General features: G+C 40.2%; 7 protein-coding genes and 2 long non-coding RNA genes across 11 annotated transcripts in view; 4 read left to right on the top strand and 5 right to left on the bottom strand.

Annotated features, from left to right (window-relative positions):
- LOC118804749 (cytochrome P450 7A1) overlaps positions 1-9,960 on the bottom strand; it is a 10,309-nt gene extending 349 nt beyond the window's left edge. Inside the window, exons 1-6 of the mRNA XM_036565380.1 lie at positions 9,824-9,960; positions 8,094-8,334; positions 5,526-6,130; positions 3,715-3,845; positions 2,652-2,830; positions 1-1,144 (exon numbers count right to left, since the gene is read on the bottom strand). The exon at positions 1-1,144 is cut by the window's left edge and continues 349 nt beyond it. Of these exons, the coding sequence (XP_036421273.1) occupies positions 845-1,144; positions 2,652-2,830; positions 3,715-3,845; positions 5,526-6,130; positions 8,094-8,334; positions 9,824-9,903 (1,536 nt within the window). The 5' untranslated portion in view covers positions 9,904-9,960 and the 3' untranslated portion in view covers positions 1-844. The remainder of the gene's footprint in view (positions 1,145-2,651; positions 2,831-3,714; positions 3,846-5,525; positions 6,131-8,093; positions 8,335-9,823) is intronic.
- A 14,066-nt stretch (positions 9,961-24,026) lies between these two features.
- Positions 24,027-27,581, top strand: LOC118797123. Of its 2 annotated transcripts, none has more exons than XR_005005926.1 (4): positions 24,027-24,248; positions 25,578-25,675; positions 26,474-26,646; positions 27,274-27,581. It is a non-coding gene; the product is annotated as an uncharacterized LOC118797123 (long non-coding RNA). The 2 variants fall into 2 exon arrangements; XR_005005925.1 differs by lacking the exon at positions 24,027-24,248 and adding an exon at positions 25,298-25,470.
- Positions 27,582-46,737: 19,156 nt separating this feature from the next.
- On the bottom strand, positions 46,738-48,807 carry fam110b (family with sequence similarity 110 member B). Its single transcript, XM_036565379.1, has one exon. The coding sequence runs from the start codon at positions 48,506-48,508 to the stop codon at positions 47,270-47,272; it is 1,239 nt and encodes a 412-aa protein (XP_036421272.1). The 5' UTR covers positions 48,509-48,807; the 3' UTR covers positions 46,738-47,269.
- A 24-nt stretch (positions 48,808-48,831) lies between these two features.
- Positions 48,832-126,166, bottom strand: LOC118804747. Its single transcript, XR_005007015.1, has 3 exons — positions 126,068-126,166; positions 65,590-65,686; positions 48,832-48,919 (listed from the first exon to the last, which is right to left on the bottom strand). It is a non-coding gene; the product is annotated as an uncharacterized LOC118804747 (long non-coding RNA).
- A 22,504-nt stretch (positions 126,167-148,670) lies between these two features.
- On the bottom strand, positions 148,671-156,997 carry selenof (selenoprotein F). The gene is made up of 5 exons (XM_036565378.1): positions 156,886-156,997; positions 154,740-154,907; positions 152,762-152,825; positions 150,689-150,738; positions 148,671-149,325 (listed from the first exon to the last, which is right to left on the bottom strand). The coding sequence occupies exons 1-5, from the start codon at positions 156,931-156,933 to the stop codon at positions 149,194-149,196; spliced, it is 462 nt and encodes a 153-aa protein (XP_036421271.1). The 5' UTR covers positions 156,934-156,997; the 3' UTR covers positions 148,671-149,193.
- Positions 156,998-162,845: 5,848 nt separating this feature from the next.
- Positions 162,846-185,580, top strand: hs2st1a (heparan sulfate 2-O-sulfotransferase 1a). Its single transcript, XM_036565377.1, has 8 exons — positions 162,846-162,962; positions 165,052-165,231; positions 174,298-174,533; positions 175,203-175,288; positions 176,297-176,435; positions 177,542-177,639; positions 181,385-181,542; positions 184,036-185,580. Exons 2-8 carry the CDS (start codon positions 165,108-165,110, stop codon positions 184,260-184,262), a joined length of 1,068 nt encoding a protein of 355 aa, XP_036421270.1. The 5' UTR covers positions 162,846-162,962; positions 165,052-165,107; the 3' UTR covers positions 184,263-185,580.
- Positions 185,581-196,014: 10,434 nt separating this feature from the next.
- lmo4 (LIM domain only 4) lies at positions 196,015-198,772 on the top strand. Its single transcript, XM_036597797.1, has 4 exons — positions 196,015-196,037; positions 197,179-197,373; positions 198,098-198,194; positions 198,581-198,772. Exons 1-4 carry the CDS (start codon positions 196,015-196,017, stop codon positions 198,770-198,772), a joined length of 507 nt encoding a protein of 168 aa, XP_036453690.1.
- Positions 198,773-204,372: 5,600 nt separating this feature from the next.
- Positions 204,373-258,658, top strand: pkn2 (protein kinase N2). Of its 2 annotated transcripts, XM_036565376.1 has the most exons (22): positions 204,373-204,428; positions 213,888-214,188; positions 224,934-225,088; positions 232,261-232,390; positions 233,619-233,764; positions 235,329-235,542; positions 236,279-236,464; positions 239,771-239,880; positions 240,902-241,045; positions 242,043-242,118; positions 243,694-243,865; positions 246,041-246,164; positions 246,436-246,572; positions 248,420-248,516; positions 248,596-248,687; positions 250,379-250,555; positions 252,611-252,673; positions 252,796-252,872; positions 253,889-254,048; positions 256,408-256,516; positions 256,608-256,688; positions 257,962-258,658. In XM_036565376.1, the coding sequence occupies exons 1-22, from the start codon at positions 204,408-204,410 to the stop codon at positions 258,163-258,165; spliced, it is 2,976 nt and encodes a 991-aa protein (XP_036421269.1). In that variant the 5' UTR covers positions 204,373-204,407; the 3' UTR covers positions 258,166-258,658. The 2 variants fall into 2 exon arrangements, 1 of the variants encoding a protein (XP_036421269.1); XR_005007014.1 differs by lacking the exon at positions 257,962-258,658 and having other exon boundaries at positions 253,889-254,031.
- Positions 258,659-266,306: 7,648 nt separating this feature from the next.
- On the bottom strand, positions 266,307-282,301 carry gtf2b (general transcription factor IIB). Its single transcript, XM_036565375.1, has 7 exons — positions 282,276-282,301; positions 274,182-274,288; positions 273,180-273,313; positions 272,320-272,466; positions 270,061-270,190; positions 268,159-268,440; positions 266,307-266,934 (listed from the first exon to the last, which is right to left on the bottom strand). Exons 1-7 carry the CDS (start codon positions 282,290-282,292, stop codon positions 266,801-266,803), a joined length of 951 nt encoding a protein of 316 aa, XP_036421268.1. The 5' UTR covers positions 282,293-282,301; the 3' UTR covers positions 266,307-266,800.
- Positions 282,302-288,358: the final 6,057 nt, after the last annotated feature.

Below are 288,358 nucleotides of genomic sequence, written 5' to 3'. Positions count from 1 at the left end.
TCGGCACAAAAAAACAATTACTGTCAGAACTACATACATTTCACTGCTGTCATTGTGCCTCCATGGTAATTTAAAGGGGAATTCAACTGATTTGATTGATGTAAACAGAGTCGTTCAGAGTGGTTTGGTGTGAAACGTTCGGCTCTAGAGAAACTTACCGAGTTAGAACTGTTCACAGTGGTGGTGATAGGAACCAGACGTCCACCTCTAAAAGCTCCCTCACAGGAAGTTACTACATGAAATGGTTATGAATTCACTTCCTGATGTCTAAGACCCTGTTTTGTGATGGTTTTGAGAAGATTTTGGACTAAAAAAGCTTATTATTTCAGATTTTCTACTATTTTACCATCTACATTCCATATAAAAGCTCAGAAGACTCGTGTAGGTTCACTGGTGGTTCTGGATAGTAAATAAAATGCCTATATCTGTGTTGTAGTCATGGCGACCCCTGGTTCCTATCACCACCACTGTAAAGAAAATCAGTGTAAAGAGTCTCTACAATCAACCATTTCACACCAAACCCTAAACCTAAACCTAGACTTCAAATCAGTGATTGAATTATGCACAAATTCTGAAAAAGTCAGTGGAGTTCCCCTTCAATAGCAGAGATGAGAATATTTAACACTGGTTTGGCCTGAAAAACATTCACATTTTGGCTTTCTGAGGTGACAGCGGCCCAGAAAGTCATACGGGGAGTGTGTGGCTTCATTTACATTCATTCAGGAGAGTCAAAAATTAAGATTTTCACTAAGATCTTTCGTTTGTCTGGACTTAACGTAACAAAAACAACACAACGGTCTCAGTTCTCTGAACAGTCAATAAATACAAACAAAGTGTGAGATTCCTATTGAGCTTTGAGTCGGTATCTGAAGTCAACGTCGTAGATGGGCTGTAAAATGCCCAGTCCGGCGCGGGACTGGTCCAGAGGGGGAATCTTCGCTGCAGAGTCCAACAGCTCCAAGTCAAAGTAGGACAACACCAGCGACAGGAACTGTTTAATCTCGTGAACGGCGAAGAAGCGGCCGGGACACTTGGTGACCCCGGAGCCGAAGGGCATGTAGTAGTAGCGCAGTTTGCGGCCTCCTCTGTAAAAACTGGTCTTCTCCTGCCCGTTCTCGTCCAGGTACCGGTCATACTTGTACGTCTGTGAAGGGAAGAAATGGGATTGCAGATATTTGTAACAGGACATTGGTTGAGCTATTCTTAGGTTATAGAAGTTTGTAATAACACTTTGGGCCCACCGGTGGGTTCTGGGTGTTTAAAGGCTGACTGATAACAATATTCATATCATTTTGTAGAAGCTCTGTATGGTACAGCAAAGTTTGTGTTTCTATTCATTTTTCTATTTTTCTATTTCTATTTTCTATTTCTATTTTATGTTTTTCAACATTCATAACCCCAAATCTCATTATTATAATATGTCCACGTGTCTTGTCGCCGATATTTATTATTTTTTTGCCTTTTTTAGTTACACAAAAATGACTTTGTATTACTTTTAACTGTTGAATCTCTTCACTTTAACGATTTATTTGAAAAGTGTAAGGATGTGAACCAAAAAAGCAAGGTATTTTGTGGCACAACTGAAAAAAACAAACATAAAATTGCAAAATACTAATAATTAATAATTATCTTTAAAATACTTGGTCTGACAAGAGTATACAGACTTTGAAAAGAAAACATTATTTTTATATTTATCTTCAAATTATATTGTGTTGTGGTGAGAATTGGGTCACTTTAATGTAAACATGACTAAAAATCAATTTAACATTACTTATATAATTCAGAATTATTTTTAATTATTCAACAACACATCTTTGTTTGTATATCCAAAAAAAACATTTTCGCTGTTATCATTTTTTCAATTTGGGTCCCACTGTCGTCACTTTTACCATTTAAGGTGGAACGGAAAATTAAAAAAAAAGCTCGAAAATAGGAAGCCAACTTCAGCCACATGACATTTATGATATATATTATTATATCACTTTAGTCAGTTTAGTCTATTTTGGACACTGAAACAAACAGAAAAATGTTGGAACTGCAGAATCAAACTTAATTATGTAATGATGTAATTAATCTTGTCAAGTCAAGAGGCTTCTATAGTCATTCCGTCTGTGTAAAAGTACACAGTGGAGCGAAATTACGTTTATCCAGCACCAACACGGTGCAAAATAGAACAAAATAAACAGTACAAAGTGCAAATGTGCAGACGTGAGTGTGCAAAACATTAAACTACAAAAAATACAATAAGTACAATAAACAAAACAGACATTAGACACAGTAAACAGACAGGACAGTGCTGCGCCAACACAGCCCTCATTTCTGAGCATAAGAAGTGAGAATAAGGTACAAAGATATTTAAGATGCTCTGTTTTGTGAGTTTACGCAGTCAGATTATGACATACGTGAGCGGAGCTGCTACTATATACACAGTACTTAAGTAAAACACAGTGTTAGCAGCAATGTTCCAGACAGTACAGCAATGCTCCACACAGTAATGTCTGGACATCTAAGGGTTATCATTATTCCCAGGACTTATTATGCTACATAACCTATTATTCACCCAGCGTGTATGTACAGTCTCAATTGAAGTCAGTAGTTTAGAATAAAATTTGACACTTTAATCTCTTTCACTCAGAAAGCTGTGCACTCACCAGAGGATCCTCGTAGATTTCCGGATCAAAGTGGAGCATCTGAGGGTACAGCGCTATGACGTCGTCCTTACGGATGCGGTAGGACTCTTTGTTGTCCAGGTGCAGCAGGAAGTCCTCTTTGGCCACTCGGACGTTCAGGGACGCACTGGACAGCCTCATCGCTTCCTTAATGATGCTGTCTGTTCGACAGGAAACCAAATAGTACATTATTTACTCTTGTCAACCCAACAAGATGCTGAATTCACTGAATTTCCAAAGATTCAACAGAAGATGAAGGTGAAGATGGAACAGTCTGGAAACAGGTGTTTCAAAAACAGTGTTGTGTGACATTTTTGGTGGCCTGTGAGGTTTATGTCACCCATTTTTGTGCAACTGCATTTAGTGTGATGAATTGGAGAACTACAAACTACAAAGTGCTCCTATATGGTCAGTGGAGCTGATAAATCGGACAAAGAGTGTAGAAACAAGGAGGAGGTTTTCCAATTATGGCTGATCGGTGTGTTCAGTCTACAGCAGTTTAGCTCCACCCACTCATACTGAAGTTATAAGGAGTGTTTCAGCTCAGTGCTTTGTGGATATAGCACTCAGAACAGAGCTCATTTACATATATCAGGCTTAAAGACACAGCAATAAAAACAGCATGTTTACAATGCAATAAATGATATCTTAGTGAGTGTCTTAGTGATCTTAAATGTAGTCAATATATCTACTGAAGAATATTGTGAGATTATTTAACTTATTTCTAGACATTTTTACTTGTTTTTAAGCAGTTTATCTTATAAAAGTGTCTTATTTCATTGGCAGATCATATTTCTTGTTTTAATCATTATTTCTTGAAAAGAGCAAAATTATCTTGATTATTTCTCAAAACAAGCTAACTAATCTGCCAATGGAATAACACAGATATAAGTTATTATCTTATATGGCATCAGCAGTGAGTTCAGGTTGTTACCACAATGTGTGTCGGAGTCTCTGACACAAGGTGAACTTTCATTCTGACCATAAACTTTAGAACAGTTAAAACAGTGATAACAGTGATGAAATTGTTTGACTTGTTTCCTACCGAGGACCGGCATGTTGTCCAGCTGTTCTCTGGTCAGGATGAGACGAGGGTTCTTTGGATCAACTTTCTGGTTGGAACTCTCAAAAATGTTCCTCACTTCTTCACTGGCTGCCTTCATCGCCGCCGGACACCTAAAAAAAACACAAGGTAAACAATTTACTGTAAACAGATAAGAGTTTTCAAATTTGAGCGTGTCTTAATCATCACACTCGCCTCAAAGCGTGTGGATCTCTGACAGACTTGACTATGTGGTTTCTGACTCTGTATGACTCACTGATATCTATAAACATGGACTGAAGTACATCACACGGCTAAAGACAGTAGCACCATTCATTTAGCTACATTTGATCTAAAGTATTACTGTTTGTTTCTTGCCGTGTGCAGAAACGGCATTACAATACAAAGCTACGCCGCTAAATGACTGGTATCCAAGAATACGACCTTCACCTGAATAATCAGTACAGTAGAGGTGTTTGCCAAGAGCCATCCACTAGCCCTTATCTCCAACGCTCCAATTAACCTTGACCACTATCAGCGCTGTCTAATGTGCTCAGTGATAACTCTAGGGAGTGACTACTGTGCTGAGTAGCTAACTGGCTGCTCACAGGCAGAGTGATTTATAGGCAATATATCACTTCTCCATATATTTGATAAGTGCAGGCATTAGAACAAGATTAACACCATTAAATATATGATGTTTTAACAGTTTAGCGCTTTTAATAAAGTTACCATTGCATCTGCACCAAATGTGATTTTGAATATAAGCATATGTGTGGCTATTCAGGGTGGATAATATAATGTATTATATTTATAATTATAACAAATATAATATATAGAGCACTATATATGAAACCTTATATACAGCCATATATAGCTTCACATATACGACTCTATATATGGCTCTATATAATAAATGGAACCTTATATGGAGCCATGTATATATGGAGCCTTACATATGGAACTATTGCTCTATATATAGCTCCCTATATCAGGCTTTATATATGTGGCTTCATATATAAGCCTCTAAATATGGCCCCATGTATAGTTCCATGTAAGGCTTCATATATGTGGCTTCATATTTGGCTCCATTCTCAAGACTCCATGTATAAGTCTCCATGTATAGATCCATATATGGGTCTACATAAGACACAATATATAAGGCTCCATACACAGCTCCATACATTAGGCTCCATGAATAAGGTTCTATGTTTGGCTCAACATGTGAAACTCCATATACGGCTCCATACATTAGGCTCCATATATATGGCTCCATATATGGCTCCATACATTAGGCTCTATATATAAGGTTCTATATATGGCTCCATATGTAAAACTCCCCATATGGCTCCATGCTTTAGGCTCTATATATATGGCTCCATATGTAAAACTCCCTATATGGCTCAATACTTTAGGCTCCATATATATGGCTCTATATATGGCTCCATACATTAGGCTCCATATTTTAGGTTCTGTATATGGCTCCATATTTAAAACTCCCTATATGGCTCCATTCATTAGGCACTATATTTAAGGGTCTGTATATGGCTCCATATGTAAAACTCCCTACATGGCTTAATACTTTAGGCTCCATATATATGGCTCTATATATAGCTCCATACATTAGGCTCTATATATGGCTCCATACATTAGGCTCCATATAAATGTTAAATGGCCTATGTTAAAGACTACATATATATAAAGCCCCATATATGGCTGTGTATGTAGGCCTCCTTATATAAGGCTGTATATTAAAAGCTCCATATTTAAGGCTCCATATATGAGGCATATATGTCAGAGAGCAGAAGCTTTACCTGATGAGGTAGAAGAGGGTCCAGAAGGTTGCGGGTAAGGTGTTGGCCTGAGACGCCCACAGGATGGCCACGTGCGTCCTGGCCTTGCTGATTTCGTTGAATGTGGAGAGCGTGTCATTGAGCAGCATCCTCAGAGATATGAGGTCGGAGATCTGGGTGCGTTTGCTGAGGTTCTCGTGCAGCATGGTCTTGGCCAGGTTCTCTCGGGCGCTGTGGCCGCTTTTGAACACGTGGATGGGCAGGCCGGCGACTAACGCTGGGAAAATCTTGTCGAATTCTTTGAAGTTCTCAAGAGCGTTGAGGACCAGGGCTTTCTGAGCTTGCTGACGGGCGATGCTCTGATCTCCGTCCAGCTCTTTCCCAAACAGAGTGAGGTAGCCAGACTCGAACATGACCTTATAGCAGAAAGCGAAGATGCCGTCGACCTCCCACTCGGAGCGGCTGGCTTTAAGCCTGTCAGACTGCAGCATGACGCTCTGCAGGTTCTCCATCATGTTCTGTATCAGGGATGGCAGAGCTTCTCCTTGCAGCGTCTTCAGGAACGTCTGGTGCAGGTTCTCTGTTGTGTAACCATGGCTTGGGTCCATGCTCTTATGACCAAAAGCCTGGAGGAACCAACACAAACCATTTTCAAAGGAACATCATTAAAAATTAAGGTGCCAAACCTGGTTCTTTGGAATGATGCCATGGAAGAACCACCCATAGTTTTCTAAAGAACTTTCAGCAGTTTGTAAATGAGACGTGTGAGTGTGAAGACATTTTTTAAAGTCTTAGGAACCTCCAAATAAGGTTACACGTTTTATACCAACCTAGAACCATATGTCCAAGCCAAGAATCATTGGAAACCTTTATTTTTAAGAGTGTAGGCTCTTATATATACATTAGGGGTGCAAATCTACGACCTCACAATGATTCAGTTTGATTAGGACTCTTTAGCAAACAATTCACTGCATTTCTTCAAGTTCTTCAAGGGTTCTTTAGTAAAGGCTATGGTTATATAGAGAACCATGACAACTCAAAGAACCATCTGGATGCTGGAATGGTCCTTGCATGGTTAAATGGTTCCATGATGGAGAACCTATTCTTTAAACAACCTTTTGAAAAATGGTTGTATATAGCACCAAAAAGGGTTCTACCATTGTGGCAAACCGCATAACTCTACAGGAAAAAAATCACCTACGGTTTTTATTCTGCTTTTCTGTTTCTGACAGAAGCATGTCAGAATATTGACTTATCATCTGGAAATAACGACTTATTTTCTCAAAATAATCACTTAATATTTCAAAATAATGACTTACATTCTCAAAACACTGACTTCACATATCTAAATGATTTATTTTCTTGAAAAAATTGACTTAATATGTTGAAACAATGAGAATATCTAGAAATAGTGATTTGATTTCTCAGAATACACAGTCAGTCTTTCAAAATAATGATTTTGTTTCTCAAAAAGTTTGCTTAAGTTTTTAAATAACAACTTAATTTCTCAAAATATTCAGTCAGTCTCTCAGAATAATGATTTAATTTCTCCAAAAAATTGCTTAATATTTTGTAATAACTTACTTTCTCAAAACATTGACAGTAGTATCTTAAAATAACAACCTATTTTCTCAAATTTTGAAATAATATGTCGACACAGTGAGTTATTAAATTTGAAGAAAGTAAGAAATTATTTCAGGAATAGAAGTCATTATTACAAGGTAATATGTCATCATCTTGAAAGAAACAAATAATTATTCTGACATATTAAGTCAATATTTTGAGAAAATAAGTCAAAATTTTTACATTATAACTTTTTACTTTATTTCCGAGATAGCAAGCACATATCGGTCCACTGGCTTGATAAGGTCGGCACCCCGTTGACTGTTTGCCACTGCTGGTCCACCCTCGGACCACCCAGATCACTGTCCTGCATACAAGCTCTCACTAGTTTTTAATCTCGCCAAATAGATTTTAAATGCACATAGTTTATTTTTTAAAATAAAAGGCTAAGACAAATATTACCAACAACTGAGAGAAGTGACTATGACTGTGCCTGATATAAAATGATGTTATAGAAAAGTTCTTGCTGATGCTGAGCTAGATTGAAATTATTTACTAAAAACTTATATTACAAAGTGCAACTAAAGAAGGGAAGGAAGGACAAATCAGTAAATTGGACTGGGAGTGAAAAATGATGATAAGCAGAATTTTGTGTAATACTCTGCTTAACCACCGGTGGGCCGCCCTGAAAAGGCTGAGCAAAATGCCAGTGGGCCACCAGCTTTACCATAAGCAGTTTAACAGTGGCCCACTTTCCTCTTAAGTTAAAACATCATAGTCAGATTACAAGTGCAGATCCAGTTACTCCAGTTACAGTGAATTCAGTTGTGCCAACCAGTCAAGTCGTTACGCATTGCGGATGATGTAATCCTGCCAAGTATTCATGTGGGCAGTTTTGTAATGCCAATCAATCAAACAAAAGGTAAACAATTCTGCTTCTCTGTCCCTCTGTCACTCACCCACACCCTAATTACCGTAAAACCCGACCGTATGACCTGCGGCTGCTGAGGAGCAGGACTTTATTACCTTGACAGAAGCTGCGAAGTGGAACTTCTTCCAGTCCAGGTGTCTCCCTTGCCGGATGACGGAGTGATAAGAGAACGGGTCACAGAGGAAGTGGACGTACTGGCCGGCGATTTTGCAGGTGAAAATGTGGCCGTACCTCTTCTGCCGGCTGCGGAGAAACTCCAGGGGGTTGGCCCCGAACTGGAGGGCACAGCCGAGGTAAGGGATCCAGCCGTTTTCCACCGGAGGCTCCCCAGGCTGTCTGAAACATCCATAACCAGGCACATTTAGCTACTGCCTCCAGGCAATTCAGCATAACACCACCCAAACACGCAACACCAGCATGTCCTGTCACGCAGCGGATAGAGAAACAGATTCCAGAGAAAACTGAATACAACTGTGGACTTGGTCCACCAGAGAAAGACGCAGGGTGGGATCATACAATACGAGACACATGTCAAAATAATGAAAGCCACTGTTTCACTTAGTTTACCATTAAATATGTCTCATGCAAAGCTGATGAGCTCAATTATACTGTTTACTTTTGTCAGTTACAAAGAATACTTTAATAAGTATCTAAACTGGAGTAAATAAGATTTTCTTTAACACATCTCAATCCACTCACTCACAAAAAAATAGTACATTAGCAAGTGTAAACATCTTAAATGCAGTCAATATATATTTCTCACTGTATTCACATGTATATTGAAGATGTATTAGAATGCACTCTGTTTACATTTTGAAATGTACTGGCAACAATATATTTCATTTTCACCAGGAAACATTCAGTTTATACATAGAATCAAATTTGGCTGCAGGTATGTTGAACATATTTAGTTTAAATATTTCAAAATATATGTGAATATGTTTGTGCATGCATATGCACATTAGGCAAAATATAGATATGCAAGCTATATTCAGTTTTAGACAAAAATATATATAAATCAAATTTGACATATATTCAGATTATGCAGATTTTGCAGAGACATTTAGTTACATATATTTAGTTTAAACATGTGTATTAGTTTGTATATAAACACACAATATTCACACTGATGTCTGAATACATATGTATATATATATATATATATATACATATATGTGTGTGTATGTATTCAGACATCAGTGCGAATGCGAATATATATCATCATTCAGTTTATACACAAATTTATATTTTTACACATATTCAGTTTATGCTTAGTTTTCAGATATATGTAGTTACATATATTCAATCTAAACATATAAATGCAAATTAATTTGTACATAAACACATATGTATATGCAATGTATATAGCATTCACAAATATGTGTATAAACTGAATATATTTGTAAACTGCTGTCTGTGTGTGTGTGTATGTGTGTGTGTGTGTGTGTGTGTGTGTGTGTGTATATTCATTCAGTTTCTACACATTTATAGTTTGTACATATATTAAGTTTATGTGTAAGTTTATACATATAGATATATGTGAATCACTCTGTATATATTCAGTTTAAACATATACACGGGAGTCAGTTTGTGCTTGTTCAGTTTGTATTCATATATATGAATCATTTTGGGTGTAAACATATTTGCAAATATGTTATATGATACTATGATAATATATGAAGTTTATACATTACAGTTAAACAATTTTCAGTCTATATATAAAGAATCACTTTGTACATATATATTCAGTTCACACATACACATCTGAATGTGAACATGTATCTAATGTATTTATATTTGTAAAGGTGAGAGGTTGTATATTTACCTCCTGCGGATCCCCAGGATGAGCCACAGGCAGCAGCAGATCGCCACCACGACCGCCCAAATCAGAGCCACGCTAATCATCCTCGCTGCAGGGGTGGAAGGAGCCACAGACAGCCGGTTGTTCTAAGCCCCAGAGAGATGCTCTTAGAGAGTTTATCACCAGTCCTCAGCTTTTATACTCTCTGAGAGTCAGACGTTGGCTTTGACACAGCCCATAAACCACTCGCATGCCAGAAAAGACAACCTACACTTGCCAGATACCTCTAGGAAAGTCTCTGTGTGTGGTGTGTGTGTGAGTGTGTGGCCTTGAACGGAGTCCATGGACACCTCCACCTGAGGCTCTGCGGACTGTACTTTGATAGCGCTGCTGAGTTGGGAAACAGCTTCAAGGACTTTTACATTTGTAGGATTTGTAAATCAATTGAAACGATTGTGCTTAGAAAGAAAAACTAAACAATGCACAATAGTTACAGTGATGCAAGCATAAACATTGCATAATCTGTTCAGAAGTGACTGGGTTGTACCTCAGTAGTGTTTTGTTTAAAGGCATTTTTAAGATGCATCATGCGTGTGACTCAGAGTCATGCCTGCACTTGTGCTCACTTCACCTTTCCTGAAGCTGTTGCTTTTTTAGCCCCAGAAGCAAGTGTTAAAGGGGAACGGTCTTTCATCACCAATAAAGCAGAAGTGTGGGCAAAAATCTAATTCACACAAATACAAAATTAGACAATTTCCCCACCTTATTAGCAGAGGCGAACCCTCAGGGCCTTCCAGTGATCTGCACTGCAAAAAATGATATATCAGCAAGTGCAAACATCTTAAATGTGGTCAATTAATCTAATTTCTCATTATGAGACTGTCGTTAGAATATTGTGAGATTATTTAACTTATTTCTTGACATTCTTACTTTTTTAAGCAGTTTTATTTTATAAAAGTGTCTTATTTCATTGGCAGCTTATGTTCCTTGTTTTAATCATTATTTCTTAAAATGAGCAAAATTATCTTCATTATTTCTCGAAACAAGTAAACTAATCTGCCAATGGAATAAGACACTTTCACTAGATAAAATCACTTAAAACAAGTAAAAATGTACAACCCCATTTCCAAAAAAGTTGGGACGCTGTGCAAAATGTAAATAAAAATAAGATGCAATGATGGGCAAATACTGTAAACCATATCTTTAAAGGAAATAGTACAGAGACAACATATCAAACGTTGAAAGTGAGAATTTTTTTTTTTGTTTTTTAGAAAAAAAAGCCCATTTTAAATTTAATACCAAAAACACGTTCCGAAAAAGTTGGGACGGGGGCCTGTTTACCACTGTGTTTCATCATCTCTTCTTTAACAACACTCTGTAAGCATTTGGGAACTGAAGAGACACTGCTGTAGTTTTGAAAGTGAAATGTTCCGCCTGTTCTTGTTTGATACAGGATTTCAGCTGCTCATCAGTTCAGGGGCTCATTTGTCGTATTTTTCATTTAATAATGCACCAAATGTTTTCAATGCTGACAGTTTTGGACTGCAGGCAGGTCAGTTTAGTGCCCGGACTCTTTTACTGCAGAGCCATGCTGTTGTAATATATGAACAATGTGGTTTGTCATTGTCTTGCTGAAATAATCAAGGCCTTCCCTGAAAAAGACGTCGTCTGGATGGCAGCATATGTTGCCAAAACATGTATATATCGTTCATTAATTGTGCCTTTACAGATGTGCACGTCACCCATGCCATGTGCACTAATGCCCCCCTATACCATCATGAATACTGGCTTTTGAACTGTGCACTGATATCAAGCTGAGTCTTTAACCCGGAGGACACAGTGTCCATGATTTACAAAAAGAATTTAAAATGTTGATTCGTTGGACCACAGGACACTTTTTCACTTCCCCTCAGTCCATTTTAATTGGGCTCAGGCCCAGAGAAGGTGGCAGCGTTTCTGGATCCTGTTTATATATGGTGTCTTCTTTGCGTTTAAGAGTTTTAATTACCATTTGTGGATGCAGCGACGAACTGTTTTCACAGACAGTGATTTTCAGAAGTGTTTCAGAATTTCAGAATCATATCTGTTTTTAATGCAGTGCTGCCTGATGGCCCGAAGGTCATGGCCAGCAAATACTGGTTTTTGGTCTTGTCCCTTACAAACAGAGATTTCTCCAGATTCTCTGAATCTTTTAATGATATTATGTACTGTAGATGATGAAAAGCAAAATTCAAAATGTATATACATACATACATCATCTAAACCGCTTATCCTTCTGGGTCGCGGTGGGGTGCTGGAGCCTATCCCAGCTGTCATTGGGCGGAAGGCAGGATACACCCTGAACAGGTCGCCAGTCCATCGCAGGGCTCAAAATGTATGTATATAATAACTCCAGCAGCACTGCTGTGTCTGATCCACTCAGACCAGCACAACACACACTAACACACCACCACCACATCAGTGTTACTGCAGTGCTGAGAATGATCCACCACCCAAATAGTACCTGCTCTGTGAGGGTCCATGGGGGTCCTGACCACTGAAGAACAGGGTAAAAGGGGGATAACAAAGTATCAGAGAAACAGATGGACTACAGTCTGTAACTGTAGAACTACAAAGTGCACCTATATAGTAAGTGGAGCTGATAAAATGGACAATGAGCGTAGAAACAAGTCTTGCAATTTATGGCCCAAACTGAAGGCCTCAGTTTGGTGTAATTGGCGGTTCGCCACTGCTTATTGGCATCAGTTAGCATCTTGCAAACTGCAGAAGTACAGGCTCAATTCACTCTTCACGATGGCTGCCACTGTTTTTATCTATGCTAGCGTACCTTAGTCAATGTATATAGATAACAGTGTGTCATACAGTGTCAGAAACCAATAAGCAAATCGGTTTGAGATTATTAAACATCTGAACGGTTTTAACATGCAGTTAGCACAGTGCTAACTGCTTCAATATTAGCTTCCATTACTTGTTAGGTACATTAGCCTCGTAGCTCCAGTGCTAAAGCAAAAGAAGCAAACATCATCTTCTATTGTAGCAGTACTCTTCTTTCATTTTTAGGTTTTGGTTAGAAACTAAATTGGTAGAATATTTAAATAGCAAACAGAAAATTATATTTCCCCCCATGGTATCTAAGTAGATATGTTACTGATTGTGAATACGAGTCATAGTCTAAGCAGGTTTGGGTTCGTTGTTAGGGATGGAAAACAGGGACGGCGGCACTGTTTACTGTAAACCTGATACGTACAAATTTAAGTGTTTGTCAATGTCTGTTACAAGCTTCAAATGAACCATATGGATGGAATTTGAATGTCTGGTTTAATCTAAATCAGCTAAAATGTTCATGTAGATCACTGTTAAACTACTACTACTATCCCATAGATGCGCTAGTAGAAACTAGCATTGCTGTCGACGATACTGACACATGAGTTTTGACATTTATGGCTTGAACTGAAGGTCTAGCACTAACAGTCTCAGTTCACCACTGGTGTAAATTAGATCCTGAGATCCTCAGCTTTATTATTAAGTTCATTTTTTCCTTAACAGAATAGCCTCTGTTTCCATTTCCCATTCAAAGGAGTTCTACAGACCTATAGGCAAAATCATATGTCGCATAAAAGACGAATGCGAACAATAATGCATAATTTTAGAATCAGTAGTTTGCATTTCTATAAATGGGGGCAACTTCAAATGTAAATGTGGATTTTAAGGCCTAAAATATTTGCAAGATATGCATGACACAGAATATGTTTTAGATATAGCCAACACATTAAACAGACTCCTTTAGGAGGAAGGCCATACGCCAGGAGAATGATATAATAATATCACTAATGTCAGAGATTCTTCTGTCTGCAAAACAGCTGTAAGTCCAACACATTCAAAGGGGAATTCCACCGATTTTTTAAATTTCTGCATTACTACATAGACTTAGTTAAGATGTAAACAGAGTCATTCGGAGTGGTTTGGTGTGAAATGCTCCATTCTAGAGAAACTTACTGAGTCAAAAATGTGGTGTGGTGTCAAAGTGGTGGTGATAGGAACCAGATGTCTAAGGAGTTTAATCCAGTCATAGCTAAGATATACATGTATATGTAGTGAGGCAAAACAGTTATCCCCGAAAATAAAGATATTTTCAGGTTTTCCTCTATTTTCCCATCATCAACATCCCAAATAAAAACTCAGAAGACTCGTGTAGGTCCACTAGTGGTTTTGGATAGTAAATAAAATGTCTGTATTTGTGTTGTAGTCATGGCGACCCCTGGTATGCCTGATCTCCACCACTGTAAAGACATCTGAACCATCTCACGTCAAACCACTCTGAATCACTCTGTTTACACCACTAAAATAAGAAAGGAATTTGAAAACCTGGTGGGATTCCCCCCTAAAAGCCCTGTGGACTAACAGACTGAAGCCTGAATAAGAGTCTATAACTTCACCCAAACAATCTGAATGATTGAAAAGGTTCTAACCGTGTTGTTATATCTGAAAACAGCATGTTTTTACCAATATCATTACACTCAACAACAACAAGGGTCAGCTTACTCTAAGCTGCTGGAACTACTTTTTTGGTTAAAGAAGCTGCCCGTGTTAAAATATATACAGTGGGTAGCACTGTCACCTCACAGCAATAAGGGCCTGGGTTCGATTCCCCAGCCGGGCTACCAGCGTCTTTTCTACGTGGAGACAGTCAGGCCAACTGGAGACACTAAATTGCCCCTAAGTGTATGTGAATGTGTATGTCTGAGTGTCTGTCTGCCCTGTGATGGACTGGCAACCTGTCCAGGGTGTTTCATGCTTTCCGCCCAAAGACCGCTGGGATTGGCTCCAGCAAGCCTTGCGACCCAGGAGGATAAGCAGCTTGGATAATGTATGTTTAGGACTTGTCTTTAAATTTATTTCTTTGCATTACATTTTATTTACTCTTTAAAAAGCAATAGAACACTCAAGGTGCTGCGTTACAATGAATAACATCACACCCATGAGGATCCACTGTGACCACATAATAACCGTTGTCTTATTCAATGCAAGCCAAGGCAAGTTTATGTATTAGCACATTTCATGCACCAACGCAACTCAATGTGCTTTACATACATGAAAAATAAAGTCAAAGAGCTTAAGAGTGAAAAAAAACAAACTGATAAAAACAGATAAAGTGAAACAGCTTAAAAAAATAAAACATGATTAAAAGAAAGAACAAAGTACATAAAAGCAAAACAAAACTTAAAAAGGGAATTAAGCCGAAAGGCTTAAGCATCATTCAAAATTAGCTTATTAAAGGTAAAGTGCAGCAAGAATAAAGGGTAACACTTTATTGTAACGCGCTGTTTATTAGGCTACATGACACCTACGTAAGCATGACATGACATGTGAGATAACCCTACATAAATGTTTATAAATGTTTATTCCAACAGGCATCATCTGTCATAAAGGCTACTTTAGCTAACTTTCATCCAAATTTAGCAAATCTAACCTTTATAGCAAATGATGCGTATTGGTATAAGCATTTATAAACATTTATGTAGAGCTATGTCAGCTGTCATGACATGCTTATGTAGGTGTCATGTAGCCGTATGAACAGCACCCTACAGTAAAGTGTTACTGAATACAGTTCAACAGTCCATCCTCTACAACTTGTACAGAGCGCAGCAGCACAGATCCTCACAGCACCAACACAGAGAGCTCATATCACCCCGTTTACACACTGCACTGACCGCCTGGATCTGTTAGAGAGAGTTTAAAGCTCTGCTGCTGGTTTTTAAAGCTCTAGATGACCTTAAAGCTCCTGAGTGTCTGTTTGTTTATGACCTTAGATCTGCAGATTCTGACCTTCTGCAAACTCCTTCAGTAAAACAGAAAACGTGGAGAGACTCATTCAGTTATTCTGCTTCTAAACTGTGGAGCTCAGTTCAGCTTTTATTAGACAGTCGAGCTCAGAGCTCACCTTTAATAAACATCTGAAAACTCAGCGCTTCATTAAAACTACGGCTCTTTAGTGTTTGTCTTTAATCTGATCTGTCTGCCTTATTTGATTTTAATTGAATACTCATAATTTCTTCTATTACTGTAAAACTTTATCTCCTGTCTGTAAAACACTTTGAGCTGCTAATGGCGTGAAAAGTGCTCTATAAATGGAGATTATTATTTTTTAGATTATTTTTAGAGTATTATTAAGTTTTAGACGCCCAATCAGAAGCACATGCAAAGTAAAATCTTATTAACCTGGTTTTAAAAATTTCCAAATTTGGGGCTCATCTAAGATCTTCTGCTGCTTCATCATGTTTAGTTTGGACTCTGGGCTTGACTAGCTGACCTGAGTCCATGTATCTAAGAGACGTGCTCACTTTATGTTCTTTAAACAAGTTCACCATAAAGCCGCGGTCACAGTGGACTGACTCCTCACTCTTTTCTTTGCTGTGGTCCAGCAAAAATCAGATCATGGGCGGCACTGATGTGATGAGATTCTGGCTAATATGCTGTAGGCTGAATAGGCTGATATATGTAAACAGAAGTGTAGACTCGAGTCACGTGACTTGACCTTGAGTCTGACTCGAGTCATGAATTTGGTGACTTAAGACTCGACTCGACAAAATCGAGAAAGACCTCCGACTCGACTTTGACTCAAACGCCAGTGACTCGGACTTTGACTCGGACTTGAGCCTCATGACTTGGAAAGACTTGAGACTTGAATAAACAGCAACATCGTCAGATGTCTGTCACTGTGTTCACGCTCGACTTATTTTATTTCAGAAGATGAGTGAAGCGTTAGAGCTCAGGTTCGCCTCCATAAGCTGGAAACAAGTAAAGCATCAACAGCATCAATAAGCCCAGCTCAGCACTTCAACTCTTACTGGAGAAACTGACCAGGTGAACTGACCGTTTTCCTCACAGTATCAAAACAAAAGAAGCACAGCGTCTCTGTTTGACCCGATTTAACGGCTTCTGCAGGCAAAACAAGTGCAACACTCACCACGAGGCTGACACTGACTTTTTAGTCACCGGCTTCATATTCGAATTTGCCGTTCCACCTTAAATGGTGCAGCGGTTAGGTGCCGGAATGTCACTGCTGCACCATTTAAGGTGGAACAGAAAATTCAAATAAGAAACTGGTGACTAAAAAGTCAACTTCAGCTTCATACATTCACCTTCATTTTGCTGTCTTTTCTGTAAATGGTTTGGTTTCTGCTGTTGTCTAAATTGAGTTCAAACTCAGTTGCTGTTTTTAGTTTGCTGTGGTAGTTTTAGTGCTGAGCTTGTTATTATTGTAATCCTGTGCGCCCAATTTTCCCAAAAAAACATCAAAATTATTTTCAAATATAACGTTTTTATTTTTATTAAGTTTAATTTTTAATTTAGTTTTAAATAAATTACTTTTAAAATTCTTTTCATGTGTAGTCGCACTACTCTATGTGTATACAGTATGTCTGTCATGGCTATCTGTGTACCATGGATTTTGTATTTTACTTGAAAGCGTGAAAAAATAATAATAATCATAAAAAAATAATATACAGACGTTCACTGCTAACATGCCCGTCATTAAAAGGCTACAGTACTGCTACCATTATTCAGTGTTGTGGCCTTAAATTAGCTGAAGAATGCAGACTGACTTGTTTAGGACTCGACGATTAGGACCATTGCCTTGGGACTCGCCTTCACTGACTCGAGACTAGAATCGAGATTCAACGATCTTGACTTGGGACTTGACTCAGGATTTGAGTGTGAAGACTTGAGACTTACTTGTTACTTGCAACTTAGTAACTTACATAGAGAGGTGGGAGCAAATGAGCTCTCTTCTGATTGGCTGCCCTGTATCGTGCCTCTTCCCAGAAGCATTCAGAGCTGAAACACTGCTTAGAAGTTCAGCTTAGAAGTATGTAAACACGATGTTTACATACCATATCAAACTCTTATTTCCAAAAAATGTTAGTAAAACTCTTTTTTAATGATATGGACCCTTTCACTGAATGTTAGTGTCTCATGCAGCAGGACCATCACTGCATTTTTGCAGCAAAGAAGATTTATGAAAACCCAATCATGTCCAAACTTGTCATGCTCTACAGACTTGGTGATGGTTGACGGACATTTTGATTGGCGTTTTAGGCAGCACTGGGCTTATTCAGTGAAGATCTGAATAGCGTGTAATACATTGAATGGGGATTCACAGTGAAGACGCAGTTAAATCCAGTTGTCTAGACCAGGATCCGGTAAGCCATGCTGCAGGAAGATAAAAATAACCAGAGCAGACCCATTAGCTCACACCACTACTGCATAGCAACATACTGTATACAGCTTCACTTAGAATCACAAAAGTAATAAGTAAAGTAGGTTTTTTCCTTCTCCTATAAAATTACCATTTTGGAGATACGAGGTTTTGATCCAACAACAGCGAAAATGTAAATGTCTACAGATTCTTTGAGGACCTGAATGCGAGTCTTCTGAAAAGAGTGGAAGCTGGAAGAAAGGGAAAGACTGACACACTCAACAGTCACACGTCTGATATTAGATTTAGCTGTTGAGGCATCTGTGTCATTTTCTGTCAAAATTCCTGATGCTGGAAAATGAATAACTTGTACTTAATGAGCTCTTTGACTGGAAATCGAATGTAAATGTTTTCTGACTTCTGCACAGTGCATTAAATTATAATAAATAAATACAAAATGCAAGAGAAACATCTGTTTTTAATTTATATTACACAAAGCTCTGTTGAGATACCCTCCAAATATTTACACATCAAAATGATTCCGTGTCTAAATACATATAAAAACTCAAAGTCTACCGGTTGCCCGCTGAGTCTGCAGGTCAGAGGAACCGTCTGAATGTTTGGTCTGTCTAGCAGCTGGTCAGTGGGCTTAGACTGAAGTAACCTTAATTCAGTGAGGTCACTTTTGGATACAGGGTTACTGAGGGTTGCTGCTTCTTCAGTTCAGGCATCTCTGACATAAACACGATGCAACAAGCCAACTACGGTGAACGCTTGAGCGCAGCTCAGCTGTGCAGACGCTGATCCAGTGTGGCAATGTGCTTAGAAAAGAAAACAGCAGAGTGCAGCGTTTTTACCAGCAGTGTGGGCGTTACGACAGATTTCTCTCATTAATGTTCCTGCACCACAGCACGAAATGAATCAACACTACAGTTTAGTTTAGTTTAGTTTAGTTTAGTCGGTTTAGATTTACAGGGACGTGTTCATTAGTCAACATTTCTGTAAATGTTCCAGTTTAGCTCAGTGTTTTAGTCAGAGACCTTAGACTGAGCTCAGAATAAGATTTTTTTCAGAATGCAAAAATGAAAAAAAACATAAAAAATGATTTGTTTGTAGCTTATTGGACATTTATTGTAATTAATTTTACACCCCATTTCCAAGAAAGTTGGGATGCTGTGCAAAATGTAAATAAAAAATAAAAACAAAATGCAATGCTGTGCAAATCATTTAAACCCTATATTTCATTGAAAATAGTACAAAGACAATATTTCAGATGTTGAAACTGAGAAAGTTTATTGTTTATTAAAAAAATTATGTGCCCATCTTGAATTTGATGCCAACAAGACGTTCCAAAAAGTTGGGATGGGGGCAACAAAAGGCTGGTAAAGTTGCGTAATGCTAAAAAAACACCTAGTGGTTGATTGGCAACAGGTCAGTAACATGATTGGGTATAAAAGAGCATCTCAGAGAGGCGGAGTCTTTCAGAAGTAAAGATGAGGAGGGGTTCACCACTCTGTGAAAGACTGCACCATCAAATAGTGCAACGATTCAAGAATAACGTTTCTCAACGTAAAATAGCAAAGAACTTCTGCTTTTCATCATCTACAGTACAGAATATCATTAAAAGATTCAGGGAATCTGGAGAAATCTCTGTATGTAAGGGACAAGGCCAAAAACCAGTATTTGCTGGCCGTGATCTTTGGGCCCTCAGGCAGCACTGCATTAAAAACAGATATGTTTCTGTAGTGGAAATCACTGCATGGGCTCAGAAACACTTCTGAATAACACTGTCTGTGAAAACAGTTCATCACTGCATCCACAAATGCTAATTAAAACTCTAAAACGCAAAGAAGAAATCATATATAAACAGGATCCAGAAATGCTGCCACCTTCTCTGGGCCTGAGCCAGTATTCATGATGGTGTAGGGGTGCAACTTTTTTTGGAACGTGTTGTTGGCATTAAATATATTTAAAAAAAAGAACAATAAAATTTCTCAGTTTCAACATTTGATATGTTGTCTTTGTAGTATTTTCCTTTAAAAATATGGTTTATATGATTTGCACATCATTGCATTCTGTTTTTATTTACGTTCTGCACAGCGTCCCAACTTTTTTGGAAATGGGGTTGTACTTCTTTTCACTTGTCATTTGGCCAGCATTGCCCAAACTTTTGCATTCAACTGAAGCCACCTTTTCAGCCTACAGTTTATCTATTGATTACCCATATGCCAATAAGTAAATGGGTAATAATTCAAATGATAACAATTATGAATGCATACGCATTGGTTAACTACAATATAGTACGTGTAGTATAACTATAATACAATTATTAAGAGTCATAATCAATCATTGCAAACTATTATTAAGTTTCTGTTTATAAGGGTCTGTTATTATAAAGTGCTGCTCCTAAAAACATTCAAGAGAGAAAGAAAAAAGAAAGAAGAAGTGAAAAGGTTTATGTTCACAGAGTAACTGACAGCTATATTTGGACACACAATAACTTTTACTGTAGAAAACTGATAATTTTCAGAGAAAAACCCAGCAGTGCTATAACTTGAGTTGTGTTGATCTTATCATGAACGGTGCTCCAATCGCAGCGCGGCTGACGTCCTGCAGAAAAACGAGTTCGGTGCATCGATAAGGACGACTTGAAGGCCACCTTCATCAGCTTTAATAATTAACACCGCCATGGCAGGGCGTTCGCTCGGCCTTGAGAACAGGAGATAAAGCGTGTTGATGTTGATTTTCAGCGTGGAGGATCCTCTCTGAGAGCTGCTGAGAGCCAATGTGTTCAAATCAATAAAACCCACAAACACAGCGACTGAGGCTTCACTGTAAACAGGGCGTTCAAAGCGAGCCGTGCAGGTGAACGACGAACTACACAGCGCATGTTCAGCTGCACGACAGTTATTACAGCCTGTAAAGTTACACTTATTAACAAGTTACACTTGTTTATGGAGGATTAACGTATCCTTGACATTTGAATAGGTTTGTGTTTTATAGAAGGAAAGACACATATGACATACAGCATATGCTGATAGCAGCCAACGGCTCTCTTTTTCCATAGTTTACCAGTTTCACTCGCCATGGTAGCTCCTGTGTGTTTTTAACACAGTTTACACAGTTACTTAGTTAGTGCCCAGTTTTATCAGTCGGCCTTCACCATGGTTTATTACAGTACAACAGTTACCAGGGCCAAAATACTGGAAACTGGAACTGTACCGCTTCTTATTTCAGAGATAAAAACATTAGCCATTTTCATGATATTTTGGCCGCTGAAGTGAAATGTCCCTATTTTTCGTTTCAGAAGTTGGGTCATCTTAGTTTTACTGTTTGTTTTATATGAGTCAGGCAGCTATGCAACGTAACTGTACCTGATGATTACATACTCTGCAAAATATGTTGTAGCAAAAACTACTGAGTATTCAGCAGTGGGGTTACCTGTGTGCAGCTGCATTTAGCTATGAAGCTAGCATTGCTTTTAACATTGCAAAAATTATTATCTTAGCAAGTGTAAACATCTTAAATGTTGTGAATATTTCTAATATTTCTAGTTCTGTTGTAAGAATGTTGTGAGATTATTTAACTTATTTCTAGACATTTTTACTTGTTTTTAAGCAGTTTTATCTTATAAAAGTGTCTTATTTCATTGGCAGATCATGTTACTTGTTTTAAGCATTATTTCTTGAAATGAGCAAAATTATCTTCATTATTTCTCAAAACAAGTAAACTAATCTGCCAATGGAATAAGACACTTTTACCAGATAAAATCACTTAAAACAAGTAAAAATGTACAGAAACAGGTGGAATAATCTTATAATATTCTTACAACAGCCTCATAATGAGAGATATTAGATTTACTGACTACATTTAAGAAGTTTTCGCTTGTTAAGATGTTTTTTGCAGTGTATGGTACATGGTCTACAGCAGAGGGTATGCAGTATACATATACTTTTGCATTTGATATATATTGTTTCTGGTGTTGTGATCACTACATTCATATAAATACTTGCTCTAAAATTGATCTTTTATTTGTTTGGAGTGTGAATGAAGCATAAAGTGAAACTCAAGGGGACTCAACCTTGACCCTCTAATGCTGTACATGTCATCAGTCTAATAAAGGCCAAAGACTAAGTTCCAAAACACACCATAAATCTCTATAGCTTTGAATCTACATTAGTTGTTGCTGTGGCATTAATTAATTACTAATAAAGTGGCCAGTTGGTGGAAGCACAAGGTAGGTGTGTCTAATGAAGTGGCCAGTTAGTGGAAGCACAAGGTAGGTGTGTCTAATGAAGTGGCCAGTTAGTGGAAGCACAAGGTAGGTGTGTCTAATGAAGTGGCCAGTTAGTAGAAGCGAAAGGTGAATGTTTCTAATAAAGTGGCCAGTTAGTGGAAGAACAAGGTGAGTGTTTCTAATAAAGTGGCCAGTTAGTGGAAGAACAAGGTAGGTGTTTCTGATAAAGTGGCCAGTTAGTGGAAGCACAAGGTAGATGTTTCTAATAAAGTGACCAGTTAGTGGAAGCACAAGGTAGGTGTTTCCAATAAAGTGGCCAGTTAGTGGAAGAACAAGGTAGGTGTTTCTAATAAAGTGGCCAGTTAGTGGAAGCACAAGGTAGATGTTTCTAATAAAGTGACCAGCAAGTGGAAGAACAAGGTGGGTGTTTCCAATAAAGTGGCCAGTTAGTGGAAGCACAAGGTAGATGTTTCTAATAAAGTGGCCAGTTAGTGGAAGCACAAGGTGGGTGTTTCCAATAAAGTGGCCAGTTAGTGGAAGAACAAGGTAGGTGTTTCTAATATAGTGGCCAGTTAGTGGAAGCACAAGGTAGATGTTTCTAATAAAGTGGCCAGTTAGTGGAAGCACAAGGTAGATGTTTCTAATAAAGTGGCCAGTTAGTGGAAGCACAAGGTAGATGTTTCTAATAAAGTGGCCAGTGAGTGGAAGCACAAGGTGGGTGTTTCTACTAAGACCTATGGACCTTAGTTGTGTTTTCTCCTAAAGGTCACACAGGTAGTGCTGGAGAAAAGACACAGTTAGGCCTTGTTTTTGTTGCTTTCTGAAGGTCAGATTTCTCTTCATTTGAAAGCTCTAATGTGGAAACTGTAGCTGAGCTCATTATGCATCATCTCCATTCTGTCTGGATGTAATATTTTAACCATCTACTGAAGGACTGTAAAGTGCTGAACGTTATCACAGGTAACTGATACTCTTCTGCCGGTCACCTGGAGTTTATCTGAATGTAATTAATTCCACAGTAACAGTGTAGAAAGCTCTCGAGGTTTACGATGTGTTTTGGAACTTGGTCCTTGGCCTCCATTAGCCTGATGACATGTACAGCCTCAGAGGATCAAGGTTGCAGTGAGAGAATTTTATTGAGTCAGAATTTCACTCTAGTTTGAACACTGCCAAAAATAATATCTTAACAAGTAAAAACTTCTTAAATGTAGTCAATAAATCTAATATCTCTCATTATGAGTCTGTTGTAAGAATATTATAAGATTATTCCACCTGTTTCTACATTTTTACTTGTTTTAAGTGATTTTATCTGGTGAAAGTGTCTTATTCCATTGGCAGATTAGTTTACTTGTTTAGAGAAATAATGAAGATAATTTTGCTCATTTCAAGAAATAATGATTAAAACAAGCAACATGATCTGCCAATGAAATAAGACACTTTTATAAGATAAAACTGCTTAAAAACAAGTAAAAATGTCTAGAAATAAGTTAAATAATCTCACAATATTCTTACAACAGTCTCATAATGAGAAATAGTAGATATATTAACTACATTTAGGATGTTTATACTTAGAACGCTGGTTACCTGCAGTAGATCCAGACATGAACCACAGCACTAATCAACTGGTCACTCTTTACAGTCACTGAGAGTCGGTCAGGCTGTGTTAAAGCACAGCAGCACTACAGATCTCATATTCATCCTGTACAGGTTTAACGTGTTCAGTAGTCCGTCTGAACCGCGCGGCTGTATGAAGCAGGTAGATGAGCCTGCAGGCCTGGTGTGATGTGACCTGTATTAACCTCCTGTGCTGAGAGGAAATGCTGGACGATCAACAGTCACTCAGATTACAGCCTGGAGCTGTTGTGAAACCTGCACTCAGAGGAAGATTCCAGCCGAGATAAAACAAGAACAGAAATCAGACAGAACAGAGACACAAACACGACGCTAACCTGCAGCGCGGAGTGCAGTTTTGTAAAGGACGTAGCGCCAAAGAGAGAGAGGAGAAGAGAGAGCAAGTAAGATGGAGGAAAAGAGAGGGGGTAGAGAATGAGAGAGAAAGCGAGAAGAGTAAGAAAGAGAGAGAGAGAGAGAGAGAGAGAGAGAGAGAGAGAGAGAGAGAGAGAGAAAGAGAAGTGAGAAAGAGAAGGAGATAGAGCAATAAAGAGACAGAGAGAGAGAGTGAGATGGAGAAAAACAGAGAGCATAGTGGGTGAAGAAAGAGAAAGTGAGGTGAAAGAGAAGGAGAGACAGCTATTAAGAAAGAGAGAGATAAAGAGAGAGCGATGGAGAAAAGAAAAAAGAAACAAACAGAGAAATAGGGCGAGAGGAGAAAATAGAGAGAGAGAGTGATAGAGAGAATGTGTTAGAGAGAGAAAGTAGGGTGAGAAAGAGAAGGAGTGAGAGCAATAAAGAGGGAGAGAGAGCAAGCGAGATGGAGAAAAACAGAGAGTAGCGGGAAGAGAAAGTGAGGTGAGAGAAAAAGAGAGAAAGAGAAGTAGAGAGAGGGACAAAAAGAGAAAAACAGAGAAATAGGGTAAGAGGAGACATAGAGAGAGAGAGACGGTGACAGAGAGAATGTGTTAGAGAGAGAAAGTGAGTGAGAAAGAGAAGGAGAGATAAGCAGACAGTGATGGAGAGAGAAGACAAAGTGAGAGAGGATAGAGACGAAGAAGGGACAGAGAAAGACAGGTGTTTCTAATAAAGTGGCCAGTGAGTGGAAGCACAAGGTAGGTGTTTCTAATAAAGTGGCCAGATAGCAGAAGAACAAAGTGGTGTTTCTAATAAAGCGGCCAGTTAGTAGAAGCGCAAGGTGGGTGTTTCCAATAAAGTGGCCAGCAAGTGGAAGCACAAGGTGGGTGTTTCTACTAAAGTGGCCAGTTAGCGGATGAACAAGGTGGGTGTTTCTAATAAAGTGGCCAGTTAGTAGAAGTACAAGGTGGGTGTTTCTAATAAAGTGACCAAGAGATGGAGAGAAGCAGAGCATGATAGAGAGAAAAGACAAAGCGGGAAAGGAGAGAGATACAGCAAGAGAGACTGAGATAAAGAAAGAGAGTGGTAGAGTGAGTGAATGAGAGTGAGAGACAGCAACAGAGAGGAAGAAAGAGACAGAGATAGAGATCGACAGAAAGATAGAGCGATAAAGAGATAGAGAGATAGAGAGCGTGAATACTTCCTGAAGTCGTCGTGATTTGGTCGTGTGTGCGCTCTGCTCAGTGGCTGACCGTGGTCATTTCGGCTGTGAGGATTCTCTCTTTGACCTTGAAGCTCTTACAGTGCGCTCATTCACAGATACACTATCAGTCTATCAGCTGCACTGTTGTAACTGTACTGTCTCTAATCTGCAGTTATGATACACTTCCCGTTACTGCCCAAGCTGGACGATGAACAGAAGAAACGGGGCTAATTGCTGCAGTTCAGCTGGTGCAGCCTTTACTTAACAAAGGTCAGTCTGCACCACGCACATGAAAGTGATGTGCAAACGTGCAAAAATGTTGGGACGGCATGCAAAATGTAAATAAAAACAGAATGCAATAGTGTGCAATTCATTTAACCCTATATTTAATTGAAAGACAACATATCAAATGTTGAAACTGAGAAATTGTATTGTTTTTATAAGATCTATGCCTATTTTGAATTTGATGCCAACAATGTTTTAAAAACGTTGGGACAAATTCTGCAAAAAATAATATCTTAACAAGTAAAAACATATTAAATGTAATCAATAGGTCCAATATCTCTCATTATGAGACTGTTGTAAGAATATTCTAAGATTATTCCACCTGTTTCTGTACATTTTTACTTGTTTTAAGTGATTTTATCTGGTGAAAGTGTCTTATTCCATTGGCAGATTAGTTTACTTGTTTCGAGAAATAATGAAGGTAATTTTGCTCATTTCAAGAAGTATAGCTTAAAACAAGTAACATGATCTAACAATGAAATAAGACACTTTTATAAGATAAAACTGCTTAAAAACGAGTAAAATTGTCTAGAAATAAGTTAAATAATCTCACAATATTCTTACAACAGTCTCAGAATGAGACATATTAGATATATTGACTACATTTAGGATGTTTACACTCGCTAAGATGTCATTTTTGGCAGTGAAAGACTGCTAAAGCTGTGCTAAAAAACAACAAATTAGTGTAACTGGCAACAGGTCAGTAACATGATTGGATATAAAACAGCATCCCAGAGAGGCTGAGTCTCAGTGCATGTAGACTCTAACTCTGATTTCTTTCAGATTTCTCAGTCTGAGCACTGAGCGTGAAAACAGCACGTGGAAATAGGTGAGCAGCGACGCCACGAGACGCAGCAAAACACTTTTGGAGTGACGCTGAAACAAAATACATGCTTGACGAAATGAAGGATTTAAATACTCTTCATCGTCTAGATCATGTATGGTCATATTTTCAGGTAAAGTGGTGCAATGTTTTTTTTTTGTTTTTTTTTTAAAAAAGCCTCATCATGAAGTTCGAGTTTAACATTACATTTACGTCAAGTTTTCTTCTGTGAGTTTATTGGCAGGTTGTAAAGCAGAAATCCGATTACTGTCTGACTCACGTAGACCTGGAGTTTCCCATTATCTGATTTCTCAAGTGTATGTAAAAACGTTGATCGGATTACTGACAAAATCTGATTTTCTGCAGTTATCGGATTATTAAGTGCATGTAAACGCACTCATTGTTCTCTTGTTCCTCCTGGACATCTGAAAAAATCAGATCTGTGACCTGCTGAGCACTGAAACGTCCACTCATGTCCTCAGCAAAGACAGAACTGGGGGTGCTGTTATCCTCACCTTTATAGCCTCTGGCTTCATTCCCCATCAGTGAACAGTGCTTTCAAGAAATGTTTATTTGGTCTGAAATTCTTTTTTATTTTGTCTGTGAACTTGGGTCATGTGTGGGGTTGTGGAGGGGAGATGCTGCACATGCATACAAACGTTTTAGTTTTGTCTGAGTTCAATCAATACCACAGAATCTCAGCTTCTCATTTTGTGTCTTTGTGTTTTTTTTATAACTGCCGGGTCAAAAATGACCCAAGGACGATCTTTATGCCCTGGTGGTGCCCAGCTGTCATGGAAGTAGGTGATGAAGAAAGCAGTGATTCACTTTTTCCAGTGTTGTGGTCACTGTGGGAGAAGTCATCAACTTTCACATTGAAAAAAGATCAGTCAGGGGTTTTTTCTGCTATTAAACATAGTGGTGAGTCATTTTTGACCCTTAGGACATCACAAGGGCTAGCAGGAAAAATGTGACCCCTAACAACCACCTGGAAGAGCTGGTCAACACCAAAACTGCCCCCATCAGATAAACAGCACTTAAAGCTTTCATCTCTGAGAGAGAGGAGAAAATCAAGCTGCTTCAGATCTGAAAACATCCACAGGTGTTTCTGTCCATCCTTCCACTGTGAGAAGACGACTCAGCGCTGTGGGTCTGAAAGGATGTGTAGCTGATCAAGAAGAACCTCACTGAGAAAAGGAGATGGACAGATCAAACAAAGAAGCTGAACGATGGACTGACCACCCCACTGAAAGCTGGTTTTGAATGAGGTGATAAAACAATGTGAAATTTTATTATATGAAATCAATTCTATGACTTTTTCCCCAAATATCTCACAGAGAGAAACTGATTACTCATCAGAAACTAATTCAAAATATTATCCGTCGTGTATTATTTAAGACTGCATTATTGAAATCTGAGATGACTCATACTGTCTCCAGCTGTTTGAGGAGCACGCTTTGTGATTAAACAGTCCTCAGAGCTCAAAGGCACTTTTGAGAGGGAAAAAATGAAATGACCTTTTGACCTTTGGTAATTATAAGGGAAGAAATATGTCATTCTATTTGATTAATGATTCAATAATTTACATAATTTACATTTAATAATTAAGCAATAATTACTCACATTATGTGTGAGTACAGATCATTAAAATATTACATTGGATGCAAGATTAACAAATCGTGTTAATTCACAACTTTCTATACGTCTCAGGTATAAAAAAAGGTTTTGATTTGTAAACTATATGCAGATAGAGCAATTAATGACCTTGAACTATATAAACAGACAAAAACATGTTAATTTTATTTAGTATTCAAAAAATATAAGCAGTTTTTGTAGTGCACTCAAACTTTCATATCCTTCTGCAGTCACTCTTTTTATGAGTGACACCTGTACTAATATTCTGGCTTTAGATAGAGCTTTACTGTCATGCCGTATATCTGTAGTGCTTACTGAATGCATATTAGACTTTTAATACCATATCTGAATGTACATATTATACTGTATGTAATGTATAAATGTGTGTAAATGTGTTTACTGAATCTTTTTATTCACCAAATAAACTAAATGAATTAACTGGTGGTCTACCAGGTCTTCCAGGTGGTTGTTAGGAGTGCCAAGTGTAAACAAGTAACACATCCTCTACAGGAAACACACTTGGGCATATTTTAATACACAATTACTGTTTATTTTGTTGAATTTAACATATGAAACATAAAATGTGGCCTGTGCAAAAGTTAAGGCACACTCAATATTGTATGTATGTATGTATTATTTGATGATTCACAAATATGTTTGTATATATATATATATATATACATATATATATATACACACACACACACACATATCTTCTAAACCGCTTATCCTTCTGGGTCACAGGGGGAGCTGGAGCCTATCCCAGCAGTCATTGGGTGGAAGGCAGGAGACATATGGACAGGTTACATATGTATGTATATACATTTATACATGTGTGTGTGTGTGTGTGTGTGTGTGTGTGTGTGTGTGTGTGTGTGTTTGTATGTATACATATATATATATATATATATATATACACAAAATAAATGCTTGACGAAATGAACACACACACACACACATGTATAAATGTATATACATACATATGTAACCTGTCCATATGTCTCCTGCCTTCCACCCAATGACTGCTGGGATAGGCTCCAGCTCCCCCTGTGACCCAGAAGGATAAGCGGTTTAGAAGATATGTGTGTGTGTATCTCTCTGTGTAGAGAGAGAGAGAGAGAGAGAGAGACAGAGAGAGAGAGAGAGAGAGAGAGACAGAGAGAGAGAGAGATACACAGACAGATAGATATAGATATGATATCTAATACTAACAGAAGGCCTTGTAAGTCAAAGTAATTACAGCTTGTAAGTCAAGCTGTTGGTGGTTGTAGTAACCTCATTTTACCAGCAGAGGGCGATGACAGCGTTCCTCGGGCAGACCTGTATGACTTGGAATACTAAGTCCTGTCAGGATTAGAAGAGAAAAGAATCACATTATAATGGATTTCAGTGAAAGTGTGTAAATGTGTCCAACCTTTGGTCCTCACATTCGGAGAGACACACACAGAAACACCGCAGGGCAGAAGTGAAATCGACTGTTTCTGATTTTTCTGATTTGCATGGTGGTCTATTTACCCTCCATACCCTTACCTCATTACCACACTGGCGTTCAGCCAAAGGTTATGACCTCCTAGTGTGCGTGTCCAGGTTCTGATAGTGGACTGAAGACCGACTGCAGCTTTTTAGGTCAATTATAGTCCTGCATGACTAAGCATGGTCCTCCGTCCTCTGGCCACTCTCACTGCTGAGAGAGGCTACATTTAAGCACTTTTTCACTTTCTGTTCTCTATAAAAGTGGACAAAAGTACATCGCACGGCCAAAATCAGTCACAGTCTTCTTGCAGCCTCCAGAAGAACATTCTTTACATTGTGGAGTCAGAAGTTCAGACTTCAGAATGTAAACTGAATGGAAAATTGTAATTATTACATAATTAAGTCATGAGAGTCATGTAATTATGGGTCATTCTACAGAAACGTCCACTTTTCTATCTGTCCATAGGCGTCACTGGTGTTACTGATCCTCATTGGTGTTACACATAATAAAGGAAACACCAGAGACATTTTTAATGAACAATGCATTTTACAAAATGGCTGCTACAGAGCATCAAACCACATGTTGTCAATCATGGAATATCCACTAAAATATGGAATTTAATCCATTTGGATTCTTTTTTTTCTCAATTACCTCAGAATAAAGTGGGTCACACCAGTGACTTCAGCTAAAAGCTTCATATGAAATCATGAGCTAAATGAGAAAGTCTCTGATAACTGAAAGACACAGTGGACTCACCATGAGCTTTTCTTCATAGATCCTCAGAAAACAGGTAAAAGGAAGTCAAGTGATGTCATCAGTGTGACTTTTATTTCAAAATAAGAGATTTTTTGTTACACAGTAACACCAGTGACACGACTCCTGGGGACAACAACTTTCATTATATATTTTATAATATTTGGCATTTGTTTTCTTTATGTCATTTAAATCATATATTTCATAGTCATGTATAGATTAATGCAGTTAAAATAACAGAAAAACATGTTTTTAACCTCAAAATATGGCCTCACCTTTTACGCATGACTGTGGGGACGAGCTCTTCTGTGGTGCTGGGAATTCTATATAATTGATTTATAAACTAATATTGCTAAATTGAGGCTCAAGAAGGTGTAACTGTTAAAATAACTTTAGTTTTATTTAAATTTATTAATATTTTTATTTTAAAATATTAATAAATTGTAACCCTAACATGTTTTTCAAGGGACACTAGGGACACAAAATGGACAAAAATGGACGTTTCTGTAGAATGACCCTTATATGTTTTCATTTAAAGAGTCCAGCGAAATGAAAGTAATAGCGTGTTAATTCTGTTGTTCCAGGTGAATCTGTAGTGATTACGCTCATTTTTAAGTTTACTCCACTAAGCAGTGTTAAAATACCAATAAATCTGATCTGGAGGCAGTTATAAGGTTGGTCTGGAAGAGGGCTTTTTGGGGGGATCTTAATCTTAACTCAAACTCAGCTGGTCATAATCTTTGACTTGACAAAGGTGGTCTTCACTACAGCTCTAGATTCCTCTGAGGAGGTTGTGGAAAGCCTGTAGAAAAAGTTAAACCCTAAAAAAGTGATCCATGTATTTAAACTCATTTTGAGCTTTGTTTAATCTGTAATTATTATACGGAGTCATCACTTACACTAATTCCAGCACAGAAACCAGCTCATTTTCTAGTATTAAAATCATCCCATTTCATTCTCTGGAATAAAAAATCTTTTCATTCAGATGGTTGAGTGAAGTACATCACTACTCGGGGGTTTATAAGCTGTGTGTCTTGCGCTGTGGAAGCCGTGTGTGTGTAAAGGGTAAAAATCCAGTTAAATGGTGTTGTGCCTGAGGCAGCAGGCTGTTTACAGGAGGACAGGCGTGATGCATGGGCCACGTCCACAGCCTTTTGATAAATTGGTCTGTGCACCCATCCATAATTATTGTGTTTTTTTTCTTTTTCTTGTTATTCACTCTTGGGGGCTTCCATGAGTGTGGAGTCCTACAGCAATGCAGCTCGACAACAGCAAACAACAACCATCTTTGCTTTTTTTACTAGAATTATTGTGCTTGTTGTTATTAATCTCTCCAGCTGTTGTAGCAACAACTTTGTGTCTGGAATCAACACAGGATAAAATCTTGAAACTCCTGATGGAAATTTATCCAATCAGGATTGTTTTCTCTGTGGTATCTCTCTTTTGTGAGGACGGTGGTCGGCTCTTTTACTGCCCTGTTGTGGCTCCACAGCTGAATCAGATTAGTAGGTAAAAATAAAATAATCCTCCTTTACAGTAAAATAAAGCTCTGCTGATCGTTCAACACAGTTTAACAATAAATGGTCTTAAACTCTGGAGTTAATGTAGAACTGCTAATTCACCCTTTAACCCTGACGATCAGCACAGACTGCTGGTCACCATAGCAATGCAGACAACAATCTCGCCTAGCTAATACTAACAAAACAGCAAAGAGCTTTTGCATTTTGCGTTTATAATCACTCCAGCTGGTTTCCTGATACGTTTAATCTGCCATGAGAAACTGTTAAACACAAAAAAGTCACGAGGCTGAAGTCAGTTTCTCATTTGCCAGCTTCTTGTTTCCATTCCACCGTAAATGGTGCAGCAGTTTCATTTTAAGGTCTCATTTTCCAGTTTAAGGTGGAATGGAAAAATTCAAACGAGAAGCTGACTTAAGTTTCGCGACTTCGCGAAAAGTGGCTATAGCTACGCTAAAGCTTAAAGCAGAGCAAAGTAAGGCTGCATTTTCATTTATCTTATATTTTCATACTATATTAGTACATCAGCACATACTGAGACATATTTACAGCCAAGATGGTGAAATGGACATAAAACGTTGTGGCTTGGTTTTTGTTAAAAGGACAACATGGCTCTTCTTAACATTTGGGTTGCCGACCTCTGAGGTAGGACTTAAGGAGCTGCACTGAAGGCCTTACGCATTAGATTAAATACCAATATACTTAGGAAGAGACAGAGGAATCAGCCAATCATGCTTTGATTTACAACGAGTCAAATTTCATGAGAAACAAAAAAGTCACTCTAGTCCTTCTGAAAGTTCTAGATACATCTAGATTAAGTGACCCTTATTAGTCCCACAACGGGGAAATTTCACCTCCACATTTAACCCATCTGTGCAGTGAAACACCACATACACACTAGTGAATGCGCACACACTCGGGGTCAGTGAGCACACTTGCCCGGAGCAGTGGGCAGCCCTATCCACAGCGGCCTGGGAGCAGTTGGGGGTTAGGTGTCTTGCTCAAGGGCACTTCAGTCACGTACTGTCGGCTCAGGGAATCAAACCAGCAACCTTCCAGTCACAAGGCTGGTTCCCAAACCTCCAGCCCATGACTCTTCTAAAACTTCACCAGCCTAATAAAGGAGCTTGTATCAGTTTTACAGCGATTCTTTCAGTAAAGAGCTCTGACATTGAGCTGCTGCCGCTGTTTTCCATTCCATTCCACTACCCGGAACCTGCTTAGACTACAGCTGTAACAGTCAGTGACATATCTAGAACTTTCAGAAGGACTAGAGTGATGTTTTACTCATGGAATCAGTCCTAGTTTTTAAATCCGAGTGTGACTGATTGATTCCTCCATCACTTCCTATTGGTGTTGGTAGTTTATCTAATGTGTAAGGCCTTCTGTTCAGCTCCTGAAGTCCTAACTAATAAGAGAGCTCGCTTAGCTGTATTTACCTACATACAACAGAGAAAACAATCCTGACTGGACATTTTTCTGTTGGGCATTTCAAAAGAAAACTACTGTTGACTTTTTTGTTATTTTCACTACTGTTTATGAATAATCTTGTAATTTACTCGTTTTTTACTGTTTTGTTTATATCTTAGCTTGTTTTCCCTGTTCATCCTCTTATTTTTACCTTTTGTAACTGCTATAATTATTCAATAATAATACTATTTTTTTTTTAGTATCTGTTATGGATTATTCAATAACTACTATTAATTATTCGGTAACCTAAATTTAACCATGAAATAAGAGAATTATTACAATACTTGCAGAGATTAAATGCAAGCATGATGATTACATTAATCAAAAATGGACTAAAAATTACAGATTTTTTCTTTCCCCACAGGAATCATCAGGTTTTCTCTGAAAGGTCCTGAGGGTTCCCCACTGGTCTGAACAACCCCTATATGGACTGTATAGTTTGAGAAGTGAATAGTATGAAATTTACTTCAGGCATCAAATTCATTTATGTAAACAAAAACAGCCAATAATTTCTCATATGGATACAGTCCATATGATAGAGTCCCTTCAATGCATTTTTCAAGAATAAGGAGAAAATATATTGTCTTGTGATGGTCGTATCTCGACCCCAATGACTGAAGCAAAGTTCAGTGTAGATAAGCTCTATATGAGCTGTTTACACATAGAGGCCCAACATTCATATTCTTAGAAATGAACAAATGAACAGTCCTGCAGAAACGGACGCATCTGAGATAATAAATGGTGCAGTTCACTCGAGGTGTTATCAAAGAGAAAAACACTCAGCACAGCCCTAATTCCCAGCATTCCTGCCTTATCAGCTCGGCCTCCTCGACTTCAAACCGCACAGTCTGCAGAGTAGATTACACAGATACTCACATCTGAAGACAAGCCAACGAGTGCGCATCATTAAACCAGCCCGGCGTGAGTTTATCAGTCATCTCTGATCAAAAGCACTGATCTTAGATCAGCTCTGCTGACTGTGGAGCTGCAGTGAAGAGCTGATCCTAAATCAGCACTCTTACTCTGAGATTTCTGATAAATACAATCCTTTGATTCAGAGCATTTTGAGAAAAGAAGCCTGGGTTGTGTCCTGAGAACATTGGGAGCCCAACTGTGAAAGAAGGAGGACGTGTAAATATAATCTGGTCCAAATGAATAGAATTTCAGTGCAAAGAAGAATTACGATGAGAAAATAAAACACATTACAGAAGCAGATTCACCAAAAAAAATGTAATTTTACACAATTTCAGTCAAGACGTTTCATCACACACTAATATTTCCCATACAGAAATCTGATTTACAGCAATTTATGGATTTCAAATGTATAACATATATTAGCACACATATATTCAACTGGACATGTATGTGACATTTATGCCAACTTATTGGACATTTTTAAATATGGGACATATATATATATATATATATATATATATATATATATATATATATGTAACACTGTAGGAATCAATACTTAAATTTAGATAGAATGCTATCTATAATCAATTCGGTGTAATATAATGGAATGTATATATACATAGTATAATATAATGAATTACAATAATAACTATAACTATATAACTATGCAATAAAACCATTAAAGCATGAAACAAATTAAACTATTGTTCCCTGATTTAATATTTAAAAGCAAACAGATAAAGTAACAAGCACAACTGTACTGGGATGTATGCAACCATGTATCAGACCTATATATGGGATCCATGTCTAACATTTGATATTTACACATGCCTGACCCTTTATGATTTATGTGCATACATAGTCATATATCAGATTTCCTTACGGGATTAGGCATGCGGTTTGATGCTAATGATGTGAACTGGTGGGGTTTAAGCTTCCATTACTTCTAAGCTTCATTAGTTTCCAGTTCAAAGCTGGGTAAATATGTTCATGGTTGTGATGTCAGAACCACGACGAACTCAAAATGTATGTCTCCATACAGTTCATACATGGAGACTAAAGTATGTTGGCATAGCTAAAATAGTAGGAGCAGCAGTGGCGTCTCTGCGTTAGGGGCCTGGCCCCACCAGATGTCGCTGTGGAGAAGTGCACAACATGATCAATAATTCAGTGTAACAACTAATATATATATTATTTTTCTTAGTAACTAACATTGTTGCGGGTTTATTACATAAGAGAATGGTAGGGCTGTCCGATACATCCCAAATATCTTCCTGTACCTGTTGTGTAAATGCCAGTGTCTTACCTATTTCTCCTATCAGTCTTGGTTTGGTGAGCGTTTGGCCATCACCGCTCGTCTAACCAGTTAAAATCACTCTGCGCATGTTCAACACACCAATAACCAGCTGTGGGGCCGATCACGTTGGCTCCATGCTAAGAGCAGCCAATAAAAAAATAATAAATTTACATACGTCCAGATGTTTAGTAAATATCATTTATGGTGTGGGCTTTGCTACTCAGCTAGCCATTTTTCATCATGAGTTGTGGTAGCCACTCATGATAGCATCGCAATATAATGTGTCAAGTTGAAAATATAATAAAAGTTAAATTTGGTTCCATCCATCAGAGCAGAAATTAGAGATTAAACGTTTGGGACCAAACCAGCCAGAGGATTTTAACACCAAAACTGCTCCTTCAGTCCAGAGAGGTTCAAAAGAAAAACATGGCTAACTGTGAGTGTAGCTAAAAACACTCTCCTGCTTTCCTTGCCTGCCCTCGCTGCGCTATCACTTGAATTCATTCATGGATTGTTGGACTTTGAGAGAAAAGTTTTTGACAAGTTTACCCAGATTAAAGATCGGGTGCGTCTTGTCTTTTCGAGCAGTGAACGTCTCTGGTGAGTCATTCTGCTTTATTACAGGCCGTGTTATTCCTAAAGCCCGGAAAGTGTGTTTCCCTGCTCTGATATGTTTCTTGGATATTTAGTTGCAGACCACAGTGATTGTTACTGCTAGATAACTTTGGATTTGTAATGAGATGCTGTTTAACCAGGTTTTGTGAGATCTAATGTGGTTATCATATCACTCATGTTCTCCACTTCCATTCCTGCATTACATTAATTTATGAGTGTGTGATCTCATTGATGGAGTGAGTTTGTGTTTGGATCAGGTTTGTGTGTAGTTTCATTGACGAGTCACTGCTGCCTCTACAGTTTATTGTGCCCCACCAGGCTTTCTGAGACGCCACTGAGGAGAGCAGGCAGCTGAATTACGTTAGCTACATCAGCCTCCTAGCTCCAGTGCTAAAATTAAAGAAGCAAACTTGTCTTGGCTGACTGACTACATTTGGGCTGAACTGTAAGCCGAGATATTTACCAAACTGTTTTGTACGCCTCTTAAAAGCATCCTTGTCAATGCTATGCTTTGATACACTGTAGGAATCAATACTTAAATTTAGCTAGAATGCTATCTATAATCAATTCGGTATATTTAGTGCAAAGTGGGGATACAGGTTGAAATTAAAGTAGCATCAAGGCCATTTGGGAGCAAAGAGGAACAGCACAGTGTCTGTTTACTGCAGCCCACAGGAAAGCTGAGAGAAAGAGCCCGACTCTATTGTCTACCAGCAGGAAATCAAAACCTTTGGTCTTTATGGCCTGGATTTCTGAGGGCTCACAGAAGCCTGTAATCAACCCTCCAGCAGAGAGGGGGCGACAGAGAGCAGACAGAGAAACACTCACTCACAGACTCACATGACCCATCAGTGAGAGAGAGAATCAGCGTGTGCAGCCATTTATTATAAACTGAGGGAAAAACTACTGAACGCTTTATTTTCAGCACTTATTTATTATGAATAATCTTGTAATCTTCTTATTTTTACTTTATGTAACTACTATAAATATTCAATAATTATTCAGCAGTCACTATGAATTATTCAGTATCTGTCATTAATTATTAAGTAACTACTATGCATTTCTCAGTATCTGTTATGAATTATTCTGTATCTGTTATGAATTATTCTGTATCTGTTATGAATTATTCAATAACTACTATGAATTATTCAGTATCCATTTTAAATTATTCAGTAACTATTATGAATTATTCAGAATCTTCTATGAATTATTCAGAATCTGCTATAAATCATTCAGAATCTGCTATGAATCATTCAGAATCTGCTATGACATATTCAGTGTCTACTATGAATTATTTGGTAATTATTTATGAATTATTCAGTAACTAATCTGAATTATACAGTGGTATAATTCAGTATATCAATATACAATATATAGTATGAATTATTTAGTAACTCTTATTATTATAAGTCATGAGAGTGAGAAGTTTTATTTAAAGAGATTAGATTTAAATTCACTTCTTAAATAATAATATAGTAATATTTTGCTACAGTTTCATTAAAGCTTGCTGGTCGCTGATGGACCATGAAGGACATCGCAGGTCAGTCTCTCCTTCATTTCAGCTCCTGGTGGCTGTTTATAATTATAACCAAACCACAGCTGACGTCAGTTCACACGGAGACATTTATGGTTCTATACAGAACAAGTTCTTCTATGTGAGTAGCTGTGTCCAAACTTTTGACTGGCACCGTATATAAACTACTAGTGACCTCCAAACTCATAACTCTCTCACTGCGGCCTCTGGAGGCTTCCAGTGCTTTCAGATTGAATCCTGAAGACTGAAGCAGATGAGGACATCAGAGCGGCCTGCGCCTCCTCTCTCGCTCCCGGAGGCAGGCTGAGCTGCGGAGTTGGTGGGAGAGTTTGTAGAGCGGGGGGCCTCCGCATTTCTAAACATTTGTGATGAATTAGATCATTTCCTGCAGCCTGGAGAAAACGCAGGCTGTGCGAATGACATTAGCCAGCCTGGCCTCGACTCCTACCGAGCTCCACGCTCCATTAGAAACAGGAGAAAGAGGAGGAGGAGGATCAGTCGCATTCAGGTAGGAAAGTGAGCTGCAGGCTGATCCTGGATGTGAGCACGGTGGGAGGGAAAAACCCTCGAAAGCTCTTTTCACACAGTCAGTCAGGAAGCTTACAGGAGCTTTTCCACCTTCACTACACTGTACTGGGGCTGCTACTGATCAGCGTGGGTGTTTTGTATGAATGGATATCCTAACTCATCTGAGTATTTACCTAACCAGCTCAAATAAAGCATGTGTAGCTGTATAAAAACAGATTTATTACATATTTTAAAGCATGTCCATGTTCACTCACACAAAGAAGTTGTTTTAGCATTTACTCTGCAGTTTCTTGATATCAGAAAATCAGTCAGTGTGTTTACATGCACCCAAAAATCCAATAACTGCAGAAAATCAGATTTTGTCAGTAATCCGTTCAACGTGTTTACATGCACTTGAGTAATCAGATAATGGGGAAACTCTGGGTCTACATGAGTCAGACAGTAATCAGATTTCTGCTTTGTAACCAGCCAATAAACTCACAGAAGAAGACGAGACGTAAACGTAATGTAAAACTCAAACTTCATGATGTGGCTTTTTTTTTTTTAAACGTTGCGCCACTTTACCTGAAAACTTGAACATAAATCATCTAGAAGACGAAGAATATTTAAATCCTTCATTTCGTCAAGAATGTAGTCGGTTTCAGCGTCACTCCAAAAGTGTTTTGATGCATCTCGTGGCGACGCTACTCGCTTATTTCCGGTACCACAGTCGGTTTTCGCACATGCGCAGACTGAGAACTGGGAAAGAAATCAGAGTAAGAGTTCACATGCACTGAGACTTCTAGACCTTAGTCCGATCTAAGAAATCAGAGTGTGCTGTTTACATGACCACTTGAATAATCAGATAACTGCAGAAATCTGATCATGATCGGATTATTGAGAGCGTGTAAACACACTGTGTCAACTAAAACTGTTAACACAAGTAAAAAGATATTGACAAAATCAAACGTCAAACATTGTCAGTCAAACATTTAACACAATGAATGTCACAATTCAGATTTTACCACACTCTTAAAAGAAATGCTTTTCTAGGTTCTTTAGTAAAGAAAATGGTTCTATATAGAACCACGAACACTCAAAGAACCCTTTGCATGATGTTGTAATGTGTTGTAAATGGTTCTATATAGCACCAAAGGATTCTTCTGTTGTTACGATGTCAAGCTTGTAATAATAGGAGAACCCTTTTTTGGTGTTATATAGAACCCTCTTCAAAAAGGTTCTATACAGAACCATCTACAGCACATTCTCCATCAATCTGAAGAACAATTTCACCATGCAAATAACTTTTTAATCATGCAAAGGGTTCTTTGCATGTTTGTGGTTCTATATAGAACCATTTTCTTTACTAAAGAACTCCTGAAGAACCACCTTTTTTTAAGTGTGTAGGAAATGTATTTTAGTGTATAAGATTTTAGTTATCACTCCTGAGAACTGACCGCTTTTCCCAGCTGATCTGAAGGGGAGGAACAGTTGTTGCCAGTGGAGAACCCTCAGAACCTTCTAGATCTTGAGAGAAGGCCTATTGATTTCCTGGATATTTAAAAAATGTAATTTTTAGTTCAAGCTAGGTTTAATAAAATAGCCATGGTTGTTGTTTTTAAATTCTGCAAGTACTAAAATTTCACTGTTAAAATTTAGTTGGAAAAAAATGGTCAGAATCTTGACAACAAAACATGACTTCCGGAGCCAAACTGACCGCTAACAGAAATTAGCATTATTGTATTTTTTTCTCTTTTTTTTAACCAAGTTTTGACATTGATGACTCTAATGGTGATGGTTCACCTCTGATTTTTACTAGAATTAATACATTTTAATATAATTAGAAAAAGAAATTAACTGAAATTCCTATTATCACACGTTCAAATCGATGTCATACTACTGAAAGTGTAGCTGTTTCATAGTGATTGTTGCGAGGATAGACAAGCTTTACTGAACGCTCAAAATAATCACCAAAACACAAATAAAAGGCAACATTTGTGGGCGGAGTGTGGACAGGTCAATTACTTCATGTTTTGCAGCCTGCTCGGGCCTTCAGCAGTGCTGCTCTGTGATGCCCACTAGTGGTCAAGTAGAGTATCAGACAAAATGCCACTTTTCATCTGTCATTTTACACTCACAGTCCAATTTACTTCAATTTACTTCTTTTTTCTTTCATTATCCTTTGTAAATTATTAATTCATTCATTTATTCATTCATTCATTCATTCATGTTCTAAGCCACTTATCCTTCTGGGTCACAGGGGGTGCTGGAGTCTATCTCAGCATTTATTAGGCGGAAGGCAGGAAACACCCTGGACAGGCCGCCAGTCCATCACAGGGTAGACAGACACATATATACACACACTCACACACCAAGGGGCAATTTAAGATCTCTAATTGGCCTGACTTTGGACTGTAGGAGGAAACCCACACAGACAAGGGGGAACATGCAAACTCCACACAGAAAGGATGCTGGTCCCCCGGCCGGGGAATCTAACGCTGTGAGGCGACAGCGGTACCCACTGCACCCCCATGTCACCCCCTTTATGAATTAGTTTAGAAAATCATTTTATCAATAACATCATAAAGCTGGTTATTCAACTGTAACTAGTCTAGCAGTGTCAGCAGCAAAACCATTCAGGCCTAGTCCTTTTTTTCCTGAATAGTTTGTAATATTCATCTTAGACCATTTTCCAAAATAAAAGTCTGTGAGACCATTTTCCAAAATAAAAATCTGTGTGCATTTAAAGTTTGAGGAGATTAAAACCTAGTTAGTCTTTGTAGGCAGGACAATAACCTGGGTGGTCTGAAGGTGGACCAGCAGTAGCATATGGTCAGCGGGGTGCTGACCAATATATGCTGCTATCTGGGAAGACGTGTTACCCGTCACAGATTCCCCCTTTGTCCCTCTGAGAGTCTGTTTCTTCCCCTCTGTGGTAGCCATGTGCCTTTGTTTTCGTGTGCCATGTGCTCTTGTTCTGTGTCTCCTCCCTGGTCCTGCCCCCTTGTCATCTGCTCCGCCCCTCATTAGTCCCAGGTGTTTCTCCCCTCAGTGTATTTATACCCCTGTGTTTGTTCAGTCTCCGTCTTGCATTGTGGATATACTTCTGGATGTTACCTTGTCTCTTGTTTTCTTTCATCTTGTAGTTTGGTTTTGTTTTTGTCATGGACTTGTCTGTTCTTCAGACCTCTGGTACTCTGGACTCTGTTAACTCTAACTTCAATAAAAGCAACTTGCATTTGCATCCTGCCTCCACCATTACATTACCTATCAAACATTAGAGAACTATAATCATCTATAATCATCTGTCGTGTTGCCTAATTACGCTTTCCAGCCGAGTACACACACGTTTAATAATGCACACAGTGCAGTCCCACTGTTTCACTCGCCTCTATAGAAGCATGTCCAGTATAGTGGGTTTAGTGGGGCATGATGATTGGCTGGTGGGCCTTTGACCCACTAAGTGGTCCCACTGATGCAAAGTCTGTGCCAATACTAAGTTGTTAACTAGGTCAGCCTGTCACTCAGCCAAGGATTTAGCTCTCATTACATTACTTTACACTTTGCTATCTGGTAGCTGCCTCATTACCTAGCTGCATTCAGGTTAACACTGTGGTGGGTTCTGGTACAGATAAGTCCTTTCCCAGCAATGGATAGTGAACTAACTGTTTGCTGCGTTTCACAAATAAAAAAAAATCCTTAAATCGATGCAGCTTCTTAAACTACATGTCAAAAAGAATATCAGCTGTTCAATAAATGCAGCAGTGATTACTGATTTGAAGTTATTGTTTCCACAGAGGGGGGAATAAGTCACTAAATAGCAAGTAACAAGTAAGTCTTAAGTCTTGATACTTGAGTCCCGAGTCAAGCCTCAAGTCAGTACAGGCGAGTCTCAAGTCAAGCCTCAAGTCAGTATAAGCGAGTCTCAAGTTGAGTCCCAAGTTAGCATAGGCAAATCTCAAGTCGAGACCCAAGTCAGTATAAGCGAGTCTCAAGTTGAGTCCCAAGTTAGCATAGGCAAATCTCAAGTCGAGTCCCAAGTTAGCACAGGCAAATCTCAAGTCGAGACCCAAGTCTGTATAAGCGAGTCTCAAGTCGAGTCATAAGTCAGTATAAGCGAGTCTCAAGTCGAGTCCCAAGTCAGTACAGGTGAGTCTCAAGTCAAGTCCCAAGTCAGTACAGGTGAGTCTCGAGTGGAGTCCCAAGTGAGTCTCGAGTGGGGTCCCAAGTCAGTGTAAGCGAGTCTCGAGTGGAGTCCCAAGTCAGTATAAGTGAGTCTCAAGTCGAGTCTTAAGTCGAGTCCCAAGTCAGTACAGGTGAGCCTCAAGTCGAGTCCGAAGTCAGTACAGGTGAGTCTCGAGTCCAAAGTCAGTGTAAGCAAGTCTCGAGTGGAGTCCCAAGTCAGTATAAGTGAGTCTCAAGTCAAGTCCTAAGTCAGTATAAGCGAGTCTCGAGTCGAGTCCCGAGTCATTACAGGAAAGTCTCAAGTCCTAATATTCAAGTCCTAAACAAGTCAAGTCTGCATCCTTCAGCTAATTTAAGTCCATTTCAACACTCAATACCTGCAATAAACTGCTGCACCATTTAAGGCGGAACAGAAAATTCAAATGTGAAGCTGGCAAAATAGTCAATTTCAGCCTCGTGGTCAACGTTGCGCTTGCTTTACCTGCAGAAGCTGTTAAAATCAATCAGATACAGAGAACTGTGCTTCTTTTGTTTGCTAACATAAGGAAAATGGTCAGTTCTCCTGGTGAGTTTCTCCAGTAAGACTGGAGTTTAAGTGTGCATTGATTGTGCTTCGCTTGTTTCCAGCTTATGGAGGCGAACCTGACCTCTAATGGTTCTCGTCTTCTGAAATACAATAAACAGAGCGTGAGCTCAGTGACATCTGACGACGTTGCTGTTTATTCAATTTTTGGCAGGAAACGATTCCATTCTTGTGAAAATAATTGACTGTGTAGAGTCCCGTCTGCAGTCTGACTCTCCACGTTTGGGTCTCGAGTCTTTGACTTGGACTTGAGCCTCATGAAAGTCCGAGTCATTGGTGCTGAAGTCAAAGGCGAGTCCCAAGTCTTTCTCGATTTTGTTGAGTCGAGTCGAGTCACCAAATTTGTGATTCAAGTCAGACTCAAGTCCAAGTCATATGACTCGAGTCCACACCACTGCATTTTCAACTGTATGCTATATTAGAAGAGCATTACTAATCGTTATCGTTAAAGTCGTTATTGTTAAAAGTTAAAAATCTAATTAATTAAAAAATATATATTTTGACTATAATCCAGGTGATATTATATCTCATACACCCACAACGCAAGGACAAAATCATCATCATCATCATCATCATCTTTAACCGCTTAATCCAAATAGGGTCGCAGAAGCAGTTGGGAGAGCAGAGAATCCCAGACGACCCTGTCCCCCACAACTTCCTCCAGCTCATTCCGGGGGACATCAAGCCGCTCCCAGGCCAACTTGGAGATATAATTCGTCCAGCAGGTCCTAGGACAACCCCGGGGTCTCATCCCAGTAGGCCGCACCTGGTAAACCCCCACTGGGAGGCGCCAAAGGGGGCCTGAACCACCTCAACTGGCTCCTCTCAGTGTGGACGAGTAGTGGCTCTACTCTGAGCTCCTCACCCTGTCAGTAGAGTGTAGCTGCCACCCTGTGAATAAAGCTCATTTCCCTGCTTGTATTCGTGATCTCATTCTTTCAGTCATTACCCAAAGCTCATGACCACAGGTGAGGGTCGGGATGTTGACCGAACGGTAAACAGAGAGCTCTGCCTTATGGCTCAGCTCCCTCTTCACCACTACAGTCTGGCACAGTGATGCATTACTGCTGCCGCCTGTCCCAGCCTGCGGTCGATCTCACCATCCCTCTTCCCATCACTCGTGAACAAGACCCTGAGATACTTAAACTCCTCCACTGGGGGCAGGTCCTTTCCCCTTACCTGGGGTGGGCATGCCATCCTTATCCAGGCTAGGACAAATCGCTAAAAATAGAACGGTAACGCACGTGTCACCTCTTCTGCTTATATCCATAACTATATAAAATACAACCCCATTTCCAAAAAAGTTGGGAGAATGTAAATAAAAATAGAATGCAACGATGTGCAAATCATGTAAACCATATTTTAAAAGGAAAATTCAATGTTGAAACTGAAAATGTTAGTTTTTTTTGAAAATTATATGCCCATTTAGAATTTGATGCCAACAACACATTTCAAAAAAGTTGGGACGGGAGTTGCTGTAGTTTTGAAAGTGAAACGTTTCCCCATTCTTGTGTGACATAGGATTTCAGCTGCTCAACAGTTCGGGTCTCCTTTGTCATATTTTTCATTTCATAATGCACCAAATGTTATCAGTGGTGACAGGTCTGGACAGCAGGCAGGTCAGTTTATTGCCTGTGGTTTTACATCGTTTTGCTGAAATAATCAAGGCCTTCCCTGAAAAAGACGTTGTCTGGATGGCAGCACATGTTGCCAAAACCTTTATATACCGTTCAGCATTAATGGTGCCCTCACAGATGTGCACGTCACCCATGCCATGTGCACTAATGCCCCCTACACCATCATGAATACTGGCTTTTGAACTGTGCACTGATAACAAGCTGAGTGGTCTTTAGCCCGGAGGGCACAGTGTCCATGATTTCCAAAAAGAATTTCAAATTTTGATTTGTCAGATCACAGGACACTTTTCCACTTCCCCTTGCTGATGTTTTGCAGGAAAGGCAGTGTGATTTACTAAAACCAAATTTATAAAGCACACAGCAATAAAAATACCATTATACAAAGTGACGGATGGCAAAAGATGGCAAAATTAGCCATTTATTGAAATAATGAAAAAGAACTAAAATGTGAACAAATTTAGATTTTTTTGTTTAAGTAACAGCTCAGTAACAACTTGAATATACCTAACATATATGTTGTCATAACAACAGTGATGTACAGAGTTGATCATGGACAAAGTCTTGCGATGCGAGCCCAGAGACGGGGGGACAGACCAAGAGCTACAGGCTGCAGCAGCGTAGCAGGATCTTCATCACACAACAACTTTTTTTTGTTTTATTTTTCTTCATTTTTGTGTTTTTTTGCCAACGACTTTAAAATTATATACATATTCTTACAGCATTTACACTGGTCAAAACAATAAGAACCACAAAACAAAAGAAATACAAAAAAAAGAGTCGACTGTCGTAACAAGGAACATTAAAGACGACAAACAGAACAGAAAAAAAACTACGTAATGCTGTGATGGTGTTGTGATACTGCTGGAACGAACGAGCCCACCGGAGCGGTGCTGACCGAGAGAAGCTGGACTTTTCTAAAACGAGGGTTTTCTGGAGGGGTTTATTCGGACAGGAAGGAGACTGGGGCCGAAACATGCTTCTGCTGCGCCTATTCACACCAAGTTATATACACATACTGGTCATAATGCATCATCAGAAGAGTTTAAAAAATAAACAAAAAACTAAAAAAGGACATCTAAACACACTGATGCTCTGCATTCATTCCCATATGGCTTCCTGGCTCAGTGCGCCCGAATTACGCTGACAAAAAACGGAAAGGAAACGGAACAGACACACCTAAAAAGGAGCTGGCTTCGTAACGGTGGTCTGACTTACAGAGGCAGAAAGAACGAGTCGTAGTAGTTGGTCTCAACATATTTCAACAGACACTTGTACCTTTAACGAGTTGCAGTAGCTGGAGGCCATGGGGGGCGGAGGGGGGTTTCGAAAGTGTTAAGGGGGTCATGCAGATTCCGAAGACGCTGAATGCAAAAAGCCACTAATGCCCTACTCGAGCTGGATTAGTTTTGCCTGGGGGAGCGCTGTAATTTAAGTGATTCCTGCCGATATCTGAGATTTTAATCCAGTATGAATCTGCAGTGTATTTTTTAACAGTCTGATTAATTGTGAGTGATTTTAATCCAGTATGAACCTGCAGTGTGTATTTTTTAACAGTCTGATTAATTGTGAGTGATTTTAATCCAGTATGAATCTGCAGTGTGTATTTTTTAACAGTCTGATTAATTGTGAGTGATTTTAATCCAGTATGAATCTGCAGTGTGTAGTTTTACAGTCTGACGGTAATAATTGTGGAGTGATTTTAATCCAGTATGAATCTGCAGTGTGTGTAGTTTTTATAATCTGACAGTAATAATTGTGGAGTGATTTTAATCCAGTATGAATCTGCAGTGTGTGTAGTTTTACAGTCTGACTGTAATAATTGTGGAGTGATTTTAATCCAGTATGAATCTGCAGTGTGTAGTTTTACAGTCTGACGGTAATAATTGTGGAGTGATTTTAATCCAGTATGAATCTGCAGTGTGTGTAGTTTTTATAATCTGACAGTAATAATTGTGGAGTGATTTTAATCCAGTATGAATCTGCAGTGTGTGTAGTTTTACAGTCTGACTGTAATAATTGTGGAGTGATTTTAATCCAGTGTGAATCTGCAGTGTGTCTAGTTTCTAACAGTCTGACAGTAATAATTGTGGAGCGATTTTAATCCAGTCTGAATCTGCAGTGTGTGTAGTTTTTATAATCTGACAGTAATAATTGTGGAGCGATTTTAATCCAGTATGAATCTGCATATGGGTATGTAGTCTGACAGTGATAACTGTGCAGTGAGTGGTGTTCTGTAATTGGCTGAACCGGAGCTCCCTCAGTAACAGTCCTTTTCCAGTCCACCTCACACTAATGGAATAACAAAACCCGCCAATAGGCAAGGCCATGCGGCATGTTGTTATTGTTAGTAAGTGTGCTCTATGACGTAATATGAACCAGGCTACCCGTGGAAATGTTGAGAAATCCTGAAGAAACTTTATCCCGTACCATTCGGCCAATCAAATCGTTTACAAATGACATTGCAGAGCCACCCCTAATTAGTGAAACTAATCCAGCTCAAATAGTGCTTAAAAAGAGCTGCAACCTAGGAAAAAAACAACGATAAAAGGCTTCGCCAATAAGTTCTTTCAAGATACCAATACAGTGCACCAATCGCTGAAACGAGCAGTTACTCTTATTCCATCTGTGCTCTCAAACGTGGGAGACTTTCTGAGACTCTCGCGCCTGCTTGATGCTGTAGAGCCATTTGATGACGCGTGCGTTTCTCTCCACTGCCGATATCCCGTACGGCACTCTTTCGGCTGGGTCGTCCTCATCCTCCTCGTCGTCAGACAGGCCGTCTTCGTCGTTGCTGTGCCGTGAACGCTCACAGTCCGAGCTGATCATGCTAGCGCTGCGAAAGTTGAGTGAGACGATGTCGGAGTTTGCTCGAGCAAAGCTTTCCACTCCAACTCCCTCGAGCTCCTCGGGGTCCAGACCGCAGTAGTTGAAGAATCGCTCTACGTCAGCTCCAGCCCTAGCATAGCGGTCACTCAAGTCTGACTTTGAACGGTGCAAAGAGGGCCTGCGGGTCACCGAGGTACCTCCAACGTCCATCTCCAGCTCCATTTCTCCAGGCGTTCCTACCATGGGCTGGTGGTCCAGCAGGTTGTCGTAGGCTGCCAAAGCCTTGGCGCTTGGTTTTGGAGGCAGAGGAGGAGCAGAGCTGCTGCTGCTTCGGGCCGAAGAACGGAACGGCTTCCCGTTACACAGCCTCCGGATGTCCGAGGAGCTTTGTGAAGCGTGAATCTGTGACCTTTCGCCATGACCTTCTCCCCGATCCTCTAATAGCCGCCGACTCAGGTTCAGATTGCTGCCACCTCCTTGTGGACTTCTCCGACCTTGCATTACTGCTGAGGACGGCACTTTTAGCGACTCTGTGAACCCAGATTCTGAAGTTTCAGAAGAGCGGTGAGGTGCCCAGCTTCTGGCGCCAACTTTGGAGGCTTTGGCTGGACCTTCGGACGAGGAAGAGCTGTTGAGGATGTTCTTGAGGATCTCCAGATTGAGGTTTTCGCGCTTCGTTGTGGTAGCACATGTGTCAGATTTAGCGTTGTTGTTGGAGGCCTTTAGGGCTGAGGAGGCCCCGAAGCCACCACTTCTCTTCACCGGCACTGGACAGACGGGTGGTTTTGCCAAAACTTGAGGCTTTACAGGTTCCTGCTTGGCATTGATGACTTCTTGGCTCTTCACATACTTCGCCTTGTCGGCTTCTAGCCTCTCCACCGCGCTTAGCCGCTTCGGGTTGGGCTCGGTCTGCCGCCGGAAGTAGTCCGGACCTTTATTGAGGATGCGTAAAGGCACGGCTGAGGCAAAGCTGCCCCCGCCTCCTCCACCACCACACTGGCCAGCGGCCGGCTTGCTATCTGCCTGCAGCGTCTCGGTAGGCATTTCCGCTACGTCTGCTATGTCCGCTGGGCTCCCGGCGGCCGCCGTGGTGGATTCCGCTTTGGACTCTGGGCACTCGGGGCCAGCCCGGGGGCACACACATCCAGCCGGGTGAGCGGAGTGTGGATATTAGCGTCTCCACTGGCCGTCAGCAGCCCGGTTTCATTCTCAGCGCTCATTAATTAGCCTCCTGGCCTTCCCCCACACCTGCTCTGCTGCCCTTTGTAGGAAAATCCAGGGGTCAACAGCGTTGGAGCTTTCACAGCAGCCTGGAGGAGAGATGGAGAATTGTAGGACGATGGAGGGATGGAGAATTGTAGGACGATGGAGGGATGGAGAATTGTAGGACGATGGAGGGATGGAGGGAGGGGGACTTTCCTCGCTACTGCTTTGTTCCTGGCCAATTCGGAGGATCTGAAACACAAAAAGACCAACCGTGTTAAAGAGAGCAGGTGACATCACAGTCCTAGCAACAGCAGGAAGAGCTCAGAGAATGGTAAAGTAAACACAGGAGACCAGCAGCAGAAACAGATTCACACATTTGTTTTTAGACCTCATCACATGCACTGCGCTGTATCTATGAGACCAGCCTTCATTCATTTCTATTCAAAATGGCCATTAAGTACATGTTATTCATATCTCAGCAGATATGTCTAAGGAGATTAGACTTTTATTAGTTGGAAGTTGAGTTGAGACTCAGCGCTGTGGGTCTGAAAGGATGTCTAGCTGTCAAGAAGAACCTCACTGAGAAAAGGAGACGGACACACCAAACAAAGAAGCTGAACGATGGACTGACCACCCCAGAGTCCAGACCTCAACACCACTGAATGTGTTTGATTACTTCAGAAAACGATCAACCAGCTTCTACGACTGAACTTTGGAGGTGTGTCTGCAGATTCTTTAAGGAACTGAAAGTGAGTCTCCTGAAAAGAATGGAAGCTGGAATAAAGGGAAAGAGAGACTCACTGACACTGAAACAGCTGATATTTAGTTGCCGAGTTGTTCTGTCATTTCCTGTTAGGCTACGTTCACATTACAAGCCTCGTTGCTCAAATCCGATTTTTTGCTCAAATCCGATCTCTCTGACACGCTGGTTCACACTCGTTTAGGTAAGTGATTCAAATCTGTCATTAATGTGACGAACCGGCGTCCTGAAATGACCCTCATGAGCTCATCCTACTCAGTAACGTCACGTTAATGAATCACGTTCATCATCAGCACAAACTAACGAGCAGAACGAGCTTCGCTGAGAAGATCATTAACTCTGATCAGCTCTCAGCTTCATTATTAGAGCGAGACGAAGGAGAAAAAGGTGAGATGAGCTGCTTTTCCACCGTTTACAGGCTTTAACTTCTGTTCGGCGCTGCTGCCATGGTAACGCTGAATAATGGCGCAGTGGAAAAAAGCACATGAATTCCGATCTGAGCATCACATTAAGGTCGCCTGGCCACGAATCGGATATGTATCCGATCTAGGACCACATATGAAAGTGACTCAGGTCGGATTTGAAAAGATCTGATTTGCATCCACACAGCTCTGAAAACATCAGATCTGAGTCACATTAGGGCAAAAAATCAGATTCGTGCCACTTCAGCCTGGTAATGTGAACGTAGCCTTAGATATCTTGATTTTGTTGATCCTGAAACTGAAAAAACTTGTACTTAAAGGCCATTTTGACTAGAAACTAAATAAACGAAGGATGATCTCTTTTGCACAGTATAATATGTCGTTACCTATATGTAATATGTACAATAGGTAATATATTCAAGCACCTCTAAGTAATACAAATCTGTCCTATATATATATATATATATATATATATATATATATATATATATATATATATATATATATATATATATATATATATATATATATATGTATATATATATACACACACATACATACCTACACACACACACACACACACACATTACATGTTAATACATAGTTACATATACTTGCAGTTATATGTATAGAATCCTAAGTATTTGGACAGTGACAGCACAGTCATACTCCAGAACAATATATTTGAAATGAAACAGTGACTATAGGGTTAAAGTGCACAATGTTCAACTTTAATTTGGGGGCATTTTCCCCACCAAGTATTATCCACTGTGCCTCAAAGCATTTGGTTAGACTGGAGTCATTAAGACCCTTCTGTTCGCTTTAAGTCATCCTGCTGCTGCTGCCAGTTTGTATTGCTCTGCCTCTGATTGATTCATTCTGAGTTTTCAGCGTCGGTGGCTGCCACTGACGCTCTTTTATCCTCATGTCGAGAGAAAACAGCAACTGAGTCCAAATGAAAATGCCGACATCTAACTGTAGGCCACTGGTTTGCTCTAATATGCATGAATAAATGATGCGATGACATACACTGAGGGCAAACAAGCATTCAGGCGCTTCTGTATGTGTTATTTAATATACTTCCACTGCATATATCCACTCAAAATGAACACACAACTACTTTGTGCTTATAAAATATGAATAAAAAATGTATGTGTGTATTAAAATGTAGAAGCAAAAGATTTGTTTAAATAGGGAAAAAATATTCAGACACTATATTAAAACATACATGTTTGTGAAAGTCAAGTTCTGCATATTTATGCAACAAAAATGAAAATAATGCTCTTGTGCAAGTTGTGCCTGGTGTCAATACAAAAGATGTTGCCACTGGTTAGGAAGATTTCATACAAGTAGAAATCCTGGTGAAGACGAAGATGCTTCCTGAAACTTCTCGGCTAAAAATGAAGCACAGAGATGCGCCTCTGAAATTGACTTTTATTACTGGCTCTTCTGGAACATCAAACTCTGATCAGACAAAACAAAAAAGAACTGTTTGGCAAACATTCAGCTCATCATGTTTGGAGAAAGAAGGGTTGCGCATTTGATCACCAAGAACTCCACACACAGTGAAGCATGATGGTGGGAGCATCATGATATGGAGCTACTTCTCTGTAAATGCTACTGGAGCGTTACACACCATCGAAGGACACATGAGGAGAGATGGACCAGGACATATTAAAGAAGAGTTTGATCTAATCGGCTAAGAAACTGAACATGAAGGTTTCAACAAGACAACCACCCCAAACATACAGCCGATGGTTTGCTAAGAGGCACAAGCCAGAATTGAACCACAATCCTGAGAAAAGCTATTTACTACCTTCTTACGGCTGTAACTGCCAACAGCACTTTGTTTTTGTATTTGTCTGAATATTTCTTTAAATACTAATTCTTGTTTTTTAACATGTATCTTTGTTTATGCTAATGAACACACCCTTTTTTATTAGTATTTACTGTATACAGAAAAATTCTCCAATCTTGTTCATTTTCATTTTTCTACATAATTTGAACACAGTGGCTGTGTCACAGTGTGAAAACTCCAAGATAAATAGAGCAATAAAAATGTTCCAAAATCACTTATGATAAAATCTCTTCATGTTAACTTTTATTAAAAGCAAAGTTTTTTTTTCCCTCTCCTGTAAAGTTTCTATGTGCATTAATATGAAGTAGATATGGATGATTCTGCTGACCTGGTCCAAAGTCAAAGTTGAAAACACATTTGGGATTTTAACTGATTTTGGACTTCAGACTAAAATCCTTTTGCTCTGAGTGACTCTAAACCTTAATTATGATTATTTTATCAAAACTAAAGACTGAACATTCCATTTTGTCACCACCAAAACAATCATAACTCTACCCAAACTGTACCAAATGTTTCAGTAGTGACTGTTTCGGTGACAATTTTAGCTCATTTTGAGCTCAAAAACGCAGACAGTAAACCAGCAAACACAGCTCTGAACAGCTGTTCACACAGAAAATCATCATATTTTACATTAAAACACTAAAAAGTGCTGAACTGCAGAAAATATGGCGATTCTTAATGTTCCACACTGATTTTCAGACTTTGGGACACATTTACTTCAAAACAATGGGATCTAACTGCTCACCATGTGGCCATGAGGGACAGGGCATGCAGCCTCACTTCCTGCTCTAAAATGCAGGGGCGTGGCTAAAATAAGGCTCCCCACAGACCAAAACTCTGTGTTTCGGTAGTGACATGAAAACGTGGGTCAGCATTTTTTGAATAAAATTTTTAATTTAAAAAAATGAGCTCATGACAAATCAAAATATTTCAACTTGATTAAGAAATCAAAACAATCTTTATAAAGCACTGAAGAAAATGTAAAAATAATGTAAGCATTATTTTGACAAGTGTAATTTTAGGGGTTAGGATTTGAGGACAGACTCCTCCCATTAGAAAACACCCTATAAATTTATTACAGTCTCTATTAATGTGTTAAGTTTAAATCGTTTAGAACATGATCCTCCTTAAATATCTAAGCTCTGAATACTTTGTTGAGTTTTTTATTGTAGGATCTCAGTTTGAACTCACACAGCCAACGGTTCTTGTTACAGTGGAGGTTCTCGAGGGGATCTGGAGCTCCACCAAGCTGCTGCTGTTGTTAGTTTGCTGCTTGTTGATTTATCCATAGTTCTCTTGTGTCTGTCCAGCTGAGTCTGCGGAAGGAGCTGAAGGTTTCACTTTAAAAGACATTTATTTGACCGAGAGCGCTACAATCACAGAGTCTATCAGAGTGACATACAGCGCTGCAGCTGGATTTCAGCCTGCAGTACTGCAGATGGGTGGAACTGACAAAATGCACCAACAATGTTAAAAGTATTAGCAGCAGTAATAACTGATCTATTTATACACCAATCAGGCAGAACATTCTGACCACCTCCTTGTTTCTACACTCATTGTCCATTTTATCAGCTCCACTTACTATATAGGTGCACTTTGTAGTTCTACAGTTACAGACTGTAGTCCATCTGTTTCTCTGATACTTTGTTAGCCCCCTTTTACCCTGTTCTTCAGTGGTCAGGACCCCCATGGACCCTCACAGAGCAGGTACTATTTGGGTGGTGGGTCATTCTCAGCCCTGCAGTAACACTGACATGGTGGTGGTGTGTTAGTGTGTGTTGCGCTGGTGTGAGTGGATCAGACACAGCAGTTTTTTTTTTTGAGTTGCAATTTTTTCATAAGCACAAATAGTCACACTTCAAATGTTCTCCAGTAAGTATAGCATTATGGATGGGACAAAATCTCCATTTTTAACATTTTTTTGATATAATCTGGAAACTCCAGTTGTCATTTACACTCTGTGATGAATGGACCAATAAAATGCTCCAAAATGCCTTAGAATAAATCATTTCTCCATTAACTTCGATCAAAAGTGAAGGATGTGTATTATTATGATTATCATCATCATCATCACTGTTATTTTTCTCCCGCAAAAAAGAAAGAATCAGCCCATCATCATTTGTGGGAGCTGACGCAGTGGGCGTACGCTGTGCACTCAGAGTAAAGACAATGCACTCCAAAAACAAGGAGGCTCACACGACCATCATGCCAAAAAAGAGAAGAGAAAAAAAAAGAGAGAATGCTGAGTCAGCAGTATTTCCACTCCTCACTGCAGTCAGACACAGGCATGCAGAAATATAAATGGCAGCAGCACGTCCCTGCCAGAACGCCCCGAGGCTGTTTGTAGGCGACATGGGGGGGGTGGGGGGGGAGCAGGGGAGGAACAATAAATAGTGGAAAAAATGTGCAGCCGTCATAAACAAAATTACAGCTCCAGTAGGACAGCAGCGTCTGCAGCCCCGCGGAAAAGCTGGAAATTGCCATGACAAAGCAGTTTTATGGCACACGAGTCTATGAAGTTCTCAGTCATGAGGCCAGAAAAAAAAAAAAACATAAAAACCATCAACACAGTCATCAGAGCAGCAGCCAGACTCTGAGACGGAGCAGGTTTACGTTTCTCTGAGCATTTTATCACCTGGATTCACTCCAGCTGCTCTTTCTTTTCCCTTTACTTTCACAACAACAGAGCTGCAGCACTCGAGCCCTTATAAACACTGTAAGAGGGAACATCTCACTCATTCATGAGCTCACAGCAGCCACGTTTACATGCAGCCTGATAATCCGTTAACAATCCGATTAATAGCTCAATCGGAATAGAACACGTCCATGTAAACACCTCAATCGGAATAGTCTAGTCCGATTGAGGCCATTCGGAATACAGTCTCTATCCGATTGAACGAGGTGAGTAATCCTGTAAATAATCGGTTAAATAGAAGAATAATATCCGTGTAGACGCCTGTATCTGATTACATTCCCTATCAGAAAGTTTAAGTCCGTTCTGATCATGTTCGTCGCGTCATAGTGAAAGTTTATACTGTTCAACATGGCGGAGCAGAAACTGGTCTGCAGAGGAGACGAAGTTTATGCTCTGGTCTTTAAAAGACGGCGGTGGGACGGACGTCCAGCTTATGTGTCTCAGAACACGACGTCTTCCTCTCGGCCTTCTTTAATAAGGACATGTGAAGGACGTTTTCCTGAGTCTGACATCATTTTAAAGCAGTTAAAAACACAAGCACTGCTCACTGCTGCTCACCTCACTCTGACTGGTTGTCATGGTAACGGTTACACTAGTGGTTCTCTACACGTGCGTCATTCTGGATAGTGAGCACGTAAACAGAGATTTTCTATCAGATTGTTGAGTAGAGTGAGAATAAACACCTCAGTCTTAATCTATAATCGGAATGTATTTAATCAGATTAATAAAAATCTTTGCATGTAAACACAGAGTAACAGTGATGCTGCTGAAGGAATGATTTGGCAAAAAAAAAAAAAAATTAAAGGGCCAATATCCTACGTTTTTCTACATCTGTTCTGATTGGCTGCCACCACCTGTCAAAAACAATCTGGGCTGAAACACTCCTTGCAGCTTCAGCGTGAATGGGCGGAGCTAAACTGCTGTAAGCTGAATATGGGGATAAATATCAATGTGTTGTTTTTGTGACATCACAAAAAAAATTCTAAACAAGCTTGGTTTCCATATATGAACTGCATGAACTGAGGAGAGAACGGTGTGTTTCGAAACTTTAACAGCACAGGGATGCACTGACAGTGTGGGCTGGTATTGCTAATATTATTCATGCACGTACAGTCGTATGCAAAAGTTTGCGCGCCCCTGGTCAAATGACGTTTTGTTGATTTTCTAAGTGCAAATAAGTTAATATTATAGAAAAAACATAACATTTATTCCTGTGGGGTTACAAATGTGGTAAAACGAATAAAAGGCAGATATTTTAGCGCAGTAACACGATGTCATAGTGAAATCAAGGAGTTTAAAGGAATAATATACAAGCACTGTTTAAAGGGGACCTATTATGCTTTTCTGGTTTTTCCCTTTCCTTTACTGTGTTGTAGCTTTTTGTGCATGTAAACGTTCTGCAGAGTCCCAAAGCTCACAGTTCCCTCCAGAGGGAGAAACTCTTTCCTACAGAAACCTCTTTTCTCAGCTGCCTAAAACGCCTTGTGGGAATTCCAGCCCTTTTCCTTTGTTACAGGATGACATCATCTCGTAACACAGTCCTTACTGCCCGCCTAACGGCGAGCTCGGCACACCCTCACACAGCGCACAGCAGCTACTGGAGGAGGAAGTGTGTGCTCAGTGCTGTGAGCGTCTTCTCCACACAGCTACCGGACATTCAGGATCCACTCTGGATCAAACTGATCCAGCAGAACCGACGCCGCTGGAGAAACAGCCACAGCTGAGTTTACAGCTGCTCAGGAGAGAAGGGTCTGTCTGCAGACTGCAGGACAGGGGCGGGACATGGAGGGGCGGAGCACACTGGGCTCATCAGGAGGCGGAGCTTAAAGACGCAGGAGCTCTAACAGAGTGTTTCAGACAGAGGGTGAAGAGAGATGAACAATATGAGAAAATTACTGTGTTTTTGGAACATTGAAGCATGTAAATCTATTCTAGTAGACCAAAAATAAAATTAGAAACATTGAAAATGAGCACAATGGGTCACACCATTCACTCTAACTAAACAGCTGGCTTAAAAATGACTGTTTCTGTGATGTCATGAAAACCAACAGTAGTTTAGCCCCGCCCACTTACATCGAAGTTATAAAGCGTGCTTCATCTCTGAGTGCTTTTGGAATGAGGTGCAGTCAATCAGAACAGATCTCATTTACATATATCAGTCTTAAAGGCCTGTTTAATTGTAAGGGATGCAGAGAGGACAGAAAACGATCATGTAGAAATAAGTGACTTTTTTTGGGACATAAAACCAAAATACAAGAAAACTGTAGATGTGGACCCTTTAAAAGAGTCTGTTTCGTGTGTTGACAGTTTTATCAATGTGCTGAATGTGCTACTTTGTGCTCTTCAGCATCCAGAGCATCGGAATGGTGGCCTTTATGAGGTAATATTGGGTTAATTATTGCTTTTACTTGACCAGCAACAGAGCCGCCCAATAAACTCAAGCATTTCAAACGACGCAGGGTCCTACAGGCCATAATGAAAGACTGCGGAGATGAATGACACTGCTGTTTTGGATAAAGATGGACACAGTTATGCAATTTTCACAAATAACTGAACCGCAAGGAAGACAAGAGAAGAGTAAAAGTGACTCCTTATCAGTGACTGTCCTCTGTTATTAGTGTTGGAGTTAGAAGGCTGTAATTGAGGCTCTAAACAGACACATGTGCTATGAGCTATTGATCAAATCTAATTAGAAAGCAGAGAGGGGTCTAAAACCCGACTATCATAAGCTCTCCAAAAACTCCCCCACAAAATCCGGCCTGGCTCTAATCCTCCCCGAAGCCTGGCCTGCACTCCTCCACCCCCCCCCCGAAAAACATGCAGAACTGACCCAGCCAGAACCCCTCGGCTCATCTCATCTCCATCCAAGGCTGAAATAAACCCTCACAGCCAAAAACAATCCCCCACAGGCATCTCGGCTACACACGCGCACCACTCACCCTTATCAGCCCCGAGCAAAACAACACCTTACCTCACCGCGGATCTGCGCCACCGCTGCTAATGCTAATCTCTGCTGTCATTAGAACTCAAACTCCCCAAACCTTAACCTTAGTAAAGGGCAGTTCCACCACATTTTCAGAATTTTCTGCATAATCCAGTGGTTAAGACGTAAACAGAGTCATTCAGAGTGGTTTGGTGTGAAACGCTCTGTTCTAGAGAAACTTACAGAGTCAGAACTGTTCACAGTGGTGGTGATAGGAACCAGACGTCCACCTCTAAAAGCTCCCTCACAGAAAGTTACTACATGACATGGTTATGAATTCACTGCCTGATGACTGAGACACTGTTTTATGAAAGTTTTGAAAAGAATTTGGCCTAAAATCAATTTTTAATCCATTCATGGTGAAGGGATACATGCAGGATGTTATCAGACAAAAAACTTATCCTTTTCAGATTAGCCACTATTTTCCCATCATCAACATTCCATATAAACTCAGAAGACTCGTGTAGGTTCACTGGTGGTTCTGGATAGTAAATAAAATGTCTATATCTGTGTTGTAGTCATGGCAACCCCTGGTTCCTATCACCACCACTGTAAAGAGATCTGAACCATTTCACACCAAACCACTCTGAATCTCTCTGAGAATTAAAATCACTGTATTCATAGTTTTTGATTGTGCTTTTTTGTCTATTCTAACTTATAAAACCTCAGAAACACTGAATATTGTGATACTGTAAGGAACAGGTCTTGTATCTTGATATATTTTTGCCATATTTGGTCCCATTTTTTGTGCCCTACATATATGCACTGTTTGAAGCACGTGTGATGATTTGGACATGCAGTTAGCATCACGCTAATTGGTGTACACTCTTAAAAAAGGATGCGGTTTTTAGTAAAGAAAACTGTTCTATATGGAACAAGTAAACACTCAAAGAAGTCTTTCCATGATTAAAGGGCTCTTTGTATCTTGAAAGCGTTCCTCAGACTGATGGAGAAGGTGCTGTATATGGTTATGCATAGAGCCTTTTAGAAAATGGTTCTATGTAGCACCAGAAAGGTTCTCCTATGGCTCCTAATGTCAAGCATGTAACAATAGAATAACTCTTTTTGGAGCTACTCGGAACCATTTTCAAAACGGTTCTATATACTGAGTGTAAAGAAGTTAAACATCCTCTACAGAGACACACTTCTGCAGAGTTTAGTGCACAATTACTGTTTATTTGCTGAATTTAGCATAAAATGTATTGTGTGGCCTGTGCAAAAGTTTTGGCACCCTTTATAATTTATATTTTTTTTCCCTTCCCTTATTTTAAACTCAGAAAAAAAAGAATAGAAAACAGAAAATTTGCCACATCACATAGGTTTGTTTCTTGTAAAGAATGTATTCACTTATTTTCACATAGAAAATCAACAGAGACAAGCTTGCAACTGTGCATTCATCTCAGCCTGCACTGGACTGGCGACCTGTCCAGGGTGTTTTCTGCCTTTGCCCAGTGACCACTGGGATAGGCTTCAGCACCCACTGTGACCCAGGAGGATCAGCAGCTTAGATAAAGTGTGTGTGTGTGTGTGTGTGTGTGTGTGTGTGTACACATCCATCTCTCATTTAAGTATGAATATGCACCACATCAGCCGACTGACTAACAATGTGATGCAATTCATTCCAGTCTAGAATCTGTGGCTGAAACTTTTTTCCCCTTTCCAAGTCCAGAACACATGACGATCATGTGACTGGGTTGATCTTAGCAGTGTACGGTGAAGCCAAGCAGAAGAGCAGTTGCGCTGCCAGCGTATGACGAGCGTCTAAGAAATAACAAAAGGGCAATTTTGCGCTCTCAGCCATGAATTGTATTATTCCAGGCTACATCCTCTGCTTTGTGACAGCGAGCTCTTCCAGATAATATTCAGCTCCAGAACCCCAGTGCGGTGTATCGCTTTACCGCATTGTCTCAAAACAAAGCCAGGATTGGATTGCAGCTAAAATCCTTTTATCATATTTGACCAAACACTCACCCTCTAATAAGGTTTCTCACAGCTAAAAGCTACAGCGTCTCTGCTTCTGCTCTTCAGACTGGCCTGAAATACGCTGACCTTTGTACACCAACAGCGAGCCGTTCACATTCACTTCCTTTATTAAATACAACAGACATTACAATTCATGTGTGGAATTACTTGTCAAAACACGCTATGCTGGGAAAGACTGTTATAACTCAACAGGCTGTAGTTCAGCGCTGTGAGCAGGACTGAGAATAACAGCAAGGGCAACTAAAAATAGGCTGATATAGGTTGAGAAAAACTCCAGCAGCACTGCTGTGTCTGATCCACTCAGACCAGCGCAACACACACTAACACACCACCACCACGTCAGTGTTACTGCAGTGCTGAGAATGATCCACCACCCAAATAGTACCTGCTCTGTGAGGGTCCATGGGGGTCCTGACCACTGAAGAACAGGGTAAAAGGGGGCTAACAAAGTATCAGAGAAACAGATGGACTACAGTCTGTAACTGTAGAACTACAAAGTGCACCTATATAGTAAGTGGAGCTGATAAAACAGACAATGAGTGTAGAAACAAGGAGGTGGTCATAATGTTATGCCTGATCGGTGTATTCATAAGCTTTCATACCGTTTCAGTGAATTTGTGTTTCTCTGTATTTATTCTAGGGTGGTATAATGTTTCAGGCTAACTGCCCAGATAAATAAATTTCTCTTTTAAAAGTACGGCACTTATCACGTCACAGTGATACAGGACCTAGCTTATGTTTCTTAATCCAAACGTCTGGTGCCTCCACTACGCAGTGCACAGACAGCAAGGAGACAGCTCTCACAAAAAAAGACAAAAACGTCTGAAGGAATAACAAAAAAAGAACTTCCCACCATCCACTAAACCTGATCAGAATTTCCAGTCAGAGACGTATTAGTCTCATGTGAACGCTGTGCTCTTACATTTCTATTCGCAGTTCTGGAAACAGTGAGGTTTAAACTCAGCCTCCTGCGTGACCTCACATCACTCCCGTTCCGCTCGCACACAGTCCGCTCTGTGCTCGGCATGAACGCTTTTATTTTCAAGAGACATGTCTCCGTCACAGCCTCAGGTCAGAACAAATCCGCTAAAGAGCTCCTCTGACGTCCAGACCCAAAACTGGAACATACTGTCCTCATCATGCTGTTTGCGAGCCAGCCGGCGAGTTAGCTTAGCCGCCGAAAGACTTTATTCTAGAGAATCTTCAGGAAAAAAAAAGAAAAGACGTTCCTTTAAAACCACATGTGGGACACCAAGCTGTGGTTCTGAAGATACTACAACACCATCTCTGCCAGGACTGCATGATAAATCAGAATTTTATCATTACTGCGATAAGAGTTTCCACAGTAAACAAGGTAGATCTGTGATGACAAAACCGATGTTATGTACTTTATTGGTCCTACAAGGGAAATTTGTCATTTTGCTGCCTAACTATACCCAACTGGGAGCAGCACAGCATCGCCAGCAGAGCAGCGCCACCTGGAGCAGTGGGGGGTTAAGTGCATTGCCTAGGCATAACTTCTTGTGCCCTTAATCAGTCATGGGATTTGAACACGCAACCTTCCAGCTGATGGCTAACTATTCCTACCACCTAATCTAATGACCTCAAACATGTATAGACTCCATTTCACTGCCAGCATAAACTATTAGAGGCCTAATGAGAGCCTCTCCGTGCTGGGATTGAATCCGGCTCTCCTTCGATGAGAAACTTAACCATTAGGCTACACAGCCAGTTACAAATCACACACAAACTCCTCCGTCCTGAACTACAAGCCTGTAAAAACACATCAAACGTTAGGATTGCTCTCACACCCACACCCAGTACTGTGTTTTAAGTGTGCACTTCGGTCATGACTGTCACAACGAACATATTTGATAACTAAACAAAAACAAAAACACAAATATGTATTTGTTCCTGCGCGCCTATTTAAAAATAAATGTATATTTATTAGTGATTGTGCATTGCAAAGCAATTAATCATTAGCCACGTTAGCACTTTGGCTGAAGCATTACTTTAAAGCCATCCTGTGGGTTCAGAGATAGTCGTACCACTTAAAGCTGTTAGCAACAAAGCTAACAACATCTATGACATCTACCAGCAGGCAGTGATCTAAACTGCTGCTTTTGAACGCCAGACGTTTAGCCCACATTAGCACATTTAGCTAGCTTCAGCAATAAAGCCTGGGGTGCTAATCTGTTCTTCTTCTGAAATATGGTTAAATCCCTTAATGTTCCTGTTTATTATACACTTTAGCCGTGTAACGCAGTAGCAGTCTCCTGATTAGAGATATGATTCCAGATTAATGTTATGCAACAGTAAATCTTTTTTAAAAGCAATTTATTTATAGCTGAGAGGGCCGTGAGGTGGATCTGATGCGCTTCTCCGTCTGCTTTGTTTCGTTTCAGGCCTTTTGTGAAAGTCACGTATCTTGCGCTGTATTGTCGAGGGTGCTGTCGTAATCAGTTCCATCGAGCTAAATTGATGAATTAATCACTGCAGGCAGTGTTAATCTGTATAGAGAGTCTCTTTAATTCAGGCTGATGTTCCTAGAGAGCACGCCGTGACCCAGTTTCAGAGTGAGCCGAGTTTCATCACTCAAATCTCGCTCATCTACTTGTTTGCGCAGCTGCATTTTTCCATCTTTCTCACCAAACCGAAGAAAAATATACAGAATTCACCAAAAGCATGAGCCACAGCAAACAAGGATGCATACAGTTCACAAGGCAACACGTGGTTTTTGCACCACAACAGACCTCAGAAGTCGTGCATCATACCCTTATAAGGATCTCCAGGCCTAAACTGTTTGTCTCTATGGGAAAAATGAATGGTGTTGTGGAAAATTGCTGCTGTTGTGTCCTGTGGCAAACCAAAATAATCCAAAGCTGATCCGTGTACATTTCCCTCCCGAGGGTCACTGGATCCTCTGAATTACAGGGTCGAAATATGAATATTGCATCATACAGGCTAACAAGCTAACATTCCCGAGCACTGAAATGACATCACATGAAAGTACGTCTACTTTTAAACTTTAAACACTGTTAAATACCAACACCAGCTTCTCCAACTGCAGCCTAAAACTGCCAAAGCCACTAAACTACCACACAGGACGAAGACTGCTAGGGTATTTTGGTGAGGTCAGTCTTATGATGTCAGTTCAGGACGTAGCAGTATTAGCTTGCATGTAGTCCTGTAGTCTGTTTCTCTGCATACTTTGTTACCCTTTTTACCCTGTTCTTCAGTGGTCAGGACCCCCATGGACCCTCACAGAGCAGGTACTATTTGGGTGGTGGATTATTCTCAGCACTGCAGTAACACTGACATAGTGGTGGTGTGTTAGTGTGTGTTGTGCTGGTCTGAGTAGATCAGACCCAGCAGTGCTGCTGGAGTTTTTAAACCAGTGTCACTGCTGGACTGAGAATAGTCCACCAACCAAAATTATCCAGCCAACAGCGTCCTGTGGGCAGCGTCCTGTGACTCACTGATGATGGACAAGAGGATGACCAACACAAACTGTGCAGCAGCAGATGAGCTATCGTCTCTGACTTTACATCTACAAGGTGGACCGACAAGGTAGGAGTGTCTAATAGAGTGGACAGTGAGTGGACACAGTGTTTAAAAATTCCAGCAGCACTGCTGTGTCTGATCCACTCAGACCAGCACAACACACACTAACACACACCACCACGTCAGTGCTGAGAACTACAAAGTGCACCTATATAGTAAGTGGAGCTGATAAAATGGACAATGAGCGTAGAAACAAGGAGGTGGTCATAATGTTATTCCTGATCGGTGTGTGTGTACATTTTATATATATATATCGCTGCTGTCGGAACAAAACCTCGTATCTCCAAAATGGTAACTTTACAGGAGGAGGAAAAAACACTTCACTTTTAATGTAAGTCAATGGAACCAGACTTCTTTCTAAGTAATTCTGGGCCGTTTCTCTTGGTTTATTCATTATTATCATGAAATTAACAGACAATGTAAAGAATAACAGGCTTTTTCAAAGTATGTCAAAAACGTTATTAGAACTTCATTCTGGATGTTCCTTTTACCCCAAGTTTCAGCACCGGAGCTACCAGGCACTGTCACTTTGTTTACGCATCCACACATTACTCTTATTGTTTACTGTTTAGTATATTTTATACTATTATTTATCTCTACTTTCTTTTTATATATATATCTGTATATAGTGTATGGTCATACTTCGCTCCTGTTCATTTTGATCTTGTTATGCTCTTTTCTGTGCTTTGTACTGCGGCAATGGAAGAATTTCTCTCTGGGATTTGTAAAGTGACCCATCTATGTACCCAAACCCACCCACACCCACCCACCTCCACCCACACCCACCTCCAAATTGTATGTTTTGTTGATTTTCTAGGTGAAAATAATTCACATACTGGAAAAAATTTATCATAAAATGTATAAGGTCAACTTTTGTACAGGCCATTTTCTATGTTAAATTCAGTAAATAAACAGTGATTGTGTATTAAACTGTGCACAAATGTGTCTCTGCAGAGGATGTGTTCACTTATTTTTACTTAGAAAATCAAAAAAAGGTGTAATTTCACCCGGGGCGCCCAATCTTTTCCACACAACTCTATATATCTATCTGTTTAAAGTAATAAACATCAAAAGCAAACTTGAGTGTTTTCCGACCAACCAATGATGCTGTTCAGTTCCTCAATCGAGAATTAGGCTTGAACTCTGCTTCAGTGCACTAGATGGCGCTGTATATCTGTTATTCTCGAGGCAGGGTAGAAGAAGTCTAGCCATTCACTCACAACAGAGCATTCAAAGAAGGCAATTAAAGTAAAAATAAAGAGTTAAAAAAAACTGAGTTTGACGAAAAAGTCTCAAAACAGCAGACTGTGACAATAAATAAATAAATAAATAAATAAATACCTCTGCAGTGGTTTAGTTTTCTTAAATCAGATATTTTTTGTTTTCTTCAAGGTTCAAAATCCAATTAGGACTTAAAACTGAACATTATAAAATGTAATAATTACAGATTCTGACTGATAAGAAAGAATATACTGTGATAAAATTCAGGTCTCAGATTCTTAAATACGATGAACTGCACAGCCCTAATAAGATTCCTGGCCCAGCCCGACTCATTCAGGCTCAGGTCTATACAGGCAGAGTCAGTTGTTTGTATTGTGATCCTATTCTCTCCCCTCAGCATCTACTTAGTAGTATCATAATGATAAAATTACAGTCTTTTGATTTTCAGCTTGGGTGCTTGTGGGATTTCTCGACCCAGTCTTACTAACCCCTTAATTAGATGATTATTGGAGACGTTAAACAGCCTCTTCGCCCCAAAAGACTGTTTAGGGAGTGTTTTATCTCACTGTTTGAGGGGCTGTGCGCGTGTTGGGCCTGATCAAAGTGAAAGTTCCAGGCTCTGCAGCCCTTAAGCTGAGCAGGAAATGACACGGGAAGCTGTCTGAGCTCCTTCCCTCAGGTAACCCCAGCCTTTTGAACCTTTTCTACTGCACAGAAAGTCCAGCACTGCATGCATTCACACTTCGTACATCAAACAAATGGGACTCGCTCGCAGAGCACCTTCCTCTGTGTCGCGTTCACAGCTTTGTCAAATTAAATTCTGCACATTTTTGTGTTCTCCCAAATTTAGCAAGCCCGATTTAACTCGAACAACTGACCTATCCAGGCTCCGCCCCCCAATATAGCTGCTCAATATAGCTGCTTACATTTAGAGTCAGTTATTCATTCAGCCTAATGAGAAACTGTAGAACAGACTCAGTTTATATCACAATACCTACATTTAGAGTCAGTTATTCATTCAGCCTAATGAGACACTGTAGAACAGACTCAGTTTATATCACAATACCTACATTTAGAGTGAGTTATTCATTCAGCCTAATGAGACACTGTAGAACAGACTCAGTTTATATCACAATACCTACATTTAGAGTCGGTTATTCATTCAGCCTAATGAGAAACTGTAGAACAGACTCAGTTTATATCACAATACCTACATTTAGAGTCGGTTATTCATTCAGCCTATTGAGAAACTGTAGAATTTAAGTGTTTATGGGTAAACATCTGATTGATGGGCTAAACAGAAAGTTCACCGTCTTCATGTGTTTTAGGGCTGCTAGCTAATTAACATGGCAGTCTTTTCACTATATTGCATGAGCTGGATCAGGTGAGCTGAAGAGAGTAAACACTTTAAATGAATTCTCGGCCACTCTCACCTGTGTGTGTTTCAGTTTTTAACGGGCTCTGCGATGCTGTCCGAGCTGCCTTTCTCCTCCAGCTGCTGCAGGCTGTCAGTGGTAGTCGGGCTGATGCCTAAAAGGCAGAAAAAGAAGCATTTAGAGAGCAGAAATGTGAAATATTACCTTCTATCTGGGCTGTTTAACAATCGTAGGGACGATGCAGAGTAATGCAGTAAAAAAAACTATTAATGAAAAAACAAACATTTCTGCAAACCAAAATGAAAAGACAAATGTAAAGTGAATCTGAAATGCAACAAAAGTATAACCAGTGGCATTAAAACTGATTCCATTCCAATGCAACAGTAATATAGGTTATATATATATATATATATATATATATATATATATATATATATATATATATATATACACACACACACATACATACATACATACACATACATACAGTTTTTTTTATATACATGCACACACACACACACACACACACACACACATTCCAGATGCTACAAGATATGGATAGAAGATGTACAATATTATAATGTCAATATGTGCAAGTATAGATTTGCTAGATTATAAATTGAATTCATTTTAAATCCTATACTAACATATAACAGAATAAAACAAACAATAAAAAACACATTACTTCACATTTTTGCCATGTTTTTATCATTTACTGACATTAAAACAGAAAAAGCGCTTGTATGTGCCACAGAGGGCCAATTCATTACATATAACTATGTAATTAAATACAAATAAATGCTCTATAAATGAAACATGCAGTAAAAGCGCAGTGATACCTCCAGTCCTGTAAGGGTTAACTCTGCGTGCTGAGTGTAGTAGAGTGCTGAGCTGGAGGCTTATGCAGCACAATGAATGTACGCTAGCTGGTGGCTAACAGCTGCTGCTAGCGGCGAGTTTGGCTGACTCACAGGCTCGGCACAGCCGGCCTCGGTCACTCGTCTCAGGAGGCTCCGGACTGCATTTGTAACATCAGAGCCCAGCTCGACCTTCGACCCATATGACTCAACCGGCTCTGTGCCCCCCGCGTGCTAACGCAAACCAGCTGTCTGAAAACTACCAACCCCCACCAAAACACATCCCCACGTTCACAACTGAAGCCATTCAGGAGCTCACAGACAGCTTTTACTCAAAACCCCCAAGACAGAGAGCGAGACATCCAGTGGCCAACAAGACCGAACACACTGCAAAATAAAAAAATGAGCTGCGAGCGCAGAAAACACTTTCATCAAAATGACAACACTGCATTTTAAAAACGCTTCGCTACATAATGAAACACACTGCAAATTCATGGACACTCTGCAAACTCTAACACTATTTATCGGTAAGACAAACACGGTAGCACTGTAGTTGAGTGGTCCTTTGTAGATGATTAATAAACTCTTAACAGATTATCAATAAACACAAACAACACATCAGTGAAGTAGCTGTAGTGAAGCCTCTGAATACACTGTAGTAAATATCTTGGAGATGTTCTGTTGATACATTACTTACATTAAGTAGATGTGTTGTTAATATGTTACTTCCATTAAGCAAAACCTAACCTTACCAACCTCAACCCGACACCTAACCTTAACCCGGGCCCTAATCCTAACCCTAACCTCAACCTCAACCCAAAACCTAATCCTAACCCTGACCCTAATCTTAACCCTAACTTTAACCTCAACCCAAAACCTAATCCTAACCCTGACACTGGACCTAATCCTAACCTCAACCTCAACCCAAAACCTAATCTTAATCCTAACCTTAACCTCAACCCAAAACCTAATCCTAACCCTGACCCTAATCCTAACCTCAACCCAAACCCAAAACCTAATCCTAACCCTGACCTTAATCTTAACCCTAACCTTAACCTCAACCCAAAACCTAATCCTAACCCTGACCCTAATCCTAACCTCAACCCAAACCCAAAACCTAATCCTAACCCTGACACTGGCCCTAATCCTAACCCTAACCTCAACCCAAAACCTAATCTTAATCCTAACCTTAACCTCAACCCAAAACCTAATCCTAACCCTGACCCTAATCCTAACCTCAACCCAAACCCAAAACCTAATCCTAACCCTGACCCTAATCTTAACCCTAACCTTAACCTCAACCCCAAACCTAATCTTAACCCTGACCCTAATCCTAACCTCAAACCAAACCCAAAACCTAATCCTAACCCTGACACTGGCCCTAATCTTAACCCTAACCTCAACCTCAACCCAAAACCTAATCCTAACCCTGACCCTAATCCTAACCTTAACCCAAACCCAAACCCTAATCCTAACCCTCATATGTTGTTGACATGTTACTGAGAGTGTGTTTCATCTAAACAGGACACACAAAATAAAGTGTCACTGAAAACACTTTCATCAAAACGATGACACCAAAAAAAACACTGCAAATACAGAAAACACTGCAAAGCCAGTCACAACATTAACAGGCCTCATTCACCAACGATTCTTAAGAAGAAATTCCTTCTTAAAACACACTTACGCAGTTCTACGAAGATTCTGTCATTCACCAGTGTTTTCGTATTTGGTGTTTGTTCTTAGATAAAAACAGTCTACACACTCAAGAGCACAGAGGTGAGAACAGTTCTGCACTTTAAGAACACGTCATGAATCCGACGTAGACTTTTTCTTAGGACCTTTATCAAGAACACACTAAAGAACACACTTAGGAAGATACTGGTCAATAAAGCCCAGTGTTCCCGGAGGACAATCAACAAGGACGTAGATATTCAGACTTGGGTTTTATGCAGCATAAACATTCAGTGGAAAAAGTAAGTCAACTTATTTAAACCGGTAACTAATATCACTGTAATGGGAATCAGCTGCCGGCTGCCTCTCAAACACTGCTACTCAGACAGAACTCTGAGGCAGGGAGGCAACCAGTCGTGTTCAAATCGAACGTTTTTATAAAATGCTGCCTGCTGAGGTTCCTCCACTCGGCCGGGTTTGAAGGCAGTGTAGATGTGTCCTTCACTGCCTTACATTTCCCATAATCCTTTGTGTCCGCACCAACGCAGTTAAGCAAAAATAGCAGAACCCCAGCACTGACTCAGTGGAGGAAAGAGACCAGTCTGTGTACAAATGCAACACTTTTTATGCTGCCGTTGCCTCACAGCAAGAAGGGTCTGGGTTTGATTCCCCGGTCGGGTAACCGGGGTTCTTTCTGTGTGGAGTTTGCATGTTCTCCCCGTGTCTGCGTGGGCTTCCTCCCACAGTCCAAAGACATACAGTCAGGCTAACTGAGATGCTTAATTTCCCTTAGGTGAGAACATCTTTGTGTTCTGTGATCATGTGATGGACCAGCAGTCTATCCAGAGTGGGTCCTGCCTCACGCCCTTGACCGCTGGGATAGGCTCCAGCGACCCAGGAGGATAAGCAGCTTAAAAGAAGAATGAATGAGTTCAGCATGCGAGCTTCCTTAAAGAAGTTTATTTCTGGGTAAAAGATGCTAACGGCTAAGGCTAGCAGCGAGCTGTCGTATCTTGGCAGTGTTGTGACGTATCGCTGCCTTCGTAGCTCATTTCAAACACGACTCAACTGCAGCTTCCTTCATCACAACGCTGCCTCCTTAAGGCGCCGACTTACGAGACAGTAAGGGCAGCAGGACATCGGGACAGTGGCCTTCAGTTTCAGACACAGCCATAGAGTGTAACACATTTCAAATGGCAATATCAGATATGATATTATAGGGTAGCTGTGTAGGGACCCCAGGAGCCAAGAGCCCAATGAAATACAAATTAGATGATACTGTATGTGTCCACGTTTAATAACCACAGCACTGCTGTGTCTGATCCACTCACACCAGCACAACACACACTAACACACCACCACCACGTCAGTGTTACTGCAGTGCTGAGAATGATCCACCACCCAAATAGTACCTGCTCTGTGAGGGTCCATGGGGGTCCTGACCACTGAAGAACAGGGTAAAAGGGGGCTAACAAAGTATCAGAGAAACAGATGGACTACAGTCTGTAAGTGTAGAACTACAAAGTGCACCTATATAGTAAGTGGAGCTGATAAAATGGACAATGAGCGTAGAAACAAGGAGGTGGTCATAATGTTATGCCTGATCGGGGTATATACATTTAGAAATAGCTGCTTTTGTGATTGCAGATTACCTTTAAGAACATCAGTGCAGCCCATCATAACCCCTCAGTCATGGTTATAATGGACTATTCCATGTTATGTGCCACGTGGTATAAATAAAGCAATTAATTAATAATCAACATGATGGAGGGGAGGTTTTTCGAGTGTTGAGAGAGAAAAATCAAATAAAGTGATCCAAGCAAAGCAGAGAAACAGAGTTCGTTCCTTCACTCTCAGAGCTAACTTCATGTGGTCAGTCAGAACAGAGCGCTGCTCGGACTCTGCGCAGACTGTACATAACACCAGTGTTAATGTCAGTATAGATAAATACTGTGTTGGGCTGAAAGAATAACTCATAAGATTCTTGTCTTTTCTCAAACTGTAATGGGATTATGTTACTTTTTCACAGTAGTAATAAGTAAATATCATTACCTAATTTCTACATAACTATAGAAATAGTTAGATAGCAAATCAAATCAAACCACATTTACTGTCACAACACATTTACACAGGTGCAAGGTGAGTGAAAATCTTAGGTGCATAGCCCCCTCGTAGACTTTAAATACAAACATATATATAAGAAGAAAAAAGAAATATATATACACCGACTCATATATACATATACATACACATATACACAATGCATACTAGTATTGCACTATTCCAATGTACAGCTGTACAGTAATAAGTTAAGAAACAAAACTATGAAATGTACAGCTGTACACATCTCCGTATATGCAGTTAATTTGAGGTAGATAATGAATGGGATGCAGTTACACAGGGATAGAATACTGATATGGCAATCTACCAGATTATACAAGATATAGATTGACATCTTGTACATCATCCATATGTGTAAGTATAGATTTGCTATATTGAAGGTGCAGTAAGATCAGAGTGAGTCTGTTGATGTGGATGAAGTTTGGATTGTCCATGGTGATCATCATGATGGTGACCCGGAGGTGCAGTGACAGGCCTATAGACCGATACACCAGCACTACTGTTCAGCAGCCTGATGGCCCGGGGGGGGGAAGAAACTGGTTGGTTCTGGACTTCATGCTTCTGAACCTCCTCCCGCTCGGCAGCTGTGAGAACAGACAGTGGCTTGGATGGGTGGAGTCCTTTAGAATCCTCCTGTTCTTCCTCAGGCAGCGGCTGGTGTATAAATCCAGGAGGTTTGTGAGGTTTGGACCCCGGTGAAGTCCTGGGCTGTCCACACCACCCTCTGCAGAGCTTTCTGCTCGATGGTGGTGCAGTCTCCATACCAGGTGGTGATGGAGCCTGTTAGAATGCTCTCCACAGTACATGTGTAGAATGTTCTGAGGATGTGGGGGTTCATGCCAAACCTCCTCAGCCCCCTGAGGTGGAAGAGGCGCTGTTGCGTCTTTTCTACCACCCGTGTGGTGTGTTCGGTCCATGTCAGATCCTCTGAGATGTGAACACTGAATATTGCATATTTATCAAAAGTAAGAAAATGTCTAGAGGTAGTTTACTAATCTTATAATCTTCTAACAACTGTATCAAATTGAGAAATATTAGACATGCTGACTCAATTTAAGATTATTTCATGATTTCAAGACAATTACTGCAGTGTAGATGTCATCACTCGAAAGCCCAGAGCCCCGCAATCCCTAAATCCCCCCGGATAGGACTGATAACCACTGTAGTACAGCGAAGACATGTCAGATATCTAACTAACCGGCTGAGTTAACCAGGAACTCACTGAAAGTGAGTCTTCACAGTCTTTTCAACTCCTGTCAGTGATTTTCCTTCACAGATACTCCATCCCCTTTCAGAGTCTTCCAGAAACGCTCCGCTGTGCTGCAGCTGACTCTGCAGCACTTCTGAAGTGCCACTTGTTTACGGAGTTTTCAGCATGTTTGTGAAAAGTAGTGCAGGTGTAGTCGTGTTGATGAAAGCGTTTTTTTGCAGCACTTTTATGAGTTTGCAGTGTTTTTCACTGTACTGAGCACTGGGTCTTGTCAGAGCTGACACATTTTAGTGTAGAATTCACTGCCTGCCAATCAGAAGCTTGTAGTTCAAAACACATTATTATCCTTTACTCAATGCTGGAGCACATTTGACTTCGGAGTACAGCTGCACCAGGATTTAGGTTACTGAAACATTTTGGCCAAAAATGGCCAAAAGCAGCACAGAAGAAAGACTAAAAGTATTGGCCAAAATAGCAAAAGACAGGCCGACAACAGAGCGTCACAATATAACACTTCACAAATCATTTAAAATGGTAACGAAAATGAGAAACAGTGATTAAAAATGCTGTTTGTTTCTTTGTTCTCCTTCGCCAGTCAGGCTGTTCAAACACTTTGAGCAGCTGAACAGTAAAGAACTATAAAACTGTCACTGCTTCTATGAGGAACATTAGAGATTTATAATTTCTGTTCATGTGGAGCTTCAAGACACCCAAGAACTTCTCCACTGCAGGTTTTAACAGCACCCGAAAACATGACTCGACTTAGAAGATGAATGAATGAATGAATGAATGAATGGATGAATGAATGAATGAATGAATGAATGAATGAAGTTCAGCATGCTAGCTTTCTTAAAATACTTATTTCAAGGTAGGAGATTCTAATGGCTCACTAGTAGAACTTCTCCACTGCAACTACCCTGATAGCAAGAGGATAGTGGGCCGCTGTTGGTCCACTGATGGCAAAGCTGGTGGTCCACTGGCGTTTTGCTCAGCGTTTTCTGGGCAGCCCACCGGTGGTTAAGCAGTGCATTAGACAGAAGTTCACTTATCATCGCTCATTTTCCCTCACAGTGCAATCTACTTTTTTCCTTCCCTCCTTTCTTTAGTTATACTTAGTTAATTAGTTTGGTAAATAATTTTTAACTTGCACAGTGTCAGCAACGTTTTCTAAAATCACTGTACATCAGGCCTAGTCATTACTTTTTTTTTCCTCTCAGTTGTTTGTAATATTTGTCTTAGTTTATTTTCTAAAATAAAAGTCTCCGTGCATTTAAAATCTGTTTGAGGAGATTAAAAACTTGTTAGTCCTTGTATGCAGGACAGTAATCTGGGTGGCCCGAGGTGGACCAACAGTGGCAAACAGTCAGCGGGGTGCCGACCTTATCAAGCCAGGGGACTGATATATGCTCGCTATCTGGGTGGATGCACAGAACACAGCAAAAAAACTGAAGCAGAAAGTCCCTGCTGCAAAAGAAAAAAATTAAAAAAAAAACAAAAAACTTTCGATTCTTTCGATTTTTTCCAGCGTGCCTTGAATTTAAATTTCAGCCAGAAATTTTCATTTTGGTGCATCACTTCTTTGGAGGCCTCCTTTAAAGATTACGCGGTAATCAAAGCCATAGTTTTACATAATTTGAAACCCATAACTCTAGAAATGCACCGATATGGGAACTGTGGGATGATGCAGATACTAAATATTTTTCACATTTTTAGTATCTTCTGATACATTATCATTTATGAAACGTACAAATTGGGAAACGTAACATTTATTTCTGTGTGGTTACAAACGTTTGTCAGAAACCACATAATGAAGTCTGTTAGAGACACTGAACACCTCCACACAGTTTGAGGCGAGTGTGAGGACACAGTTGACTGGGGTTGGCGCTGCTTAGCGGTGCTATTTAGCATAAGCTTGCACTACTAGCCAGCTACATTAGCCTTGCATCTAATGCTAAAACAAAAGAACTTCAGACACTTAACATGTCTTGGCTGATTGACTACTTTGGGGTAAGGGGGTGGGGTAAGGGGGTGGGGTAAAGGGGGGCCGTGCAAACCTGATATTTTTCAGATCTGTTGCTTTAAAGGTTCAGTGCTTTTAAGCAACTCGCTCCAGACTGAAACACGAAGCCGCGTCGTCAAATCAGGGAACAAAATCCAATATCTAGGCCGTCTCAGGCCTATTGTTCCGTCAACAGACCAGTTCATCATCTCTCAGACACGACAGTCGACGAGGGCTGTAATTTACACTCCGCTGCCCCATCCCTTCACTCTGCACACGGCTCTGAAACCGCACACTGCTGCTCAGCGCCCTCAACACAGGAAACACTGCGGGGAGGAATTTTCAGTGACCTGAACTGTGACCTGATCCTGTTCATGACTCAGTGGTCGGCAATGGCATCTGAACCGATTTCAAACAGAACAATTAGTTTGGATTAATTACTTAAAAGAACCCATAACGTACATTTTTCTTGTATTTTATTTTCCCAGCAGAGGCCAACTTGTGACATTTGTGTGGTTTTATGTAGCAAAATCAGTCATAATTCATTTTTACACGACCATTTTCCAACCTCTCTTCATCCCTTTAGGATTAAACAAATTAAACATCTCGAGAGATGAATTTTACAGATTACATCTTTAAAACCAGACAGCTTTTATATGGGCCTTTAGAGTATGAATTTCTATGACTTTATACGACATTACAGTAGTAGCTTTAAAGCAGTTATTAAATAAGTTATAGAATCGACTGAATAAAATGTCTTTTTTTATTCCTTTTTTACCCCATGTGAATATATATTTTAAAGGGCCCATATTCCACTTTTTGATTACATCTGATTTATTTTATACACCTAAAACAGTCATAAGTCATTTTCCCAACCTGTCTTTATCCCCTAGAACTAAACAGGCTGGTTTTGTTGCTGCACCTCTAAGACTGATGTATGTAAATGACCTCTGTTCTAACTGGCTGCCCTTTAACGTGACTTCAGTGTTTGTTTAACGTCAGTGTGAGTGGGCGGGGCTAAACTGCCTTAGGCTGAATGGGTGGATATGTGTAACTGTGCTGGTTTTGGTGACATGACAAAAGCAGTGAATTCAAAACAGGCTGATTCTGCAGCTTAACTTCCATAAGTGCACCGATGAGTGAACAGCATGTTTTAAAGGAATAGTTTGGTGAAAAAAAATCTAATCTACCCAATTTTTTCCACTTAACCCAGATGTAGTTAATCAGTCCAACTTTTGCTTCTTTAGATTAGAAATGGATTTTAGGACTGGACTAAATTCAACAGGCCCTTTTCACATGAAACAGAAGTGCGTAACCGCTGGGTAAAACAAGTTCTGCTATCCCTTATGGACAGTTACTATCCTCACAAACACCGGCGTTCGCACTTCAGCCACCACAGAAAGGTGTGTCACTTTATCTTGGTCATACCTGCCAAGACTGGAATTCGAGGTTGTGTCCAGCATTGTTGGAGAACCAAAACACACAACAATGTGGGAGTCCAAACTAAATAAAGGATATAAATGATTTGTGGAAAAACTCCTTCACAGCTGTCAGAGCACAGTAATGTCAGCGGACTAGTGATAAATCGATGGATGTGAAAATAACTATAACCAAAACGCTCGATTAGCCATGTTAGCTGGAGATGCTGAAACAATAAACTAACGATAGACTAGTTAGCAAAAAGCTAAACACGCATACATTCCTGCAGGGGGCGCGGCGGGTCATCATGGTCCGTAGCTCCACTGTAGACGTTTTATACAAACACCAAACGAACATCTACTCCCCGCTGAGCACTCGCGCTCACAGATACCGACAGCTTATGAAGGATAAGATGAAACTGTTCCACTGAAAGCAGCTGTAGCAGCAACTTTAAATCACAAGCTGAAGGTTCTTTTACTCTGCATGACAAAGTTTATTCCTTTATTAACTGGTCCTCTGCTCATCATCAGCTGACAGACCACTGAATCGGAGATGAGGCTGTTTTTGCTTTAAGCTCGAACACCTGAGTGAGCTCTACACGCTCAACTCCTCATTGTTGCTACTGCTGTTGCTTTGGTGGAAGCAGCATCACCTCTAACGAGAACTTCCAGCTGAAAAATATGAGGAAACGTGAAAAGGGCCTATTAAACAGGACAAATTATGCTAATTGTAATAAAACCTGCAGTTTGTGTTTAAGTACTGCGATATCCACAAACTGTGAGCTATAAAAATAAAAACTTCACAGGTCATTTCAGACAACACTAGCATGGCAATTCACAAAGCCAAAGTCCTCCATAATTACGACTTTCACTGTAACAGATACTGACTCTAGATCAACACTCTGACTCCTGAGTTGGTGTGTGAATACAGGCCCAGTTTGTAAAGTGTCTGCCTGCAATTCTGTTCACTATTTTAGATCATATTGTGCCCTAAACCACATTGACCAGCCTAAGCGACCTTAAAGAAGTCCTGGATGCGGTTTGAGAGAATTAAGAGAAGGTTTGTGGATGTATTTTCACAGAACATATTCGGGTGACTATTGAGTTCTAGTGTTTGATAGGAATGTTCGCCTTGCTCAGTTTTACAGTAAATTTAGTTCTAAGCAAAAACTGGACTCCAAACATGCCTCAGCTGATCGACTATGTTCACATTTACAGCATTTGGCAGACACTCTTATCCAGAGCGACTTACAGTTTGATCTTTTTACACAGGTAGGTGAAGGTGGTGTTAGGAGTCTTGCCCAAGGACTCTTATTGGTATAGTGAAGGGTGTTTATCCAGGAGGGGATTGAGCCCCAGTCTACAGTGTAGAATGCAGAGGTGTTACCCACTACACTATACCAACTACTACCCACTATACCAACCACTACCCACTACACTATACCAACTACTACCCACTATACCGACCACTACCCACTACACTATACCGACCACTACCCACTACCCACTACACTATACCAACCACTACCCACTATACCGACCACTACCCACTACACTATACCAACCACTACCCACTATACCAACCACTACCCACTACACTATACCAACCACTACCCACTATACCAACCACTACCCACTACACTACCCACTATACCAACCACTACCCAATACACTATACCAACCACTACCCACTACACTATACCAACCACTACCCACTACACTACCCACTACACTATACCAACCACTACCCACTATACCGACCACTACCCACTACACTATACCAACCACTACCCACTATACAACCACTACCCACTACACTATACCAACCACTACCCACTATACCAACCACTACCCACTACACTACCCACTATACCAACCACTACCCAATACACTATACCAACCACTACCCACTACACTATACCAACCACTACCCACTACACTACCCACTATACCAACCACTACCCACTATACCAACCACTACCCACTACACCAACCACTACCCACTATACAACCACTACCCACTACACTATACTAACCACTACCCACTATACCAACCACTACCCACTATACAACCACTACCCACTATACAACCACTACCCACTACACTATACCAACCACTACCCACTATACCAACCACTACCCACTACACTATACCAACCACTACCCACTATACCAACCACTACCCACTATACCAACCACTACCCACTACACTATACCAACCACTACCCACTACACTATACCAACTACTACCCACTATACCAACCACTACCCACTATACAACCACTACCCACTACACTATACCAACCACTACCCACTATACCAACCACTACCCACTACACCAACCACTACCCACTATACAACCACTACCCACTATACAACCACTACCCACTACACTATACTAACCACTACCCACTATACCAACCACTACCCACTATACCAACCACTACCCACTACACTATACCAACCACTACCCACTATACCAACCACTACCCACTACACTATACCAACTACTACCCACTATACCAACCACTACCCATACACTACACCAACCACTACCCACTATACTATACCAACCACTACCCACTACACTATACCAACCACTACCCACTATACCAACCACTACCCACTACACTATACCAACTACTACCCACTATACCAACCACTACCCACTACACTACACCAACACTACCCACTATACTATACCAACCACTACCCACTACACATACCACCCATACCCACTATACCAACCACTACCCACTATACCAACCACTACCCACTACACTATACCAACTACTACCCACTATACCAACCACTACCCACTACACTACACCAACCACTACCCACTATACTATACCAACCACTACCCACTACACTATACCAACCACTACCCACTATACCAACCACTACCCACTATACCAACCACTACCCACTACACTATACCAACTACTACCCACTATACCAACCACTACCCACTACACTATACCAACCACTACCCACTATACCAACCACTACCCACTACACTACACCAACCACTACCCACTATACTATACCAACCACTACCCACTACACTATACCAACCACTGGGCTAAGTGCATTTGATTTTTCGTAGAACCATTCTTTTAAAACTTTAACAGCTTTCATACTATATTAAACTCTCATTTAAAAAAAACAGAGTTAAAATATGCAGTTTATGATGGAGTCTATGGTCACACAGCTTGCTAAATGGTGTGATATTTTACACTTTAGCCTTGTAGCTCCAGTAGAAAAACATGTTTTGGCAGATCATTTGGGTTAAGGGTGTGTAAATTAGAGTTTTGCTGAGCTACTCCTTTAAAAATGGTCTCAGAGTGGAGGAAATGTGTATGTTCTTTTCAGCCAAGAGTAGTAACACATTCTGATGAGCCGCAGCTTCTGAAACAGGCTGCATGTGGCACGTAGGCTGAGAGCAGCAGACTGCAGGGGAGGACGGCAGACTGTTTACGTCTACCATATTGTTCTTCTGAATCTTTCTCTCCAGCTTTTTTCACAGGGAAGGAAGCAGCTGATCTGTTTAATTCAATTCAAATCTATTCAGAATGAACCAGAGTCAATATAGCACCATCAAACTGACCACTTCTAATCACTACTTCCATCAATGTCGTTCATTTGGCAACAATTCCAAGCTTTAAGGGAAGAACATAAACGACTACTCGATTAGTCAACAACTGATGTCCAACAGTGCTGGACGCAACCTGGGCAACTTTTAAATAAAGGGTTGCAACAAAAACACACCCGCAGGGAACAAAGTGGCACGTGGTGAAAAACACCGGAGGAAGTATTGCTCACACTTCTAACCTCTAACCTCCTCCACTCTGACTAGGCTTGTTTGATTTTAGTGGCTTCTTAAAGTTTTATTATTTATTTAATAATCTAAATTAGTTGTTTAAAACATGACAGTTTTATTTTGTACTATCTGCTCATCAATTTTCAGTTTGAGCTGATTTTTTCTTATTTTTATGGTTATTTTTACTTTTATTTTATTTTTATTTTTTTATTTTATTTTTATTCAGCTGCAATTTAAATGACATGCTGAATTATTCAATGTGGTCTTCGGTTTTCAGGGAGGAACTCTGACAATGCAGAACAGATTGGCACTGTATGTGCTGGAGCTTCATTCATTGAAAATAACTGTATTTAAATTAGGGGTATCAATATCATGATACTTCAAGACATTTTCAAATACAGAATATGCATCACAATTTTTTAGATTTAATAAGTTGGAACAGACAAAATAGAACCTGTAGTGCCACATATAAACAATACCATAATAATAATCATCATCATAATAATAATAATACTACAACTACAATCATTTTTATTCAGCGTTTTTTAAACTGCACTGCACTAAATCCACTTAAACAGCTTTGCTTTGTGATGAAAAATGCAGTTAGCGAGTCCCTTAAGCACTGATGATATCCACAATATGCTCAAAAAGCTTAGTGACATTATCAATATAGTGATCAATTATCGTCATATTGCCCACCCCCAATTTAAATCATAATAAAGTCGAATTTATAATTAATAATCATAAAAGTTTTAATAAAAGTTTTTTTCTAAATCGTTTAGGGCTTTTTGATCACTATTTATTGTTGTTTTCAATGCAAATGAGGATCATCTTCAGTCTACTCCAACTCTAAATAAAGGCAGACTGACTGACTGAATACTAGCTACTAAATTCTTCAGAAAGAAGGATATAATATATTCAATAACTTTTAAACACGTTTTTTTAATCCACCAACTATATCTTGCTCCAAAACAACAAAAAAAAAATCATGATACCTGTGTCCAGATTAACGTGCTATAGATATCAGATGTCCATGTATGTGTGGGCGGAGCATCTGAGGCAGAGATTAATGTTTGATCAATGATAAATACTGAAATTCTTCAAGGGTAATTCCACCAATTTTTCAAAATTTCTACATAGTTCAGTGTGTGAGATGTAAACAGAGAGATTCAGGGTGGTTTGGTGTGAAATGGTTCAGATGTCTTTACAGTGGTGGTGATAGGAACCAGGGGTCACCATGACTACAACACAAATATAGACATTTTATTTACTATCCAAAACCACCAGTGAACCTACACGAGTCTTCTGAGTTTATATGGAATGTTGATGATGGAAAATAGTGGAAAATCTGAAATAATACGTTTTTTTGGGGGACTATTTTGCCTCACAGCACCCTGCATGTATCCCTCCACCATGAATGGATTCTCCGAACTATCGTGAAACAGTGTCTCAGTCATCAGGCAGTGAATTCATAACCATTTCATGTAGTAACCTTCTGTGAGGGAGCTTTTAGAGGTGGACGTCTGGTTCCTATCACCACCACTGTGAACAGTTCTGACTCTGTGAGTTTCTCTAGAACAGAGCGTTTCACACCAAACCACCCTGAATGACTCTGTTTACATCTTAACTGTTTAACTGAGCAGAACTTTTGTAGAAAATCAGTGGAATTTCGCTTAATAGGTAATTGTGGGTTTTTTTTTATGTCCTCTCTCCTCATCGAACCCTCAGTCAAAAGTCCCATTCAGAGCAGGTTTGATGCTCGCCTGCCCAGGAAAAGAGAGCAAGAGAAGCTGGCTTTGTATTCGGGCCAGGAGAGCCGTCTCAGTGAGCGATCTGTGGACTTTCACAGCTTCATTCTGTTTGTGAGCGAAACATCCTCAATACTAAAGGCTCTATTTTCATTCCCAACCAGCCCTTCAGCAAAGCAGCATCACTTCGATCTGCTGGGCTCACAGCGCTAAAGCACCTCAGCTCTCCATTTCACATGAACTCAGCTACAGAGAGCCTGCAGAAACAACAGAAGCCGACAGTTTCATCCTCACAAACTTACACCCAGAACCAGACTACTAAAAGCCACGGTCAGTCAGAGTTTGAAACTTGCATTGAACTTGCGATGAACTTCAACTTGAGCTCATATGTGGTAGCTGCACTCTGTACAATCTGTCGTGCGATGCTTCTCCAGCGGTGTGTGATATTGGTGATGTTGATGGGTTTACGGTTTACTCAGCAAACCAACAACAACAAAAACAACCATCTTCGATAAGTCCAGACCATCGCTTGACCCAGTGATGTAGGCACAAATAAATCATTGGGTAGGCCTGTGAAAAAGTGGGTAGGCCAGCTTGAAAGACACAAGACTCAAAGAAGACGACATGACTGAAATCAAATCAGACACAAAGGCCCAATCCCATTTCACCTTACTGCCACTTAGCCCTACCCCTCCATTTTGCACGATCAGGTCTAGGGGTAGGGTGTCCTGTTTCTTGTTGAGATAGAGGGGTAGGGTGAAGTGTTGGGGCTACATGACCCTCCAAAATGAGGTTTTTCAGAGACTCCAAACAGAGAGTTATGAGGAAAAAAGAAAAACCGGCAAGATGGAGAACAAGAGACCAAAGAAACACACAAACGTGAGAATTATCTTAGTTTAATGTCTTTTCAAAGCATTATGGTTCTTTTCGTTATAACAAGCACTAAAATCGCTAGTGGTGCTGATTTCTCAGTAGCTAGTTAGCTAAATTTCCAGTTCCACCTTAAATGGTGCAGCTGTTACATTCTGGCACCTCAGGCATCAGAACTGCTCACCATTTAAGGTGGAATGGGAAAATTCAAACAAGAAGCTGGTGAATATCTGACTTCAGCTTCATATCACTGAAGGATTAGGGGTGGGTGATAATAAATAATTGCCCCCCCTTTGAAGGCATATGATGCCCTAAATGTAACTAAAGCCCAGCAGTGAGGAGCTGAACTTTACCCTCCTCTGCTGTCACTGCAGACTGGCAGGGTCTCCTACAGAGCAGCGCTGGTAGCTGTTAATGAAGTGATGCTCTTTTTATTTGAGGGTCTCATTTCAGAGGGAAGATTTCAACCACTACCCTGTAACTCAGTTCCAAGGGCTTAGGGTGACACTCAAAAACAAGGGGTAGGGGTAAAAATAAGAAATGGTATTGGACCAAGATGTGCAAAGACAAGAAAACACTGCAAACTTAAAAGCCTTAACCTAATCATCGCAGATAAAGCACACTGCCACGGTGGGCATGAAAAACGCCCATTCATGTCTTACCTTTGACGCACTGAAGTAACATTAGTTGTTTTGTTTTGTCTCATCATTTTCACAAAGCCCATTTCAGCCTTTGTAGTAGAAACAGAGGACAGAATGTCACCTTTACATGTCCTCAGTAACATCTTTAAACCACAACTGGAGCTTCAGACTCAAACACTGGCGTGCTGATGAAGAACGGAGCTGGAGGTGATGGTTTGAGGCAAGTGTGCAGTTAACTAACTACCCTCTTAAGCAAAAATGGTTCTTGAAGGACCCATTAAAGATTTTTCATCTTACCTGACCCTTTTATTTGTTTTTTACCTCCAGGCACCTTCTCAGTTTTTAAAGCATATAGTTGTTTGTTTTTTTTTATAGGAAAAAAAAGAATAAAAAAAAGAGGGAGAGGTATAGGTCATAAGATGTATGAAAGGATATATAATTGGAAATTAACACGTGCATGGAATTGTATGTTGTCATGGCATGCTTTCGAATGTCTCCCCTGGAAAAATACGATACTGGCTTTTGAATTGTGGTCTGATAACCAGCCGGATGGTCCCTCTCCTCTTCTGCCCAGAGGATGCGGCATCCATAATTTTGATTCATCAGACCACAGGACACTTTTCCACTTCACCTCAGTCCATTTTAAATGAGCTCGGGCCCAGAGAAGGCGGCGGCATTTCTGGATCCTGTCTACATAGGTTTCTTCTTTGTCTGGTAGAGTTTTAACTTGCATTTGTGGATACAGTGATGAACTGTGTTCACAGACAGTGTTTTTCGAAAGTGTTTCTGAGCCCATGCAGTGATTTCCACTACAGAATCATGTCTGTTTTTAATGCAGTGCCGGCCAGCCAGTACTGGGTTTCAGCTTTGAGAGATTTCTCCAGATTCTCTGAATCTTTTAATGATATTATGTACTGTAGATGATGAAATCCACAAGTTCTTTGCTATTTTACATTGAGAAACGTTATTCTTGAATTGTTGCACTATTTGATCATGCAGTCTTTCACAGAGTGGTGAACCCCTCCTCATCTTTACTTCTGAAAGCCTCTCTGAGACGCTCTTTTATACCCAATCATGTTACTGACCTGTTGCCAATTAAGCTAATTAGTTGTGAGATGGTCCACCAGGTGTTTTTTTTTTAGCATTACACAACTTTACCAGCAACTTTTTTGGAATGTGTTCTTGGCATCAAATTGAAAATCGGCAAATATTTTTCAAAAAACAATAAAATTTCTCAGTTTTAACATTTGATATGTTGTCTTTGTACTATTTTCAATGAAATATAGGGTTTAATTGATTTTCACATCACTGCATTGTTTTTATTTACGTTTTACACAGCATCCCAACTTTTTTGCAAACTAGGTTGTAGAACCTTTTTGCAATTCATTCGATATAGCACCAAAAAGGGCTCTGCTATTGTTAAAATGTCAAGTTTGTAATGATATAAGAACCCTTTTTGGTGCTGTATGGAACCATTTTCAAAAAAATCTACAGTACAATAAGGCTGCTCTTGTAAAGGGTTTACAGATAGTTTGAAAATTATTATTGGTTATTATTTAGGCTGTTTAAGCAGTTCTAACACAAGGGATCAACCACCTGTTGCTTGCCAAATAGTAGGGGTGTAACGATTCCTCAAAGCCACAGGTTTTGGTAAGAAAAAAAAATGGGGATAAACAGGTACCAGCTGGTTGGGGAGGGTGGGGGGGGGCTGTACTGCGCTTCCATCTTTTCGTATCACGGTTTGTATTGCGGGTTCGGTCTGTGTTTTAGAATCATTACCAAACAGTAAAGCCACTTTCATGGGTTCATCTTGTTCACACAGATCTTGCTGGTCTTGGCTGATCGACTACATTTACCGTAAGAGGGGGAAACTGTAGAAATGTGATCACTGAACTGCTCTTTTGTGTATTCTGCTGTAAACACCCTGCAGCAGAAGGCCAAACATCAAACCCTGATGTGTGCAGGACACACTGGGAGATGCAGAAGGTAAGCGCCACGAGACGCTAACAACCCACAGAGCCGCTCTGTAGGAAGAGCTATTTATAAAAGGGGTTCCTGGCAGGCACGCACACATCCCTCTCTCACTCTGTGCTGCTCATCTCCAGCGCCCCTTTCCATCCCTCTCTCCGTCTCAGCAGCGTTACTGAGCAGCACTGAACTGAAACACAGTCAACTCTAAAGCTGAGCTCATATAGTTCAGTCTACTTAGATGTGTTACTTCCAGAGTCATTCGCCATGTATAAGTGGCAATAATATTTATATATAAGGACTCCTTCATATAGGCTTCTGTAGGCTGAATGGGTGGGGCTAAACTGCTGTAGGCTGAAAGGGCGGGGCTAAAGTGCTGAAGCCTGAATGGGAGGGGCTGAACTGCTGTAGGCTGACTGGGCGGGGCTAAACAGCTGTATGCTAAATGGGCGGGGCTAAACGGTGGTAGGCTAAAAGGGTGGGGCTAAACTGCTGAAGGCTAAAGGGTAGGGCTGAACTGCTGTAGGCTGAATGGGTGGGGCTAAACTGCTGAAGGCTGAACAGGGTGGGGTCAAACAGCTGCAGGCTGAATAGGGTGGGGGCAAACTGCTGTAGGCTGAACAGGGGGGGCTGAACTGCTGTAGGCTGAATGGGCGGGGCTAAACAGCTGTAGGCTAAAAGGGTGGGGCTAAACGGTGGTAGGCTGAATGGATGGGGCTAAACAGCTGAAGCCTGAACAGGGTGGGGTCAAACAGCTATACGCGGAATGGGTGGGGCTTAACATCTGTAGGTTGAGTGAATGGGCGGGGCTTAACTCCACTGTACACTGAATGACAAGGACTGAAGAAAAAAAAACAAAACAGAGGAACATTTACTTTTAAAAGATATGGGCCCTTTAAATGGTTTCAGATAAAAAGTTTCAGCCACAATAATCAATCAGCCCTACAGCATCAGACAGGATCTCTCACAGCATCTCCCGCAGTAACAGGAAACAGAAACCTTGGCATGAAAGAAGTGGGAGGCCAAAACGAGCTCAGAAAAGCCTTTCAGCTCCTCCTGATCTCGTTCTAATTCTGCTCACCCTGCAGCAGATTTTAAAACAATTCTCACTTCTAAATAAACCCTCCCTGCTCCATCACTCAGCCGAACAGCGGAGCCGAACAGCTCAGGCAGGGGGGCAGCTGGAGTTTTCGAGGCTGCTCTTTCTAATTTGGTGGGGTTTCTGATTTCCAAACAGTTTGCTAAATACTTAATGCAGTGTTTCCTACACATAAGTCATACTTTGGTGGTGCGCCGAGGAACACTATATGGCCAAAAGTATGTGGACGTTCATCCTAATTATTGAGTTCAGGTGTTTCAGCCACACCTCCTGTAAACAGGTGTATAAAATCAAGCAGTCATGCAATCTTCATAGACAAACACTGACAGTAGAATGGGTCACACTGAAGAGCTCAGTGCCTTTAAATGTGACACTGTCGTTGGAGTCTGCTCCAACCATAAGTGCTGTGAAACTGAAGCATCTAGGAGCATCAAAAGTTCAGCCACAAAGTGGTAGACCACAAACTCAGAGCGGTAAAAATCATCCATCCTCTGTTTCATCACTCGCTACACACTTCCAAACTGCCTCTGGAAGCACCACCAGCACAATAACCGTGTGCCAGAAGCTTCATAAAATGGGTTTGCATGGCTGAGCAGCTTCACACAAGCCTAACCTCGCTATGCGCAATGCCAAGTGTCAGCTGGAGTGGTGTAAAGCGCCGCCACTGGACTCTGGAGCAGTGGAAATGTGTTCTCTGGAGTAAATGAACCATATATCCCCAGTCCTGTCGTCATTACACTGGCTACCTGTTAAATCTGGTGTAGAGTATAAGATCCTTCTTTTGACGTATAAATCTTAAATGGCCCCGCAGTATCTTAGTGAATTAATTCAGTCATATGAACCCACACGTGCGCTCCGCTCACTAAATAACGGCCTGCTGACGGTTCCTCGAATTAGAAAAACCACAGCAGGTGGTCAAGAATTTTCCTACGTAGCCCCAAAATTGTGGATCATCTCCCGACCTCTGTTCTGGACTCCAACACACTCTCTACATTTAAAACTAGACTCAAAACGTACCTGTTTGCACAAGCATTTTGCTAAGATCAGTTGTTGCACTATTAACTCACTAATATCTCTCCATTTCTCTCTCTCCCTATATTTGAGCCCCTGAGCGACGTCTGCCTGAGTCGCCACATGGGAGCCACGAAAGCTGCTAGAGTCACCAGAGCTCCATCTCTGTTGGCTGATCTGCACCGTTTTGACCACCAGGGAGTTTCATGCTGTACAAAGCTGTGCAAACCTCACCTGCATGAACTGACCCTCCTGCTGCTGCATTCTCAAATGATCTAATTAACCATTGCTTCACTTGTTTTTCCTGTTTTGTATTCTAATATTTTATTCTAATGCTGTTTGCTATCAGGTGTTGACCAGAGGAGGATGGGTTCCCCTTTTGAGTCCTGGTTCCTCTCAAGGTTTCTTCCTCCTGCTCTTAGGGAGTTTTTCCTTGCCACTGTCGCCACTGGCGACGCTCATGGGGGCTCAGACCTGGATTTTTTCTGTAAAGCTGCTTTGTGACAACACCTGCTGTAAAAAGCGCTATATAAACAAACTTTGACTTCTGACTTAATGAATCACGCTTCTCTATCTGTCAGTCTGATAGACGAGTCTGGGTTTGGTGGATGCCAGAGGAACCTTACCTGCCGGAATGCAAAGTGCCAACAGTAAAGTTTGGTGGAGGAGGGATAATGGGCGAGCTCAGCCCCTTAGTTCCAGTGAAAGGTAAGGACAGTGAATGAAGAAAGACTCGTAGCTCAGATATCCTGACGTGTTCAAATTCAAAGAGAAGCGCTATGCAATCATTAGGCCAGCTTAAACCTTACTGTCAGGAAAAACGGCAACATCATTTTTAGCACTTTGTCTATATTTCAGCTGAAGGTGTTATTCAAGTGCAGCATGTGTCTTTGCTTTTGACATGTCTTTAACCCCTCTTGCCAGCAATTATGGTTTCTGCTGTCACTTCACTTCAGTTCACTGTTATTCTCCTGCCAGAGCACATAAAAAACAGCTGGTTGGCTGTGGTGTGAGAACAAAAAGGCTCAGAGACAAATCTAAAGCCTCATCTTTTACAGTACCAAGACACCACACTGCAAAAAGTAACATCTTAGCAAGTGAAAACATCTTAAATGTAGTGAATAAATCTAATATCTCTCATTATGAGACTGTTGTAAGAATATTATAAGATTATTCCACCTGTTTCTACATTTTTACTTGTTTTAAGTGATTTTATCTGGTGAAAGTGTCTTATTCCATTGGCAGATTAGTTTACTTGTTTAGAGAAATAAATGATTAAAACAAGTAACATGATCTGCCAATGAAATGACACTTTTATAAGATAAAACTGCTTAAAAACAAGTAAAAATGTCTGAAAAGAAGCTAAATAACCTGACAATATTCTTACGACAGTCTCATATTTAGAAATAGTAGATTTATTGACTACATTTAAGAAGCTTTTACTTGTCAAGGTATTTTTTGCAGTGCAGGTTAAAACAGAGCCAGGCAGTAGGAGGTTTCTGGACGTTCAGGATGTTGTTGATTTGGCGTCTGCTGTGCGTAGAGCAGTCTTAACTTGCATTTGTGGACGCAGCGACAAACAGTGCTTAATGACAACAGTGTGTCAAAGTAGTCCTGAGCCTTTTTCAGACACACACATTATTTCAGATTCTCTCAATCTTCTGATTTTATGCACTGTGGAGGGTGAAAACCTTCACAATCGCTTGCAGAGCAATGTTAACGATTTGGATTTTTTGCTGATGCATTTTTTGGCAAAGTGGTGATCCTCCTCACACCCTGACTCAAAGAAGTCGGCCCTTCTTGGATGCTTGTTTTATATCCATACATGACTGCATCATCTGTTTAAAATGTTTTTCAAACATTTCACAATGTTCCTAGTCTTAAACGTTGTTGGAACGTGTTGCAGATGTCAATTTCAGAATGAATGTGTTTATAAATAAAAGTTGATAAGATAAAACATTACCCTTTTTCGTTTGTTTTGTTTTGTATTGTATTGTTTGTGCGTATGTTTTGATGTGTCTCGGCTGGCTGAGGAGTTCGGCGTCATATCCACTCAGACAGCAGCCGAGAGCGATTTTCCCACCGTGGCTCAGAGGCTTCTTGGGCTGTTTGGGTGACGATACATCACAGCTATGATGCAGCCTGGACCGGCCGCTTGAGAGCCACTGTATTACGGCTATGAGGTTCTCTGGACTGGGGACCTGATTGACATGACGTCGCTCCCTGGGCTGGCTGCTTGGTTGACACTGCACTGCAGCTTTGGGGCTGCCTGGACCGGTAGTGTTCGGCTGCATGAGCAGGGCTACGCCGTGGCTACGAGGCCTCTCGGTCCGGCTGCCTAAGCGATGCTACATCGCAGATACGTTGCTGCCTGGGTCAGGCACTTGGGTGTTACTGCACTGCAGCTATGAGGCTGCCTGGACTGTTGGTGTCTAGCTGCAGGAAAACGCTACCCCTTCGTGGCTAAGGACATTTTCGGACTTTGGGGCTTCCAGGGCGGCCTCCTGTGTGGATCACTGTAGTTGTGGAGTGAGACTTTTTTGGGCTACCTAAATGACTCTATACTGCGGTCATTGTAATCCCTCCTCGCTAGCTGTTGAAAATGTAGAGTAGAATTATTACTACTACATATTTTGTCTTCATACTGTAGATTTCTAAAATCACTGCTTTTTGTATTTCATTACTTACTGTCCCAACGTCTTTGGAACTAGGTTTGCACATGCTGATGAAACTTATGAATGATTATTCAAGTTCAATGATGAGAACAGACCTGACAGGCCAGTTCTGGCCTCAAGCCTATCAAAGTTTCTCTTTTTAAGACAAAGGCTCAATCCCATTTCACTCCTCACCCCTACCACTAAGCCCTACTAGGGTGTCGCGATTCTTGTTGAGAATCTCTCTTCTCTTCATAACAAGCTTTAAAAAAATTGCTAGTAGTGCTGGTGTCTCAGTAGCTAGTTAGCTAAATTTCCAGTTCCACCTTAAATGGTGCAGCAGTCACATTCTGGTGCCTCAGGTGTCTTAACTGCTGCTCCATTTAAGGAGGAGAACAAGAAAATTCAAACAAGAATCTGGTGAATATCTGACTTCAGCTTCACATCACTGAAGAATTAGTGGTGGGTGATAAACAATTGCCCCCCCTCGCTGAACTTCACCCTCCTCTGCTGTCACTGCAGACTGGCAGGGTCGCCTACAGAGCAGCGCTGGTAGCTGTTAATGAAGTGATGCTCTTTTTATTTGAGGGTCTCATTTCAGAGGGAAGATTTCAACCACTACCCTGTAACTCAGTTTCAAGGGGCAAGGAGACACTCGAAAACAAGGGGTAGGGGTAAAAATAAGAAATGGGACTGGGACAAAATCTCAACAACAGCTGAATGAGGGGCTAAACTTAGTAGAACAGATTTTTATGTCTCTATAAATTCACACATCAAACTTACAAAGTAGATCTATTCAGTGCAACCAAAGAATAAGCCTGTAATGTGTAAAGTAGGAGTGAAACTTATCATTTTTTGCTTTCGAACAAGCGGTCAGTTCACACCAAATATATAAACAATCCTGATACGGTAATCCTTTGTGGCATCAGGACTTGTGAAATACCAGCGAATCAAACTTCAGACCAGCTCAGAGTGAATGATTTATATTGCTTGTACAGTTTGAGTCAGTAAGATCATTAGATGATCAGTTCACATTAAAAAAGAAATACCATAAAAAGATAAACAAACACAAATGCATTGCTCTAAACACAGCCTGGACGATGTATCTGTTCGCTGATACTGACTCTTAAACAAGGATGTTTTGTATCTTTATATCACAGCTCTGTTCTTGTACTGAGATGTGTGATGTGCAGCTCACTGGCGGCTAAATGGCTGCTCCCCTGATCTCCACTCCAAACTGACCACACCTCCCTAAAGCTCATTAATGTGTGAAGCAGAGGCGCCTGTTTACAAACAGGATCCGGACCTCCTTTAACAACAGAAACAAAGGCACTGTCAGCATGTTTACAGCATGAGAAACAAACCTCCCTCAGCTGACCTTCACTACAGAGCTGACCACAGCCTAGACCACTTACAGCAAACACGAGGAGAGGGAATCGCTACGGTCCTCACGACACCATCTCATCACCACGATACGATTCTACTGCAGCATTTAAAGATCTGTGATAATAGTGTGAGAAACTTTGGCAAAAATGTTTTTTTTGGCTTTTTATTCTGAGATATGTCTTCATGTGTTAGACCCCAAACGCAAGGCCCGCGGGTCAGATCAGGCCCGCCACACGATCCTATCCAGCCCGCAGAAGTATTTCATTTCTTTATTAATATTAGCTCGTTTCTCAGTGCGCTGCACTACAGTCCCCAGCATGCATTGCAATGTAATGTGCTCCGACTCTCCTACCGTAACAGAAGTCTACGGGACAGCGGTTAAACCTCAATTCTACATAATTCCACACCAGTCATATCACCAAAATGCATTTCAGCTGCAGTTCAACCAACATAAACACTTAACGTCAGCTCAGAAACGGAGCCCAAGTCTTAATGAACCTGCAGCAAAGAAAGGATGCCAGGTGTCCAGTTCAAGCAAACAGGTAGGTTTAAAAGGCCGAGCAGCTGGGGACATTTAAATTTGAATATTGTAAATGTCATGTAATATTTCAAGGTTTACTACAAGTGTCTATATTTTACTGATGAAGTTTTTGCATATTTAAGAAAAAACAATGGCCAGTTTGGGTTACAGCACAACATTAATTTAAAATAATAAAACATTTAACAACCATTTTTAACCAAAGTAAAACTGAAATATTTAATTGTGCAAAAGTAAAAATAAAAATTGAGCTGAAGTATATATATATATATAAATACACCTCTCAATAATGCGTTCTGCCAAAAACAGCGCAAAATGTTAAGCAACATTAGAATTTCTACAAGGCTTTTTTATTTGGCATAGTATTACAAAATAGGTTGGTATAGTGTAGTGGGTGGTGTAGTGGGTAGTGGTTGGTATAGTGTAGTGGGTAGTGATTGGTATAGTGTAGTGGGTAGTAGTTGGTGTAGTGGGTAGTGGTTGGTATAGTGTAGTGGGTAGTGATTGGTGTAGTGTAGTGGGTAGTGGTTGGTATAGTGTAGTGGGTAGTGGTTGGTGTAGTGTAGTGGGTAGTGGTTGGTATGGTGTAGTGGGTAGTGGTTGGTATGGTGTAGTGGGTAGTAGTTGGTATAGTGTAGTGGGTAACACCTCTGCCTTCTATGCTGTAGACTGGGTAAGAACCCTACACTATACCAATAAGAGTCCTTGGGCAAGACTCCTAACACCACCTTCACCTACCTGTGTAAAATGAATAAACAGTAAGTCGCTCTGAATAAGCGCGTCTGCCAAATGCCATAAATGTAACTGCTACAACATTTAAGGTGGAACGGGAAATTCTAATAACAAGCCCACTCTGGTTTTGTCAAGCTTTTACAGTCATTTGTCAGGTACATGTGTCCCATACACTCACCCCACCAATCGCTCAGGTAAAGGAGCAGAAATACTGCCATTACAGACTTTGCCCCGAGCACGTTTGATGCTGGTTGTCAACCGACACTGCCGATGTGTTGTTAAGCTACTGGTTTTACTACGTGGTTTTACTACGTACAGTCAAGCCCAATACTGCGTTTAAAAGGCCAGGCGCGGATGCCGATACGGTATCAGTATCAGTGCAACACTAGAAGTCTTCACTTCATCCCATCATTAATGCTGCATGAACGGTCAGGCGTGACTCTCACAGATACAGTCTGAGAGGAAAATTCTCCAGCCGTCCAAACCTGCAGGTATTCATTCCTACTCACAAAAAAATACAACTTCTGTTTGTGGAAAAATTGTTACGGAGCGCGCCAGGACATACCAACTAACGTCCAAGAACATTCCATCCAGACCGTTTTCTCCATATTACATTCTAATTAATGCCACTCGGTGCAGGACACCTACTACCATCAGTCGCCCACTCCGAGGAGGCCATTAAAGCGGCAGAGCAGCACTGGAGCTACGAGGCTAACATAGCCCATAAGTAAAGCTTATACCCCACCAATTAGCATCACACACTCACCTCAAACTGTGCTGAATTTTCATTATAGTCAAGATCATAACAACAATGCCTTAGAGGGGAATTTCACCTTTTTTTCAAAATTTCTCCATAATTCAGTGGTTTGGAGTAAAATTGTTGATTGTAGAGACTCAGATGTCTTTACAGTGGTGGTGATAGGAACCAGGGGTCGCCATGACAACAACACAAATATAGACATTTTACTATCCAGAACCACCAGTGAACCTACATGAGCTACCTACAACATTCCTTTATATGGAATGTTGATGATGGGAAAACTGCGGAAAATCTGAACAAATTAAGTTTTCTTTGGGGACCATTTTGCCTCGTAATGCTCTAAAAAAAAAAACGGTTGAAAATTGGAAAATTTGGAGGAATTCCCCTTTAATAACTCCACATAATTTTGAGGCTGGTGTGTGATGATGTAGGCATGCGGTTAGCACCATGCTAATAAATGCTAAGCTAGCTTTGTCGCTCCAGACAAAAAGTAAAATAGATTTTTTCACAAAAATATTTCTCAAAGGTAAAGATTTAAGGCGCTGTGTGTGTGCGCGAGTGGGTCCACACACACAACACACACACACACACACACACACACACACACACAGGAGGAGAGGGAGGGGTGAGCGAGTGCACAGCAGTACACACTACACAGTGTAAAACAGATCAGAGTGAGTGTGCGAGGGACTGAGACATACGAGAGAGAGAGAGAGAGAGAAAAGTGGGAGAGAGTGAGTTAGGATTGTGCTGAGTAAGGACTGCTGCAGTGTTGGCGGCTCCCTCACTCTCTAAAGTGTTCATCACCACCACTCAGCCACACACACACACACACACACACACACACACACACACACACACACACACACACTTCAGCCAAGAGTGGGCTTTCAACAGAGCTAACACTAAAAATCACATACAAAGCTTTTCATCCACTGCGTCGACTGCTGAGCCTTAGAAATGAACATTCTTCTTCCTTAAACTGAGGATGTAATCGAAATTTCAGTCACCAAACACGGCACTTTCTGCTCTCAGCCCTGATTTTAAAAAAAAAAAATTCTAACCTTAAAAAAAATAAATAAATTAATAATTAAAAAAGAGTTAAACTGCTTTGTTTACATTACATTTCTCTTCAGATTCCCAAAACTGACAGATAGAGAACACTTAGCACACACACACACACACACACACACACTCAGACACACACACACACACACACACACACACACACACACACACACACACACACACAGACAGACACACAGACACACACACAGACACACTATAGTCTGTACATGCATGTATGTGTTTAAGAGTAATGAACAGTTTCCACCCACAGGCGCTGCTGAACAAGCTGTGAAGCTCTGAGTCCTTCCCCAATACCATTTTACTGTCAACAACATCATCATCGTTTATTGGTATAGCGCTTTTTACAACTAGTGTTGTCCCAAAGCAGCTTTACAGAAAAGCAGTTTAGGAATGATCAAAAGAATAAAAATGAAAATAAAATAAGAGAAAATAAAAAAGGAGTCCATGTATAGACGTAAGGAACGGAATCCGGGTCCAAACCCCCCATGAGCAAGCCAGAGGCCACAGTGGCAAGGAAAACTCCCTAAGAGTAAGAAGAAGAAACCTCGAGAGGAACCCAGACTCAAGGGAGGAACCCACCCTTCTCTGGTCGACCCCAGATGAAGAGAGAGTGACAGAGCTAACAAGATTTTATGACAAGATACAACAAAGAAGCTTAGAGCTTCTTAGTGCTTCTGTCACTTTGTTAGTATCATTTATTACATCATACCACTGCTATGGACAATATCACCAAGTCAACACACACACACACACACACACGCACCCCTCTCAGATTATCCTGTGCTACCAAAAGCTCTGTAACTATAATCGTGCTCATTGTTTTCACATATTGCCCCCACCATGGACACACCCACACTCAAATAGCTGGCCCTTTTTTCTGAACAGCTTACAAACTCTAGTCCAGGGGTATTTAATTAAAATTCAGTGAGGTCCAGTTAGAGAAAATTTCCTCAAGGTAAGGTCCAGAACATCATAATGTCTAACTTGCATCATGATTCAGTGCCATATACTGTTTACTGAAGTAGCCTAGTAGGTATATCAACATCTTATACAGTCAACAACTGAATGTCAAATCAAATAAAGTCCAATTCAGTCATATTTCAATAATATTTGTCAGTTTTCTCTTTTTAGATCACGACATGTGAAATAACTTCCCTCTGACTCACTTTCTTCTCTGATTGCTGTTTCTCGCCTCGTCCCTCCCCTGTGTGTGCGTCACTCACTCGAGTCTCAGAGCTCATCGTAATGCAAAGATCTGATTGGCAGAGTAGTGTCACGTGTCATATTTACAATGCATGTGAGTTATGCTGATTAAAATAGGCCCACCGCGTGGAAATTAAATCATTCTCCGTAGTTTATCGGTTATAGGTCCAGTGTCTGGGTTCACCTGTCAGTGACCTCTGCTCTAGGGGTTGTGATTTTAAAATAAACTATCAAAATTGACTGGAATCAAACAACAGGAAGGAGTGTCTAATAGAGTGGACACAATGTAAAAACTCCAGCAGCACTGCTGTGTCTGATCCACTTGCACCAGCACAACACACACTAACACACCACCACCATATCAGTGTTACTGCAGTGCTGAGAATGATCCACCACCCAAATAATACCTGCTATAATGACACATCTCTTAACAAAACTCCAACAGCACGAAAAGTGAGCTCCTCAGATGCATTAGCCTCAGATGTGATTCCTGCTGTCGCTGTGCTGCTGCTGAAAGAGACAGATGAGGATCAAAACTATGAAACATACTTTACTTACAGATGTACTGAAGAGCTCTTCGGACCTGCTCGACTCCACTGCAGCGCTACTTGATCCGAGGTAACTAATGTAGCATAGCTAGCTAATGCACTTCATTTGAAATCAGCTATGTTTTAATAATTAAATTATTTTTACACTAACAACTACTTAATTCTAATTAGGTTACTCAGTATGGTATTGAAATTGGTATCAACGAGTACTAAAAACATACACTCATACTCAGTCTGGAAAAAGGGTATCGATGCATCCGCAAATATCATTAACTTAAGTACACATTATGAACTACTCTAACTATAAATTCACTCTTAACTAACACAACTGTTAACTGTAACTAAACGACGACTGAAGCACAACTAAACTAGACACGTACTGACGGAATTGTGAATCAGTGCCAATATTCGATATTGCTCTTGTACAAATCTGCTGATTTATAAAATGTAGAAAGTGGGACTTAATCTACCTGGACTGCAGACAAGCACAATATTTAGTTGTGTAGGGTTACAAACGCAGTAAAATGAATAAAATGCAGATATTTTAGTGCAGCAACTCGGCGTCACCTTAAGCAGAGTTTCTCAACCTGTGGGCAGCGCACCACCAGTGGGCCGTGAAGCATGCTCTAGTGGGCCTGAACTCGGCGACAGCAGTTCGTAGTGGGCCAGTAGAGACGTATAAACAAAAACACAGCAGTCGCAGGCTGATTAGACGTCATCAGTTTGAGACAACGCAGCAGCCGGCGTGCAGCACAGTTAGGGCTTATTGTATTGCGTATTGTGATATAACTTTTCCTCGATAGAGCGATAAGACAGGTTCGATAAATGTTCGATATAATACACCATTCTCACACTTCCATGTTTTAGTGAAAGCCCTGGTGGCGTTTTCTACTGCAAGGAAAGCGACACTACTCTGCTGTCGCCAGGAGAGGGCGCACTTCCGAATTTTTCGACTTGATTAGAGAGGGAGGGGGCCACGAGTAAAAAAGGGTCGCCAAATATACTTTAGCAACGGCTGAAACGCGGAGTTATACAGTCCCTGTCTGAGTGGAGCGACAGGGCGATCTGTTCTCCTGTGACCGAGTGTGAGTGACGAGGTCAGTGGTGTAACTGTACTGACCTACAGCGAACTCACCTCTTTCTGTACATCCTAACAGCTTTAGTGGTGTTAAATCACGTCTGCAGCGCCGTGTTACAGCGCCAAACCGTCATATTTCAGTATTAGTGCATTCTCGAGCAACGAAAGTGAAAGAAAGAAGTGGATTCATGTTCGAAAGTAAACTGAGGAAGCTGTGAGGGCTGTGAGGCGTTGGAGAGCGGGAGAGCGCTGTCTTTCCAGGCTAGCTGTTTTCAGCTGCTGGCTAACTTGAAGCAGCGCTCCGGCACAAACACGGTGAATTGATGATACTGTAGATCAAACACGACACAAAATCACCGCTTTCAGTTTAAACGTACCTAAAAGGAGGACTCTGTGACTGGTGTGAGAGATTCACACTGCAGATAATGCTTTTACACAGCGAGCGTCAGATACACTGCGGTTCACCCCTCAAACTACTACGGTAGCATAGAGAAACCCAGCCGTCTAGCTGGTGTCTGAATACTGTGATCTGCTCTGACATGGATGTGGTGGGAGTGACCGCAGTGACCTCCCGAACCGAGTTGACGTTGCTGAGAAACTAAAGAGTTTAGCACTGTTGTTGGCCACTTGTTTAGCGTTTGTAGCGGGGTAGCCGAGCGCTCGACACCAGACAGCTAAAATAATCTGTTTTCTTTCTTAAATCATGACTATTACAAAAATTGCAGCTGTGCTTTTCCAGCTGATAAAACAGCTCAGAAACTTTCTCCCACTGTCCCAAGACAGATTAGTGAAATGTTCCACTGTTTGCCGAGTGTTTGTCATGATCGGACCATAAGTGATAGCTTAAAACCACAGTTAACCACCCAGGAGCAAAATCAGCCTTCAAACGTGAAAGAAATCATGATTTGACATTTATCGCGATATGTATCGATATCGAACGATATGAATTTTGTTTATCGTGATAACGTTTTTGGCCATATCGCCCAGCTCTAAGGACAGTTAGCCAGAGACGGAGAGGTTCCTCAGGGCGTTTCTCCTACCTTGTTTGGTGCGAACCTATCAAACTTTAATCTTTAGTTCGCTCCATTTCGACGTGTGTGAACTCCACCTGTGTTCGGGTCTGAAACAAACAGCTGAAACCTGCGGGTCTCGGTCTGCCTCCAACCAAGCCCAGTTCAGTTCACTGCTGGTGGGACGCGTTTTATAATGAAATGAGGGAGCTCATCAGTAGAGTCGGCTTTCCTCTTCTTCTACCAGCACGTCAGCGCTGTACTCTCAGTATAATCCGACGTCTGACTTGTTGCTCTCATATCGTTCCTGCAGCTCGAGCTGCAGCTGATAAAAACGACAGACGAGTGTTTGATTTCTGGCCGAGCATCAGCGACCTGAGTAGTTTAACTCGCCTTGATAAACTAATGAAGCAGAGATCAAGTAAGTCTTATTATTACTGTTGATTGTAGCGACGCTGATCCAAGAGCGTGACTGGAGTGGGGTTTATTTCAAACGAGGCCCTAAAACCGTCAGAACTAACGAGACTCCAGATCAAACAGCGACTCCTGTGGGAAAGACACAAGTATTTTCAGTGAAATCGTGACGGACTGCAGCTCCAAATCACAGTCCACGTGTTTTTTTTTTTCTTTTTCCCCTTTTTTGACTTCTTTGACTTCTAATATGTGATGTTAACATGTAATTTTGGTTTCTGTGATTGACTATTTAAAAAATAGGTGGTTTTAGTTTTTCTGTGGGCCGCTATGCTTTACAGTTCTAAACAGGTGGGGTGCAAACGGTTGAGAACCCCTGACCTAAAGACTCTGCTCTTCTGGAGTTTAATAAGCACATTATCAACTATCTGTTTGGAAACACTGGTCAAGTCTAAACATCTGCCCGATGCAGATAATTTATTTTATTTTAAGCAATTTTCTGCCGATACTGATGTGACTATGATGTCCTGATGCATCCCTAAACCAAACTTTAATTAAATTCTGACAGCAGCTCCAGCAGCACTCCTTCATCCAGTCTGTAACGGTGACAGACGGCGGGGAGGTCAACAGCAGCTCCGACTGCAGAGTCTGATCTGCTGAACCTGTTTAATTAGCGCTGTTTAGACTGGCAGCTTTAAAAATAACTGCAGTCGGTTCAGCGGAGGAACTCAAACCTACAGGACCACCCAGAGGACCACCGCACTGTATCTCGGCACAGCAGTCACACTGACACGGCGGTGTGTGGTGCTGGTCCGAGTGTATCAGACCTCAGCTTCAAACTATCCAGCCAGGAGCGGCTCTGTGGTCAGAAACTGACCACTGATGAGGAACCAGACGATGGACAACACAAACTGACCAACGGATGAGCTGCAGTCTAACTGTACAGCAGCAGGGAGGGGTTCTGATAAAGGGGCCACTCCTAATTCTGTCTCCTGCCCCTTTCCCTCTTACAATGCATGTCTAAAAAAGTTGAGAGGGGAAGAGGGAGAAAAGGAAGGGAGAAAGAAAGGAAGAGAGAAAAGGGGGAGAGAGGAAGTGAGGAGAGGGAGAGAGGAAGAGGGAGAAAGGGGAGTGAATGGAGAAAAAGGAGAGAGAAGGGGGGAGAAATTAAGAGAAAAAGGGAAAAAGAAAGGAAGAGAGAAAAGGGGGAGAAAGAAAGGGGAGGGACAAAAATGGAGAGATGACTGGATGGGAAGGGGGAGAGGAATGGAGAACACGTAAGCGAAATTGGATAATAGCAAGTAATAATTGAGATGCATCAAGTGAGAAAAGAGAAATGCCTCCTTGTGGGAAATACAAAAGTGCAGTGCAGACAACTGGGATCTCGGCCTTTTATTTCTACCTTGGTATCTGGTACGTTCTAAAATTTAGTATATTAATTGACGTTCTCTTCCTGTAAGACCAGTCGTCTCTCCCTTTCTCCATCCTTTCACCCCTTTTTCTCTCTCTCCCCATCTTCTTTTTTCTCCCCTTTCTCTCTCCCTTTTCTCTTCCTCTTTCTCCCATTTCTCTCTTCATCTTTTTCCATTTTTCGCTCTTCCTTTTTTCCATTTCTTTTCCCACTTTCTCTCTCCTTTTCCCCTTCTCTCTCCCTTTCTCCCTCACCCTCTCTCTATTCTTTTTCTCCCCTTTCTGTCTCCCTCATCTCCTTTTTCTCCCCTTTCTGTCTCCCCATCTCCTTTTTCTCCCCTTTCTGTCTCCCCATCTCCTTTTCCTCCTCTCTCTCCCTCTCTCTCCCCTTTTCTTCGCCCTCTCTCTGTCTCTCTATCTAACCCCCTCCCTCGCTCCTTCCCTTTCTCTAATCTAATTCTCTCTCCTCTCTGCTGGCCGCTGGTGTCGACTGGCTCAGGCCGGTGCAGAATATCAGCGATATTAAATTTTAATAAACGGATCCTTTGGAGACAACCTGATACTGGCATTCTTTTAATAACTGGGCCGTCGACTGAAACGCTGTCTTCATCCACTCAGACTCGTCCTCACTGACATCACGCCGGCTCTCAGACAGGGTCGCGTCTGGGGGCTAAAAACACACAAATATCTTCTGTTTCTGGAAGCTTCAGCAGACTAACTGAGCTCTGATCAGCTCTCTGGGCTGTTAAAGAGGGAATTCCATCCAATTTCCAATATTTCTCCATAACTCAGTGTCTGAGATGTAAACAGAGAGATTCAGAGAGGTTTGATGTGAAATGGTTCAGATGTCTTTACAGTGGTGGTGATAGGAACCAGGGGTCGCCATGACTACAACACAAATATAGACATTTTACACGAGTCTTCTGAGTTTATATGGAATGTTGATGATGGAAAATAGTGATAAATCTGAAATAATACATTTTTTTGGGGGGACTATTTTGCCTCACAGCACCCTGCATGTATCCCTCCACGGGGAATGGGTTTTAAAATACATTTTAGGCCAAAATTTTATAAAAACTACATAAACAGTGTCTCAGTCATCAGGCAGTGAATTCATAACCATTTCATGTAGGAACTTTCTGTGATGAGTTTTTAGAGATGGACGTCTGGTTCCTATCACCACCACTGTGAACAACCCTAACATTTATTCACATCCTATTGATTTATTAATGCAGAAAATTGAAAATATTTGGTGGAATTCCCCTTTAAAAGCCTGTGTCAGGGCAGAATAAACCAGTGCTGTTATATTTACATGCAAATCATGTCCCGGTACCAGATGTAGAGGATTCTCTGTTGGCTCTCACTGCTGTGCAGAGAAAGGCCAGAGTGAGTCAGACCCTCTAATCCCCCCATAATCACAGAACATTCACCTTTTTACATACATACTCCAAACAGAGACACTGAATCACCAGCAACACCAGCGTTTCAGCACAGCGGAGGACAGGCAGCAGAGCGACCCAACAAATCACAGCAATGCACTCAGCCATTAATATCAGCATCAGTAACACGTTAGCATCCACTGTTTCCCTACTTTCAGAGCGTCTCCAAATACTGCTGCCGTACACAGTATAACTTTATGATACCTATTTTCAAGCCAAAATTCAATAAATGTCAAGCCATCCATCTAACACTGTTATACAGTGCAGCTAACTAGGAGAGAGTAGCTGCTTAGCATTAGCACCACCACAGAGCATGCTGAATTCTGGCTACCTAAACCGCTGACAAAGTTTAGATGATAAAGATTCAAATCTGAGGCTGTGAAGTGGAGCAGCTGGAGCTGAAGGGACAGAAAGAAGAAACTGAGCCTGTTCTGTTTGGGACTGCAGCATTTTGGCTAAGCTAACGAAAGCTCAACGTAAGAGTGCAGTATTCCGTGCAATACTTTGATACAGTTTCATTCGTTTTTGCGAAAATATCTTAAGTCAAACAGGATGTAATGATTGGTTGGACTCATTTTGAAAGATCTGATCAAACACATTTTGATTGGTCACATTTGGGCCAATAATTTTAAAGAAATAAGGAAAAAAAGTCATCTGTGTCATCAGTTTGTGCCCCCAGTATTCTGTGCACCAGCTTCCACAGAAGGAGCAGTTTTCCGTACAGTGTTTTCCTGCACTTCATTTTAAGTTTTATGAAATCTAATAGCCAATAACTGATTATATTAATTCATTTTTTAAAAAAGTATAAACAATATGTGCAATGAATGCAGTTACCATGGAAAGAAAGCCTAGTAAAGTGAGTTAGTGCTGTGCAGCTGCAAGGAGTCTGCTGAGGTAACTTAGCTGATGGTGTAAAGTTAAATTTACACCTCAGTATTAAACATACTGTGTTTCATGGTAATAATGCATTGTTTAATATGCGTTGGAGTGTTAAATACGATGTTTAAAGGTGCTAAAATGGATTTTAACTAGCCATGAAAGTTTTCCCCACCCCATTCACATTCGCATCCCTACAGCTACGTTCACATTACAAGCCTCATTTCTCAAATCCGATTTTTTGCTCAAATCCGATCTCTCTGACAGGTACCTCGTTTAGGTAAGTGATTAAAATCTGTCATTAATATGACGAAACCAGCGTCCTGAAATGAGCTCCTGCTGTGTCTGATCCACTCAGACCAGCGCAACACACACTAACACACCACCACCAGCGTCAGTGTTACTGCAGTGCTGAGAATGACCCACCACCCAAATAGTACCTGCTCTGTGAGGGTCCATGGGGGTCCTGACCACTGAAGAACAGGGTAAAAGGGGGCTAACAAAGTACACAGAGAAACAGATGGACTACAGTCTGTAACTGTAGAACTACAAAGTGCACCTATATAGTAAGTGGAGCTGATAAAATGGACAACGAGCGTAGAAACAAGGAGGTGGTCATGATGTTATGCCCGATTGGTGTATAAACTCCTTACGTGCTGCTAAACTCCATCAGATGACGTTATGTAATGCAATAAGATAAAAATCCAGCACACTTTGCAGAATCAGCACTTAGTCAGCTTAGTCTGAAGTTCTGGCTACAGTGAAGTTTTGCAGAGAGTGGTCAGATAACAGGCGGTCTAATTAAAACAACTCTATTCAGATCTGGCTGAGCCTCTCAGTATCAGTCCAGCCCACTGCAAAGGCACCATCTGGAGCTTCGGTGTGATCCTGCACGTCTGCTGCAGGCGCAGGCACTTTATTACTCTCCACATGAATGAATCAATCTGAAAAATCCTCTCACTCGCTTTTAAAAGGGATTAATTTCGTCAGTGCACAGTCCAAACCGTTAGCATGACTGTTTTAACAGATGACTTCCATGAATGAGGCTTTGTCAGCCTGTAATATTCTCACTGAAGTAACGCTGGCAGATCCCGTAATGTGAAGAGATGTACTTTAAAGAGCCAGAAGTACAGAAAAATACATTTTCCTGACTTTTATTCAAATAAACACTGTTAAAAGTTTAAAAATGTACAGGGTATTTTGAATTTATTGTTTTTGTGATGTCACAACAAAACAGCACACATGTCCACCAACAGCAATTTAGCTCCGCCCACTCATGCTGAAGTTATAAGGGGAGTTTCAGCTTGGACTCTTTAAATGAGGCACCATACAGTGCAGCCAATCAGAATAGAGGTCATTTACATATATCAATTTTAAAGGCACAGCATATTAATTCTAAAGGATAAAGAGAGGCTGGGAAACTAATGTAAAAATTAATGATTTTGGTGCTTAAAACTACAAAAAATAAGTGTATCCCAAGAAATTGTACATGATTGCATCGCTACTGTGCATCATGCACATTATACATTATCTACAAATATGTAGCACAGTTTCAAAGCACAGTCATTCCACCACCATTGCAAAATTTAAAACTATTCAGTATCCACTACTAATTCAGAACTAATTCAGAAGCTGTATAGTTATGAGAGTCAGGCTCTTGCAGTTCAAGGTGCTGTAGCTACACACTGGTATAATGATAAAGCATGAAATCATGCATTTTTTGCATTTCTATAAATATGTAGCACAATTTTAAAGCATATTCATTTAAGACCCGTACAAGACATGAAAGTACAATTCATGGACACAGAAAACTGGAGTAGGCGTGGCCTCCTGAACCTGGTCACACGTTTGGAATAAAGAAAATAATCTCAATCAGAGCAAACTAAACCGTGAAACCTGCGTGCTGATGCTTCTCGCGTGGCCCAAACAGTGATGATGAACTGGTGTATATGTAAGCACAAAATCACAGTACACATTTAAGACTTAAACAAGCACAAATTTAAGATTCATAAGACCCAAAAAGACTATTTAACAAGATCTAAAAAACCTTTAACATCCATACAAAAAGACAATTTAGGATGTATGCAAGACCCAAAAACACAATTTCAGACCCACAGAAGACACAAAAAAATAAGTTTTATATAGACACATTTAAAACCCATGTAAGATTAAAAAAACATCCATACAGACCTTAAAACAATTTAACACCCATACAGACTCAAAAATATAATTTAAGACCCATACAAAACAATTAAAAAAACTATTTTTATTTAATTATCTTAAAAGAAAAACTACTTGAGATTCATACAAGAACCAAAAAGACCTTCGAATAAGTCATAAGTCAGACTATTTAGAAAAGATACAAAAGTCAAAAAGACCATTTAAGAAAAGCACAAGAGTCGAAAAGACATTTAAGCCATACAGACTATTTAGAAAAGATACAAAAGTCAAAAAGACCATTTAAGAAAAGCACAAGAGTCGAAAAGACCATTTAAGCATCATACAAGAGTCGAAAAGACCATTTAAGCATCATACAAGAGTCGAAAAGACTATTTAAGAAGACACAAGGATGAAAAAGACTCACACACAAATTAAGACTCATACAAGATCCAAAGACTATTTAAAACCCATAAAAAATTCAAAAAGACTATTTAAGACTCATACAAAACCCACAAAACACAATTTAAGACCCATATAAGACCCAAAAACACAGTTTCAGGGCCCAGTGTAAAAGCTGACAGAGACTGTGGGCAGGCGTGGTCTCCTGAACCTGGTCACAAGTTTGAAATGAAGAACACAAACTCTAAACGGCGGAACTTACGTGCGGAGGCTTCTCGCGTGGCCCAAACGGTGATGAGAACCTTACACAGCTGGCGTATAAGAAAGCACACGATCACAGTACACATGGTTCGACATACTTCACAGCAGGGCTATGGCTTCATGAACGTGCCTGCGTGCAGTAGTGGCATATTACAGCTTAAGAAGGAAGCCTACAACCGGCCTCGGGTAAGCCAACAGGGACAGCAGTTAACCTTCTGACAGATTACATTACGCTAATACACGCTGACCGCCTGCTTTAATCACAGGTGGGCAGAGCGGCCTGCGTTTTAACCTCTATAACGGAGAGCTGAGGACGGAGAACAGCAGCGAAGAACTCGCAACTCTCAGTAAACCACGTATTCCTGAAAAGCACAGAAGCTAACACATGTTTTGAATGCTAGCAAGTAGGCCGCTACGGCAGCGAGAGGGTGGGCGGCCTCGGAGGAGAAAAGAGGCAGGAAATAATCCAATCAGCGCAGCCTGCGGGCTAGATTTCTGCAGGATTACCGTTTCAGCGCTGCTCTCGCTGCCCCGAGCGCTGAAAGTTAGGGTAAAGCGAGGGTAAACTCATAAGCTAATACTTTTGCTGACCTTGAACTGCGCAGGATCAATTACTGAGCAACGCATGGAAAGGATCTTCAGGTGAGGCCACACCGAACCGAGTCTATTAAAGCATTAGCTGGAGGAGAGACTGCACGTAAACAGGGCTCTTGGAGCGAAAGGAGAAAAGAAAAGAAAGGAAACGAAGAGGAGCCCAGGACGGAGTGAATCACGAGCCGTCTTTAACCTCGCTGAGCGTGAGTCAGTAGCTGTGGAGAAAACTGTGAACACTCTGCTAAGTTAAACAACAACAAAAACAAAAACAACAACAAAAACAAGTGCTGGTCTAATTCACTCTCCTCACCGAGCTCAGCGAGAGGGCCGAGCGACAGGCCAGGTGAGGAGTTCAGATTAGCATAGCATTAGCATGGAATTAGCATACGCGGTTAAAGAGCTTCAAAAGTCCCTGACCCCCAGGGGACGCTGTAACAGTCTGACCCTGATTGACTCGTCTGGTCACTCCAGAGGCCGTGTGCTGGACACAGTCACTGGGCAGTGTCCCAGCTGGAGATATAGCTTTTTATGATGCACAATCTGTCACCATATTTATGTTTTTAAAATTTGAAACAGACAAAATAAAACCAGAAAAAAATACTAGGATTTATGTTCAATATTTCACATCCTGAGCTGCAATAATTCCAATTAAACAGCAATGATTATGGTCTCTGATGGTATTCTAATGGTGGTCTAACGGTGGATGGATCTGATGGATTTCTGATGGTGATCTAATGGTGTACTGATGGTGTTCTAATGGTGATTTAATGGTGTTCTGATATTTTTATGACTGTGATCGAAAGGTGATCTATTGGTTTTGTGATGGTTTTTGATGGTGGTCTAATGGTGCTCTGATGGTATTCTAATGGTGATCTGATTGATCTAATGGCATTATGGTGGTGTTCTAATGGTCTTCTGCTGGTGTTCTTTAGGTGAGAGGAAAGAATGAGACAGATCAAACAAAGGTTGAGACCGAGACAAGATAGAGACCAAATAATGTCGAGACCGAGACCAATGTTGAGACCGAAGAGAGAAACAGACCAGACAATGTCGAGACCAGATGATGTCGAGACCAAGAAGAGACCGAGACCAAACGATGTCGAGACCGTGGAGAGAGTGCTCAATGTAGAGACCTATACCAAACACTGTAATGATTGAGACCAAACGAGAGACTGAGACGAGATAGAGACGAGATCAAGACCAAATGATGTCGAGACCGAGACGAGATCGAGGCCAAAACGAGATCGAGACCAAACAATGACAAGACCAAGAGCAATGTCGAGACAGAACAGAGACTGAGACCAAGCGATGAGACCAAAGAGAAACCAAGACCAAACGATGAGCCCAAGGGGAGACTGAGGCCAAACAATAAGACCGAGGAGAGACTAAAGGACCAAACAATGTTGAGACTAAGACGAGGCCGAGACCAAGCGATGTTGAGACCCGAGGAGAGACCGAAACCAAATGATGTCGAGACAAAGAGAGACTGAGACCAAACGATGAGACCAAGGACAGACCAAGACCAAACGATGTCAAGACAGAAGAGAGACAGAGACCAAATGATGAGACCAGAGGGACCAAGACCAAACGATGTCAAGACAGAAGACAGACCGAGACCAAATGATGTCGAGATGAAAGAGAGACCAAGGCCACATGTTGTCGAGACAGAGACCAAACAATGTCGAGACGGAAGAGAGACAGAGACCAAACAATGTCGAGACAGAGACCAAATGATGTCGAGATCAAGACCAAACAATGAGACCAAGGAGAGACCGAGTCCAAACGATGCTGAGACGAGACCAAGCAATATAAAAACCAAGTAAAGCATTTCTCCCACACAGGTTCAGGTGTCTTGACAGATCAATTACGAAACATCAAAAAGCATTTAAACATCCCAACAATAAAGATTATTTACATTTTTTATTTTTCCCCATGTTTCTATCATGTTAGGATGACTAAAATTAAACAAATATAGACCCCAAGTCCATAAGTCACTCAAAGCATCATGGGGCGTGAGGACAAGGATAGGATTTTTCAGTTTTAGCTACACTGCTATGTGCTAGTAGGCTATCAGGATATGTTAGCCACAACAAAGCAACTCTTCAGACTAGAATACAGCACTGCCTTCTACGCCTACAAACGGCAGGACACGCTGTTTACACCCGAACGGAGGATTTATGAGAGCGAATTTAGCTCAAAGACAAAACAATGCCGACTCCAGGAGGATGTGATGGTGCTTTAGGGAGCAATTCATCACGACTGCAGACGATCCGGCTCGAGCGAAGCAGGCCGGTGTTCGAGGATCATCCTTAAAAAGGAATAATCAGGATGTTTTTGGAGCTCAGTCATGAGGGCCTGTTCTTTATACTGAAACAGAAAACGCTCACAAGAGGCTTAAACCGGAGTTTAAATCACAAACTCCTAGACGAACAACTGTAACAACAAAGTCAGCTCTCCAAACCCGCTGTGTTCACCAAACCCAGTAGAAGGTCTGTGAAAGCAATGAGAACTTTCCACCAAAGTACATCAATGCAAATATACAGTTGGGCCCGTCACCATTATTACATAATCATCTAATCACAGTTATTGAGATGATCGCAATTATTTAAGCTGACTGCAGTCGCTTTCCACGGCCAACAGATTTAACAGTCACATTATGCTGTGACGAACAGAAACAGAGTGTGAACTGAGTGTGTAATGTAAAGCAGTAAATGCATTCAGACCTCATGGGGCTTTTAAAAACAGTGTGTTTAGCATGTACGATAGCAGAACGAGTGTTTCTGTTTATATCTTCATTCTCGTCATGAAGCTTTGCTTAACTCTACACATAATTATGTGTAACTGTATACATTTATTTGTATTTGTTTGTGTGTGTTGTGTGTGTGCGTAGTACTGATTCAATAGTACAGCAAGTGGTCGGTGTAGTATAGTGTAGTGGGTAGCGGTTGGTATAGTGTAGTGGGTAGTGGTTGGTGTAGTGGGTAGTGGTTGGTGTAGTGGGTAGTGGTTGGTATAGTGTAGTGGGTAGTGGTTGGTGTAGTGTAGTGGGTAGTGGTCGGTATAGTGCAGTGGGTAGTGGTTGGTATAGCGTAGCGAGTAGTGGTTGGTATATTGTACTTGGTAGTGTAATAGCGGTAGTGGTAGCATAGTGGGTAGTAGTTGGTGTGTGTGTGTGTGTGTGGGTGGGGTGGGGTGTGTGGGGGGGTGCTAATTCAAATATGTTTTGAAATGTGAATATCAAATTTGACTGAAATGCCCAAACAAACACCAGAACTGTCCAGGCTGTGGTTCTTTCCGGATGTGAAAGCAGGACAGGAAAAATACCGATGCCTTTGAACTTGGTGCAGGTAAAGACTTTCAAGAGAACCTCGGACGGCAAAGAAAACAAACTGATCCTCGACCAAATCAGCGCCAGTTCTCAAAGGCCAGATAACCAAACTGAAGCCCTTATTTTGGTTATTTTATGAGACAATATGATGAAGAAATGACCACTGGAAAAGACAGTTGTGCTTAAAGGTAAAAGAGGAAGAGGATGACCAGCTACAAGGTGGATGGAACCAGAGGAATCATGAACCAGCAATTCAGAAGCCTAAAAACCCAAACAGGATACAGGATCTTCTGGAGGAACACTGTATATGCTCTATATGGTCACCCCGAGTCAGGACAGACTTGGTGGCACTAAATAATAATAATAATAATAATAATAATAATAATAATAATAATAAAATGTGTATGGCAACCTATTAAGCTCCAAAACAACTAATTTGCCATATATCGCTGTTGTCAGAAGAAAACCTTGTATCTCCAAAATGGTAACTTTACAGGAGAAGGAAAAAACCTACTTTACTTTTAATGTAAGTCAATGGAACCAGACTTTTTTCCAGGCAATTATTGGCCATTTCTTCCGGTCCAATCATCATGAAATTTACATACAATATAAAGGGCAACATGTATTTTTAAATTATGTCAAAAACTGAAAAACGGCAAAAATGGAGATACAAGGTTTTCTTCCGACAACAGTGATGTGTGATCAAAGAGCTATCAGAAATCATTTACTGAAATAAGAATACACATGAATATGATCCAAATAATTTTTTGTTGCATAACCACCAAGAAGTCAGCAACACACAGTAAAAATGAAAATTTCAGTGACTATGTATGCTAAACGCAGTCTAAGTGAGTGATTTGGCAAAATAATAAAGGACTCGTCCCCCCTCCTCTCCAATCCCGCCCACGTACGTACAGGCTGAAGCTAATCCTATTGTTTGCCTGCCTGGATTGAGACTTAGCAACCCAATTTATGAAGACAGAAATAAGAAACACAGCAAAAAAAAAGGCCTCCTGTGATATATTTAACATTATTTACCACCAAAATGAAGATTAATTCTCATCAAAAAGCCAAAAAGCCAATACAAAATAAAACTATATTAAAAAAAGGCAGCACTTTGTAGAAAAAGCCATCTCATGAAGCTAAATTCAGAGCTCTGGTCTTGTTCCCCAGTTTTAGAAGAAAAGGAACACGCAGCCGCTCTCCCCCACGTCCAGAGGATTTGGGTCACTCTAATCCTGCGGTCAGACGAATCACACACAGTTCAGCAGTTCACTGTTTACCTTCAGAGTGGGCGAGCTAACCTACAGCACTCATTTAACTCCAGCGTATCTGTCACAGCAGAGGAATGTGGAAGGTTTGAGCTGCACGATATGGAGAAAATAACAGAAATGCAATTATATTACAACTGTACTGCTGCATATTTCAATAGGCCATGTATCATAATCAAACATCAATATAAACACACAAAATATTGCACATTACTGGCAAAATATTGCAATTATATTGTTATATATTGCAACACACCTCCCAATCAATTGAACTACTGAATGACAGCGACACCCTAAAACCATTTTTTTCTTTAAAAACTGGAATATGTTGCTTTGTAATAAGAAATTTCATAAATCTCGTTGAAGTTTTAACTCTTCTTATCAAACCATACAAATGATACCTTTATTGTGGTCAGTTTTGCCTCTCCAGCGCCCCCTCTGGGTCAACGCTGCTACAGGTGCTAGGCACATATTAGCACATGACTACGAATTTACATCACAATATGCAACATCAGTCTACCAACGTCTGAACTATAAGATGTAGTCACAGGTTAACAAAGTCATAATTAAGTGGTTGAGATGTAAACAGAGCCGTTCAAAGTGGTTTGGTGTGAAACGCTCTGTTCTAGATAAACTTACAGTCAGAACTGTTCACAGTGGTGGTGATAGGAACCAGACGTCCACCTCTAAAAGCTCCCTCACAGAAAGTTACTACATGAGATGGTTAAGAATATGCTGCCTTTTATTTTTCAGATTTGTCAGTGCATTATTTTATATAAGCTCAGAAGACACGTGTAGGATCACTGGTGGTTTTGGATAGAAAATATATTATATTTATATTTATACATATTTATATATACTTCTATATATTTGTGTTGTAGTCATGGTGACCGCAGATTCCCATCACCACCACTGTAAAGAAATCTGGGTCTGTTTTTTATACAGAATTTTTCAAAGAGGAATTTCACTTTGTTTTGAGATACTTCTACAGGAAATCAGAAAAACAAGGCGATGCTTCATGATTTTTATATATATATAATATATATAATATATATATATATTATATATATATATATATATATATATATATATTATAATATTATATATGCCAGTAACATAATGCCATCTCTCTGGCGCTGTATGTGTGAGGTAATCTGATCTGTTCTGTCATCACAGCTCTAACAATGTGGTTCTCACGGAAACTCTCATCGCGATAATGATAAAATTATGATTAGCGTACAGCAATAAACACTATACAGCATGTAAAACGTCCTGTCGTCCAGAAGGGTTTCAGTTTCTGCGACAGACACCGGCCCTGCTGTAGGAGCACGAGTGAGTGTGCAGAACCGCAGCCACTTCCCATCAATGGAAAAAGAACAGGCCTTTGGGGTCACATCAAAACCAAGCTAGCACACAACTCTAAACCGCAGGCTCCATTTGATAACAATAGTTTGGCGAAAAATGTAATTTCACCCGGCCTTCCCCCAAAGGCAATCAGCCAGGACATGTCTGATGACTAAAGTTGGCTCTGAAGGTCCTGCACTAGAGCTACGACGCTATATGTAGCTGACACATAATGGACTAGCACTACCGATCACGGTACTAACTGAGTACTTAATCACACTCGTCTCAAACTGTGTGGAGTTCTTCAGTAAACTCTAATAGCAAGTCTATCAGTGATTAGGTACAGGGGAACTCCAACAGTTTTTTCAAAATTTCTACATAAGTAGTTAAGATGTTAACAGAGTCATTCAGAGTGGTTTGGTGTGAAACGCTCTGTTCTAGAGACACAGAGTCAGAACTGTTCACAGTGGTGGTGATAGGAACCAGACGTCCACCTCTAAAAGCTCCCTCACAGAAATTATTACATTAAATGGTCATAAATTCACTGCCTGATGACTGAGACACTGTTTTATGATAGTTTTGATAAGATTTTGGCCCAAAACTTATATTTCTTTAAAAAATCCCAACATTCACTGCGGAGGGATACAAGCAGGGTGCTCTAAAAAACCTTACTTCAGATTCTTCACTATTTTCCCATCATTGTTCTGGATAGTAAATAAAATGTCTATATTTGTGTTGTAGTCATGGTGACCCCTGGTTCCTATCACCACCACTGTAAAGACATCTGAACCATTTCACACCAAACCACTCTGAATCACTCTGTTTACATCTCACACACTCAATGATGGAGAAATTTTGAAGAAATTGGTGGAATTTAGAGATGCACCGATCCCACGTTTTCCCTTCTGATACCTGATCCTTAAATATATAAATATAAATTTAGAGTTATATACATATAACTCTAACCTAAATGGCCTATAAGTCTGTGTTTATACAATTTCATTAAAATGCCGTTACTGGCGCTTAAGCGCTGTATCGTGATCGGCGATGGGGATAATAATACTCATGACCGACGCCACAGAACAACTTCCGTATCGGTATCGGTTCTGTATGGTATCGATATCAGTGCAACACTGGTGGAATTCCCCATTAACAGCTCCACAGCGATAACTTAGGCATACAGTTAGCACCATGCTAATTAGCGAGGTTTAAGCTTCCATTCCTTGTTAGCTACATTAGCCTCACAGCTCCAGTGCTAAACCTAAAGAAGCGAACCTCCGGCCTCAAACTGACCGTCTACATTTGAGGGAAAGAGGGAGAAAAACAAAGAGGTAAATCTGCTGTTATCAAAAACAAACACTTGATATTGAAGCGAATCTGATTACAGATCACGCAGGGCGCAGGTCAGTCACTTAGCGTACAGTTAGCTGATGAGACTGTACAGCAGTAATCGGAGCGGAGTGAGAGTGAGTCATCTGTGCCGGAGCTGGAGTGGAGGAGGAGTGCAGCACCTGAGCGGAGCTCCTGCAGGACCCCGCGGTGGAGCCATCTGCTGCGGGGCCTTCACACAGCCCAGCTACAGCAGGGCCTTCTGTCGACTAGTTCACGCTCTCAGCGGTCGGGAAGGTTTTTAATCCTCCTTCAGCTGACCCAGGGCGGGATCCGGCTCATTCCAAAAGAACACAGCGCCCAGGCTCCTGTAAACAAGCCCACACGGCTGCTGCAGTCAGTGCCAAACCAGGACATGTGCTCTTTAGAGACTGGACAATCACTTTCAGGGCTGTGTTTTTGCAAATGGTGAACACTGGACGCAGGGCAACTCTAGTAAACTCTTAAAAAATGCTGCATATTAAATGGTTAAGACGTAAACAGAGTCATTCAGAGTGGTTTAGCGTGAAATGCTCCGTTCTAGACAAACTTGCCAACTCAGAACTGGTATGAATGGTTATAAATATGCTGTCTGATGTCAGACATTGCTTTTTGAGAAGGTTTTGACCTGCAATTTATTTTTAAAAGACATTCATGAGGTACAAGATGATGTTTTTTTTTCAGATTTTCCACTCTCACCATCATCAACATTCCATATAAAACTCAGAAAACCCGTGTGGGTTCACTGCTGGTTTTGGATAGTAAATAAAATGGCCATATTTGTGTTGTCATGGCGACCCCTTGTTCCTATCACCACCGCTGTAAAGAAATCTCTATAATTAACCATTTCACACCAAACCACTCTGAATGACTGTTTACATCTCAAACACTAAATGATGCAGAAATCTTGAAGATCAAGGTCATTATTTCGATCAAAAAGGTCTGTTAGATCACACCGACTCCTTAAACTTGGCAAAACACCCACAGAAACTCATCTGGAGCCGTGACTGGTCAGGATGCTCGCAGCACACTGTAAGAAACACTTCTCATTTTGAGGCTCATTTGCATATCGCAGCTCCAATAACAACTAAAAAACTATACAGCCATATAAACAGACTTAAACTGCTGCTCTGAAACACGTGAAGCTCAACCACATCTTTTGGAGAACATCATACAGACGCCCATGTTGGCTGAGTGATGTGGGAAGAGGGACCACCATCCAGAGAAAGGGAGGCATAGTATGACCTCTTGGACTGACGGATGGCTGTGGCATCCCCAGGGATCGATCTCCCAACAACAGCGCCCACACTTTGGCGGCTATGCTGTCAGGAGCCCTAGCTTAGCTTTTAAAGGTGCCATAGAATGGAACACTGAATTTACTGCAGAGATGAACAAGGAGAGTTCGGTACGTGGAACTGACCCACTGTGAACCTCGAACACTGTTGTCTCCTCCGTCAAATGCAAAACACCCATCTGCAAATGACGGCAGTAAAAACAGGCCATTTTCAAAATCCTAAACTGTTACATTACAGTCTTGACTAATATTTACGCCCCCAAAATTTACACACACCAGCCCAACTTCTAGCCCAGCAGGTATTATAAAGAATGAAAAGACAACAGACAGCAATGCAACAGCGATGAAAAAGGCAGACTGTGTGCAGAAATGTAGCGTTCCAGGCTGCGAAGGGATGTCGGCACTTTTCATTCCCTTCCCAAGGAACCGAACTGTCAGCGGACTGACGCTCATTTTTAAACGAGGCTGAAGTGGGCCTCCTATTCGCCAGCTGCTCAAATGAACGTTCCGTTCTACCTTAAATGCTACAGCTTATACAGGTGCCAGAATGTAACTGCAGCACCATTTAAGGTGGAATGGAAAATTCGTAAAACAATCTGGCGAAAAGGAACTTCAGCTGCCACATCTTTAACAGGATCCCGGACAACTTTAATTCAGAGATGTTGGTTTCTCTGCTCATTTCACTCTGGGCAGTTTCTCAAAGCTTGGACAACATCGAGCAGCTTCACTCAGTGTCTGACCCTGAAGAGACGGAGACGCAGTCCCACCTTTATTAGCATCACAACCCCAACAGCAGCTTGTAAGCAGCCACACTGTGTGACTTTATCCACTTTCTGACAGCTGAAGCGGATCATCTTAAACTGAGAGCTTCATAGTGAGATAACAGCTTTAATTACTTAATTAATTATTTAATTACTTTGTGTTGCTGTCGAGATCGAAAGTGAGTAGCTAGTGTAGGTAACGTCAGCAACTAGCCAGCTTCAAGTAACTAGCACAGCTAACTAAACAGTATGAGGACCAGCTTATTTACACAGGGGTTCATTTCATCTTCCTGTCTGACATCTTCTGTGTGAACCGTTGCAGTACCTCGCTGTAAACCAGCCAATCAGAGCAGAGCTCAGCAGATTATTCATGAGCCCCGCAAAAAAGGAAAACAGCTTGTTTCATTCTAGGGCCAAATCATAGGGCAGTACATGGGACTGTAAAACTGCATCTGGGCATTTTTCACCCTGACCAAAGACACACACCTTTAACCCCTTAAAATCCCAGGCTTATTACATACGAACGCTTATTTTCCAGTAACTACAGGGACTTCAATGCAAACTGCTTGAGCTACACTCTTAAAAATGCAAAGAAAATGGTTCTATATAGAACTACGAACACTCAAAGAACCATCTGCGTGATTAAAGGTCTCTGCATGGTGAAACGGCTCTTCATGGATGGAGAATGTGTTGCATATGGTTCTAGAAAGGCAACAAAAAGGGTTCTTCATTTGTTACAAGCTTGATATTCTAACAATAGCAGAACGCTTTGTGGTGCTATACAGAACCCTTCCATCTACAGCACATTCTCCATCAATCTGAAGAACAATTTCACCATGCAGAGACCCAACTAATCATGCAAACGGATCTTTGAGTGCTCATAGTGCTATACAGAACCATTTTCTTTGCTAAAGAACCCCTGAAGACCTAAGCGTTTTAAGTGTGTATTGTTAGTCCTTTATTATGAGGCCCAAAGACGACCAGCCATGTAATTGCTTTGGTAAAGGATTTGATTCTTTTGAAACCCGTTTTGCTAAAAGCGCTCGAGTTACCAAAGAAATCGAGACTGTTTACTGCAGGTGGATTTGATTGACGGCTACATCTTCTCAGCTGAAAACACCCAGAGGGGTGTGTTTGACGACGCGGTGGTCTGCGAACCTCACTCCACTACAATATTAAACCTGTACAAGGCTGACTGAACAGTGCCATAACTCTGATTTATTTCAGTAAACGCTCCAGACTGAACTCTACATCACCACTCTGACGCCTCACATCATCAGCTTTTATTGATTTATTCTCTTAAGGCAGATTGTGTTTCTTTGTACAGTCTTAAAGCTACACTATATGGCCATAAGTCTGTGGACACCTGCTCATCTGTCCAATGTTTCTTCCAAAAACCATAGTATTAAAAAAGGAGTTTGTCCTCCTTTGCTACAGGAACTGTCTCTACTCTTCAGAGAAGGCTTTACACTAGATGTGATGATCATCATAATAATCATAATAATACGTTATTTATATAGCACACTTTAAACTGGCTGACACTGCTGGAGGTGGCGCGTTAGTGTGTGTTGTGCTGGTACGAGTGGATCAGACACAGCAGTGCTGCTGGAGTTTTTAAACACTGTGTCCACTCACTGTCCACTCTGTTAGACACTCCTACCTCGTCAGTCCACCTTGTAGATGTAAAGTCAGAGACGATAGCTCATCTGCTGCTGCACAGTTTGTGTTGGTCATCCTCTAGTCCTTCATCAGTGGTCACAGGACGCTGCCCACAGGACGCTGTTGGCTGGATATTTTTGGTTGGTGGACTATTCTCAGTCCAGCAGTGACACTGAGGTGTTTAAAAACTCCAGCAGCACTGCTGTGTCTGATCCACTCATACCAGCACAACACACACTAACACACCACCACCACATCAGTGTTACTGCAGTGCTGAGAATGATCCACCACCCAAACAGTACCTGCTCTGTGAGGGTCCATGGGGGTCCTGACCACTGAAGAACAGGGTAAAAGGGGGCTAACAAAGTATCAGAGAAACAGATGGACTACAGTCTGTAACTGTAGAACTACAAAGTGCACCTATATAGTAAGTGGAGCTGATAAAATGGACAATGAGCGTAGAAACAAGGAGGTGGTCATAATGTTACGCCTGATTGGTGTAAGTGCACCTCTGAGAGAAAAATAAAGTGTAATAAACATGTAGCATATGGGCTCTTTAATATGGCCAAGACCACAAACTAACAAGATAACAAGGTTCTGATTTCAGGTTAACTTTAAATGGAGTTTATCTGAGCTATCCCGACAGCGCTCGTCTGAGAACACCATAAAACAACCTGTTTGTAATCCACTTGAGCTCTCAGGGTCAGAGTTCACGTGAGAATCAATAACAAAAACCCTTTGAGCCGTCAGCATCAGAGAAAGCTTCACACCTTCCTGCGTTCGTTTCTTATGCATGAGTAGCAGCCGCGGCCCGGAGGACGCTCTGGGGCTGACTGGTGGCACATCTCTAACCCAAAGACAAACACACGCACACCCACCACGCATGGATACATTACAGAACCCTGCCGGGGGTCCGGCCATGCAGCTGCGTCCCCCCTTGATGTGAGGAATCAAGCAGATGGGCCTAAAGCAGGCCCCCGAGAATTACAGACCGCTAAGGCAACATGAAACCCCACCAACACCATCAGCGTCCACCAGAAACACAATAAGCATTCTACCGCCACTTACACTATCAGGCCACACCACAGCTTATGGCCCATCCATTCAGTTTAAAAGGGGAGCTCCACCAATTTTTCAAAATTCTCTGCATAATTAAATGATCAAGATCGTCAGAGTTCAGAGTGGTTTGGTGTGAAACGCTCTGTTCTAGATAAACTTACAGAGTCAGAACTGTTCACAGTGGTGGTGACAGGAACCAGACGTCCACCTCTAAAAGCTCCCTCACAGAAAGTTACTACATGAAATGGTTATGAATTCACTGCCTGATGACTGAGACACTGTTTTGTGATACTTTAGAGAAGATTTTGGCTAAAACATCAAATCCCTGCAACGTCATGACTAAAAAAGTCGCTAACTAAACGCACAGTAGTCACCAACACTGATAAAACTGGCTTTTCAGCATCAGCTGGTCAGTCAAGCTCCAGTTCACAGTCATCAGGTCCCGTTTCCAGCTGCTCTAAAATAAACTGCTGTCCACTCCCACCAGGGAGATGCCCAGATTAGAGTGACTTTCTGCCCAGTGGTGAAATCACTAAAGCCCCCAGAACACCACCCCCACACCCACCCCACTGTAATACTGCAGCAAACTCGCTTTCACCACTCCAAATCCAGCAGCTCTGCCTCAGATCACAACATCCCCAACAAGCCCACCAGCTCAGATCCTGACCCCTGCCCTGTTTCTCCACTTCTTCCCCTCCTCCTTTCCTCTCTTTCCCACTGTTTTTGTCCTCAAATCCTCCTGAAGATTGCATGATGTAATAGGAATGCTTAAAAAATTCATTAGCAGTTATAAATTAATTTAGAAGTTGTAATAAAATTAATTTTGGAGCATTCCTATTAGATCATTTTGTAGAATCATGTGAAGTCGATAGATCTTCAGTCAGTAGACAGATCATTCGGTCGGTTAGTAGGTGCATAAGTCTGTCACTCAGTAGCTCAGTCGATCGGTCAGTGGGTTGGTTAGTGGATCGGTCAGTGGGTCAGTTAGCAGGTAGGTCAGTACTTTGGTTTGCTGGTCAGTGGTTAAGTTGTTCGGTCGGTAGGTCAGTTGGTAGATTGATCATTTGGTTAATCAGTAGGTATGTAAGTCGGTCGATCACTTGGCAGCTCCGTCGATTGGTCAGTAGGTAGGACAGTCAGTGGGTTGGTTAGTAGATAGGTTAGTGGGTCAGTCGTTGGGCATGTCAGCGGCTCAGTTGGTCGGTCAGTAGTTAAGTTGTTAAGTTGGTAGGTCAGTTGATAGATTGATCATTCGGTCAGTCAGTAGATTTGTAAGTCTGTCTGTTACTTGGTAGCTGAGTCAATCGGTCAGTAGGTAGTTGGTCAGGGGGTTGGTCAGTGGATAGGTCAGTGGGTCAGTCAGCGGCTCGGTTGTTCGGTCAGTTCGGTAGTTAAGTTGTTCAGTCAGTAGGTCTGTTGGTAAGTCGATCGGTAGGTCAGGCAGGAGGTAGGCAAGAAGGTCGGTTGGTAGGCAGTCCTGTAGCTCAGTGGTCAGTCGGTAAGCAGGTCGGTTTTCTGCAGGAGTGGGTGGGAAAGCGATGAAACCTTGCAGAAGCGGAAGTAAAGAGTTGTTCCTGTGCAGTCCTCTAGCTCATCGTCAGTGACGACACTTCTTCAATCCCATAAGGGAAATGAAGAGATCGACTAGGCTGCTGCACCAGGATGCTGCTACCACAGCGCCATCTTGTTTAAGTTCTCTTAGGAACCTTGAGTGTGGGAGAGTTGCAGAAATGTGAGAAGCCAGATTCTCCTTCTGTGACCACGATGAGGAGAGTACGGCATCTGTGGGTAAAGGAGGGTCAGACTCACTGTAGTGAGTGGTCTGGACGCTCAGACACCCAAACAAACAGGACGACAGATGCCTGGTGCTCATGGCGGTGACAGACTGAACAGCCTCACCAGAGATCTCTGTGCAACAGCTGAGATGTGTCGCACGTCCACGGATGTCACTGTTCAACACCGTTCACAGCAGTGAGGCCTTCCCACTCGCCACTCATTGCTGCGGCTACTGCTGACCCTCAACCACAGGAGCCCGCGACTGTAACAAACGATGTCAAGGATGTCACCAGAGTCAGGACGACTGGCATCATATTGTGTTTTCAAACGAGCCCCCCTTCAGTTTACTGCACCCTGATGGACGAATCTCTGTATGGACGCACAGTGGCGAACGGCTCATATAGACCCGCATTCTGCAGCACCATACAGGTCCAGCACCAGGCGTTATGGTTTGGGTTACCATTGGGTTCCACTCCATTCGCAACTCACATGCACTGCTTGAGTGTTCAGCGATACATCACAGAGGCATGTGAGCCTGGGGTGATACTCTATTTACAGATGCCTCCTGGTGCCATAGTCCAATAGGACAATGCTCGACCACATGTGGCAAGAATCGTCCTACAGATATCCAGGATAACCTCCATGCGCAACTTCTTCCCTGGCCCATACGCTCGCACGATTTCCCTCACTGAGCACATCTGGGCCATGGTTGCACGCCAGAGACCACCAGCAGCTACCACGGATGAACTTTGGGCACGTATCGAGGCTGCAAGGCACGCCATTTCACAAACACGCATCCTCTCCATGCCAGACCACGCAGAAGCGGTCATTTCCGCCCCGTGGTCGATACACCAGATACCGATTACTGTGTGTTCTGAAAGCCTGACGGAGGTGTAGTTCTAATGCATTATAACCAATCTGCCAAATAAATACTGCTTCGATATCTCATGCCTTTCTTAGCATATTTATCTATCCAACCTTTTTGAATCCTTCCATTTTGCTCTCTCTGACAGACTGCTGTCCTACTGAACCTGCACTGACCCACAGTTCCACTCCTCCTTACGAAAGAAGGAACATTCGTTTAATCAGACGCTTCATGGATGAATCAGTGGATTTCACTCGTACACACTCGCCTCACTGCGGACGTTTCTGAGCTCCTCTGGCTGAGCGAGAGTGTTTGTGAGCGATGGCGGCTGAGAGTGTTTACTGATTTACTCCTTCACTTTCATAATAAACAAACGCTTCCAGTGCAGGAACGTCACTAATGTGGCTGTGATTGTTAGCACTACAGAACTGTGTGGGAATCTGAAAGACTGGGGTCACTGATTGAGACTTTGTATAAGACAAAGAGAAAACAAAAACAAAACAAACAGGGAAAAAAAAAACCAAAACAAAAGGGATGTTTTATCAGGGGGTTAACACTGGATAAGACTGGACATCACACAAAACTACATACAACATACAACTGATCCAGATCCAGAACAATCTCGGGTCACCTTAAAGGTGCTGTATGATATTTTCTTAAATGTTCAGACTGCCATGATTAAGAAGTGAAACACAGGTCTGTAAGTGTTTGACCTGTGCTGGACACCTACACTGACTTCATTACTAAAAACATTCTAATTTGAGTGCAATTTATAAAAACAGTGCTTTCCAAAAGGCCCAAAATCAGACCTAGCAGTTTATCACATTCTAAACTGCTCAAATTACTAAACAAAATCTTTTAAATTTCAATCTTGCTTCATTTCACATTTTACAACAACTCTGATACATGCCCTGGTCAGACACACAAACGTTAAAAATAAATGAATACAATAAAATACACCGGTCAGGCGTAACATTATGACCACCTCCTTGTTTCTACGCTCACTGTCCATTTTATCAGCTCCACTTACTATATAGGTGCACTTTGTAGTTCTACAGTTACAGACTGTAGTCCATCTGTTTCTCTGATACTTTGTTAGCCCCCTTTTACCCTGTTCTTCAGTGGTCAGGACCCCCATGCTGCTCTGTGAGGGTCCATGGGGGTCCTGACCACTGACGAACAGGGTAAAAGGGGGCTAACAAAGTATCAGAGAAACAGATGGACTACAGTCTGTAACTGTAGAACTACAAAGTGCACCTAGAGGTGGTCATAATGTTATGCCTGATCGGTGTACGAGCCCTTTGATAATAAGGGATAAAGAGAGGTCAGAAAATGGTCATGTAAAATGAACTGCAACTTTTTTCTAAATAAACCCAAACAGATGTAAAAAGTAGACATCGGAAGAAAACAATAAAATGCAAGAAAAATGTTGAATGTGCAATTTAAAACAAATAACGTGTGCGTTATAATGGCCTGTTTGGAGAGAGCAGAACGTGCTGGACAGAAAGTCGCTGTTGGCTGGATTCACCTCGGGGTTATGCAATGGTGGGTTAGTGGGCCGCTTCTAAAGGGTCCAGGGATATTCCAGCAGGATTAATCACATGAACGCTTCACGACTCACCTCTCATATCATGAGCAGAAAATGTCCCAGACTTTCCCCTTCTGAGCAGATCTGGCTGACCTGACTGACCTGCTGGGTTATAAACCAGTCACTCCTGGAGGTCAGAGTGAGGTGGACAGCTATAACACTGCGGCTGGACATGCACAAGCGAGAGGCAGCACTGGGGAGCTCTCATCAATATCAGTGTGCTGATAGGTGTCGCACAGCAGTATTGATTTTATTGATATGAATTACCTATATATGCTGCCTGCTTCAGACTGTTTTGACAGAACAGGTCAAAATCAATAAAAAAATAAATGTGCTTAAAGGGGACTTCCACCAATTTTTCAAATTTTCATCCGAATTTAGTGTTTGAGATGTAAAAAGAGCCATTCAGAGTGGTTTGGTGTGAAATGGTTGATTGTAGAGACTCAGATTCTTCACTGCAAAAAATGATATCTTAGCAAGTGTAAACATCTTAAATGTAGTCAATATGCCTAATGTTTCTCATTGTGAGACTGTCGAAAGAACATTGTGAGATTATTTAACTTATTTCTAAACTTTTTTTACTTGTTTTAAGCAGTTTTATCTTATAAAAGTTTGTCAGATCATGTTTCTTGTTTTAATCATTATTTCTTGAAATGAGCAAAATTACCTTCATTATTTCTCTAAACAAGTAAACTAATCTGCCAATGGAATAAGACACTTTCACCAGATAAAATCACTTAAAACAAGTAAAAATGTACAGAAACAGGTGGAATAATCTTATAATATTCTTACAACAGTCTCATAATGAGAGATATTAGATTTATTGACTACATTTGAGAGGTTTTCACTTGTTAAGATATTATTTTTTCCAGTGTTTAGAGGGGTGGTGATAGGACCCAGGGGTCGCCATGACTACAACACAAATATAGACTAATATTTAGTTACTATCCAAAACCTCCAGTGAACCTACACGAGTCTTCTGAGCTTTATATGTAATGTCTGAAAAAAGTTTTCTTTGGGGACTCTTTTGCCCCAGAACGTCCTGATACAAACCAGATATTTCAGACGTCTGCTTCTTATCACCACCACAAGTTACAGAGAAACTGAGTCTGAACAATTCTGTTTCTCTAGAACAGAGCATTTCACACCAAACCACCCTGAACGATTTTGAAAAAGTGGTGGAATTCCCCTTTACCATTCAGAATACTGTGTAAGGTTGCTCTTGGTGTAACTTCAAGAGAAACAGAACAACACAGTCCTATCAAAACAAGCCATGTCGCATTTCTAAAGCATTCATTTAGCGTAGAGTAACAGCACTCAGGCTGATTAAAGGGGAATTCCACCCATTTTTCAAAATTTGTGAATAATTCAGTCCTTGAAATGTAAACAGAATCATTCAGAGCAGGTTGATGTGAAATGGTTCATTATTGTACAACTTACAGATGTCTTTACAGTGGTGGTGATAGGAACCAGGGGTCGCCATGACTACAACACAAATATAGACATTTTATTTACTATTTAAAACCACCAGTGAACCTACACGAGTCTTCTGAGTTTATATGGAATGTTGATGATGGTAAAATAGTGACAAATCTGAAAAAATAAGTTTTCTTTGGTGACTATTTTGCCTAACAACACTCATGCATGTATCCCTCCACCATGAATGGATTAGAACAAATGGATTCAAATACATTTTAAGCCAAAACATTATCATACAGCTATCATAAAAACAGTGTCTCAGACATCAGGCAGTATATATCTGACCATTTCATGTAAAACCTTTGTGTGAGGGAGCTTTTAGAGGTGGACGTCTGGTTCCTATCACCACCACTGTGAACAGTTCTGACTCCGTAAGTTTCTCTAGAACAGAGCGTTTCACACCAAACCACTCTGAATGACTCTGTTTACATCTTAACCATTTAATTATGTAGAAGTTTTTGGGTGGAGTTCCCCTTTAAGATTATTAAACATTATCTTATTCTGTGATACCACTATGTACGTGGAAAATATCATGAATTCTATTCGTACTGCCCAGCCCTGGCCATCTTACTGATGCCCACACCGGACCGAGGCAGCTATGGGGCAGTCTGAGCCGGCGCGGCCCCTCAGGCCTCTCGGAGAGAATCTGTCTGACTGCATTTTCATCTGCTACCTCCAAACCGTGTTCATTTCCGCATGCTGCTTCTGCTTAAGTCATCATGGCATTCCTCCTATAATCACCGCTCCATATTCACATCCACACCAGCCCGCTGGAGCCGAGCCAGCAGCAACACAGCCCACCAGTTTAAAGCCACGGTTTGGCCAAAAATCTAATTTGCAGACTTTCCCTCTTATCTCAAATGTCACTAATCAAATAGTCTTGATTGTGTGGTTTCTGACACTGTATGAAACACTTTTCACAAACATGGACTAAAGTAATGGCTTCAAGATAGCTGCTGCTGTTTTTAGCTATATTAATGCCCTTCAGTCCATGTTTATAGATAACAGTGAGCCGTACAGCATCAGAAAGCACAGTCTATTAGAGATCCTGAACAGCTCCACACGCTCTGAGACAAGTTTCTGATCATTTACACTGCATTCGATCATAAATCAACACAGCATAAAGCAGCCAGCTAACGTTAGCACAATGAGTGGCAGCTAAAGAACTCATATCCTACATTTTACTGCATTTTTTAACATTTCCAACTTCTTTGTATTCCTTAGAATCAAACAGGCTGTTTTTGTTACTGTGCCTTTAAGACAGATATATGTAAATGAGCTCTGTTCTGATTGGCTGCACTGCGTTGTGCCACATTCAAAAAGCAGTTCAGGCTGAAACTCTCCTTATAACTTTAGTGTGAGTGGGCGGGGCTAAACTGCTGTGGACCTAACAAGACCTGATTCACTAATATGCAAAAGTTTGAACACCCCGACTCAAATTACATGTTTTGTTGATTAAGTAAAAATATTATTTCAACACATTTTAAGTGAAAATAATTCAGCACATCCTCTACAGAGAACTTAAATAATAACATTTGTGGCTAATTTTAGTGCACAATTTCTATTTATTTTGTTGAGTTTAACACACTGGGAAAACAAATAAATCATAAAATATAAAATGTAAATAAAACTTTTGCACAGGCCACATTTTAGATCTTTTTTATCTGGTTTGTTAAGCAAATAAACAGAAATTGTGGTCAAAACGTGAAATAAAATGTGCAGAAGTGTGTCTCTGTGGAGGATGTGTAACTTATTTACAACAAAACACCAGGGGTGCCCAAACTTTTCGCAAACTGTGTCGGTTTTCATGACATCACAAAAGTAATGAATTAAAAATGGGCTGTTTTTGCAGCTTAGTCTCTCCAGTCACTCTGGATTGGGAAGCTTTTAAAAAAATAAATAATTAAAAAATAAGGAAATTTCAGTTTTGCATGTTTATGATTTATTCACCTTCTCAAAACAGCAAACCTACGGTCAGCGTTACAGATTTGACCAACTACTTTGTCTGTACGTTGGTTAATCTAAAGCTAGTTCTACTATAATCTCACCTCTCAAGCAGAGAAGTGGTGCTTTATCACTGGTGGCGGTGGTAGCGCCCATGCTGATGTGACCTCATAAGGATAAGGACACCTTCCCAACCTTCCGAGCCGTGATTCCCAGCTGAGGGGCCACTTTCTTTGATCTTGACTAGTCAGAGATCAGAAATTCCCAATCATGAGCTTCGGTCAAGTTTGCAAAATACTAGTCTGCGCACTGCTAACTGGTGTACATAAGCTTCCATTACTTGTTAGCTACATTAGCCTCATAGCTCCAGTGCCTAACCTAAGGAAGCAGACTTCAAACACCAAACATGTCTTGGCTGATGAGCTACACTAGGAGTAAGGGGTGAACTGTGTACACTTCATTTCTAGCTGAACTACCGCTTTAACGCTGCACGGCATGACTGGCTGCAGTGGAAACTGTTCTGACAGACTCAGACTCCAGCGGCCTAAACAAGGCACCGCAGTGATCGATGCCCTTCAGACATTTGAGGTAACCCACTCTGGCAAAGGAGAACACCATGGAGCACAATCTAACACACTGAAAACCTCAAAAAAACAGCCAGGCCTGACCTTTAACCTGCACTGACCAAGAGATTTAACACCTGTTACTCAAACCGGGCTACTAAACTGTGCTCGCTGCTCATCTCAGAAGTGCTCTCCAATTAGAAAAGGGTGTGAACGTGAACTTCTCATCTCCTGGACACTGTGGCCTAGCCTCCTGTCTGACACCAGTTGCTCCAAACGACAGACCACACAGGTCGTGTTCTGATTACGGGTATGGTTTTAGGCTTCAGGTTCTCATTTCATGTGCCTACCGCATGATCCCCCACCCTTTCAGCCGTTCTAATCCTAATACTGTGATATAACTCAAAAGCCTGTTGTGCCGAGCCGTGTGCCAGGCACCGACTCGCTGTAGGGAGGGGAAAACGCACCAGAAAACCTTTCTTTCAAAACATCTTCACGTCCTGCTACATGACTGCATGACAGGTAGGCCTGCTTAGCTCACCTTATGTGCACCCAAGCAGGCGGGCAAACCATTATAAAGCCCTTAATAACCTCCCCAACCCCCTTCCCCCTCTTTTCCTTCTTTCTCGTACCTCCACATTGCATAAAAAGACAAAAAAAAGCATTCCTGCCAAAAAGGAACCTGAATGTCATGTGAACAGGGAACAGGGTGGTTCCTTAATTAATGTAAGCAGCTCTCTTAAACCTGGTGGAGGCATGTTGCAGGCCTGTTTATGATTATGATGACCCCAAAGCTTACAAAACTAAAACATCAACAGAAAAAGAAAATCAGTGCAATCAATTTTACATCTTCTTGCCACACATTTGGAGTCATGACAGCCAGCCACCTTTACCTTTGGCTGCAACTGCAACCAGGCAGGAAAAAAATAATAAACCAGCAAAAGCAGCTGCAGCTGCTGCTGAATGAAGCCATGCATGACTGTCAGCACATACTGATGCAGCCCACAACTCAGATACTGTACTACAATAACCGTGTAAACATGTAAAGAAAAGAGGGAAATCAGCCAAGCAGCTGGCTTACATGTCCATGGCATTTGGGATGCCAGCAGCTGAACAATAGATGAGGGATGCTGAGCACACTGAGGTTACTGTTACTGGCTCAACAGGGCTTTTTCGCAGCTTTTAACACGCGCAGGCGCCCCTGTCCGGCCAGATTCGTCAAGCTAAACGCTACAGCGGATTCATAACTTACCCCGGAGCTGAGATGGAGGTGGAAATGAGGATGCCGTGTAGTATTTTCTGGCCTTTCCCTGCCGACTTGCTCCCCACAGCCCTGTGTGTTGGGCTCCACTGACTGGCTTACTGAAAGCCTGCTGCATCGGGCGACTCCACTCTCCAGCGGCAGGGGGGTGACCGCGCCGCACAAAAAGCACGAAATCTCGTTTACACAGATAATTTAGCTGGATTTCTGATGTGTCAAGCTTTAAAAATCTTAAAAAAGCCAACACTAACTAATCTTCTCGTTTCTTAACTGTCATAAACTGGTGCGTCCCTTTCCAAAAAAGGATCTCCCCCCTACATGTGAAAATACTCTGGTCCGGTTTTTCTTAAAGAGCACCGGCCAGACCTTCCCCTGTTATCTGATGGGCAGTGTGTGCTGTCTAATGAAAACGGCCCTGAGAATGATGTTTTTTGCATGGGGAAACTTTATTTTTAGGCTCAGACTTCATTGATCATGATTATTCCTTTATTTAATTACTTGTACATCATATAAACTTTGCTGAATCTGCCATCTAGTGGGGTACACTAATGAAATGTCCAGTTTGGGCTCCTGTTAAAGGGGAAATTCCACTGTTTTTTGGAAATTTCTACATGATTCAGTGTCTGAGATGAATGGTTTGGTGTGAAATGGTGCTCAGATTTCTTTACAGTGGTGGTGATAGGAACCAGCAGTCACCGTGTCTACAACACAAATATAGATGTTTAATTTACTATCCAAACCCACCAGTGAACCTACACAAGTCAGCTGAGATTTAATGTTTTCAATGATGGTAAAATAGTTTTTTTGGGGGGACTATTTTGCCTCACAATGCCCTGCATATACCCCTCCACCATAGAAGGACAGAAAGTATATATGTTTTAGGCCAAAACTTCTCAAATCTGTCATAAAACAATGTCTCAGCAACTTTCTGTGATGTAGCTTAAACTCTTCAGACGTCTGGTTCCTATCACCACCACTGGGAACAATTCTGACTGTAAGTTTCTTTAAAACGGAGCTTTTCACACCAAACCACTCTGAATGACTTTACAAGTTAACCGTTTAATTATGCAGAAATTCTGAAAAATCGGTGGAGTTGCATTTTCATTTACAGACAGTAAATGAAGAAACTGACTGGGTCAATTACTTTTTCTCACTCTAAATCACTTTTATGCATATTTAACTCCTTATTTATGCCTTTTCTGCACTTGAAATTTGGAAAGTCGGCATGTGTATTGTGCATATGTCTTACACGAAAGAATCTATATACACATATACACTTTATTAGGATACAGTAACGTAGTTCACATTTCACCTATCTGTTAAAAATATGTAACAATCTGATCATTTTCCATAACATTTCGTAAAAATTAACATTATTTTTACATTAAAGGTCTAGAGATACTGATTAGTTTCCCATTTGAGGAGACGCACCTAAGCTGGTGCTTTCTGGCTCATTTCACAAAAAATATTTGCCGTTTTTCACGAGGCAATCCCAGCAAGACGTCACCCATGTGGCTCCTAGAACATTTCGGGAATGTTTTTCAAGAGCAGGCCATGTTTTCTTTGTAGGCCTACTGATATCCAGGGTAAGTTTGCATGAAAAATTTTGTTCTTATCATTTATAGAAATTCCCCTGAAGGCTCAAAAAAATAGTTCCCAGAGAACATTCTGCTATTGAAACCTTTGTGCCATGACAGAACATTATAGTGAACCAGAGGCCACAAAACTGGAAAACTGGAAGTCGCTACAGGTGATTTAGGGATTGCAGCGCTAACCAGCAAAAGCGTTAACTTTCTACTGGAAGTTATTTACCCATATAAACATTTTTAACATGCACATTAGATTTGAAATGTGTCAATAATGAGCCAAACAGGAACTGTGCACACAAGTTATGGTTGTCTCTGCACTGATTAGCGTTCTAGCCTCTTGCTGTATGCTAATCAGTGCATAGACACTAGCATAACTGTGAGGCTACATGAGCTTTTAACTGAAAACTAAGTAAACAGCCTCAGTATTTAATGTGGTGACTAATAACCCAAACCCAGAAAAACTGGAACAGTAGTTACATTGCAAATAAAAACACAAGGCAGTGATTTATAAACTGTCTTTTACAGGGTTTTACAGCACAAATAAGAGGCATTTAATGTTTTTACCTCATCAGCTTTATTGTTTTCTATAAATATATGCCAATTCCAAATTTGATGCCTGCAACACATTCCACAAAAGTTGGGACAGAGACAAATGTAAGACTTGGAAGTTTGTGGAATGATCAAAAACTCCTGTTTTGGAACTTTCCACAGGTAAACAAGTGAATAGGTAACAGGTAATGATTGACTATAAAAAAGCTTTCACAAAAGGCTCAGTCATCACTTTGTGAAAAACTGTGTGAGCGAATAGTCCAACAGTTTAAGAACAACATTTGTCAATGCGCGATTGCAAGGAATTTAAGGTACATAACATTATTAAAAGATTCAGAGAATCCAGAGAAATCTCAGAGCATAAAAGGCAAGGCTGAAAACCAATATTGAATGCCCATGACATTTGGTCCTTCGGATGGCACTGCATTAAAAACCGACATGCTTCTGTAATGAATGTAACCCGGTGGGCTCAGGAATACTTTGGAAAACACTTGTCAGGAAGCACAGTTTGGCTTTGCATCCACTAATGCAAGTTAAGACTTTATTATGCAAAGTGGAAGCCAAGAATCAACATCAGGAAAACGCCGCCGACTTCTCTGGGCTAAAGCTAATCTGAAATGGACTGACACACAGTGGAAATGTGTACTGTATTCTGATGAACGGGACTAATTTTCAGTGTTGCACGCAGGAGCTGGCAGGAAACCAGCCCCCTGCAGGTGGGAGCGGACCGGAGCACACATGAACAGAAATCCGGCAAATTGATGAATGGACTACATAAAGCAGAATAATCACTAAATCACAAACAACATAAAGTGATAACAGGAAAATAATTAAAATTTAGTCATCCTAAAGAGTTGCAAAGGGTGGGAGTGGGAGCGGGATGATGTCTTGCGGGAGCGGGTGGGTGCGGGACTGAAAAAACTCCCACGCAGACCTCTGTTCTCCAGGCCAAAGAAGAAAATAACTTTCCGGATTGTTACCAGCATAAAGTTCAAAAGCCAGCATCTGTCATGGTATTAGTGGGTAACCTGCACATCTGTGAAAGCACCATTAACGCTGAGGAGTACATACGCTCTTTGGAGAAACATAAGCTGCCATCTAGATGACGTCTTTTTCAGGGATGTCCCTGCTTGTTTCAGCAAGACAATTCCAAGCCACTTTCTGCATGTGTTACAGCAGTGTGGCTTTTGTAGTAAGAGAGGGCAGGTGATAGTCTGGCCTGCCTGCAGTCCACAAATGATTACCATTGAAAAGATGTGGCACATTATAAGGTGCAATAAACAACAATGGAGTCCACAAAAGTGCAAAAAAATAATTAGTTGAAACGTGAAATATCTTCTCTTTGCACTGTTTTCAAACCAATACAGATTAAAAATTATACTTTGGTTTACATTTTTCCTACTCTCCCAACTTTATGGAATGAGGTTTGTATATTTTTCACTCTGCAAGACATTTTTCTCAGTTTTTATCATAACTCTGTCGCTTCAGCTTCATCAGTCTGTCAGGTTAGCTTCAAACAAAGCAGTTCCTCTGGTGTAAAGGCTGAATCACTGCAGTTGTTCAGTACCACACCAGCACAAACCGTCAGACAACAATATGTAGCTGGGATTTGCAGTGTTTAATCTGGGATTAATCCTGAGGTGGTGAGCAATTCCTGATCGGAATTCAGAGTAGACTTTATCAGGGACGTGTGAAGTGCAGCAGCAGCCCTTCCAGATTACAGGATTGTTTAAAGGCCCCATGTCAAAGAAAGGTGAATTTTGTTTAAATACAGTTTAATGTTGCATAAAAATGTTTCAAAACGTACCAATCACCAGTCCATATAGTCCATTTATGGAAACTAAGCTTCAAAAATAGTCCATTTTGAATTCACTATTTTTTTGATGTCACAAAAACCAACACATTCACATATATCCACCTATTCAGTCTACAGCAGTTTAGCCCCGCCCACTCAGACTGAAGTTATAAGGAGTGTTTCAGCCCAGACTGCTTTTTAAATGAGGCACAATGCAGCACAGCCAATCACAATTGAGCTTATTTACATGTATCAGTGTTGAAGAGGGCACAGCAACAAAAACAGCCTGTTTAGTTGTAAAGAGAGGTATGAAAAAATAAATTGTGTAGACACACACAAACATTATAAGTAATGCTTCAGGGAGAAAATATAAAATGTATTTTCAGCAGAATTGTTTTATTCATTTATAACTGAATATTTTTTAGAGATGATCTCATAAAATAGCATGAACCCAAATTTCTGCTTAATATGATAAATTCAGCACTAAATCCTGTTCCTTGTAACGGTGAGGTTTTTCTGGATTTCTTCCTGGCTGAGGTTGAAATAATTAGAGCTAATATTTCATCTTCTGTGATTAGGCCGTTTGTCTGTCAGCCTGGTATTCCAACATCTGAGACTTTTGAACTGGTTTTCTTCTCTCAGTTATCTGGCATTGTTTCTCAACACTGCAAATAATAATATCTTAACAAGTAAAAACTTCTTAAATGCAGTCAATAAATCTAACATCTCTCATTATGAGTCTGTTGTAAGAATATTATAAGATTATTCCACCTGTTTCTGTACATTTTTACTTGTTTTAAGTGATTTTATCTGGTGAAAGTGTCTTATTCCATTGGCAGATTAGTTTACTTGTTTAGAGAAATAATGGAGATAATTTTGCTCATTTCAAGAAATAATGATTAAAACAAGTAACATGATCTGCCAATGAAATAAGACACTTTTATAAGATAAAACTGCTTAAAAACAAGTAAAAATGTCTAGAAATAAGTTAAACAATCTCATAATATTCTTACAACAGTCTTATTTATTGACTATATTTGAGATGTTTACACTCCCCAAGACATAATTTTTTGCAGTGTATGAGGTTATACCTATAACCATCTTAGTTATTCAAGGAAATTTTTGATACAATTGGATCTGATGTTTTCTCAGTTATAAATGCAAGTGTAGCATCCAGCACAGTGTTTTAAGCAGGTGAGTTGTTTAGCCCTTCTTAAAGAAGCATAATCTGGATATAGGGGTTCTGAGGAAATACCAGCCTGTATCAAAACTCATTTTTGGTTAGAGTGGCAAAAAAGTTGTTTCTACTAGAGAGCAACAAAATTTCTGAGACTTTTCATTTGGGCTTTAGGGCCTTTCACAGTACTGAGTCTGCTCTTTTAAAAGTGACTAATGACCTCCTTTCCTGGATTTGCTGGACTTGAGTACTGCATTCGACGCTGTTGACCACTCATTGAAAATTTGAAACCCTGTATTGAAGTCAAGAGTTTGGCTCTTAAATGGTTTATCTCTTATATTAAACACAGGGCCTTTTGATGGGAAATACTCCTCTGCATCTGTGGCTATGATATCTGGGGTTCCGCAAGGCTCCATTTTAGGCCCTGTTCTTTTTTCGCTATGTACACTGCTAGAAATAAAGGTTCTGTGCAGGTACATTTTATGCTCATCAAGGTACAAACAGTGTAAACATTCCCTCAAACATACAACAGTGGTTTTAAGGTCCAATTGTGAATCTTAAATATGTTTTTTCCAGGTGAAAAGTTCGTATTTGTACCTTTTCATAACCGAATGTTTTGAAACAGAACAATAAAATAAAAAAGCCTGGAGACGAGACTGGGTCTGTTAATTAACAGTAAAAGTATGATTTCTCAATGATGGAGAAAACTGTAAAATTACAGTCGTTCAGTTTTGAAGAAAAACAGCCTTTTACCGTGATATAACTAGTTATTCTGGCATGCAGCATTTTAATGTAATTATAACAGTAACAACCATTAAAAATATATGTCTGTGAAATAAAGTTTATCATTTTTTTTGTGATTCACAATCTGTTTCTATAAATTAACAACAGCGGTGTTAAAATAGAGTATGTATGGTTTAGTCAGATGCATTAAATTTTTTATTTGGAAAAACGGGTATTGGCTTGAATTTTACAGTACTTTGACAGTGAAATTATTTTAGAGATGTGCTTAGTTACTTTATGAGTAGTGGAAAAATCTTTAAATGGAACATATAGTTGCAGCATTTCTCTGTATCAGTGTGGGTGTAAAAAAGTAGTACATCCACTTTAGTTCGAGCACTGCCATGTGCACAGTTATGAGTATTATCATTATTACTGTTATGGCTGATATTATTGATGTTATTGACAATAATTTTGATTATTTAACTGTACACAATTTTTCAGGATATTTAAATCACAATCAGTTACAGTGCCACATATCAACAATCTGATTGGTTGTCGCTTAACTCATTTGCATGAAGCTGAGTGAACAGGGTCATCAGCGGTTTGATGTGTTATATGCGCAGAGCTGTTCTGTCCTGCTAACCTCTTGCTGAATTTTAATCAATTATTCAGTATCTACTATAAATTATTCAGTATCTGCTGTAAATTATTCAGTATCTACTATGAATTATTCAGTATCTACTATGAATTATTCAGTATCTTGTATAAATTATTCAGTATCTACTATAAATTATTCAGTATCTACTATGAATTATTCAGTATCTACTATTTGTTGTTTCCAATTTTCTCCCCAATTTAGTCATTTCCAATTCCACCCACTAGTTAAGACTCCCCCAGTCACAATTATTCAGTGATGTCTATGAATTATTCAGTAACTACTATGAAAGATACAAAGAAGTAATCTCACTTACAAAAATATTATGCAAAATTTAAGATGATACATTATGGAAATGATGTCTATCATTTCATGGTTCAGTTATATTATTATAAATAATTATAGTCTTTGTGTTCTTTCAGGAGGACAGACTGAGAGCCTCAAGGAAACCAAATGCAAATCAGAGTTTAATTGTACTTGGTACATATTACAATATTCACATAATGTTCTAGAGAAACTTACAGAGTCAGAAAAAAATTAACATAGCAACAATTACAAGATACAGCACCTACACTCCTAAAGGGGAACTCCACCTATTTTTCAAAATTCCTGAATAATGGTTGAGATGTAAACAGAGTCGTTCGGAGTGGTTTGGTGTGAAACGCTCTGTTCTAGAGAAACTTACAGAGTCAGAACTGTTCACAGTGGTGGTGATAGGAACCAGACGTCCACCTCTAAAAGCTCCCTCACAGAAAGTTCCTACATGAAATGGTTATGAATTCACTGCCTGATGACTGAGACACTGTTTTAGGATAGTTTTGAGAACTTAAACTCCATTCATGGTGGAGGGATACATGCAGGGCGCTGTGAGGCAAAATAGTCCCCAAAGAAAACTTATTATTTCAGATTTTCCACTATTTTCCCATCTTCAACATTCCATATAAACTCAGAAGACTCGTGTAGGTTCACTGGTGGTTTTGGATAGTAAATAAAATGTCTATATCTGTGTTGTAGTCATGGCGACCCCTGGGTCCTATCACCACCGCTGCAAATCTGAATCTCTACAATCAACCATTTCACACTCAAACACTCAGTTATGCAGAATTTCCTTTTAAACAAGAAATATGTGGTCAGTAATGTGGCCAGTGTCTGCACAGGCACAGGCTGATTAAACAAAAATAAGATTTACTTTTAGTCAGACGTTCTTAAGACGCTCAAAGTTTCCAGCTCTGAAAGCAGCGCTTTTAGAGAGGACGGCTGTGAAAGGGACGACTGTTTCCCACAGCGGCGTCCGAGGGCTTTTCCTCACAGACCTTCTGCTGTTACCAAGCAACAGCTAAAACTGGGCTGAAAACTGGAAATCTTGTTGTCAGGCAGAAGCAGCTCAACATCTTTTTGCATCACCAAATTTAAGAAATCTCAGCGCACTTCCACTTTACGACTAAACTGTGTTTAACAGGCCCTTTTCGACTCCCTGACACTGTCTTAAGGGCCACTGTTAGCTCAAATCAACTTCAACACTGCAAAAAATTATAACTTAGCAAGTGTAAACATCTTAAATCTGGTCAATACATCTAATATTTCTCATTATGAGATTGTTGTAAGAATATTGTGAGATTATTTAACTTATTTCTAGACATTTTTACTTGTTTTTAAGCAGTTTTATCTTATAAAAGTGTCTTATTTCAGATCATGTTACTTGTTTTAATCATTATTTCTTGAAATGTAATCTAACTAATCTGCCAATGGAATAAGACACTTTCACCAGATAAAATCACTTAAAACCAGTAAAAATGTACAGAAACAGGTGGAATAATCTTATAATATTCTTACAACAGCCTCATAATGAGAGATATTAGATTTATTCACTACATTTAAGAAGTTTTCACTTGTTAAGATATTATTTATTTCAGTGAACTGTCCCAGAGGAAAGAAGTGCTCTAAATCAGATCTCCTCTTAATCTCATGTTCTTGTCCTACACACTTCAAAATGAAGGTTCTTCAAGGGTTCTTTAGTAAAGAAAATGGTTCTATATAGAACCATGAACACTCAAAGAACACCTTGCATGATTAAAGTTCTTTGCACGGTGAAAGTGTTCTTCATGCATGATTCTATATAGAACCTTTTAGAAAATGGTTCCACATAGCAACAAAAAGGATTCTTCTATTGTAACAAGACTGACGTTGTAAGAGTAGAAGAACCCTTTTTGGAGCTATTTAGAAACATCTACAGTACATTCTCCATCAATCTAAAGAACCAGTTCACAATGCAAAGAGCACTTTAAGTTCTGCTGTACGGAGTTAATGATTTAACACGTTATCATTGTTCATTTACCAGTATAGCCAGTTTTAAAAAGTGAGTACATTTTACTGCTTTTCGTGATATGGGCCCTTTAAACTCCTCAGATGTCCCGTTTCTGTCACCACCACTGACAACAATTCTGACTCTAGAACAGAGCATTTCACACCAAACCACTCTGAATGACTTTGTTTACATCTTAATGATTGAATCAGCACACATTTTGAACAGTCAGTGGAACAGCAGCACTAAATCATTCAAAAGAATATTTATTTATGTGGTTGGAAATTTTAAAAGTGAAAGCAGTCGGTTTTGTTTTGTTTCTTTTGGAAACAAGCGCTGCTCTCCGAGCTGTGAGTCGGGCCTAAAGTTGAAACGGGTTTATCTGGTTGGGTGCCTGCGCATGAGAGAATTCCCTTAAAGATATTAAATTAGTCACATTAGTCCAAACACAAAAGCGAAGTGAAGATGCAAATGTTATCATCTCGGCGTGGAACGGTTTGCGCCACAGTGAGGTATACGCATCATGTGATGTGGTTAAACTTACCTCAGCGCAAAGTGGAACCACATGAGTAACGTTACATAAATCTTAATTACTCTTGGATGGGATGAAGGAAAATTTGGGGGAAATGTGATACTGAGAGAGAAAAAAGTCTTCATGGCGTTCAGAGACGCGGAGGAGCACCGGAATAAAAGCTGAACATTTTGGCTGATGTTTGAGTTGCTGTTCGCTTCAGTGTGCTGGAGTCTGTGAACTGTAGATGAGATCAGCACACACACACACACACTCACACACTCACACACACACACACACATGTACTCGTGTATACATGTGTGTGTATTTATATATGTATATATATATATATATTGTTGGAAGAAAACCTTGTATCTCCAAAATGAGAACCTTACAGGACAATGAAAAAACCTACTGTACTTTTAATGAAAGTCAATGGAACCAGATGTTTTTCTAAGTCATTTTAGGTTGTTTGTTTTTTGTCCATTCAACATGAAATTTACACACAATGTAAAGAGCAACAGGCATTTTCAAATTATGTCAAAAACTGAAAAACAAAAATGGAGATACAAGGTTTTCTTCCGACAGCAGCGATATACGTACATACATATATATATACATATATATATACATTTATATATATATATATATATACACACACACACACATATATATATATATATGTGTATATATATATATATATATATATATGCGTATATATATCCATATATAACCAGCCCTGTCGCTGGTTCGATCCCCTGAGTCGACAGTACATGACTGAAGAGCCCTTGAGCAAGGCACCTAACCCCCAGCTGCTCCCTGGCCGCTGTGGATAGGGCTACCCACTGCTCAAGGCAAGTGTGCTCACTGTCCCCTAGTGTGTGTGTTCACTAGTGTGTATGTGGTTTTTCCACGCACGGATGGGTCAAATGCGGAGGTTAAATTTCCCTGTTGTGGGACTAATAAAATGTAACTTAATGTAAAGTTGTTGTCTTTTGGCTTAAAAAAAAACAACGAACAAGAAATGAGCCTATGAGCCTCTTCGGATGGCGTTTAGCATAGCAAAGCTTCTGTGCTCATGAGAGGCAGCTGCCACAGTATATTGACTTTAGACTGAAATCCTTTTGAGTGACCATAAACCTTTATTATGATTATTTTATCTTATTGTCACCACCAAAACAACCATAACTCTACAAAAACTGTACAAAGTGTTTCAGTAGTGACTGTTTCGGTGGTGACAATTTTAGCTTATTTACTTGTGTATCATCTACAGTCCCAACCTTGCCTTTTGTAAATACGACTGCGTTGGCCGTTCAAGCACAATTTAAAACTCTTTGTGTTTCTGTACACTGCAAAAAATTATTTCTTAACATGTGAAATCTTCTTAAATGTAGTCAATATATCTAATATCTCTCATTATGAGGCTGTTGAAAGAATATTATAAGATTATTCCACCTGTTTCTGTACATTTTTACTTGTTTTAAGTGATTTTATCTGGTGAAAGTGTCTTATTCCATTGGCAGATTAGTTTACTTGTTTGGAGAAATAATGAAGATAATTTTGCTCATTTCAAGAAATAATGATTAAAACAAGTAACATGATCTGACAATGAAATAAGACACTTTTATAAGATAAAACTGCTTAAAAACAAGTAAAAATGTCTAGAAATAAGTTAAATAATCTCACAATATTCTTACGACAGTCTCATAATGAGAAAGTGAAGTTGAAGGATTCAGATTTATCACGAGTTTAATTTAAAATTAAATCCTTCAACTTCACTTCAACAGATCTTCAAAAATACACTGAAAAAATATTATTTGTTTCAAGTGTAAATTTAGGGGTTAGGGTTCGGGACAGACTCCCCACAGAAAGAACCCTATAAATTATGATTTTGTATATATTTAGCTTATTACTATTTCAATTAAAGCCTTGGGCTTCAATAGATCAGAACATAATGCTTGAAAACAGTTGAAGTTCTGAATTGCTTTTTAAAATAGCTGTGTTTTTAAAGCTGTGGGACTGTCAGTGTAATGGTCCATATCCATATATACACACAGTCCTATGCAAAAGTTTGAACACCCCTGGTAAAATACCATGATGTTGTTGTTTTCCTGAGTGTAAATAGGTGAATACGTCCTCTACAGAGACTCACGTCTGCACATTTTAATGCACAATTACTGTTCATTTGCAGAAATTGGGCATGACTGACCCCAGCTTTAGCTCCTTTAGCAGCCTTAGCACTCTTAAATGAAAGCATTGAGTTTAGCTGCTGAACAGACACGCCTTTTTACACCTGTTGGAAAAAGCGAGTGAGTTGTTTGCTGCTATTAAAAACACTGTAATCTGCCTTTAGTTGTAGCAGGACCGCACTCAGCTGATTCTGCTCCGTGGAAAACACTCCGGCGGATGGCAGCGCTCCTGGAAAACGGAGCATTTGGAAAAGTGAGTTCCTCCTCTGAGTCATGCGCTCGGAGAACAAAGTGATGTTTTCACTCATGGAGGATAAAACCAGGCCTTCACTCTGCCTGAGGTTTCTGCTCAGGTTTTGGGCTGCAACTTCTGGCAGTGACTGACTTCCAAACACAAGGCCTTTGTGCAGGAGGTTTATTTAACTTTTCATTATCGCAGATTAAAAGAATAGCCTGACAAAAACACTGATGTACACAGTTTTCCCCCTTAAAGGGCCCATATCCTACATCTCCCCTGTGTTTTATTTTTCCACTGGGGTCCACGTATGACAGGGGTGTCAAACTCAACCACTAAAAGGGCCATATTAAAAAACCTCTACAAATCTGGGGGCCTGAGAACGCCTGTGTCGTTAAATAACATTTTGCTATGACCTGAGCGTTTATTCAAAATACACCAAAACACCAACATCAAAATAAAGTAGATTGTAGTGAATCTTGAAATATTACATAATGAATACTTGAACTATTCAAAAATAAAATAAATGAATAAATACATAAATAGGCTACAGTACACAACATTATGCACATTACAATAAGCTACATTACATTATGTTACGTTATAATACAACCCCATTTCCAAAAAAGTTGGTTCGCCGCGCAGAATGTAAATAAAAATAGGACGCAATGAAAGGAAAATACTACAAAGAAAACATATCAAATGTTGAAACTGAGAAATTTTATTGCTTTTTGAAAAATATTTGCCCATTTTCAATTTGATGCCAAAAACACGTTCCGAAAAAGTTGGGACGGGGGCCTGTTTACCACTGAGTTTCATCACCTCTTCTTTTAACAACACTCTGTAAGTGTTTGGGAACTGAGGAGACACTGCTGTAGTTTAGAAAGTGAAATATTTTCCATTCTTGTTTGATACAGGATTTCAGCTGCTCAACAGTTCAGAGTCTCATTTGTCATAGTTTTCATTTAATAATGCGCCAAATGTTTTCAGTGCTGACAGATCTGGACTGCAGGCAGGTCAGTTTAGCACCAGAACTCTTTTAATATGGAGCCATGCTGCTGTAATACGTGCAGAATGTGGTTTGACATTGCCTTGCTGAAATAATCAAGGCCTTCCCTGAAAAAGACGTTGTCTGGATGGCAGCATATGTTGCCAAAACCTGTATATATCGTTCAGCATTACTGGTACCTTCACAGATGTGCATGTCACCCATGCCATGTGCACTAATGCCCCCCTATACCATCATGAATACTGGCTTTTGAACTGTGCACTGATAACAAGCTGAGTGGTCTTTAGTCCGGAGGACACAGTGTCCATGATTTCCAAAAAGAGTCTCAAATGTTGATACGTCGGACCACAGGACACTTTTTGAGAACCTTTTTGAAAAGGATTCTATAGGACACCCAGAAGAGTTCTTCTATTGTAACATCTTGACAATTTCACTTAACAAATCAAAATGGTTCTATATAGAACCATTTACAGCACGTTCTCCATCACTCTGAAGAACGCTTTCATGATGCAAAGACCCTCTAATCATGTTCTTTGAGTGACATAGAACCATTTTCATTACTAACGAACCCTTGAAGAACCATCATTTTAAGAGTGTACTTGACGTCTTGCTCATTCTGTCTTAGGATCACGACATTATCATTGAGTGGCATCTCAGTCTCTGAGATAATTTATCTTTTTCATCATTTAGAGTGAAACAGATGCTTGCAACAGTTAAGTCGTGGCCACAACTTAAGTCTCATTCCCACGCCTTACTAAGTTGTGGTAAATAAAAATAATGCAGGATGTCACCATCAGGGCTCTGTACTCCAGTGCACAAAACTAAACATGGAAAGTTCAAACCTCAACCAAACATGTCTTGGTTGTATAAACGTAACTCTAAATTAATTTCTAAACTTTATTTATTGCTTTTTTTGCTGAACTATCCCTTTAAGAAGCAGCTGCAATTTTGAAAAACTCCCGCTGGGTCTACAGGCCATATTTCTGCGTGTTTATAGTGCTCAGAGTTGGACGTTACTCCAAACTGGAGCTGCAGTTTTCCGCTCCGTAAACTGAGCTCAGTCTTTATCTCAGGAACACGAGGAACTTCTTGGAAGACGTTTGCAGAAGATATTTTAAGAAGAAAATTGTACAGTCAGTGTCTCCAACCGAGGCATTTCTGCTTGAGTCATGTTCAGTGTGGCAAAGTTCATCTGTGTGCACGCTTCCTGGCCACTTTATCAGAAACCAAAATAATATCTGGACAACACCGGTCCTGTGGTCAGAAACTGATCAATGATGAATGAGGTACAGGAGGGCTGATACACTTGGAGAAACAGAGGAACAGCCTGTAACTGAAAACCAACATAGTGGAGCTATAACGTAGGTGTTCCTAATAAAGTGGCCAGTGAGTGAAAGCACAAGATGAGTGTTTCTAATAAAGTGGCCAGTTAGTGAAAGCACAAGGTAGGTGTTTCTAATAAAGTGGCCAGTGAGTGTAAGCACAAGATGGGTGTTTCTAATAAAGTGGCCAGTGAGTGGAAGCACAAGGTGGGTGTTTCTAATAAAGTGGCCAGTTAGTGGAAGCACAAGGTGGGTGTTTCTAATAAAGTGGCCAGTGAGTGGAAGCACAAGATGGGTGTTTCTAATAAAGTGGCCAGTGAGTGGAAGCACAAGGTGGGTGTTTCTAATAAAGTGGCCAGTGAGTGGAAGCACAAGGTAGGTGTTTCTAATAAAGTGGCCAGTCAGTGTACATGCGTGGGATGGAAGCTTTACTGTATTCTGCATGACTCTCCCTTTTTTCTCTGTGTCTCTTCCTGAATGACTTTCCTTGTGGGAGCGAGTGACCAGCAGGGTGGCCGTTGTGAGGAATGTGAATTGGAGGAAAGTATAAACATGATGAAGACGACTCTGCTATCACTCGATCTGTCTTTTTATCCTCCCTCACTCATTCTTTCAAAAGCCCTCAAATCCAGCTTCAGCTTGGCTCCCCTACTGAGCTTCATTTCTCTCTCTGTTTGTGATGTTTTCATTAGTCTCAGTCACGTCCAGCGTCTTAAACTCTTATTCCATCCCAGTGTGTCTCTGTGTCCTGACTGAAATCCTTCTGTAAGGAGAGAGTGTATTGGATCGGGCTGCTTTCAGCCGGTATTCCTGCTGCGTAGTGTGGGAACATGACCTACATTATGCTTTGGATTGGTTGCAGATGCGGCCTGTTAGGAAGTTACGATTGAATCAGCAAAACCAGACGTTCCTCTGAGGACTGGAGAAAAAAAATGGCATTCAGAGAAAGAAGAGCATACCGGTTCATTGTATGCGCAGAGTGTCGACTAGATTAAAGCGATAGTTTGGTGGAAACCACCATCAGTAGACTTCTGAAGCTGGGTGTCATTCTGTAGGCGGCGTCATGCCCGTATAAGGAACTCAGAGTCTAAGCTGGTTTCCTCTGGTACAGGGGGCGCAACCCAAATGTTAAGAAGAGCCATTTTGCCCTTTCAACAAAAATCAAACCACCCTGGGAGCCACAACAATATATGTCCATTTTATTGAAGTAATGTTTTACCATCTCAGTATGTGCTGATGTACTAATATAGGCTAAAAAATATAATACAAACGAAAACGCAGACTTACTTTGCTCTGCTTTAAGCTTTAGCTCAGCTGCAGCCGCTTTTCTCGCATCTCCAGCAGGAAACTTTTCCTCAAAACTTGAACAGTTTCTTGTAAAATGTCTCTCAACGTTCGAGTTTTTATGAGGCTGAAGTCGCTTCTCATTCGCAAGCTTCTTGTTTTAATTTTTTTGTTCCACCTTAAAGGGTACCTGAGGTGGCAGAATATAACTGCTGCACCATTTAAGGTGGAACGGGAAATTTAAAGAAGCTGGCGAATGAGAAGCGACTTCAGCCCCGTGACTTTTTAGTGTTTGTCCGTTTCTCGTTGCAGATTAAACGTATCAGGAAACCAGCTGGAGTGATTATAAACGCAAATAAGTCCATTCGTCTCCAAATTATCGATGTTCGTCTTAAATCTCTCTCTTTGCTGTTTCATTAGCTACTAGCTAGGCGACATTGTTGCTATGGTGACCAGCAGTCTGCACTGATCTTCAGGGTTAAAGGGTGAATTAGCAGCTCTACATTAACTCCAGAGTTTAAGACCGTTTATTGTTAAACTGTGTTGAACGATCAGCAGAGATTTATTTTACTGTAAAGGAGGATTATTTTATTTTTACTAATCTGATTCAGCTGTGGAGCCACAAGAGGGCAGTAAAAGAGCCGAATGCGGCTCCGGAGCCTCATGTTGCGACCCCTGGCCTATGGGAAAAATAAATGGTGTATTTGTAAATCGCTGTGATCTCATGCTATGGTCATGGATGGAGAGTGTGTTGTATATGGTTCTATACAGCACCTTTTTGAAATTAGTTCTATATAGCACCAAAAAGGGTTCTTCTATTGTTACCATATCAAGCTTGTCACAATAAAAGAACCCTTTTTTGCGCTATATAGAACCAAAAGGTCCAATATTGAACCATCTACAGCACATTCTTCCAAAAATGTTCTATATAGAACCATATGCAACACATTTTCCATCAATCTGAAGAACAATTGCACCATGCAAAGAACCATTTTCAAAGAACCATTTTCAAAGAACCATTTTCAAAAATTTTGTAACACATATACAACACATTCTGTAAAGAACCTTTTTTTGAAAATGGTTCTGTTTAGCGTTCTTCTATTGCTATAATGTCAAGCTTGTAGCAATAGAAGAACCCTTTTTGGTGCTAAACAGAACCATTTTCAAAAAGGTCCTATACAGAACCATGTACAACACATTCTCCATCAATCTGAGGAACTCTTTCACGATGCACAGTACCCTTTAATCACGCAAAGCGTTCTTGGGGTGTTCATGGTTCTATATAGAACCATTTTCTTGACCAAAGAACCCTTGAAGAATCATAAAATTAGGTGTGCAGCTTAGTTTCTTTAGCAAAAGCTTGATTATAAATGAACATGCGATAGAAAACGTGCTTCATGTAAATGATATGCTGATGAGTTGCTGGTGGGCTGGCGCTTGATTTCACGCACTGAAGCTGATGTTTCATGAATAAGGGCCGTTATGGCCACAATACAAGCTTAATGTTGGGTATCTGAGCTTCGAGTGAGCGATGAGGCTTGATTTGGCCAAGAATCCATTTATTTATTTCCTTGGCCGTCCAAGGTTCTCTCTAAAGCCTTCACTCCCAAAGGATTCTGTATTTTTCCTGTCTTGTTTTTTGTTGATCCAGTGCAAAACCACAGAGGCAAACTTTAAACACTAAACATGTCTTAGCTGACTGACTAGAGTAAAGTGGGAGGTTCCCAAACTTCTTTAAATGTTACATTGAGTGTTTCTGTCACTCCTGAACTTTTGCAAATACATTCAAAGATTTGTGCATCATTTAAAACAACACAAAAAAGTAAAACGATCCAAGAAAATGGGGAAAACACTAAAGCACTGCGGTTTACTGTGATGAAGTGATGCAATGCTGTGAGTAATGAAAGTGGATGTTTTGAATGGAAACGAGATTCATAACGAGGTGAAGCGGAGCAGAAACGGTGAGATGCTCTGAGGGAGGCCGAACCCCCCCCCCACAACAAACAGCCCACTTCCTCCGCCACATGCAGACTTCATTAGAGATGAGCAGAGTCTGCTTACTACCAAAGCACAAAGCATGCTTTCCCTGGAGCTCCGACTGTTTTTCCATTCTTTCAGGGAAAAAGGTTCGTTCGTACCGCTTTGGGTAATCTTTATCATTTCTACAGTTTATCATGAATCTTACAGCTTTACTGAGTTACTGAGGTCTAGCAGCTCCACTTTCACTAACAGAGATCACTACAGTATAAAAATCACTCTGCCAGGTAGTAATGGTATTCAATCAATCAATCAATCAACCTTTATTGATCTCGGAGAACATTGAGGGTGACCCTCGTTTACAATGTTGCCGAGCTGATACAGAACAAGGGATTGATAATCTGTAAGAACATATCAAATAATAAAAGTAAATTTAATGAAAAAAATTACTCAAATCAGGTAAGTATAAAAGTATAATAATACAAATACAAAAAAATTCAATAACAAATATAAAACTAATTAAAATGTAGCTAAAATGTAAAAATCAAATCAAAATAAAATAAAGGAATAAGATCAAAAAGTAAACCAAAAATGTATTAAAATTAATTTAAATGACAAAAATAATAACAAAATAATCATAATTAAAATAAGAATATGAACAGTAATAAATAAACAAACAAATAAATAATAAAATAATGAAAATAAGGTAATAATGGTAAAAAATCTGGTAAAACAGTTGCAGTTTTGCCATTACTGTAAATAATATTCACAGCACTCATACTGTTTGTTTATCGTAATGACATTTTTAATGACTTTTTTTTATTATTACATACAAACACACACACACACACACAACACACACACCACACACACACACACACACACACACACACACACACACACACACACACACACACACACACACACACCACACACACACACACACACACACACACACACACACAACACACACACCACACACACACACACACACACACACACACACACACACACACCACACACCACACAACAGCTGTTTTAAAGTTCATTTCAGTTTGAAAATTCGTCTCTGACCACCTCTGAGTGTGGTTTGAGTGATCTGGCTGTATAATCCGCTCACAATGTATCCTGGGTGTGTTTACACTTGGCTTTTCATTAGATGAAGTGAAATCTGAATATATATATATTATATACATAGATATAATAGAATATAATCTAATAACCCAAAAGGCAGGTTAATGCAGGGTGTAAACAGGCCCTGTAAGATTCTGCAGAGAATTCATTCATGTAGTATCTGAATGCTGTGATGTGACTGACGTCTGTCTGTCTGTCTGTCTGCTTTAAGTACAGCTCGGTCTGACCTGCCATCCTTCAAGACACGTCCAGGCACCCAGGTGGTGGAACGAACTCCCACTGGCTGTCCGAACAGTAGAGTCTCTCGCGGTCTTCAAACGCAGACTGAAGACACGTCTCTTCATACAGCACTTATGTGAGTTAAGTACGTATTGGACTCCAACGGTTTAACAGCCTCTTTTCATGTGTTCTGATTTTTTCAGGCTTTATTGCTCTTCTTACATCCCTGCTGAAAAAAAACATAGCACCCATTAGAAGTTTCTGTTGGTTCCTGGTGGCATCCACTAGTCTCTGATGGCATTTTGTGTTTTCCTGATGGGTTGATATCACAGTGTAAGGCAGGGGTGTCAAACTCAACCACTAAAACCACTAAAATTAAAAATTCTCAGTAAATCTGTGGGCCAGCTGTGTTTATTTTATTTTTACTCAATATTGTGCTGTGACCTGAACTGGCTACTGTTTATTCAGAATATGCCAAAACTGCAACCGCAAAACAGACATTAAATACTTATTCAAAACTAATTCTAAATAAAAATAAACTGTTACATACACTATGTTGACATACACTATGTTGCAGTGCATGCTGGGGATTGTAGTGCATCTCAAGAGCGTAACGGGCTAATATTAACAGAAATTAGGATTAGAATAGGACTGTGTCACAGGCCTGACTTGGCCCGTGGTTCTTGTGTTTGACACATGTGGTGTAAGGCACTCTAATGGTGTAACAGGTGTTCTGGGACTGATTTGATGGTTTCCTAATGGAAGCAAAAGGTGTCCTACAGGAAACTGGTGGTCTCTAATGGTTACCATTGAGCCAAATCCCATTAGAAAGCAAATCCATCAGGTTGAATTAGAACCTAATGGTTCTAATGGTCTCACTTCAGCAGGGATGGGCTCTGTTTATACTCTTAATTCAAAGACATTACTTGTTTCTATAAGATCAGAATCCTTTGAAATGGTTTTTATTCTCTGCGCTGAACTCGTTATTTTATATGGATTTTTAAATGTACTTATATCTCATATTCTCTGTAGGAATTGAACTGAATCTTGTAAAGAGTCTCAGAATGATTAACAATCCAAAGAATGTGCAATTCTTAAGAAGCCATAATGAGATGTGGGCTGAGATCTGGCTGGTTTTTAATATGATGTCTATTTTACTTTTATTTAGCTTGTAATGGCGTTTTCGGTTTGTGTAACTTTGATTGAAAAGGGAAACCACCGTTAGCTTGGTGCTAACATGATACTGCAAACCCCACAGAGACTGGAACCCACAGCTAGCTGAAATTAGCATTATCATATCAGTGGTTATCAGATATCTACAAAGAAAAAGGATTTTACAAAGTGAACGTGTCCAAATTAAACTCTGCAGCGTAACGACATATATGACATCCTTTGTTTTATGTCGGTATAGAAGGTGCAAGACAAGCTAGCTTACTATTAGACAGATGGCTAGCGTTAGCTAAATAGGCTAATGTATAACTTCGTCGCCAGTTAAGACGGTCATTCTACAGAAACGTCCATTTTTGTGTCCTTAAAAAACATGTTAGGGTTACAATTTATTTATATTTTAAAATAAAACTGTTATTTTAACAATTACACCTTCTTGAGCCTCAATTTAGCAGTATTGGTTTTTAAATCAATTATCTAGAATTCCCAGCACCACAGAAGAACTCGTCCCCACAGTCATGTGTGAAGACTGAGGCCATACTTCCAGGAAAAAATCATGTTTTTCTGCAATTGTAACCGCAATAATCTATACATGACTATGGAATATATAAATTAATGAAATAAAGAAAACAAACGGCAAATAAATATTATATAATGTATAGTGAAAGTTGTTGTCTCCAGGAGTCGTGTCACTGGTGTTACAGCGTAACAAAAAATCTCTTATTTTGAAATAAAAGTCACACTGATGACATCACTCGACTTCCTTTTACCTGTTTTCTGAGGATCTATGAAGAAAAGCACATGGTGAGTCCACTGTGTCTTTCAGTTATCAGAGATTTTCTCATTTAGCTCATGATTTCATATGAAGCTTTTAGCTGAAGTCACTGGTGTGACCGACTTTATTCTGAGGTAACTGTGAAAAAATAGAACACAAATGGATTAAATTACATATTTTAGTGGATATTCCATGATTGACATCATGTGGTTTGATGCTCTGTAGCAGCCATTCTGTAAAATGCATTGTTCATTAAAAATGTCTCTGGTGTTTCCTTTATTATGTGTAACACCAATGAGGATCAGTAACACCAGTGACTCCTATGGACAGATAGAAAAGTGGACGTTTCTGTAGAATGACCCAAGTATAAACTTGCTGCATTTGCTCTGGCTCACTGTATAAGCAGAGTATCAGAGTCAGGGACTGTAGTTTATTAACTCAGATCTTGTTTTTGGAAGCTTCTCCAGCTCACGCTCCCCTGCAGCTTTAGCACAGCCCTTTAAAGAACAAAAAAGCAGCACTGAAAGCCTGAACAGCATAAACCCTCAGTGCTGAAGAACTCTAATACTTCATGAATGGAATAACTGACATAATAATAAACGTTAAAGGCCTTGTTGAGTTCTTTTATGGGCCTAGAAGGAGGAACGAATGGAATAAACTTTGACTTGGCCTCTCCTAAAAGACCCCCTATGTCATGATTTCAGCTGTGGCGCTTTACTGATTACGGTGCTTATTTTTGTGGAAGGACGAGGGGTTTTCTGTGAATGAGTGCAGGATGGAGTTACTCTCTCTGCGGTGTTCAGTGGAGAAGACAGCACTGTAATCAGCCTGTTTATAAACCATAAACAGGAATGTGCTCTCCATTCACAGTTAGCCCTGCACAAACTGTCTGCTGCCACCTGGTGGCCAAAGCACAAACTGCCACATCCACCTTTAGAACCAGCCGTGCTATCTTTAAAGCATCACTGCTCCTCAGTAGTGTGAGCTAGAGATTTTTTACACGCACTACTATCAGATGCACTGATCATACAGAAACACTAAACATGATAAATAACAAAACTGTGGGTGTGCAACATATGGAAAAAAACAAATTATGCTCAGAACAATTAGTAAAACAGGTAGAGCGCGAAGAGCTGGATGGATGGACACAAAGGAGTCATGAACCAGCCATTCGGAAGAGAACAGATGGCACTTTAAATTTTGGAAAAAAATGGTGGAATTGCCCTGTTAGCTTAGGTACTATTTGGGTGGCGGATCATTCTTAGCACTGCAGTAACACTGACGTGGTGGTGGTGCATTAGTGTGTGTTGTGCTGGTACGAGTGGATCAGACACAGCAGTGCTACTGGAGTTTTTAAACACTGTGTCCACTCACTGTCCACTCTGTTAGACACTCCTACCTTGTCAGTCCACCTTGTAGATGTAAAGTCAGAGACGATAGCTCATCTGCTGCTGCAGTTTGTGTTGGTCATCCTCTAGTCCTGCATCAGCGGTCACAGGACGCTGCCCACAGGACGCTGTTGGCTGGATATTTTTGGTGGGTGGACTATTTTCAGTCCAGCAGTGACACTGAGGGGTTTAAAAACTCCAGCAGCACTGCTGTGTCTGATCCACTCAGACCAGCACAACACACACTAACACACCACCAGTCAGTGTATAACCACCCAAATAGTACCTGCTCTGTGAGGGTCCATGGGGGTCCTGACCACTGAAGAACAGGGTAAAAGGGGGCTAACAAAGTATCAGAGAAACAGATGGACTACAGTCTGTAACTGTAGAACTACAAAGTGCACCTATATAGTAAGTGGAGCTGATAAAATGGACAATGAGCATAGAAACAAGGAGGCGGTCATAATGATAAGCCTCATCGGTGTATTTTTACTCATAAAATCTACAAAACACAGCCAGAGGGTGTTCAAACTGTTGCACTGCAGCTCACTTGTATACCTTTACTCATGCAAAAATCACAAAAGCACCCAAAACTCTTCTGAAACTGACATTTATTGAACAGATATGACCTTCTGACACTGGCTGGGCGGCTCACAGGCTTTCTCCATGGCTGCATGCTGGGAGAACTGCACAGACTTCAGGCCTCGCACTCCAGGCTCTGGTTTACTGCAGGGCCGTCACTAACGTGCAGCTCAGGACCAGCAGCGGCGTCCGGAGAAACACGGTGAACAGCTCCGAACCAGCATCTTCAAGAAAACCTATTCATCAACATACGTACAGTATAAAAACACTAAGACCTCAAACAGCGACTCAGATCGTTTCAAAAAGAGAAGTGAAAAAAGAGAAGTGAGGAAACAAGAAGGCTGGAGCAATTTCATGGTGGCGAGAGAAACCTCTCTGGGTGAGAGTGCGCACACACAAAAATATGCATGTAGATGATCTATAAGCAAATTTCAATTTCAATTTCAATTTATATGCTGAATAAGAAGACTGATGTCCATCCGTGGAATCTGGGCGGCGTACAAACAGAAGAAGAAAGAAGACGCGATGGTCAGCGCTAAATGCGGTCGAGTTTTTCGCTGAGGAATTCCTCCACGCTGTCGGTGTTCCACTTCAGGATGCTGAGTTCTTCAGCGATGTTCCCGTTATCGTCCAGCAGCTTCAGCACAGGGTCCGAGCCTCGCACATACTGCACGACACAGAAACGACAAGGCGTTCTCATTTAGATTCAGTTCTCACACTAACACGATCTGTCGAATGCATGAAGGTCAATGAAATGCAATCTGTAATGTCTTTTTCATTCAATTACAGCAAGAAGGCATAACAGGACCCTAATCATTTACTGGGAACACTTCTCTAAATTCTGTATTTTTAATAGGGCTGTCAAATGATTAAAGTGATTAATCACTCGCTTTAAATTTCCATTTGAAAAGCAGTGCTTTGTGTTATAACTATGAGTGGACAAAATAAGCTTCATCAGACTCTATTTTACTTTCAATGGTTCAGAAACATTCATTTTCATCCTGTGAGCGCATGATTTACACAGAGTGAACGCAGTTTCCCCATTTTATCAGCAAAGTCCAGTGAGAGCAGCAGTGTCTGCATGTTCCAACCAATGAGCATGTATATCATATATATAGTCATTGAGTTTATATCATATATATCATATAAACAATTAGTGAGTGTATATATCATATACAGTCAATGACTGTATACATCACATACAGTCATTGAGCATATATCACATATCAAATATAGTCAGTGAGCATATCATATATACAGTCATTGAGTGTATATCATATATCATATGCAGTCATTGAGTGTATACATCACATACAGTGAGTGTAGTGTATATATCAAATATACAATCAGTGAGTTTATATCATGTATATCATATATAGTCAGTAAGCTTATATCATATACATCATATATACAATGAGTGTATATCATATAGTTAATGAGTGTATATATCATTCATTTTTATATATGCAGTCATTGAGTATATCATATATAGTATATATACAGTTAACAAGAATATATAACATACATATATGTACAATCAATGGCTCAACTCCTCTGTGATTGCAGACCCTCAATTTTACTTATACAGCTCTTGGATTCCTGTTACAGTGGAGGTTCTCGAGGGGAACTGGAGCTCCACCAAGCTGCTGCTTTTGTTAGTTTGCTCCTCGTTGATTTATCCATACATTTTATTATTATTACTGGTATTGTGGACATCAATATTGCGTTTTGCTTGTAAATCATGCTTCAGACTCAACATGCTCCAGTTACAAACAACCTCACGGCACTGCAGTAGCTGAAAATAACTCATCAAGAGAGCCGTCAATAGAACTCGCCATTGAAGCGCTGTATTAGCGAGAGGGCTACAGTCGCAGAGTCACAGAAACATGCAGCGCTGCCGCTGGGCTTCAGCCTGCACTACGATGAATCGTTCAAAGGGGGTCATGCTAGGAACATGTGTTAACGGCATTAGAAAATTTGGACCGTTAATAAGTGACCACAATAACGCCTTATTAACGTGTTATTTTTACCTTAATTTGAAGGCCCCTGAACATCTTCGGCTTGTCACTCCTGACAAAAGCTGAAAAACAACACAGCTTACGTTACTTCAAGATCACTTCTGTTCATAACTATAAATAACAAGAGAAGAGGAAACACACTCTGGCCAGAAATAACAGTACAGCGCAACCTAAAACCTTAACAGTCTCTCTAAGAACAAGACGGCAACTACAGAGCAAACTTTATCAGAACAGGCAACAGATGAAATAAGCAGAAGAGGTTTTTGATTGAAGAGGTGCATCGATAATCCATTCTCCAGTAAACGTGTTGTTACTGCAGTGAAATAAAGACTTTTAGTGTCAGGATCTCTCCAAAAAGTGTAAGCACAGACACAGCAGCTCAAAACCTACCCAAGTACTGAGTAACTTATGGAACTGCAGTGAAGCATCTATCAGTACAGGAACTAAAGATTGTTAGACCCAGTTCTTCTCTTTTTGGTGTAAAACAAAATGCTCCAAAGTGAGCGGAGTGATCAATAGTACAGCAGAACAGCGGAACCACAAAACAGAATGACAAAATACAAAAAAAGAGAAATAGGAACTCAATAACTAAACTGAAGAAGAGGGGAAAGTAGATTTATTCTCTCACTGAGATGCTTTAGTAACAAACATATCTACCTTGCATGCTATCTTGGTAAGTGAAATTATTTAACCCTCTATTGCACGATGTTGCCTCAGGGCAACAAACTCATTTTCCTCACTTTACAATCACATTATACATATTTAAAGTTAACGACAGGGTTAACAATAAAAGGAAGAGTTTGAGTAAGTCAATAAAAAGCATGTGCTTAGTCATACTCTCTCTTAGTGGGCACTTTTAAAGCTCTATTTTATAATTCAGTATGATTTTCTCCGTTATGAGAATTTGCAGAAATATGTTTGTTGCCTAGAAGCAACGCTGTGTGACAGTGGAGTGGATTTAGCCAGTCACAAGCCAGATCTCACCACTTCAGGGAACACGGCTCTATATCATTTCTTTTCATTGTCTCACAATGTTGCCTCAAGGCAACAAACTCCAAAAGGACCCCTGCACACATTATTATTTTTTTTAATGTTTTTGAATTTAATAATTAGGTCCATTTTATGCAAGAAAAGTGAATCAAATTTTTTTTTAATTGCTCTCATAATGCATGCAGTAGAGGGTTAAATGTAGTCAATATTTCATTTACTTTTTGTAGGTCTATTATAGGTTTATTACAAGATTATAAAAACTTATTTCTAGACATTTTTCTTGTTTAAGTGATTTTACTAAGTTACATTATCACACAATATTAGCAGATAATTTGGCTTCTAAGAAACAAGCTAATTAACCAAAATCACTTAAACATGTCTAGAAATAAGTTAAATAATCTTACAAAAAGCTTACAACAATCAACAGTAGATATATTGATTAGATTTAATATAATTTCACTTGCCGATATACTTTTGTTGCAGTGTGTAAACACTCAGGAAAGTATAAATGCATTAAGATGTTACACAAATACATAAAATTACGAATATATTAAACCCAAAACACTAAACGTCACTGACTAAAATGTAACTGAGGACAAAGTATGACTGACTTTACTGACAAGCACACTTGAGTAGAAGTTCTCCACATAACTGATTAAATGCACTAGTTACGAAACAAGCCTGGGCATCTTTTAGCTACAACACACTACTTTTGGTATATTCTACATTTAATTAGGGCTGTCATGATTCCTGAATTAAAACTGATTAAAGGTTTTTCTACTGCTCGCTGATCCATCCATTTACATGCACTTAGTCACAGTGTTTTTTAAATGACGTCTGCAAGGCTTTTTCTCATATCTTTCTCCATTACAGTATTTTGGAAACAACGGAAATGCTCTGCATTATTCAGTTAAATCAATATTTAAATGTCTGGCCTTTTATAAAACCTGTTACTCAATTAATCAATAACTGTAGATCTCTCAAATAGCAGTAATGTAACCCATAGTGAAAGCCCTGTATTGTGCGTCCATACTAAATCTGTAGGAATCTCTAAGAATGGCGATCTCAGCACATACACACTTCATTTCAGTTTACCTTGGACTTGAGGGAACCTCCCCAATTTTCATCCACACACCTCCAGGATGGCTCCAGGATAGAGCTGTACAGGAAATACAGTTCAGCATTCAGTTACTTGAACAACTACACTGGGCAAAAGTATTACTTTCCAATCCAGCTGGGACGATCTACCTTTGATTTTAAAGGAAAGTCAAACAGCAATATTATACTTTAGCCCCCATGTGTCAAACACAAGGCCCGTGGGCCAAGTCAATCCTACCTGGCCAGAGAAATCATTTTAAATTTCTATTATTATTAGCCCGTTTCACTCTAAGATGCACTACAGTTCCCAGCATGCACTGCAACAGTGTGCATTCTGAGCCCCTTCCCCCAGTAACAATCTGTGGGCCAGCAGTTACACATAAAAAATAAATAAATAAATAAATAAGATGCCTGGTGTGTAGCTCAAGCAAACAGGTGGTCTTAAAACTACCTAAAACAATTCATTTTTATTTAGAATTAATTTTAGTAAGTATTAAACGCCTATTTTGCTGCTGCATTTATGGTGTATTTTGAAAAAACAATGTCCAGTTGGGGTCATGGCAAACTGTTAAGTGAAAATGAAATAAAAACATAGCAGGCACATGGATTTATTGAGACTTTTTAATATGGCTGTTTTAGTGGTTAAGTTTGACACCCCAGCTTTAGCCCATCAAGTTAAATGCTTTGGTAGTGAAGCACTGAAATTTCGCCTACTGAACATGTTCTGCCTTTGTTCATCTCTCTCTTCTATGACACTTCCAGTTTTAGGCCAAAAAACAAGGTCCACGATGAAGTGTCAAATTCAACACATAACAAATTATTTGAAAGAAAACCGTAATTAAAAACGCTGTTTGTGTTCTTCGCTCTCCTGCGCTGCTCAGCACACACATTCAAATAGACAGTGTGGTCAGCAGATAAACAGTGTCACTCAAACACTTTCCTGCAGCTGCACCCTGTAAAATTACATGCTTTTAACATTAAGTAATTGTTTAATGGAAACCACATAAATAACACGAGTAACTCAGTATCTTTTAGCAATAAACTTTCACCTCTGGTTCTGAAAGTTGTTATTGTAAACACGTGTGTCGGTTAGATCCTTCTGGTGTGGGTTCACGACTGTTTTGTCTCTAAATTACAAGCACTAAAGCAACTTGTGTGCCAAGAATGGTGTTCCACATCCACATGATTTATATATTTATAAAAACAAGGTGTTTTCCATCATTATAAAGGAGGTCCTCAGGAATTCAGCTTTAGATGCCTTTGGGAAACCATGAAGTATAGAATTTCCATTATTTTATAACCTTCAACGTTTAATATTATTTAGCTGTTTAAGATAACAAGTCCTCTCAGTTCTCTTTCCAAACATGATGATTACGGCCTTTGAAGCATCATCAGCACTACAATTCATGCAGATGTTCAGTGTTCTAGAAGTACTGATGATAGTACTATACTACACACTCTCATTTACTCTCAACTGTCACTGGGGTGGTACCCTGAGGGTTCATCTCAGTACCTTTAGTCAGGGAACATAACTGAACCATAATCCACTGAAATGATATGTTCTAAGCTGTACTGACTCCACACACCCCGTCTCGTCTCCAGGCTTTTATTTTACTGTTCTGTTTTAAAACATTCGGTTATGAAAAGGTACAAATACGAACTTTTCACCTGGAAAAACTTATTTAAGGTTCACAATCAGACCTTAAAACCACTGTTGTACCTTTGAGGGAACATTTACACTGCTTGTACCTTAATGAACAAATAACGTACCTGCACAGAACCTTTGTTTCTAACAGTAAATATAGCGAAAAAAGGACAGGGCCTAATATGGACCCTTGCAGAACCCCAGATATAGCCACAGATGGTTTTCTAACAGTGTACCTTAAAACACATACTGATTAAAATACTATTAAAATAATATTAGATGTAAATTATCACAAAAGCAATAACACATATTGCCACAGAGGTGTCTCACCTTCCTGGACTCGAGCTGGGCCTCTTGCTGACAGCACTGCCTGCAGAACGGCTCCAGCTGGTTCAGACTGAACTGGCCCAGTAAATCACAGGAGCTGCAGAGGAGATTGCTGGAGAAGCCCAGCTCCCTGCAGGCCTCGGAGGAAAGCTCCGCTCCAAACGCTGAGAGCTGCACGGGGTTGAAAAAAAGAGCACATCATGTCACAAACACTACAGAACTAACCAGGCAACCGAGTCAACAAGATGCGTCTCTCAGGATTAGCTGCTCAGATTATTGCAAAAGACAAATTAAGAGTCTCCAGTGTTCCTGTGAGTGGAGACAGCTTCCAAAATGACATGTAATACTTTCAGATATGTGGAGATGAAGTGATCACATGAAACGACAGCGTTTTCATTCAATGTCTTTTTGGAAACAGGGTAGTTGTGGGCTGCAGGTTAGGGAACCAGCCCTGTGACCGGAAGGTCGCTGGTTCGATCCCGTGAGTCGACAGTACATGACTGAAGTGCCCTTGAGTAAGGCACCTAACCCCCAGCTACTCCCCCGGCGCTGTGGATAGGGCTGCCCACCGCTCCGGGCAAGTGTGCTCACTGCCCCCTAGTGTGTGTGCGGTGCACGGCTGGGTCAAATGCGGAGGTGAAATTTCCCCACTGTGGGACTAATAAGGGTCACCTAACCTAACTTTACTTTACATTACTTTAGGGTTAAGATTTTTGAAAATCTTTTCGGTGTCCAGCCTGACCAGGACAATGTGGACATTTCAAAAAAAGTGGTGTTGCCATGGCAACAAACAACCCCACCACACCCGTGAAAGGCTTTCTTTTAAGCCTTTCTGTCAAAAAATAAAATCGGACCCTTAATCTGTGTGAAATACTGAAGCACTATTAAACACTGAGCCCACTTACTGTCTACTCTGTTAGACACATGCATACACTGCTCTATGGGGGTCCGGTGGGGGTCCTGACCACTGAAGAACAGGCTAACAAAGTATGCAGAGAAACAGATGGACTACAGTCTGTAACTGTAGAACTACAAAGTGCTCCTGTGTGGTCAGTGGAGCTGATAAAATGGACAGTGGGCCTCACTCACCAAAATCTTAAAGTTTTTTCCTTAAATGTGTTCCTGAGAAAGGTCCTAAGAACAAGTCTACGTCAGATTCATGACGTGTTCTTAAAGCGCAGAACTGTTCTCACCTCTGCGCTCTTGCGTGTGTGTGCAGGCGAAGGTCAGAATCTTTGTGAAAACTGTGTGAGTGGGTTTTTGAGAAGAAACCTCTTAAGAACGGTTGGTGAACGAGGCCAAACGGGTGCAGAAACAAGGCAAGTCAGACGGGCCTAAACAAGTGGACAGTGATTATATGGCACTCCTAAAGTTAGTCTTCCTCTCTCGCTCTCTTTTCAGACCAATTTAACACGGTAACTGAACTAAGGAGCCCATAAGGTGACATGGGGATTACTTTTTAATAAGATGTGGCCACAGATTAATATATGTTTCATAACTTGTAGCCTCATAGCCTTAATATACTAATTCGTGGCCTCCATATAGTATCTCATAGCCTCAGTGTATTGATTTGGGGCCTCAGTTTAGCAACTCATGGCCAGAATATATAAATGTGTGGCCTCAATAACTCGTGGACACAATATATTAATCTGTGGCCACGCCTTATAAAAAATAAGCACTTTGTCACCATATAGGGGCTCACAGTACAAGTTTTCACAGTACATGTGATCCAAACTGTGCTAGGAAATCATGAAAACAAGCGTCCGACGTTTTGAGTAAGTTTAAAATTTTTAAAAAAGAGAAAATGAAACTGGAGTTGCAGCTCAGACCGACCAAACATCGCTTATACCAGGTTTAGACATCGCCGAGAACAAAAAACACAGCTTAACATCTTAGATAAAGTGTAAATAATCCTTTAAAATCGTTCTTTACGGATATTTACATTAAATTTGTGGTTAATACGGCATTTTTCAGCCCAGCCGGCCGTTAGCTTAGCTTAGCTGAGCAGGAGCTCCATCAGGCCACGTCATGATTTCCCACACAGAGCGAATAAAGGCCTGTATTTCACTGATAAACACCCCCGGACCGCAGACTGAGCGGCGGGTCTGTGACTGGACTCAGTCTGGACCGGCTGAGTTTGATTTCTTACCGTTTGTAATAAAGGTAATAACCAGAGTAAGTAAACCTCCGCCGCCATCGCCGCTTCCTCCTCACAGTCCGCCCTCTGTACCGCCGCCTACAGGCCGGAGGAGCTTGCGGCTTAGTTTACTTTACATTACCTGACCAGAGAGCCGGAGGGGGCAGTTACCGCTCTGACACTGGCTGTGTCAGATTTCTGCAGACTCAGACTGAGGTGTTTTTATTCTCACTCTACTCAACAATCTGATGAAAATCTCTGTTTACATGCTCAATACAAGTAATCAGATCCAAAATGACGCGCATGCGTGAGAGAACCGCTTAGTGTAGCTGTTACCATGACAGCCAGCATCACGTGAGTCCAGTGAGAGTGAGATGAGCAGCAGTGAGCAGTGCTTGTGTTTTTAACTGCTTTAAAATGATGTCAGACTCAGGAAAACGTCCTTCACATGTCCTTATTAAAGAAGGCCGAGAGGAAGACGTCGTGTTCTGAGACACATAAGCTGGACGTCCGTCCCACCGCCGTCTTTTAAAGACCAGAGCATAAACTTCGTCTCCTCTGCAGACCAGTTTCTGCTCCGCCATGTTGAACGGTATAAACTCTCACTATGACGTGACGAACATGATCAGAACGGACTTAAACTTTCCGATAGGGAATGTAATCAGATACAGGCGTTTACACAGATATTATTCTTCTATTTAACGGATTATTTACAGGATTACCCACCACGACCAGTCGGATAGAGACTGTATTCCGAATGGCCTCAATCGGACTAGACTATTCCGATTGAGGTGTTTACATGGACGTATTCTATTCCGATTGAGCTATTAGTCGGATTATTAACGGATTATTAGGCTGCATGTAAACGTGGCTACTGACCCTCAACTTCCCCAGCTCTTAACCCTCCTGTTGTGTTCTGGTCAAATCTGACTGATTTACACGTTTCCTCTTTAAAAAAGTGTAGTAAATTTCATCTGTTTGTCATGAGGTTCCATGACTTTGTTCACACACGGGAACACCTAAAATAAACCTAAAATATTTTTATAAAAATTTTGAAATTTTGAAAAATTTAAAAATGGAACTTGTATACACCCATGGTGCTCCCGGTCAAAAATGACCGGTTATTGGAAATGAATCTATACGACTACAATTAGTGTATAAAACAGAGTTCAAGCACATCCACAGCAACCAGAGAAGGAGGAGACAAAAGAAAGAGGTGCCAACTGTGTGCACGAGGTAAAACACTAGCTTTGTCTGCCACAGGTGTGGTGTGTATATATATGCAACGACCACAGTATACTGCCCCACATGCTCATGAGAGGACAAAACTGAGGAACATAAGGATAACAGTATGGCACTGTCTTTCCAGAGTACAACAGAAAACTGTGTAGTAAATATGTTCATACAGTGTGTGGTTCACGCATTTCTCTTAAATTTTCCCTGTGTACATTTGGGCTTTTGTTTTCAATAAATAAATCATACCGGTCAGTTTTGACTGGGAACACAAAAGTTGTTATTTTGTGCCACAGTTTAGAAAACTTAACTGGTTTGAAAAAAGTAACTTTGGTAAACATTTCAGTGAAGTACTCTGTGACAAACACTACAATAGGTTTCATCTTAGTATCCGTTATAGTCATAATAATATGTATGTAATGTTTTTTCCCTAAAAAAACGAGCGGTGTGAGCTCCGGTAAATGAGGCCTGCAAGACATAAACAGCAAAGACCAGTTCAAAACTTATAATGTTCACACGAGCTGAAGTTCATAAAGAGATCTAACACAACATCAGGTGATAATATATTGTTACGACCTCCTATGTTTAGGGGAACACTTAAGGTCGTACATAAAAAAAGACAAGCCAACGCCATCCAGCTGCCAGACCAAGACACCACCAACTACAAATAATTGATCACTTTTATTATTTATACAGCATTTATTTCTTTTAACTTGAACAAGTTAAAGGCACCATCTTATAGAAGTTGGTAAGTCTAGTTTTAAACTGATCAAATGCAAATGAGCTTACACAAAAGATAAACTTCAGGGGGGTGAGATAAAACCAAAACAAACTAGAAACAAAAGATAACTAAACTAATCCCTTACTTAGAAAAGGAAAGCTTTTCAGGTATTTAAGCAAACTCAGACAACAATAACACAAGATCTGGCAAAACATGACAAAACTGAGCTAAACTTGATATTGTGGCAGTTTTATGGCTCAGTCTGATTTGGTCAGACTCTGAAGATCAGACTACACGTTTGGCGAATGGTATTGGGTTCATTTCTGGCTGATTCCAGGTTGTTTAGCTGCTCTTCTGTCTCAGCTGCCGACTGAAAAGCTGCTCAGTGGTGATGACAGTTTGGGAATTTAGTGTAAGGAGCTGGAGAACGAAGTGGGCGGAGCTCATTACTCTGACGTAGCAACAAGCTGCTTGTTAAGGAACCATAATTTGGTGAAGGAACTGCGAACATTAAAACATATTAAATGCCAGACATGGGTTTTATTCAATACATTTGAAATACAACATGCTATGCTAACATACTAAGTACTACACTACACTCTTAAAAAGATGGTTCTACAAGGGTTCTTTAGTAAAGAAAATGGTTCTTTATAGAGCCATGAACACTCAAAGAACCCTTTGCATGATTATAAGGTTCTCTGCATCATGAAATGTTTCTTCAGATTGATGGAGAATGTGCTGTAGTTGGTTCTATGTAGAACCTGTTTCAAAAGGATTCTATATAGCACCCAAATGGTTCTTCTACTGTTACGATGTCAAGCTTGTAACAGTAGAAGAACCCTTTTTGGTGCTATACAGAACCATTTTCTTTACTAAAGAACCCTTGAAACACCAGCTTTTTAAAGAGTGTGCTAATATGTTATTGCTTGAAAAGTCGTTTGGTACAAGGCCGGGTCAGAGCCCGTTTACTACTACTGAGTGCTGATTGGTTAGCAGCTCATTGGCTGTTCGCACTCACAGACGTTATGGACGTACATGAGGCCCCGTTCTAAACTCCTTTAACTCCAGTTTAAAAGCTCTTAAAATATAACAACTATGATTTTGCTCAAATACTCCATCTAAACCCATACATTTTGAACTCGCTCGGAGCGCCCTCTAGCGTTTGAGAAACCGGGACGAAAGTACAGAGCGGTAATTCTTTTTATTTATTTTTATTTTTATTTTTTTTATTTATGCAATCAATGTACAAACAGTAATGGCAATGCGGTGTACATTTGTTTACATAACACAAACCGAAGCAGTCGGTAAATTCAAGTAACCATATAAAAAAAACAATAAAAAAAAATAAAATAAAATAAAATAAAATAAAATAATAATAATAATAAAAAAAAATTAAAAAGGGGGTGTTAGGGGAGACATGATTACTCCCTAGTGTCTTTCAAACCATTTTCATAAATTAATTTTAGTACATTTTTGCCATTATTCTTTTTCATGCACTCTAAGGTACCAAAATAGTACGAGCTCCTTTTATAAATATACATTTATATATATATATATATATATATATATATATATATATATATATATATATAAAAAATGAAAAGATGGTGTTGTTTTTATAAACCTTACTTCATGTATGAAAAATTTTCCTAACAAAAAAATAACATTTACAACCATTTCAGAATCCGTGTCTCGGAAAATCATTCCAAATATAATATCTACCATTGTAAACTCACTTAAACCCACAATCTTTGGGTATAACCAACAACATAAATCGTCCCAAAATGTGTTCAAGTCCTTACAAGAAACAAAGAAATGCTCCGTTGTTTCAACATCTTCTTTACAGAAAGCACAAACATTTTCATCCAAATTAAACCTTTGTCTCAGAAACGCTTTAGATGGATATTTTCCATTCATTATTTTGAAATGAGCTTCCTCAGCCTTTGGGGGGGCAGGAAATGTAATATACATAGATCAGAGTTTACATATATAATCATTTGGGGGGAAAAATGAAGAATTGAATTTCTAAAACAAACATTTGGGTACAGTATCCTGTTGAAACAGCTCCTAAGAAAGTTATTAGAAAATTTTGCATGTAAAAATTCTGTTCCTTGTATTAACCCTCCTGTTGTGTTTGTTTTGGCTAACACTCATAGTGTTCCCGAGTCACTTTTGACCGGGATCATTTTATTCCATTATAAATGAACAATAATACGAATTGGTGTCCATTGCGGCATTGCAGGAGGAGGAGAGGGCTGTTCCCGTGGCTGTTCCCGTACCTGTGCCATCAGCCTCCACCTGACCAGACCAAGAACCTGAAATAGGCTGTCGGTCAAATGTGATCTTAAAAGTGTCCATTTTCTGTTTGTGGCAAAGTAAGAAGTAAAAACGTTCAAATGTCTTGAGCGTCTCCTACAGCTGTCAAAGTCGTTGCTTAGCAACAGCGTCTCAGCGGAGTGATACAGTGTTTGTGAAAAAACGTGATGTTATCGTGAAATAACAGCACGGTTATGGACATATAGGTGACATATATGTCAACTTATTTGAAATTGGCCATCTTCAAATATGGTACATGTATTTCAGCCATAGATCAACATATACAAACATATATGTGTAACCCATATATTAAACAATGTACAGTGGAAACATTATTCATGTGTCAATGTCATAAATTACTCATATATGTTAGCTTCATGTTTTATAATCCATTTTTTTTTCTTTAAAAAGCCTTATGGTGTACTAGATATGTGTATATGTAAATGTATGTGAGATAGACAGCATATATGTGATCTATACATTATGCATGTATGTATTTACCCGCCTGTCAGACGTAAATGTGTGATGCAAATAATATGCATGTATGTCCGATATTTGATGCTTGTATATGCTTAAAACATATATGTACATAGATTTGTATTTTTAAATATATGCCTGGGCTTTCTATGATGTATGTGCAAATATGGCCATATATCAGAGTTCTGTATGGGCAATGCTAATGCTTATTTTATTTTTAACTTGACTGAGCTAATTTTAATTTTAAAATTAAAACTGCTCAGACCTCAGATCAGACCTTTGTTTGAAATGCATACATGCACCTGATTTCTCTGTGGTAGTGCTTTGGTACTGTTATGCATTATGTGTATGCCTATATTACTTGTTCTGTATTGTTTTATTGTTTAATAATAATAATAATAATAGTAATAATAATAGTAATAATAATGAGAAAAAAGTATTGATTATATATATGTGTATATATATATATATATATATATATATATATATATATATTTTATGAATTATTTTGAATATTAAGAAATTAAATATTAAGCAATATTAAGAAGAGAAGAGGGACGAGGGAAGAGGAGAGATGAGGACTGAAGCTGAATCTCATGCTAAATCGTAGGTTTATTCTGTCCATCTGCGCATCTGGACACCTTACTGTACATATTGCACTTTCTGTAACCCCTATCGCGCATCTTGCATATCTGGACACTTTATTTCAGAGCCAATATATACACATATTTATTTAGTATTGTCATTATATGCTGTTATTGCACTGCCTTTCTCATCTCAGGTTATAGATCTTTTGCAGATCTCTGTATATTTCTGTATATCTATCTATCTATCTATCTATCTATCTATCTATCTATCCATCTATCTATTATTATACGTAAAGCCTTTAATTAATCCACAAATGCTTTAGAGTGAAAAGCAAAACAACTACAAACAAAAATTGTGGTATTAATCAATCACAAGCATCATGATGAAAAATTAGAAAAAACAGAGAAATTCGAGATATTATTTTGAATAAATAACTTAAACACATAGTACAATAAGTACCATTTTAAAAATATAAGTACCATTTTAAAAATATTAATCGAATGTATTTGCGATTGTGTATTTATCGCAGCGCATCTGACAAAAACCCAGAACATTAATTAAATTATGCGTTTAAATTTAATGTCATCGATATTAAACTTTTATAAAGAGCCGGAAGTGGCTGCGCATCTAGCCGGAAGTAAAGACTGAAGCGGTCCGGATCGGGCTCCGTCGTTGCTGCTGAGTGGTTCTGTTTGTCGTGTTTGGACTCGTAAAGCTGGACTGTTTGTTGTCTGATCTTCGTTCTCGGCAGCAGGTGAGGTGGCTGACCTTTCCCTGAGACTCATTGGAGAATTAAACTCCTTATTGTTGCCGTAGCCGTTGAGTTTGAGTGAGCTAACCGGGCTGAGCTCATTCGCCAGCTTCGTGTTCGGATTTCTCCGTTCCACCTTAAATGGAGCGGCGGGCATTGAAGAGCCTGAGGCGCCGGAGTGTAACTGCTGCACCATTTAAGGTGGAACGGGGAAATCTGAGCTAAGCTAACAGTGAGTGGTGATGGCGCAGGACAGAAACAGCGAAGATCAGATTTAGGTTTTAGTAACTTTAATCAGAAACGAGAGGAGCGATTTATTTACAATCATCGCACAGAATTTATTCCACAAAACATTTCAGATATTAAAACAGATGTTGAGACTTCTGGGCCGTTTTGTTTGGAGACTGTATCGTTTATTTATTGTGGAGTTGTGCTGTTTTTCTTGGAGATTACTTTTATGTTCATTTCCCATATGTAATTATTTCTCGTTCATTTACAGAGATATGCTGTTTGTGGTTTATAATATCTGTAAAAGAAAAGGAAAACGAGTTTTTCTGATCAGTCTTTTTAATGTTTTTTGCTAAGTTTTTTTGTTGTTGTTGCTCAGTCACAGAAGTACATTTAAAAACTTTGCCAGCAAGTTATCTATTTTCTTTATTTCTTTACGACAATAGTTCCGCTTCAGCCAACATTTAAAGATACTTTAAGGGAAAATCCACTCATTTCTTCAGAATTGCTGCCTAATTTCAGTGTTTGAGATGTAAACAGAGTGATTCAGAGTGGTTTGGTGTGAAATGGTTCAGGTTTCTTTACAGTGGTGGTGATAGGAACCAGGGGTCGCCATGACTACAACACAAATATAGACATTTTATTTACTATCCAGAACCACCAGTGAACCTACACGAGTCTTCTGAGTTTATATGGAATGTTGATGATGGAAAATAGTGGAAAAATTTGAAAAAAGAATGTTTTCCTTTGGGATCATTTTGCCTCACAGCTTCCTGCACATACTCTTCCACTATAAACTGATTACAACATGTACAACACTATCATAAAACAGTGTCTCAGTCATCAGGCGGTGTCTTCGTAACCATTTCATGTAGTAACTTTCTGTGAGGGAGCTTTTAGAGGTGGACGTCTGGTTCCTATCACCACCACTGTGAACAATTCTGACTGTAAGTTTCTCTAGAACAGAGCGTTTCACACCAAACCACTCTGAACGACTCTGTTTACATCTTAACCACCTTATTCTGCAGAAAATTTTTCAAAATCAGTGGAATTTCTCTTAAGTTAAAAAAAAATCTTAGTAATCTTAATTAATCTTAATAATTCAAGCCAAAAAGGTGAGAGACAAAGAGAGAGGTGCGTCTAAAAGTCCACAGATATTTATAGTGAGTTTGTGCTGCAGTAACAGCCTCTACTCTTCTGGGATGCTTTACACTGGGTGGGGTGAAATGAAATGAATGAACCTTTTAGCCAGCTGTGTCTGAACACATCGGAATTAGACCTCCGCATTTAACCCATCCGTGCAGTGAAACACCACATACACACTGGTGAATACACACACACTAGGGGGCAGTGAGCACACTTGCCCGGAGTGGTGAGCAGCCCTATCCACGGCGCCCGGGGAACAGTTGGGGGTTAGGTGCCTTGCTCAAGGGCACTTTAGTCATGTACTGTCAGCTGAGGGGATCGAACCAGCGACCTTCTGGTGACAAGGCTGGTTCCCTAACCTCCATCCCATGGTTGGATGTTGCAGCATTGCTGTGAGGATTTGTTGGATGGTCAGTTCTGGATCACTCCAACTCATCCCAAATGTATTGGATGGAGCTCCATCACTCCAGAGAACGCAGCTCCACTGCTCCACAGCCCAATGCTGGGGGGATTTATACCCCTCCAGCCCAGGCTGGGCATTGGGCATGGTGACCTTAGGCTCATGTGCAGCTTCTCCATAGAGTCCCATTCTATTAGTCAGTGCTTTTCTGTTGAGATTATACAAGCTGTTAGGATACACAGTGTATGTGTGGGTGTCACAGGCGGGACTGAGGGTGTCTGTGTTTATCTTCCTCATCTGTTGATCCGTGTTTTGCAGAGCGCAGCCCGTCCTGTGGAGCCACACGGCATGTCCTCCACATCCCGGCTGATTTGATGGCTCTGTGGAGGATGATGATGCCGCCCAAGTATCAGCTCCTGGCGCTGCTGGCATTCGCCGTGGCGATGGTCTTCTTGGAGAACCAGATCCAGAAGCTGGAGGAGTCGAGGGGAAAGCTGGGTGAGACTTCCTGATTTTATCAGACCTCTCAGAGTGAGAACACCGAGCTGGGATCAGTTTATGAACCCTTACATAACACTGAAGAACAATACCTGAGACTTGTTTCACTGTTCTCATGGTGAGATGCTTAACCTGCGAGCCACGGTTTGCAGCCAAAATGCCCTCATTCGGAATAGACCCCAGACGGACTATCGTTATTGATCTTAAAATATGAAAATAAAGATTAAATAAGAATATAAGCAGGAATAACAAAGACTTATTGGTCAGGAATTCCTGGAAATTATTCCACAGCTGCTATAAAGCATGTATGCTATGTATTGTAGTTATGAGAGCTAGAAGTTAAAGTGTGCGCTCATAAATGGACCCTTAGGGCTTAAAGAGTTTAATCGACTAACACTTCACATATACCGACTAGGCCCTGACTGATATGAACATTTGGGCCCAATCCCATTTCACCCCTTGCCCCTACCACTGAGCCCTTAGCCCTCTGTTTTGCGTGTTCATAACAGAGAGTTATGAGAAAAAAAGAATAACCGGCAAGACGGCTGCCCGAGCGACCAAAGAAACCCACAAATGTGAGAATTTTCTCCTTTAAAAAATCACATATCATGTGATTGGGGAATTCTAGCTAGGTCAGGGGTCAGCAACATGTGCCTCCGGAGCCCCATGCAGCTCTTTTACTGCCCTGTTGCGGCTCCACAGCAGAATTAGGCCCAATCCCATTTCACCCCTCGCCCCTACCACTGAGCCCTTAGCCCTCTGTTTTGCGTGTTCACATCTAGGGGTAGGGTGTCCCGATTCTTGTTGAGATAGAGGGGTAGGGTGAAGTGTTGGGGCTACATGACCCTCCAAACAGAGGTTTTTCAGAGACTCCAAACAGAGAGTTATGAGAAAAAAAGAAAAACCGGCAAGATGGAGAACAAGAGACCAAAGAAACACACAAATGTGAGAATTTTCTCCATTAAAAAAATCACGATAACTACTGTATTATCTTAGTTTAATGTTGTCTCAGTGTATTATGGTCGTTTTCTTCATAACAAGCACAAAAAAAATCGCTAATAGCATGCTAATGTCCCGCTAGCTAGCTAGCTAACTTTCCCGTTCCACCTTAAATAGTCCAGCAGTTCTGACGCCTAAAGAGCCAGAATGTAACTGCTGCTCCATTTAAGGTGGAATGGGAAAATTCGAACAAGAAGCTGGAGAATATCTGACTTCAGCTTCATATCACTGAAGAATTAGGGGTGGGTGATAATAAATAATTGCCCCCCTCTTTGAAGTCATATGATGCCCTAAATGTAACTAAAGCCCAGCAGTGAGGAGCTGAACTTTACCCTCCTCTGCTGTCACTGCAGACTGGCAGGGTCGCCTACAGAGCAGCGCTGGTAACTGTTAATGAAGTGATACTTTTTTGTTTGTTTGTTGTTTTGTTTTTGTTTTGTTTTTTTTGGTCCCATTTCGTAGGGCCACTTTTCAACCACTAAGCCTTGTAACTCAGTTCCAAGGGGTTAGGGTGACACTCGAAAACAAAGGGTAGAGGTCAAAGGAAGAAATGGGATTGGGCCTGTATTTTATTTTAGATTTGAATGTTACACTCCAGTGGTTTTAGTTAAACAGTGCTTTACTGTCTGATATGATTCGGTTATCTATAGTTACTCTTCCTAAACTCTACACTAACAGCAGAAACTCACAGTCTTAATGTAATAACATAAATACTGGAGCACTTATTTTATCTCATTTTTGTGTTAAAGCATGTTATTCTTGTGTGAAATGTTAAGTTTGGATACATTTGATGTGTTTTGTGTTTAAAATCATGACTTCAGCATGAATTACTGTTGATGGTTTCGCCGATAACATGCCAATAATTGGTGACAGTTTTTCACTGACGCTGATAAAACGGAGATTTTGGCTGATACTGGTAAAACCACATGTTGATATCCATTATTATTATCGGCCAAATGATGTATCGGTCGGCCTCTGAACACCACTAATGAACTTTTCAATGGAAAATGCTGAGTCTATTCCTCTTGGGTTATAGATGGCATGATACCACTTTTTCTCTTCCGATACAGATACTGAGACTTTAAGCTTTAGCCGATACTGATCAGATGTTTCTTGTTTAAAAATTACAAAGCTTAAAAATCAGCTATTTTTAATCAATGTGCTTAATTTAAGATGGTGATCTATGATAAATCTAGTCAGTCAGTCTCTTAACCCCACAGGATAAACTCCACAGCTAACACAGTGTGAGTGAGCGCCAAAAGCTGGTTTTTAAATTTGTTTGAAGGAAAAATGCTGTTCAGCTCTGGCCCTATGTGAAAAATTGCCCCCTTAGATAATAAGTCCACCAGTTAACCAAATTTCGATTGACCATTGGGTTCAAGTTCATGGCTCAAAAGAAACAAAATTAAGGTTTTGGAGTGGAGTCAAAGTTCTGACTTGAATCCCGTTGAGCTGCTGTGGCAAGACCTTAAACGGTCAGTTCATGCTCGAAAACCCTCCAGTGTAGCCAAATTTAAACAATTCTGTGAAGAAGAGTGGGCCAACATTCCTCCACTGCGTCGTGAAAGGCTCATCGCAAACGTTTGATTGCAGTTGTCGTTGCCGAGGGTGGCACAAGAAGTTATTAGGTTTAGGGGGCAATTACTTTTTCACACGGTTGATATAGTTTTTGAATAAATGTTCATCTTCAGTAAACAGAATTGATCGTTTTCTTGTAGTCTTTATCTTATTAAAACTAGTTGGATGATCTGAAACATTTATATGTGACACATTAGTAAAAATAGTAGAAACTGGGTGAGCGGCAAAAACGTTTTCACGGCATTGTATTTTATCTGTCTTAGTGTCTTTACATTTCATCGCTGTAGGAAAAACCCTTGTATCTCCATTATTGAATATTGTATCTCCATTATTTGAAAAATCCAGCTGCCCTTTATGAATTTTTTATGAATGGGCCAATAGAAATACTCCAAAATTAGATGGGGGTGAAATCTTGTTCCACTGACTTCCATTCAAAGCTATGAACATTTTCCCTTCTGAAATATTGGGAATTTTATATAATATTGATTAGCTCCTCTCTAGGCTTCGTAGGCTGTCTGCAGTTGTTTGGCAGGAGCGTAAAGCTTTCTGTCTGCTCACCATCTGTGCGAAAAGTTCTCACAAATATAGATGACCGTGAGGCACCTTCACAGGGTCGGCTTCTGCTCCTGGCTGTAACTGTAGAGGACAGTAACTCACATCTTCATAAATAGGCTGTAAGCTGTCATCCAACTTATCATCACTGTGTGAGTGGAGCTGGACACGCAGTCCAGTCCTATTCGAGGTGATGTTTACACATTGATCACGCTTGCATGATTGGATTTGAGGGTTTAGATCTGATTTGGGCAGCTTTAGATGAAACTTCACAGAGTAGAGGAAGGAGGTTTAAATGCATGGTGATGCAGAATAGTTTAAAGTGGTGGTTCAGCTGCATCATTATGAGAATGTTTGTATTCATTTCTGGTTCATCCTAATAAAGTTTAATAACATGTTAATTTGTTTGTGAGCCCAAAATAAAATTCTCAGGCTATTTTAAAATGTAAATAAGTCTTGGTGCATTGAATCTTTTCCTAAAGATTAATCAAAGCAGAGTAGTAAGATGAAATTAGATGTATTCAAAGGTCAAGGAAATGATCAGGTGTGTGTATATGTATGTATGTATGTATGCGTGTATATATATATATATATATATATATATATATATATATATATATATACACACACATATATATATATAATATAATATATATATATATATATATATATATGCGTGCTGTAATTTTCTCTGTATGAATTTCCGGCCCTCTTTTTTTGGCCAAGAAGAGCAAAATATCCAGTTTTTCTGGCGTGAAGCTTGAATGCTGAGAGCGTCAGACTATACCAGTTAGTTGTGATGGTTGTGATGTCACACATACGGAACATAGATGTTTTGTAGCTTCTGACTGGTCCAGCTCCTCTGCAAGCTCTGTGTTATTAGTTAATTGTTTTTCCATTTAAAACCTAAGACAACATTGTTTATAAAGTACTATATAATAAAAATTGCAACTCTTGCGATTTGAAAATTGCACTCTTTCAAATTACGATTTCAATATAAAAACGATAAATATAATATATGGGTGTCATGTTGTATGCCAGAGCCTTCAAAGGCGAGTTTAAGAATATATGCAAAGATCAAGAAAATACCCTCAGACCCCAGTACCACTTTTATCGTATCTAATATTGAGGTTGTTCTAAATATGCGGCTGTTGCGCTGCACTGGTTAAACACGCTCTGTGCTGCAGGCAGATATCACGCCTGTACAAAAGCTGCCTCTAAGAGACGGTGTACATTTTAGGACATCCTCAGACCACAGTGTCAGCTTTCAGACCTCAGACAAGTCCAGAGGCCTCTACTCGCAGATAATGAGCTGTCTTTCAGCAGATCTGGTGATGGTGTGTTATTAGAATGTCTTCAGAGTGTCCCCCTCCATTTCCCACTGGAAGCTCTTGGGAGGATTTTGGACTTGAGTTCAGTGTTGTTTTTAGACCTGCTGGACGCTGTTCAGCACCTAAATCATACCTTCATTACAGCTCCAAACCATGTGCTATGCTTTGGCACAGTAAACCGGTGAGGTATACAGATCAAATTCCCAAACAGTCATGAAGAGGCTGAAGGGTCTTGATGAAAGCACTGCTGGCTGTTCTTTCATAGCGAACTCCATAGAAACCACCATGATTTAAGCTAAACATGGAAAGCATGGTCAAGGCCAGGTGTCGGCAATATGAGGCTCTTTTACTGCCCTGTTGTGGCTCCACAGCAGAATTAGATTTGTAGGTGAAAATCAAATAATCCTCCTTTACAGTAAAATAAAGCTCTGCTGATCGTTCAACACAGTTTAACCTCTTATTCTCCCGGGTATATTTTGGTTTGTCCATCTGAATTTACATGACCAAATCGTGAGGCAAATTATTCAGTAACTTCATGAAATAAATGTAAATTTATTTTGCTTTTTTGTAAAAGCTCCCCTCAGATTAACAGAACATGTGTTTTATGATCACACATATTGCTGTATGCTTACAATTTACTGCTGAAAGCCAAAAATCTTAGACGCTCTTTGTATTATTTTATAAAAATAATGTTTACAGAGCAGATCACTGAAGAGACGCCATCTGTTTATAGTTTATAGCCCAGATTTGTGGAAAAATGGGTCGACTTTCAGTAGAAAAGTTCAGCTTCTTTTATTATAAGGGTTTAAAATTACATCACCATCTATTTGACTGGAAAGAAGACAGTTACAGCTCTCATACAACCCCCACCTTTAGAATGTAGCTTATGAAATATGAAAGTTATGAAGAATATGACGATGTGCGTTTTGGAACCACCTGTGGTGTCAAGGAGTTGAAAAGGTTAACAGTAAATGGTCTTAAACACTGGAGTTAATGTAGAACTGCGAATTCACCCTTTAACCCTGAAGGTTGGTGCACAGACTGCTGGTCACTGAAGCGACACAGACTCGTCTAGCTAGTAGCTAATGAAACGTTAAAGAGAGAGATTTAAGACAAACCTCGATGATTTGGAGACGAATTACCTATTTCATTTATAATCACTCCAGCTGGTTTCCTGATACGTTTATTATACAACGAGAAATGGTGCAAGAGTTACATTCTGGCACCTCAGACACCATTTAAGGTGGAACGGGAAAATTTGAACAAGAAGCTGGAGAATGAGAAGCGACTTCAGCCTCGTAAAAAGTTGAACGTTGAGACATTTTACAAGAAACTGTTCCACTTCTGAGGAAAAGTTTCCTGCTGGAGATGCGAGAAAAGCAGCTATAGCTGAGCTAAAGCTTAAAGCAGAGCAGAGTGAGTCTGTGTTTTTGTTTATATTATATTTTTATCCTAAACTAAGACATCAGCACAGACTGAGACATATTTACAGCTAAGACAAAGGACGTATAATGTTGTACCTCCCAAGGTGGTTTGAGTTTTGTTGAAGGACAAAATGGCTCTTCTTAACATTTGGGTTGCTGACCATCTGGACAAGGCTTTTGCCTTCAACCCTTTAACAGTATTGTCCAACAGTCAGAGATGACCATTCATTTAATTTCCTGTGAAAACGGCCATTAGATACAAGTTATTCATTTTTCAGCACCAGGAGGAAAAAAACAAAACCAATTTAACAGAAATTTACAGAAACTAAACAATAAAATCTAATCTCAGCTGTTTCAGTGTCAGTGAGTCTCTCTTTACCTTTATTCCAGCTTCCATTCTTCTCAGGAGACTCACTTTCAGTTCCTCAAAGAATCTGCAGACACACCTCCAAAGTTCAGTCTTAGAAGCTGGTTGATCATTTTCTGAAGTAATCAAACACATTCAGTGGTGTTGAGGTCTGGACTCTGGGGTGGTCAGTCCATCGTTCAGCTTCTTTGTTTGATGTGTCCGTCTCCTTTTCTCAGTGAGGTTCTTCTTGATCAGCTACACATCCTTTCAGACCCACAGCGCTGAGTCGTCTCTCAGTGGAAGGATGGACAGAAACACCTGTGGATGTTTTCAGATCTGAAGCAGCTTGATTTTCTCCTCTCTCTCAGAGATGAAAGCTTTCAGTGCTGTTTATCTGATGGGGGACAGTTTTGGTGTCTACCAGGTCTTCCAGGTGGTTGTTAGGAGCCCCATTTTCTCTGTAGCTTTTAGTTGGGTTTGAACTCCAGTTTTTGAAACTTGCTTATTTTCTTTTGACTTTCTCCTTCCTTATGTAAGGAAATCTGAAGTCCTCTTATATCTAATATCTTCTAAAAAATAAATAAGGAGGAATACAACACTATTAAAGTGTTGACACATCTTAGGAATTAATCAACAGCAGTGAATTTGTCAGTAGTAGTGAAGTGTTTATCATCTAGTAAGCACTGAACGTTCAATATGTCATGCAACTCTACTTGTAACTACTTGAGTTATTACTGTCGTTTTGCTGCACTATTAAAATGACAACAATTTCATAAATGATCAAGTAGCGAGTTACATACTCAGTTGCATTTACATTTGATGTACAGTCTATATTGACAGTTTTGATGCTCCACCTCAGACTTTTTTCGCTTATTGCGATGTCAAGAAAATGACTCAAATATGAAAAAAAGATGTTTTTTCTGCAAAACAAGAGACGTACACACAACATTAACTTTTCATCAAATTCAAACAGTGTTCAAATATCTCCTAAAATCAGAATCTGTTTGGATAGAAGAGAGAAAACTGAGACAGAATCTCCACATAAAATGAAACAAAATGTAAGAACGTGGCTTTGAAAACGTTTATTCCAAAGGGGAATAAGATAAATTATAAACCCCCGTTTGGGTTTATAATTTATATTTCTATGATTGCAAAGTCTTCCCAAGCACAAACAGTCTTACTGAGTAGTTTTATACAGGATGACTGTTTTGCATTGAACGTAAGAAATTTGGAAACGTGGAAATCTAAAATTAGTCATAACCTGACTCGCTGCCTTTTTTACAAGACATTCGTCAGAGTCTAATCTGTCCGTTTGACAGTTAAGCTGACTGTAGTGGATTCACCTGCGCTGTCTGACAGGTGTAAGTGTTGGATTTCATGGGCTCATCACGTCTCTGTGCTTACAGGAGCTAAAGGCCTAAAAGAGTCTGAGCTCCTGCTACAGGTCACTACATTAGGTCATTTCTCACATTCACGTTTCCTTCATTCAGTAATGTCCGTATCTGAAATGTTACGTCCTTCAGTCCATGTGTTCTCAAAACTTACCACAAGTCTGTAGAAATTCAGAGTTTTTAATTTTAAAGCACATTCAATCTTTTGCTCATACAGACTTTTGGAGCTGCTTAGAAAATCCAAATTTGATTAGTCCATTATATGGCCTTAAGTATGTGGACACCTGAGCTTGTTGGACATCCCATTTCACAACCATGGGTGTCTATATGAAGCTTTTGCAGCTGAAGCCAATATTTAGGACTGTCCACATACTTTTGGCCATATAGCGTATGACATATGTAATAAAAAATTCAGTGAGTACTGTTAGATGTTCCTCTAAGGTCTTCAAATTCGGACCTTTAATCCAGTATCCAGTCCTCTGCTTTAGACCAGTCAGAAGTTCTGTGGCATTTTTTCTCAGTTGTTGTGCATGAATGAGTTAATACGGCACAAATTAGGCTAACAGTCTGATTCAGTATTAACACTGGGGTATCAAGGTGCACAGACAGGGTCATTTTAGAGCGTATAACAGTACTGCTGAGTAGAAGAGGCAACCGATAATTATGACTGATGAAATTAGACAATATTAAGTGTTTATGGCCAAAAACGTGGTCATTTCTGTTAATTAAGTGATTTTTCTTTTTTTAACAAAAGTTGTTCCATTTATTTGATATGCAAAGAACATGATCTAACAAAGCTGAAAATGCGTTCCTTTTTTATTTAGTTTGTCACAAACTACAATTCTGAACAGGAAAACAGTAATGAAAATTATAACCCAGAGAATTATACCCCACCAATTAGCCTAAAACATCGCAAACCCTGTGTAGTTATTTTAGACTTGATTATGTGGTTTCAGATACCATATGACACACTGTTATGGCCTGTTTAAAAGTTGAAATGCCCCCCAGGCTAACTGCATGTTTTGTTGATTTTCTAAGTGAAGATAAGTTAAGTGAAAACACATCCTCTACAGAGAGCTTCCTTAAATATGTATTTGCAGTTTCTGCAGATTTTAGAGCACAGTTTCTATTTGTGTGCTGAGTTTAAGATATTGTAAAAAAATAAAACATAAATGTGCCACATAAAATTTGCGCAGGCTACATTTTATGTATTATTTTTCCCCCAGTAGGTTAAATTCAGTAAATAAACAGTAGTTTGTGTATTAAAATGTGCAAAAGTGTTTGTTTTTTTTACATACAACTGTAACTACAAACATTGTAAAGCCTGATTTATTTCTGTACTTTTGTCCATTTTTATAGACAACAGACACTGAACATGTCTCGGCTGAGCAGCTACATTTAAAATGGTTGTTTTTTTTATTCCTTTGTCCTCTCCTTTGCAGAACGTGCCATAGCCAGACATGAGGTACGAGCGGTTGATGACCGTCATGTTCAGGAGGGATTGAGGGAGGTCACAGCAGATGAAGAGGATGATGTGGTGGTCATCTACAACAGAGTTCCCAAAACAGCCAGCACCTCCTTCACCAACATCGCCTACGACCTGTGCAGCAAGAACCGCTACCACGTCCTGCACATCAACACCACCAAGAACAACCCCGTCATGTCCCTGCAGGACCAGGTCAGAGACCCCACTCCACCCCACCATTATACATCAGAAAGAATTCATCTGAAACTGTGCTCACTTAGTTCATGAGATTTATTCTAGTCTTTAGGTGGGATTACAGAGTTTTAATAAAGCAGAAAATCCGTTTTTGATTGAGAATATAAGTGTGAAAGATACAGTTATAAATACGCAGTTAAAAAGAAAATTAAACGGTTTCATTTAAAAAGCCTCTATAATGTTCATATGATACAGTCACTCTGACAGACTGTAATACACTACAGGAAGCGTAGGGGGCGATATGGCTTCTACTGTTTCATTTAAAAAGCCTCTATAATGTTCATATGATCCACACAGTCACTCTGACAGACTGTAATACACTACAGGAAGCGTAGGGGGCGATATGGCTTCTACTGTTTCATTTAAAAAGCCTCTATAATGTTCATATGATACACACAGTCATTCTGACAGACTGTAATACACAACAGGAAGTGTAGGGGGCGGTATGGCTTCTATTTTAGATGTTTAGTAATGAATGCTTGCTCTCTCTTTAGTATTTTACATTTATATGTAATTGAAATAGTCACACTTGTGTTCTGTTTTGAGGGGAATTTTACTGTATTTTTCACATCATTTCTAGTGTTTTTAGTTACTGTTTAACGTTGATCATTCAAAATTATTTCGCAGGTGCGGTTTGTTAAGAATGTGACGTCATGGAAGGAGATGAAGCCGGCGTTCTACCACGGCCACGTTTCGTTCCTCGACTTTACCAAGTGAGTTTTGCTCAGTTTGAGCTCCAGTAGGTGGGGCTGTTGCACTGCAGTGGACTGCAATGGATGCAATACAAACAGCAACAAGAAAAACGGGAAGCAAACTGACAGTTATTGAAAATTAAAGCTGTTTACAAACTCCCAGCAATCGAGATTAGACGCTTACATCTGGGAAGTCCTGAATCAGATACAGGGCAAATTTTTGTGCGCTCCTGGTGAAATTCCATGTTTGTGTTGATTTTCAAAGTGTAAATAAGTTACATATCCTCTACAGAGACACACTACTGCACATTTTAATACACAATCACTGTTTACATGATGAAAAAAAAAGAAAAAAGTAAAATGTGGCCTGAGCAAGAATTATGCATTTTTTTATGTACACATTTTGTATTTTTGCTCATATTTTTTCTCCTTGACGACCTCATAATTTAGAGAATCTGACGACATTCAGAGCTTTGAAAGAAAGCGCTGATTTTAGACGATGTGGGTGTTTTTTCCAAAAGAGAAAACCAGCTTAGACCCAGAGTTACTAACATGACTACAGAATGAGACGAGACAGCTTCAAACGTCTGCTGGGTTTCAGTTTGGAGTTTTTGCTGTACGAGGCTGCTCAATACATCATTTCACATTCATTAGTGTTATTTTGACCTTTGCAGTGATATTGCAAAACGGCTTCTATGCAGTTGAGCTTCTAACCAGTCACAGTATTGTTTACTATGTCCTACGGGATTTCTGACCAACCACAGCTCCTAATGAGTTTCTGTGGGTGCTCTAATGAGTCAAAGTGTTCATGTAATCCAACATGAGAAACTTTAATTATGTCACATAATTAGGTTTTAATATAGTACAATGTATACAGCAGTCACATGTAATATACATCCAGTAGAAGTATATTGTCCATGTTGTTCTTAATAATAAAAACATTGGAAAATATATATATATATATTTTTAAGCGTCTTGCTGAATCATTTATTTGCAGTGTTCATATTCACCGTTTTCTTCTTTGGACAGATTTGGTGTTACAAAAAAGCCCATTTACATCAATGTGATCCGAGACCCCATCGAGCGCCTGGTATCCTACTACTACTTCCTCCGTTTTGGGGACGACTACAGACCAGGCCTGAGACGCAGGAAACAAGGTGACAAGAAGGTCAGGCTGGGCCGTTTTCCCTTTCAGCTTTTACGCTTTCTTTGGTGTTCTTGCTTGTTGTACCATATTTATGTATCAGTTAAAGGCTTTAAAGGAATAGCAAACAGACGTACACAGTTCCCCCTACCGTAGGTGTAGCCTCTCAGCCAAGGCATGTTTGGTGTCTGAAGTTTGCTTCTTTTGTTTTAACCTGGAGCTACATGGTAATGCTGCTAATTCAGTGTTTAGCTATCCAATCTGAATTTACTAAAGTGGAATTCCACTAAATTCTTCTGCATAATTAAACGGTTCAGATGTAAACAGAGTCGTTCAGAGTGGTTTGGTGTGAAACGCTCTGCTCTAGAGAAACTCACTGAGTCAGAACTGTTCACAGTGGTGGTGATAGGAACCAGACGTCCACCTCTAAAAGCTCCATCATAGAAAGTTGCCCTGCCTGATGACTGAGACACTGTTTTATGATAGTTTTGAAGTTTTTAGTCTAAAATTTTTACTTTTATTAAATCATGGTGGAGGGGTGCATGTAGGGTGTTCTGAGGCAAAATAGTCCCCACAGAAAACTTACTATTTTCAAATTTTCCACTATTTTTCCATCATCAACATTCCATATAAAACTCAGAACGCACATGTAGGTTCACTGATGGTTTTGGATAATAAATCCCATTACTGAATGAAAATATAAACTAAACTACTGTAAAAAAAAAAATCAGAGGGTAAATTTCTCTACAGTGAACTATTTCACATCACACCACACTGAATGACTTTGTGTCTCAACCACTGAATTATGTAGAATGTTTTAAAAATCAGTGGAATTTATTTTTAAGTGATATCTAATAGACTTCCTGTGGTTTCTGGGACTGTAAGTTACGCTGTTATCTAGTCGTACAGTGTGAGAAACAACATTAGAGATCACTGAACAGCTCCACACGGTTTGAGGGTTTTTATTATTATTTCATTTTTGTTTTGGAAATAATTTCATGTACAGGCATCATCTTCACTGTTTGCACTTGTTTTATAAAGAAATTATATTCCTGTCACTATGAAAACTGCGTGTTCAGTGAACATCGTTTTGAATACGTTTTATAACCTTGCTGTGTGTTGTTTTTCAGACGTTTGATGAGTGCGTAGCTGCAGGAGGATCAGACTGTGCTCCTGAGAAACTCTGGCTCCAGATTCCTTTCTTCTGTGGCCATTACTCCGAGTGCTGGTCAGTCTGGGGGTCTTTGAGCTGAGTGTGCACTGCACCGTTTTTAATATCCTAACAGATTTCTGAACAGAAACCATCACACACTTATGCTGGCCTCACACCAAGCGACTTTTCAAGCGATTTCACTGTCGCAGACAAATTTCCAGTGTCGGGATAAAATCATGAGAGTCGTGCTGGAGTTGCATCGCGCTCGCATCATCTCGATCGTTTAGTGTGAGGTGGTCAGGACGGCCGGCTTAACTCGTAACTTTTAAGTCTTGGCTCATGCCAATAGTGACGTGCCGGGGCGCGAGAGCGAGTGGGCGAGCGCAGGCCCGCGGCGCGATAGAGCGAGAGAGAGAGAGAGAGCAAGGGAGAAAATGCATGCATGAGAACCTGAAATCTCTGTAAAAAAGGCTGCCCTTCAAAACAAAAATCATATTAACTTAAAAATGTAAACCGACTGTTTTAATATTTCAGGTTCACTGAATGTAGCAGTGATGTAAGGAAACGTGCAGAGGACTTTAACTATGGCATTAATAAAAATAATCAATGCTGTTTTTTTTATTTTTCGCTTTTTCTTTGCTTCCTGTTACACTGGTTTCTTATTTTGTTTCTTATGGTTTAGTTCATAAAACCCAATCAGCAGTGCTGAATCACTGCATGTTGTGTTGATGTGTAAATCTTTATGTTAAATAAAGAGTAGCTGCACATTTTACAGGTTAATTAAAGATTCTGGGTGATGATCTGCCAGAATACAGTGAAGTGCTCTGAGCCCCAGATCTTTACATATCCAGCCAACGTGTTTTCCCATCTGTATCACCATAGTGGAAGGAAAAGTGTTTATCTGCTTGTAAATTTCCACCAGGTGCCTGATGGGAAATAATCTCAAAAATCTAGTTGCAGTCTTGAAAGATCCCTGAAAGATCCCCAGTCTTTGCAAAATCATAGTCTGTGACTAAAAACTGTGACCTTGTCTTTAGGTGTGAGAGGGTGTCAGACTTTAGTCTTTCAAAAGTCTTTACAGATTCTTCTCCAAGTCTTCTAGTGTCTGGTTAGCGTTAGCATATTATGGTACTTTTGTCACGCACACTAGACGATAAGGCGAAGACAGAATAAAACACACACAAACATGAAAAAGCACTCAGAGCCCCACAGTCTCTGTCATCCTACATTACAAACAGAGCTAAATTGGCTAAAACTGCTGGTGCGTTTGTGCTCACGGGAGAAGCACCGTGGACCTGCAGACCTGGGGATGGATATGTGGTTGAGAAACGCAGATGTCACAGTCAGAGCTGGAGAAATATTTCATAGCTCTGATCTCGTATTCGCCTGTTTGCCTCTGGTCTTTTCTAGCTCTGTTATTGGCTGTTGCCTGAATCAGTGTCTGAGTTACTGCAGTGACCATCTGACGCTGAACATTTTGTTTGTTATTATTATTATAAATAATCAAGACCCCCGGTTGCTCCGGAGCTCAATCAGAAGGCTAAAAGTTGACTCGTCAGTCACTTCTGATTGAGTTTCCAGCCACTGGGATTAAAATTGGAGTAAAAGTCGTAGCGTAAGTCCAGCCTCAGTGTGTGCTGTCTGTACTCTGCTGACACCCTGTGGTGAAAGACATAATTACCACAGTAACAGTGCTTTGAAACACAGAACTCCCCCCTACATTACCAGCATACTTTTACACCTAATGCTTGGTCTTTAAACAGTATTTTACCAGGATGTGCGCATCACATTTGCCGTGAAAGTCCTGTTAAACAGCATCTGTTAACAGCACGTAACAGGACAGCAGTCGTGGGCTGCAGGTTAGGGAACCAGCCTTGCGACCGGAAGGTTGCTGGTTCAGTCCCCTCAGCTGACACTATATGACTGAAGTGCCCTTGAGCAAGACACCTAACCCCCAACTGCTACCCAGGCGCTGCGGATAGGGCTGCCCACCGCTCCGGGCAAGTGTGCTCACTGCCCCCTAGTGTGTGTGTTCACTACTGTGTATGTGGTGTTTCACTGCACAGATGGGTCAAATGCGGAGGTGAAATTACCCCATTGTGGGATTAATAAGGGTCTCCCAATCTTAATCTGACTTCCTCAGCGTGAATAGCCAGCGTTCTGTTTTGCTGGCTGTGCTGTTTTTGCGCAGTAGCAGCCTTGAGCGCATGAAGGACAGTTTTCTGCCGCTTCTCTTAAGCAGGATGTCACTAGAGCGTCGCTATTATAGTAACACTGATCGGTAAGAAGGGGGAACAATATGGCAATATTATGGTAAACAGTTGTACTAAAATTTCATGCTAGTTTTCTTGCTAAATTAGTAATTGAAACAGTAACGAGATTGTAATAAAATGGTAAAATAATGGAAGCGGTTTGGACTAATCTAACACATTTCATACTAATTTTCTAATCGTTAATAAATAGTACGTTTGTAATTGTAGTGGTAAGTAGTTGATGATAAAATAAAAAAAAGGTAACATTCTAATTACTCATAAATAAAGTTGATTTTCTAGTTGATACAAAATATTTATAGGATTAAGGTGTCCAGCACAACATCTGCTTAATTAACATGTGACCCTAATTCCTTTAAATCATTGTAGGGTAAACAGTGCAGGGGTTCTGCTGAAATGATGTGGTATTAGTGCTGTAAATAGTAATTCTGCTAATGTTTCTGCTTTGTTTCTTACCTGTCATGTCCTTAAATGGTCAGGCAGAGTGTGATGTACAGACAGTAAGAGACTGTAGTCACTAAATAGTGATGATAATTGAAGTTAAAGGCTATTATAGTTGAAAAATGCAAATCCTTCTTTCTTGTTTTCTCAGTTTTCTGCATTTCACATCAGGTGGTAATGTTAGTTCTTCAGAATAATCTGGCTAACTGCACTGAAATTATGACTGCAATTACATTATGAAAATCATTTCAATAATAACTCATGGTTGGTATATCTATATATGTTAACAAAACACTGTTAGTCTGTTATAAAACACAGATCTGACAAAAGGCTCTGAAATGAGTTCAGTGATGAAAGAAAATCACTCCACATATCTGTGTATCTTTCTTTATATGAATTTTTAGTAACAGCTAGAAAGTGAGCATTTTTCTTCATTCAGTTCATTGTTAGCACAACTTGTTACCTGTTTTGTAATAATAATAATAATAATAATAATTAAAACATTATTGATAATTGTCCATAATATTGTTATAGTAGTAACAATACCACCAATAATCTGTTATATCTGTTATCAAATCTACATGTGAATACTGACATGACTGTTACAGTTACTAACTTGTAATTTAATAACAGTATGAAAATCATTGTCATATTTTGTTAAGTACAACTTGTTACCGTAATATTATCATATCGTTACACACTTATAACTGATCTGTAAAGTGCCACCATTAGTCCTTTATGTTTTAAAATAATCAAATATTTTTATCGCTGCTGTCGGAAGAAAACCTCATATCTCCATTTTTGTCATTTTTCACTTTTTCACATATTTTGAAAATGCCTGCTGCCCTTTAAATTGTGGGGAAATTTCATGAAGGATGGACCAAAAGAAACAGTCCAAAATGACTTGGAAAAATTCTGGTTCCATTGACTTTCATTAAAAGTGAAGTATGTTTTTTCCTTCTCCTGTAAAGTTACCGTTTTGGAGATACGAGGTTTTCTTCTGACAGCAGCGAGATGTCATTTAAGTCTAGTCCTGATTAAATTTTTGTTTTTTGAGTTTGTGGATTCTCATGAGTCTCCTGATTCTCCTGATGGTCCACTCTCTGCAGGAACATCGGCAGCCACTGGGCTCTGGAGCAGGCCAAGTACAACCTGGTGAACGAGTACATGCTGGTCGGAGTGACGGAGGAGCTGGAGGACTTTGTGATGATGCTGGAAGCTGCACTGCCACGTTTTTTCAAAGGGGCTGCTGAGCTCTATAGAACAGGTACGATCCAACAAAGTGGAGTGGAACTGTAAATAATGTGTTTGTTATTATGATGGATGATAATTTCAATTTGGATTAATAAAGTTAATAAGTGAGCATTAATAAAGAAGGTGAAGCCAGGCTTCCAGTGCGCTGCTGCTCTGTGCTAAAGGAATGTCTTATAAACCTGACAGAGTTGTTTTTGATTGGACTGTTCTGCTTCTCCTAAAATTGGGACTTTCCGCAGTGTATAATTTATACCGGCACAGCAACAGGAACACTGCAGCTTAATGCAGTAGACTGCTATCTTAATTATTTTGCTTGTTAGATTTAAGAATACAGTGAATACAGTAAACATGCGAGTTTAACATCCTCTACACGTTTAGTTCGTTTATAGTCAGTTAGTAGTCAGTTCATAGTTGGAAAAGGAGAAAAGAAATGGTGATATTGAACCATTTCTATTTAATATCAATTAAATATCTCAAAATTATCTGAATCATTTTAAAAGGAAGACATAAACACAAAGTTTGCAGCAAACTTTTGAAAAAAATTAAAAAATAGAAATAAAATAATTTTTGTCTCGTGCAAAATGGACACTATGATAACTTTGATACATTTATATTGGCATCGCTGAATGGTTCTTCAGGTTGATGAAGAATGTGCTCTAAATGGTTCTATTTAGAACCTTTTTAAAAAGGGCTCTATATAGCACCAAAAAGGGTTGTTTTATTGTTACAGGCTTGACATCGTAAGGATAGAAGAACCCTTTTGGGTGCTGTATAGAAGTCTTTTCGAAAAGCTTCTATATAGAACCATGTAAAACACATTCTCCATCAATCTGAAGAACCATTTGCAAAAAAACCCTTTAATCATGCAAAGGGTTCTTTGGTGTTCAAAGTTCTATATAGAACCATTTTCTTTAAAGAACACTTGAAGAGCCATAATTTTTAAGTGTGTATAGTTAGGATTACTGTGAGAGCGCCCCCTGCTGTTTATCAGAGCGTCGCCGCTCCTTCAGTTTCAGTCTCCATTTCCCAGACGCTTTAGCCGAGCGCGCTAACGTTACTCCTCCTAATAAACAGACACACGTTCAGCTCCGTCTCCTCATTATTCACCACCATCACTGTAATATTTCATCATCAACATTAACACACGAAGGTGATCAGAGGGGCGGTGGAGATCGAGTCTGCAGCGTCTGAGATCTTTAAAACGCAGAGTTAGAAAAGAAAATCATCTCACAGTGAAAGCAGCGTTTTACAGTAGAAATAAATGGAGCTCATTATGCTGGTAGTGAACTATGCTGCTGACTCAGCTGCCTAAAAACCATAGAAACGGACCTTAAACAGAAGTGAGGACCCTGTTGGGGTTCATCCTAAAGTTAGGACAGGATTTAGGAGATTCGGTCAGGTTAGGATGTTTGTGTGATGCTGTTTTCTTAATGATGAGATTATGAAGTCAGGAACTGTTGTTCTGGAATAGCGTCTGTACTGCATCCAGTCCTGACTGAAGTCGTCATGGTGACCAAACAGATCAGGGGCCATATTACAGAAAAGTCTGAGATTATATCTTATCTGTTTTGTTGTCATGGTAACTTCAGTTAAGACTGAAGTTAAGGACAGAAGCCGTTACAGAACAACAGTTCTTAAGTCTATAATCTTATTTCCAGATGAGAAAACATTTTACAGAAACATCCTAAGTTGCTAAAATATCTCCAGAACTGTCTTAACTTCTGTTTTAATCGTCTGTTTCTATTTTTTTATGCCGTGACCGGTAGCATGATGACGCCACATTTATCTACATTGAAAAAGGTGCTTTGACTTGAGTTTTAAACAGCGTTTTAAAAGCCCAGACCCTGCAGACACGATCTCCACCGTCCCTCTTATTACCTTAGTGTGTTATTGTTTGATAAAACTCATTAGATAAAATATTACAGCGATGGTGGTGAATAATGAGGAGACGGAGCTGAACGTGTGTCTGTTTATTAGGAGGAGTAACGTTAGCGCGCTCGGCTAAAGCGTTTGGGAAATGGAGACTGAAACTGGAGACTGAGACGCTCTGATAAACAGCACAAAGCGCTGAAACAATATTCTTAACTTTCAGTTTATCATGTTTTAGTTTTGTTTGCCTTTTTACCTCACTAACGGCAGCTAACGTTAGCCGTCTGGCTAACTAGCTTCATTATGTGTTTACGTTTCAGCTGTGCACGTATGGTCAGTTGCTAGGTAACAGACACGACAGTTGATTGTCGACTTTGAACGAGAAAGTTAAGATTTCGTAACTTGAGATAAGAAAAGATGCTCTAAGATTAGATAAGATTCCTAAATTAAGATCAGTTTTGCTTCTGTAATACGAATTTGTGAAAAACCTCATCTTGACCTGTCAGATCTTAAGTTAAGACAAGAGGAGAGGAAGTTTCTGTAACACGGCCGCAGATGTAGATGTTAATAAGAGTTAGATGAGATTTAGGATGTTTCTGTAATCTGGTTCCTGATACGTTTCTGTGTCCTCCCACAGGGAAGAAATCCCATCTGAGGAAAACCAGCGAGAAAAAGCCGCCCACTAAAGAGTCCATAGCCAGGCTGCAGCAGTCGGCCATCTGGAAGATGGAGAACGAGTTTTATGAGTTTGCGCTGGAGCAGTTCCAGTTTGCCCGCGCTCACGCGGTCCGGGAAAAGGACGGAGAACTTTACCTTCTGGCGCAGAACTTTTTCTACGAGAAAATCTATCCGAAAACGACGTGAGATGTAAAAGTTGTACTCTTGTGCCGTACACTGTCGTCATATATCCAGCCCAGCGTGGCTGGACACCACCCCACCTGGACCTGACGACTTTCGGCCACCTGAACGCAGAGGTGTCCATGTGGGGCAGCTGTATGTAGCAGGGAGTTAGCAGAGAGAGGTCCTGCCTCGGCTTCACGTCAGACTCTTAGCGACGCAGCTGTAAACAATGGACACTCATCAACGGTTATTAGTTCTGATCACCACATCGCCTGACTTTATTAGAGGAATATTTCACCCAAAAACGTTGCTAATCATGAATACGAGCTAGAAGACGCCATCTAGCGTCGTGTGTGAATGCATGTAGCTTTAATTCATTTTTAGCCATGTTAGCTTTCTGGATGCTGGTGTGGCTAATGTGAATGGAAGCTAGCAGAAGCCAGATAGCGCCAACAGTCCATAGTGTTTTTATGTTGGTGTGTTAGCCACGTTAGCGTTTTTGGCGACTGCCAACATGAATGGAAGCCAGTTAGCATCACATGAATGAGATGAAGCTAATGACTTCCCAGCAGCTTTTATTTATCATTAGCTCTGTTTGTATTTTGGGTGGAGGTTTCCTTTAATTAGTGGTGCACAGTAGTGAACTCAGGGTTGGCAGATGTTCCTGCTGGCACTGCCACCCTGAACGGAGCTTCGGGTCACTGAAGTCTTCTTCATGCCATCGTCCAACCCCACAACCTCATTTCACCTCACTCTTACAAATAAGGCGTTCTTTTCACTTTTGTATGTAAGGAACCTTTCAGTAGAACGTTCTTTAAAGTATAGTGTCTGTAATTGGGATGTTTAAAGAACCTCAGTATGATGAGAAGAATCTATACCAGTTAAATGCTTTATCCTAGAACCGTACGAACCAAGAGGCTTTATTTTTAAGAGTGCAGACGGGTCGTTTAAATCTGGAAAACGTGCTGCTGGAATTTTAGACGCCACACTTGTTCCATTAACCCTCGAGCGGGTTAGTCTTGTTGTTCACCCTCGAGTGATCTGCTGTCTGAAGAACATCGTTCTAGAATGTGTAATTATTTTTAGGGATTGTTCAACCGGATCTGTGTTACTTTATTGCTTTGGTGGTTGTTTTTGTTTTTCTGTTCTTCCACTTCCCTGTTTTGTATTTAGCTGCGTTCACATTACGAGCCTCATTACTCGAATCCGGTTTTTTCCTCAAATCCGATCTCTCTGACACGATGGTTCACACTCATTTAGGTAAGTGATTCAAATCTGTTATTAATGTGATGAACTGGCGTCCTGAAATGACCCTCATGAGCTCATCCTACTCAGTAACGTCACGTGAATGAATCGCAATCATCATCAGCACAAACTAACGAGCAGAACGAGCTTCGCTGAGAAGATCATTAACTCTGATCAGCTCTCAGCTTCATTATTAGAGCGAGACGAAGGAGAAAAAGGTGAGATGAGCTGCTTTTCCACCGTTTACAGGCTTTAACTTCTGTTCGGCGCTGCTGCCATGGTAACGCTGAATGATGGCGCAGCGGAGAAAAAGCAAATGAATTCCGATCTGAGCGTCACATTAAGGTCACATGGCCACGAATCGGATACGTATCCGATCATAGGACCACATATGAAAGTGACTCAGGTTAGATTTGAAAAGATCAGATTTGTGTCCACACAGCCCTGAAAACATCAGATCTGAGTCACATTAGGGAAGAAAATCGGATTTGTGCCACTTCAGCCTGGTAATGTGAACACAGCATTTGAATTTTTTTAATGTGTGCAAAAGTCTCTAGATGACTACTAACCTGCCTGGATAGCCCTTTCTTGCACCGTGTGCAGGACAACATGAAAACTGAGTAAATGTGAGTATATTTGTTTTTTTTTGGTTTCAGAAAGTTTCTCGGAGGTGATCGTTGCTTTCAGTGCACATTTACCCAGTAATTTTGACTGGGCTTTATTACTAATGCATACACCGATCAGGCGTAACATTATGACCACCTCATCAGCTCCACTTACTATATAGGTGCACTTTGTAGTTCTACAGTTACAGACTGTAGTCCATCTGTTCCTCTGATACTGTGTTAGCCCCCTTTTACCCTGTTCTTCAGTGGTCAGGACCCCCATGGACCCTCACAGAGCAGGTACTATTTGGGTGGTGGATCATTCTCAGCACTGCAGTAACACTGACATGGTGGTGGTGTGTTAGTGTGTGTTGCGCTGGTCTGAGTGGATCAAACACAGCAGTGCTGCTGGAGTTTTTAAACACCTCAGTGTCACTGCTGGACTGAGAATAGCCCACCAACCAAAAATATCCAGCCAACAGTGTCCTGTGGGCAGCGTCCTGTGACCACTGATGAAGGACTAGAGGATGACCAACACAAACTGTGCAGCAGCAGATGAGCTATCGTCTCTGAATTTACATCTACAAGGTGGACTGACAAGGTAGGAGTGTCTAATAGAGTGGACAGTGAGTGGACACAGCGTTTAAAAACTCCAGCAGCACTGCTGTGTCTGATCCACTCGTACCAGCACAACACACACTAATGATCCACCACCCAAATAGTACCTGCTCTGTGGGGGTCCATGGGGGTCCTGACCACTGAAGAACAGGGTAAAAGGGGGCTAACAAAGTATCAGAGAAACAGATGGACTACAGTCTGTAACTGTAGAACTATAAAGTGCTCCTATATAGTAAGTGGAGCTGATAAAATGGACAATGAGTGTAGAAACAAGGAGGTGGTCAGAATGTTATGCCTGATCTGTGTACAGCTGATATTCTCTGCCACTGTGGACTGCGCAGTGCTCTCTCTGTCCTGTTTTAACGTCAGGGTACGACTTTAAGATTGAGTTTCAGTTTATTTTATTTATTTTTTTTTGAGGTTGCGGTCGAGGATGGGCGATATGGGGATATGACACTGTCATCACAATCAACTGTCAATGACATTCTTTTCTGACTCTGTGTGTTTTGGCATTACTTAAAGAACAGTGGAGAGTCAGTACTAAAAGCACTCCACTAAAAGCAGGTTCAGAAGCGTTTTTTGCTCTGTTGTTGTGAAACTGCAAATTTGAATTTTGCGTAATTACCACCTGCTTACCACCGGTTGGGTGAAAAATCAAGTGTACACAATTTTCCATGCATCCTAGATTTAGTCGATCAGCTAACACATGTTTGGCTTCCAGATTTTGATGCCTTTGTTAAGCGTTGGAGCAATGAGGCTAATGTCACTAATGAACACGAAGTCAATAGTCACCCAAATCATTTCTGTAAATACATACACAAAACTTTCTCTGACCTTCTGAAACCGCATACAGGTCTTTGTTAAGGGGGGCACAGATTAATCTCAGCTGATTGACTACATCTTTGGTAAGTGGATAACTGTAAATTAAATCTTTTTGTCCCAAACCACTTCTTTAAGTAGATCCAGGGAGGCACATCCAGTGGGCTGAGGGCTGTAATCAGTGATGATTAATTGATTTATCATTATTTGAAAAAACATTAGCGGCCAAACAATAAGAATGGACTAAACTGGACAATAACAACTCTGCAGAGTCTTTCAAAGATCATAATAACACTATACTGGGAAAAGATAAAATAGCTTCATCCATATATGTAAGTCTTTATATATAATATGCATAATATATATATTTTCATCTTTTACATGTAACACTCCTAAAAAGATGGTTACTTAAAGGACTCTTTAGTAAAGAAAATGGTTCTATATAGAACCATGACCACTCAAAGAACCCTTTGCATGATTATAGGGTTCTTTGCATGGTGAAAGGGTTCTTCTGAATGATTGAGAATGTGCTGTAGAGCCTGTATTGTAACGTGCAATAGGAGAACACTTTTCGGTGCCGTAGAAACTGAAAACAGAACTGTATGGAACATGTCAATCTGAAGAACTCCCTCACATTGCAGAGAACCCTTTAATCATGCAAAGGGTCCTTTGATTGATCATGGTTCTATATAGAACCATTTACTTCACTAGAGAACCCTTGAAGAACCATCTTTTTTTTCAGATTGTATATAAAACCTCTCTGAAAAGGGTTCTGTGAGTGTTCGTGGTTCTATATAGAACCATTTTCTTTAGTAAAGAACCCTTGAATAACCAGCTTTTGTAAGAGTGTATATATAAAAGATGAAAATATGTCATATGAAGACTTATGTACACCGGTCAGTCATAACATTATGACCACCTCCTTGTTTCTACACTCATTGTCCATTTTATCAGCTCCACTTACTATATAGGGTCACTTTGTAGTTCTACAGTTACAGACTGTAGTCCATCTGTTTCTCTGATACTTTGTTAGCCCCCTTTTACCCTGTTCTTCAGTGGTCAGGACCCCCATGGACCCTCACAGAGCAGGTACTATTTGGGGGGTGGATCATTCTCAGCACTGCAGTGACACTGACGTGGTGGTGGTGTGTTAGTGTGTGTTGTGCTGGTCTGAGTGGATCAGACAAAGTTTTGTATACATACGTATGTGTGTGTGTGTGTGTGTGTGTGTGTGTGTATAGACACTGCAAGTAAAAAAATACACATGGATGTTTGTGTCCGTCAGGTTCTGTCTGTTACTGTAAGAATGGGCTATGATGCATCATCACCATACAAACTGACTACTTATCACTGCCGATTAATCGAGAAGACCCTAAAGGTCTGCCATGTCGCCCACCCTCACTGAGGCTCCAACAGGCCTGTCATTAAAGTCCCTTATACATCACAGGAACCACACCATCACTCAAATTTTGGCCCAGAATTCTTCTGAACTGCTGAGTGAATATCTCTAATGCTGGGGGTCAGTCTCCCAGATTAAGCCTAAATCCAGATTAAATGGGATTTTGTGACGGTGAACTGTCACTGACATTGTTTAGTCCAAGACTAAGCTTAATCCCTGTCCAGGAAACCAGCTCTGTGGAATATATACAAGCATGAAACTCCTGTCAGAACACTGGTCACTGTGGAGTGGGTCGAAATGACATGAGGAAACTATATGTGGTTGTGTGCAAAGGTTTGTGCGCCCTGGTAAAATTCCATGTTTTGTTGGCTTAAATAAATTACACATCCTCTACAGAGACACACTTCTGCACGTTTTAATACACACTTACTGTTTATTTACTGAATTTAACATATTGGGGAAAAATAAAACATATGCTGCGAAAACTTTACTGAAAAATTCCACGTTTAGGTTCTCTGTAGAGGATGTGTTCTCTTATTTTCGCTTAGAAAATGAGCAACATGTGTCATCAGCCAGTAGTGTTAAATCTTTTGCATATGGCTGTAACTGTAATTACAGCTTTATAACAATTTTGGACAATTGAAAGTTGGCACAGTATAAAGAGCAGCTGGTGTTTTCAGACTTCACACACAGTGAGGTTTAGATATGACCGTGATGATGATATTGGTCATTTTATAGATTTTCAGCCAAATATGATCTGAAACATGTGCAGAAACCGTTTCCCAACGTCTGTGTTAAACCTCTAGTTTGCGAAGCTGACTGGTTCAGACTCAACTGAGTAATAATTTCATTGTTTTGTTTCATTTCTACCTGCTGTGTTTGAGGAACTCTTTGAACTGTCATTGCGGTTCAGTGGTTTACTTTGGAAGTGCGGCTGTAAAAGACGTTCACTACATTTGGATGACTATGTTTAAATGACTGTTTATTATAACTGGTGTGAATCAGAGGCCTGTGGACTTTGCTCTTCTGGACGTGTGCCTTTTTGTGAGATGCAGAAGAACCTGTTACTGCGACCGGCGTTTAAATCGTGTTGTATTTAATTGCTAATTTTATCTTTTTTTTTGAAGTTTGCCACGTGACTTGAGTGAGAAGTGCAGCGGTATGAATCAGTGATGTAGCAAATGTGTTCAAAGAGGCCTCATTAAAGCATTTTTATTCTACTGCAGGGTTTCATTTATTAAAGGGCAAGTCCACCCATTTACTGAGTCAGAACTGTTCACAGTGGTGGTGATAGGAACCAGACGTCCACCTCTAAAAGCTCCCTCACAGAAAGTTACTACATGAAATGGTTATGAATTCACTGCCTGATGACTGAGACACTGTTTTATGATAGTTTACACGATAGTTTAGAAATAAAGGTACTAAACTGTCTCTGGGGCGGGGCCCCTCTTGTTACTGGGGTGGGACCCTCAAGGCTCCATCTCAGTACCTTTTAGTCAGGGAACATAACTGAACCATAATCCACTGAAATGATATGTTCTAAGCTGTACTGACTCCACACACCCCGTCTCGTCTCCAGGCTTTTATTTTACTGTTCTGTTTTAAAACATTCGGTTATGAAAAGGTACAAATATGAACTTTTCACCTGGAAACACTTATTTAAGGTTCACAATCAGACCTTAAAACCACTGTTGTACCTTTGAGGGAACATTTACACTGTTTGTACCTTGATGAACGAGAAATGTACCTGAACAGAACCTTTATTTCTAACAGTGTAGAGAAGATTTTGGACTAAAACACATTAATACTTCAATTCATACGCGTGTGGGTTCGGATTGCGAATAAAATGTCTATATTTGTGTTGTAGTCATGGTGACCCCTGGTTCCTATCACCACCACTGTAAAGACTTCTGAACCGTTTCACACCAAACGACTCTGAATCACTGTGTTTACAACTGAAACACTCAGTTATGCAGAAATTTAGAAGAATCGGCAGACCTCCCCTTCAGGCACCATGAAACCAGGGGTCACAAAGTGTTCTTTGGGGACTATTTTGCCTCACAACACCCTGCATGTACCACTGTGTCATTAAAAATATACATTTTAGGTCAAAACCTTCTCAAACCTATCATATATTTTTCCACCTGAGGTCCACTTGTGATACTTGTGGGTGGTTTTCAACCCAAAAACAATCATAATTCACTTCTAAATGACTATTTTCCAACCTCTGTTTATCCCTTAGATTCAAAAAGGCTGTTTTTGTTACTGTGCCTTTAAGACTGATATATGTAAATGAGCTCTGTTCTGATTGGCTGCCCTGTTTTGTGCCTGAAACGCTCATTATAATGTTAATGTGAGTGGGCGGGGCTAAACAGCTGCAGGCTGAATAGGAGGATATATGTAAATGGTTTGATTTTGATGACTGAGCAGTATGTTTTGAAACTTTAACATTTTTCTTTAACCCTTTTTTAATGATGTGGGCCTTTTTAAGTTTTTTCACCACTGGGATATATAGTTTTAAAGGTGCAGTGTGTAATATTTAGTGCCATCTAGTGGTGACCAACTGAACCCTGTTGTGCTAATTAATACGTTTGATCCTCCATTTGTCAGAATTTGGGTTTTCAAACTTTTTCACAAAAAAAAATGGTCAGCCAGCACCAGCAGTGACCACTGATTCTTCTTTCGATGTCCAACCAGAATTACAGCGCCACTAAATTCAAGCTGCTGCTTCAGCATAAAAACGTGAAAGCTGGGGGTTCCTGAGTGGTGCTACCGTCTAAGTGCTGATGCTGTCATCAGGAAACTGTGAGTTCCATCTTTGGTGATGCTACAGCCATCCATGGCCGGGGGTCCAAGAGAGCACAACCGTCCTCGCTCTTTCTGGTGTTGGGGCTACGTGACCCTCCAAGCGGAGGATTTTCAGAGACTCCAAACAGAGAGTTATGAGAAAAGAAGAAAAACAGGCAAGACGGCTGAACAAGAGACCAAAGAAACACACAAATGTGAGAATTTTCTCTGTTAAAAAATTATGATAACCACTGTATTATCTTAGTTTAATGTCATTTCAGTGTATTATGGTCGTTTTCTTCATAACACTCACAAAAAAAATCGCTAATAGCATGCTAATTTCTCGGTAGCTAGCTAACTTTCCCATGCCACCTTAAATAGTCCAGCAGTTCTGACGCCAGAAGCACCAGAATGTAACTGCTGCACCATTTAAGGTGGAACGGGAAAATTCGAACAAGAAGCTGGTGAATATCTGACTTCAGCTTCATATCACTGAAGAATTAGGGGGGGTGATAATAAATAATTGCCCCCCTCTTTGAAGTCATATGATGCCCTAAATGTAACTAAAGCCCAGCAGTGAGGAGCTGAACTTCACCCTCCTCTGCTGTCACTGCAGACTGGCAGGGTCGCCTACAGAGCAGCGCTGGTAGCTGTTAATGAAGTGATGCTCTTTTTATTTGAGGGTCCCATTTCGTAGGGCAAGTTTTTAACCACTAGGGTGACACTCAAAAACAAGGGGTAGGGGTTAAAAAAAAGAAATGGGACTGGGCCTAAGATTTGTAGGTAAAAATAAAATAATCCTCCTTTACAGTAAAATAAAGCTCTGCTGATCGTTCAACACAGTTTAACAATAAATGGTCTTAAACTCTGGAGTTAATGTAGAACTGCTAATTCACCCTTTAACCCTGAAGATCAGCGCAGACTGCTGGTCACCATAGCAACACAGACAACAATCTCGCCTAGCTAGTAGCTAACGAAACAGCAAAGAGAGAGATTTAAGGCGAACGTTGATAATTTGGAGACGAACGGACTTATTTGCATTTATAATCACTCCAGCTGGTTTCCTGATACGTTTAATCTGCAACGAGAAACTGAAACACAAAGTCGTGAAGCTGAATTCAGTTTCTCGTTCTCCATCTTCTTGTTTGAATGTTCCCATTCCACCTTAAATAATGCAGCAGTTACATTCTGGTGCCTCAGGCACATTTAAGGTGGAACGGGAAAATATGAACAAGAAGCTGGCAAATGAGAAACTTACTTCAGCCTCGTGAAAAGAGTCAAACGTTGAGAGACATTTTACAAGAAACTGTTCTACTTGTGCTGAAAAGTTTCCTGCTGGAGATGCGAGAAAAGCAGCTACAGCTGGGCTAAAGCTTAAAGCAGAGCAAAGTAAGTCTGTATTTTCATTTATCTTATATTTTTCATACAATATTTGTACATCAGCACATACTGAGACATATTTACAGCCAAGATGGTAAAATGGAGATAAAATGTTGTGGCTCCCAAAGTGGTTTGATTTTTGTTGAAAGGACAAAATGGCTCTTAACATTTGGGTTGCGACCCCTGAGCTAGTAGGTGGAACTGGATACGACTGAATTGGGGGGAAAAAAAATTCAAAGAAGGAAAAAAGGGCGCCCTCTAGAGTCAGTGTAGATATGAAAGGCTCATTCTACACTAATGAAAACACAACGATTCATAGTTACAGTGCTAAGAAGACCCCCTAAATCTTACACACTGCACCTTTAACAACATTCGGTCAGAAACAGGCGTAAACAGACTTTCTCTCAGTGTTCGTGCTGTTTGGCTGTAGTTCATATCGGAGTCTTTGGAAATGTGATCAGATCACTGTAATGTCACAGTTAATAATGTAAACAATCCATAATTCATTTGCTCATTTGGCTCTTTGTTGCCTCCCTGCTGTCTCTGAGCACGTGGACGCGCTGCATGATGGGAGCAGATGTTGACGGCTCTTTCAGAGAGATGATTTTTCTAATTAGCGCTGAACTGAAAGGCCTCAGGGCCGACGTTGTCCGCGGTTTAGTGTGTTCTGGAGCTTCTCCCTCTGAGCTGAAGGCTGATTGAGTTGTCAGTAAATGAAGAGGTCACTCAGACGAGCCCTTTCTGTCTTTTCACGGACAATTAGGCCTCGTTTAAATATTTAATGAACATGTCAGTTACAGGGGAGTAATGAAGGAGAGATGAAATGAAAACGAGACGGAACGCGGGAGGAGACGGACCTGGTGGAGGTTCAGGCATTATTTTATTTCCTCTCAGCTTTTATCACTGGGAGTTTCAGCATCAGGATGCAGGAGAAAGACATCTTCGGCGACATTTATGACAAATATTACATATTTCATCACCATAAATAATGAAAGGAACCAGTTAAACTGCTTTTATTACTAACCGGTATTAACAAACCTCAAATCTTGCTTATGTGGTGATTTAGGTGGTACTGCACTGCAAACAATAGTATCTTAGTGAGTGTAAACATCTTAAATGTAGTCAATAAATCTAGTATTTCTCATTGTGAGACTGTTGTAAGAATATTGTGAGATTATTAAACTTATTTCTAGACATTTTTACTTGTTTTTAAGCAGTTTTATCTTATAAAAGTGTCTTATTTCATTGGCAGATCATGTTAGTTGTTTTAATCATTATTTCTTGAAATGAGCAAAATTATCTTCATTATTTCTGTAAACAAGTAAACTAATCTGCCAATGGAATAAGACACTTTCACCAGATAAAATCACTTAAAACAAGTAAAAATGTACAGAAACAGGTGGAATAATCTTATAATATTCTTACAACAGTCTCATAATGAGAGATATTAGATTTACTGACTACATTTAAGACGTTTTCAATTAAGATTTTTTTTTTTGCAGTGAACTGTTTTAAGCAAAGCTCGAATATGTGGAATATGGGGTCTTTAATACTGTCAGTAATCTTTAATAAACTCTTATTAACTTCTCCAGTTTTAGCTGATGCTCACTACACACTTAAAAAAGGTGGTTCTTCAAGCGTTCTTTGGTAAAGAAAATGGTTGTATATAGAACCATGAACACTCAAAGAACCCTTTGCATGATTAAATGGTTCTTTGAATCATGAAAGGGTTCTTCAGATTGATGGAGAATGTGCTGTAGATTCTTTTCTTATTATTCTTACTAGCTTGACATTGTAACAATAGAAGAACCCTTTTTGGTGCTATATAGAACCCTTTTCAAAAAGGTTCTATATAGAATCATCTACAGTACTAATATAGAACCATTTACCACAGAACCCTTGAAGAACGACCTTTATAGTCTTTTATTTCTAACTGAGCAGAAGTCAATACTGTATAAGAGTGTATTTAAGGGGAAACTGGATAAAACAGTGGGTTTGTCATTCAGAGTCTGTAACCTGGGCTGTGAACAGAACATTTAGGCCCAACCCCATTTCACCCCTCGCCCCTACCACTCTATCTCAACAAGTACCAGGTGTCCTGGTACTTGTTGAGATAGAGGGGGAGGGTGAAGTGTTGGGGCTACATGACCCTCCAAACGGAGGTTTTTCAGAGACTCCAAACAGAGAGTTATGAGAAAAAAGAAAAACAGGCAAGACGGCTGAACAAGAGACCAAAGAAACCCACAAATGTGAGAATTTTCTCAGTTAAAATTTACAATAACCATTGTTTTGTCTTAGTTTAATGTCATTTTAATGTATTTTGGTCCTTTTCTTCATAACACGCATAAAAATCGCTAGTAGTTTGCTGATGTCACTGTAGCCAGCTGGCTAAATTTCCCGTTCCACCTTAAATTTCTACTTAAAATTCCACCATTTAAGGTGGAACAGGACAATTAGAACAATAATCTGGTGAATATCTGACTTCAGCTTCATATCACTGAAGAATTAGTGGTGGGCGATAATAAATAATTGCCCCCCTCTTTGAAGGCATATGATGCCCTAAATGTAACTAAAGCCCAACAGTGAGGAGCTGAACTTTACCCTCCTCTGCTGTCACTGCAGACTGGCAGGGTCGCCTACAAAGCAGCGCTGGTAGCTGTTAATGAAGTGATGCTCTTTTTATTTGAGGGTTCCATTTCAGAGGGAAGATTTCAACCACTACCCCTTTTGACTCCAATTCCGATTGGCTGAAGCTGATGTGACATCATCTGAGTGAGGGTGTTCAAAGGTGTCACAGGCAGCTCAGGTTATAACTGAATTGTTGACCGTTATGGATCATTTGTGTGTTCCCGGGAAGACGGCTTCACCTCAGCGCTGCATGTTTTCATCCCACTACTGAACTGGACACCACCTCAGCACTCAGATGACCGGCAATCTTCAGAGGAGGTGAGTACAGCCCATATGGAAGAAAGATATATGCAGACATATTTATTTATTTATATATATATATATATATATATATATATATATATATATATATGCCATTTTTTAATGTTTAAGTGTACGCACATATATGTCAATATATTGAAGGGCATTCGCATATAGAGATTAAATATATGATGTCAATTTACAGTTTACAGATATGTCAAAAATATTTTTTGTATATGGGATAATGTGGCATTCAGTACTGCACTGATTATCTTTGTTGTTTGAATAAACCCTTGTATTTTGATTCTTCCTGGTTCTTTGTCTTTTTAAGAAGGGGAACTCCAGCTGCCCCTTTTACTGTGAAATGAATAGAGCGGTTAAAAGCTCCAAAATGATGTGGAACATCGTTATATTAAATTCCACTCAAAGTTACGAACAGATTTTTTTCTCTCATTTTGGAGATGTGAGATTTTGTCTCTACAACAATAGACAATTAAATAAACTAGAATTGTAAAAACTAAAAGTATATATTTATGTTATATGCATGACAATGTGATTTAGTGCAGGTGTCTTCAGAAACATGTTTAATCTCTAAAACTGTATATTTATCATTTATGTATTCTTATTATTAGAACTTATCATTTAGCAATTTCTATGAATTATTCAGTATCTACTATGAATTATTCAGTAACTTCTATGAATTATTCAGTAACTGCTATGAATTATTCAGTAACTACTATGAATTATTCAGTAACTGCTATTAATTATTCAATATCTACTATAATTTTTCAGTATCTTCTATGAATTATTCAGTAACTGCTATGAATTATTCAGAAACTGCTATGAATTACTATTTGAACCATTTTCAAAAAGGTTCTATATAGAACCATCTGTAACACATTCTCCATCAATCTGAAGAACCATTTCATGAGGCAAAGAACCCTTTAATCATGCAAATGGTTCTTTGAGTGTTCATGGTTCTGTATGGATCCACTGTCTTTACTAAAGAACCCTTGAAGAACCGTCTTTTCAAGAGTGTTATGTTGTGTTTTTACTGGCAGAAGCTGATAACTATTTGATCAATCAGTTATGGTAGTAGTGCAAGGTGTTTGCTCAGAACGGCAGTTTGATGCTTCGTTTGATTCTCCTCTCTCCTCAGCGCAGGCTCTCTCGGGCTGAAGCGGTGCGCAGGATGTGGACTGAAGATTTCTGACCGGTTCCTGCTCTTGGCTCTGGACAGATACTGGCACAGCAGCTGCCTCACGTGCTCCAGCTGCTGCATCCCGCTGGCTCAGATCGCCTCGTCCTGCTTCACCAGGAGTGGCATGATCCTCTGCAGGAGTGACTACATCAGGTTACCTCACACATACATGGGCCCACATACAGACCCTTAGAGTTTAAAGGGGAGCTCCACTGATTTTTTTATTTTTATTTTTTTGCCTAAGTCAGTGTTTGAGATGTAAACAGAGAGATTCAGAGTGGTTTGGTGTGAAATGGTTCCGATGTCTTTACAGTGGTGGTGATAGGAACCAGGGGTCGCCATGACTACAACACAAATATAGACATTTTATTTACTATCCAAAACCACCCGTGAACCTACACGAGTCTTCTGAGTTTATATGGAATGATGATGATGATAATAATAATAAGTTTTCTTTGGGGACTATTTTGCCTCTCATTACCCTACACGTATCCCTCCCCCATGAATGGATTTAAAATATATGTTTTGGGCAAAAAATCTACTATTTTAGAAGTGTCTCAGACATCAGTTGGTGTGTTCATAACCATCTCATGTAGTAACTTTCTGTGAGGGAGCTTTTAGAGGTGGACGTCTGGTTCCTATCACCACCACTGTGAACAGTTCTGTGAGTTTCTCTAGAACAGAGCGTTTCACACCAAACCACTCTGAACGACTCTGTTTACATCTTAACCATTTAATTATGCAGGAATTCTGAAAAGTTGGTGGAATTGCCCTTTAAGGAATAACAGTGTACGAATATCTATATAAAATGTATATGACAAAAGTTAAAAAGATTTTAGGTACAGTATATTTATATAGGTTGTGTTCTGTGCTGCAGATTGTTTGGTATGAGTGGAGAGTGTAGAAGCTGCAGAAGCTCCATCCCACCTGGAGAGATGGTGATGAAGGCAAAGAGCTACATGTTCCACATCAAGGTCAGCATTTACCTGACATTTCTTTACAATGACTTGTTCATTTTACACTACTGTAAAATAGTGACCCATTAGTGGACGCACAAGATAGGTGTTTCTAATAAAGCGGCCAGTGAGTGGAAGCACAAGATTGGTGTTTCTAATAAAGTGGCCAGTTAGTGGAAGCGCAAGATAGGTGTTTCTAATAAAGCGGCCAGTTAATGGAAGTGCAAGGTAGGTGTTTCTAATAAAGTGGCCAGTTAGTGAAAATACAAGGTATGTGTTTCTAATAAAGTGGCCAGTTAATGGAAGTACAAGGTAGGTGTTTCTAATAAAGTGGCCAGTTAATGGAAGTAGAAGTTGGGTGTTTCTGATAAAGTGGCCACTGACGGCTGTGTTCTTTCTTGCAGTGTTTTGTGTGCTCTGTCTGCTGTAAGCAGCTGGTGGCGGGGGATCGTTTTCACTGTGAGAATGGAGCGCTGTTCTGTGATCAGGACAAACCTGCTGCATCTGAATACATCAAGAGAAACCTCCACAGTTCAGCCCAGGACGACAGCATAACCGATCAGACGGTTAAAAGAGATTATTTAATAGATAGATAGACCAACCAGTGATTTAATTTGAATGGATTGTTTTCTTTGTAGTTTCAGTCTTTAAATTTAAGGTCTTGCTCTAATTTAAGACTGTCTGTAATCTGCGAATAATAATTTTAGTATTTAAAAGTATGTCTATCATACATGTAATGGTACTGGCTTATTAAAATACCAGCTGGTGGAATGAATGAATTAAAAATGATTTGTATGAAACCCATCAACAAATACATCTATACTGGTTCTCTTCATTACAAAGGCATTAGGCTTCTATAGAGATGATAAAATGTCTCCCTCTGCTGGCTGCAAGTATAACTGCATCCATCACGCGGCCTACCTGTAGGATTAAAGGGCTCATATCAAGGAAAACCTCTTTTTCCTGGCTGTTTGAAGTAAGTAAGCACAAAAATGTGTTTGGTTCAATAACAACTTTATATTTGCTTTTTTCAAATAATTAAACATTATTATAATAAATAAACGTTTTTATGGTTCTAATGAGGTCAGCCGAATGAAACATGCTCGCGGCTCTTTCACATTCAGAATGAAACGCTCTCGCGGTTCTTTCGCATTCAGAACGAAGCGCTCTCGCGGTTCTTTCGCATTCAGAACGAAGTGCTCTCGCGGTTCTTTCGCATTCCGAATGACTTTTATAAGCGGACGCGTTTGATCATCCACTTCGCGGCCACTTTTGTAAGCGGACGCCTTTGATCATCCACATCGCGGCCACTTTTGTAAGCGGACGCCTTTGATCATCCACATCGCGGCCACTTTTATAAGCGGACGCCTTTGATCATCCACATCGCAGCCACTTTTATAAGCGGACGCCTTTGATCATCCACTTCGCGGCCACTTTTGTAAGCGGACGCCTTTGATCATCCACATCGCGGCCACTTTTGTAAGCGGACGCCTTTGATCATCCACATCGCGGCCACTTTTATTAGCGGACGCCATTGATCATCCACATCGCGGCCACTTTTATTAGCGGACGCCTTTGATCATCCATATCGCGGCCACTTTTGTAAGCGGACGCCTTTGATCATCCACATCGTGGCCACTTTTATAAGCGGACGCCTTTGATCATCCACATCGCGGCCTCTTTTATAAGCGGACGCCTTTGATCATCCACATCGCGGCCACTTTTATTAGCGGACGCCTTTGATCATCCATATCGCGGCCACTTTTATAAGCGGACGCCTTTGATCATCCACATCGCGGCCACTTTTATAAACACACCATAATCCCCCCTCCACCAAACTTTACACTTGGCACAATTCAGTCAGATAAGTACCGTCTCCCGGCAACCGCCAAACCCAGACTCGTCCATCGGACAGCCAGACGGAGAAGCGTGATTGGTCACTCCAGAGAACACGTCTCCACTGCTCTAGAGTCCAGTGGCGGCGCTTTACACCACTGCATTCGACGCTCTGCATTGCGCTTGGTGATGTAAGGCTTGGGTGCAGCTGCTCGGCCATGGAAACCCATTCATGAAGCTCTCTACGCTGATCTTGAGCTGATCTGAAGGCCACATGAAGTTTGGAGGTCTGTAGCGATTGACTCTGCAGAAAGTTGGTGACCTCTGCGCACTATGCGCCTCAGCATCCGCTGACCCCGCTCTGTCATTTTACGTGGCCGACCACTTCGTGGCTGAGTTGCTGTCATTCCCAATCGCTTCCACTTTGTTATAAAACCACTGACAGGTGACTGTGGAATATTAAGTAGTGAGGAAATTTCACGACTGGACTTGTCACACAGGTGGCGTCCTATCAGGGTACCGCGCTGGAGTTCACTGAGCTCCTGAGAGCGACCCATTCTTTCACTAATGTCTGTAGAAGCAGTCTGCAGGCCTGGGTGCTTGGTTTTACACACCTGTGGCCATGGAAGTGATCGGAACACCTGGATTCAATGATTTGGATGGGTGAGTGAATACTTTTGGCAATATAGTGTATATAGGCTTTCTGGAGCTCTACAAAGACTATTTTGGAAATCTATCTGATCTTTTACATATTAATCAGAGACAACTGCTTGGGAGAATTAGCTCCTTTTGTGGAAATATGTGGTCAAAAAGGCCTAAAAATAGAGTTTTACTTGTGAACCTATTTTGAACTATTCAATGCATCCAGAATGGAATCATTATAATAAATATGAAAGATTATATTTCATAGACAAAATTTCATACAATTTATCATACAATCATACAGTAATCTACTAAAAGTATTCAGATGATTCACTGCTGCTACATCATTGATATGGTGTTGATGTTATTGAGAGTCCGTTAAGTATTTAATCTGAAAAAGACCACTCAAAATAAAGTGTTACCTTACTTTTATTAGCAAATAAACCAATCAAATTTAGACAAAGGTAAATATGAAACGTAAAACTGTTTACATTTTTGGTGATCCTCTCCAATGTAACTGTCATAGCAAACAGTTCACATTCCCAATGAAACGCGCTCGCGGTTCTTTCAGATTCCCAATGAAACGCGCTCGCGGTTCTTTCACATTCCCAATGAAACGCGCTCGCGGTTCTTTTACATTCCGAATGAAACGCGCTCGCGGTTCTTTCAGACTCCCAATGAAACGCGCTCGCGGTTCTTTTACATTCCGAATGTAACGCGCTCGCGGTTCTTTCAGATTCCGAATGAAACGCGCTCGCGGTTCTTTTACATTCCGAATGAAACGCGCTCGCGGTTCTTTCAGATTCCCGATGAAACGCGCTCGCGGTTCTTTCACATTGCGAATGTAACGCGCTCGCGGTTCTTTTACATTCCGAATGAAACGCGCTCGCGGTTCTTTCACATTCCGAATGAAACGCGCTCGCGGCTCTTTTAAAATTCCGAATGAAACGCGCTCGCGGCTCTTTCACATTCCGAATGAAACGCGCTCGCGGTTCTTTCACATTCCGAATGAAACGCGCTCGCGGCTCTTTTAAAATTCCGAATGAAACGCGCTCGCGGTTCTTTCACATTCCGAATGAAACGCGCTCGCGGCTCTTTCACAGTCGGAATGAAACGCGCTCGCGGCTCTTTCACAGTCGGAATGAAACGCGCTCGCGGTTCTTTCACATTTTCACAGGCTTTGCAACATGAAGGTTATTTGGGGTCTTCTTGATGTTGCAATACTTCGGCCCCTCTTTTGGTACATATGTGTCACCCTATGCGTGCGGCACGGTGGCACAGTGGGTAGCGCTTTCGCCTCACATTAAGAAGGGCCTTCGATTCCCTGGCTGGGCGACTTCTGTGTGGGTTCTCCCTGTGTCTGGGTGGGTTTCCTCTCACAGTCATGTAGTCAGGCCAAGTGGAGATGCTAAATCGCCCCTCGGTGTGAGTGAGTGTGTGTGTGTGTGGATGTACGGTTGATGTAGTGTAGTGGGTAGTAGTTGGTATAGTGTAGTGGGTAACACCTCTGCCTTCTACGCTGTAGACTGGGCAAGAACCCTACACTATACCAATAAGAGTCCTTGGGCAAGACTCCTAACACTGCCAACCCATGTAAAATGATCAAATTGTAAGTTGCTCGGTATAAAAGCGTCTGCCAAATGCCGTAAATGTAATATGTATGTGTGTCTGCCCTGTGATGGTGACCTGGGTGTTTCCTGCTTTCTGCCTTCTACCCCGACTGGTGTAGGCTCCCGCAACCCAGAAGGATAAGCGGCTTAGAAAATGTGTGTGTGATACCCTTAGCATTGCATTGTAATGGTGAATGGATTAACTGAAATGCTGAAAATTATTTGGAAAAAAATCAATTTCCATTAACTTCTATATAAAGCCAAGAACATTTTTCTCTCTCTGGTAAAGTTAAAAGTTACCATTTTGGAGATACAGTGTGTGTGTGTGTGTGTGTGTGTGTGTGTGTGTGTGTGTGTGTGTGTGGAACAAACTGGAAAACCGACTTGGGACTGTTGGAACAAAACGCTGTATGTTCATTTTTGTAGCTTTTTACATTATTTAAAAAGGCCAGCTGCTGTTTACACTGTGACAAAAATAAAATATAGACCAGCAGGAATGATCCCAAATTCTTTTGAATACAATCTTGTTACATTAACTTACACTGCATGATAAGAAGGCTTTTACTGTTCTCTGTAAAGTTATGTTTTTGGAGACAGGACGTTTGAATATGAGTATCCACAAAAAGCATAAAAGACGTGTAATGTGTGCTCTGTACAGTTACGCATAGTGAAGATATGGAAGACTATATATATATATATATATATATATTCTCACAGTCTATATTCTCACAGTCCCTATTCTCACAGTCCCTATTCTCACAGTCTATATTCTCACAGTCTCTATTCTCACAGTCCCTATTCTCAGTCTCTATTCTCACAGTCTATATTCTCAGTCCCTATTCTCACAGTCTCTATTCTCACAGTCTATATTCTCACAGTCCCTATTCTCACAGTCTCTATTCTCACAGTCTCTATTCTCAGTCCCTATTCTCACAGTCTCTATTCTCACAGTCTATATTCTCACAGTCTTTATTCTCAGTCTCTATTCTCAATCTCTATTCTCACAGTCTATATTCTCACAGTCTATATTGTGTCTCTATTCTCCCAGTCTCTATTCGCACAGTCTATATTCTGTCTTTATTCTCTCAGTCTCTATTCTCAGTCTTTATTCTCAGTCTCTATTCTCACAGTCTATATTCTGTCTTTATTCTCAGTCTCTATTCTCACAGTCTCTATTCTCACAGTCTATATTCTGTCTTTATTCTCACAGTCTCTATTCTCACAGTCTATATTCTGTCTCTATTCTCACAGTCTCTATTCTCACAGTCTATATTCTGTCTTTATTCTCTCAGTCTCTATTCTCAGTCTTTATTCTCAGTCTCTATTCTCGCAGTCTCTGTTCTCAGTCTCTATTCCCACAGTCTCTGTTCTCAGTCTCTATTCTCACAGTCTCTATTCCCACAGTCTATATTCTGTCTTTATTCTCAGTCTGTATTCTCAGTCTCTATTCTGAGTCTATATTCTCAGTCTTTATTCTCACAGTCTCTATTCTCACAGTCTTTATTCTCAGTCTTTGTTCTCACAGTCTTTATTCTGTCTCTGTTCTCAGTCTCTATTCTCACAGTCTCTATTCTCACAGTCTCTATTCTCAGTCTTTATTCTCAGTCTTTATTCTCACAGTCTCTATTCTCAGTTTTTATTCTCAGCCTTTATTCTTCACCATCTCTCTTGTAATTTAATGTGTTCATATAATCTGGACCATCAGGTGAAAAAACACTTTTATAAACTCTTCATTCTAGTTTTTGCAGATACTCACTACTGTATTCATTCAAAATCAGAAAATAGAAATGAAACTAAACATTCTATCTATCTATCTATCTATCTATCTATCTATCTATCTATCTATCTATCTATCGTTCAGTCTATCTGTCTGTCTATCCTTTTCTCTCTTTCTCTCTCTACCTATCTATGTCTGTTAGTCAGGCATTCCATCTTTCTGTCTATCTCTGTTATTTCTCTCTTTGCTCTGTCTTCATTCCCTCTCTCTCTCTCTCTCTCTCTCTCTCACTCACACACACACACACACACACACACTCTCTCTCTCTCTCTCTCTCTCTCTCTCTCTCTCTCTCCCTCTCTCTCTCTCCTCCTCCTCCTCCTCCTCTTTTCTCCGCAGGACTCTGATTCAAAGTTGGGAGCAAAGATGGCCGCCGATCCCATGCAGGTAGGAGAAACTTTTACAGCTGTTGTTGTTTGGAGGAATACGCGCGTGCGTTTGCGGAGTGTGTGAGCGCGTGTGTGCGGGAGTGTTCGTGTGCGTGTTCTTGTTTACAGCAGCGAGCCCATCACACACACCCCGACACGGCGGTGAGGTCCGCTCCGAGCGGCGTGTGAGGAGTTTTAGTGTCCGATCCGGAGTTTGGCCTGGAAAACACACTGAGGAGGAGCGGAGGGCTTGACTGACCCCAGACTCCAGTCCCCCTTTATCTCCCCTTTATCTCCCCTTTCTCCCTTTAGTCTCTCCCTCAGGCGTTAATGACGTGTTTAGGGTTTAGACTCGTCTAGTTTAACGAAAAGACACAGACTTACGAGCGGTTTAGCCTTAAAACAGCAGAAAAACGAAGCTGTTCTTATTCGCCAGCTTCTCGTTCGAATTGTCCCGTTCCACCTTAAATGGTGCAGCGGTTACATTCTGATGCTTCAGGCGCCACAATGTAACTGCGGCACCATTTAAGGTGGAACGGGGAAGCTGAAGTTGGCTTCTTATTCGAATTGACCCGTTCCACCTTAAATGGGGCGACAGTTACATTCTGGCGCCTGGGCTGCACTAGTCATAGCTACATTGTTTAAGGTGGAACGGAAACTTGGAACCAGAACAGGCTGGCGAACAAGAAAACAGAGAATAAGAACGACAAAAGTGCACAAAAATCATGCTTCAGGCGCCAGAATGTAACTGCAGCACCATTTAAGGTGGAACGGGGAAATTCGACCGAGAAGCTGGCGAATTCGTCCCAACAGCTGTTTCGGCGAGGGGGGGGTGGTTGTGTTGTCAAACACTGTTTTGGAAGCGATTTTAAAGCTTTACAATATTTACAGCTACCTAAAGCACCCAGGCACTTTCCCTGTTCGATATTTTTCTGACTTTTGTGCACTTTTGTCGTCCTTTTTCTCTGTTTTTGTGCTGTTTTCTTGTTCGCCAGCCTGTTGTGGTTCCAATTTCCCGTTCCACCTTAAACAGTGTAGCTATGACTAGTGCAACCCAGGCGCCAGAATGTAACTGTCGCCCCATTTAAGGTGGAACGGGTCAATTCGAATAAGGAGCCAACTTCAGCTTCGTGTGTTGCAGTACTGTTGTTTACAACATAGCAGATCTACTAGGCTAATGCTGCACTCCTAAAGAACTTCAGAAGAGGCAGGTTCTGTTCAGAACCGTGAGTTCTGCGCCCTTGAAAAAGATGGTTCTTCAAGAAATGGTTTTATATAGAACCATGAACAAGTACCTCTTGTATGATTAAAGGGTTCTTGCATGGTGAAATGGTTCTTCAGACTGATGGAGAATGTGTTGTATGTGGTTCTATGTAGCACCAAAAAGGGGTCTTCTGTTGATACGATGCCAAGCTTATCACAGTAGAAGAACCCCCCAAAAAGGTTCTGTATAGAATCATACACTGAACATTCTCCGTCAAGCTGAAGAACCATTTCACAATGCAAAGAACCCTTTATTCATACAAAGGGTACTTTGAGTGTTCATGGTTCTGTATAGAACTTTACTTGAAGAACCTTCTTTTTTTAAGAGTGTGTATATAAACATTTAATGCATAAATGGTTGTCTGCATGGTGAAATGCATGCAAATGCTTGACATTGTGACAGTAGAAGAACCCTTTTTGGTGCTATGTAGAACCATGTGTAAAAAAGTTCTGTGTAGAACAATATACAAAACATGCTCTGTGAGTGTGAAGAACCATTTCACCATGCAAAGAACAATTTAAGCATGATTTGCTCCTTTATAGAACAATTGCCTATATAGAACCATCTTTAACAGTGTATAGGCCTTGTGTTATTCGTGGACTGCAGACACAAATGACCTTATTCCATCTCGTTATCTGCTTTTTTTATGACGTTCTTGATTTGTAGATAACAAATGGGCTACTAGTTCCATTCTCTGGCTCTTTGTCTGTTTATTGGTTACAGTATTAACCCTTAACTGCATTGTGTTGCCAAATGGCAACAAATACTTTTTCGCTTAATGCCTGTAATGTAATGCAAAAGTTTCCTTTTTTATTTGGTAAACTGAAGGCTTGATGTGCGAATCGGCATATAAAATAATCACAATCTGTGGGAGGTTACATATTGTTTTTCATAAATTAAACCTTTGGTTGTATATAAAATGATAGCATGTAATTGTTGCCATATGGCAACAACATGCAACAACTGAACTGCAGTTTGCAGCGCATACAGGGGGAGTAAATGAGTACAGCGTTTTTACATTCTATGTTGATTTCTTTTTAATCTTTACATTTATTTTCATACTTTTCTGTGTTCTTAAAACAGTTATACATGCATGGCCGTAACGCACATGGCATTTTTCATGCCTGGAGGATGAATGTGGCCGTGTCAGTGTATGGCAATGTGTTGGTTTACTTCCACTGTATGCATTGCATGTTGCACTTCTGTTGTTGCTTGCTGTTGCCATATGGCAACAAACGCAAAGTAACACGCTCCCTTTTTCTTCATTTTTTAGAACATTTCTATTTCTATTTCTATAAATGTTGTCATTCTCAATAAGGTAAATCATGAAGTTTTTCATGTATATTTCATAATTCATGCAGTAAGTGGTTAATGGTTTTCAAGAATGTTGAAATGCATGTTGCACTTCTGTTGTTGCATGCTGTTGCCATACGGCAACGAAATGCAGAGTGCCCCCAATTATTATTTTTTTCATTTTTTAAACATTTCTATTTATATTTCTATGAATGTTGACATTCTCAATAAGATAAATCATGAAGTTTTCCATGCATATTTCATAATTCATGCAGTAAATGGTTAACAGACTTCAATAAACAGCTATTAATGCCATTACTTCATCTAAGCATGTCTGCATTTTGTGGCTCTTTAGGTAAACGTAATATATTTACTTCTACTTTAGTTCTGAGGTCAGTCTATCCATCTGTCTGCATGTTCTATTCCTACCTCAAACAGCATGTCATTATGATTGGCAGCTGCAGTTTATGCTAAGGTCTTTGAGACTTTTAATATATCTGATATACATATTGAAGTTGCTTTATTCCACCTTTATGTCTGACACCTATAGTTATGTATTAAAACTGTAATAAGAGTATTGATCTCTGGTTTGTCTATGTCCCTTTACATCTGTTTATTAGTGTTTTATAGTATTAACCCTTTACTGTACGGTGTTGCCAAAAGGCAACAAGTACTTTCTTTCAGTTTTTTGTCTGCTTACAGTACAAAAGTTTAACTGAAAGCTTTAGATGTAAATGTTAAAAAAAGATTGACAATGTGTGTGTTAACGTACATTTTGTCTTTTACATTGGAACCATTGGTTGTATATGAAATGATAACATATTGTTGCCATATGGCAACAAATGCGATAGTGGATCTGCAGTGGGTACATTTTAGATAGATTTTAGATAAAATAGGCCACTATTGCCATTTTCCATCTCTTTAAGTCTGTTTCTTGGTGTTGTTATAGTATTAACCCTTTACTGCGTGGTGTTGCCAAATGGCAACAAGTACTTTCCTACAGTTTGCCTGACTGCCATATAAAAGTTGACTGTTTTTTCTTTTTCCTTTGGGAGCGTGAAGGCTTTAAGTGTAAATCACAGTCTGTGGGAAGTTACATTTTGTCTTTCATAGCGACGCCACTGGTTGTGTATAAAATGATGATCTATAATTGTTGCCATTTGGCGAAAACGTGACAGTGGATCTGCAGTGGATACAGTGGGAGTAAATGAGTACACTGTTTACATTCTAAGCTGATTTCTTTTTAATCGTTTAAAAAACCTCTTTGCCACATGCTGTGCAGATACAGTCTGAATCAATACAGCTGTTAGCCAGAGCTTTAGGAGCCTAATAGCTATGAATGCTGACTGACTTCATTTCTCTCTCGGGGTGAAGAAGCTGTGCTGTGTTGGGGAGCGGAGGGCTGAATGTTTGCTCGGTCTGTCTGAATGACACCCGTTGTTATCAATAAACCGTCAGGGAAGCTCATTTTCAAGATAAGCAGCTCAGCTCCACAGAGTCCAGCATTAAGGACCACACTATTAGCTCTTCGTTTGCGCTGCGTGGCAAACCACTGTTTTTGTGCTGGTTTAGGTTTGTATTGTGTTCAGGAGAGCACATATCAATACAGTGTGGACAAACAAACCACATATGCGGTAATGGTCAAAGGTCTGGAGACACTAGGGTTGGGCGATATGGCAAAAACATTATATCATGATATTTAAAGACATTTTCACAATGCACAATACATATCAAGATATTTTAACACAAAGAATCAAAACTGCCATCAAAAACTCTGGGTACACTGACTTACTCAATATTTCACATACTGTACTGCAATCCAGTTAAACAGGACTAAATATATTATCTTTTTAACACAACGTACAGTTGCTCAGTGTTCTTTAAGTACAGATGATATCCACAGTGATATACATTTAAAAAAAACTATAGTTAAAACTATACTATGTAAGATTTTGGGGATTTGGAGACCTCTCTGGTGGAAGTGTGTAATTGCATGCAGGGTGTGGAAGAATATTTTGTAGCATGGGTTGTGCTTCGGACCCCTACTCTGAGCGGATACGTCTAACTATTGAAAGAGAATTCAAAGAGAACTCAGTCTAAACTTGGTGAAGGAGCGTCTTCAGAGGATGTTAATGAATTATGTACTATTGTCATCACATGTTTATCAGTATAATGTTGATTTTGAGATCATTTGAGGCCTAAACATCGAGCCGGACCTTCTTTTTGAGCCTGTGTGTGTGACGTTCATTTGTAAAGATGTACGACGTGGTGTGAAAAGCTCCCGACCCAACTCCTCTGACTTTTAAATGATTATCTCAGACTGTACAGGGCGGCTCGCAGCAGCGCACGCCCACCATATTGTAGTCTGTTTTTATTCTCCTGACTCAGTAATGACACTTCTTCCAGTTTGGACAAAAATATTATATAGAATAGCTTTAAAAGAAGCGCATTGTTTTTTGTTTTCCATGGTGATTCACATTTACAGGCCATATTCCAGCTGATTAATTAAGTATTTATTTATTAATTCACATGAATAATCAGCTAATAAAGTATTTGTTTTTTGCAGCGCTAGATTAAATTCATGGCCTTTAGATTTTTTCCAAAGTTAGAACTTTTACCTATTTGTTTCTTCAGTTTTGCAGTTATTCTTTCTGTTTAGTATGTTAGATTATTGCATAGCTAAGAAGGAAAATGTACACCTTTATTAAAATGTTTTGAACTGGTAGGTGTCCCCGAACCTTTGATGGAAGGTATACATTTACACAATATCCAGCAGAAACAGTAGCTTATCAAGCATAAAAATGTCACAATATGTTCCCATGCAGTAGTGTGCATCAAAAGATAAGGGGAATTCCACCAAATGTAAACAATTTCTGTACAACTCAGTGTGTGGGATGTAAACGGAGTGGTTTGGTGTGAAATGATTCAGATTTCTTTACAGCGGTGGTGATAAGAACATCTTGGATATCGTCAGTACTTAAAAACACTCCACAACTGCAGGTTTGATTACAGAGAGCCTCATTAGATTTGATTGGATGTAGTGCAGTTCAGTTTGTAAAATGTTGAATACAGGTGATTTCATTTATGGTCTTTGATGGTATTTTTAAAACATGCCTGTTCCAACTTATCAGATGTCAGAAAAAATAAATAGTGATGTATCGTAAAAAAACTTCCTGAAGTATCATGATATGACATTTTGCCGTATCGCCCACCTCTGCCTTGTATGTGATATTTAGTGGTCTATTTTTACTCACTAAAGTGCTGGGATACTGTGGCTGTTTGTGCACAGTAAGCCTCAGAGTCTTTTAACCATAAAGCAAAACGCAAAGCTGCACAAGTTGTGAAATAAAGACCGATTCCGAAAAAGTTGAGACAGTATGTGAAATACACATTAAAACAGAACACGGGTTTAAAAATCTACTTCGACCTGTATTTAAACAAACAGTACAAAGTGAAGATATTTACTGTTTTGTCTTACCAACCAATTTTTTTCTAAATTTATGCTCATTCTGAGATTGATGCCTGCAACACATTCTAAAAAAATGGAACAAGGCTTATTTATGACTAGAAACATTGTTAAAACATCTTAACCCCTTAAAATCCCAGGATTTTTACATACTAAGGCTTATTATACAGTAACTACAGGGACGTCAATGCAAACTAGCTGAGCTGCTCTTAGGTTATAGCAGTGTGTAATAAAACTGGCTGTTTAAGGGGTTAATCAGGTGATGCAGTCATACTTGGAAATAAAAGGAGTGTCCAGAAAAGGCCTTAATAAGCAAGGATAGCCACTTTGCCAAAAAATTTTGGCAGATTTGCAAAAAATCTAACAAGTTAAAAATGACATTCCTCTGTAACGCAGGGTTTGAAGTAGGTTGCAAGTGTGAAGTGACTCTGTTAAGGGCATTCCGATACTCATTGTTGTGGCAGGCAGGTAAAGATGCAGATCCATAATCAGGAAAAACAAAGAGTAGCAGGGGTCAAAACCAGGGAAAAGCAAACACAAGAAACAGGCTTAGAACTCAGGTATAGAACACAGGCAGCAACACAGAGACTTTGCAAACACATGCTGGAAACAAAGGGGTATATAAAGCCGTCTTAATGAGATCAACATAAGTTGCAGGTGTGTGGGAGAGGCGGAGAATGGGCGGAGCCTGGAAGAGTCCAAGTCATTCGCCTCATCTGGGAGTTATAATGATTTCAGGTGTTTCACCCTCTACAGTGCATAATATCAACAACAGATTTAGGGAATCCGGAGAAATCCCAGTGCATAAAGGGCAGGGCAGAAAACCACAACTGAAAGCCCATGACTTTCGACCCCTTAAACAGCAGTTTCTGGGTTGGGTATCACCGCATGGGCTGGGGAATACTTTGACAAATGGTTGTCAATAAACACTGTTTGTTGCTGCTTCCGCAGTTGTAAGTTAAGACTGTACGCTGCACATTGGAAGACATATAGCAACAACAGCCAGAAACGCCGCCGACTTCTCTGGGCTCAAGCTCATCCGAAATGGATTGATGCTCAGTGGAAGCATGTATTGTGGTCTGACGAGTCAAACTTTCAGATTGTTTATGGAAATAATAGACATTTTGTTCTCCAGGCCAAAGAAGAAAATGAACATCCAGATTGTTACCAGCGCATTACACTTTCAGAACTGGATCAGTTTGTGTCTTCAGTCCCCAAACGATTATTAAGTTCTGTTAAAGGTGATGTAACACAACAGTAAACATGCTCCTGTAACTATTGACTTTTTTGGAATGTGTTGCAGGTATCAAATTTAGGATGATTGTAAATTTATAAAAAAAAAAAACTGTGAAGCTCATAATATAAAACATCAAATATTGTGTTTGTGTCCCGCTTTCAATTTAATACAGCTCAAACAGAATTCACTAAATGCTGCTTTCTGTTTTTATTAGCATTTCACACACTGTCCCAACTTTTTTTGGAATCAAAACAGAGGTGGAAACGTTAAATGTCTTTTTTTTAATTTAATAAAACAAAACTTATGTGACAGAAAATGAAACAGTCGATGGAAATGTATCTTTAGACATCACTCAAAAACCCCTTTCTGGTACCTTTATTTGTATGAGAATAACTGGATGAACTATTTGCGTAGTGATGGAATATGGACAATAAAAACAACACACCAAGCTTTTCTTCCGAGATTATTTATTTAATGCTACTACTACTACTATTACTACTACTACTACTACTACTAATAATAATAATAATAATATATAATAAAAATAATAACAATAATAATGACAGCACCTTTCATACATTAAAAATGCAGCTCAAAGTGCTTCACAATACAGAATAAAAACAACGGAAGCAGAAAAGAAAAAAGATAATCAAAAATAAAATAAATAAATAAACAGCAGAAAGGGGTATGTTAACAATTAAAAAGCACAAGATAAAAGTCTACTTAAAAATTGATTAAAAAAAAATAAAAGTGCAACTAACAAGAAAACAAAAGTAACAGTAATATTCCAGTAAAAACACAGGAAACAATAGAAAAACTAGTTAAAAGATAATTTATTTATTTTTGAGCTCATGTTTCATTTAATGACATTATAATCAATTATCGATTCATAGACAATTGCTGCAGAAATGGTGCCCCATGAGGCATCAGAGCATTTTTACACCGTGAGAAACTGTTATTTTATACAATATGCAAATAACGTACGCCTAATTCTCCATTTCGCTAAAGATGAGTCGGCTTTGTTTGTCTTTCCTGTCCGTGTGCTCTCTCTCTTCTTGATACCTGAGACCTGCAGAGTTTTGCTTAAGCCCATTCAGCTCACTGTTTAGGTGATGGGCAGATGGAGGAGATAGAGGAGTAGAGTAGGAAGTGGTGACTATAAGCTCTGTAAGCTCCTGACTCATGTTTCTGCAGGTGATTGTAATCACCCATCGGGGCGGGGGGGGTCCTGTATTCACTAAATAGAGGACCATTATTGTCTGCGGTTTTCTTGAGGGGGTGGTTCGGGGTGTGGGGGGGACTTTGCCTGACAAACAATATGGATAATTTAGAAGATGGTCATCTAACACGCATCAGAAACACCTCGCGATATTCAAACACACTGCTATGCATAAATATTAGGCAGCTAAGAACAGTTTAAAACTATTTATCTGTGCTTTTTGCCAGTAAAAACTCAATATAATGTTTGAATGAACATAAGAATATTTTAAAGTTATGAATATGTGGGTTAGATGAAAACAGTTAGGAGAACTCAAGTTTGGTTCCTTGACTTTTTGCTGCACTCCAGCCAATCGCATGGATTTATTAAACTCCATTAGCAGCAGCTGATTTAATTTAGTGAGAACTGATTAGATAAACAAGGTACTGGATGTTAACTGTAAACACTGTATTTATGTGTATTTAGTCTAATTTGGTGCATTTTTTTGAATAAATATATGTTTACTGCTCAGATAAAAGGGGTTTACTTGTCACTTTTCAGATATTTAGGATTTTTCACAGTACTGGGTTACGAACTAAAAAGAAATAAGTAAATAAAAAGAGTCCAAAAATCAGAATGATTTTTTTTTTTTCATTTATCTGTATTTTGGTTGTGCTCTTGGAATGTATGGACTTTTTCTGTCAAGGTCTCCAATTTTAGATGAGCGTAGGTATTAGAACAGTTAAACAAAACAGCTTTTACTTAAATATTTTTTTTAATATTAAGTTTTAATGAGTGAACACATATTTCATATATAACAGTGCTCATCTGTATGCAATTTATATGGTTAAAGAACAGAAGAACAGTCAGTCTCAAAGAATGAACATCTCAGGTATTGAATTGTTTGTCTGTTCATTCTTTAATGATGTTGAAAAAATGAGTAAAGTAACTGTCTCTAGCGTTGACATCATGTTTGTTTTTTATTTATTTATTTATTTATTTTTTCCGGTCCATCTCCAGGGCGACCTGAGGGGTCACGTGGTTTCGGAGCTGGGCCTGGGCCATAATCTGGACCTGTCGGACACCATGGTCCAGCAGAAGCTGGACGAGATCCGAGAGCAGATAAAGCGGGAGATCAGAAAGGAGCTGAAGATAAAGGAGGGAGCGGAGAACCTGCGCAAAGTGACCACAGACAAGAAGAGGCTGGCGTCTGTGGACAACATGCTGAAGAAATCCAACAAGAAAGTGGAGGAGCTGCACCAAGAGCTTCAGGAGCTGAACGCTCACATCGTGGTCAAAGATCCAGAGGAGCTCCTCTTAGGTAAGGATTCAGAATCATTAAATAAGTAGAGCAGGTTTACTCTTACTGCCCAGCTGTCGTAATCCAGATGATAGAAACAGAATATATATATATATAATAAGTAATATAATCATATATAATAAACAGTGATCTCGGATTTATCTGGGGAAAAAAAAATAGTTTCCCAAAAGGAAGCACATCATGAATGAACACCCTGTAAAGTCAGACTAAGAGTTCAGGAACATTGAAATTTTCAAGGCAGCACAAACCTGTTTTCACCATGGTGGAGGAGTTTCCATATAGTTACACTACAACCTTTTCCTTGGTTACACTACACTCATTTCCATAGTTACACCCATTTCCACCATTATACTACACCCATTCCCATATAGTTACACTACACCCATTTCCATGGTTGCCCTACACCCGTTCCCATATAGTTACACTACACCCATTTCCATGGTTACACCCATTTCCACGATTACACTACATCCATTTCTATGGTTACATTACACCAATATACATGATTACACTACTTATTTCCACGGTTACACTACACTTATTTTCATGGGTACGCTACACCCATTCCTATGGTTATGCTACACCTTTCCATGGTTACACTACACTTATTTTAAGGGCTAGGCTACACCCATTTCCATGGCTACACTACACTTATTTTCTGTGGTTACACTACACTTTTTTCCCTGATTACACTATACACATTTCAGTGGTTACACTACACTCATTCCCATGGATTACGTGATTGTATTTCAGCGTTGTCTTCCACAGCCCACAGTGGGGTTAGTTTAATCTCATATAGTATTTCCACATTAATAAAGTACTTTGAGCTTTGTGTTTAGCAGAAAAACTACTTTTTGGATGCACTTTTTGGATCACTACTGTTTTTGCTGCCGCTGTATTGCCTTAATAAACTGAGGCACTAGTCGACAGCAGCCAACAGCGCCCACTAGTGGGTACATTAGTCCATATAATAAATAGACCAAAAAAACAGATGGAGAAAGCTTTTTAGTCATGGCCGAGAATCTTAAGTAGCTTCTTAATCTGTGACACAGAAGCACAACAGAGCTTACACAGCGGAAAAGCTGAAGTGCTGATTCAGAGAACAGAGTTACTCCGAGTTCTCCAGAGTTCAGTGCAGTAACGTTCTGTCATGTTGCCTGGAGCGATTGGAGGTTCTTTTGTTGCTCTGATTTCATAATTGACTGTTAAGCTGAATGGCTAATCGGGCGTCTGCCTAACTGCCACTTTTTGGCCACACCATAGATCTGCGCCGTTGCACCTACCGTCCTACTGTCTCACACGTTTAATTAGTGAATGTTTTACAATGGGTGTGTCTCAAAACCTAGTGAGCTCTCTAAGTAGCCGCTGTCTACATAGGCATCTGTCTAAGTAGGCAGCGTTCCAACCGTCATCTATCCTTACAAGGCAGATAAATGAGACGCTCTAGTTAGACAGCAGTTCCCGCCCACTGCACGAGACCGGCGTTTACTTACCTCAGCCCTCAGAATCACATTTAGCCAACATGGATCTGCTCTGACGGTTTATATAGCGATTTTAATTGTATTTGATCTGAATGAAACAGCAAAATAGACAATAGTTGTGGTCAAACGCGGAAAGTATAGGCTATTTGTGCACCTTTATGACTAGAAAACAGAAATACCCCAGAAAATCAGAATAACTCACGTTTGAAGATGACATCGCTGCTCGGTGAAGCATTTCTGCCCACCATCTTCAAACAAAAGTTGCGCCGCGCTGCATCGCGGGATTGCCTCAGCGGCTGAGGAAACATCCGATGCTCTCTCAATATTGGGCCAAAATGAGAGACCTCAGTAGGCAGCATATTTGAGATATCTAAGAATTGGGACAGCCTTCTTGTCGGGAGCGCGCACATTGTGACGTAAAATGCTGTCTGTATAGAGAGCTCACTAGGTTTTGAGACAGACCCTTAGTGTCACACCTGCAGTCTTTTTCATTCCTAAATCATTGCAGTGGTAGGCTATCGCTAAAATTGTAAATTAGAATTTTTTTTTGTTGTTGTTTAACAAGGAAATCATGCACTTTCACTTTGGCATTTTGTGTTCTGTCCATCATTTTAAACATAGAGACTTATTATTTTGTATTAGCTGTGGTTTGCAGTCACAGTAAAAACACACATTAGTTAAAGTTAATTCTGATTTTTGAGAATTACTCTGCATAATTCAGTGAGATGTAAGCAGTGATTCAGAGTGGTTTGGTGTAAAATGAGAGACTCAGATCTCTTTACAGTGGTGGTGATAGGAACTGGGGTCGTCATGACAACAACACAAATATAGACATTTTATTTACTATCCAAAACCACCAGTGAACCTACAGGTGTCTTCTGAGTTGTCAGTCATCAGGCAGTGAATTCATAACCATTTCATGTAGTAACTTTCTGTGAGGGAGCTTTTAACGGTGGATGTCTGGTTTCTGTCACCACCACTGTGAACAGTTCTGACTCAGTAAGTTTCTCTAGAACGGAGCGTTTCGGATTGAACTGCTTAACCTTTCACTTTTGCAGAAATTTTGAAAAAGTGGTGAAATTCCCCTGTGACCACATCATGGAAAGATTGAAGAGGTCACAGCTGGAAATATTCAGTTGCTTTCATTCACACATCAAGGTGTAGGACCTGTGTTTGGACCAGCTGCTCTGAGGCTGCAGCACAGCTGATATATTTTAGTGTTTTTATACCTTATAGCTATAATAAGAGATCATATTTATTGATATTTGTGGCGCCTTTCATCAGATAAGATCTCGAGATTGTGCTTCTCAAAAGAACTCAGGAGCTCTGTATTTTATTTTTTCCCCCTTATGACACTTATGTGGGGTTTTATGTACCAAAAACTGCCATAATTCATTTTTGCATGACCATTTTCTAACCTCTCTTTATCCTTTAGAATTAAACCGGCTGTTTTGTTCCTGGGCCTTTGAGACTGATATATGCAAATGAGCTCTGTTCTGACTGGCTGTGCCTCAGTCGAAAATCAGTCCGGGCTGAAACACTCCTTATAACTTCAGTATACACCGATCAGGCATAACATTATGACCACCTCCTTGTTTCTACGCTCATTGTCCATTTTATCAGCTCCACTTACTATATAGGAGCACTTTGTAGCTCTACAGTTACAGACTGTAGTCCATCTGTTTCTCTGCATACTTTGTTAGCCCCCTTTTACCCTGTTCTTCAGTGGTCAGGACCCCCATGGACCCTCACAGAGCAGGTACTATTTGGGTGGTGGATCATTCTCAGCACTGCAGTAACACTGACGTGGTGGTGGTGTATTAGTGTGTGTTGTGCTGGTCTGAGTGGATCATAATGTTATACCTGATCAGTGTAAATGGGTGGAGCTAAACTGGTCTAGGCTGTGTAAGGTGGAGAACTGTACGTGTGTTGGTTCTTATGACATCACAAAAACAAATAATTCAAAACATGCTGTTTTTAATTTCCATATATGGACTGGTCAGGTACTTTTTTTGTATCTCTGACTCTATTTTCATACTACTTCAAATTCCTTTATTTAAAAAAAGAGAGAGGAATTTGTTTTTGCATGATATGGGCCCGTTAATGGGACGGGAGGAACTGCGTCAGTGCAGTGTTTTCTGGTCTTGATTTAGGAGTGTTGTTGTTCAGGATGGAGCTGAGTGCGCTGAAGCCCAGAAGCGCTCTGTGGGGAGAGGAGTTTTGTTTGGTGACTCAGCAGGACAGGAATGTCCCGGAGTGTCACACCACTGACTGAGCTCTGTGCTGCTGTTGTCCTCACTGACCCGAGGTCATTAAGAGATTTCTACACTTAATGGCACTGTTTGTTTTAAAACGAGGAGTCGCTGAGGATCCTGGGCCTCCCGGCTTTCCACAAAAGTCCTGAATGTCTCGCCCCTCCCCCCACCACCACCGCGACCACCTATCAAGGAGAGAAAGTGCTCAGCCAGCTTAGAGACCCTCCCTCACAAATACCCACAAATATGTCAGTATGGAAAGAGAATGTGTTTCACACTGATTTCAGTTTCATGCTGACTTTAAACGTGAACTTGAGTTATTGTTACTATAATATATTAAAATATGCACTATAAGGCCAAAAGTATGTGGACACCCCTCCTAATTATTGAGTTCACGTGTTTTAGCCACACCCATTGTTTACAAGTGGATCAAATTAAGCACATAGTCTTGCAGACTCCGTAGACAAACACTGGCAGTAGAATGGGTCGCACTGAAGAGCTCAGTGACTTTAAACCTGACTCAGTCACAGGATGCCACCTGACTTAGTCACAGGATGCCACCTCTGCCCTGCTAGATCTGCCCCTGTCAACTGTAAGTGCTATTATTGTGAAATGGAAGCATCTAGGAGCAACAACAGCTCAGCCACGGAGTAATGGGCCGTGCAGTCTCACAGTGTGGGACCACAGAGTGCTGAAATGTCTAGCACAGGGGTCACAATCCAAATATTTTGTCCTTTCAACAAAAATCTAACCACCTTGGGAGCCACAACATTATGTCCATTTTACCATCTTGTCTGTAAATATGTCTGTGTTTGCTAATGTGCTAGTATAGATATATTACATAAACAAAAACGCAGACTTGCTTTGCTCTGCTTTAAGCTTTAGCCCAGCTATAGCTGCTTTTCTCGCATCTCCAGCAGGAAACTTTTCCTCAAAAGTAGAACAGTTACTTGTAAAATGTCTCAACATTCGAGTTTTACGAGGCTGAAGTTGCTTCTTGTTCCCCAGCTTCTTGTCTGAATTTTTCCATTCCACCTTAAATGCAACTGCTGCATCATTTAAGGTGAAACAGGGGAATTCGAACAAGAAGCTGGCGAATGAGAAGCGACTTCAGCTTCACAGCTTTTTAGTGTTTGTCAGTTTCTCGTTGCAGATTAAACGTATCAGGAAACCAGCTGGAGTGATTATAAACGCAAATAAGTCTATTTGTCTCCAAATTATCAATGTTTGCCTTAAATCTCTCTCTTTGCTGTTTCATTAGCTACTAGCTAGGCGAGACTGTTGTCTGTGTTGCTATGGTGACCAGCAGTCTGCGCTGATCTTCAGGGTTAAAGGGTGAATTAGCAGTTCTGCATTAACTCCAGAGTTTAAGACCATTTATTGTTAAACTGTGTTGAACGATCAGCAGAGCTTTATTTTACTGTAAAGGAGGATTATTTTATATTTACCTACAAATCTAATTCTGCTGTGGAGCCACAACAGGGCGGTAAAAAAGCTGTATGTTGCCGACCCCTGTAGTGCGTAAAAATAACCTATCCTTTGTTCCATCACTCACTACAGAGTTCCAAACTGCCTTTAGAAGCAACGTCAGCACAAGAACTGTGCATTGGAAGCTTCCTAAAATGGTTTTCCATGGATGAGCAGCTGCACACAAGCCTAAGATCACTATGCACAATGCCAAGTGTCGGCTGGAATAGTGTAAAGCGCCGCCACTGGACTCTGGAGCAGTGGAAACGTATTCTGTGGAGGGATGAATCATGTTTCTCTATCTGGCAGTCTGATGGGTGAATGCTATCTGCTGGAATGCACTTTTGACTGAATGGGCACAAATTCCCACAGACACACTCTCAAATCTTGTAGAAGCTTCCCAGAAGAGTGGAAGCTGTTAGAGCTGCAAAGGGGAACCAACTCCATATTAATGCCTATGGATTTAAAATGGGATGTCCAACAAGCTCATATAGGTGTGATGGTCAGGTGTCCACATACTTTTGGCCTTATAGTGTAATTGGCATAAAATATTAGTGCCACTTTTTATCCAGTTATGCACCAAAATGAAAATTTGTGTCTGAAATCGAAATTTAAAAAATTTGTTTGTTAAGAGTTCGATTTTGACAATTCATGATAGACTTATTTAATCTTTTGCTTTTGGGGGCCAACATTTTTTTCTCGTCTTGTCGACTGAAAAGTTTGGGGGGCAAAATTTTGTTGCAAACCTAACGATAATGTCTAGCTTGATCTTTGGGCTCATCTGTCGGTGCAGGTTGAAGCCCAGCTGCAGTGCTGTATGTCACTCTGATAGAATCAGGTAAGGCGAATCCTTCAGCAGACTTCGCTGGACAGACTCAGTAGAACTATGGATAAATCAATGAGCAGCAAACTAACAAAAGCAGCAGCTTTTTGGAGCTTCAGTTCCCTTCGAGATCCTCCACTGTAACTAGAACCCACAAGCTGTATGAACTAGAGTATATATATATATATACACACACACACACACACACACACACACACACACACACACTAAAGATAAAAACTTTAAACTCTGTCTTTCACAAAATTAACAATATAAGCATTATAAACAGAAAAGCAAAAAAACCTTAACACTATAAGAATGAGAAGGAGCATATATAACCACTGATTATATGTATGATACATATATACGTTCATTGTATGTGATAAATAAATACATCTGTCATATGCAGTTGTTTGCGAAAGTTTGAACACCCCTGGTCAAAAGACATGTTTTGTTGATATCTAATTGAAAAAACGTTAACACATATTAGTAGCACACCTAAATGTGGTATTTCTCCTCAAATTTTATTGCATAATTTTTACATTTTTGAATAAATAGAATGTGCCATTTATACAGGCCACAATTTATGTTTTTCTACCCCCTAATATGTCAAAATCAGCAAATAAACAGCAATTATGCAATAAAATGTGCAGAAGTGTGTATCTGTGGAGAAAAATTAACAAAAACATGGAATTTGACCAGGGGCGCCCAAAGTTTTGCATATTATAACAAAAACTGTAACAAAATGTACAGTTTTTAAAGTGGGAAACTTCTTTCTTTAGGGCCAAATTTGAGTAAATTAGTTGTAATCAACTACTCAGAATAATCTGACGAGTTTATTTGAATTATTTTAATACAGCCCCAAAAATTGGATCATTTATTAATTTGTATTTATTCTTCTTATATGATAATATAATATTGTTGTTTAGAGAAATATTAAGATATTAAGTGGGTTTGTTGTAAGTCATTGGTTATCCTTTTAATCTGTGATCTATTGTGCTGAAGTTGACTAAGTGCTGTACTGTTACTCTTCAGAGAAAATTTGTAGAATTAAAAGCAGATGTTGCACCGCAAAAAGTAATATCTGAACAAGTGAAAACTTCTTAAATGTAGTCAGTAAATCTAATATCTCTCATTATGAGACTGTTGTAAGAATATTATAAGATTATTCCACCTGTTTCTGTACATTTTTACCTGTTTTAAGTGATTTTATCTGGTGAAAGTGTCTTATTCCATTGGCAGATTAGTTTACTTGTTGTGAGAAATAATGAAGATAATTTTGCTCATTTCAAGAAATAATGATTAAAACAAGAAACATGATCTGCCAATGAAATAAGACACTTTTATAAGATTAAACTGCTTAAAAACAAGTAAAAAATTCTAGAAATAAGTTAAATAATCTCACAGTATTCTTACAGCAGTCTCAGAATGAGAAATAGTAGATATATTGACTATATTTAAGATGTTTAAACTCGCTCAGACATCATTTTTGCAGTGTAAGTGCCGAGCGCTGTAGTTTCTGTGGCTGCTGCAGTATCAGGAGGCGTCTTGGTGTTATCAGGAGGCGTCTAACAGGTTTGTTCTGTGTGTTTGTTTAATAGTTCAGCGTGTTGCGTGTGTCGTTCCAGTCTGGACATGAAACCGTGAGCTCATCTGCAGAGCTGCGGTTTTGCCGCCTTCTGCTTTAGAGCTTTAGTGCTTTTGTTTTTAACTTCTCAGGTAAATAAGCCTGATCTCCCCAGAGGGGGGAAAACACAGAGCTCTTAAAACTCCGACACCAGCTTTACTAAAACAAGATTCAGGTATTTGTAGACTGATGGATGCGGATTAGTGCCAAATTAAAGGAAAAACAAGTGTGAAGTGACTAAAGCTGCTTTTCCACCTCATTGCTACCAGCTTGACTTGACTCTGCTCGCCTCTTTTGGCTCTCCACTAGGCAAACCTGGTACCAGGTACTATTTTCAATAGACATACACTCTCAGCCCCAGTGGTAGAAGCAGCCCAACAGCACGGTAACAGTGACTGCCGCTGCTTAGCGATTTCATCACTTAATCCATTTTTTGTCCATAACACAGCTAGAGAAGTCAGTTTAATGTCCCTCCCTGTTGAAAAAAAATCATAGAACCCATTACAAGCATCTGCTGGTTCCTTAGGGGGGCAAATCCAGCCAAAAAAGAAATTCAAATTAAAACCATAACTTCTGCACTTCATGAAGAAAAGCCAAAGTGAAGCTTGGATTTTCTTTTCTCTATTAGCTTTTTCATTTTAGATTTGGCCATGAAAAACCCAGAATAACAACTAAAATGAAATGACAAACAGCTGTTTTACATTTATTTTTATTTTTGTCACAAATGGCTCGTGCTCATGTGAAAAATGAAATTGCAAATGTAGGCATTTCATTTCATTTTCAATTGTGGCAGGATTTTTGCGCAGATGTTTGGAAAAAGAAATGGCAAAAAGAGGTCTGCATTTTCATTTTATGGTTTTAATTTTAATTTCTTTTTGGCTGGATTCGCCTCCCATAGTTCCTGGTGGTTTTCAGTAGTCGGTAATGGTATTCTGTGTTTTCCTGATGGTTTGATATCACAGTGTAAAGGATTCTGATCGTTTAATCAGGAGTTCTGGGACTGATTCCGCATGTATTTGATCGTTTCCTAATGGCCTCTTGCATAACCATCAGGCCAACTCCCGTTAGGAAGCAAAGCCATCAGGCTTTATTTCTGACGGCTCTAATCGTCTTCAGCATGGCTTTCCTGAGTTTCAGTAGCCTGTTTGTTTTTTCTGCGAATAAACCCGACATTTGTGTCTCATCATCGTGGTAGGTTTTATTTTGGAAGTTTCCATATTTAATTACCTTGTTATCAGTCTGACAACGTTAATATACATTCAGTGTAGCTCTTGTTGCCCAGCAGTACGTGGTTCACTATTTTTCCTCATAAAACTGGCAAAAACACTGTCATGGCAGAGCGGCACTGACGTCACCAACAGGCTGGCGGTGCATGTCAGGCTGAGAGTGCATGTCTGCAGCCGGACCCTTATCACTTTTTTTGGTATCACCTCCAGTGAGGTTCCAAGCGAGTTTAGCCGATATGAAAAGGTGACGTGGAAAAAACTGCAGACTCCTGATTGGTCAGAGAGAATCGTCACTGTCACCCTAAATGCATATCGTTGCTGTCAGGACTAAACCTTGTATCTCCATTTTTTTTTTTGATAAACATTATTCTTGAATTTTTTTTTTCTTTTTTTTTTTGCTCGCACAGTCTTTCACAGAGTGGTGAACCCCTCCTCATCTTTACTTCTGAAAGACTCGGCCTCTCTGGGATGCTCTTTTATACCCAGTCATGTTACTGACCTTTTGCCAGTTAACCACCAGGTGCATTACACAACTTTAGCAGTCTTTTTTTGCCCCCGTCCCAACTTTTTTGCAATGTGTTGTTGGCATCAAATTCAAAATGGGTATATATTTTTCAGAAAACAAAAAAAATTCTCAGATTCAACATTTGATATGTTGTCTTTGTACTGTTTTGAATTGAATATAGGGTTTAAATGATTTTGCATTTTGTTTTTATTTACATTTTGCACAGCGTCCCAACTCTTCTGGAAATGAGGTTGTATGATTTCCATCATTTTCATGTTGATCTAGGTCAGCTGGGCCTGCTAAGCATCTTTAGCACTTTCTAAGCCCAATCATTTAAACCTTTTTTTCTTCCTACTGCGATATAGCGCCCTTTAGAAGTAGATAAACAGAGCTAGTTAGGCTAAAGTACAGCCTCCGCACGAGGGGGTTAGTTTAACATGCTGCTACAACCAAGACCCTCAAAGTAAACAATGAGAGAACTCTGTATCCCCTCATATACAATCAAAACAGTTCATTAATTTTTTGGAAACTATGGGCATGCACATATAATATATTTGAGTTTTATTGTGCTGATATTTGCTGTTTTAATTTGTGGTTAAAAATAAATTTGCCATGTTGTCACTAATCATATTTCTTTTGATGAATATATTTTCATATATCTTGTTGAAAATACTATAGATATGTATTGAATCAGTCTTGACTTGTTAATGATTGTCTACAAAGTAAGCTGTAACATTTGCACTAACGGGCTGAATTGTTCAGAAATTTTAGGTGCTTGGAACAAACCTTTTGCATTCATTTAAAGCATAAAATATTATTAATCTCGATCATACATACATACATACATACATCATCTAAACCGCTTATCCTTCTGGGTCGCGGTGGGGTGCTGGAGCCTATCCCAGCTGTCATTGGGCGGAAGGCAGGATACACCCTGGACAGGTCGCCAGTCCATCACAGGGCATAATCTCGATCAAATACTTCAGAATTATTTAGCAAAAACCAAAATGTGCCCCCTTTTCCTTATATTACGAGAAAATTTATGCAAGCAGCCGTGGAGACTTCAGCAACAAGCCTCTCCAACCCCTGTAGACCCACTAATGACCCAATGCAGTGTTTCTCAACCCTGGTCCTGGAGACCCACTGCCAAGCACCTTTTGGTGTTTTCCCTGCTCCCAGCACACCTGATCCGTCTAAGCTGATTAGCAGCCCCTAACTGAGTTGAAGCGGCTGAGCTAAAGCAAGGAAAACATTAGAACGTGCAGGACAGTGGGCCCCCAGGACCAGAGCTGAAAAACACTGAATTAATGATCCCTTCGTCATCCTCATCATTGCTTCATCTGCTGTTTTAATTTCCCCAGAATGCCCTCTGACGCCGGACACTCCCAGCAGCGAGGCTCGGACGTGCACCAGCAGTAGCCGACTGGCAGCGCTGAAGAAACAGATCGACATTGAGCTCAAAGTCAAACAGGGAGCAGAAAACATGATCCAGATGTACTCCAACGGCTCCTCGAAGGTAACACCCCCCCACTGTTAGCTACAGTCCTGCCTGAATTCACTGTTCACTGTCAGCGTTAAGGCCTCAGCATACTGCTTGTGGAGACGGTGTTCGGCTTCAGAAAACAGTATGACGTAATTGTGGAGAAAACAACTGTAGACGTTGCACGGAGGCAACATTCGCCGTGTCGCGCACATGGCAGCTATGACACTATGCGACAAAGCCTCTGATTGGTCAGTAAAAATAAGGCGTGCCATTAAACAGAGATGGACGACTTTGAAGAGCTTCGTTTTGCAAAAAGTGTGCTGAGCACTTTGGCAGAGACACCAGTATTTCACTGTTAAGCGTGTATTTGTTAAATAAACAGTGAACACCTCCTAAATCTAAGATGTTAAGTCTGTTGTTCGGTAGTACAAACTGGTAATAAGCACCAAAACACACAGGTTATCTTATATTTAGGTTTACAAGAGGACGAGGCTGTAGTTGGCTTCCTATTCGCCAGCTTCTTGTTTGAATTTCCCTGTTCCACATTAAATGGTGGCAGTGTTCTGGACTTGCACGTCGCCATAGTTGGAACTGTAATAGGATCGTTTTCCACTAGTAATTTATCGTAAAATGTCATAGCGTCACCTGCATTAGTGGAGCATCTGTGACAGGCAACACGAAACCACAAGAAGTATGCAAGCTTGTAAGCTCGCGAAGGCGCTTTCGGCTTCGCGCAACCCTCGAGAATTTCATTTTGCAAGAAGTTTGCCGAACGCTTTAGGCTGATCGTCTCACAGAGGTGAGCGATACAGCAAGAATATCACAATGCTTTTGTGTACTTTCACAATAGATGACATGCATCACACAAAACGCCCTGAAGAAACACTGAGAGGAACCACGACTCAAAAGGGAACCCATCCTCCTCTGATCCGCACTGGATAGCAGAACAACACGCAACAAGAGCAGTTTGACCAGAGGATACGATTTTACAGTTAACATAAGATATTGAATATAGAGCAGGGATCAGCAGCATGCGGCTCTTTTACTGCCCTGTTGCGGCTCCACTGCTTGGTTAGATTTTTAGCTAAAAATAAAGCAGTAAAATAAAGCTCTGCTGATCGTTCAACACAGTTTTAACACTAAATGGTCTTAAACTATGGAGTTAATGTAGAACTGCTAATTCACCCATTAACCCTGAAGATCAGTGCGCCGACTGCTGGTCACCATAGCAATGCAGGCAACGGTCTCGCCAGCTAGTAGATAACGAAAAGACAAAGAGAGAGATTTAAGATGAATCTGAAGACGAATTGACTTATTTGTGTTTATAATCACTCCAGCTGGTTTCCTGATACGTTTAATCTGCAGTGAGAAACTGTCAAACACTAAAATCATGAGGCTGAAGTCTGCTTCTTGTTAGAATTTTCCCATTCAACGATTTAAGGTGGAACGGGAATATTCGAACAAGAAGCTGGCGAATGAGAAGCGACTTCAGCCTCGTAAAAAACTGAATGTCGAGACATTTTACAAGAAACTGTTCCAATTCTGTGAGAAAGTTTCCTGCTGGAGATGTGAGAAAAGCAGCTATAGCTGAGCTAAAGCTTAAAGCAGAGCAAAGTGAGTCTGTGTTTTTGTTTATACTATGTTTTTTTAGCCTATATTAGTACATCAGCACATACTGAGTCATATTTACAGTCAAGATGGTAAAACATTACTTCAATAAAATGGACATTAAATGTTGTGGCCCCAAAGGTGGTTTGATGTTTGTTGAAAGGACAAAATGGCTCTTCTTAACATTTGGGTTGCGACCCCTGATATAGAGGAAAAAGAAGCCGGGCGGTCGTTGGACAGAATAACTAGATTAACCAATGATAACCGATGACTGCCGTTAGAGGCCTGTAAGAGTAATAATGAGAAACAGATCAATGAAAATCAGTCACTGTTACCAGTGAAAACCAGTGAGTACTGTTTGGAGTGTATTGCAGTGAAAATGAGAGTTAAAGTCATGAACCGCAGTGACGACCGTGTCATCGGGAGAGCGAGTGGCATGCAGGCGGTCTGTACAGCAGAGTTGAGTTTTTCTGAAGTTGGAACAAAGAAACAGCCAGCAGTGCCACGTTTAAAAACGCTGTACTGCACTGAATCCAGTTCAACAGGACTAATGATGCTCTCTTTCAGTGAAACGTGCAGCACCTTTGATACTCTCAGAAAAGCTTATTGTGATGTAATTCCAACTAGCCATGAAATGCTGGCTCAGTTCCTGGAAGCTGAGCGTGCCACAACTAGTCCATTGCTGAGAGTCCCTGTTGGCTCAGACTCTTTTTGAATGAGTGCACAGAATCGGGCCAAATACCCTGGCCCGAGTCTGGATACACAGTCTGTACAGAGACTGTCACTGGGCCAGAACCGGCCCGAAATCACTGTGATTTCATTTTTTGTTCCCTTTATTACTTTATATTCTCAAATATGAGAAATATGAGATTCTTTGAGTGTTCATAGTTCTATGTAGAAACATATTCTTTACTAAGGAACCCTTGACGAACCATCTTTTTGAAGAGTGTAGTGTTATGATGTCAAGCTTGTAGTAATAGAAGACACCTTTGTGGTGCTATGTAGAACCATATACAGCACCTTCTGCATCACTATGAAGAACCATTTTACCATGCAAAGAACCATTTAAGCATGAAATGGTTCTATATGGAACTCATGGTTAAAAATAGAACCATTGCCTTTGCAGAAGAACCATCGTGTGTAGCGTAGTTAGCTAATCAGTTATCTGTTTAAGCACAAACTTCACTAAGTTAATTTACTTAGTTAACTTTCTAAATCAGGGGTCGCAACCCAAATATTAAGAAGTTCCATTTTGTCCTTTCAACAAAAATCAAACCACCTTGAGAGCCACAACATTTTATGTCCATTTTACCATCTTGGCTGTAAATATGTCTCAATATGAGCTGATGTTCTAGTGTAGGCTTTTCTCTGCCTTAAGCTTTAGTTCAGCTATAGCTGCTTTTCTCGCATCTCTGGCAGGAAACTTTTCCTTAGAAGTGGAAAAGTTCCTTGTAAAATGTCTCTCAATGTTGAATTTTATGAGGCTGAGGTTAGTTTCTCATTCACCAGATTCTTGTTCAGATTTTCCTGAATGTAACTGCTGCACCATTTAAGGTGGAATGGGAAAAATCAAACAAGAAGCTGGCAAATGAGAAACTGACTTCAGCGTCACCACTTTTAGTGTTTGACAGTTTCTCTTTCTTTCTTCAGGAAACCAGCTGGAGTGATCTTAAATCTTTCTCTTTGCCTTTTTGTTAGCTGCTAGCTAGGCGAGTTTGTTGTCTGCTCACCAACCTTCAGGGTTAAAGGGTGAATTAGCAATTGTAAATTAACTTCAGCGTTTAAGAGCATTATTGTTAAAACTGAGTTAGAACGCTTCACTGCAAAGGAGGATGATTTTATCTTTTCCTACAAATCTTATTCTGCTGTGGAGCCGCAACAGGGCAGTAAAATGTCGCTGACCCCCCTGGGCTAACTGGTGCTGATGTGCATATACACTTTGACAAGCAAAGAACTAGTTTGTTTAAAGCTGTTGTAATCGACTATAGAAGGTCCAGAGTCTTCATGCTTCCAGCTAGGTGTAAAACTTACACCTGGTCTTCAGCTTAAGTTCAGCTGGCGCAGCTTAAAGTTATGCACAGTTAACTAATACACACATTAGTAAAGGTGTGCAAGTTACAACCGACTTAAGCCCTGTTGGTGCTTTCGGCTGTTGGTCTATAAGATGTGGGCTCAGTTCCCACCACCAGGAGAAACAGTGCAGCAAGCTGATGCTGTGTTAACACGATAAAAATAGCACCTCTGTCTTTTTGTGTGATGTAGTTGTGTAAACTTGCTGATCTGCTGAAAATTTGTGGTTATTTCAGGTCAACTTTATCAGTCTCTTCTATTTCTTCAACCCTCTGAGGTCCATGAACTCATCCACTCATCAAATTCAAGGTTTCTATATCTGTGATGATCCAGCGCAGAAATACAGTTCGAACACTTCCTGAATCTGTAGAGTCGCCCTTTCCATCCCATCTTATCTCGAGATCATACGAGACTCACGCCCGGAGTTATGAGCCTATGAAGAGGGGCTGAGATACACGTCATCTGCCTCTCACCTTGTGGAGCTGGTGGATTTGTGTGTCTGCCTACATTTTGTATGAAACTGACCACTCAGGAAATACTAAGCACTGACCATCACACCGGAAACCCTTCATTCTTCATTCAGTCCACATCGGAGACTCATGTGAAACGGCGTGCAGAGAGTTTACAGCTGCTGAAGCTGCTGCAGCGGTCTTGGAAAGTAGTGATGAAGATAACGGAGCATTTAGATTTGAAACATATGAGGATCATGTTATATGAAGAGCCTTTAAAGGGGATTTTAGGGAGATACACACAAATCAAGGAAACGCCCTCAGATCCCAGAGGGTTAAGGTGGAAAAAAGGCACAAGGATGCAAGAACTTAGCGCCTTGGCCCATGCTGAGCTTACATTTTGCAATATTTTCATTGCAATTGGTGAATTGTTTTCAGGCGGGCCCGTTTTCAAGCACCCTTTAGCTGCACTCCAGCTTTAGACTGAGGAGTTCAGTCTGAATGGCCTTGACCGCGACCTCGTCCCTCAGACTGCTGCTCACACGCACACAGGCCGCTTACTCGGCTGCCCAGGGCTCTGTGTGTGTGGGAAGTCGACGGGAGTCTGATGTCAGTCAGGAAATTACGGCCTTTCCTCCTGAGGAATTCAGGAGGAGTTGTGTTTACTCATCAGGGCCTGTTCACACTGAGGTGTTTCAGTTTCACTCTGGGCCTCCCCAGAAAAATCTGTCGTCATCTGGATAATTATAAACGTGACGAATAGTTTTGGGTAGTTTCTTAAATCTGAATGACGGAGCCACATTCGGAGCTGCTGTAAAACACTCAGTATAAACCCATACGAGTGAACACATTGACTGAATTCTCTGTTAATGCAGCAAGTTGTTAAAAACATTGTGCTTTTTATTTAAAAACCTTTTACTGTTATGTTGCTTGGCAGCCGTAGCCTACTGTTTATGCTGCATTGCATGGGGGGAGCATTTTTTATTGTGATTATTATTAGTGATGAATAATTTATTGAGCATTTGTTTATTTTGTCCAGTGGTGAACCATGACTAGGCCTTCAGTTCAGCCGATAAATGTCAAAACATGGTCAAATATTAGGGAAAAAAGCACCTCTAAGATAATGTTTATTTTTTTCTAGCACCTCTAAGGGATTTCTAGTTGAATGTTGGCGCTAAGCTAATGAAGATTGCTTTGCCGAGCTAGATTAAACACAGATGTGAAGCTTGTTAAAGGCATTCCATCTGTTATATCTGAAGCTTGTAACAGGCCTTAACGTATATTTGAGCTTGTATGTATCAGTTTTACAGTGACCCTTACCCTGCGTTCACACCGGAGCGGCCGGAGGTCATTTATTTTCAATGAGAGCTGGAGATTTCCGGCGACAGGAAGCAGTGAGAACGTTGGCGACGTGACACAGTTAAGCCAGGGAGAGGAGAAATACCGCTCCGTATTGTCTTCCAGGTTTCTCAAACGCTAGAGGGCGCTCCCGAGAGAGTCCAAAATGAATGGGTTAATATTGTGCATTTGAGCAAAATCATAGTTTATAAATGCTGAAACATAAAGTAAAAGAATTCATTCATTCCCTGAACACAGAAAAGAGTAAAACTTTCAACACTGCCGTTATATTTTTAAGAGCTTTTAAACTCGAGTTATAGGAGTTTAAAACGGCGCCTCATGTACGTTCATAACGTCTGTGAGTGCGAACAGCCAATGAGCTGCTCCGCTCGCCAACCAATCAGCACTCAGTAGCAGTAACCTGTTTTTGTAAAAACCTGTTTGCTGTAGAAAAAAGGAAACATACAGGTGAGTTTTCTTTGCTTTTTTAGTGAAATCCATCCTTCTACTGTCTAAAATTAAAGGACAGTTCTGGTTCAGTGATTAGAAACTATTTTAACTCTTGCTTTTAGTCGTTGAGCTTCATTTACTCCCATTCATTGAGGACTCGCTCACGGGCGCCCTCTGCTGTTTTGCAGTCCTGTTTTTGATGTAACTGGGGAAATAGGAAGCGGCCAGGCTCCTCCTAAACCAGCTTTGGTTGAGCGAAGTTGACGTTTATGCGAATAAGGATTTTGCATAAATCGTGGCGATTACCAATAGGAATTGAGCATTCAGCAGCATAGTATGCGCTTTATCTCCACCACTGTGAACCTGTACGCTCTGTTCTTGGTTCCTAGATAATTGTTCCTACAGATGGGATAATGTCGGCGGTGCTTTCGCCGCAAACAGACATTAAAAAATAAAAAAGCACACAAGCGATTTCTCACCAGGACTTTTAATTTTAGCAGGAACGCATCTGATTTATGCTTGGCGTCAGTGAAACCATGGCAACCAACAGTCAATTGGAATTCAGAAATGCCCACAGGCAGTGAGCGATCAGCGCTTTGGGTGACGAGGTGAAAAGTTGCTGCCGCAGCGTAACAGTGAACAGTTCTGGCATAGAGCTGCCGCCACTGTTTGCCATTCCTAACAACTGACCTACAAATCGTATTGACAGTCAGTGATGTTTCTAGAACTTTGGAAGGACTAGAATATCGTTCGTTTCTCTCAGAATCGGTCTCACTGTAAATCCGTAAGGGTCTTCAGTTCAGCTCCTGAAGTCCTAACCAGTGGGAGAGCTCGCTTTGACTGAATCCCAGATACCACAGAGAAAACAGTCCCAAATGGATCATTTTGCACTGGACTTTTCAAGAATTTAACCCTTTTGTTTACAACCAAAACCAAACAATGAAATAAGAGTATTTCTACTCTGCTGTTTACATACAGCAAGTATGACGATTATATAAAAATGAACTAAAAATTAGACTTTTTTATTATTTCACAGACATGATGAGGCATTCTTTGTAGGCCAAGAGGTCTTGGGGATTCCTGTCTAATTTTAGCGTATTGTAGTTTGTTGATGCTTTGTAAAGGCAGTAAGCCACTAGAGGGCGTGCATTACAGTGATTTTATCACAGTTAAGTGGGTTTTGTTGTTTCATTTCACGTTGTTGTTGTTGATTGACTCTAGTGACTTTCACGCTGAAGCCTGTGGTTTTGAGGTTCATCTGTATCACTGTGTGTTTGTTTGCGTGTTCAGGATCGTAAGCTGTTGGCTACGGCGCAGCAGATGCTGCAGGACAGTAAGATGAAGATCGAGTTTATCAGGATGCAGATCCTGAAGGCCAGCCAGAGCCACGAGCTGAGCTTCGACAACAACGACGTCATCGGTAACTTCACAAAACACTCAGCTGCATCATTAGTGTGTTATTATGTTTATCAGAAACATCTACCTTTTACCTACACATCATTGGCCATTTTATCAGAAACACCAGCTATTAGGTGCACTTTGTAGGTGTACAGTTACAGACTGGAGCCCCTCTGTTTATCATTGGAAAGGGACCACCAAAGCGCAGTGTTATTGGGATTTTTAAACACTGTGTGCCCTTCCTGGCCAGTATATCAGAAACTCTTCCCTTGGTGGTGTTCAGTTAAGAGACTGTAGCTCATCTGATGATATACAGTTTGTGTAGCCATCATCAGTTTCTGACCACAGAGCTACTCTTGTCTGGACATTTTTGGATGGTGGACCACCTACACTGTAAAAATGAAAGGATTCTTGAGGCTCCCTTTGGGGTTCCTCAGCTTGTCACACTGACGGAACCCACCAAAAAGGGTTCTCCTATTGTTACAAACTTGTATCATAACAATAGCAGAACCCTTTTTGGTTCTATATAGAACCCTTTTCTATATAGAACCATATACAGCACATTCTCTAAAGGGTTCTTTGCATGGTGAAATGGTTCTTCCAGATGATAGAGGATGTGCTGTAGTCAGAAAAGGGCTCTATATAGCACCAGAAATGGTTCTGCTATTGTTGTGATACAAGCTTGTAGCAATAGAAGAAGAACCCTTTTTGGTGAGACATAGAAGCATTCTCAAAAATGTTCTATATAGAACCATCCACATCACATTCTCCATCAAGCTGAAGAACCATTTCACTATGCAAAGAACCCTTTAAATCATGCAGATGGTTCTTTGTGTGTTCATGGTTCTGTATAGAACCATTTTCTTGACTGAAGAACCATCTTTTTTAAGAGTGTAGGACACTATTGTGAATCAGGTCAGATCTCAGGCATATGACACAGATTTCAGTGTCCACTGATGGATGGGGTGGAGAGAGTGTGAATAAACAGGGCCACGATTCCTGTATAATTGGCCCAATATAGACGTTCTTCTGTGGACAGGCTGCACTTTCACCTCATAATTATTGTCATATTTCATATTTAATGTGCTGGAGTGCAAAGCCTAAATAACACAAGCAGTTCAACTCACCAGTTACCCTCAGACGGCACTGTAAACACGTGAGGTATTACTCAGCCACTGTAACTGAAAGGTAGCTCCTTCTTAGCTTAATTAGCTGTAATGATGTGTGATTGTGTGCATGTTTTGTTCCAGCTAAGCCCATCATCAGCCCGCTGGACCTGCGGGTGGAGGAGCTGTGTCATCACGCTCGCATCGAGCACGCCGTGGCTGAGGGAGCCAAGAACGTCATGAAGCTGCTGGGCTCCGGCAAACTGGCCGAGAAGAAAACTCACTCTGAGGCACGGTCACTAATACCCACACACACATGCAGTACTGGACCCTGATAGACATTAGAGTTATAAAGGGCATTGATGCTTTAATCTGAGGGAGGAGATTCAACTGTGTTGGTTTGGAAATGTTAGAATCAGTTCTAATAAACAAATAATAATCAATGCAGCTGTAAACCGATCAGGCATAACATTATGACCACCTCCTTGTTTCTACACTCATTGTCCATTTTATCAGCTCCACTTACTATATAGGTGCACTTTGTAGTTCTACAGTTACAGACTGTAGTCCATCTGTTTCTCTGATACTTTGTTAGCCCCCTTTTACCCTGTTCTTCAGTGGTCAGGACCCCCATGGACCCTCACAGAGCAGGTACTATTTGGGTGGTGGATCATTCTCAGCACTGCAGTAACACTGACGTGGTGGTGTTGTGTTAGTGTGTGTTGTGCTGGTACGAGTGGATCAGACACGGCAGTGCTGCTGGAGTTTTTAAACACTGTGTCCACTCACTGTCCACTCTATTAGACACTCCAACCTTGTCAGTCCACCTTGTAGATGTAAAGTCAGAGACGATAGCTCATCTGCTGCTGCACAGTTTGTGTTGGTCATCCTCTAGTCCTTCATCAGTGGTCACAGGATGCTGCCCACAGTCCAGCAGTGACACTGAGGTGTTTAAAAACTCCAGCAGCACTGCTGTGTCTGATCCATGGGGGTCCTGACCACTGAAGAACAGGGTAAAAGGGGGCTAACAAAGTATCAGAGAAACAGATGGACTACAGTCTGTAACTGTAGAACTACAAAGTGCACTATATAGTAAGTGGAGCTGATAAAATGGACAATGAGCGTAGAAACAAGGAGGTGGTCAAATTTGAATCATCGCTTCTAAACATATCAAATTTTGGTAATCGTTCTAATGTGATTTTATTAAAGGCCCAGCCCAAGCAGACAGTTTACAACCTTTCACAATGATGCGGGGGTCAGCGGTTTTCTTTATTGATCTGCAACTGCCTGAGCCTCTGTAAATGAATGCATTTTAAAATGATTTATTTTACATTTAAATGTCTGGATTGTTTCTTTCAAGTATTTTGTAATTACACTGGACAAGCAATAATGATGCCCGGAATGAAAGTTGTAGGCTGAAACTGAAATTTGGGACGTACTAGACTCAAAACTGAAACTAAAAGAAGTTATTTATTGATTTTTTTTTAATTAGCTTTTTTATTTTATTTAAATAAAAAACAATGTAATGAAGAAAATCACTTTTATTGTTGATGAAGTCAGTCCTTAGAAAAACTGAGCTGAGAATAAAAACAAAAAAAGTTCAAGTAAACTTATTAAAATTACTACACTATGCAGCACGAAATCCAACATCCTCGAACAGCAGAGAAGAGCTCTGCGTATCCTAATCTTTTATTTCTACCCAAAATTTTCAGCTTTTTTCCTTTTTCTAAAACCCTTTTTTTTAAACGAATGTCATTACATGTTTGTGTTTTTCTTTGCCCTCTCTTAATGCATCAACCCTCTTTGTGGTATCAGCTGGTTAGATTGCTGTTTTGCTGTGATTGTGTGATTCAGGCCCAGGCTCGGTTTAATGAGTCCAGTCAGAAGTTGGACCTGTTGAAGTATTCTCTGGAGCAGCGGCTTAGCGAGCTCCCTAAACACCACCCAAAGCGCAGCATCATCATGGAGGAATTATCTCTGATGTCTTCTCCGCCTCTCAGCCCCCGCAACAGCCTCATATCAACACAGAACCAGTACAGTACAGTGGCTAAACCCGCCGCACTCACAGGTACAAACTCATACCCTCTCAGAATCAGTACAGTACAGTCTGATCCCACCACTCTAACAAATATAAACTCATATCCACACCAAACATCGCCCCCTACGCTTCCTGTAGAGTATTACAGTCTGTCAGAGTGACTGTGTGGATCATATGAACATTATAGAGCTTTTTAAATGAAACAGTAGAAGGCATATTGCCCCCTACACTTCCTGTTGTGTATTACAGTCTGTCAGAGTGACTGTGTGTATCATATGAACATTATAGAGGCTTTTTAAATGAAACAGTAGAAGCCATATCGCCCCCTACACTTCCTGTAGTGTATTACAGTCTGTCAGAATGACTGTGTGGATCATATGAACATTGTAGAGGCTTTTTAAACGAAACAGTAGAAGCCATATCGCCCCCTACGCTTCCTGTAGTGTATTACAGTCTGTCAGAGTGACTGTGTGGATCATATGAACATTGTAGAGGCTTTTTAAACGAAACAGTAGAAGTCGTATCGCCCCCTACGCTTCCTGTAGTGTATTACAGTCTGTCAGAATGACTGTGTGGATCATATGAACATTATAGACCATTATAGAGCAATTTTGTTTTAAAAATAAGTGACGAATGCCAATATTTTTTTAGTTTATTTTTGACACTGTCTGCTTTTTTCAATTACTCATTGCACCCCTAGTCTATGTATAATTTGGGATTCTAGAAACAGTTAATGGATCTCTTTATATGCGCTTTGCTCCTGCAGGGACGTTAGATGTGCGGCTGATGGGCTGTCAGGACCTGCTGGAGAACGTTCCAGGCCGTTCGAAGGCCACGGCGCAGACCCTGCCGGGCTGGAGTCCCAGCGACACTCGCTCATCCTTCATGAGCCGCGGGAGCCGCAGTCGAGCGACCAGCAGCCGAAACCTCTCCAAAACAGATGACCTGACCAGTTCAGTGGCTTTTTAATACTGAGAAAAGCATTTATGTTCAGTTCGCATTACTTCAGTCTGTCATTAATCTTTGTAAAAGGGAGTCCTGATCCAATCTGAAAGATCAGTATCAGAGCAGATTCAGGCATATTTTAAAGGGAATTTTTTTAATGTTTTTGCATAATTCAGTGGTTGAGATGTAAACAGAGTCATTCAGAGTGGTTTGAAATGGTTGATTGTAGAGACTCAGATGTCTTTACAGTGGTGGTGATAGGAACCAGGGGTCGCCATGACTACAACACTAGTATAGACATTTTATTTACTATCCAGAACCACCAGTGAACCTACAGGAGTCTTCTGAGTTTATATGTATATTGATGATGGCCAAATACTGGACAGTCTGAAAAAAAGTTTTTTTGCCTTATAGTGCTCTCTGTGAACCTGTTTGCAATGGATACATTTTAAAAATACATTTTAGACCATAATCTTATCAGAACTATCGTAAAACAATGTCTTAAACATCAGTCAGCAGAGCGTTTAGGATAGCATTTCACACTAAACCACTCTGAAGGACTTTGTTTACATCTTAATAATAGAATTATAGTGAAGTTCTGAAAAAGTGGTGTAATTGCCCTGTCATGGATTGAAATTGACTACATTAAGTTGGATTTTCAGAAGCTAATATGCTGTCTAAGGCCAGAAACTTCAACAACTTCATGCAAGTACGTGAATGCAATAGCTTCAAGCTACAAAACATGGCTGTGTGAGTCTCTGCGTTCTAAAATGTGTCGTGATGTAATTCATACTGCAACACAAGCGCAAGCTGCGTTCTGAGCATCACAGCAGTGGGTGCTATAGCGACAGCTAAGCCTGGCCAAGCTGTCTTATACAGCCAGCGTACTTTCGTCCAGTCAGCTGTCCGTGTTGACCAGCGGTTTGATGAGTCTCTTGCAGAATTATACAAATTATACAAATGTTTATTATACAGTTATACAAATTATACAAATACGGCAGCACCCTGGTGGCTGTTGGAATGACAGTATCTTGTTTAACTGCCACAGTAACGTAAGAACACGTTGGCCGGCCGTTGTCATTAGCTGTGTTTACATGCAAATATTTTTGCCAATCCGATTGAAGACATTCCGATTACAGATTAAGACTGAGGTGTTTATTCTCACTCTACTCGACAATCTGATGGAATATCTTTGTTTATATGCTCACTACAAGTAATCCGACCCAAAATGACACGCATGTGTAAAGAACCACTTAGAGTGAACGTTACCATGACAACCAGCATCACGTGAGTCCAGTCAGAGTGAGATGAGCAGCAGTGAGCAGTGCTTGTGTTTTTAACTGCTTTAAAATGATGTCAGACTCAGGAAAACGTCCTTCACGTGTCCTTATTAAAGAAGGCCGAGAGGAAGACGTCGTGTTCTGAGACACATAAGCTGGACGTCCGTCCCACCGCCGTCTTTTAAAGATCAGAGCAGAAACTTCGTCTCCTCTGCAGACCAGTTTCTGCTCCGCCATGTTGAACGGTATAAACTTTCACTATGACGCGACGAACATGATCAGAACGGACTTAAACTTTCCGATAGGGAATGTAATCAGATACAGGCGTTTACACGGATATTATTCTTCTATTTAACAGATTATTTACAGGATTACCCACCACGATCAGTCGGATAGAGACTGTATTCCGAATGGCCTCATTCAGACTAGACTATTCCGATTGAGGTGTTTATATGGACACATTCTATTCCGATTGAGCTATTAGTCGGATTATTAACGGATTATTAGTCTGCATGTAAACATGGCTATTGGCATTAGTGTTCTTGTGTTGAGTGTAGTGAGTTTCTGGTCTGAATGTCTGCAGTGCAGAACTGTGGAAAATGAAAACTTGTAAATCCTCAGTGCAGGTGTTTTGACTGCGGTTCGACTAGCCATCCTTCAACAGCCGCAGGTTTGAGTGTGCAGCTGTGACACACTGCGCACTAACAGCAGAGTCAAAGATGAAAAATGAGTAGCTACACTGCAGATGTTAGGCAAACAGATTTAATTGCAGCATTTTAAAATAATCGTCAGCCTAGACCATCCGGTAGCACCTCAGTATAGGGGGACATAATAAGTCCTTGTAATGCTGTTAATCCTAATCAAACCAGTAACTGCTAAATAACTGCGATTAAGAAATAACTAGAATTATTTAGTTATTGTAAATTAATAAGCTGTTAAATTCTGTTGTATAGGTCTCATTTGAACATGATGTCTGCATGAACTGTATTTATAAACAGAACTTCTATACCTAACCTGTAAGTCCTGTCAGATAGTCTTAGAAAAGTACCAGCTGGTTGTCTTCATATAATATCATATAATAAATGATGTGGGACAAATTATAATACACAAATTCAAGTGCTCTGCTTCACTCTAGTTATTGCTGAAAAAAATAGTAATGAGTAGCCAGTTAAATAACAGCTTGATAAGGTGTAATACGAGCATTACAAGGGCATTATAATGTTCCCCTATACTGAAGTCAGAGTCTTAATCAACGTCTAATCTAAACTGGATTGGTTTAACTTACTTTATCGTACTTAAAGTGTGCGCTATTTTAGAAAATATGTATTTACATCTGATGGGTAGCTTTGCTTCACCCACAGGATATTGTGGCTGATTTCCCAACATAAGTGCTAAAATATCAGCTTAGACTGATGATTATGACGTTAAAAGCTAAAACACAATTACGTGACAACAGCTAAGTTAGCTCTTATTCTAATTCAGACCCATAGTTAGTTAAATCTGCCTTTGTGGATTCATTCAGATACAGTGTGTTAGAATTAAGGAAGAAATGGAGTTATCAAACAAATTCACCGAAAATGCAGATTTTACCATTCTTCAATAACATCCCTCACATCCAGCCAAAACACCAATGCTGTCAAAATAAGAGCCCCATATTATTCTAAATGTAAGTTTGATTTAATTTAAAATTTAAATACTAATTAAACACTGTGTATTTATTCTACTACTACTACTGATAATAATAATAATAATACTAATAATAATAATAATAATTGTAGTAGTAGTATTCTTTGTTGTGGATTGTGCTGAATGAGGAATTGGTAATAAACACTGATTAAGTTGTGCTTAAATGAGTGTATATGTTGTGTTTTTAAAAGTTATACTTTTGCCCATTATTTAGTTTACAACATTAGGTCAAATTTCAACCCCCCACCCCCCCACCCCAAGGATGGGCCTGTTTTTCTGAGTATAAATCTTGTTTGTTTTTCCTGAACATAAATAATATTTGTTTCTGTGTCTTTGTTTCTCTCCAGATGAGATCAGTGCAGTGTTAAAGCTGGATAACACGGTGGTGGGACAGACCAGCTGGAAACCCGTCAGTAATCAGTCGTGGGATCAGAAGTTTACGTTAGAGCTCGACCGGGTAAAACGCTGCGCTTATCCCGATTCACACCACCTTCACTTAAACCACACGTTAAATATGAATAACTCTGGACTGTGACACGTCTGGGGTTAGTTACAGTGCAGTAAGCTGGAGCACCTCACTCTAGAGTTTAGCTTGCTGGTTTTATTTCTGAATTTTATTCACTGTCATATTTGTTTTTTCTGTATTGTTTTAGTAGTAATAATTTTATTCTCATTTTCGTCACTTTATTTTCTCTAGCTTTTGTTTTTGCTTTGCTACACTGTAAACGAGGTTCTCCATCAAAGAATTCTGAGTTTAAGCAAAGTTTTGAGTGAATTAATGCATGAATGAACAGTGCAGTATGCGTTACTGTGTCTCTCTGGGTGCCTGTGTGTGTTTTTTTAATCTTGCAAAGGATTGTATTGAAAGGGGAACTCCACTGATTTTTTTAAATTCCCGTAATTTAGAGATTACGATGTAAACAGAGTCATTCAGAGCGGGTTGGTGTGAAATGCTCAGTCAGAATTGTTCACAGTGGTGGTGATAGGGACCAGACGTCCACCTCTAAAAGCTCCCTCACAGAAAGATTATCACATAAAATAGCTACCAATATGCTGCCTGATGTCTAAAACACTGTTTTAAACTTTTGGCCTTAAACACAATTTTTAAACTCCATTCATGGTGGAGGGATACATGTAGGGCGCTGTGAGGCAAAATAGTCCCCAAAGAAAACGTATTTTTACAGATTTTCCTCTATTTTCCATCACCAACATTCCAAACTCAGAAGACTCGTGTAGGTTCACTGGTGGTTCTGGATAGTAAATAAAACGGCTATATTTGTGTTGTAGTCATGGCGACCCCTGGTTCCTATCACCACCACTGTAAAGAGATCTGAACCATTTCACACCAAACCACTCTGAATCTCTCTGATTACATCCAGTTATGCAGAAATTCTAAAAAGTCAGTGGAATGTGATGTTCTTCTTTTACGTCTCAGCTCTTAATATGTCTTAATATAAGTGTGTTTTTTTTCCCCGTAGTCTCGGGAGCTGGAGATTTCTGTGTACTGGAGGGACTGGCGTTCTCTCTGTGCTGTGAAGTTCCTGAGGCTGGAGGATTTTCTGGATAATCAGCGTCACGGGATGTGCCTTTACCTGGAGCCGCAGGGCACTCTGTTCGCTGAGGTACACGGTCATTACACCGCTGTGATTCATACTGCCTTTAAAGGGCACACACACACACACACACACACACACACACACTTTCTAAGCCGCTTATCCTTCTGGGTCAATGGATTAAAGGGCCCATATTATGTAAAAATAAATTGTCCTCACTTCTTAATTAAACAGTTGTATGTATTGTGTAGTACAGTTTCACTGCCCCGTCTGTACCGTCCATATACTGATCCTGAGCTGCAAATACATACTACCATACATTTACTTACGGTCATATGCAAAATTTTGGTCAAATATTTTCAAAGTGAAAATAAGTAAAATAACACATTTGCTGCAGGGAACAAACAAAAATATGGCGCTTTTCTGCAAATTTTAGGACACAATTTCTGTTATTTGCTGAGTACATTTGTTATTTTATTAATTATTTATATTTATTAGCTGAATACATTTTTCACATTTCTATTTATTCACTAAATGCTTTTTTCTATTATTTCTATTTCTTTAAGCATGCGCTACACTCTTAAAAGTGATAGTTCTTTAAGGGTTCTTAAGTCTATATAGAACCAAGAACCCTTTTTTAATTAAAGGGCTTTTTGCATCATGCAAGCGTTCTTCAGATTGAGGGGGAATGTACTATAGATGGTTGTATATAGCACTAAAAAGGGTTCTACTATGGTTATGATGTTACAATTGTTATAACAATAGAAGAACCCTTTTTGGTGCTATATAGAGCCCTTGTCAAAAAGGTTCTATATAGAACCATCTACAGCACACTCTCCATCAATCTGAAGAACCATTTCATGATGCAAAGAACAATTTAATCATGCAAAGTGTTCTTTTGGGTATTAACGATTCTATATAGAACCATTTTCTTCACTGAAGAACCCTTGAAGAAGCATCTTTAAGTGTGTAGCCCTTTGTGTTTCCTGATCTGAGTAATGCTGTAACTGTGCTGGAATAAACAGCTCAGCTTCACTGTTTAATGAAAGCGTTCTGTACTTTGCAGGTTACTTTTTTCAACCCTGTCATTGAGAGAAGAACCAAACTCCAAAGACAAAAAAAGATTTTTTCAAAACAACAAGGTAAAGGAACTTGATCAAATGTTTAGGTTATGTGGTTTTCTATTCCTGCTTTGGCTTCTAATTCCTAAAATTCCTAATTCCTAAATCCTTACATTATCAAGTTATCAGTGTCCTTTTTCTTTTGTAACTTTGCTTTTACTGGAAGTCGTTTAACCAAGAAAAGTTTATCAGCCGTGACACTCATTACTTTTTTACCAGGTGTACACACAATAGATAAACACGTACGTGGTTGATATAGTGTAGTGGGTACACACCCTACACTATACCAATAAGAGTCCTTGGACTCCTAACACTACCTTCACCTACCTGTGCAAAAATAATCAAATTGTAAGTCACTCTGGATAAGAGCATCAGCCAAATGCCCTAAATGTAAATGTCTTTTAACATACACAATTGTGTAGGTCATTTACAGGAAGGTTTAAAAGCTACGTAGGTCTTGTTTGGACAGGAGGCTCAAATCTGATTTTTTTGCGTGTTCGATTTGAAAAGGACAGATTTTCAGAAGGCAGAACAGTAAAAAGCCACATGATTTTTTCAAATCTGACTTTCAAGCTAAAATTCTAGGTAGTTTCGAGTCTGATTCCAATTTAGATTTCTGGACTGAACATGTGACTCAGTTTGAGCAGTCAGATTGGATTTCATGGTTTTTTGTCATTCAGGGCACAGGCGGTTAATGACGTCAGAATGTCTTATTTACACATTACACCTTACACTACTTATGTAACATATGATATACAATTGTTTAAATACTTTCCTGAAAAAGACGTCACCTGGATGGCAGCATATGTTGCCAAAACCTGTTTATACTGTCACCCATGCCATGTGCACTAATGCCCCCCTATACCATCATGAATACTGGCTTTTGAACCGGACCACAGGACACTTTTTCCACTTCCCCGCCGTCCACTTTAAATGAGCTCAGGCCCAGAGAAGGCAGCGTTTATATTTGGTTTCTTCTTTGCATTTTAGAGTTTTAATTAGCATTTGTGGATGCAGTGATGAACTGTTTTCACAGACAGTGGTTTTCAGAAGTGTTTCTGAGCCCATGCAGTGATTTCCACTACAGAATCATGTCTGTTTTTAATGCAGTGCTGCATGAGGGCCCAAAGATCACGGCCAGCAAATACTGGTTTTTATCCTTGTCCCTTACATACAGAGATTTCTCCAGATTCTCTGAATGTTTTAATGATATTATGTACTGTAGATGATGAAAAGCAAAAGTTTGCTATTTTACGGTGAGAAACGTTATTTTTATTTGATGGTGCAGTCTTTCACAGAGTGGTGAACCCTCCTCATCTTTACTTCTGAAAGACTCTCTGAGATGCTCTTCTTATACCCAATCATGTTACCGAGCTGTTGCCAATCAACCACCAGGTGTTTTTTTTATTTAGCATTACACAACTTTACCAGCCTTTTGTTCCCCCGTCCCAACTTTTTTGGAACATGTTGTTGGCATCAAATTCAAAATCAAATATTTTTCAAAAATTGTGAGCCGTCTCTCCTCGTGTTCTTTTGGGAAGTAACTCACGAGGCTGTGCATGTTAGTGATGTGAAGAGGTGCTTGTGTGTTTGTAGGGAAGACGTTCCTGAGAGCTCCTCAGATGAACATCAACATCGCCACGTGGGGCCGACTGGTGCGCAGAGCGATCCCCCCCGTCAGTAACTCCACCCTCAGCCCTCAGCAGGGGGCGGAGCTCACGCCAGAAATGGGGCGGAGCCCACACACGCGTAGACACACACTCAGCAGGTACGCAGACGTAGTCACTCACTCACTCTTTGAAGGGTTTCCAGTAAACTGTGTATTAATGTAACTAAGAAGTTCTTCTTTAGTGACCCTTAAAGGGAACCAGCTGCAGATGAGCTCAATGCTTATTGTGTTCACAATGCAAGTGGACTTAAAAGGGGACCAAGTTCTCTTACCGCTCTTTAACAGTAATGAGATCTCAGATCTCTCGTTCACACCACAACTCCTGTAGAACTCTGACTCCAGCTATGTAACACTGAATTATGGGTAGTGTAGTTCAAGTTCATCATATAACAGATCTGATTGGCTGAGCTACGTTCAAAGCTGTGGGAAAATACTTCTTCACCCAGGGCCTTCACCCTCCTAGTGCTGGTAGCATTGTGTGATTGGTAGCGATGTAGCTAGTGGCTAGAACTGGAAATTGGCAGGGACGGGGGATGAACACATAAAAAATGTCTATAGTGATCATTGTTTATTAAATCATCTTTGATCGAAATATTTTTATTGAAAATTATAAAAGCAATAAGCAGTAAATAAGAATTGACCACAGGTTTGTTTAGAGGGGTTTGAAGCACCCTAAATCCTGCTCTTCTGCTAATCTTAATCTTAAAGCCTTAGTTTTTCAGCAGTTTTGCCCACAATCTGAAACAGAGTTAGATTTGTCACCAAACTGACAGAGAGAAACTCTTTCAGTTTTTCAAGTGAAAACTGCATTTGTGCATTACAAAGTAGCCTTCTCGGCTGTGTTTTTCTGTCATTGTGAAGATGTATAAACCTTAAAAAGAGCAGAGAGGCAGTGTTTTGCTTTTTTGCACCAAAGATCTGGAACAAGTTATCGATAAACATCCGTCAGGCTCCTTCTGTCAGTGTTCTTTAAAAAACGGCTTGGTCCCGTCGGTCCATTTTAAATGAGTTCAGGCCCAGAGAAGGCGGCAGCGTTTCTGAATCCTGTTTATATATGGTTTCTTATGCAGATCTGGAACAAGTTATCGATAAACGTCCGTCAGACTCCTTCTGTCGGTGTTTTTACAAAAAACGTTAAAACATATTTCTTTACTTTAGCATTTAACTAGTTTTAGGTTTTTTCCCCTTGTTTTTACTGGAATATTACTTTTACTTTCTTGTTAGTTGTATATTATTGCTTTTTTATTGAATTTTATTGCTTTTTGCTATTGTTTTTTTTTGTTGTTGCGTGTTTATTTTGTTTATTTTATATTTGATTATTTCTCTTCTTCCTCTGTTGTTTTTACTTTGTAATGTGAAGCACTCTGATCTGCATATTTTAAAAAGATAGATTCTTCTTCTTCTTATTATTATTATTATTATTATTATTATTATCATTGTTGTTGTTGATAGAAGAACATTGAGGAAAAGGCTGTTTTTCAGCAGAAGGCATGTATACACACTAGAGATGTCTCTGATCCAGTACCCAGTATCTGTGTCAGACTGATATCAGTGTAAACTGCTGAATCTGATATCAGAGAGAAAAGAATAAATCTGATATGATTTATCTGAATGAAAAAATCTGTACAGTTGTTAGCTGTGTTTTTTGTCCTGCGGGGCAGCAGAGTGTCTAAGTAGTTTAATAGTAGATAGTAGTGATGACGTAGTACGGCCAAAAATGAGAAGTATCGTAAGTATTATATCTGGTGCTATATAGAGCCACTTTTCAAAAGGTTCTTTAGAACCTTTCTGATTGTTCTTTGAGTTGTCATGGTTGTATATATAACCACGGCCTTCATTAAAGGACCCTCAAAGAACCCCCTTTTTTAAAGGCTACCATTTACATATCAAAAATTATATGGGTAAAAATCTATTTATATTAAAAATATTGCTGCTTTTGGAACAAAACACCATATCCACAAAAAGGTAACTTTGCAGGAGAAGGATAAAACATACTTTACTTTGAATGTAAGTCAATGGAACCAGGCCAAGTAATTTTGGGCCGTTTCTTTTGGTCCATTCATCATGAAATTTACCAACAATGTAAAGAGCAACAGGCATTTTTGAATTATGTCAAAAACTAAAAAAGTGGATCAGTTATCAGTGTTGGCCGATAAGTTTTATTGTGTGGCATTGTGCCGTCTGCAATACCACGCACTCTTAAATCACAGCATCCTGTTGGTTGAGGTGAGCAGTTTACATTATTAATACTTTTGCTGTACTCAATCTCTGTAGTGACCCGACTGTAACAAAGCTGGACTTCGACAAAGACAGAACGCCTGGAACTAAACACTATTCTCTGGTCAGTATCAGAGAAACGCTACCGGAGGAGAAGATCCCCAGCAAAGAACAAGTCCAGGTAACATCATAGCTTACTTTAAAAAAACACTGCCAGAAAGCAGAACCGCACTCAGTGGAGGAGGTCCTGACTCCAAGCCCAAACCTGCAGAGGAAGATAGAGATCTGCGTCATTCACACTCAGTGTGTGTTCTACAGGAAATACCTGGGGCCTTAATTTAGTGTACAGATAGCAGCTATCCATGTCCATCTAGTGTAAACAGCTGATCTAATGCTGCTGGCAGATGAAAGCTGCTGTAGGTCCACCTTAAATGGAAATTCCTCTCTTGCAGGACGCTCTGAGCTCCTTCGACTTCCTGAACGACAGAAACAGTCTGGGGGTAAAATCTGACCTCAAAGACGTCACGCAGCATCAGATCCAGCCGCCGGAGTTAGAGCTCATAGCCGTACCAAAAACCACGGATACAAGGTCAGTCACGTGGGATTATCGCTGCAGGGTTGTCACGATACCAGAATTTTGATTCCAGTACCGATACCAAGTGTAGTATCATAATACTCAATTCCAAATTTATATCAAACTTTTTTTTTGTTGATACAAAACTCTTCAGGTTGAGGTAAAATGCAGTTTCAACCTCGTGCTAGTTTACATAAATAAAGAACTGAAAATATTAAAAGTTAGAGATTTGAATTGTGTGCCAAACTGTTTTGATGCTTTGTGCAACTCCAGTTGTGTTCATATTTTTGTAATCTGTGAGATTTTACTGTATTTGCATAAATATTCCAGTATCAGTGCCTTTTATTTTTCAGTTATTTTTTCAAGTTATGGGACATTTCACTTATTAGTTATGTATTAATTTTGTTTTGTATTCTGTTTGTTGGAAATTTGGATTCTTTTCTCTTCAGTTTTTGCTTCTACTAGCGCCTGACCGACGGATACGATAATACTGATTTTAATGAGCTAAACAATTCTGATAACCAGTATCAGCCAATGTAATTTTCTATTTCTATTTTATATTTTAATTTTATACTCCGATACTTTTACACAAACTTTACTGACTGATATGATGGTCAGTTCTCAGTGATCACACTTCTAAATCTCTAAAAACTGCAGAAACTCACCACCTTAAATAATAGAAATATGTGGGGAAACTACAAGTTAATGTTCACAAGTTTAGCCTCTCCTGCTAAGATGTAGCTGAACAGGTGACGACTACTGCAACCTCCAATGACTCAAACACACACCGATCAGGCATAACATTCTGACCACCTCCTTGTTTCTACACTCATTGTCCATTTTATCAGCTCCACTTACTATATAGGTGCACTTTGTAGTTCTACAGTTACAGACTGTAGTCCATCTGTTTCTCTGATACTTTGTTAGCCCCCTTTTACCCTGTTCTTCAGTGGTCAGGACCCCCATGGACCCTCACAGAGCAGGTACTATTTGGGTGGTGGATCATTCTCAGCACTGCAGTAACACTGACGTGGTGGTGTTGTGTTAGTGTGTGTTGTGCTGGTCTGAGTGGATCAGACACAGCAGTGCTGCTGGAGTTTTTAAACACCTCAGTGTCACTGCAGGACTGAGAATAGTCCACCAACCAAAAATATCCAGCCAACAGCGTCCTGTGGGCAGCGTCCTGTGACCACTGATGAAGGACTAGAGGATGACCAACACAAACTGTGCAGCAGCAGATGAGCTATCGTCTCTGACTTTACATCTACAAGGTGGACTGACAGGGTAGGAGTGTCTAATAGAGTGGACAGTGAGTGGACACAGTGTTTAAAAACTCCAGCAATGGTCCACCACCCAAATAGTACCTGCTCTGTGAGGGTCCATGGGGGTCCTGACCACTGAAGAACAGAGTAAAAGGGGGCTAACAAAGTATCAGAGAAACAGATGGACTACAGTCTGTAACTGTAGAACTACAAAGTGCTCCTATATAGTAAGTGGAGCTGATAAAATGGACAATGAGTGTAGAAACAAGGAGGTGGTCAGAATGTTATGCCTGATCGGTGTATAAAGTTTTGCCTTATCATCAGGAGATTGCAAGATCAAATCCTGATGATGCCTTGAATACAAAGTTGTTAATGATCAGTGCATTTTCTGCTGTTTTTGCTAATAGCAGTGTGGGCTGCCTATATTGGCCCATTATTCAATCGGAAATAATTTAATTGATATGCAGTTACTAATCTCATCCTAGCTGTTCTAATCTCCCTATGAAAGCAGGTTTTAAACAGGTGCTATATAATTAAAATGTGCTGTTGTTGTTATTGTCTTTATTTGTTTATTTACACTCTGGATAACGTCTGTTGTAGGGAAGAGGAGGAGGATGAAGACGAGGAGGAGCAGTTTCACTTCAGCCTCAGAGACTTTAAGTGCGTTGCAGTTCTGGGTCGAGGCCATTTCGGAAAGGTAAATCTGATTTACGCTGTTTACAGCTGTGGTTTTGTTTGTATTGCAGCAGTTGTGAATGGTTGTGTCTGTTTTTTAGGTTTTACTGTCGGAGTACAGCTGCACGGGAGAAATGTTCGCCATCAAGGCTCTGAAGAAGGGAGACATTGTTGCTCGTGATGAAGTCGACAGGTATGAAAAACCCAGTTTTATTCACTTTTGTTTTTGTCTTGGTCTGACTAAACGACTTTCCAGACAGCTTCAGTGCTTATAATACATTTACTGTGACCTGTTGTGATGTCATCAGTTCAGCCTGTCCCCAATAGGCCATTGTGATGACATCAGTGCATCCTGTCCCCAATAGGCCACTGTGATGTCATCAGTGCAGCCTGTCCCTTATGGGCCATTGTAACATCATCAGTGCAGCCTGTCCCCAATAGGGCACTGTGATGTAATCAGCGCAGTCGGTCTCCTATAGGCCGTTGTGATGTCATCAATGCAGCCTGTCTCCTATAGGCCATTGTAATCAGTGCAGCCTGTCTCCTATAGGCCATTGTAATCAGTGCAGCCTGTCTCCTATAGGCCATTGTGATGTCATCAGTGTAGCCTGTCTCCTATAGGCCGTTGTGATGTTATCAGTGTAGCCTGTCTCTTACAGGCCGTTGTGATGTAATCGGTGTAGCCTGCCATCTATAGGCTATTGTGATGTCATCAGTGTAGCCTGCCATCTATTGGCCGCTGTGATGTCATCAGTGCAGCCTGTCTCCTATAGGCCATTGTGATGTAATCAGTGCAGCCTGTCTCCTATAGGCCATTGTGATGTAATCAGTGCAGCCTGTCTCCTATAGGCCATTGTGATGTAATCAGTGCAGCCTGTCTCCTATAGGCTGCTGTGATGTTATTAGCCATTGTGATGTCATCAGTGCAGCCTGTCTCCTATAGGCCATTGTGATGTAATCAGTGCAGCCTGTCTCCTATAGGCTGCTGTGATGTTATTAGCCATTGTGATGTCATCAGTGCAGCTTGTCTCTTATTGGCCATTGTGATGTCATCAGTGCAGGTGGCCACAGAAGGAACGTTGTGAGGTCATCAGTTTAGACTGTCACAATTTTACAATTGTATAGGACTGAAATGTGAAAGGTTTTTTTCAGCTGCTTTTTTTTAACAAATAATGATAATGATGAATAATGATAAGATGCACTGCACGTTTACAAACAACAGCCGGCCCAAATGGGAACCAGCTGAACTTACAGTTTTTGTTTTTTTAGTTTTACAGAATTTTAAACCGGCTTGAGAGGCAGCAATCATTTTATTTGTTTGATTGTTTGACTCACTCAGATGTCTGCAGCTACACTAAATCACAAAGTATTAAACAAATTTCGAGTGTGGAAACATGAGCAAAAACACTTGTGGTGTGGTGGCTGGCATAATTGTTGATAGAATTAGCTTTCTAGCTAGTTTATGTCACCTTATGTTAATCTCTTTCCAAAGTAATAATTCTAAAAATAGTAATTTACACTTTAACATACTGGTCCAGTTTACATTCTAGTGCACTTACTGGTGATGCAGTAGCGCTTGGTGACTTTATCCTCACGTGGAAGAGTAAATAATTCACTTCATTGTCGTTGGCTTGAAAGAAACAGATGAGAAACCCCTCGAGTGCCATTTGGTCCTGTTGGTATCAGGTACCAGAAAGCTTAAAACTGGTTCCAGTGTTCTGCTCCCAAAAGTTCTGGCACTTCGATGAGTGGAGAACACCTAGATGACAGAGCTGTTGTTAATAATGTGTGACCTCATGTCTCTGTGTCTGTATGTCTTCCCTCAGTCTGATGCTTTTTTGTTGCTGCAAATATCTGACCTTTGACCTCTGTTGTTTTGTCCAGTCTGATGTGTGAGAAGAGGATTTTTGAGACGGTGAACAGCGTCCGGCACCCGTTCCTGGTCAACCTGTTCGCCTGCTTCCAGACCAAAGAGCACGTGTGTTTTGTGATGGAGTACGCAGCAGGAGGAGACCTGATGATGCACATTCACACTGACGTCTTCTCAGAACCGCGCGCCACGTGAGTTTTGCATTGTGCATCATCTTGGAAGCAGCCAGTCAAAGGTTTCATCTTCATTCTAGTACCTGTCATCTTTTAGGGTGTGTTCTACGTCGGTGTTTTAGGGCCACTGTTAATAAAAATGAAAATAGTAGACTTAAAAAATAAAATCGTAATATTTTGAGAAAAAAGTCATAATATTTTGAGAAAAAACTGTGCTGTGCAGGTACGTTTTTCATTCATCAAGACACAAGCAATTTAAATGCATCCTCAAAACAATGTTTTAAGGTCGAACTGTTTACCTTTAATAAGTTTTCCCAGGGAAAAGATACAAATTTGTACCTAATGGGTTAAAACAGGCTGGAGTCAATAGTGTATAGTCAGTACAACTGGTCACCTTATGACAGGCTGTACTGACTTATGGGCCATTGTGATGTCATCAGTGCTGCCTATCCCTTATAGGCCATTGTGATGTCTTTAGTGCAGCCTGTCACTTGTGGGCCATTGTGACATCATCAGTGCCGCCTATCCCTTATAGGCCATTCTAAAGTCCATTGTGATGTCATCAGTGCCGCCTATCACTTATGAGCCATTCTAAAGTCATCAGTGCAGCCTGTCACTTGTGGACCATTGTGATGTCATCAGTGCAGCCTATCACTTATGGGCCATTGTGATGTCATCAGTGCAGCCTGTCACTTGTGGGCCATTGTGATGTCATCAGTGCAGCTTGTCACTTGTGGGCAATTGTGATGTCATCAGTGCAGCCTATCACTTATGGGCCATTCTAAAGTCCATTGTGACGTCATCAGTGCCGCCTATCCCTTATAGGCCATTCTAAAGTCCATTGTGATGTCATCAGTGCCGCCTATCACTTATGAGCCATTCTAAAGTCATCAGTGCAGCCTGTCCCTTGTGGACCATTGTGATGTCATCAGTGCAGCCTATCACTTATGGGCCATTGTGATGTCATCAGTGCAGCCTGTCACTTGTGGGCCATTGTGATGTCATCAGTGCCGCCTATCACTTATGGGCCATTCTAAAGTCCATTGTGATGTCATCAGTGCCGCCTATCACTTATGAGCCATTCTAAAGTCATCAGTGCAGCCTGTCACTTGTGGACCATTGTGATGTCATCAGTGCAGCCTATCACTTATGGACCGTTGTGATGTCATCAGTGCAGCCTGTCACTTATGGGCCATTGTGATGTCATCAGTGCAGCCTGTCACTTGTGGGCCATTGTGATGTCATCAGTGCAGCCTGTCACTTATGGACCATTGTGATGTCATCAGTGCAGCGTATGTTGCATATATGTGTTTGGCCCATAGGAGACAGGCTGCACTGATGATATTACAATGGCACATAAGTGACAGGCTGCACTGATGACGATGTGATGTCCTCAGTGCAGCCTGTCCCTTATGGGCCATTGTAACATCATCAGTGCAGCCTGTCTCCTATGGGCCGAACGCACATATGCACGTATAATCTACATCGTTGGTTTATTTTATTGTTATTTATTTTATGTTTTCTAAGAAACTTGACTTGTTCCAGTTGTCTCCTCAGTGAGCACTGTTGTCCTTTTGGCAGGAAAAAAGAAAGAAAGAAAGAAATGTCAAAGTTATGTCAGCGTTTCTTTTCTAATTCTGTATCAGTGTATCGTATCGTGCAAAAACGGCAATATGTATCGTATCGTACAAATCATTGTACCCCTAGAACCTATAGAACCAATCCACTGAACACCATTCACTACGACTGCACCCTGTAAACTGGCTCAAAATGATAGCATTTGTCTACCTCACCCTTCGTTTCATTCATCCCTCCACCCCCTCCTAAAAAGACCTTAAACCCTTAAAAGCAATTTAAAAAAAAGTATAGTGACATCATTTATGACTCCTCTCCCTCATCTTTTATTCTTTCGCTTTTCAGCTGAAATCCACAGACCCTCTACAGTAACCGTCTGAACTGATAACGCTCATCTGCTTTAGTAACTCCTTGTGATCAGACTGTTTTCGAGGTCCTGAGGAGACTTCAAACGTCCTTTTGATTGTAATTTTTGTTGTTTCTCTTTTTGTCTGGCAGGTTCTATGCAGCTTGTGTCGTCTTGGGATTACAGTTTTTACACGAGCACAAAATTGTTTACAGGTATGAAAAGATGATCGTGATACGTGTCTGCGTTCTCCTCCTTCTTCATGTCATCCTGTTCGTTTTCATGCATGGTAGGGAGTTCAGTCATGTAATTAATTACAATGAAATTCAACCTGCAGAGACTTGAAGCTGGATAACTTGTTGCTGGACACAGAGGGCTACGTTAAAATCGCTGACTTTGGGCTTTGTAAAGAAGGTAGGAAAAGATGTGTGTTTATTTCCCTTTATTTTGGTCCATTTGTCATGAAATTTACACACAACGTAAAGAGCAACAGGCATTTTCAAATTATGTCAAAAACTGATAAATGACAAAAATGGAGATACAAGATTTCGTTCTGAAAGCAGTGATATGAGCTGAAATAATAAACTTTCATGACTGTGAGTAAACGTGAATGAGTCCACAGTCATGAAAGTTTCAAAACTTATAAGTGCTAAACAAACTAGTCTCCCAGCTGCTGTGATACATTCACATTAGAGGCCCATGAAAGAAATTCCATCTCTATTAAAAAATATCTGCATAACTGAGTGATTAAGATGTAAACAAGTCATTCAGGGTGGTTTGGTGTGAAACGCTCTGTTCTAGAGAAACTTACTGAGTCAGAACTGTTCACAGTGGTGGTGATAGGAACCAGACGTCCACCTCTAAAAGCTCCCTCACAGAAAGACATAATAGTCTCCAAAAAGGCTTATTGTCCACTATTTTCCATCATCAACATTCCATATAAACTCAGAAGACTCGTGTAGGTTCACTGGTGGTTCTGGATAGTAAATAAAATGTCTATATCTGTGTTGTAGTCATGGCGACCCCTGGTTCCTATCACCACCACTGTAAAGACATCTGAACCATTTCACACCAAACCACTCTGAATCTCTCTGTTTACATCAAAGATTAAAATTATGCAGAAAGTTTTAAAAATGGGCCGCTGTTGCTACAACATGGTCACTTCCTCACTGACTGAAGAGTTGTTTCCATTTTGTTAAGATGACGTTTAAAATGTTTCAGCCGCTTTATTTATATTTAATGATGTAATGTTTTTCATATGATTTGTATCTGACTGCTGATTTTCAGCTTTACTGAGATTAAAGCAAAAACACATCTTGAGCTTTTACCTTTATAGAATATTTGATTTGAAAATTGAAGATTGTGTTCATATCGTTTGATTCTTCATGTGTGGAGTCGGTCTCAGTGCTGTGTGCGTGTATTTTGATCAGGAATGGGTTTCCGGGACAGGACGAGTACATTTTGCGGAACGCCGGAGTTTCTGGCTCCCGAGGTCCTGACGGAGACGTCATACACGAGGGCGGTGGACTGGTGGGGGCTGGGGGTGCTCATATTCGAGATGCTGGTGGGAGAGGTCAGTGTTCAGCCACTGTTAAAGACGCATTTAAAATATCAGCCACCAAAAAAAATTTTCTCCAATCTGATTTAATACATTCCGATTATAGATTAAGACTGAGGTGTTTATTCTCACTCTACTCAACAATCTGATGGAAAACCTCTGTTTACATGCTCACTACAAGTAATCAGATCCAAAATGACGCGCATGCGTAGAGAACCGCTTAGTGTAAATGTTACCATGACAACCAGCATCACGTGAGTCCAGTCAGAGTGAGATGAGCAGCAGTGAGCAGTGCTTGTGTTTTTAATTGCTTTAAAATGATGTCAGACTCAGGAAAACGTCCTTCACGTGTCCTTATTAAAGAAGGCCGAGAGGAAGACGTCGTGTTCTGAGACACATAAGCTGGACGTCCGTCCCACCGCCGTCTTTTAAAGACCAGAGCATAAACTTCGTCTCCTCTGCAGACCAGTTTCTGCTCCGCCATGTTGAACGGTATAAACTTTCATTATGACACGACGAACATGATCAGAACGGACTTAAACTTTCTGATAGGGAATGTAATCAGATACAGGTGTTTACACGGATATTATTCTTCTATTTAACGGATTATTTACAGGATTACCCACCACGACCAGTCGGATAGAGACTGTATTCTGAATGACCTCCATCGGTCTAGTCTATTCTGATTGAGGTGTTTACATGAACGTATTCTATTCTTTTACTCGGATTATTAACGGATTATTAGGCTGCGTGTAATCGTGGCTAATGTTGGCCAACAAGAATAAAAGATTAAACAACAAAGAAGTGTCAAAAACTGATGCTTAATAAATCATTTAAATAGTAACGAAAATTAAAAATGATTAAAAATACTGTTTGTTTTTTGCTCTTCGCGCCGGTCAGCACAGACATATTCAGATAGTTTGAGAGCAGCTAATCAACAGTGAAAATATCGGCCACGTGTAGCTATTTCACAGTTTCTACAAAGAACATCAGACACGAGATTCATAATCTGTTCATGTGGAGCATCAAGATGCCCAAGAACCTCTGCAGGCTCAGCAGAACAGAAGCAGAAAGTTCCTGTGAGCATCCCGACGCCATCTGAGCACTCCGTTTATGAAATGATGAAAACATTCACAAACCACTGATACAGAGCAAAGAGTAAATAAAAATAGTGGAATTCATTGTGTTGGATGACCAGCTGCTCTCTGTTATCGAGAACGCTGGGTTTTGTAGTACAAACCGTAATCATTTAAGTAAGTGAGTCTTATGTAAACTTGTTGGCTCAGTTTTTTTCTTATTCAGAGCAGTTTTGTATCAATATTGAAAATGTATTTTCTTTAGTTTGTTTATTCAAAGTTATAAAAAAACTTTATTTCAGATTCTGGTCAGATGTGTCTTGAATTTCATTTTGCTTTTGGGCTTGAATTTTTGATTTTGGTGCATCACTAGTCACTATAGCTACCATAGTTCACTATTAGAACTACAGTCATGCATCTGTAATTTTTTGATAAAAAAAGCCGTTTCTGTGTCCAATACTTTGCAAAAGTCAGTCATCTAAGAAAATTATTTAAATAGGTCAAAAAAGTCTTTTGCAGGTAAAAACAATATATAACACTAGAATAAATACAAACGAAAAGTAATGCAGTAAAACATCATTTTTTCTTAAAAAAAGTAGTTGCTGGGGCCATTTATACCTGTTTTTATTATTTAAAGCACCACCAAGTGGTCAAAGTAAAAATAACAGTTCTAAAGAAAAAACATAAATGGCTCCAGCTGCAGTTAATATCTTCTGAGCTGGATAGAAGAACGCAGGTTTGGTTCTGGTCTTCTTGCTGCTCTCCACATGGATCTCTTCAGTTCCATCAGCAGCACGTGATTTAATTTAATGAAGGATTTATTAGATAAAACCCAGTCCAGGGTGCATCCTGCCTTCTGCCCAGTGACAGCTGGGATAGGCTCCAGCACCCCATCGAGACCCAGAAGGATAAGCGGTTTAGATGATGTGTGAGTGTGAGTGAGTGAGAGAGTGAGAGAGAGAGAGAGAGAAGATAAACCAGATGTTGGATGGGAACAACAAATAATGCTGGACATCCTCCAGGAGAGCTTTGGAAACAAACACATTAGCATAAAATCATTACTTTATGTATGAATGTTAATTTTATTTCTCCTAATATGAGTGTTTTTCTGAGCACCAGCCCAGTGAAATAGCTTTTAAAATATATTTAAAACTAAAAATAAAATTCATTATTTATAATTTGTAAGTGGGCATATATTTTGTCCCTGCATTAACGCTCACCAGGCGGTTTCCCCCTCTCTGGTCTGACTTTTTTAGAATGGATTTCTCTCTGTATGAGAGTTTTTGTGTGTCTGAGTGAGTCTTCGTCTCCACAGTCTCCGTTTCCCTGGGGATGATGAAGAGGAGGTGTTTGACAGCATCGTGAATGATGAGGTCCGCTACCCGAGGTTCCTCTCCACAGAGTCCATCTCCATAATGAGGAGGGTTCGTGTCCAGAAAATAAAGCCTGTTCACAGAGTACTTTAACTCAGTCTGATGTAAACTGACCCTCGTTCATGTTGACTTTTCCCGGCAGCTCCTGAGGAGGAATCCTGAGAGGCGCCTGGGAGCAGGAGAGCGCGACGCAGAGGAAGTGAAGAAGCATCTGTTCTTTCGAGTGAGTTTACGATTTAAATCGTTTCTGTTTGTCTTGAAGTGGTGGGTTTCAAGCCCCCTTTCACACTCAACACCCGGGACACTAATCGGGATACTTTTAATATTATGTTCGGGCTTAGTGTTGTTCACATATGCAGTATTAAAGCAGTGTTTTACTGGGATGAACGCATTCATACATACCATTAAGGTCCTGTTAACCTGGAGGTGAAGTTCAGCTCCTTTATTTCTGAATCATAGACATTAATACCCTTTTTCTTTCGCAAAAACTGGAGCTCAACTGTTCAGAAACGTTCTGTTTTGCTGCTGTGCAACACTTTGTGACACATATATACATACATGAGGACACACACACACACACACACACACACACATACACACACACATATATATATATATATAAATAAACATGTCTTGGCTGCTCAAAAACATTTATGTTGAATGGGGTTGTTAGAAATTCGGCAAGAAGAGTCAGGAGACTGGAGCTTCGGCGTTGACTGGAGTTTATTTCCACATACAGAGTCTGGGTACAGCGTGGTCGATCAGCAGTCAATCAGCAGGATCAGGAGTCTAGTCTTACTCACGTGCATGCAGACAATCATGCACGGGCACAGCTTGGTCATCAGTGTGTCACCAGTCTAGTCTAGTCCAGTCCAGTCTGGAGTCCAGTCTAACAAGAATATTTTAGAAGAACCTTATAAACTAAGGAGGGGGACGGAGGAACAAAAGGACTTTGAGGAGGGGTAAGGAGGGGTTGTAGACGGGGGATATGAATAGAGATGTAGGGGGTAGAGATAAGGGGGGGTTGATGGTATCACCTTAAGGTCGTGAGACAAAGGGTCATTTAAATACAAACGAAGAAGTGATCGGGCAAGGCGAGAGCGACCAGTTTCACCTTTCTGCCATTTGCTCTCTACAGTGAAAATAGTTTAGACCTTAAGAAAATAACATATATTGAGAATATTTTCTCTCAGAGTGAACTGGTTAAATGTGATTTCTATTTTTTTTACTTCTTATTTTCTTATTTACCCAATATTTAAGTCACTGTTAGCTCTGCTGCTCTTCTCTCCTGTAACGGCACTTTATTATCCTACATTTTCAATTAGATTTTTAATTGAATGTTTCAAATCTGTTGTTTTAGTCATGTTTTAATCTCTGTTCTCCTACATCTTTTTCAATTTTAATTTGAACTATGTTTTGTATTTTCTCATTTGTAAAGCGCATTGAATGACCACCAGAGCTGCTACATTAATAAGCTTGCCTTGTCTTGCCTCCAGAACATCGACTGGAACGGACTTCTGGCTAAGAAGGTGAAGCCGCCGTTCGTGCCGACCGTTCAGAGCTCCAGCGACGTCAGTAACTTTGATGAAGAGTTCACCTCCGAGGCGCCGGTGCTGACGCCCCCCAGAGAACCGCGGCCGCTGAGCCGCGAGGAGCAGGAGTTGTTCGCCGACTTCGACTACATCGCAGACTGGTGTTAGCGTTTTCGTTTTCCCGCCCATAAAAAAAGACAAGAAAACTGTGAACACGGCCCTGCACCGCTTTCCGGCTACTCAGTGCCATTTTAAGAAACTTTGTTTAACGCTCAGAACGTTTTTAATCAGATTAAGAACGGAGGAAAACGTTACCCAGAGTCGAGAGACTTCTACGAAGACAGATTCTTCACGTTTATATCTCCTGATTTCTGCAGGAGTTTAAAAAAACAGGCTGTAGACTTTAAAGGAGTAGTTCAGCTGAAAATGCTAATGTTGCTCACAGCGAATGAATGTGAATAGCCACTTATTAGCATTATAGAACTCACATCATGCTAACTGGGGGCTACTGGCTTATATTCATATGTAGCTACGTTAGCATTTTTGGTTAAGGGTCATTCTACAGAAACGTCCACTTTTCTATCTGTCCATAGGTGTCACTGGTGTTACTGATCCTCATTGGTGTCACACATAATAAAGGGAACACCAGAGACATTTTAATGAACAATGTATTTTAATAAAACGGCTGCTACAGAGCATCAAACCACATGTTGTCAATCATGGAATATCCACTAAAATATGGAATTTAATCCATTTGGATTCTATTTTTTCACAATTACCTCAGAATAAAGTCGGTCACACCAGTGACTTCAGCTAAAAGCTTCATATGAAATCATGAGCTAAATGAGAAAATCTCTGATAACTGAAAGACACAGTGGACTCACCATGTGCTTTTCTTCATAGATCCTCAGAAAACAGGTAAAAGGAAGTCGAGTGATGTCATCAGTGTGACTTTTATTTCAAAATAAGAGATTTTTGTTACACAGTAACACCAGTGACACGACTCCTGGGGACAACAACTTCTATATATAGTTTATAATATTAATTTGGCATTTGTTTTGTTTGTCATTTAAATCATATATTCCATAGTCATGTATAGATTATTGCAGTTAAAATTGCAGAAAAACATGATTTTTACCTCAAAATATGCCACTGAGCCTTCACACATGACTGTGGGGACGAGCTCTTCTGTGGTGTTTGGAATTCTATATGATTGATTTAAAAACCAATATTGCTAAATTGAGGCTCAAGAAGGTCTAATTGTTAAAATAACATATTGTTTTATTTTTAAATATAAATAAATTGTAACCCTAACATGTTTTTTAAGTGTAATATGTCTTTAAATGCTAGGGACACAAAAATGGACGTTTCTGTAGAATGACCCTTGAACTGTTCTTTTACAGGCCTAACTCAGTTGTTACCACTACAGACATCAGCACCGATACGCAAAACATCCGCCTTAGTGGACACTACAACACGTTAATTGTAGCAGCTGTTTTAAAGTGCCATCTTGTGCGTTTGTCTCCAAAGGTCTCCTGTGTAGCGACAAAAAGCTGAACTTACCTCTGATCGTAGATTTTTCACCAGCCATTCTTACAGACCTCCGATCATCAACACTAAAATACCTACGCCTGAACTTACACTCACAAAAACGATGGTTCTTTAAGGGTTCTTTGGTTCTATATAGAACCATGAACACTCAAAGAACCATGTGCATGCTTAAATGGTCCTTCAGATTGAAGAAGATTGGAAAATGTGTTGAATATGGTTCTATATAGCACCAAAAAAGGTTCTGCTATGGTTATGATGTCAAGCTTGTAACAATAGCAGAACCCTTTTTGGTGCTATATTTCCATAACATCCTATATAGAACCATGTACAACATATTCTCCATCAATCTGGAGAACGATTTCACCATGCAAATAACTCTTTAAGCAAGCACATGGTTCTTTGAGTGTTCATGGTTCTATATAGAACCATTGTCTTTACTAAAGAACCCTTGAAGAATCGTCTTTTTAAGAGTGTACAAATGAATTTCTTAGTATGATGTAAAATATGTATAACGCAACACTATGAGATGCTATGTTTACGCTTTTGGACTGGTCTTCACATTCGTCACAAAAACTGACCCTCGGTCAGCGCGGTGACTCCGGAAGTGAATTGAGAATAAAGGCTCTGGACCTGAAAAGAAGTAGCAGTGATGTCCGAAGCAGAGACGGAACGTAGTTAGGTTTAAACAGTCAACTTTCCTGGACATCACTACCGAATGTAAACGTAGCCGGAGCAAAACCTCTCATCTTCAAAAATGTTACGATTAATATTATTTGCTAAAATTTGACCATGTGAACGGACATCACCGATGTCCAGGGAGAGGAACAGTGACTGCATGTTCCAAACAATGAGTGTAGATATCATAGATATCATATATACAGTCAGTGGTTTAAGTCCTCTGTGATTGTAGCCTGTTCTCATTAGACACACACACACACACACACACACACACACACACACACACACCCCGATCAGGCATTCTGACCACCTCCTTGTTTCTACACTCACTGTCCATTTTATCAGCTCCACTTACTATATAGGTGCACTTTGTAGTTCTACAGTTACAGACTGTAGTCCATCTGTTTCTCTGATACTTTGTTAGCCCCCTTTTACCCTGTTCTTCAGTGGTCAGGACCCCCATGGACCCTCACAGAGCAGGTACTACTTGGTTGGTGGGTCATTCTCAGCACTGCAGTAACACTGACGCGGTGGTGGTGTGTTAGTGTGTGTTGTGCTGGTACGAGTGGATCAGACACAGCAGTGCTGCTAGAGTTTTTAAACACTGTGTCCACTCACTGTCCACTCTATTAGACACTCCTACCTAGTCCTTCATCAGTGGTCACAGGACGCTGCCCACAGGACGCTGGATATTTTTGGTTGGTGGACTATTCTCAGTCCAGCAGTGACACTGAGGTGTTTAAAAACTCCAGCAGCACTGCTGTGTCTGATCCACTCAGACCAGCGCAACACACACTAACACACCACCACCATATCAGTGTTACTGCAGTGCTGAGAATGATCCACCACCCAAACAGTACCTGCTCTGTGAGGGTCCATGGGGGTCCTGACCACTGAAGAACAGGGTAAAAGGGGGCTAACAAAGTATCAGAGAAACAGATGGACTACAGTCTGTAACTGTAGAACTACAAAGTGCTCCTATACAGTAAGTGGAGCTGATAAAATGGACAATGAGTGTAGAAACAAGGAGGTGGTTGTAATGTTATGCCTGATCGGTGTGTGTGTCTATATATATATACACACACTCACACTCACCAGGCACTTTATTAGGGACACCTGTACATCGATGTAATTATTAAAATTGCCATTTGTCGCTGCAGTGCAGTGCATAAAATCAGCTTCAGGTAATGTTCAACCATCAGCCATCATAATGTTAAATATCAACCATCAGAATGGGGGAAAAATGTGATCTCAGCGACTTTGACTGAGGCATGACTGTTGCTGCCAGACAGGCAGGTTTGAGTATTTCTGTAACTGCTGATCTCCAGGGATTTTTATGCACAAGTTTACTAGGAGTTCACTCAGAATGGTGCAATAAACATCCAGTGAGCAGAAGATCTGCGGACGGAAATGCCTTGCTAAGGAGAGAGGTCAGTGGAGAATGGCTAGACTGGTTCGATCTGGCCAAAAGGCTATGGTAACTCAGATAACCACTCTGTACAATTGTGCTGAGCAGAAAAGAATCTCCGAATGCACAAGACTTTAAACCGTGAGGCGGATGGGCTACAACAGCAGAAGACCATGTTGGGTTCTGTCAGCCTAGAACAGAAAGCTGAGGCTGTAGTGGACACAGGCTCAAAACTGGACACCTGAAGACTGGAAAGTCAGCCTAGTCTGATGAATCTCTGTTTCATCTGAGGTGCACAGATGGCCGGGTCAGAATTTGGTATCAACAGCATGAGTCCATGGACCCAATCTGCCGTGTGTCAGCAGTCCAGGCTGGTGGAGGTGGTGTAATGGTGTGGGGAATGTTTTCTTGGCACACTTTGGGCCTGTTAATACCAATAAATCATTGCTTGAATGCCACAGCCTGTTTAAGTCTTGTTGCTGACCATGACCATCCCTTCATGGCCACAGTTTACCATTTCCTAATGGCTGCTTCAGGCATGATAATGCACCATGTCACAAAGCAAAAGTAGCTCAAACTGCTGTTATGAACATAATGAGTTCAGGATTCTTCAGTGGCCTTCCCAGTCACTGGGTCCGAACCCAGTAGAACACCTTTGGGAGGTGGAAGGACGCAGCTTTGAAATGCACCTGAAAATCTGCAGGAATTACAAGATGCCATCATAACATGGACCAAACCGCAAAGGAATGTTTCCACCATCCTGTGGAATCCATGCCATGAAGAATTGAGGCTGTTTTGAGAGCAAAGGGAGGCCCTACCCTGTATTAGCCTGGTGTTCCTAATAAAGCGTTCAGTGAGTGCATGTATAAAACAACGACTGGTACACTACACCGCAGTATTTAAAAAACTAACATGCTTTTTCTGAGAGAAAACCCATAATCCCGATCCAAAAGGCTGTTATTATGCTTACTTATCATATATCTGATGTCTTTTCCCAAAACGGCCTACGTTCACCAACTGCAGCTCCAGTTACAGCTGGTATCAAGTTTGTACTTCGGATCACAGCCAAGTTTTCTGATCCATTAATCATTTCATGTCAGGTTTTAATGAGAAGTGAAGACACTCAGATTCAGTTCATTAAAAAGTTCATTATGTATTTTTTTAATGTAGCAGCATGTTACAAAACATAACGTACTGTCTCTTCATGTAAAGTATTATTGTAAAGCTTTTCTGTAAGTCTGAAAGTCTTATAGAGGAAAAAAACAGCCGTAGTTACAGATCAGCATCGATCCACTTGACCAAAAACCTGATGTTACTACGCTTGAGTGATTGAGTTGTTTTTATTCTGATAAAGCCGACTATATTGAGGAGATGTTCAAGGGCCTGAAGATGCTCCTAACCCAAAACCCAGCATATGATCTCATGCTGTGATCCGTTTCAATGGGATAAAGTATAACAGACTGTACCCCCCCACCACCCACCCCAGAAAAAAATGAGCAAGAACCATTATCAGAATGTTTATATGTTTATCGCTGCTGTCGGAAGAAAACCTCAAATCTCCAAAATGATAACTTGACAGGAGAAAGAAAAAACATACTTTACTTTTAATGTAAGTCAATGGAACCAGAATTTTTTCCAAGTCATTTTGGGTCGTTTCTTTTGGTCCATTCATCATGAAATTTACACACAGTGTAAAGGGCAACAGGCATTTTCAAATTATGTCAAAAACAGAAAAACCAAAATGGATATACGATGTTTTGCTCCGACAGCAGCGATATGTAAATTAGAATAGAATGTATGTGAACGAATTCATGATCCCTTTAAGGAAAGTTCAGTTTTTCATCATAATCTTTCATGTTTCCTGTAAAAACATGTTTTTCTGTACATGGTAATAGATCAGAAAACCTACTGACCCAGATACAGTAATAATGATGAGCCAATAGGCAGTTGTGGGCTGGAGGTTAGGGAACCAGCCCTGTGACCAGAAGGTCGCTGGTTCGATCCCCTGAGCCGACAGTGTGTCACTGAAGTGCCCTTGAGCAAGACACCTAACCCCCAACTGCTCCCCAGGCACTGCCCACTACTCTGGGCAAGTGTGCTCACTGCCCCTTAATGTATGTTCACTAGTGTGTCTATGGCGTTTCACTGCACAGATGGGTCAAAATGCGGAGGTGAAATTTCCCCGTTGTGGGAAAGGTAAGGGTCACTTGTTGCAGCATCAGCCCACTGGCTTCCATTATAAGTGTTTTGAGGCAACAGGTTTTCTGTTCATTTGCTAAGTACAGAAAGTATGAGAGACTGTAGGAAACATGAGATTAGGATGAAAAATGTTTAAGTAGCCCTTTAAAAAACCTGCACAGCTGAACCATCAGCGGTTCAGTTAAGAGGTAGCAGTGCATTTTTCTACAGTTCTAGATGGACAGCACTCTCGAGGAAGCTTTAGTTTCTGTTGAAGTGCCCGTCTGTAGCCAGTCTTGGTCTGTTCGTTAATCCCAGAGGGAGATGTAGGGTTGAGTTTAGGGTTTATGTAGGCCACCACATGTAAATACCACGGAAGCTGGAAGCACTTGTTTTGTCATTAGTCTTTTTTAAATTATGTTTTTTATCTTAATTGTGAAAATGGACTGTACAAAAGGCTCGTACTCCTTTCCTACTTGGCTGAGCATGTTATAAAGCAGCCTGTAGCTGTTTTCATTAGCACACTGCCTTGAGTTTCAACACTATAATGTTGTAAATAAGAAAAAAATACTTTGCTATGATTGATGACCATCATGAATGCAAAAGTAAACTGTTTGTTATATAACATTGTTTGTTTTGTCTTTATTTGGAGGTGTAAAATCAATGCGAAGGTGGTGATTCAACTGCAGCTTTGGAGTTAGAAAATCATGAATAATATTCAATTAAATATAACCTATATGGCTAAAAGTATGTGGACGCCTGACTGTCACACCTATGTGAGCTTATTGGACATTTCATTCCAAAACCAGGGACATTAATATGGAGTCAGCCCCCCTTTGGTGTTGTAAGAGACACCAAACTTAGGTAGGCAGTGTTCTCCTGGCACCCACCAAACCCAGATTCATCCATCTTTTGGCCATATAGTGTTCCTTGTAGCTCCACTTACCATATAGGAGCACTTTGTAGTTCTACAGTTACAGACTGTAGTTTCTCTGCATACTTTGTTACCCTGTTCTTCAGTGGTCAGGACCCCCATGGACCCTCACAGAGCAGGTACTATTTGGGTGGTGGATCATTCTCAGCACTGTAGTAACACTGACGTGGTGGTGGTGTGTTAGTGTGTGTTGTGCTGGTCTGAGTGGATCAGACACAGCAGTGCAGCTGGAGTTTTTAAACACTGTGTCCACTCACTGTCCACTCTATTCGACACTCCTACCTTGTCAGTCCTCCTTGTAGATGTAAAGTCAGAGACGATAGCTCATCTGCTGCTGCACAGTTTGTGTTGGTCTTCCTCTAGTCCTTCATCAGTGGTCACAGGACGCTGCCCACCGGACGCTGTTGGCTGGATGTTTTTGGTTCTCTGTCCAGCAGTGACACTGAGGTGCTTAAGAACTCCAGCTCTGCTGTGTCTGATCCACAATACAGTTCTCAGAATGTTTTCAAGTATATAAGCATGGACTATTATTTATGTACATATTCCACTACTATTTCACCCAATACTATTTTTGTATTTTTAAAGATAATTCTTAATCATATTAAAAATAGAATCTAATTGAGTTTGGAGAGACTTTAAATGTCGTAACACACCAAATCTTTCCTAAAGACTCAAATGAATTGGATATATGAAACTTACACCCTTGTAGTGGTTTTGTCGACACTCATAAAGGGACATTAAATCAACAGTACTGTGCAACAGCCAGACACCACCCTTCAAGTTCCTCATTTTTCAGCACTCAGATAAAGGCAGAAAACAACAAAGCCTCAAAACCGAATACATCAGCTGTTTCAGTGTCAGTGAGTCACTCTTCCCCTTTATTCCAGCTTCTCTTCAGGAGACTCACTTTCAGTTCCTCAAAGAATCTGCAGACACACCTCCAAGTTCAGTCTTAGAAGCTGGTTGATCATTTTCTGAAGTAATCAAACACATTCAGTGATGTTGTGGTCTGGACTCTGGGGTGGTCAGTCCGTCGTTCAGCTTCTTTGTTTGATGTGTCCGTCTCCTTTTCTCAGTGAGGTTCTTCTTGATCAGCTACACATCCTTTCAGACCCACAGCGCTGAGTCGTCTTCTCACAGTGGAAGGATGGACAGAAACACCTGTGGATGTTTTCAGATCTGAAGCAGCTTGATTTTCTCCTCTCTCTCAAAGATGAAAGCTTTAAGTGCTGTTTATCTGATGGGGGCAGTTTTGGTGTCTAACAGGTCTTCCAGGTGGTTGTTAGGAGTACCCATTTTCTCTGTAGCTTTTAATCATTGTTTAAACTCCTGTTTTGGAAACTCATTTTCCTTTGACTTCCTCCTTCCTCATACAAGTGGATTATCTTATGATCTCAGAAATCTCCTGAAAAATGAATAACTTGTATTTAATGGCTGTTTTTACTGGAAATTAAATAAACAAAGGGATGGTCTCGGACTTTTGCCCAGCACTGTGGTTAAATAGTAACATATACACTCGGCTGAGCTGCAAAGGTTGGAACAGAAACACACAAACTCCTGTTCCAAGGGGAAATAATGATGTTTAAATGCCATTCACGTGATACAGATACATAATCAACTGATTCAAATGCTTTGCCACATTATTTTTTAACAACTTAACATTTTTTTTCAAATTCATGAGATATCCAACATGCTTTTTTGAAAAGCATTTATTGTTTAAATTACTAAATATAATGCAAACACGCTAACAAAATAACTCACTCATTTCCTACAAAAGAAAATGTTTACAGTAAGAAATCCGCTTAGTTGCAACCACCAATTAAATCCTCACTTGGACATATATACAAAATATATACACTCGGATGAAATTCGGTTAAGTACAGTCTGCAATCTGCGTTAAACCTTGGAATGTGTCTGCTGTACTTTGTTAAATCCCTGCTCAGCGCCTTTCCAAAAGGCTTAATGTCACCTCAGGGGAAGAGCAAACCTTTTCAACCCAATAAGAAAAAAGAACATCATCCTAGTAGAAAGAGCAGTAGGTGTGTGTGGATGTTTCACAGCTGAGGCAGTTTGTCCACCGGTGTGTCGAATTTGAAGTCTGGAGGGAAGAGGTCGGCGGCTCGAGGGTAGATCAGTCTGTACGACTGACGGATGGTCACATCAGCCACACCTGCGATATCTCCAATTTCTGTACAAAAAATAAATAAATAAATAGACTAAAAATTTCTGCATAATTTAATTGCTGAGATACTGAAATACACCGGTCAGGCATAACATTATGATCCCCTCCTTGTTTCTACGCTCATTGTCCATTTTATCAGCTCCACTTACTATATAGGAGCACTTTGTAGTTCTACAGTTACAGACTGTAGTCCATCTGTTTCTTTGATACTTTGTTAGCCCCCTTTTACCCTGTTCTTCAGTGGTCAGGACCCCCATGGACCCTCACAGAGCAGGTACTATTTGGGTGGTGGATCATTCTCAGCACTGCAGTAACACTGACGTGGTGGTGGTGTGTTAGTGTGTGTTGCGCTGGTCTGAGTGGATCAGACACAGCAGTGCTCAGTGTCACTGCTGGACTGAGAATAGTCCACCAACCAAAAATATCCAGCCAACAGCGTCCTGTGACCACCGATGAAGGACTAGAGGATGACTACAAGGTGGACTGACAAGGTAGGAGTGTCTAATAGAGTGGACAGTGAGTGGACACAGTGTTTAAAAACTCCAGCAGCACTGCTGTGTCTGATCCACTTGCACCAGCACAACACACACTAACACACCACCACCACATCAGTGTCACTGCAGTGCTGAGAATGATCCACCACCCAAATAGCACCTGCTCTGTGAGGGTCCATGGGGGTCCTGACCACTGAAGAACAGGGTAAAAGGGGGCTAACAAAGTTTGCATGTAAACACAGACAACTTAAGAGAAGAACCCTTTTTTTGTGCTATTTAGAACCATTTTCCAAAAGGTTCTATATAGAACTATGTACAACACATTCGCCATTAATCTGAAGAACCATTTTACCATGCAAAGAACCTTTTAAGCATGCAAATGGTTCACTGAGTGTTCATGGTTCCATACAGAACCAGTGTCTTTACTAAGGAACCCCTGAACAAAGATCTTTAAGAGTGTACAAATGAATTTCTTGAGCTTAGTATGATGAAAAATATGTATAAAGCAACACTTAAAACTTCTACTTTAAAGCAAGTCATGATAACTCACTCAAATAAATCGACACACCCAACAGAAGTTTCTGCCTGACTCAGAAAACATCCAGCTACTCAGCTTTGCATCAAAAGAAGCATCAGCTCAGAACAAATGCATCAGTCACTCCTGCCACACCTGTTCCAGTAAACCCTGTAGGACAGAACCACAGCTTCACTGGCTGTTGTTTGCTGTGCCACTTACCTTTCTGCGTCTTTTTCTCGGCTGAGGCCTGAGAGGCCATGTAAATGGCGGCTGCTGCCACAGAGATGGGGCTGCGGCCCGGGACCAGGTCCAGCTCCACCGCCTTCCGAGCGATGAAGGTGGCAGCCATCTGAACCTGTTTGGGCAGGCCCAGGTTGGAGCAGAAGCGGGACATGAAGTCTCCTGTGGTTATCAGATCCACGCTCGTCTCCAGAGCCTTCAGGATGAGCTTAAAGCATCGGCCGATCTCCTTTTTCGAAATCCGGGACACGGCACAGATCTCTGTTAAAGGTGAAAGGATAAGATTACAGATAAATCAACATGATGTGTAAATCCCTGACCTCATGATTTGATGCGATTCAGTAAGGGAATGATTGAAATAATCATTAAATCTCAGATTTTCCCACGATTTGGTTTAAGTACTTGAAAGTGCACTGAGCACACAAATGTGACAGGAGGAACAATTTATACAGCAGTGAAACACACAGTAAAAACTAGGGACCAAAAATTTGTTGATGAAATAACTCAAGTGGACCAAAGTGAAAAGGCAACATCTAAGGCCCAGTCCCATTTCTTATTTTTACCCCTACCCCTTGTTTCTGAGTGTTCTCTGTAGGCGACCCTGCCAGTCTGCAGTGATAGCAGAGGAGGGTGAAGTTCAGCTCCTCACTGCTGGGCTTTAGTTACATTTAGGAAATCATATGACTTCAAAGAGGGGGGCAATGACTTATTATCGCCCACCCCTAATTCTTCAATTAAATAAAGGTGAAGTCAGCTATTTGCCAGCTTCTTGTTCGAATTTTTATGTTCCACCTTAAATAGAGTACCAGTTACATTCTGGTGCATCAGGCGTCAGAACTGCTGGACTATTTAAGGTGGAACAGTAAGATTTAGCTAGCTAGCTTCTGAGACATCAGCACTACTAGCGATTTTTTATGCTTGTTATGAGGAAAAAGACCATAATACACTGAAACGACATTAAACTAAGATAACAGTGGTTATCGTAATCTTTAATGGAGGAAATTCTCACATTTGTGGGTTTCTTTGGTCTCTTGTTCAGCCGTCTTGCCCGTTTTTCTTTTTTTCTCATAACTCTCTGTTTGGAGTCTCTGAAAAACCTCCGCTTGGAGGGTCATGTAGCCCCAACACTTCACCCTACCCCTCTATCTCAACAAGAATCAGGACACCCTAGACATGAACATGCAAAACTGATGGGTAGGGCTAAGTGGTAGGGGCGAGGGGTGAAATGGGATTGGGCCTAAGATAATAAAATTATAATATAATAAAACAAAATTTAATAGTAAATAAAATTAGCAACAGTAAAACTATCGGCCACGTGGAACTAATTCAAGATTTCTGTGAGGAAAACAAGAACTTCACTACAGGCTTGATACCAAAAAAAAAAGCCACCCGCTCAATATGAAGAATACAGACAGTCAAAGTGCAAAATACAAATAAAAACAATGGAATTCACCATCTTGAATCCACTGTTGTGGCACTGTAGCTACACACTGTAATCATTATGCTAAGTTACTTTTGTGTAAGCTGTTATTTACTGACTTATTTTTACATGTCTGCTTTTTCCGGTTTTCGGCTGAGCGAGTCCTGAATTTCAGTTTCAGCCAAGAATTTTCATTTCGGTGCATCACTAACGAAAACAACACAAGCAAGCTTTTCTTAGCACTGGAAAAATAAACCATTTGATCCAGCATTTGATTTTTTCACATTTAAAAACATCCTAAAGATTTACAGCCAAAAAAATTGCTGCAATTGACCATTATAAACTCCCATACTCTAAAACTGATGCAGATTTGCAACCCAAATTGTGTCTAGAATAGCACACGGCTCTTCAGGCTTCTTTAAATAAAAAGCACTGCAGATTTTTCATGCATAAAGACTCACCTTTAAATGTTCTGGGGACTCCCTCCTGTCTGCAGGCGATGTACAGGCAGGCTGAGGCGATGGCATCATTACTCCTGCCCTTAAGGCTCTTCTGCTCATAAACTTGCTTAAATAAGTTATTTGTGCGATCCTGGAGGACGTACAAAGAAACGTGTTAAATGGAAAAAGCTTTAAAGTAACTGAAAATGTTATGATAGACTCTCTGTGACTTCCCTATTTATTTATATGTTCAGACACAGATGTACAGAGCTGTGCTTTCACACCACCAGCCCAGCTGTGACAGCGTCACGCTACTTCCCCATTTCTAACTGAACAGTTTCAGTCCACTGGGCTAAACAGTTTCACTCCGGCTGTGAAAGATTTGTGGTCTTGGTCAGTTATAGCAATGAAAAAGCCTTAAATCTTTGGCGTTGAAGTGGGTTTTCTACAGTTACTTCTGTTCATGTTCTGTGAAAACAGACATCTCAAAATGTTTCCAAAACATAAGCCTGCATGAACCTCCTGAAACACTCTGACCTGAAATAATCAAGAAAATAAACGTTTGTTTAGAAAGACTAAAATACGCCTTTAAAAGCCATGTTAATCGGCATCAGAGGGGTTTCACATGGCAAGTGACAGAAAGAGTAAAAATAAGTGAAAACAAGAATACAAACAGATGTTGAAAGCAGAGAGCCATCAACTTAAGAGACAAACATTAATAACCAACACTTGCAAGAAGCTCTGCCACTGCCAGGATTTCTCTACCTCAGCAAAACCTGCAGTTTAATTGGCTGATGGCAGCGCGACTCTTGCTTTGTGACCATAAAAGTTAAAAACTTTTCAACTCTGTGGCAGACAGGACTCGACCTGTGTTATCACTCTGCTCACCACCAGTTGCTAAACAGTGGTCGCTTTACTCCAAGCTGCTGGAACTATATATATATATATATTTATTTATTTTATTTTTTGGTGAAACTGCCCTTAAACATGTTTAAAACCATGTTCAGGGCTTCTTAGCTTTACCTTCTTTACTTTGCAAAACTGTTGTATCAAAAGCTGTTGAACACTTAATGCCACCACACATCAGAGGCGTCACCGATCATAATCTGATTTCTGCAGTTATTCGATTATTCAAGGGGTCATCTGATTAAGAGGCTGGATTTTAGCTCAGTAATCAGATTTCTCAGTGCATGTAAATTCTTACTCTGATTTCTTTCAGATTTCTCAGTCGGCGCATGTGTGAAAACAGACGGCGGTACCGGAAAAAAGCGAGCAGCGTCGCCGCGAGACGCAGCAAAACACTTTTGAAACGAAGCTGAAATCAAATACATGCTTTGACGAAATTAACGATTTAAATATTCATCTTCTAGACGATGTTTGTTCATATTCTGAGGTAAAGTGACAATGTTTTGAAAAAAGCCGCGTCATGAAGTTTGAGTTTTACATTACGCTCACATCACGTCTTCTTCTGTGAGTTTATTGGCTGGTTGTAAAGCAGAAATCCGATTACTACCTGACTCATGTAGACCCAGAGTTTCCCCATTATCTGATTACTCAAGTGCATGCAAACGTGTTAATCAGATTACTGACAAAATCTGATTTTCTGCAGTTATCGGATTATTAAGTGCATGTAAACAGTGTTTCTCAACCCTGAGAGGGCCTCTGCCCTGCACTTGTTAGTGTTCTCCTGCTCCCAACACCGCAGATCCAACTCATCAGCTCATTAACAGACTCTTACGGAGTTGATGGTGGTGTGTTTGAGCAAGGAAAATCCTGAAATGTACAGGGCACTGGGCTCCTGAGCCAGGGCTGAGAAACACTGCTTTAGAAATGTCAAGTTCAATTTTACACTCTACTCATAAATTTATTAAAATAAAACATAATTTATTATGCTTTACATCAGTTTACAACCTCTTCAAAACTTGCTGTTTTGATTGCATTTTTCTGAGTAAATTTCAAGGCACATGTGAACTATGGTTTTCATATGGCTTAATTAAATGTAGTGTAATTTAATGTGATGTAATTTTATGGCATAATGCTGAACGGCGTGCTGTGATGAGCTGAGAAACTGAACAGTGTTAGCGCCGGGGGGCGCCCCTTCATTAAAACCAATGGTTTCTAATTTTTAGGTGTGCAATGCAGCACGTTTAGCGCATGGTGGCCTTTAGGGTTGTGCGTCATCATGAACGACATCAAGGCCGTGATCTACTTCGCCCAAATGTGACGAGGGATATTAGTCATAACGCACCATCTACACCTGAGCAGCAGAGGGACACTTACTACGATGTTCCTAGGCAAGTTGATCCGGTCGGCCATGGTGGTGATCTCTTTGAAGGCGTTCAGCATGGCTCTGTCAGAGCTGCTCATGGTTCTACGGTTCTGGTACTTGGAGTTGCCGAACTCATCGAAGCTCGCGGCTCCTGTTCCCTGTTTGCATATAGTACACAGAGTAAAACAGTCATGTTTCCAGCGATTTCTCAGAAAAAAAAAGCAAACTTAAACTTGCTGAACTGCATGCGACTAATGCCACATTTAGAAATAGATGACTATTAATAAAGTGTTTGAAATATGGACATTATAATAAACTTTTTAAGTTAAAAAAAAAAATAGCCTAATTTTATTTTGGCCAAAATATTGGTGCATACTTGGGATACACAAAATAGCAAATGTATAGTAAATTAATTGATTGAATTAAAAATATATAACATTACAATACCAGACATTTACAACACACAATCTCTATAGTATGATTATTAGAAGTGGTGCAATGATAATGAACTTTTATGGGCCATTTCAATTCTGACTTTTTTTTTTTTTAACCTAAAGCTCATATGAAACACACTTCCAGACATAATCTGCCCTTTAAATCTCCAATTCGGATAATTTAATCCATTTAAACATGACTAACTACGCTCTCTTTATAATACAGTATAATAGTGTTCTTTAAAGTACCGTCTGTATTTTGTGTATTGTGCCATAATTTATCAAAATAAAAACACTTTATTGAATACTATAATAATCTATACTGGCACCGCAAAACTGATGCAGCTCATGTTGATTCAAATGTATGCATTTTTACTGAATTCACATCTTAATAACTCCGTAATTAACCATCCTAACTGTGTTGGCTGCCCGGTTACCTTGCTGATCATGGTAGTGAGATCTCCTCCATTCAGGAGAGGATTCTGAGCGTCACCAACACGTGAAGGGTCTTTGGTGGCTTTCTCGTTCGAGAACGTCCTCCACTCTGAGCCGACGTCAATAACACGGTCACCTGGCATGGAGAGGAAGTGTGAGTGGAGGGGAAAGACAATAAATAGACTGAGAGCTTGTGCACATGTGCCTGACACAGGTAAGTGACTTGCGTTTAGCACAGCCAATCTGTCCATCTTAGAGACCAGAATGGAAATAACCCCTTATAAAATGGTATAACCCCTCTTTAAGGGCAACTACAGGAATTTTTTAAAAAATTCTGCATGGTTAAAATGTGAAATGCGCCATTCAAGTTCACAAAGGTGGTGACAGGAAGTATAAGTCCACCTCTAAAAGCTTCCTTACAGAATGTTATTGTTTTATCAGACGTTTTTGGCCTTAAAAGTATTTTTTTTATATATATATACGTGGCAGAGAAGTAGGTGCATAATGCAGTTAGACAATGTAGAAAATTTATTATTTTTATTTTATTTTTTTTAACAGATTTTCCTGCTCCTGACCTAGAAAATCACTTCAGATTGTGAAAATGTGTTGCAAGGGGCATATTGTGGTTAAAAGTGGGCAAAATATTGTGTTGTGTACACCCAGCTTTACCTAAACGAGTGCGAACCATCACATTAGAGATCAGATCTGAGCAAAAAATGAAGATTTTAATGTAAACGTAGCCTAAAACTGTAAAATGTCTACCTTAAGCTGAATGTGATATGTTTGTGTGCGTGTGAGGCAATGATGAACACTTTATCTCTTAAAGTTACCGTCTGATGACCGTTTATACAGTAATACAGGCTGTAAGAGGTCCCTGCTCCTAACGCTGAGCTAGGTAACGTACCTCCTGGTGATGGATCTGTTGACAACATCCAACAACACTGAGAACACTGTGGGCAGAACGACGCTGGGTCTTGACAAGAAAGACCATTTGGAGTACTTACCTACCACCAGGCCACATTCTGGACAGATCATATCCCCTGCCCTGTAGTCCTCCACCAGTATGGCTTCAGGGTGATTGGGGCATTGCACCTTGGGAAGAGCATCTCCACTATAATGAGGAGAGGAATTGAGGTTAAAGCAAGCCAGGGATGGGAGGTATTGGTAAAAATGAATAGCAAGACATTTTCCAGATATATTGAGGTATAGATTGTGTAATTCAGCATTAAGGCCCAGTCACACTAGATTTCCTAGCAAAATTACATTCATTTCAGTGGAATTCACCACCATGAACGAATTAGACTTCCGGAGAGAATAAAGATGAGCTCTGACACACGTCTTACGCCCTACGTTTTTCTTTATGTTGAATGTTCTGTGTGAAATCTCTAAGGAAATATTTGAGTTTTAAATCATTTGAGTTTCAGCAAAAAGATTTTTTAAATACTATATATTTCCTTGTTTGGAGTGTGAAACGTAGTACTAACAGACAATCATGCATCAGCATGTGTTTAAAGTAAACAGCCTGAAACCTACACTATATGGGCAAAAGTATTGGGACACCTACACAAGCTTTTATGACATCCCTTTCTAAATCCATAGGCATTAATATGGAGTTGGTCCCCCTTTGCAGCTGTAACAGCTTCCACTCTTCTTGGAAGCTTCTACAAGATGTTGGAGAGAGTCTGTGGGAATTTCTGCCCATTCATCCAGAAGAGCATTTGTGAGGTCAAACACTGATGTTGGACGAGAGGGTCTGGCTCACAATCTCTGTTCTAGTTCATCCCAAAGGTGTTAGATAGGGTTGAGGTCAGGGCTCTGTGAGGGCCAGTCAAGCTGCTCGGCCATGGAAACCCTGCCATGAAGCTCCCGGTGCAGTTTTAGTGCTGATGTTGATGCCAGAGGAGGCTTGAACTGTGCAGTTATTGATCAGCAGAGCATTCGTGACTTTTATGCTCTATGCTCCTCAGCACTCGGCGACCCGCTCTGTAACTTTACACTTCGTGGCTGAGTTGCTGTAGTTCCTATAATAATACCATATTACAATACAACACAATAACACCACTCAATAGAAGGGAAGGAATTTCGCGAACTGACATGTTGCAGCAGTGGCCTCCTCTTATAGCACCACTCTCAAACTCAGGGAGCTCTTAGACCCATTCTTTCACTGATGTGTGTAAAGGCAGGCTGCATGGCCAAGGGCTTGATTTTATACACCTGTGGCAATGAGACTGAATGAAACACCTGAATTCAATGATTAGGCGGTGTGTCCCAATACTTTTGTCCGTATCATGTAGAACCTGGTTCTGTATAAACTGAAGGGCTGAATCTATACTATTTCCACGATTATATTACACAAATAAAACTGAGAAGTTGATGAAATGACTGGAACATATATAATGAGCTACTGAAAGTCATACATTCTAAAGTTCTACTTGTCGCTCGCTACTTTAGGGCTGGGCGATAGGACAATATTCATCATTATCATGATAAATTTTATCACGGTATGTTACGATATAATCTCAACTGCATGTTTGCTTACAAAAAAAAAGCATAATTAGTCATGTTTGATTGGATTGAGTAGTTTTTTTAACATGTCTGACTTTTCCAATTTACCAGATGTCAGAAAAAAAATAACGTGACCTGTCACGTATCATGAAAACATCTTACAATATCATATTACATTTTGGCCATATCACCAGCTCTACCCTACTAGAACAAGTTAAAATGGACAAATGACAACTGGGGCAGCTTTAGCTCGGTCAGCCTGAGTAGCTCTCGAATTGCCATTGCAATTTCCTCATACAATTTCCTGCCTACAGCGCCTTTAAGGGCGCAATTAAAAATGTTCCTCAGCTTGAATGATAAACCCACCTATTCTAATAGGAGTGTTAAAATAGAACCAGTCAAAAATTAACTTACATTGACTTTTTTAACCAATTACATGGTCAGTTGAGGGTTAATCAGTTAATCATTTTGTTGAAACTGCCACTAAAATATGCAAATTTCAACTTAAATTATGTATTACTACATTAGAAGATATTCTTCGTTTCCTTGTCTAGAACGTTTTCTATTTTTATTTGGAACTTGTCATCACATGCAAGTCAGAAATACAGTCCTACGACCCTGAGGACTTTCTTGGTAACGCGCACGTCAAGTGCTTATGTCTGCAGATTTAGGTTAGAGGTGGGTGATGTTGCAAAAATATCACATCACGATACTCTGACATTTTCACGAGACATATCACAATAATCTGACAAAGACCCAAAACCCCTTTAGTGCCACTTTTAAAGAAATAGTTCAGTGAAAAATCTAACATACCCAATTTTCCATACACCCCAGATATACTCAATCAGCCTTGACTGGTGTCAGGTTTGCTTCTTTTAAGAGCTGGAGCTAAATGTTGCTAACAAACACTACAACCCAATAGTCACCCAAACAGTTTCGGTTCTGAAATACATCAGCAAAACCTCACAATCCGCTCCAGGTCTTGATTAAGGTCACGCAGGCTGTCGATGTGGTTTAGGATCACTGTGTGACCCACTGTGAGCTATAAAAACAAACAAAACTTCACAGGGCATTTCAGACAACACCAGGGCTGATACTCACAAAGCAGGAATGATGTTGGATCAGATTCCTCCATATTTTTTATGACTGTCATTGTCACAAATACTGATTCTAGACAAGCACGCCAACTTGAGGTGGTTTGCAAATACAAAAGATGTTGTGATATCAGGTTTGTTCATTTTTATAGTTCACAATAGAGCTGGGTGACATGGTAAAAACATACTATGCTATATTAAGAGGTTTTCACGATACACAATATGGCGAAACACAAATTTTCTGACGTTATCAATTAGAAAAGACAAAGCAAGATTTTAAAAATACTATCATAAACTATGACACATTGCACACACTGTGCTGCACTAAATCCAATTAAACAGGACGAATTAGGCTACGCTCACATCGCAGGTAAAAGTGGCCCAAATATGATTCTCATCAAATCTGATTTTTTTGTTTGGCTGTTCAGATTATCTTTTAAATGTGATCTGTATGAGACATCAGTCTGAACAGATCAGCTCCTAAACTGACCCGCATACACAAAAGAACAGAGCGTCACGCTGCTTCACGGCTCATCCAGAGGTAAACAATTATGACTATGAACGAGCGCCAGTCGCTCCTGGAGGATCAGCTTCATCTTCACCAGCATCACAGGAGCCATCATGAAGCTTCACTGACTGACAGCTGGGCTCATCACCCAAAATGTGTTTGAGCTCGATGTAAAAAGGGCGCGGTCACTTCTTTGGTTGCGTCCTCGGATTCTTTAAACTTTGCTTTCAGACTTTAAACAGTTCTGACGCTGCAGCCTCGTTCTCCTACGACCGCGTTCGGCATTTCTTTCTAAATCTCTTCGAACACGGAGGGTTTTGATAAGTCTCTTCTAAAGTTTTGCACAGAAACATCAGCCTAAATGAGTCTCAGCAGCGTGAAATGACGATGACTGTCACGTTGCATTGACGTTAGTCGCATGATTTCCGATCTGGCTGTTCAGACTGAGCTGCACTGCCGCAGATCGGATATGTATCGGATTTCTGTACCACATATGAAAGCGTCTCAAATCGGAATTGAAAATGTCAGATTCAGTGTGTTTATCTGGTCACACTGCCACACACCTGTGTCACATATGAGGAAATTTGGATTTGGGCCACTTTTACCCGCTGTGTAAACGCAGCCTTAGACTGTTGAGAAGTGGTTCTGAATGCTAACCATACCAACGACATGCTCAGAAGGGCACATTGTGACACACTGCGGCCCAACTTATCAAGATACTCATACTGCCCTGCCCTAGTGCAGTTATACAGTGTCCTAAACCACACTGACAAGCCTGCGCGGCCTTAAATAAGACCTAGAAGTGGTTTGAGAGCAGGCTGAGAGAGGTTTTAGGGATGTATTTTCACAGATATGATTAAAGCTATTTGGGTGACTATTGAGTTCTAGTGCTTGTTAGCCTCACTGGTTCAGTTTTAAACTACAGAAGCAAAACCTGGACTCCAAACATGTCTTGGCGGATCAACTACATCTGTTGTAAGTGGGGAAAACGGGGAAAAGTTGATTTTTCACCAACCATTTCTTTGAAAACGGCCATAAACTCTGGGTACAACGACTTTTACTTAACATTTCACACACTGCAGTGCACTAAAGCCAATGGAAAAGGCCTAATTATACTCCATTGTTAATGAAACAAGCAGTTTGTCGATGTTTTGATATTAACAATATGCTCAGAAAAGCATATCGTCGTCGATCTTCCAGTCCAGGCTCGACTTCACAAACTGAAAATTTTCTAGTGCGACTGAGGCTTTAATAAAAGTAAGCGCCCCTACTCTACCTGAGATCTGCTACCCTGTGCTACAAGAGCATCTCACAAACCTGACACAGATTGCTGACTGGACTGTTCTGCATCTCCTAAAATTACACCAAAGAGAACCTTACACAGTATTGAACAAGTCAACCAGACAGAGAGCACATTTACAGAAAAGGAAACTTATTTTAAACTGTTCTTTCAAAAATAAACGGAAGTATAAACCGATCAGGCATAACATTATGACCACGGCGCTTGGTGTAATTGTGAAAGCAGAAGCTCATGGCTGCAAATCTAAAGTGTTTATGTTCGATATCTCATATATTAGTATACTGTGATATTGCTTTTCAGAGCATGATTAAATACTATAACTGACTGCCAAGCAGTAAATTTTAGCAGTAAAAAGGAAAATCTTAAACTAGATTTTTTTGAGAATGGTGTTGGGAAAAAAATGTAATCTGCAACGTCAGGCATAACATTATGACCACCTCCTTGTTTCTACGCTCATTGTCCATTTTATCAGCTCCACTTACTATATAGGTGCACTTTGTAGTTCTACAGTTACAGACTGTAGTCCATCTGTTTCTCTGATACTTTGTTAGCCCCCTTTTACCCTGTTCTTCAGTGGTCAGGACCCCCATGGACCCTCACAGAGCAGGTACTGTTTGGGTGGTGGATTATCCTCAGCACTGCAGTAACACTGACGTGGTGGTGTGTGAGTGTGTGTTGTGCTGGTACGAGTGGATCAGTGGAGTGGAGTTTTTAAACACTGTGTCCACTCACTGTCCACTCTATTAGACACTCCTACCTTGTCAGTCCACCTTGTAGATGTAAAGTCAGAGACGATAGCTCATCTGCTGCTGCACAGTTTGTGTTGGTCATCCTCTAGTCCTTCATCAGTGGTCACAGGACGCTGCCCACAGGACGCTGTTGGCTGGATGTTTTTGGTTGGTGGACTATTCTCAGTCCAGCAGTGACACTGAGGTGTTTAAAAACTCCAGCAGCACTGCTGTGTCTGATCCACTCAGACCAGCGCAGCACACACTAACACACCACCACCACGTCAGTAATTATCAGAGAAACAGATGGACTACAGTCTGTAACTGTAGAACTACAAAGTGCTCCTATATAGTAAGTGGAGCTGATAAAATGGACAATGAGCGCAGAAACAAGGAGGTGGTCATAATGTTATGCCTGACGTTGCAGATTACATTTTTTTCCCAACACCATTCTCAAAAAAATCTAGTTTAAGATTTTCCTTTTTACTGCTAAAATTTACTGCTTGGCAGTCAGTTATAGTATTTAATCATGCTCTGAAAAGCAATATCACAGTATACTAATATATGAGATATCGAACATAAACACTTTAGATTTGCAGCCATGAGCTTCTGCTTTCACAATTACACCAAGCGCCGGTTTCCCAGATATTGATTAAGCTTACTGTTGGACTAAATTTGAGAATTACCATTGGAAATTCTTTTTAATCCAAGTTTAGGCTTAATCTGGGTCTGAGAAACTGACCCCAAGTGACCAGTGAAAGTATTATTGTTAATGCTGTCTGCAGTGTTCGGGGCCTATCAGTATGTAGGTGCTTTTAATCACCCATATCTTTGCCTTCGTTGCTTGCACAAGCATTTTATGTAAATTAGCAAGGAATTATATGCAAATCATAACATTCCCCACCATCCACAGAAGCCACTTCTGGTGTCTGGTGACACAGACATCTGTATCTACTTACACGAATACATACTGAGACTGCGAGCTTACTAAACCGCAAGCGTTTAAAAAAAAATTGTTTGTCTTTGACACGCATGTATGAACTCCAGAAGGCACTTCACAGCCATTCAACCAGCTTTACAACCCATGGAAAGTCAATGAGGCTCTGTATGTACTGTTCACAGCACTGTGCCTGAAGGGTTCGGTATACAGTCAGTTATGAGACAGAATCACAAAAACCTGAACAGTACAAACAGGAGGCCTACAATAACACAGGCACACATCACTAGTTTAAATAAACAAAAACTTATGCTTCAAGTATCTGGGCAGGTTTGTCAGCCCCCTCACATCAAAAATACGACACTTATTTTAACTTTCAAGCAGCCTTTTTGCCTTTTTTCCCCTCCTTTTTTCATTGTTCTTTTATTTTTGTGAAGCACCTTGAGCTGCATTTTTATGTATAGATAGATGCTACTCAAAATGCCATTCCTAGACCTGTTAGCATTATTTGTACAAATTATTTTCTTATCACTTAACAGTGGCTTAAAGTGGAACACCACCAATTTTTCAAAATTCCTACACAATTAGGTGGTTAAAATGTAAACAGTAGTTTGGTGTGAAACGCTCTGTTCTAGAGAAACTTAGTCGGAATTGTTCACAGTGCTGGTGATAGGAACCAAATCCACCTCTAAAAGCTCCCTCACATAAAGTTATTACATGAAATGGTTATGAATTCACTGCCAGAGATTGTTTTATGGCAGTCTTGCAATAACATTTTGACCTAATACATCTTGTTAATCCATTTATTTTAACCCATTCATGAGGGAGGGGTACAGGCAGGGTGACGTAAGGCAAAACAGTCGCCAAAGAAAACTTATTCTTTCACATTTTCCACTATTTTACCATCAACAAAACTCAGACGGCACGTATAGGTTCACTGGTGGTTTTGGATAGTAAATAAAATGTCTATATCTGTGTTGTTGTCATGGCGATCCCCTGGTTCCTATCGGCACCACTGTAAAGAAATCTGAATCTCTACAATCAACCGTCTCACACCAAACCACTCTGAATGACCGTTTACTTCAGTGGCTGAACTATTCAGAAAATTTGAAAATGGAATTTGGTGGAATCCCCCTTTAACCCCTCTGTCTGTGACATGGCACTTTTCAGCTCCCCTATCTGCTCTCAGCGCGAATCAAACTGAGCTAAATTCGTGTAAAAATGTAGAAACAGCAGCTTCGTATCCCGCCAGAAGGTGAACACCTGATTATTTACACTAATTAAAGCCCTACATCACTGAATCACATCGCGCTCCGTGTATTTAAATCGCAACCCCAAAAGCGGAGCTAAAGCTAATGCTAAAGCTAAAGCACGAATAACGCACAAATTTTCTAAATTTGCTTACCTATCGCTACAGCACGGCTGGTATACCATCCATTACTGTATTATCTTTCCTCTGCATGCCAGCATTTAACGTTACCCTGCTCCAAAATACAAAAATAACGACGTTCAAATTCGGCGGCTTGCAAACGCTGGAATGCTAACAAGCTAACCATAGACTACAATACATTTAGCTAGCAGCGTTAGCCTTTCAGGCCAACAAATAAGCCCCAAATTTTCCAGAAAGATCCCGAGCCTGGCGTTTTGAAGTTGTACGTGATCTTGCCAACTCAATTTATTCTCTAAAATCGACCAGAAGCGGCGACAAATCCATATTTGAAACGTTTAGCGGCGTTAGCAGAAGCTAACCGACCCACACGAACGAGGCTGAAGCAGGCTTCTCGCTCCAATTCTCCGGTCCACCTTAAAGGGTGCAGCAGTTGCTGCACTATTTAAGGTGGAACGGAGTATTTTTCCTCACACAATGCGTCTCATTCACCACCGATATGGGGGGGAAAAAAAGCTTTATTTTAGACCCTCAGCGAAACGACTTGATTCACTGAGGTAGAACCGTCGCGTGTCTGAACGTCCTGGAGGGATAAAACGGTTTCGGGCTGAGTAATAAAACGCTCCGCTGTGAACTCACCGGCTGGTCGACGCCATTCTGTCCCTCTGCGCAGTCGAGATGAGCTGCAGCCCTATTTATAACCTCCGCCGTTCAGCCCCATCACGTGTTCCGCTCATGGAAAACCCGAATGGACGATATACTTAAATAAATAAATAAATAAATAAATAAATGTTACGGAGCCCCTCTGGTGACATTGTGATCATTTTTAATAAGGCGCGGCCACAATTAATACATTGAGGGCACGATTTACTATAATGAGGCCACATATTGGTATGTTTGAGGCCAAGAAATGCTATATTGAGACCACAAATAAATAAACCGAGGGCACGATTTATAATGAGGCCACAATTTACTATAATGGGGCCATAAATTGGTATATTGGGGCCACAAATTGCTATACTGAGGCCACGATTTTCTATATTAAGGGCACGATTTACTATAATGTGGCCACAATTTACTATAATGAGGCCACAAATAGGTATGTTTGAGGCCACAAAATACTATATTGAGACCACAAATAAATAAACTGAGGGCACGATTTACTATAATGAGGCCACAGTTTACTATAATGAGGCCATAAATTGGTATATTTGGGCCACAAATTACTATACTGAGGCCAAAATTTTCTATATTAAGGCCATGAACTGCTATACTGTGACTAAAATTGAATATATTTATGCAACAAATTATTATATTGAGGCCACAATTTACTGTAATGCAGCCACAAAATACTACATTGAAACCACAAATGAATACACTGAGGGCACGATTTACTATAATAAGGCCGTAAATTGGTATATTGAGGCCACAAATTACTATACTGAGGCCACCATTTACTATATTAAGGCCATGAATTACTGTACTGAGGCTAGAATTTCATATATTGAGGCAAAAAATTACTATATTGAGGTCACATCTTAATATATTGAGGCCAAGATTTACTATATTAAAGCCTTGATTTACTATATTGAGGCCACAAATTACTATATTGAGGCCATCATTTACTATACTGAGGCTACGATTTACTACATTGAGGCCACAAATTATTATACAGAGACCACAATTTACTATATTAAAGGCATCAATTCTCTATATTAAGGCCACAAATTACTATACTGGGGACACTATTTACTATACTGAGGCCACAAATTACTGTATTGAGGCCACAAATTACTATTGTGAAGCCATGAATTACAATATTAAGGCCAGAAGTTATAAGAAATGTAACTCGTGGCCTCAATACATGAATTTGGGTTCTCAATATACTAATTTGTGGTATCAATATATTTATTTGAGGCCACACCTTATTAAAAAATGATCACCATGTCACCTTAGGGGCTCCCTTGTTGATAAATACAGAGCAAAAAGAACAATTAAAGGAGAACAGTTCTTGAGTTAGGCCTTTTTTGCTCATAGTCAGTCAGGGATGAGTTTTAACTGCCAGTCTATATGAACAGCATTTACAGGGCCATATCATGGAAAACTGAATTTTCTTTTCCCTTTATTGAAACAAAAAATTTTGATCTGATGTGTAAAGTTTCAAAACATACCATTCGCTCGCTGCAAAAACAGCGTTTTGACTTCCTGTTTCTTGTGATGTCAGGAAAACAAGATTATTTGCCAGTTCAAGGGGAGCCTTGCCACTTCCTCCTTCTGCTGTTATATCAAAAAGAAAGACTGCAGAACAGCAGAGGGCGCCACTAAAATAAAAGGTCAAAATAGTTCCTCACCATTTGGCCAGGACTTTGCTTTAATTTTAAAAATTAGAAGGGTTTATTTCACTAAAACAACAAAGAAAACCTATATGTATACTTCCTTTTCTACATCAAACAGTTTTAGTGCAGTGGGATGCTAACATTACTGCTACTGAGTGCTGACTGGTTTGGATTACTGCTACTGAGTGCTGATTGGTTGGCATAACTGCTACTGCGTGCTGATTGGTTGGCATTACTGCTACTGAGTGCTGACTGGTTAGCATCACTGCTACTGAGTGCTGATTGGTTAGCTTTACTGCTACTGTGTGCTGATTGGTTAGTATTACTGCTACTGAGTGCTGACTGGTTAACATTACTGCTAATAAGTGCTGATTTGTTAGCGTTGCTGCCACTGAGTGCTGATTGGTTAGCATTACTGCTACTGAGTACTGATTGTTTAGCATTACTGCTACTGAGTGCTGATTGGTTGGTGTTACTGCTACTGAGTGCTGATTGGTCAGCATTACTGCTACTGAGTGCGGATTGGTCAGCATTACTGCTTTTGAGTGTTGATTGGTCAGCATAACTGCTACTGTGCACTGATTGGTCAACATTATTGGTTAACATTGCTGCTACTGATTGCTGATTGACTGGTGAGCGGGGCAGCTCATTGGCTGACTGAAGCATTTTGCTCTCACTGACGTCATTAACATGCATGATAAAGTCATATAACGAGTTCAAAAGCCCTAAAAATATAACATAAGATTTCTTATATATTACAAAGTTTACACATTCATTTTTATTATTCATTTTTATTTAAACCACCATTGTGGTTTTGACTTTTAGAGTGAACTAAATTAAACAGCTGTGATGGAGTGACTTTATTAGTGTGAGTAATTGGTACAAATAATCCTCTGACTAAAGCGTTTCTCTCACGCCGGTTCAGGTTTCTGTTGTCAGACTGATCACAAACATCAGCACACAAGTATTCAAGTTTTTAAACACCTCAGTGTCACTGCTGGACTGAGAATAGTCCACCAACCAAAGATATCCAGCCAACAGTGTCCTGTGGGCAGCGTCCTGTGACAACTGATGAAGGACTAGAGGATGACCAACACAAACTGTGCAGCAGCAGATGAGCTATCGTCTCTGATTTTACTTTATCTACAAGGTGGACCGACAAGGTAGGAGTGTCTAATAGAGTGGACAGTGAGTGGACACAGTGTTTAAAAACTCCAGCAGCACTGCTGTGTCTGATCCACTCAGACCAGCACAACACACACTAACACACCAACACCACGTCAGTGTTACTGCAGTGCTGAGAATGATCCACCACCCAAATAGTACCTGTTCTGTGAGGGTCCATGGGGGTCCTGACCACTGAAGAACAGGGTAAAAGGGGGCTAACAAAGTATCAGAGAAACAGATGGACTACAGTCTGTAACTGTAGAACTACAAAGTGCACCTATATAGTAAGTGGAGCTGATAAAATGGACAATGAGCGTAGAAACAAGGAGGTGGTCATAATGTTATGCCTGATCGGTGTATAGTTCCCGGTTATAACAGATTACCAAATTGCATCTTATATATTTTACATATACATTGTTATAGATCTTATATATTTTCTAATAAATATATGATATTAATTTGATATGATAGACTGATTACATGGTCATCAAAATGTAGTTTAAATTCAAAATGTGCCGAATTACAAATGGCAGGCTTCACAGCCTGTAGGAGGGAGATCACATTCACACCTAACCACTCTGAATGACTTTACATCCCAGTGATTAAATTATGCAGAAAATCTAAAAAAATTTGGTGGAATTCCCCTTTAACATTCAGCATATGAAAAACAATGTAAACTTACTGACTTATTCTTAAAAGGGGAAGTCCACCCCTTTTGTCAAAATTACCCCATAATTAAAAGATTAACCCTCTATTGCATGAATTATTACTTACACATGATAAAAATGTTTTAATGTGTTATTGTTATTTAATTTTTTAAAGTGGAGTATTTAGTAGGTTGTTGCCATATGGCAACAATGTGCAGCCATACCTTAGCATGATAAAGTCTAGCACCATAAAATCTAAATTTTTTTCTCTAAAAAAACCCTTTACCTGAAAACAAGACCAAACAAATCCAACTTATACTTGGGGAAATGTACAACCCAAAATGTACCAATATTAGAAATTAATACGATTTCAATTGGTATTTGCAATGTACGGTAATAACAATATCATAATAAGAATTAAGAAGTAAATATAATTTATAATATGAAGTGTTTTTCCTTTTAAAGTAAAAGACCCTTTTTCAACAATTAAATAGGAGAACACAGATCTTATATCACTGCTTTTTAGTAAAATTGAGATAAAGTAATTGTTGTCATATGGCAACACTGAGCAATAGAGGATTAGGATGTAAACAGAGTGATTCAGAGTGGTTTGGTGTGAAATGCTGTTCTAGAGAAACTTACCGTGTTAGAATTGTTCACAGTGGTGGTGATAGGAACCAGACGTCCACCTCTAAATAGGAACCTTTTTCCAGACTTTCCACTATTTTCCCACCATCAACATTCCATATAAACTCAGAGGACTCGTGTAGGTTCACTGGTGGTTTTGGATAGTAAATAAAACGGCTATATTTGTGTTGTAGTCATGGCAACTCCTGGTTTCTATCACCACCACTGTAAAGAGATCTGAACCATTTCACACCAAACCACTCTGAATCTCTCTGATTACTGCAAGTCTGGACCCTGCTGGTTATTTAATGAGTTAAACATGCTGTAACAGCATATACAGTGTAGAGGCCCCTTTAAACACAGCTGATACGCACTTGTGTGGTCGTTGCTGTCGCTGCTTTCTACTTTTAAACGTCTTGTAATCTGATCTGGGACCCTTTGGATATTTCTGAACGCAAGCAAAGCTTATAAATATTCAAAGCTACGCTTGGTGGAAGCATCAACTTTATGGTGGACCTAAATATACTTCAGCACAGTTCCTGTTAGATGCCTCAGGAGCTGGGAGGACGTTTCCCATCAGATCATGAGACTATATCTGAAGGGTACTGACTGTGCTGTTTACAAACACTGATAAATAAATAAACATACAATCCTGTTTTCAAAAATGTAAAAAAATCAGAATAACATGATGTGCAAATCATTTAAATCCTGTATTTATTCGAATATAGTGGCATACAGGAAAATGGGCATATATTTTTCAAAAAGCAATAAAATTTCTCAGTTTCAACATATGTTGTTTTTGTACTATTTTCAATTAAATATAGGGTTTATACTGCAAAAAATCATATCTTATCAATTGAAAACTTCTTAAATGTAGTCAATAAATCTAATATCTCTCATTATGAGGCTGTTGTAAGAATATTACAAGATTATTCCACCTGTTTCTGTACATTTTTACTTGTTTTAAGTGATTTTATCTGGTGAAAGTGTCTTATTCCATTGACAGATTAGTTTACTTGTTTATAGAAATAATGAAGATAATTTTGCTCATTTCAAGAAATAATGATTAAAACAAGTCACATGATCTGACAATGAAATAAGACACTTTTATAAGATAAAACTGCTTAAAAACAAGTAAAAATGTCTAGAAATAAGTTAAATAATCTCATAATATTCTTCCAACAGTCTCATAATGAGACATATTGGATATATTGACTACATTTAAGGTGTTTACACTCACTATCATTTTTTGCAGTGTAAATGATTTGCACATTATTGCATTATGTTTTTGTCTACACTTTTTACAGCATCCCAACTTTTTTGTAAATGGAGTTGTAAAGAAATTGTTTACATATTAGTATTTTGCTTTAGGATATTTACTGTTAGTCATCCTAACTACAGACTTGTGTCCGTTGAAACTGAAGGAGTTTCAACGGACACAAATACGTTTAATTCCACCTTTCAGTTTTAATTTAATGAATTTCATTTCCACTCAAAACAGCCAAGTTAATTATTTTTCAGCATCAAAAAAAGCAGAGAACATACATTTAACAGAAAATGACACGGAAGCCTCATCCACTAAATTTAATATATATTTTGTTCATATTTTGTGTTTTTGCAATTTACTGTACACTTTTAGAAATAAAGGTTCTGTTCAGGTACATTTTACATTCATCAAGGTACAAACACTGTAAATGCTCCCTCAAAGGTACAACAGTGGTTTTAAGGTCTGATTGTGAACCTTAAATAAGTTTTTCCAGGTGAAAAGTTCGTATTTGTACCTTTTCATAACGAATGTTTTAAAACAGAACAGTAAAATAAAGCCTGGAGACGAGACGGGGTGTGTGGAGTCAGTACAGCTTAGAACATATCATTTCAGTGGATTATGGTTCAGTTATGTTCCCTGACTAAAGGTACTGAGATGGACCCTTGAGGGAACCACCCC

Source organism: Colossoma macropomum, unplaced genomic scaffold, assembly GCF_904425465.1.
Source record: "Colossoma macropomum unplaced genomic scaffold, Colossoma_macropomum, whole genome shotgun sequence".
In the NCBI taxonomy this organism is placed as follows: Eukaryota; Metazoa; Chordata; class Actinopteri; order Characiformes; family Serrasalmidae; genus Colossoma; species Colossoma macropomum.
This window is presented reverse-complemented; position numbering and strand designations above follow the sequence as displayed.

Excerpts from the sequence above, each read along its gene's own strand:
- lmo4 (XM_036597797.1), top strand. The coding sequence starts at position 196,015 with ATGACCGGCAATCTTCAGAGGAG. Across the intron at positions 196,038-197,178 it reads ACCGGCAATCTTCAGAGGAG|CGCAGGCTCTCTCGGGCTGA; the intron begins GTGAGTACAGCC and ends CTCTCTCCTCAG. Across the intron at positions 198,195-198,580 it reads GCTACATGTTCCACATCAAG|TGTTTTGTGTGCTCTGTCTG; the intron begins GTCAGCATTTAC and ends TCTTTCTTGCAG.
- fam110b (XM_036565379.1), bottom strand. The coding sequence starts at position 48,508 with ATGCCTACCGAGACGCTGCAGGCAGATAGCAAGCCGGCCGCTGGCCAG.
- hs2st1a (XM_036565377.1), top strand. The coding sequence starts at position 165,108 with ATGGCTCTGTGGAGGATGATGATGCCGCCCAAGTATCAGCTCCTGGCG. Across the intron at positions 176,436-177,541 it reads GGAAACAAGGTGACAAGAAG|ACGTTTGATGAGTGCGTAGC; the intron begins GTCAGGCTGGGC and ends GTTGTTTTTCAG. Across the intron at positions 177,640-181,384 it reads GGCCATTACTCCGAGTGCTG|GAACATCGGCAGCCACTGGG; the intron begins GTCAGTCTGGGG and ends CACTCTCTGCAG.
- pkn2 (XM_036565376.1), top strand. The coding sequence starts at position 204,408 with ATGGCCGCCGATCCCATGCAG. Across the intron at positions 246,573-248,419 it reads CCAAAAACCACGGATACAAG|GGAAGAGGAGGAGGATGAAG; the intron begins GTCAGTCACGTG and ends CGTCTGTTGTAG. Across the intron at positions 250,556-252,610 it reads TTCTCAGAACCGCGCGCCAC|GTTCTATGCAGCTTGTGTCG; the intron begins GTGAGTTTTGCA and ends TTTGTCTGGCAG.
- gtf2b (XM_036565375.1), bottom strand. Across the intron at positions 268,441-270,060 it reads AGTCCCCAGAACATTTAAAG|AGATCTGTGCCGTGTCCCGG; the intron begins GTGAGTCTTTAT and ends CACCTTTAACAG. Across the intron at positions 266,935-268,158 it reads CGAGAAAAAGACGCAGAAAG|AAATTGGAGATATCGCAGGT; the intron begins GTAAGTGGCACA and ends TTTTTTGTACAG.